At 43.0% G+C, this 288,358-nt stretch overlaps 2 protein-coding genes across 2 annotated transcripts; one reads left to right on the forward strand and one right to left on the reverse strand.

Moving 5' to 3' along the window:
* Window positions 1-106,910: 106,910 nt before the first annotated feature.
* On the forward strand, window positions 106,911-167,887 carry VRK2 (VRK serine/threonine kinase 2). The gene is made up of 13 exons (XM_054990333.1): window positions 106,911-106,969; window positions 108,891-109,031; window positions 118,360-118,415; window positions 119,281-119,350; window positions 119,598-119,685; window positions 120,027-120,135; window positions 122,783-122,875; window positions 140,184-140,316; window positions 151,897-152,017; window positions 159,094-159,152; window positions 160,143-160,321; window positions 164,943-165,095; window positions 167,289-167,887. Exons 2-13 carry the CDS (start codon window positions 108,896-108,898, stop codon window positions 167,511-167,513), a joined length of 1,422 nt encoding a protein of 473 aa, XP_054846308.1. The 5' UTR covers window positions 106,911-106,969; window positions 108,891-108,895; the 3' UTR covers window positions 167,514-167,887.
* Window positions 167,532-222,148, reverse strand: FANCL (FA complementation group L). The gene is made up of 14 exons (XM_054990346.1): window positions 221,967-222,148; window positions 215,679-215,737; window positions 212,778-212,838; window positions 209,873-209,929; window positions 205,107-205,210; window positions 200,399-200,495; window positions 192,400-192,468; window positions 174,989-175,139; window positions 174,113-174,196; window positions 171,120-171,165; window positions 170,949-171,030; window positions 170,118-170,234; window positions 167,900-167,971; window positions 167,532-167,619 (listed from the first exon to the last, which is right to left on the reverse strand). The coding sequence occupies exons 1-14, from the start codon at window positions 222,060-222,062 to the stop codon at window positions 167,584-167,586; spliced, it is 1,131 nt and encodes a 376-aa protein (XP_054846321.1). The 5' UTR covers window positions 222,063-222,148; the 3' UTR covers window positions 167,532-167,583.
* Window positions 222,149-288,358: the final 66,210 nt, after the last annotated feature.

Here is a 288,358-nt window from a genome sequence, read left to right on the forward strand (position 1 = left end):
TTTTTAAATTATTCAGGTATTCACTTTTGGGGGTGAAAAAGATGGGAAGCCCATTGCCTTTGCTCAGGCCTGATTAGGAGCCTGAAATGTTATAAACAGCCAAGTTCTAGATCTTAAAAGGCCAAAAAAGCCCACCCCCGCATCTATTTGACTAAAGAGCTATAAGGAGGCCATAAAAATTATGGATCACAGAAATAAGCAATTAGTGTTATCTTCAATTGCTTATTGGCAGTATTCACTCGTTAGAATAGAGGCAGCAGTAAAACAGATTGCAGCATACTGTATAACAGCATATGGGGTTTCACATTATAAGGCTCATTCTCTGCCAAAAAGTCATATTTTCATTTGACTGCATGGGACATTATCGCTGGGCTTGCAGCATTAGGAATAGGCAGCCCCTTTGCTTTGTTTCCCTCCCCTTCCTTCTTTTGGCCATAAGGCAGTTTTCGAGGTTATGACAACGTCAAAAGAAATTGGGCAACAGAACAGTGATAAGGGAGTTGCAAGCACAAGAGCATTGATGTGTGCTCAGAGCCCCTTGGCCTGTACAAAACTGGGGCCATGACATTCAGCCATAGAGATAATACAGTCAAACTGGAAGACATTGTTTTGGAAGGGAAGCTGAAGGCTTGCCAGTCTGTTCAAACAGCTGGCTTTGGTGCGGAGGGCTGCGGCCTGCCTGCCCATTTAATAAAAGCCGAAGGCGTAAAGGCTGGGGGGAAAATGGTCAAGGAAAAAGGGATTCTACTACTTTCGATAGGGGTCACAACTCCAGCTAGAAAGGTGCAAATCACAGTCGAGAGAGGTATGGGTCACCTTGTCACAACTCGTTTGCCCTCCCACAATTCTTTGGTGTTTTGTCTGAGGAGGAATCTCAACATTAATTTTGAATTTTGGTTTTGAGAGACAATGTGGGTACTAGTGAGAATGTTGGAATAGAACCTGGATTCAATTCTGTCAGGATGAACTTCCTCATAGGGTTTTTTTTGGGGGGGGGGTTGAAGGGAAGAGCTATGTACACTATCCAGTGCTCCTTGGAGGAAGAATATGATAAAACTAGGAATATTTTACTCTAATACCAGTCTCTGTGTGTGTGTGTGTGTGTGTGAGAGAGAGAGAGAGAGAGAGAGAGAAAGTTGTGCTGGTTTTTTTGGGGGGGGGGGGTGACTTTCTTCAACATTCCTCAGGAGTTGCTATTGGTGACCAGCTATCTTCAGCCTAGGAATTTTCTTGTGGGGTTCCACAAGGCACAGTCTTATCTCCCATTCAATTTCTATATAAGGCCTTTAAGATAAATCATCCATAGCTATGGAACTGAATGTCATCAATATACAGATGATACCCAGCTCTATATCTCACTTTCCAAATCCCCTGGTCATGCAGTAGAGGTCCTGAGTTGCTGCCCGACAGCTGTGATCAAATGGCTGAAAGCAAACAAATTAAATCTGAACCCAGAGAAGACAGAAGTGATGCTGGATGGTAAGGCAGAGATCTTGAAGGACATTGTGCTTCCCACTTTTGATGGGTTCAGTTATACTGTATCCCGCACTGCTGCTAGAGAAGTGTGTAACTATAGCTGCAAAAAAGGCCTTCTCCCAACTCAGCCTAGCCTGGAAAACAACCCCTACCATGACATGACCAATCTGGCCACCTGGATTCACATAATGGTAACATCAAGACTAGAAGGTCTGAAGAAGGAAGCTCTGGTTCTCGAAAGCTTACTCTCTGAAAATCTCGATGGTCTCTAAGGTGCCACTGGACTCAAAATTCTGCAGTTCTACTGCAGGCCAACATGGCTACCCACCTAAACTATCGAAACTAGACTACTGTAATAGTTGTCCCTTAGACTACTGTACATAGGTGTCCCCTCAATGTCAACTCAGAGAGTCCAGTTGATGTAGAACACCACAGCTTGGTTATTATTGGGAGCTAGGTAGAACATGAATATTACTTTCATTCCTCAGTCACTCCATTGACTTCCCATCAGTTATCAGGCTCAATTTAAGGTTTTGGCTATCACATACAAAGTCCTTGGTGGCCTTGGCCCCTCATGTCTATGAGACTGTTTTTCCCTATGCTCTGCCACAGCAGCTTCACTCATCTGAAGAGGGCTTTCTGCAGATGCCACCCTACAAATGGGCTAAATCAACATCTGCCCATACACATGTATTCTCTGTGGTGGCCTTGACCTTATGGAATGGCCTAACTGAAGAGGTCAAGAAAGCTCCCACTCTCTTGGCTTTCTGAAAACTAAAGAAAAGGGCTTTTTTTACTCAGGCAATAAGGGTGTGCTGTAAGAAATGGCTGGGAGAGATGCTTTGGTACAGGGAAAGGGGCTGTAGAATATATTACTGCATTCTGTCTGTTGATGTAGATATACTCCTTCTGGGTAATTTTCATGTTGTTTGACCTCCCATCAGTTATCAGGTCAAATTAATTATGTCTTGTTTGAACTATGTTTCATCTCTGTATTCAAGTTTATGCTTGTTTTCAAATTTCAACAGCCCATACCTTATTGTATTGTTTATTATATGCTCCAGCAGTTGATCGTATTAATGTACACTGTGTAATCTGCCTGGAGTCTCTGTAAGAAAGGTAAATTATAAATAACATACATTTTATCTGAAGAAGGAGCTCCAAATTTACTTGGAATTTTGCCTAAATGAAATTTTGTCAGTTCATAAATCTTCTCCCGATGGGATATCGGAAGAAGATAACTGGATGTGGAATTTGGGTTCCAGTCCTACACTACTGTATGCTCATTACAGGGTCTCAGACAAGTCACTATTTCTTCAGCAGCATATTTAACAGTTGTAGAATCTAGCACATCAGTGTCTTGCAAGCCAGAAACTAAGAGCTTTGTGGTATAATTATTAGCAGAATTATGTCATTCTAAACCCAGTGAAATCAATAGGCTTAGAAAGGTGTAAAATGAGTGGAAGAGGGATGGGGGTAGGTACAGCGGGAATGACATTATTCAGAATACCTGGAAGTGAAATCACTACATCAGCACAACATTCTAGGATTCACCCAAAACTCTAATGATGTCAATTTTTCCAGCATTTCTCCCACTGCCCTACTGAGTAGCAGTGGCCAGAGCAGGCAGAGGCTGGGAAATCTCCCACTGACCTGGTCTCCATAAGTGTAACTCTGCTTAGGGATGCACTGTTGATCTTCTCCAAAAATGATAGCCACTAAGTGTTTGTCTGAAAGGTTTATTCTAACACTTTTTGGAACAATCAACAGCTTAAACGGGAAAGTTAGGCCTGGTTCACACATGTTACATGTTCGTATTTGATAGCTACATCATATGACACAAGGTCTATGTGTGCATGGGCCACACAGATACAATGCCACACAAAGAACATTTATATTGCCATTCCATTGCCAGGCGTCAAATAGATAGTAATCAGGGTAGAAAATTAGTGTACATTCTTAGCATACATCCATTCCTTTTAGTGAGCACATGTAGCAAAAGCTTGGAACCTTGGGTTGGAACTTGCCTAAAATTTCTGCCCAGTGGGGAGGCGATTTCCCCTCCAAGCTATTTTCTGGGGGTTCCCTATTTCTAGAGCTGGCAACTCCAGGTTGGGAAATTCCTGGAGATTTGGGGGTTATGAATGGTTATCCAAGTTTGTCTCCTGGCATTTAGAGCACATTAGAGCCCTCTGAGCACATCCAAAGTGCAAACCAAAACAATAATACTGGATGAATGTTATATACCAAGACCTTTCCTGTGTATACTGGGATTCTGTGGAAAGTATCTATCCCTGGTTATTGAGCAAGCAAAATAAAGAGTGCATAACATTCTTGTATTACAACTTTCTTTTGTGGGGAATTAACATTACCTTAAACCTTCAAAAGAACTACTTAGACAACTTATGAGTTTCGAGTATAAAGATGCTTACTAATTCAATGTAGACATGTATGGGAATGAGAATGACTGCAATAATCAAAACCCATATTACAACAAACACTGAACAGCAAGAAGACCAGTCAGGAGTAGACATGGGCACGAACAGAAAAAAACGAACATGGTGTTCGTTGTTTGTTGCCATCCACGAACAACGAAAATTGATGAACATGACCTGTTCACGAACATGTTCGTTGTTCGTTGTTCATGGGGGCCAGCAGGCTCTCCTCCAGCCATCAAGATCCCTACTGCACCACTCCCAGAAACCCGACCTGAGCAGGCAGCAGTAAAGGTACCAAAAATAAAAAATAGCCCGGCAGCAGCCCTGGAACTTGAAGAGGTAGATCCCTGTCCCACCACACACAAAGAAAATTCAAGCTCCAATGCACTCTCCCTGTCTCTCTCTCAAAATGCCAACAGCAACTCTCTCCCTCACTGTCTGCAAAACCAGAGCTGGGAGCCCCCCTCCCCCCTGCTCTTTGCTTCCTTGTAACAAATTTGGAGCTCCACACTTGAAAGGAAGACCTGCCTATCAAGCTAAATTGGGCTTAGATTGAGGTTTCCAGGGCAACCGCAGGAGTTCAGACAGAGTTCAGGCAGTCCCTGCCTCTGGTTGCCAAGGGAATTGATTGCAGGTGCCAGATTGTCTGGCTTGATGAACAGCAACAAACAGCAAGGAAGGAGGCTTGCAACAACCACCTGTTCATTTAGAATGGGGCTTCAGGAACAGCTTGTTCGCAAACAGCTGATTGGGCTTTCCATAGCTTTTTAAAGTTCGTATTGCTGTTCGTGCCCATCTCTAGTCAGGAGTACAATTTCCCATTCACTAGGAAGAAGTAAATGCCACTCACAACCTCTAAGATTAGATCTAGAATTACATACAGCATCAAAGGAATAGTCACTAAGGTAAAGGTAAAGGTAGGTAAAGGTAGTCCCCTGTCCAAGCACTGAGTCGTTACTGACCCAAGGGGGGACGTCAGATCACAATGTTTTCTTGGGAGATTTTTGTTATGGGGTGGTTTGCCATTGCCTTCCCCAGTCATCTACACTTTACCCCCAGGAACCTGGGTACTCATTTTACTGACCTCAGAAGGATGGGAGGCTGAGTCAACCTTGAGCCAGCTATCTGAACCCAGCTTCCGCCAGGATTGAACTCAGGTCATGAGCAGAGCTTGAGCTGCAGTACTGCAGCTTACCACGCTGCTCCACGGGGCTTTGCACCACGGGGCTGAAGGAAAATATAAGCAAAGATAGGAATGTTGACCTGCAAACATTCCCTAAGATAAAAGAGTAGTTTCCAACAAATTCAGCCTGGTACCATTCTCTATCATTTATTTGCCTCATTTATACCCCACCTTTCCCCCCAATGGGGACCCAAAGAGGCTTACATTGTTTATTCCTCTTTTCTCCATTTTATTCTTACATCAAACCTCTTAGGCTGAGTGTGAGTGACTGGCCCAAGGTCACCTAGTGAGCTTCCATGGCAAAGCATGGATTTGAACCTGGGTCTCCCAGATCCTAGTTCAATGCTCTAACCACTATACCATGCAGGCTCTACCTTTGTAAAGGTCTACTAGATCTGCCAATCACTGCCCTTTAGCTCCCAGGTGCCGTTCCCAGAATCTGAGAATCTAAGCCTCAGCAGACCTGCAACCCAGTTGGGGAGAGGCCACAGTTTAGTGTTGTGGCATGTGCTTTGTATATATATATAAGGTCCCAGGTTCAGTCCCTGACATCTTAAGCAGCAGGTCTGCAGAAATACTTTTCATGTTGACCCTGAGGATCACCTCCCCTTCAGAGTGGACAGTACTGAGCTCAAAAGGCCTGTGGTCTGACTTGCTAGAAGACAGGTTCATATGCTTGATTTCTGTAAGTCTGTATGGAGAAAGGCAGTCTATAAATCAATCAATTAATCAATCAATCAAGAGGCGCTTAGCAACCAGTCTTAGACTTTTGGGTGGTTACTGACACTTCAGGGGACTACAAATTCCAGCAATGAGAAGATCAAAAAACGTGCACTCAACAATGCTAAAATTACACCTTGGATGATAGTTGCCTTTTGGAATGCTGGAGAACCTAACAGGATGATACAGAAAATGGATATATACCAAACCCACCCTTTGTAGTACTGATTCCTTAACTGGGGGAAAAAATCACTTGGGTGCATTTAGCTGCTATTGTAGCCCAGTTTTTGAAATAGAAGCCTCCGCATCACAAAGTCGTCTTGGCACCAAGCTGAGCTTTCTTGTCTGCATTAGGTTGCAGGCTCAAGGGACAGCATGTTTTGAAAATGTCACGGTGCTCTTTTGTAGCAGAAGGTGGTCTTGCTAAGTCAGGTGACAAAAGGTAACAGAAGATAACAGGCGGGAAAAATGGCTCGTACCTCTATTCAGCCAGCCATTAATGCTATTTTTATTAATCATTGCCATGATACAATACAATGACAATCACCTTTTGGAAGCATAAAGAGCATTTCAATATATAGAGATATATATCCAAGCAAAACCACTGAAAGCTTTCTGGTCTTGTTCAGAAGGAGGAGGGGGAACCACTCGATTTAGGGCAGCTCTCCTGATTTATAGCAGATGGCCAACAGTTTTCTGAAGGATTGTGTTGTGCTTCTAAAGGTATAGCCGTACAGCAGTCTTCTTTTACACTGTGATGTGCTGGGAGATAACTTAACCATTTGAAACTTGCCACAGGTAGAGGTATTATGTTGGAGCTCGCTGTATGAGGATAATTTCAACCAGGCTATCACAGAAGTGTGTGATATAGTTCATTTAAAAATATGTATACCCATAGTGCTCCATCACCGGCACCAAGAGACCCGCTTGTGAATTTTGTGGATGGCATGAGATTTGATTTTTAAAGCTTATGGATCACAGCTCAGCCTCTGTTAGGGCATTTTAAGTGACATTTTAATACAGATGTTTGCGGGGGGGGGGCTTTGAGCCACTTGAACACAGCTAGAGTCATCACTCTATCCCTTTGCCCATCGAGTCTTCTCCTGTAGGGTGAAGGACTGTTTATAGAACTTACTCATGGACCAAAAATGATGCTTTGGGTGCAGAGGTCTATGAACAAGCCTACTACTTTTAGCCAGTCCTCCATACAAATGATTGGTCTTATTATTCCCTGCCAATCCAGTCAATTTGGGGAGGCACCTAAGGGACTGTATGTACCCACATGGCCACACATACAGAATTCATTGAATCAAGATGTAGTGATGATGGCTGCTTATTGGACTTGATGAATGGAGGTCCATCTATGTCTATTAGCCATTGTGGCTAAATGGAACATCCACAGTTAGATGCATGCCTCCGATGACCATTTGCTGAAGGGAGGCTTTCACCTTTATGACCTGCTTGTACGCTTTATGAGGGCATCTGGTTGCACACTACAGGAAACAGAATGCTGAACTAGATGGGCCTTTGGTCTGATCCAGCTAGGCTTTTGTCTTATTTAAACTGGTAAGATCCCCAGTACAATCTGACTTTCCAGTCCCTGAGGGGAATTATGCAGAACTAGTTCCCCGCAAAAAGCAGTGTTAACATTTTGATGTTCTAGCTTTTTTTTAAAAAGCATGTATTGAGAGATTAAAACATATTTTCCTCTGAAGAGATGAAAAATCTGGAAAGCCTCATTTAGCTAGAGAAAATGTACTCTATTTCTTGGCTTTTCTTAGGAGGGAATGTGCAGGTAGCAAAGATGGAACTGTCACAGATCAACAGATTGTATGCAGAACTGCCAAAAGATGACAAACCTGCCTAGCTATTGACTAATTGGAACCATTAGAGATTGGGTTTTTAAAAACAAAACATCCAAAGACATAAGAATTAGCAGAACTGAGCAATCAACCCACCAAGCCAGCACTGCTTACCAGTTAGGTGGCCTTCCAGGAACCTGGTGAACCTCCCTGCTTGGAACTTCAATAATGTGTGCAGGTGTGTCAACTGGCAGCCAACAGTACAAGGCTGGGCTCAGCTTGGTGGGTCGTAAGTTGTACACTCCTAATTTAGAAAATCTTTGCCGCCAAAAATATATTTCCTGATAATATGGGGAAAATGGGATCTCTGGTTATTTTCTAAGATGCACTTACATCTTATAGCATTGAGGCTGTAGCTTCTTTTGAGACATGGGTTCAGATCCCACTGCTAACAATGAATTGCCCTTCACCATTCAAACACAGGGCCTGGTTTTGCTCCATCCTGCTGTACAGAATCTGGCAGGAACACCTGGCAGGAACAGTCATGCTGCATAGAAAACTTTCTCCAACTTTCACTTAGCCAGGCGGAGAAGAAGGGCTAAGGAAAGCATAAGTGAGGTTCTCAGCTAGCAGAGATGAAAGTCAGCTGGATTCACTTGAGAAGACAGAGTACGTAAAAAGAAAGACAGGTAACGTACCATGTTTGAATGGGGATGAGAGAATCAGTAAGTCAAGAAACAGAAAGGAAGATGTTGGAGAGCATCCTGAATGAGTTGAGCTCCCTCCAGATAATGGCTCTAGAAGGAAGATAGCAAGTTGTCAATGGGAGTTACTATTCTGGCACTGTCCTTCTTTCTTTAGGAACATTTTATATCACTGGTGGCATAAGCCATCCCTCCTTCTTTCCTCCTTTGGACAATTTAAAAAGAAGCAAAGTTAATGCTTCTAGGCATCACAGCAGTATCCTTTTATTCAACCAACCCCCCAAAAGTCAGAAACAAGAGGGGGGGGAACTATCCACGACAGGTCAGAATATCTCAGCCCAGCTCCTACTCCCACTAAAGTCTTTCAGACTTCATTGTATTTATTTACAAAATATATATGATATCTCTCCATAGGTCTCCTTGAGATGGTTTAAAAAGTAAAAGAAATCATTAAAATTCCAAAAACAAGAACATTAGCATCAACAGTATTATAAGAAACACAGAATCATGCCAAGGGCCTAAAAGCAGCATAAACATTATTCAGAAGTCTAAAATGGAGCAAGATTCAAGTCCGATAGCACCTTAAAGACCAACAACATTTTCCAGGGTATAAACCTTCAAGAGTCAAGCTCCCTTCATCAGACACAAGTAGGAATGGAGATCCCTTTTTAATGTCAGATCACAACACTAAAAAAAAAATCACAGCATTCAAAAACCAGTGGGAGAACATTTTAATCATCCAGGACATTCTGTTGCTGACCTAAGAATGGCAGTCCTCATTAGACATGGGCATGAACAGAAAAAAACCCCGAACACCCTGTTTGTCGTTCGTTCGTTGCCATCCACGAACAACGAACATGGATGAACATGAACTGTTCCCGGACATGTTCATTGTTAGTTGTTTGTGGGGGCCAGAACCAGCCCCATCCCCAAACCCCCTCACTTAGCCCCTCCTTGCTTCAAACCCACTTACCTGGCCCTTTAAAGATCCCTTTAAACTATCAGCTGGCAGGCAGTGGGGGGGATTCCCCCCTGCTGCCTGCCAGCTGATAGTTTAAAGGGCCCTGTCCTGGCAAAAACAGCAGTGTCTGCTGCCAGCTAGTTTGAGGGGTTACAAACTGACCTTCCCAATGTCCAATACCCACAAAATTTGCAGGGAACATAGTCCTCACTGTCCTCTGAAGACCTCCCAAGTTCCAGAGAGATTGCACCCCAAAAAAGGCATGATCCACAAGTCTCCCCATTGGCTGTCATTTTCTCTTCACAGTGGCAAAAACGGGACTCTCTGCTCGAAGTACTTTGAAGGGTTAAAGCCAGAAGGAAAGCCAGAAGGAGTTCAGACAGAGTTCAGTCCCTGCCTCCGGTTGCCAAGGGGATTGATTGCAGGTGCCAGACTGTCTGGCTTGACCAACGGCTGCCAAAGGCAACGAACAAGGCTTGCAACGACCACTTGTTCATTTAGGATGGGGCCTCATGAACAGCTTGTTCGCGAACAGCAGATTGGGCTGTTTGTGGGTTTTTTCTGTTTGTAATGCTGTTCGTGCCCATGTCTAGTCCTCATACAGAGAAACTTCAAGGAAAGATTACAATGTGAGATTGTTGAGTTCATCCACAAATTCAGAACAATGGACCTCTAGAGTTCAATAGGATATAGGATTCTTACATTTTCTCCATTCCTCCCCTGCTGTAATCAGATCAACACGGCCACCCATCTGAAGCCTAAAATTTTGTTTGTTTGTTTGTGTCATTTATACTCCACCTTTCTCATTGAGACTCAAGGCAGATTGCATGGTTTCAGTATAATCAATATCATGACATTTCAATATACATGTAATGGGTATATACATGCAATTTGCAAAGTTTAAAGAGAAAGGAAGAAAGAAAGAAAGAAAAGAAAGGTTTAAAGATTTAACAGTGTTGAAACAGAGCATAGACAAATTCCATGACTGATGTATTAAACAATATATAAGATCATACTTATAGCCAGGGCTCATTTCGAGGGGGAATGCACAGGAACACAGTTCCAGCAGTTCCCCAAAGAGGTCATATGTCAGGTGCCCCTGCCCACCTGACTCTCGGCCATTTGGGCCTGTTTCAGCCAGGATTGGGGTCGAAACGGCCCGGATCGGGCCTATGACAGGTGGTGGATCACTCTCCCACTGAGCAGCGGCCCGATCCTGACCATTTTGGGCCCCTTTTTGGCCATTTTCAGCCCAATTTCGGCTCTGAAAGGCCAGGATTGGGTCCAAAACAGCCAGGAGAGGTGACGTCAGGGGGTGTGGCATACGCAAATCAGTTATGCTAATGATACATTTCTGGTGATGTCAAGGGGCATAGCATATGCTAATGAGTTATGCTGATGAGTTATGCTAATGGGTTCCTCCAGCTCTTTTTCTACGAAATGACCCCTGCTTATAGCAGTAATAAGATCATACCTATAGCAATAGTTCTCAAGTCTATAGTCCCTCACTGTGTTTACAGAAATAGTAATGAAGTCTGAGGTCCATCCTTATCCCTTTACTGATGGATCTCTTGAGGCCCCTTTCTTACAGTACAGCTCTCCGATCTGAGCAAAAAAGCCCTCTTGAACAATTTGGTTTTGCATTGTTTATTGAAAGCCAGGACTGAGTGGGAGCTTTCCTAACCTCCACAGGCAGGTCATTCCATAAAATAGGGGCCACCTGTTGATTTTGCCCATGTGAAAGGTGGCACCTGCAGAAGGCCCTGTTCAGATGAGTGAAGTTGTCATGGTGCAATATAAGGAGAGAGGTGGACCCATAGATAGGATGGACTGACGCTGTGGAAAGCTTTGTAGGTGATAGCCAATACCTTAAATTGGGCTCAGTAACTGATAGGAAGCCAATGGAGTTACTGTGGAATGGGAGTAATAAATAACATACATACATACATACATACATACAATAATAGCCGAGCTGCAGCGTTCTGCACCAACTAGAGTCTCTGGGTTAACTTAGAGGGGAGACTAATGTACAGTGCATTGCAGTAGTCAAGTCTCAATGTTACCATGGCGTGGCAGATCAGCCATGTCGAGGTAGGAAGCCATCTACCAGGCTAGGCTGAGTTTGTGGAAAGCAATTTTTGCAGCCACCTTAATTTGCTTTCCTAGCATTGGATCCAGTATAATGCCAAGGCTCTTGTCTGAGCAAGGGTGAGATAAACTCCAAAGCTGTCCTCAGTCATGAAGCAGTTACAAAAGATGAGATGGCTCAGTTAAAAGCCTGGGTATAAAGAAATATTGTGGTCTGGCACCAAAAGGACCACTAGTCTTTCTAGCTCAGGTGGGCTTCAGGTGACTCTCAACAAGGCATTCCAAAGGCAAAGTGTTACCTATCAGTCCTTTTGCAATGTCTGTCATGTCAGAGCATCACCTGTGTGTGTGCAGCCAAGACACAAGTCCCAGGGTAAAACTGGAATCATTCAGTCTGATCTATACACAACTTCTAGTTTTAGCATAGTGTATTTCTGACCAAAAAAAGTTGGAAGGGAGACAAGGCACTTAACCAGCAAATAACTTTATTACCTAAACAAAATATAGAAATGAGGAATTAGCATGATAAACTGAGACAGGCAGTTTTATCATAAAAGCCAAATAAAACCAATCACTTCGTGCAAACTTAATATATAGTTCTGTTAGTTTTATGCTAGATACCACTTTTAATCCAAATTATGTTTTTCCAGCTTGGCTACTTCAGAGCAAACCAACTCAGGTAGAAGACTGGACTGCCCAAATTGGGACTGAAAGGTACAGTGGGGGAAACAGGAATGGAGTTTAGGATGAGGGAAAAGGAGTCCCTAACAAGTATGCAATTGGGAAGGGCAGGATATAGTACAACAAGCCAGTAGGAAATGGGAAGAGGAAGAGCAAAGAGAGAAGGACCAAGAAAAAGGACATGGAAGGTTAAATTTGGGTAGGAACGCAGAATGGGCTAGAAGAAATCATACTCTGCTCATCTTGAAGAGGAAGGCTCTCATGTTGTCATTTTAATAACAACATTCGACTTATATACTGCCCTTCAAGACAACTTAACACCCACTCAAAGCAGTTTATAAAGTATGTCATTATTAACCCCACAGCAATCACCCTGTGAGGTGGGTGGGGCTGAGAGAGCTCTAGAAGAGCTGTGACTGACCCAAGGTCACCCAGCTGGCTTCAGGTGGAAGAGTGGGGAATCAAACCTGGTTCTCCAGGTTAGAGTCTCACTGCCCTTAACCCCTACACCAAACTGGCTCTCTTCATGGTGACTGGAAGATGGTTCTGGATGGGAGCCATCTACAAAGGACAGAGGGCTTGGGGTGCTCCTCTTATACATCTGATTTTTTGGAAACTATAGGGATGAGTTGCTAATGGCCTGAAGTGGGATCTTTCCTGGTAGCAGACAAGAACTTTGGAACCTAATTGCCATTGGTGGATTTGGGACTGCATTCCAACTGGTGCACCTTTGGATGTTGGATCCTATTGGTGTAAGCTTAGGATCTGGGCTATGATAGGAAAATGTAGAAATCCTATAGAAAAAAGGGCACTAGAATATGCATGGAAAATGCACCTGGGGTAGGTGTCACTAATTTACTGATGGTATCAAAGAGATTACCAAATAGTCCTTGGGTCACTCGTATTATCTGGCAATTGTATTTGGAAAAGAAATTTCAATAGTTTTGATTATTTCTCTTACAAAACCTGGGTCATACCAAGAAGATGGAGGAATTTTGAAGAGAGCAGGCCTTAGGGAGAGGATCTTAACTGGCAGGCTGAACATTTTGTTAAGCTTCTGACTTTACAAGTCTGCCTGATTCCTGGAGTGCAGAAGCCTCCCCATTCTCTCGCCTCTTAATGATTCACCAATGCTATTACCTTTTTTTAAACTCACACAAGCCTGTAGATAGGTCACAATATCATACCCACATTATAGGAGTGTTTTGCAGGAGCAACACTTTGTTACCCCAAAAAAATGGAAATAGGCATCAAAGACCTGATCACTACACACCTGCTTTCAAATATTTAATCTTAACGGTAAGCCTGACTTAACTTTTCGACATTCTCGTTTGCAGTTTTCAGCAGAATTGTTCCAGGCAAACATCACCCATATCTTTTGACGTCTAAACACCAACATGACAGCGTGGCCCTTTTGACAACAGTAATATACTCCTGCTAACATGTACATTGTGTCGTGTTGACAGCAGGACGGTGATGAGCAAGCATTGGTCTAGACAAGTGCCAAACACTGATGTTGTGAACAATGTAACATCCTCTGCAAGTCACAGGCAGCAGCGAGATAAGATTCAGTGAGAGGCGGGGGAGAGGGAGAATCACTCGAAGGTATGTTTTGAGGAAATGTTTCTTGGAAATGGCAACATCAGTTCTTAATACTTTGACCAAATGTATATCGGTATATCTCCTTTATTACTAGAGTAAACATTTGTCCACACTCCCTAGTTTTAGAGTGCTACACAAACAGAAGTTTCTTTGGATAAATTAGTTCATGGAGTTGTAATCAACTATTGAAGCAAACATTTGTGCGCACACATTTCGTAGCCTAACACATTGAGAAGTTTCATTGGATAAAACGCATGCATGGAGTTGTAGTCTCTCTATTTTTGCCTATGAAACTCTATATGAAGTCTGAGGGTCTACAGAAAGATTATGACTTTGCATTTGATATAGAACTCTCACAGCCAATCTTAAGCACAGCTACACTCTTCTAAGGCTATTTTGTTCAATGAATTTAATAACTATAAGTACTCCAGTCTAAATCCATTGATTTCAATGGGTTTAGACTGGAAGAACTCTTCTTAGGATTGCACTGTTTAGTATACACTGTCAGTGTTTGAAATATTTCACATACAATATCCCACTATACTTTTAACAACTCCATCAGGTATTTTTACCCCCCCCCCATATTGCAGATATGGGGGTGGGAAACCTGAGGCAGAGTGACTTGCCTCAGGCTACCTTGTGAATTTGTAGTTGATGCAAAATTTGAACTCAGTCTCATAGCCCTTCTGCTGTACCAGCTCAAAGTAATGAAAATAAGATAAAAATGCGAATAGGATCCAATCTTCATTGAACATTCACACACACTGAGAAAATATTGAGAGAATATTCACTATCAAAATGTACCAAAAAAGAATTTGGGAGAGCAAATTCATTTTAGCTTCTTCGATCCAAATTTATTTTTGTCATTGGGAGGATTTCTGGGGAGAATCTAATTTCCACCTTTGAATAATGCATGTAATAAAATAGTACTTATCAGTATGGGGAGGAAAGACTGCATGGGGGGTTGTAAAAAAAATCTGTATTGATTCTGATCTTTTGGTAGCCCTAAGCCGTGAATGAAAAGAGGAATATTAATAGTAAGGAGTTTTGGTTCAGTATTCCAAATTATGATGAGCAGCTCCGGAGCTGTCATAGTGCCAAATATGAAAACAAAGGGCACAATCTTAAACTAATTAAAGCCCAGGCACCAAAGAAAATTAAGCAGAATTTCTTTGCATAGTGAATCATTAGCAGATTTTTAAAAAAATTATCAATATGCAATTAACATAGAAATTGCCACACAAGAAACCCATGAATGATTCATGTTGAACGGTGGCTTGTTTGTGACAGTAGCCAATGCTAGATGCTTCCGCAAAAAGCACAGCACCTCCCCCACCCCCCATAATGTACCTAATTGTGCAATACAATGCCGGGGGGGGGAATGTATTCCCGCACCCCAGCTGGTGAACATTTTACAATGCACAGCCTGCAAAGTAATGATGCCGCTTAGCATTTTAGGCAGGGCAAACAGGGCCTCTTGCAAAAGCTAGCCTGTTCTCACTAAAGCAATGATATCCGTCCGTCCATCCCCCGCCCCCCGGGCTTACTCCAGAGGATCCCCATGGATTTCAAGAGAGCTGCTCTCTTGCAAATAGGTCTTGAAAGAGGCAGTCCAACAGTGTGAAACACCAACTCTGGTTCCGCCAAAAGCAGTTGGCTGTAAGATGTTGACAAGCTGGAAAGGATTCAAAGGTGAGCTTCAAGGATAACAGACACTGTGAGGAAAGGATGGAGGAGCCAGTGATATTTAGTCTAAAGTAAAGATTTTTGAGGAAGGATAGACTGACAGTTTTCAGATATTAAAAGTTTGTCAGAAGGAAGCAGGGAGCTGTTGTTCACCTTATCTATCAACAATAGGGCAAGAAACAATGTGAAGAAATATTTTCCCCTATGAATTATTTTATTGAGTTGTGATTTTTAAAAAGAACATCAATATAAGTAAGCATAAGGATTTCAATAACACAGAAAAGAGGTTAAGGTTATTATTCCTTAGAAATGTCTGACTACTATGTCAGTCATTTTGGGTCACCATTGGGGAGAGAAGTAGGATGTAAATGAAGTAAATAAATAAATAAAACGTGTCTATTTTGCTGTGATTATTGCAGTTTAAAATGTCAGAAAACATTATAATGGGAATCATTCTTACTAATCCGGATACAGGACACAAGATATCAATCAGGTATGCAAGAGGTACTTTCACTATTTTCAGGTAGAAATTATGCAAAAATTAGCAAGCATCAACATGCCCTGGAACACCTTAACTAATTGGTATTCAACTGTTTGGACACAACCCACAATATGGCCAACTAGCAATGGTGCATTACGAAATTCCCAAGCCAAAGATAGCCTCTGAAATCATGGGTTCGGGTCATAACAGTGATTTCCTGGAAAGGTAGTACAAATCCTGAATGCTTAAATATTACAAGAAAAACTCTCCCAAACAATCTGTGGGTTTCCCCCCCCCCATTTTTGAGTGCTGCTAGCCGGCTACAGTAGGCATTTTTGTGTGCCTTTGATTCCACTGATTTCCTAAGCAACAGTATTTCCACCTTTCTATTGGATCCTTGCACAGAGTGCTCCCAGCCAATCCCCTCTGAAGACAAGCCTCAGAGAGCCACAGTTCTCTTTCCCTCCGTCCTTTGTAGGTGTGGAGGTCTTTTTTTCTTTGTAAGTGATGGTTGAGGCACCTTGTTCAGCGGCCCATAAACTGAACTACTTGGTCCAATTTGCTTGCAACTTTGGGGTTCTTAGTTGTCGGGCAGCACTTGCTCCACTGCAGTTTTGGAATCATTTTCTTGAAAAACAGCAGAACTGGTTCTGGCTCACTCTTTGGCCTCCCTACCTCTTTTGTGAGGGTGGAGTCCTTTTTGGATGGCTGGGATCACCTTGTTCTGGGGCCCATAGATTTAGATCCTTTGGTCTAATTCACTTGAAACTTGGGGGTTCTTTAATGGACAGGCAGCATGAGCTCCACTGCAATTTTGGTGTTATTTGATTGAAAAACTGGTCCTGAAAATGTTCCCCTTAGGGAATAATAGAAAAACTGCAGTTCTTTACAGGTATGATGGCTGAGGTCACTTGTTCAGGGGCCCATAGCTTTTTCAGCAGAAAGGTAAGGTTGTCAGTCAGTCACTGTAAAAGTATGAAAAGGAAATGAATGCAGGTGGGGCGGGGGGGGGGGGTTAATGCCAGTGGCCAATGCCATTTTCCCTGGGTAGGAATCAGTGGAGAGAAATGCATCTGTGCCCAGAGGCACCTACTTGCAAAGTGGGGGCGGTCTGTAAAATCAAACTTCTTGGTCCAATTCACTTGAAACTCAAGGTGTCTTTAGATTAGAGAGAGGACCGTTTTGTATGCAAATTGTTGTAATCTTTATACCAGCTGATTCTCCAATAGGTTCCCCATTAAAAGTAATGGAACTAAACTTCTGGAACCTGAAAAACAGATGGATTTAAATCCCCAACTAGTAATGTCATACCCAGAAAAAACTGATCACAGTAAAAAATTTCTCCCCAAACCCAGATACAAAATTATAATGATTTTTTCTCAGCACACACCCCAATAACAAACCTAAGTGAATTTCACCAGTGGATCCCCACAGTTTTCTTTAAGTTTCTTTTAAGAGAAGAAGAGAGAGAGGAGAGATGGATGAAGATGGAGAGAAAGGAAGAAGATAAAGGGAGAGAGAGAGATTGTGGGGACGTACAAAGGGAAAGAGAAAAGGGAAAGAGAAAGATAAACATGTACAGAGCATGGCATTGTTAGAGTTTTTAGTCAGAGACACAGAGATTTCAGTCAGGGGCAAAATTCACAGCAAGACTCAAAGACCTATCCTTGGATATATTTGATTGCAGCAAAACAAAAGAAAAAAACATCTACTTTAAGAACATTTGATGTGCTTGGTTCTTCATACCTCAGGAAAATAACTAGATATATGGTTTTCTTGAGAAATAATTAAACATTATTTGAAATATGATTGGGGTTGCTTTTGCCAAATATCCAGGAGATATTTGGTAACAATAATTAAAAAGTGGGTCCTGTTTTTCATTGTAAAATAGCAGGTCCTGGATCTGAAAAGATTGAATACTATCTTAATGGACTTGATGTCTGACCTAGGTGTGCTAACATTCCTAAAAAGAGACTACTAGTCTCATGAAAACTGGCATGAGAAGTGTTAGCCCCTGGTTTTCTTAATCCTGCCCCATGCTACAATTCATTTTGAATTGAATGACTAGAAAGATCTCTTTGCCTCTATGACCACATTTGTGCAGCTGATGGCAGTAATTTCTGCTGAATTTTTAAGTTTTTTTAAAAATAACCAACTTATTTTACTGCTTCCTTGTGTTCTCTGGAGCATGGTCATGTGACTGGTATAATGACAATCTGTCTCTCTGCTAACATTTCTCTCCTTTGGTTATTTGTTTGATAAAGTGAGGAGCTTCCCTTTTGTTGCCCTTCACCAGAGCTTAATGTCTTTACTTTGGGATCAATATACTTTATGAATAATTTTATTTCCTTCTATTTTTATGGTCTTTTCTCCCTCATTATCATACTGAGTTTATTAGCTAGTGCTGTCAGTATCTTTACCCTGTCATATGTTCCTGAGGTACAGTAAATATCACTTGTGTTGTAATTAATATGCACACCCTCTGCAGTAATTAAAGCACAGACCCCTTCAACCAGCTGAGCTGCCTACACTAATTCCACCTTATCTTCATAATGAACTTATTGCAATCTGAAACTACCACTGAATATTGTTCAGTAAGGATAGAAGAACGAAATCTAATGAGACGCAATAATATTTGTGAACATGGTTAATATGAAGGGGGGAAATGAATTTAATTAGCCTTAAATCTAATTAAATTGCCTCAGCAGTCAGAATCTTCCCCTTTTGTTCCACCAAAAAAAGTGGAGAGAAGGATACTTCTGTTGCCCCTTCACAGAATGTTCTAGAGAGAGAGACCAGGGTCCATCTGAAGCTGCCATATATTGACTCAGATCATCGGTCTATCTAGCTAATTATTATCTTGTATGACTGGCGGTGTTTCTTCAGGGTCTCAGGCAAAGAAAAATCATTCTATAGGTAAATCAACCTATAGCTAAAGATGCCAAGGAACAAACCTTGGATTTCTTGCTTATAAAACACAGAATCCACTGCAGTGTGTCTGGCCAAGTACTCTTCCGTCGCTCACCCCTTTTTTTACTGCACAACATCTTCATGGCTATTCATTTAGTATTTATGCCTCACTTTTCCCCACAATGGGAAGCCAAAGTGGCTTACAACTTTGTCCAGTTAGAGCTGCCAACAGACCTGGAGAAAAACCTACTCTCCTTTTAACAGAGTGTTAATATGTGGAAATGGGCAACTAAGGTTTTTTATGGCATGTAGGTAAATATTATCTGGTAAATAAATCTTTATTAAACTCATTAAGCTTCTATTTAAGGCACAGGACATCTTTTTCTCCAAGCAGCTGGCAATCTTAATTCCATCCTCCATTTATTATCACAACCACCACATTTTGAGGTAGGTTAAACTGAGAGAGTAAGGCCATTTCCATACTACCTTTAAAAAGCGCCAAACTCCCGAAACGCTGGTGGCTTCTTCGTGCAATGTTTTCTTTAAAATGGATGCAGGGAGTTTTTTAAGCTCATATCGCGCAAAAAAGCCGCCAGCGTTCCAGGAGCCTGCCGCTATTTTAAGGCAGTGTGGAAACGGCCTAAGTGAGCTAGGGCCACTCAGTGAGCTTCCATGACAGAATACAGATTCAGGCCTCAGCTTCCCAGATTCTGGTCTGACATTCTAACCACTATATTACAACGGCTCTCAAACCACTATTGCAGGGGGGGCACTTGATCCAAAAAGGTTACTAAAGTTGGATTCAGATTTTCTAGGTTTCACGTGACTATCAGCATAAGCAACGGTTGCCTGACTTACCCAGGTGGCCAGTTTGCTGCCTGTGGGAGGCTGGACTGGCCGGGGGAGATGCGGCGGCCTCCATGTTGCCTCCCAGGCTCCGCTGGGTCTGCCCACGCTCAATCAAATTCAAACCCTCTGGCTGGCCAATCTATGCTGGCCGAGAACGGTTGGGCAGGGCGCAGGCCGGGCGTGGGGAGCCCAGTCTTCACTCAGGCCTGGTGGGCTAGTATTTAAGCCAGTCAGCCCCACTCCCAGCTCAGTTGTGTCTTGGCAGGCGAAGTCCTACCCACCTCTCCCTGTATTTCAGCATTTAGTTGGGTTGTTTATTTCGCATTGTCACAACTTTGGAGGGCGGTGTGGCATTGGGATCCGATCCCTCTGGGGGGAGATGGGGCCTGCCTGCCCCATCTACCTCCCATTTTAGGGGGTTCCCATAAGGAATCTAGGGAGCGAGTCGAGGGGACAGGCCCTGCTCGAAGGGCTGCTGGGAAAGATTTGCTCCTAGGTGGCAGGGGGACACTCAGGGGTGTACACCCAAGTGTACCCCTCTAACTGCCATCCCTGGGTTTTCCCCTCCACAGCGGGGGTCTGTGGGGGCTGGAGGTCATTGCCTGACAGGCGGGTCAGCTGATGTGGGGATCCAATCCCTATGCGTGCCAATGCTCCTACTGCTGTAATCAATAAAGTTGTGGCTTTCTTTTCACTTCATTTGCTGTGTCTGTGGTTTTGTCACCACGGTGCTTCGCCCCCACCTTCCTGCAGCCCATCAATGCTAGGCAGCAAACCAATGCATGTGTACTCTAGGGTTCCCGGGTGCCTGCCAGTGGTGGGCAAACTCCTGGGGATTTACCCCCTCATTCACCGATCACCCAGCGATCAGTAGGAGGGGGCAAGCTCCTGGAGGTTGCCCACCACTGGCAGGCCCCTCATGAATATGCGCCATGTATGTGCTCCCAACCAGTGCAACAACATCACTTCCAGAAGTGACACCGTCGCACTGGCCACGGGAGCTTTCCTGCACTTCAATTGGAGCTGATTTGGGCCCCAAACAGACCAAATCAGCCCTGTGCGGAACACAAGAGTGCTTGTGTGGCTGGCGTGATGGCATCACTACCAGAAGTGATCCTTGTGTGTGACACGAGGTAAGTGCCAGCTCCCCCTACCTCCTGGTAGGTGAGAGGGACCTGGCAACCCTGGTGTACTCAGAATTAATTCCCACTATGTTCAAGTCCCAAGTGTCACTGAACCTCATGTATATGATATAGGCAGATGGGTACTATGTGACTTCTATGAGCAAGGAAGTCCACTGACCTAAAGTAGCATCATGTGAGTAGGCCTTCGGTATGGACAGGGACTGGGCAGCAGATGTAGAATTGGAATTTTTTGCTGTGAATGGTTTCTTAGTCCAGGGAACAGAGTTGCTAACCTCCAAAATGGAATTACAGCTGATCTCCAGACTATAGAGATCAGTTCCCCAGAAGAAAATAGCAGCTTCAGAGGAAGCCTTCTGAGCAAGGGTCACAGGATTCAGGGCATATTTCACATTATTTGATAAACTTTTTATTGTAATCACGTCACACAAGTGAGATTCACATGCAGGATAAAAAAAAACCCTCAGGGATTGAGGGTTAATTGTTTGCAGTATGGATACAGAAGAGCTCAGAATGTGGACTGTGCCATCAGCCCCCTTTCTCCATGTCAGGCTTCCATTATAAAAAGAAGATAGTGGATTGTTCCTTTTAGCGGGATGTGTTTAAGGCATTGTGCCAAAAGTTGCAGTGCTTATCAAAAGGCGAGAGAAGGGCCAGCAATTAGAGTCAGGCTGTGCATGTATAATAAATAAGCAAAGGCACACAGAGAGATGCGGAATGGGATTTGAACTGAAGGATTCATTCCATGAATTATTATTTTTTTAATGTTTACAATAGGCACGTCTCGTAAAGAAAGGGATGTTTGTACAAACCTGGATCAGTCCTCAAGTTCATACAGAAATCAAAAAAGAAAATAAATATTTAAAATGATGGGCAGAAAAAGTGAGATCTTGTGATGGTGCATCATGAGATCTTGGCCACCATTTTGAGGGAACAAAATGGAGGGGGGCAGCCACCCTCCTGGGGGGGAGCCCCTGTGCCACTACATGAGCCACTCAGGTGGAAGAGGCAGCAAAGCAGGTAGGGGAAAGAGTGGGAACTGCCACTGCCTAAGCCATGGAGCCAGTGATGCTACAGGTGGAGAGGCTGATTGGTGAGGGGGAAGCCCAGAGGGGGAAGCATGGACCCCCCCCCTCCTTATGAGTCTCATTGGACCTCTGCTTGTAAAAATCTATTACTCAGCATTGTTTTCCTCCGCCTAGAAGAGGCTTATTCCAAGAGAAATAGCCATCTTCCAGCTAAGATCAATGCTGAGGAAAGGAAGGCTACATGATAACACAAATGTTGTATTAGGAACTGACCGAACTGACCAATTCAGAGGGCTTCTTACTCCCTGGGACTTAGACCTGTGTGTTCCCAAATGCCTTGGTGGACCAGGCCAAGAGTGTTTCTAGTTCCGTATTCTGCTTCCTATAGTTGCCAGCCAGATTATTCCATGAATTCCACAATGACGGTGTAAAGACAACACAGCCTTCTGACAGTTTTGCCCAGTAACACCCGGTGCCTGGCAGTCTTTTCCTTGCTAACTTCTAGCTTCTGCTGTTTTATCTCCAGCCTATCCCAGCATTTTCTACCTGACCACCCACCATGGCCTCATCCCCCACAGTGAACAGGGAGCAGGGGTTTTCCATTTCCTTGTTTAATGTATTTATTTAATATTGCATATTAAACTACATTCTCAAGAAGCTGTCAAAACAGTCAAAAGTCTGTAAAATTAACCACCACCATGCCCCCCCACAAAGCATGGCCATGTCATATTAATAACTTAACAACAAGCCCTCAGAGAAAAATTAAATAATGGACTATGCAATGGGGAGTATGCAAAACTATTGAAAGAGAAGCAGGAGAAAATCCCTTCCTAGGGTCCAGCATGGAGAGAAGGATGGCATGAACCAGTGAGATGTAGGGGTTAGAGTGTTAGACTAGAATCTGAGAGATCCAGGATCAAATCCTCACTCTGCCATGGAAGCTCACTGGGTGACCTTGGGCCAGTCACACCCTCTCAGCCCAAAGTACCTCACAGGGTAGTGTTGTGAACATAATATGGAAAAAAGGGGAGAATATTGTAAGTTACTTTGAGTCCCCTTGCGGGAAAGCAGGGTATAAATGAAGAAAGTAAGTAACTTAGGCTGCAATCCTGAAGACAGTTTACTGGGAGTAAGCTCCATTGAATAACACAGGACTTACTTCCAAGTAGACCTTCTTAGGATTGCTCCCTAAGTATGTGCCCTGATCTGGGTAGCCCAGGCAAGCCTGATGTTGTCAGACTTCTGAAGCTAGGCAGAGTTGGCCTTGGTTAGTAATTGGATAGAAGACCCCAAAGGAAGACCAAGATCTCTATGTAGAGGCAGGCAATGTCAAATCACCTCTGTTAGTCTGTTGCCTTGAAAACTCTTGCAGGGGCTTCCATAAGTCAGCTATAGCTCAAAGGCACTTTCTACCACACAAGTAAGTATGTAAAATTTTAGAAGGCAGAGCAGAGAGGAGAAATCTGGGATAATGATGTCACTGAACCTTATCTTTGAAGAAAGTGCAAGAGAAAAAGCAAAATCACATTACTCCCACCTCCCACACATTCACCTGGTACCTTCATGCCACTGGCCATTCATGTGGAGGAATAACATTTTAAGATGGCAAATCCAGCCTGTGTAGGCTCAGTAGGCAGTCAGTTTTTCTGATAAAAGCCAAGATTCATTCATGTGGTCTGAGTCTTTGTAGAACTGATTTTCTCTGATCAAATTTTACTCCCCTCCTTCACCCCCCTCCCTCTTGAATACACACCTTAATGTGGTGAGGGGGGTTGACCTTGATTAGCTGAAAACATTTCAGATTCCAACTGCGAAAAAATGGTCTATGTCTGCAATAGAAAAAGTACAACTATTACCAAAGATCAAGGAAAGTTTTGGGGATAACATGAATGGCTAAAAAGACAAATAAGTGGGTTCTAGATCAAATCAAGCCTGAATTCTCCCTAGAAGCTAAAATGACAAGACTAAGGCTATCATCTTTTGGTCACATCATGAGAAGGCAAGATTCTTTGGAAAAGTCAATAATGCTAAGAAAAGTGGAAGGCAGCAGGAAAAGAGGAAGACCTAAAACAAGATGGCTTGACTCAATAAAAGAAGTCTTGTCTTCCAGTTTGCAGGATCTGAGCAAGTCTTAAAGATAGGACGTTTTGGAGGTCTTTCATTCATAGGGTCACCACAGTTCGGAGACGACTTGACAGCACATAACACAACAACATACACCTTCACCCTCATCCCATATAAATGGCCAGTGATACCACGGGCAAGGGAAGGGTGAGAAGGTAAGGTGTACTTTTGATTCCTCTGTCATTTGTTACCATGCATTGGTTTGTGTATAGAGATGAGCATGAACCGGGGAAATGGCGTTCGTGGTGGTTCATGGCTTGTTGCAGTGCACGAACCACGAACTTGCCCCAGTTTGTGGTTCACGGTTTGTCACTTCCAGAGGCCATAGAATGGCCCTCTTGACAGTCAAAGATGCCAAACTCTCAGAGAATCTTCAACAGGCGCTCCTGCAGCCACCCTCCAAGTTTGGCAAAGATTGGAATTCAGATGTCCAAATTATAGACCCCCAAACCGGGTGCCCCTAGGAAAATTCTATTAGATATAATGAGAGCCACGAATGCCAGTTGACTTGCATTGGCTTCATTGGAATACATTGCAGCACCCTCCCTCTCAGACTGAAAATCCAACAGTCCATCCCTCTCACACTGCCTGCTGGAAAGTGAAACCACTCACCTGAGAGCTGGGTGTTATATACTCCTTGCTCTCCTAGGGCAGAATGAACGCTGTCTGGTTGGCAGCCAGAGCTGTCTATCAAGCTTTGGAGAGATAACATTGGTGTTCCCAGGGCTGCAGAAGGTCTGCAGAGGTCCATCCCCTCCATTGCCTAGGGAATAGATTGATTGGTGCCCAGCTGTCTGGAATCACGAACTGAAATACGAACTGAATGAACTGCCCTAAAAGTCATCACAGTTTGTGAGAAGTGAGCTCCGACGAACTGCGGGTCCATGAAGCACAAACTGGCCCAGTTCGTGATGAACTTTGGTTCATATTTCGGTTCGCGCCCATCTCTAGTTCCCCCTCCCCTTCTGAGGAAAAGTTTGCCCATGTCATTTCCATAGGTTTGGGCTACATATGACAACTCACTGATTCTGCACAAGTGCTATTGTTATAAACAGCAAATTAGGCCAATATACAATTCATCATCAACAACAACAACAAAATTATTTATTTAGAACATTTCTAATGTTCATTCCCACAACAAAGTGATAAATGGTTACCTTATCAAGATTAGGGCTCTACTCAGCCTGTTCACATAAGACAAAATTTATATTAAATACACTTTGAAAGGTGTGGTTCAGAGGTTAGCTACGGCAAATGTTTCTGCACTACTCTCTTAGACAGAACATTCTTATTGTGTAAGCCAAACACCTGTCTGAAAATATTTAAGTCAGTGTGCAGTATTGGGTAGAGTGTCAGACTAGGATCTGAGAGACCCAGGTTCAAATCCCTAGTCTGTCATGGAAGTTTGCTGGGTGATCACATCACGGGCCAGTCACATTCTCTCAGGCAAAGCTATGTCACAGGGTGGTTGTGAGGATAAAATGGAGAAGAGATTGATTAAACCTCCTTGGGTTCCCATTGGGGAAGAAGGCAGAGTATAAATGAGGTAAATAAAAAACAAACATATTGTTGCTACTTCAGCTGATTGTGTGTTTTTGCCCTGTGTGTTAACATCAGGGAAAATACCTCAAAGTCCACAAGCTATTCATTGTTTACAGCAGCTCTTCATCTTCATTTTTGCTTTCTAGTCTTTTCTGGGCCCCTTCTCCGTTATTCCAAAAATTTGACCGCCTAAACACCTGATCCAGTTTCAACAAACCAAGGCTTTTCTCCCTGCAAAAAACTATTAACTGCTTCTGACTCACAGCCCCAGTGATCAGCTATCACACTCTATATTATAACATCTGCACATCACATAAGTGAGTTTATGAGCCTAACCCCCTCATGCAGCAGAACTGCTTTGAGCAAAGCAGGGACTACAAGAAAACAAAGTGGTACAGTGTAGCAGACTGTCTTTGAGGAGCCTGTGGACCTCACCTGAGATAAAGTTGCCCAAATACAACATTCCCTCAAGGAGAAGCCATAAGAAAAAGACTCTCTGACACAGAGTAAGAGGCCCTTCTGACACTGGCAGCTGGTAGACCGACACTCTCCTTGTGCCCTCTGTCCGTATGTTTGAAAATTCCTGACTAAGGGCCAAGCTACACATGACGAATGACACTTGAACGGCAAGTGGATTGAGTGGAGGGCAAGTGAACAGGGAGAAATACACTTGCCATTCAAGTGTCATTCGTCATGTGTAGCTTGGCCCTAAGAAGGAGAGACCAAATGACAGGTCTGCCAAGGAAAGTTTAAAATATTTGAATAACAGAGCTGCAGTCAGGTAACTCTAGCTTTCTTGGGAGAAAAGTATTACAAATTTGAGGGTTTGTATGTTTCCACTGTGACATCCACACCAAGAGTAGTCACAAAAGAGAGCTACAGAAGCATAGTGGTTACGTAGTTGAGCTGTGAGTCAGTACTGGTTCAACTCCCACTACTGCCATGAGCTCTGTAGATGGCTTTTGGGTAACTGTTCCTCTCAGCCCCAGCTCCCCAGCTGTACCGTTGGTTTAACAATGACACTGACTTTGTTCACTGTTCTGAGTGGGGCTCTAATCTGTCTAGAATAATAGTTTATTATTATTATTATTCAAACCAACACAATCAATAATAAATAAAGATCACATGCTATCATTAATTGGCTTTGCTGAGCTGATAGAAGTTTCCACCAGAGACCTAAGTATCAGCCAGGCATCAATGTAATATGTTTGTGCTTATTTTGTTCCAGTAGTACTGTAGTAGTCTGTTCGGGTTCCTCAACAGAGTCTACTGAGCCTCGTACCCCACTTATCAACAGGTGTCCAGGAGCCATAGCACCTGTCACGGTCCTTTTTGATCCTGGTTACAACCGATGCAGTATGGATTTCTGTTTATTTCATCTCCTCCTCTTCCTCCTCCTCCTCCTCCTGTTGTTGTTGTTGTTGTTGTGTAGTAGTAGAACTAATGTTTTGACCCAGGAGAGGCTAAGCCACAGGAGAGGAGCCCCCTCCCCTCTTTTACACAGTGTCATGTGTCTTACCATGATGCATCTTTGTGCACAGACACACCCAACTATCAGTCTGTTTTAATTAAATGCAAATTTAGGGACTTTCATAACCATTTTCAAAGTGCTGTTTCTCACATTTAGCAATAGTCAGAAATTTAAAAATAGGTGTGTTGATAAAGGACGGGAAAGCTTTCTCTGGGTCATTTGTGAAAATGCTCTTGTGTCCCCGTTGGCTTCAGCAAGATTAATTTGGATGAATTTCCAGTGCTTTCATTTAACTGGGTTGCAGAGCAGGCTGCCTGCTGTTTAAAAGGTAAATGACTTTAATAAGTAGCACCTTTCTGTCTTCATACTTGATGCTTGTAGGATCATTATCACATTATTCACTGTAGCTACTGAAAGAAGGGGGAAAAGAAAGAGGGGTTTTATAAATTCTCACCTCCTCAATGACAAGTAAGATCTAAGGTAATTAAAATAGTTATCATTTACACCAGTTCCACCTAATTCCCAAAAGAGGTCCTCTCCACAGCTACAGGTGAGTGTGCCTTAATTGTAGTTTAAATGCCTGGCAGGTCATGGGCAAGAGAGAGTATGCTACATAAAGGTATAGTTAGTTAAATTCCTTCCTCTTGCCACTAGTCTATGCTGTTGTATAAAGTTCAAGATATTTGTTTCGTATCTCCTGACAAGTAATGCTTTCAATAATCCATGTTTTTTTCAGGTATCTTTTTTTTAATTTAACTGTTGTTTTGTAAAGACAAAAAAGGTCCACCTAGAGATAGTCCAGCGCTCTCCTTCCAGCAACAGCCTGTGAAAAGTTCACACTCGGGGTTCGAAGTGGATGACCTTCCTGTTATCTGTCACCAGAACCTGATACTCAGAGGGACACATGACTGGTATAATGCCTTTCAATACGGAGGGTTAGGTGAGCACATTCCATTTTTACCATTGAAGTGTTTGTTTTTCTTGTTTCCCCTTCTCGACGAAGCCCAAGCATCATTTCTCCGAACCTTATATGAACTTGTCATGCTCCTCCCAAGTATGGTTGTCAACTTTTAAACTGGTCTCTCAAGCTGTCCCTTTAATATCAGGTTGGTATGTTGTAATTATCAGATGATGGTATTTAACTCCATGCCATGAAAAGTTTCAAGTATCCATTTTTTTCCTGGCCAGATGGTAACCTTACTCCCAGTCTGATCATATCTCCTAATACAACTTCATGAACCAATAAGGAAAATGATATTTTTTTTCCCTTTAAAATGACATAAATAAACCATATCATGGTAATGAGATTGCAGCCTGGTCTAAGCCCACATAAATTTTTGGCCCCCATAAAGTATACACACACCAACCCCATGCTTGGGCCCTGAAAGAGCACAGTGGAGTTTTAGAATCATAGAAACATAGAGCTGGAAGTGTCCTCAATGGTCATCTAGTCCAACCCCATGCACAATGCAGGAAATTCACAGCTACCCTCACTCCTCCACTGACCACTGCTCAATGTCCATAAGAAGACCAACAAAACAAAACAAAACAAAACCTCTCCAGCATCCCTGGCCAATCGGGCTTGGAGGAAAATTCCTTCCTGATTCCAAAGTGGTGATCAACTTTACCCTGGGCACATAAGAAAGGGCTATGGGAGCTGAGCGTTGGCTCATGCCTTCCTGCCCTCCTTTTCACAATATGCCTAAGTTCCAACTGGGTCATAGACTCTGCTTAAAACCCCCAAAGAAGCAGCAATGTTGGAGCTCCACATTCCAAGCCACCTCAAGATGATTTAGTTCCACAAGCACTATACCAACACCTCACCTCTGCTGCTGTCACTTCGTCCCCTCAGGATCCAAAGCCAATAAATCTTCTCTACATCTTTATTGCCCCTGCTGTCTTTAAAAATAGCGTGGCAAGCAGTGCATGCCCTACTGGTCTTCCTGAAATCTCACAAGATTACTTTCTGTTGTGTTTGGCCACGCTGTGATGGCCTTAGCAACAGGAAACCCCAAATGGTGGCCAAACTCTTGTGAGAAGATGAGATTTTGTGAGAATATCAGAACTGGCATGCATGGCTTGCTACATTACCTTTTAAAAAAAGCCTAGGGAGCAAGGACCTAAGAGAGTTATCTCCTTTGGCTACTGAGTAGTGGTAGCAGGTGGACTGGCAGGTGGGAGAAACTGGAGATTGCTGCCTCCCCATCTACCACCTGAGTGGACTGCCTCAGGCCAGCCTTGAACCACAAAAGTATTCGCAGTGCTTTGAATATGATAAGATCCAAATAGGTAACTGGACTGATTTGGGTCTCTGAACCTAATTTCAGATATCAGGCTCAGATACGTATTCTACACATTCACATTCACGTTTTCACACCACTGCTTTTTAAAATGGACGATGCATGGGAAATTTGTGTGAACTATATCTAAATCTAGATCCAGCAAGATTGATCCATGTATAAAAAATTGCTTCTGTGCCTAGGTTAGCAGGTGAAAAATGCTGCTGTTTCCTATTCTCATGGTACCAATTGTTGGACTGGGATTACACAGCTTCCTTCCAAGTACCTCTTTCCGGGTGGTTCTGAACTTCCTTTAATTCTGTACCTACTTATCTGCCCACCCAACTGTTCTGCTGCCATCAGCAGTTCATCCGGGCTGCCTTCACATGGGTTTGCTCAGTTGCAGCCTGTGATTTCCAGATCCAGTACAGGGTGATGTCACTTCCTGTGCCAACAGTAGGCATAATGTCCTCTTTGTGTAGTGCAGTTGGATTCCCCCATCAGCCATTCTTTATCTATTATATGTATGTTTATAAAAATATATATGAAAACTTCCCCTCCACACACACACACCATATGAGGCACCTTGATACTACTCTTTTTGAAGGGAAAATGTGGTCATTAAACACCTATTTATAACAGACTAAGCAACAGTCTGTGTGGCTCAATGAACATCTGTTGGCTGAAACAGAGTTGAAAGAGCTTCAGGAAAACAAAAGCATGACAAACAAAAAAACCTTCCCATTCCACTTAATGGTTAAGATAATTTTCTCAACCTTTTTTTTTTTTTTTTAGGGACTCATTGGATTGTTGAAATTTTTTAAAAAATCTCTTCTTGTCAAACGTATTTTTTCCTCTGCCATGGACACATGCTGCTCTGCTATTGTAAGGTTGCTTATGAGAGTGTCTAAATTGATTTTTCTTTTCTTATTTAGAAATAACACCACTGTGTGCACCAGGCTTCATTCTCATTGAGATTGTAAGCCTGATTTTGGGCTCTACCACTTCAGACATCAGATGAGAATTTACATGCTTGAGCAATGGACAATGTAAAAAATCTATTCACACAGAACACTAGCATGTCAGGAAGAAGGCAAGGATAAACCCTACTCGCTGACATATAGCTTTTAGTGCCCAGAAAATATTTGTGTGTGGAGGAATGGAAATCCCTGCCTGCAGCCTGAAGTAGTCCAATCTAGATATCGGAATATATCACCTCATTTTCTGTTTTTGAGAATATATCCCAACATGTTGCTAACTATCACACTTGGCCTATGATGTGTCCAGGGCTGAGCAGGACTGTGGTTTGGACAGGGCCATAGCTCAGTGGCAGAGATTCTTTGCATGCATGCAGAAGGCCCCAGTTTCAGTCCCCAAGAGTGCTAGTTAAAATGATCGGTAACAGCTGATGTGAAAGTCCTCCACTTTATAATCTGGACAGTCACTGTCAGTCAGAGTAGACCATACAGTTCTGACCTTGATAGACTAATGTGCATAACTAGCTTGTCTTCTTGGTTCCAAGGTGCAGTGTTCCAAAGTGGTCCTTCTAAGAGATGTGAATCTCTGTTGTGTCTTTGCTAGAGCCAAGGGCTGAGCAAAACTTTTTAAAGATGCAGTTAGCAACATTTCTCCAAGAAAATGTTTGCCAATTTGTAAAATTATCAGTTCAATTTTTTACCGCTCTGTCTCTTTAGCACATTAAGCCAATGCATCACAACTAATATCTCCCCATCTCTAATTATTATTGAGTACTACCAATTCTTCCTTGACCAGAATCAGTGTTCATTTCCAAAAATTAATCATAGTACAAATACATCTTAGAGCAGAGGTACTGCTTTGAGTTTCATTTGCAACAGTTTTGGTTGTTTTCAGCCTTCATGGGGTGATTCCAAGATGCAAAACCAAAAATAAAATCCATGTAATCCCATTTATTAGGATCAGCCCAATTTATACAAAACATTGTGCAAGCTTTTGAGCTCATCAGAACATTTCTTCAGGATGGGCATTAGCAAAATGTAAGAAGATAGAAGGGGTAGGCAGATTCTTCAGGTCAGTCTTCAGGGAGCCAATTCGGTATAGTGGTTAAGAACAACAGGACTCTAATCTGGGTTTGATTCTCCACTCCTCCACTTGAAGCCAGCTGGGTGACTTTGGGTCAGTCACAGCTTCTTAGAGCTCTCTTAGTCCCACCCACTTCACAGGGTGATTGCCATGAGGATAATAATAACACACTTTGTAAACTGCTGTGAGTGTGCATTAAGTTGTCCTGAAGGGTGGTATATAAATTGAATGTTATCGTTATTATTATTATATTCTTATGACCTGATCTTGCTGACAGCCTGAAGAAGGGTACTGCTAAACTCAAAAGTCTGCTCAATGTTCTGTATAAATTAGGTTGGTTTTAGTAAAAGAGGGTTGCATGTTTTTCTTGGTCTTGAATTTTGGATGGACCAATATGGCTGTTTACAACTGATTCCAAGATGGAATTTTTTGTTGTGACCCTGTGTATCATCAGCCAGTTTATGATGTGCTGCCCATAAGAACAGAGAGGATTTGGGGGTTGCTAACCTTAGGTGGGCTCAGGTAAGCTCCTTGAATTATAGGTGATCTCCAGAGATCAGTTCCCCAGGAGAAAATGGCTGGCATCGATGGCATTATACCTTGCTGAGATCCCACTCCACCCTTCCCAGGCTCCACCCCCAAATCTCCAGGAATTTCCCAAATAAGAGTTCCATGGATCCTGGTTTAAGATGAAAGTATTTCAGGATGTGATGTTTGGAAACCAACCTTTTTTTGGTTAGGTTATCACATGGGAAATACAGCTATGGATTTCCCAGAAATGATAGCTATGGATATGTAAAATACCTGAATTTGCCGATTGAAAGGGTCTTCTTGAGCATGGTGTGAATGTCATGTCTAAAATAACAAACTCCAGAAGCTTCTAACAACCCAAAGTACTGGAATCTCCTGGAAAAGTCCAGCAGTAGAGAAGAACGATTTATTAGGAATCAAAGGGATATCTCTTTTGTTCATGAGAAATGGAAATTTCTGGAAAAACAGGATTCCATAAGAAAAACAGCAACAAATCAGCTGTTATGGGGGGGGAAAGGGCTCATAACAAGAAAAGGGAAAACAGTAGACTGTTAGGCCACTTCCACACAGCCCTTTTTCCACTTTAGGTGTGTTTTTTGCTGAGTCGCTCCAGCAACTCATCCTCCACACACACTTCCTACAAGTGCTACAGGACAGGCTCCAAACAGTCCCTAACAAAAGCGATTTTTGAGGGGAGGTTAGACATTTTCGTTGTCATAGTCTGAAATCACCTGCCTACTTGGTACATAAGCGATTACATTCAGCTCGTCTCGCAAGGAGACTTCTGTGGCTGAAATGAAAGGGAAGGAGCTTCAGGAGAGGAACTGGACAGAGATGGGAGGATTCTTCAGAGTGCTTTAAGCATTCATATGCCAAAGAGCGGAAAAAGCCATTCTGTCAACCCACAGCAGAAGAACACAATAGAGAAACGGTGTTCCCAATAAACCCACAGACAAGGCTGTAACAAAACAGTATGCATAAGTTTTGCAAACGCAGACATGAGGAAGTCTGAGGAAAAGCCACAAGAGTTCTGTGGGTGGGCCATGCCTATAAGGAAGTGTGGAGATGGCCTTATAGAAGCACCATTATAACTGTGTATAATGACAATTGTCGTGCACGTGACTGGTGTGGAAGTACCCAGGAACTCACATGCCATCTGAAATACAGGAGTAGGAAATCCCACCCCTCCCTGTGGTGCCCTTGAATCTCTTGCACAACTGATCTGCAGTGTTTTCTAGTGCATATTTTACTCCTCCCCAGTTTGATGCTTCATATTGTGTTGGTAAGATAGCACATTCTTTTGGTGTCTCTTACACCAAAGCATCATTTTACAAAATATGCTAAATGAAACATACAAGTCTTTTCACTTAAGGTCACTGAAATTATAGCAACAACAACAGACACATACGCTCATTAATAAAAGTATAATATGTGTCTGGGCCCCTCTCAAAGAGAAGCCAGAAAATTACAGATTATATCTGAGACTGCAGGAAAAAGCAACTCTGTAAGTTAAATGCTCTATTATTAAAAATGTCATCCTGTATGAATTTCATAAATAGCAAAGCCAAGAACAGAGTAACCATTTTAAAAAGTCTAGAGGGGATTCCATAACAACATTTAAATGCATTACTACTCAAACAATTTGATTGGATTATAAAATATTTAAAAACTGCAGCTGTAGTTGCAGTGTTTAATATTGGCTATTTTGATTTCTGGAGCATCTTACCTAAGTTTACTAGTTATCTCATTTAAATATAAATATATATCCAACTGTTTGACATGCTAAAGCCCATGATATTGACTTTTCATTTACAATACTCACACAGGCAACCAAAAAAAAGGGAAGAAAGGGAACATATTGTATGAAAATAGACTGGACAATTAAAGTTATTTGATAATCTGTCACAGAAATCAATAATTTCCCTAAACCCTTCTGTGATACTTGAGTACATTTTGGGGAATCCTTAGGATACCATTTAGAAAAGATAAGGGGGGTATCTCTCCCTTTGTTATAGAATAAGTGGTTCTTTTTCCCTTAGAAGCACTAATTTCTCTGGCCAATTCATTGGTTCTACATACAGGACCTAACTAGATGTAATGCTAGGAGAACTGTGGGTTGAAGCCACTGAAGGATTTCCATGAGCAGAAGAGGAATACATTTTTGACAATTTATCTCCTGCTGTAGACCTTCGACTCTCACTCATTCTGTTGCTAAGGGATCCCACATTTACCAAAAGCAGCATTTTGAGGGGCATCTCAGGATGCACAGGTTTTAAGTGCCTGCCCATCTCTTCCCATCACCAGCTGAAAAATAATATTTAGAATAACACAAAAGTATGGCTGCAAAATAAAAAGAAACACCCATCAGGGAACAATTCCATTAATGATCTTAAAACTGGGGCTGGAGTAAGGTTCAAACAAAGAAAAAAAGGGGGGGGGGGGTATCATCCCAAAATTTACTGCAGATGCTACAAGGATCAAGCTGCAGCAGATAAAATATATTCAGAATAACTATTTATTATGTGGTGTACACAATAGTAACATTAAAAACATAAGGCCTGGATGTCAGGCTGTATTCAAAGTCAGAACAAGCTTTCTATAAGCTGTAATATTTTCTGGACACAGTTGATGAACTGACCAACACAAGACCATACACATCTTGGCCTCAGGGGCCTTCCTTAGCGGTCAATAATGCACACTTTTACAAAAAACAATCCCACATATCCAGAAAATAATATACATCAATTTTGATCAGATGTTGTTATCTAGAGACACAAATGGAAAAAAGAGGGAAAAATAGTTATAATAATTGTGGTCTGGCAATCAGGTGTAACTCTGGGGCATCTCTCGTCCCCACATGGAGGTTGGCAAACCTAGGCCAGAGTGTTATCAGAGGATCATGCAACAACCTTCAGCTTTCACACTAATGCCTCAACCTCTGAAAAGAATAAATCTACATCTCAAAAGGAAATTGACGGGGAACTCTGAGAAAAATCAATCAACTATGAAACCAGAATGTTCTCCAACAGCGGTGTGAAGGCACATGACAGATCTCTGCTAGTGGTGCCAACCTTGTAAGTGTCATGGCTTTTAGTAAACTGCTCCTAATAGATTGGATCATTTATTTCCTGTCCTTCCTGAGTGGTAGGGTTGCCAGAACCCCTGGGGCCCAAACTGGGGTGTGGAGGTGTGTGTGTGGGGGGAACATACTTTCTTGTTGCACTGAGAATGACATCATTCCCAGCGTGACAAGGAAGTGAAGGCCCCTGCATGGGGTCAATATGATAAAATTGGCCCCCAATAGTAGTTTGATAAAAATTGGCGCCCTGCGTTTCCACATGCTATTGAAGAGATGGCCCACTCACTCACTGAACTCTGGCATTTTTTTTCACTCACTCCATGTGTCTCTGATTTCAAAGCGGAAGCAGGCAGTTTGGCTTCCATTTTTTCAGCATCTTTTCTGAGAATGGGATTTCCCACTCTCTCCTGTGCTGGCTAAAAGATGCTGAAAAAATGAAAGCCAAACTGCCTGCTTCTGCTTTGAAATTGGAGACGTATGGAGTGAGTGATTTAAAAAAAGCCAGAGTTCAGTGAGTGGGCCATGAGTGTGTGGAAATGGCCTAGTTTGGGGGCTGATTCTTATCAAATTGGATCTGCGCAGGGGCCTTCAGTTCCTTGATAAGTAGGGAATGATGTCATTCCCAGCACCAACAACAAGGGGGCACCGCGGAGTAAACTGACTGAAAGTACAAAAAGCAACCGCGGATACAAGTATATTCGTTCTTAAAGTGCACTTTGCATATAATATACTGACAAACTATTTAATCTCCAGTCAATTACAATTGCAATAATAGTACTTTAAAGTGCAGGGTGCCTCCAAATGTTACAAAAGTATTTACATACAAAAATCCAAAGTCTTATGATGATGTATGTTCACATCAGAGAATCCCAAAAACAATAAAGTCCACAATATTATTTCTTCTTTATAGGTAGCCACTGAGACTTGGAGTCCAGGTAAGTAGATTGATGTAATGTCCTGTAACTTGCTCTTTTGCAGACGTAGTTCCCCCAGGCAGGAGTGGTTGGCACCGATGCCGTCTCCCCCCACCCAAGACTTGTGGGTCTGTGTGGATTCTCCCCCGTCTCCTACCTCCGTTCGTTGAAATGCAGATCTTGACACTTTCTCACACCTTAAAAAAATGAAAATTGGCAAGTCAAAGGAGCCTACAATACTTATTCTCTCCACGAAAACAGAGCTGAATTGACACTATGCTCTCTGGATACAATTGCAGATGCGATCACACAAAGGAAGCATGTGCCCTGAGCAAGAACAGCCTGCAGATGAATTGAGGACCATACATAAAATCCTGCACTTGAGCGTCCCCAGGTACTTCGCAACGTGTATTTCAACTCTGTCTTGGCCAAGGTTTTATGTTTGGGAGAGCTGTGATTAGTTGCAGAAAACTGGTATCCAAAACTGCACTGTATACATGTAAACATGCCAGAAAGCAGCCAGGGGGACTTTTGTTTTTCATCCCAATTGAACTCTTTATATTTATGGTTATGCTAGAATTTTTGCCAACATTATGTTTCTTAGTGCCAAGAGCATAGGATACCAACTATTCTTGCTCTTCCCCTAAGCATGAATCATAGAATCATAAGGTTGGAAGGGACCTCCAGGATCATCTAGTCCAAGATGACCCTAGCATTTCCTGTGTTGGTATAGCCACGCTGGCTGTGTGGGCATCAGTATTCTGCCAGAGTATTCCCACATTAAGGCAGCATGTGATTAGTTTCTGTCTTAAGCACTTAGTTTCTGCCTTATACACTTAAGATTGGCCTTAAGATTGCACTATTATTTGAATTGCTTTTCCTGTGTCTAGATTTAGATGTGAGTGGCTTTGAACATTTGTTGAGAAAAGTGGGATATTAATATTTTTAATGAATAAAATAAACAGGTTGGAGACCGCCTGCAAACCATATAGAAGCCGCATTGAGCTCCATAGCTTAAATGTAGCTATAAGCAAAATCAGTAATGATTAAATAAAGTGACAATTTGATTCAGAACCTACTCAGAACCCTGCTGGTGTAAATTCCAGGAATTTATCAATTCAAAGTGCAAATAATTTGGCACAGGTCTCAGTCCTAGTGTACGTAGTTCATTTGGATTCTTCAAAGTTTTGTCAGTTTCCCAGAAATGATTCTTTGATTTGGCTGGGTTAAAACTGAGGGCGAGGCCATCCACAAAAAAGTCCCATTACAAAATAAGATATCACCTTCATTTCTGTAATAAAAAGGTGAATCTCTCACCAGGTTAAGGGGAGAGAAAGGAAAGCTAACAATGCTCTTAACATTTGGCTGCTACTGTGCCTTTTCTTTCTTTTTTTAAATACGTCAGCTATAAGCCATCCCATGCATAAAATAATACCAGTTGGGGGTTGCTGGCCAACACTAACTTATCTCTCTCTTTCTGGTGCTATAAGATTACAGAATGCAGATCTTTCTCTGCTTACTGCCGACACAAAATTCTGGCACCTTAGGACCAGGGCCCCAAAGACCAGCGAAGGGAATACTGCTACAAGCGCTGTCCTTCTCTCTTGCACAAAACACCCCCCCCCCCAATCAGAGGCAGTATGAAAAATTTTTCACCTCTTCTGATCTCAGTCCTCCCACCCATTACCTCCCCCCCCCCAATCCTGGAGCCAGAAGTGATTCAAGAAGTTGAATGTGACCTATCAGCTGTGTATGAACTTTCCCATCTTGGATCCTTTCACTGGAGGTGCCAGGCAATAAAACTGACCTTACCTGAGCAAAGTATATGATCTGCCACTGGTCTCATGCATGCAAAGTATGAGCAATTCCACTGAGCTATGGGCTTCTCCCATGTCTTATACATTCCTCGGTTGTACTCATTTTATGAAACTTACTTCCTGGTCCTCTTTCTTTGGACTTTCAGAGCTGTTTAATTATTATTTCTAACTTCTCACTAAGCCTGAGAATTATATTGGTTGGTTATTGATTAATTGTGGTTTTAAGCCTCTTCCATCCTTTCATTGTTTTGGGAAGACATTTAACTGATTTTTTTTTTAAATTAATGATCATTTTGGGAGCTGCCTCGGTGACATTTCAAGCCCAGGGGATGTCCAGTTGCTTTGCTGTGAAAACAGTGATGGCAGGGGGAGGGGTGCATCAGTTTGGTAACTGTCTTCAAACACAGGACGGGATGGATTTGGAGCTGCATGTTATTTTCCTATCCCTGGCAGTATTTTGGCCTCAAAAGATTATTGTTCATTCAGAGAAACTATCCGGCAAGCCAAATAAGTCATTGTGGTGGCAACACTAGTGATGAAATTTTAGTGCACGTTTTTCAGTGAAAGTCTTGGTTTTCAAACCATAACATAGTGCAGACTGTCTGACCTTCTCCTGAAGTTGATGTGCTGCAAAAGCAGATGCATTATGTTTATTAATACTTGTCTCCCTCAACAGAGTCCGGACAGCCAAGGAGACCAGCTCCATGCTTGGAAGACATCAGGGGTACAACCTCAAAACAATTATCAGAGTGCTTTTGCCACTCTTGGCAGGCACCCAAACACTCTGTCTAAACATACAGGGTGATTTAGAGGGCTCCCCCCCACCTTCTGTTCTATTAACTAACCAGGCCATACAATGAGAAAACCATAAGCATCCTTACCATAGTTGATTACAGTATTTACAGCTACATTTGGAGCAACTTATATGGGCAATCCAGTAAGTTGAGGGTCTGTTTTGTTTTGTTTTTTTGGCATGAATTCAACACAACTTAAAACACCAATGTTCAAACTTTGTGCTGAGGTGCATGCCCCAAACTGCTGAAGTTCCTCTTGAAAAATCTGTCAGGGTCTGTTGGGTACCATCTGAGTCTGGTCTGGGAATCCCCCATCCTCCGGGCCGGGGTCAGACAGATCAATCAAGTCGCCCTTGGTATCCATCCTCCCTAGGTGAGATGTCGGGGAAAAAACAAAGGATTCCTAACAAAATGTCAGTCTATGGCATTCCAGACGCACGAGTCTGCCTTCCTCCCTTTTGCAAGGTCTTTTGGTTTCAAAAGGTTTTATTTGAAAGACAGCATTCAGGCCCAGGTGTCCATATTCCAGGACCAAGGAGATCCTGGCTGAGCAAAGCTTTGTTAGGAATGAGGTACAAAACGAAAGTTGTTACACATCAAGCCCTCAGAACCCAGCCTCCCCCCAGAGTTCACATAGCAGGAACCTTCTCTGTGGGAACGCCGGATACCCAAGGTCGACGAAGAAGAACATAGATAAGACGCAGCATCCTCTCCCATGGAAAATGCGGTCCTGGCACTTGGGGGGGACCTGGAGGGAGAGAGAGACTAAATAACTACAAAAATTAATATGGCATTATTTAGGCTACATTCTCCTAGACCAACAGACCCTGACATTCTGCCCCCCTTAAGACCCCCCTCCACTCTGTCCACCTGGTTTTTCAGGATACCGGTGATGGAATTGTTTCAGGAGCCGGGGGGCACAAAGGCTCTCTTTCCAATATTCAGCTGAGGGCCAAGCTACACATGACGAATGACACTTGAACGGCAAGTGTATTTCTCCCTGTTCACTTGCCCTCCACTCAATCCACTTGCTGTTCAAGTGTCATTCGTCATGTGTAGCTTGGCCCTGAGTTAGTTCAGGGGCAGCACACACGGCTTTTTAACACCGCAAGGACCCAAGCATCATTTCATAATCCCATCCACATACTCTCAAGAGCGAAATTATGTAACATTTTCTATTTTATTTCTGAAATAATATAAATGGATTACATCAGAGTAATTGCCCATAGAATAGTAACCAACTTGCAGAAAGGGCTGTCCCCCCACCCCCACCCAGAAGCCCATTTCCTTCCCACTGTGGCTGGACCACCCAAGTTCCTAAGCCTCATCTGAAATAAAAGCACTTCCCAAAGTCCCTTGTGACAGGAGGGATGTTTTTGAAGTCCAAATTTCTTCTGTTGTTTCCAGATGCATTAGAAATCCTCCACACTTCCATTTCTTTATTTCTAATTTTAGTAGGCAACACTTTATCCCTTGCTGATGCTTTCAGTCCCTCCCAGTTCTTCTTCTACACGAATAACAGGCATGTAAGTATTAATAAAATGATACTCCAACATGATACAATCATATGATTGGATGTGCCCAACAGCTTTCTGTGTGGCATTCTACCAGTGTGCAAGAGCACATTTTGCAATGATTTATCAACGTACACTTGTCCACTGGTAATAGAGAACTGAAAGCGGCAGCAAACTGAGCGAGTGAAAGTAATCTTCCTAGCTAAAACAGAATTCAGCCAAAGTGAATGCATGACAGAACAAACATTTGAAATGCTACATGAATGAAATGCGGGGGATTCTCTCCTACCTAAGAGGGTACAGTTACTTTACATGTTCACTTGGCATTGTGGTAGGTTTCCTGTTGATCTGTCTGATATGCCCACCCTTCTTTCCCCACTGGTTTTATTGTCCTGTTCCCTCACCTTCTTCTATCAATCACAGTCTTTTCCACCTTCCTGTTTGTAGGAGCATCCTGACAACATCAGAGTTTCTTAATTCGTATACTTTTCTTCCTGTCTCTGATAGAAGGAGGTCCATATCACCTGAGAAGCTGAGGAAAAAAGGTAAATTCTGAGACAACTTATCTTTAGAATCCTGTTACCTGGGGGAATCATCTTGCTATGCTTCAACAAAAAGTTTGATAAGTAAAATTCAAAACAAAAAGCCACGCAATGCTTTTTATTAAGATCAACTGAATGTCAAACAAAACAAAAACAGTGTGCAACTTTCCAAGCTCTTCAGAATTCTTAACCAACTGGTTATTGGAAAAGAAACCTGTGAGGTTCTGGTGCATGCCCAGCCCTGCCTTTAGCAGCTCCCTTATCCATCCCATCCCATCCTGTCCTGCTCAGGCTTGCAGAGCCTCAGAACTTGACAAGAGATGGAATTGCAGCACTTGTTCCTCCTCCTCTCCACTGAGTCTCTCCTGCACAACCTGAAGAAAAAACAGCCACCTCCTCACTGGTTTGCTTCTATGCCCTTGACATGTTCAGTCAATTCCCCTGAAATCTCCTGAGAACTAGCAGTCTGGTGAGACTTCAGGAGAATTTGGGGCTGAACTTGAAGCCTCTTTTCCCCTTCTCATTGCCCTTGCCAGGCTAAACTGCCAGCAGCTGTTGGCAGTGATTGAAGTGGGGCCTTGAAAGGCCATACTACATTACTGCTGTTGTAGTCATTCTTTCTGCTTGCTGTTGTCCTGGCTGGCTTAGCAGCTGTTGGCTGTGGTTGAGTTGAAGCCTATACTGTGTTACTGCTCTTCTAGCCCTTTTCTGTGTTGCCACTGTCCTGGTGGGCTTTCCTGTGCTAGCACCACAGGTTCCACAAGTGTGCATCCTGTGTAAGTCTGGGAGTCACTCTGGCAATGGGGTTGGGCCTGCTACTGGACAAAACCAAATTTGGGTGGGGGGGATTAAGATGCTTCAATCCATGCGCTTATTTATCTATTTAAAACATGTATTAGTTGCCTTTCTACCTTGCAGGAACTCAAGGTGGCTTACAATATAAATAAAATAATCATGAGGCCTTTTGATTACTCCAGTTTGAAGAGTCCTGCATACTTAGGTTATACTAGGTTGCTGGATGGAATCAGGTCCTGTGAGCCTTCTGGGAAGAGGAAAGTGAGAACAATGACAGCCTCTGTTGGGATTACAAAGACTACTGATTAACATGGGTCCCTTAAAAGGCTGAGAGCAGAAGGGAAATGTGGCAGTCCTTGTATTAACAATACTGGAGATTAATTGTGTTGGATGTACTAGGTAAAGAGTCAATATAAGCTACTAGGTAATATTACATAGACAGCAGTCTTTTCCCAGATCCTTTCCTTCCAGTTGAAGTATCCCTCTCTTTGTTGGATAAGTTCTAATTTAATATATTGAACTATAAGCCATCTTGAGCCACAGGAGACTATCAATATTTTAATAAATAGATAAATTCAGGAGGACCCATTCACACATTATAAAATCCTCATGTCCCCCATGTTTCTGTTCAACAGACTATGGCCATTTTCACACATCTTTACCCTCACGCAAAATCGTGCAAAAGTCATGGAACAACGGCATCTTCATGGCACAATTTCCGTCATGATTCCATTTCGTGGTGTGATGATGTCAGAAATCGCGCCATGAAACAGAATCATGATGGGAAATCGCGCCATGAAGACACCGTCATTCCGTGAGTTTTGCGTGTGGGTCAAGATGTGTGAAAACGGCCATGGTCTGGGAGTTCTGTGCTTGGAATTTAATTCTGAAGAGTACACAGGCACAATTAATATCAGGACCACAGTTTGCTGGAAGAGAGGCTTAAGCTAATGCACTCTTGGGACTATGTTTCCAACCTGAAATGTCCCCCCAGGGAGCTGCTATTTGCCCCATTGTGTGCACGCATGTGCCATCAAGTCACAATCAACTTACGGAGACCCCAGCAAGGGGCTTTCAAGGCAAGTGAGAAGCAGAGGTGGTTTACCAGTGCCTTCCTGTGCAGAGTCTTCCTTGAACTGACCCTGCTTAGCTTCCAAGATCTGACAATGCCAGGCTATACCTTGCCATCTTCCCTCCCATTTACCCATTAGGAAAACTTAAATATAGTCATCAGTCCATATAAGTTTGCCCAATAGGGACAAATAGTGGTTTTCTAGGGCCATTTTAGGTCAAGAAAATGGCACGGGGGGAATTTAAACATACCCTCTCCCCACATCCCCTGGTCCTCATCGATATTGGACCTCTACAAATCTGGGAATTAAGTTCTGAGTACAGAATCCCTAAAGAAAGTCTGATCAACCTGTACATACAGCAGCCACATGGGGAATACAAGGACTTTATAATGTGTGCATGGGCATTCGGGTATCTGGTACTTAGACTATTAATGCACAAGAAAAGTCCAATATTTCCCATCCAGTCCCAGAAAAGGCATGCTTAGGGCCAAATAGATATATCAGCAATGGTTCAAAGGAATCTCAGGTAAGAAGGCATTAACACAAACACTCTTATCATGTGAAACATAACTTACCAATATTGGTTGGTCTTAATAAAAGCTATTACATAGCTTTTGTGTTTGGACTTCACTTTGGGCTACTTGCATCTTCTGTCCACAGACTTAAGCAGGCTATTTTATACACCCAGCTTTATGTTGTCACTTATGTTGCCCTCCAGCAGTTATGAGTCCCTCCTATCTGAGGGTCCAAGCTAGCATTGAATTGCACCAGGAAACTATCCTGCAGTAATTGAAAGCCATGTGAGGGCATTACGATGTCCCTGCATACTGCCCATTAATTTCAATGGAAAGTTTGTGCCATTAATTTGCTTCCACTCAATTTCTTTCATCTACCCCCCCTTCTTTCTCTTTTCTTGCAGTGGAAAACAGCATCATGAACTTGTATTTCATTTGAATATAGTTTATTAATGATACCAAACACTCATCTATTAATCAATTGAAAAGCAAGTTGGTAAAAAAGGAAGAAAAGGTTTTGGAAGCAGGAACGCACACAATCTTAAAAGGGGGCCATTATCTCTACGGGTTTCTCAGCTGAAGTTAAAAATCTGAAAATGATTTTCATTCATTTCTCATTAATATGCAAAATTATTCAAATGAGGCAGTAATTAACCATCTACTCAGTAGAAAACCTTTTCATGATAATTTATGATAAACTCAGTTGCAGCTTTGATTGAGATTGAGAAGCGAGCATGAATACAAAAAAGCACCTGAAAAAAATATTTTTAAACACCTAACTTATTGCTCAGCTAATTATATGGTAACCGTGTTCGCAGTTTATTTCAAAGGCAGGCCTATGGGCGAAAATAATGCAGGCGTAACATCCTTTTGAGCCTGTCCTACATTTCATCGTTGAGCTCAGCTTTTCTTTGCATCTGTCTGCACAATCTCTAATGAAAATGGGGGGGGGGGGCTGTGCAAGAATCTGCCCGTGCTCTGGTGTGGCTCCTCTTCATTTCAATGCGGCTTGTACAGTCATAGGCAACCCAATTCATTTTGCTATAGTTAATTAATTCTTCCTGTTTTATGAAAGGGAGGTGTGTTTATTTTTTTCTGGAGGCTTGTCGCAGTTGTAGTCCCTGAGTCATCCAGCTGAGTAGACCAAAGGTTGCAACTGGGAAAACACACCTTACATTTTTACTTAAACGTTTTATTACAACAGCATACATGGTTCTTTCTTCTTCCATTTTTATCCTCTTAAGAACATTGTGAGGTAGGCTCGGCAGAAGAAAGGTTACTGATCCAACGTCACTGAGTGACCTTGCATTTGAGCCCATGTCTAACCACTACACTACACTACACTAACCTCTGGCACCTTGTCTTGTATCTCACCCCCTTAGAGCAGGAGAGGAGAGAAGGATTCATGTTTCATCCCAAAGCTGTTTGTAACCACAATTCCCCCCCATCACCACCACTTTATGCAAGGGACTGAACACTTTTATTCCATTTACTTTTATGGAGACAAAAAGAGATGGAGTCGAGAAAATGAGGGAACACAATTGCCTTCACACCTTAGATATCATTCTAACGGTCCAGAGGTGCTCTGTTCCATCATGAGGGATTTCCCAATTACTCTAGACTTGGTTTCCTGGAATTCTGCCGCTCTCTGCACTGCTGTGCTTTCTTTATGCTCAGGAGAACCTCTGGAAAAAAATTGTGTGTACCCTGCGGCTGCACTTCTGTGCGGGCATGTATGAAAACTGATAACCAAGCATGCCTAACTTTGGGTCGGGATTGCCCTCAGCGTGTTTGCAGCCTTGTTTAGTTTGTTTAGGTGAAAAACTGGTTCTAAGAGATATTGCTTGGTTATGCTTTACAAGTTTCCTTTGAGTTAAAACGGTTAGTTTGCTAACATACAAAACACATTCCAGAAAAATCTCTTTTGAGTTAATAGAATTTTGAAGAAAATGTGTAAATAGCCTCTTTAGATTTTGCAGGGCTTTTTTAAAAATGAAGCTCCTTTCCTTTGGATGGAACATTTTAAAAGGTAGCACGGTTAATGGGTTGTATATGTGATGCAATATGTGATAGTTTTGTTCAGGGGTAATTTCGTAGAAAAAGAACTGGAGGAACTCATTAGCATAACTCATTAGCATAGCTGATTTGCATATGCCACATCCCTTGACATCACCAGACGTGTGTCATTAGCATAACTGATTTGCATATGCCACACCCCCTGACATCACCTATTCTGGCTGTTTTAGACCCAATCCTGGCCATTTGGGGCCAAAATTGGGCACCAAATGGCAAAAAGGGGCTGAAAATGGCCCAAAAGGGGCCCAAAATGGTGAGGATAGGACCACTGCTGAGTGGGAGAGTGATCCACCACCCATCAGAGGCCCGATCCAGGCTGAAACAGGCCCAAAATGGCCGAGAGTCAGGTGGGCGGGGCCACATGACGTGACCTCTTTGGGGAACTGCCGGAACTGCGTTCCTGCACGTTCTCCCTCGAAATGAGCCCTGGTTTTGTTTTTATCAGAGGAGAAGCTTAGGATTGGAGACATCTTCATTTAAACACCGACGAATGCATGGAGAAATTCTCTGAGGAAACAGGAAAAAAAACTGGAGGGAAAAACATGTCAATTTGCAATAAATCTAAAGGTTTGAGTGGTATGTTTCTACTACCTATCACCTTTCTTCCCTCTCCATTTTATCCTCACAACAACCCTGGGAGGTAGGTTAAAGTAAGAGTCTGCAGCTGTGGGGGATCACCTAAAGACCTTCATGGCTCTGTTGGGAATTGGACCTGGATCTCCTTGTCTGTCACTCTAGTCACTACAGCCACCTATGGGCCCATTTCAGGAGGGTGTTAATGCTGAATAACTCTTAACACTGAACACTGCACTGTGTTAAGAAGCATGTTATGGGCTATGCCTCGATGACAGAGCATCTGTTCTGAATACAGAGAGTTCCAGGTTCAAGGATCGAATAGCAGATGATGTGAAAAACCTCTGCTGTCATTCAGAGTGGAAAATACTGACCACAATGGACCTATGCTTGGAGTTGATATAAGGCAGCTTCATGTGTTCATACATATTGGTGCATAAAGAAATTGCTGTGAATACCAACACATATTTAAAAAGAGGGAACTATTTTGTTGTAAACTACTGGGTCTTTCAAGGCAGCCAGGGTACAGCCAATTGATGAGCCAGTTCACGGGAGAAGGCAGCTCCTCAGGAAACTATTAAGGGTATCTCACAGAATTGCCATGAGGACAAAATGGGGGAAATATATGAAATCCTTCTACCAGAGAGAGCCCTGTGGTGTAGTCGTTAAAGTATCAGAATATGCAGGGCTGGTGCCACCAGTGAGGCGGGCTCCGCGGGTGCTGGGGTGCCGGAGGGGGCACCAGAGAGGGTGCCAGGGATGGAGGCATGCACCACGCGTACCTGGCCTGCAGCTGCTGCAGCCAGCCAGCCTCGCACCGCCACTGCCACCACACGCCCCCGGCCAGGCGCAGCAGCCACAGGCCAGGCACGGCAGGCGTCTGGGGTGGTGTGCGGCATGCAGGCAGTCTCTGCGCACCATCCCAGCCACCCGCCAGCCAATGGGGCCGGCTTTGCTGCATGATGACATCATCACATGGTGATATCATCATGCAGTCCAGGGGCGCACGTGTGCACTGTGTGCACATGCACGTGGGGGCAGCTGCGGGCACCAGGAACCGTGGCGCCGGCAGTGAGAATATGATCCCGGAGACCTGGAGAAGCAAACTAGGTGATCTTGGGCTAGTCACAGCCTAAATTACCTCACAGGGTTGTTCTGAGGATATAGTTAGGAAGAGACGATAATATAGGCCACCTCAAACTCATTGGAGGAGGCTGGTACTACAATGTACCAGACAGAGATAGAACTTCTTCCTCACAGCACCCCAAGAAAGCTAATTCCATCCCACCACTTCCTTAGGCAGCTTGTTCCATTGCTAAACTGCTATTCAAGGAAGGGGTATATTTCCTCCTCGCATACCCAATCTCCCACCTAAATCTACCTCCCTGTAATTTAAAGCCATTGTTTGTTGTCTTTTATCTTGGCCTTCATCTATTAAAAGTCATTGTTATTAGGCACTTATCTTGTTTTTGTCTCTTTGGGAGAATAACCTGACGTGAACTATACAAATGGCATCCACATTTGCATGCGCTTTTTTTTAAACACTTGCCCCATTGTTTCAATGGTGGCCTCACAACAAAACCTCACATCATTTCCCCTCCCACCCACCCCTAATCAGTGTGCCGTGTAATTGTTTTGTTTAGGAAAATATTCCCCAGCCCGGCTTCTTGTTCCAAACAATTTTGCACTTCTATGCCGCATTTGCCATCGACTGATCTAATACCTATACTTACAATCTGAATCCTTTGAAACAGATTCCATTGTTCGTCATTATTTATTATGCTTCCTATTGTTTCCAGATGGTGCCGAGGAACAATAGATTCATTCACTCCTCTGGAAAAAATGAACCCAAATTAATGGCAATATTGGGCCCTTCTCTTCCCCATGAGGGAGCCGTGGAAGTTTTGTACTTCCTCTCCTTTTCTGTTTGCATGAGATACAACAGGTCGCTCTACCAACAATACACCTACTATGTTAAACAACAACCAGATACTCCCAGAGCAGATTTAGGCCTGGTTCTCATATCTCTTTTTGATGCATCCAGGTCATTATCAGCTTCTTGTTCTTTGCCATTTATAAGCCTCCTTGTATGCACATGAACCAAACCTTGCCTTATACAGAATCAGGTCCCTGGTGCACCTAAGCCACTATTGAGTTTTATAGTAGCAATCCAACATCTCAAATACATTCCTACTCCTGCAATCCAAACCTCTTTTAATTGAAGGCACTAGGGGCTGGCATGGGGAACTCTTGCATCCAAAGAGTTGGTGAAAACCAAAGCCAATTGTGAAGAGCTCCAAGAGGATCTGCACAGGTTGGGTGAATGGGCAACAATGTGACAAATGAAGTTCAGGGTAGGCTAGACTTGTACATGTCTTTTATTACTAATGACAATAATTACAAAAATAGAGTGTTTTGTAATTATAGTAATTAATATAAAAACAAATCAAATTCCCTATCTATGTAGCCTGTAACGGGGGGGAAATGATTTTCTTTCGTTTTATAGCTTTCTTTCTCTCTGACCTGACCTGTCTCTTTTCTCTCCTATGTTTTCCTAATAAGGGTATACAAAGCTGTGTTCTGTAGGAGGGGAGAGAGAGAGAGAGAGAGAGAGAGAGAGAGACTCGATTTTCTTGATGAATTGCAGGCTGTAGCCACTAAGGCTACATGTATGTGTGGGGTAGTCCAATCCTGAAGCACGTGAGGGTGGGACTTTGAATCAAATGAGAGTTGTTTTCACATACTGCAGATTGCATGTTTATAGGGGAGAGAGAAGCAACTCAAAGGGAGAATTGTTTGCAAGTTTTCTTGTGCCAAAGTATCGCTATTTTATACTGTATTCCTCCTTTCTTTCTTTTATAGCTTTTTTTCTTGAACATAACTTCTGTTCTGTGTGTGCTGTCTCTTTGTTTCATGTGTGTCTCCAGTTCTTTCTGAAGCATTTTACTGGTTTTAGTTGAGATTCTCCTCCCCACCTTTTTGGCTTGCCTTTTATCTTGCTTTATCCTCCACACTGACTTTTGGGAGGCCAATTTTTTGTTTAATCATCCTCAGTCTTATTTGCTTCATTAGTTCTTTATTGTTTTAGTGTGTGACTTCCTGTATTGCTGAGTGTGTCCTTGAACCCTTTTGATTTTTAATTGTGCCCCCCTCCCCACTGAACTGCTGTGGTTCTTTGCAAATTACAATTAATTTGGGATTTTTCTCTCTGTTTTGTATGTCTGTATGTCCCAAGTGTAACCCAACCATAGCACTTTAATTTTATATATGTATTTGTTTTATCACACACAGGCCAGTAATAAAAATTGCATAATTTCATACACACATTACAGTGTCTTATCTGACATCTGTGCACAAACACAGCACATCATGAATGGCAGGGAACCTTCTGGCTCTGGTGGGAAGCAGCATGGTGGGAGCAGCATGGTGGGAGCAGATCTGGCAGAGGGAGTGGGGATAGCAGATCTGGCAATGGAAATCCCTCCTGCAAGTTCGAGCCACTGTTCCTCAAGAGGTGGCTGTTGTGCCAATTCCTCATACTGCTTTTGCATTACTGTTTCCTATCAGTTCTCCAAAAGACTTTTATGTTCAACATGGGCACATTTCATGGCCTCAAAAAGGGGGACCCCTTTGTTCTATCTGTCTGATATTTGGCAATGTAGATGTCTGTCCTAAGGGGGGTGAATTCCATTGAAACCAATGGGGAATAATAACAAAATAGAATTATGAAAATTGAACAACAACCAAGATGGGCTGTCGTCACACGGGCCCTTATGTTGTCAGTTTTGCACTAGAAATCATTTATTCTGTTATCGTTATTAGAACGGATTCTCCCATCTTTTGATGACTGCTTGTGCTTCCAGTCAGTCACATTAAACGGGAAAAGCCCAATTTGACGGTCAGTCAAAGTGTCTCTAGAAACGGGGCCCTAAAAATCCCACCCTTTAAAAAAAAAAAAATGCAGATTTGCGTTATATCACTCTTCTATTATACCAATGTTGTGCTGGGCCAACCCAAAAGCCAACCGTGATAGGTAGCAGAGGTATCCTGCCCATGGCAGAATAGTGCTATAGCGCTATAGTGCTATAAGGCTGAGGTTTTTTTAAAAAAAAAATTACTTTGAGGCTTAATTGCAGGTTGCGCTGGGGCTTGTGGGAGTGTAGGGCAGCAGAATCAGTGTTAGGTGAGACAGACAATTGGGGAGAGTGAGTGTTTTGGTGTTGCAAAGCGTTCATAGTCGATCCAGGGCATTCACATGGAAGTGGATAAAGACGACATAAAGAGTCACAAAGCGTGAATTGGGGAGAATGGCGAAATCGCAAGAGAGACGGAATAAGGTGAGCATTCAGCGGGAGATGGCGCTAGTTTGGTGCTAAATTTATGGCCGTGTGATGACAGCCCAGATTAAGGAGTTGGAGTACCTTTGCTATGAGGAAAGGATGAAGAGTCTGGGACTTTTCAGTTTAGAAAAGAGATGACTAAATGGGGATGTGATAGAGGTTTATAAAAAATTATGCATGGGGTAGCAAGTAGATGATGTATCACTGGCCACATGCGTAAACAGCTTTGAAAGGGGATTAGACAGATTCATAAAAGATAGGCCTATCAGTGGCTAGTCACGGTGATTAAAGGGAACCTCCACATTTAAAGGCAGTAAACTTCTGAATACCTGAGCCAGGAGGCAACATCAGTGGAAGGCCTCGGCTTCCATGACCTGTTGTTGGCCCTCCATAGTAACTGGTTGGCCACCATGTGAGACAGGATGGCTGGATTACATGGACCACTGGTCTGATCCAGCAGAGCTTTTATTATATTATTAAAGAATATGAAGAGCTGCCAGAAGTGAAGAGGGAAAGGAAATGTTTGAACACAGGAGGTAGAAAAGCCTGAACAAATCTTACCAAACATAGTTTACAGCTTATTTAACTGTCTATTCCATGGTGGTGCTAGTGATGAAGAACTCCACCGGAAGAAGTAGACTGCTCAGTAGCCTGTTGCAACCACTTTGCTCAGCACTTTGCAGATGAATTATTTCACATCCAACTTGGACTCTGCATTAGCAGCAATGGGGATCCTTTTCAGTTTATTCAGACTGAGGACGTTGACAGGATCCTTGGAAGTTTGAGGTCTACCACCTGTTTGTATGACCCTTACCCTTTCTGGCTACTTAAATCTGTTGGGTAGTGTCGCACAATTTATAGACAGTGTGAAAACAGCCATTGTTAGTTGTGTTGTTAGTTGTTAGAACAATGTAAATTGTCCACAGTTGCTTGGATGATAGCTAGCTAGCTATCATATTTTTATTCTGCTCTTCCTGTCCGGTGATAGCGTAAAGAACTCTAGGGTGCACTTTACTTCTCCTGCACTCTTCCTTGGCTGTTTTCACATGGCCACGTGCCCGGAAGATTGTGTGAAACTCATGGCATAAAACCGTCTACCTAGCACAATTTCCCGGAACGATCCCGTTTAATGGCCCTTTTTCTGACATCATCGGGCCATTAAAGGGGATCGTGCCAGTAGATCGTCCTAGGAAGACGCTTCATGCCGTGAGTTTGTGCGATCTCCTGGGCTGCATGTGGAAACGGCCCTTGTCTGCAGTTTTTCAGATGGATAAGATAAGTGGTATAGCTGGAAGCAGCAGAGAAAAGAGGGTTACAAGAATAAATATGTCCTCTATCTAATTGCCAAATGGTGGATTAAACAAATTCATGCAGATTACATCTGCTATTAACCATCACAACTAGTTGGAATCTCCATTGTCATGTCTGAATACAGTATGCCAAGGACTAATCTGAGGAGAGTTGATGCTTTTATGCCCTGCTTGCAAGTTTTTTAGGAGCATCTGACTTGCTACCATTGGAAATGAAATACTGGACAAGATGGCCCTTTGAGCTGATCCAGAAGGACCATTCTTACGTTCTTATGCTCCACAGTGTAGTAAGGTTAAGGTGTAAAAAGGATCCACAGTCCTTCACAGAGAAGAGTGTCATTCCCAGAGTGGACAATCCCCCCTGTGCCCTATGCTAACCCTTCTGTCCTTCAAGGACAGTAAACAAGGTGCGCTGCTTAAAGTTGCATTTCATGACACTTGAATCCTTTGGTTGAAGGTGGCTAGCTGACCCTCACATTATGGTCTCATGCTTTTAGGGAGGGGCTGTGGCTCAATGAAAGAGCCTCTGCTTTGCATCCAGAAGGTCCCAGGTTCAATCCCCAGCATCTCCATTTGAAAGGACCAGATAGTAGGTGATGTGAAAATCCTCTACCTGAGACCCTTGATGGACCAATTCAGTATAAGGAAGCTTCATGGGTGTTCTTGGGTGCTCCCCAGGCTGCAGAGTTTTAGAAATCACCACATTCAAGGGGAAAAAGTCTTGCAGCATCTTGATGATTAACTAGGTTTTATTCTACCATAAGCTTTTGTGGACTAGAGATTACTTAAGGCCAAACTAGAAGTTATGGTATCCATGATTCTGACCTGACATCATTTTAGAGAAGAATTTGGTGATTTAAAAAAGGCTTTGAGGGCCCGGTCCTGATCCAGCCTGCAGTGCAGTGTGAACAGGCCATCTGGTTTTCTCCTTGTCCCTTTACAAGCCTGTTCAGCACTTGAAAGGACACACCCGGGGTGGGGGGGTGGAGTTGCCTGGTCCTGCCATGCCACAGGCATGACTGGGACCTTGCAGCATTTTTAAACAGCTGAATTCTTCTCTAAAATGGTATCAGAATCCATGGGTCAGACCTGTGGATGCCACAATGTCTAGTTTGGCCTTGAGTCATGTGCAAATAGCTGGTTGAGAACTAGACAGGAATTCTTTATAGGATTTGAGAACATTTTCTATGTATGTGTGTATACATTGCATTTATTAAATATTAATAAATGGTGCCTTTATGATTCTGGTTTGGTTTCAGAACGAACATAGTATAAGTGCAATTCTTACTCTATTGTATATTGCACGATGCCTGGAACATTTGCATTGAGGTGCCATATGCATTTAAAGTCAACTAAAATTGAACGCTGAACAGCAATAAATCCTGGGACAATAGAGAGTACTTGTCTGGCTGAGCCTGGCTAGGTTCCAGGTTTTCAAGAGTCCCTGGATGGCAAAATATAGCCACACCCTTTACCCTTTGAAACTGACCCTTTTCCCTCTAACCACACCCCTTCCAGTTGGCCCTTCTACCTTTTTAATCCCTCCTTTTTCATTTCAATTTGCTTTCATTTCAATTTACTCTGGTAAAGAGAAATCAGTGTTCAACACGATACATGCAAGACCTTTTCCTATAGTATCTGTGACAAACAGATTTTTTTTTAAAAAATTTCTCCTTGATGTCCACTGATTTGCTTTTAACAAAGAGTGTTATGTGATTAGAGTGGGCAAATTGTCCCTTGGCACCTTGGTGGGAGCTCAGCAGATGCTTCACTTGCTCAATTATTCCATCACCATAAAGTAATAAAGTTGAAAGTCCCCTTTAATGCCCTGTGAAGTTTGCAACTTTTGAGGAAAGAAAAACAATTATTTCACTGCAGCTTTGGCATCTACCCCAAATCAGCCAATGCTGATGCAGGCACTTGGCTGAGTCCATGACAGTGTGGCACGGGCTAACTGAAAGTCACAGCCGCCACAGGCTCATAGGGTGTGCAAGCAGGCCTCTAGCCAATAAGGAAGTATGTGCAGAATCTCAGGGCAGAAACAGGTGTTACAACAAAGATACATCTGCTGCTGAAAATGGCAACTCCTTGTTACTCCGTGCCTTGATGGCATTGTGTGTTTTCCTTCCCCTACCAGTGGCAGAAAATAATGTGTAGAAAAGGGGTTTCCCACTGATCTACATTGTTAGTTTTCTCTTGGAGGAGGGGTAAGGAAACATATAACATGATGGAGTCAGGAGGACACAGGATGGTTGGGTTGGGGGGGGCTTAATGTCGGCTGCCATTTTTGGCAGCATCCCAACATTTGCTGGAGTGTATCATTCCATCCTATGCATATCAAGTAAATACCCAGGTTCTTTAACTTCCAGGCAAGAGACCAGCAGTGCTCCCTTTCTTTCTTTCTTTCTTTCTTTCTTTCTTTCTTTCTTTCTTTCTTTCTTTCTTTCTTTCTTTCTTTCTTTCTTTCTTTCTTTCTTTATTTATTTATTTATTTATTTATTTATTTATTTAAATATATAAATAGGTTTTATTGAAACTTGAATACAGAAAATAAAGTTTACAACGTGGCAAATACAAAAAATTCTGAGATAAAATACAGTACAATAAATTGCAATTTCTTTCTTTCACACACATACACAGCTACATACACAAACTGCTTTCATAGGTACAAACCTAAACAGCAACCAGGAAAACCAGGGTGACATCTGGGCCAGGCCAAAACTAGTGGCTTAGTACCCTTCCATCTTCACCCTCGATTCGAGGAAATTATCAGGCAAGAAAATAGGTGTACCTCACTAGGGCAGTTGACAATGGCCCTGTTCCCACCTCCTCCCACACAGGTGATTGTTCCTGCTGTGGTCCTGCAAGGCTGAGCCCTGGGTAAAAGGCAAGCAACAATGGCAAGAATTATGGTTGCCAGCTGAGGCTTGGGAAATTCCTTAGAATTTGGGGGTGGGGTGGGGTGAAGAGGACAGCATTAGGGGAGCGAAGGGAGTTCAGTGCAGGTGCAATGCCATAGAATTAGGGTTGCCAGTCCAGCCCTTGCACTAGTGGGATATTGACAGGGCTGGGACTTACCTAATTGTCATCACTTTTATGGAGCCCTTGCACTTTTATGCACTTTTACACTGGCATGAACCATAAGTAGTAGTAGTAGCAGCAGCAGTAGTAGTAACAACAACATTTGACTTATATACCCCCCCCCCCTTCAGGACAACTTTAACACCCACTCAAAGCAGTTTACAAAGTATGTTATTATTATCCCCGGTTCTCCAGATTAGAATCCCGCCGTTCTTAACCACAACACCAAACTGGCTCAGCACTACATTTTAGAATTCACCATCCTGTGGTTCCTCTATGGAACCACAGAGTTGGGCTAGATTATGATGCCAGTGCAATGACATCACTTCCAGTTCATACTGAAAATGATGTCATGGTGTTGGTGCAACACTGAATCGCCCCATGCACACACACCCTGGCTGCCCTTGTTGAGTAGCAATGGGGAACAGGGAGTCCAATGTAGGAGGTGTTGTGATATATTGTGTCCTTTCAGTGCATAGAGTGGTGTTTGAGACCAGACATGAGATACAGAAGCAGAAAGAGAGAGGGTTTGAGCTCTTCTGCTGACCTTCTGCTTGTCACAAGAGGAATGATACTTGCTAAAGAAGAGTATATCAATGAGGGTACGTAGAAAGGTCATGATGATGAAGGGGAATGCTGGGATGGTTGCCAGTGCTGGTGGAGATCTATGTGGATCTACTTGCCAAGTCAGGAGGCTTGGCGAGAAGCACAAGTGGCAGAATGGTTTGCCTGAGGAATGAGGATTTGTGTGTGAATGACCGACATTCACAGAGTTCTGAAACCTATCTAACACCTATCTAACACTGCCTTCTTCACTTTGTACATGCAGTTAAAGCAGTAGATGAATTCTGAGAGAATACTTTTCACCTAAGACCCAAAGATTTTGAGAAGCAGACTGGCAGATGAGGGGCAAGAACTAGTGGAGAAAGTAGAACAGGTCGGGCATTAGTGGTTGGGTCAACAATGGGCTCTGTTCATGTTCATCGACCAAAGCAGCTGCCCAGACAGGCCGAATGCTGATACCAAACCAGTAATGATAGCTATCAGGGTACATCCTCAACTGATTAGTCTGATTTCAGTAGAAAAATTGAGAGTTTGGACAGCTAAAATTATGCATAGATCTGACAATATTCAGGAAGTGGGGCAAGGGTGCAGAGCCCTAACTAGAAATTATTTTGCTTTCTTTAATGCAGAGGAGTTAACCGTGTTAGTCTGTAGTAGCAAAATCAAGAAGAGTCCAGTAGCACCTTTAAGACTAACCAACTTTATTGTAGCATAAGCTTTCGAGAATCACTGTGATTCTCGAAAGCTTATGCTACAATAAAGTTGGTTAGTCTTAAAGGTGCTACTGGACTCTTTTTGATTTTGCTTTCTTTAAAAGAGAGAAAAGGAAGGAAGGAAGTTTTATTCCCAAATGGTTGGAGTTCTGAGATCGTCCAGACCCTAAGGGATTTCACGTGGATATTGTCTATCAAATAGCTGGTTTATGACCTAGTACAGATTAAACGGAGATGCCAATTCCATCAACTGGAACCTTGATGTGGGGACCACTTTTGTACATCCCAGATTAATCACTGACTCAAGAGTTTTAGTGTTTTCAAATGATCCCTGACAGGTTTCTAGCCCACCAGAAGCCCCACATACTTCCACGGGGAGCCACCAATTATGTAAACTAGACCTGAGGTTATAACTTACATAGTTCATACACTTGTCCTCATGCAACTTTTTCTTGTCGGTGAAAATGTGAAATGGTTAAAACCATGGAACCCAGAAAATACATTAGAGAGGCAAAGAATTCTAAAGAATTGAATTTTTTTCCAGGCCCTTCTTTATTATAAAGTAATTTTTTCAAATCACCTTTCTGACACATTTGTCCATATCGATTAGATGCTTTTAGAATGACATTGTCTGACCTGTCGAAATCTATCAATTGCTCTTCAGCTGATGCCTAATTCCCAGGCTCCTCTGTCTTCCAACAGAGAAGTGTGACTATTATTCATGAAAGCGACTTTTTTTGTTGCAAAAGAAGATCGATAATCATATGCATATTAAATTTGCATTAGCATAACTGTTCAATTTGCTCTTAACTGGCCCTTGCCTATAGCCCACCACCCTTTCCCATAGCACTACACATTTCATTGGTAGCCATTTCAGGCATACATGTTTGATATCATATTCCCACAAGCCTCAGATAAGTTATTAGGAACTTGTTGCATGCTAGGATAAGTGCATATTCCCAGTGGCTTGCATTGTGTTTTCATTTGGTGCGCTGCAAACATGACTATTAAATATGCATTGTCCATTTAGAATTTTGTAAAAAAAAAAAAACCTGTTTTGTAGGGAAGGGATGCCTTAATTGTTCCCAAGACACTGGATAATCCACTTCTGATGGGTCTTAGGTTGAACTAATAGGCAAGCAAGTTACAGCTTAGCTGTGCTGGGTTTTAATCGACTAATGAGCCACAGTATCCTGAAGTTCAAAACTTGTCAAGATGAGTAGATCATCATATTAAAAGTTGGAGTAAGTTTCTAAACTGAAGGATTCCTGGCTTAATAGGCAGAAAACAGCCAATCTAAGATTCATCTACTTGAATTTTTATTCTGCCCCCTTTTCCCATGGGTTTGAGAGTAGACATTATATTTTTTTTAAAGGATGAAAATATCTCCGATAGGATGCCATTGAGCTACATTATACATATTATTTACTCTATCTGATAGTAAAGTAGTTAAAGCAGCAAAATCAGGCACCCACAAAGTACTGTTCTCTGTGCACTCAAGGGACTCCCAAGGTGTGCAGAAAAAAACGTATTTTGGAAATTATCCAAGATATTAAAATAAAAATACTCAAAGGCTGATGTGGACCGAGGATGCTCTACAGGCCCAGAAAATAGCAGTCAATTTTGGAGAGGGACAGAGGTAAGTGTAGAAATGGGTCTGTTCAAGCTGTAAAGCAATTAAAGACTCATGGATGGGGAGCTCTGTGTGTCTGTTTCAGGAATTTCCAGTGTTTGTTGCTCCTCAAGTCGTAAAGTAAGCTAGTTTCCAATATTCTTCATATTCCGGCTAGATCAAGTAACAGAATACAAAAGTTGGATATGCAACAGGAGGAGGCTGGCCTAGATCACTAGAGATAAGGCAGAGATTAAGCCCTTGCCACTTGACTGCCTCCAAGGAGGATGGTTTCCATTAACAACTTGGGGGTGGGGGTGGATAAAAGTACTTCTCTTTTGTACTGAAATCTGCCCGCCTCCCCAGAAACTTGTGGCTCAGACCACAGGGCATGTGCAGAAATAAAACCTATAGCAAATGTTAATGAAATTAAAATTCCAATTTCACACTCTACCCCACACATTTTCATTTTTCTGAGTCATATTCTCAACAAACATACACCACAGTGTTTTTTGACAATATACACCACAGTGTCTTTTGTGTTTTTTTTAAAGTGTGATGCTGTGTTGAATGGAAGGGGAATCATAGGAGGGAGCCATTTAAGAACAGAGAACATCTGGCTCAGGGTTTAGGCCTGGGGCGGAGAAAAAGGTTAGTTTTCTTACATTCTCCCTGTTTCAGTTTCCTGGGCATCTGGGGGATTTTTCCCTTGTCTGGCCCATAGCCATTAAATGCTGTCTCAGGATCCTTTCAACTTTCTCTCCAGTTAGGATTCCCAACTCCAGGTTGGGAAACTCCTGGAGATTTGGGAGTAGAACTTGGGAAGGACAGGGGTTTAGGGAACGGTGGGAACTCACTGAGATAAAATGCCATAGATCCACCCTCCAAAGCAGCCATTTTCTCTAGGGGAACTGATCTCTGTAGTCTGGACTGGATATCAGTTATAATTCCAGGAGATCTCCAGGCCTCACCTGAAGGCTGGCAACCTGAGTCTCCTACCTCTTTTGCCAGACAATTCCTGCCCCCCCCCATCCACTTTCCTCATGAATGCTATCTCTTACAAGACCAGAGAATGTTTCTCTGTCACCTGGAAACAGGACTGGTATTTTTGGATCCAGGACCATTCTTGCACAGTAACTTAGTGATGATGGCTGCTAACTTTCCTTGATTAATTCAAAACTAGAAATCTCTTTAAAGATGTGCTGGGGCTTCAGTTTTACCATTAACTCAGGAATGAGAGTGGAGTGCTCTCTTTGGCATGTTAGACATTGACTTGAAAATACCTTGTGTGTGTTATGTGCTGTCAAGTCGCCTCTGACCTATGGCAACCCTATGAATGAAAGACTTCCCCAAAGCCCTATTGTTAACAGATTTGCTAAGATCCTGCAAACTGGAAAATGTGGCTGCTTATATTGAGTCAAGCTATCTCTTTTTAGGTCCTCCTCTTTTCCCGCTGTCTTCCACCTTTCCTAGCATTATTGTCTTTTCCAGTGACTGTTGTCTTCTCATGATGTGACCAAAGTGCAATAGCCTCAGTTTTGTCATTTTACTTTCTAGGGAGAATTCAGGCATGATTTGATCTAGAACCCACTTATTTGTCTTTTTAGCCATTCATGGAATCCCCAAAACTTACCTTAATCTTTGATAATAGTTGTACTTTTCTATTGAAAACATGGGCCATTTTTTGCAGCTAGAATCTGAAATGTTGTCAGCTAATAAAGGTCTTTGCTTTTAAACAAACAGTATAATCTTCGTACAAAGTGTGCCTCATTTTGTATTTCAACTAATTTTAGTTGCTGTGTTATTTCCTTTCAATCTGATCGTGTTGCTTCTCCCCCAGCGTTTTAGCATTTGTACTAGGGCTCCCCCTGTCCTCATGCCTGCTGTGGCTCAGAGTGGAAGCGGAAGAAGAATTTCCCTTATCTTGAACCAGTTTCTCCTATCCATATATCTCCTTGCTATCCATATATCTCCTTGTTTTAAACTCTGCTGCTGTGTGCACCTAAGATCAGGAACCTGTGTGAGTCCTGTATCCCTGCTAGAGATGGGCATGAACCGGAATACAAACCAAAAAACTCACAAACTGGCCCAGTTTGTGGTTCATGAACCAGCGGTTTGTGGAAGCTCTTTTCCACAAACTTCCACGAACTGGTCTGCTAGTTCATTTGGTTCGTTTTAACACCAATGCCCCTTTCTGTGCCGCTGCAAAGTGGCAGGGAAACAGGCATTTAAACCTGCAGATCAGCTGCTTGTCGAGGAGATCCCTGACAAGCAGCTGATCATTTAAACAGCGGGGCTTGGCTGGCTGGCCGGGAGTTCTGGCCGGCCAGCCAAGTCCCGATGTTTAAATGGCCATTTCCCCACTGCTCCGAGTGGTGGGGAAATGGCCATTTAACCTTTGGGTGGGGGTTGGCTAGCCAGCCAGAAGCCCTGCTGTTTAAATGATCAGCTGTTTGTTGGGGATCTCCCTGCCACTGCCAAGTGGCCAGAAAGGGGCCATTTCCCTGCCACTGCTAAGTGGTTGGAAAGGGGCCTTTAAACCCCACAAACTACGAACCAGTTGTGAACTTGCCACAGTTCGTGGAAGTTCCTGGTTCGTGAAAACACCACGAACCACAAACCGCATGGTTTGGTTTTTTCATGGTTCATGCCCACCTCTAATCCGTGCCTTACAAGCAAAAGGGAACATTATACCCAGAACTTGTTTTCAAAATTCTCAAGCCACCTATATGCTCAACAAGATAGGAGAGATCTGATCTTGTCAAAATCCTGGTCACTGCAAAAGATGCACAAAGAGTTTTGACCTGACAACAAATTATGAGGAAATTTCTATTTTCCATTCATTTCATTGAAGGCCCTCCTGGAAAGATGGCATTGCCATGTAGTAAGGACGGCTGGCTAAGGCCTTGGCTTTTTAGAAATTAAGCACTGGTCCAGAAGCACTCTGAACACTCCAGGCCCAAATCAATCAAGCTTCATGCTTGGATTCTGCGGGATCTTTAGAAAACTAGATGTTTCCTTCTTGCAGGAACAGAAAAAGGAAGTCATTGAGAAAGACATTTCAGAGACTCCCCAGGACAATGTGAAACAATGGATGTAATATGACTTCATTTGTCCAAATGGGCTTGGAGGACATCCAAAATGTTCAGGTAATCAAATGCTCCAATAAAGGTAAGTGCTATGTACATGGGGGTTACAGTGACCCATGGCTACGTGGGTGACACAGTGAATTTGTATAACTCAACACTTCAGATCTCTGACGAGGGTTGCCAGGTCAACACTTCAAAAATAAGCAACTGTGATGTCCTTTTCAGAGAGTTCTCTGGAGCTCTGTGTCTCAAAGAGAGGAATATTGCTTATGCTCTGGAGCTCTGTCACAAACTGAAGGAGTGGATGTTTCTTTATCAATTCAGATGTCAATACATGGCAAGAGTTCTCCGCTTCAGTCCCTGTCACATACTACCTTTTTTTTTTCCAAAGAGTGCTCCAAATTTGTGAACTACAAGGAAAGGCAAGAGAGTCTGGGACTTTTCAGTCTAGAAAAAAAGAAGGCTAAGGGGAGATATGATCAGAGGTTAACAAAATTATACATGGGGAAAAGAAAGTGTATAGAGGGTGCTTTTTCTCCCATAACTTGGGGAGCACCTAATGAAATTGCCAGCAAATAGATTTAGAACAGACAAAAGGAACTACTTCTTTACTTGTTGAGTAAATAAACTGTGGGATTCACTGCCAGGGAAGTGGTAGCAGTGATGGTGATGGCCACAACCAAAGCTTTAAAAGGGGTTAGACAGATTCATGGAGGGCAGGTCCATCAATGGCTACTAGTCAGGGTGACTGAAGGGAACCTCTGTCCAAAGCCAGGCAGCAAGCCTATTAATCTCAGAGCTGGGAGGCAGCAGCAAAGGAGAGTCTTGGCCTCGCTCTGTGTCCAGTTTGCCCTCCAGAGTAACTGGTTGGTCTTTGTGAGAAATTGGATGCTGGACGGGATGGACTACCAGTCTGATCTAGCAAGTTCTTCTTATGTTCTTAACTTCTGCTGCGCATGGAGAAATAATTCAAGGCTCCTGAGAGCAGCAGGCTACCTGCTGCATCTCTGGATATTTGGATATTTCAGTGCTCTGGCTCGTCTCCTCCCAATTAGTCAGTAATGGGAATGGGAAATTCTGCCTTGTCTCTGTTACAACTACAACAGAAAACTATGCAGTACTTTTTTTACAAGCCCGGGGTGATGTCTGGATGTTTGATGAGATCTCAGAGATTTTTGTCAAACAATTAAGCAAATTGTACAAAAATCAAAAGTATTTTTCTGTCTTTCATCCAAGTCTTGGATACTAATTAAGGCTTAGACAGAGCTGCAAAAAACAGCCCCCGCGTGCTGATATTTAACACTCCAGGGAGCTGAGGTAGCCCAGAGGGAAACTCCTGAGCTTTGGGAACAACAGAGCTGCAAAATCCCTCAGGTTGTCTAACTTACTCGTTAAGCTTGGGGAAACTTCCAGACCTAACTGAAGCTGACTGTGGCCAGGCCAGGCACACTCTCAGACCCCATCCTGGATAGGAGTTGGCAAACAGATGCACATGGCAAGAAAAGAGAGGGGGGCCAGGTTGGGCCACTGCAAAGGGGCTTTGGAGGTTGTCAGGGCATGAGGACCAGCTGGTAGGTCAAGTATGGCTAGGAGTCCCAACTGCATGTTGAGAATGGATAGCTAACGCCTGCAGTTGCTTAGGAATGAAGAGCTCAGCAGATGAAGGACCCGCCAATAGCCACTCCGTCCGGTCAGGTGTGCTTTGGAGGAGGTGAACCTCAACCATGAAGACTGCTATGTTTGCCATGTTGTCAATGAGGCCACATCAGAAAGGACTGCTTGGTGACTGAAGTTTGGTGAGGATAGAAAGGCACTGGAGGACACAGGGATAGGATATACCTTGGTATGGGAGGTACCAGGCATGTTGCCTGTTTGCCAGGTAAAAATCTGGTCTGGACACAGGGAGCTGCAGGTTTACGGAACTTGGTGGGCCTTGGTTGATGTACAGGGACTACAGCATCACCTGCGGGTGGTTGTAGGGCTCTGCTTATTTATTTATTTTATTCAACTTATACCCCGTCCTTCCTGCAAGTGGGCTCAGGGCAGCTTCCAACAAATATATTGTCAAAATTCAATAAAAACCTATTAACATATTACAATAAAAACCTATAACATAAAAACCTATTAACACGTTAAAATTCAGGCACCATCAGACAGATCGGCTACTACAAGATCATAAACCCCGGCACCACCATGATATAACTCAAGGGCAGCTGCAAAAAGAGGGTGCGGCAGTCAGAAAAGGGGACAAAAAGCTGGCCTCTAGTCAAAGACCAGGTGGAACATCTCCATCTTGCAGGCCCTGCAGAACTGTAAAAGGTCCCGCAGGGCCTGGATCTCCATTGGAAGAGTGTTCCACCAGGCTGGGGCCAGGGCTGGAAAAGCCTGGCCCTAGTTGAAGCCAGCTGAATGTCCCTCGGGCCAGGGACCACCAGAAGCTGCTTATCCACAAAGTGCAAGGCCCTGTGGATAAGCAGGCCCTTGAATTATGGCTTTAATTATGAAGGATTGGCCAGGATTAGGGGAATTGTCCAGGGGAACCATGGAGACCAGTGGAGCAGAAATGGATTTAGAGGATTGAGCTAGTCCAGAGGATCTGGGTGGGCAAAGTGAGAGAATCCTAGGGAGCAAGAAGACAAGGAGGGAGGTCCAGAGCAGCAAAAGCCCCACTTCTGTTGCAAGGAAGACCTCCTGAATCAAATGTAAGTGCCCACATCTTATCATTGAACCCTCCTTTGATTGACCCACAACCTCCCAGTTGCTGGGTACCTGGTGGTTGACAAGATACATGAAAGATTGGTGCGGCGGTTCTATTGGCCTGGGATAAATGCTCAGGTGGAGTGGTACTGTGTTTCATGCCTGGGATGCCAGCTGGTGTGGCTGGTAGGAAAGAAGGGTGGGCCCTTGATCTCCCTTCCCATGATTTTGATTCCCTTTGAAACTGTGAAGTTAGACCTGGTAGGCCCATTTGAATAGTCCACAATAGGGCATACCTGCATTTTCGTGGTGGATGACTATACAACTTGATATCCCAACGCTGTGCCCATTGAGGGGGCACTTTGGAGGCAGTTGCCTGTGAATGGGAGTGAATAATTGCAAGGCTTGGTTTCTTGAAAGAGGTAGTTTTAGACCAAGGCCCCAAGCTCATGGAGAAAGTGTTCCAACAACTATGGCAGATGTTTGGGGTAATTTGATCCACAGGGTGGTGTACCAATAGGCTGGTGGAGCAGTTCAATAAAACACTGAAACAAACGCTGCATAGGTTCATTCAAGAGGAACCAAGGCAATGACACGAGATCCTTGGCCCATTGATGCTTGAGGTGGAGGAGATATCTGTGCGGTTCTCCCCCTTCAAACTGCTGTTTGGACAGCACCCAGAGCATCCTGTATTTGGTCAGGGAGCCGTGGAAGAGATGGTAGGACAAGGGGAGGTCCCTTACATCCTGCAGTTGAGAGAGAGAGAGAGAGAGAGAGTAGAAGCTTGGGCTTGGGACCCAGGCCAGGCAGAAAGGGGCCCAGGCTAGTCAGAAGCAGCTGTATGATCAGAATGTAAAGCATCACACTTTTGAGCAGGAAGATAGAGTTTTGATCTCCCTACTGAGTCATAAGTTCAAGTTACAAGCCCACTGGCAGGAGCCTTTCAGGTCATTTGCAGGACATGGCAAGGTTAAAGCATTAACAAAGGGGGTATGGCTGACCACCAAGAAAGGGTTACAGAGATTTCTGGGACTGGCTGGTTATTGCTCGTGGCTTATATTTCACTTTGTGATTCTATCTACCCCCTTGACAGAGCTAATGCATGAGGCAGCCCCAAGACCTGAAGCAGGGCTTTGAGACTTAGAAAGCCTTTGAGTTATTGTATGAGGCCCTGGCACATGAACTCATACTATATATCCCTGACCTGGCTCTTCCTTTCATACTGTAGATGGATGCCTAAGGGTCAGGACTTGAAGCCATGTTACCCCAAGGGCAAGGAGAGGACGAATCTTGTGTACTTGAGTCACAAGCTGTCCGAGTGGAAGCGCCAATATGCCGTAATAGAATGGAAGGTCCTGGCCATTTGCTGGACTGTGGCACTATTTGTGGGGCACTCCATTTACCCTGGTGACAAATCACACACCCCTTCAATGGCTGCATTAGATGAAAGAGACTTATCCCTGGCTTACCTGTTCGTACCTAGCTTTATAACCTTACTCCTTTTAAGTGACATACTAAGCCAATAAAGCCCCCCTTAACATAGACCTCTTTTCCTAGCAGGAGGAAGAAGCAGAAGCAGCAAACATGGTGGAGGTGGCAATCTGTTTCTCCCCTCCCCCAGCCAAAACACCAATTTGGGGGGTGTATTTTATCTCCTGAAAAGGCATAGTGAGGGAAGAAGAGCTCCTGGGGCCATCATGCTGTGTGCACACTTTGAATTGGGGCCTCAAAGCAATTTTAAAAGAACTACTAATGCTTCTAAAATGGTGTCAGCAGCCACAAGATGGACCCGTGGCTGCTGTCACTTTTAGTTTGGCCCTAAGTGTTCCTCTGTTCTTACATTACTGGAGCAGTGTGGGAAGTAGCCCCAGGATGTGGTTCTCAAGCTACTGCCAATATGTGTGAATTAGCCCTTAGCACCAGTTGTTTATAATTCATTGTTTTCGATTTGTCAGAGAAGTATTTTGCAAACTTGTCTTTGTGATGCATTAAGTATGGGTGTTTCCAGTGACTGTCACTTAAATTTTATGATGTTTTCCTGAAAGTGCATTTTTAAAAAAAGACAGATCAAACTGCTTTGAGACTTTAAAGTTCCTAATATTTAGTCACTACTGCAATGATTTGAACTTTTATTTGATTGTAAATTCTGTTTCCCATGTTGTTACAGACAGGTGGCATAAAATATTCCATTTTTTCACTATGATGACATAAATACTTCAGTGTCCTACTGCTAAGATATATCAATCAAATCAGAAGTTCAAAAACGGGTTATTATCCAGGTGCAGGGATGAGAGCAAAAACCAAGGCTTTAGTTCACAGTCAATCGGTAAAGAATGCCTTGACAGTCAATAACCGGCTGCTACATGTACCTCTTGCAGAGTTATTACTGCAGAGTTCATAAAGTAGAACACAGCACTTCTGACAGAAAGGCAAGAGGCTGTGATTTCCAGATCATTTTTTAAAAAATTGCCAGCTATATTGCAAAAATTGAAAAAAGAATCTAAACCTTTGCATAGGTTTACCGCTTGAACACATGAAGTTGCCTTACACTGTGGGTCTATCAAGGTTACACAAAATCAGACTGTTGGTCTCTCTGCCTGAGAGTGTCTGTTGGTCTATCTGCCCAAAAGTGACTTTCCAATGTCTTTCGTATCATCCATTATCTGCTGAACTGAAGATACTGGTGATTGAAAGCAAAACCACCTGCATGCATGGAAGATTTCATGCCACTGAGACATGGCCATTCATCATCACAATAGTTTGAATGTTTGTTGGCATCCCATGCCATCACGCTACCACATTCATAGCACCAGTTTGAGCCCTGGTTTGAAGGACATTGGCATGAACCACTAATCTCCAGGCTAGAGACTTTCTGAAACCCACATTCAGGAAAAAGATAGGGGAGAGTAAAGAAACAAAGCTCTCACTTAACAGGAGCAAGAATACTGGGAATTCTGAAGACTCTGGTCAGCCTAGGAATCATTGTTGCTGGGCAAGTTATGTAATTTGCTTTCATATACTTGGCCTTAATGAACATGCTGCAAGGAGGTTCCAGAAGAAACTTGAGGTTCAAGGTGAATCTCTGCAGCCATGAACTGTAATATAGGAGTTACTTCACTGCCACACATCCTGCTGTTCCCAATATGTGGTCAGATTAGCCAGAGGGAAGGGCTATGGCTCAGTGGAAGAGCATCTGCTTGGCATGCTGAAGGTCCCGGGTTCCATCCCTGGCATCTTCAGTTAAAAGGATCAGGTAGCAGGTGATGTGAAAGACCTCTACATAAAACCCTAGAGAGCTGCTGCCAGTCTGAATAGACCAGTGACCATGATGGACCAATGATCTGGTAAGGTAGTTTCATGTGTGTGCAGATTTGACTGTTGATGTCCAGCTCAACATAAGTGATGATTTTTTTCCCCCATAACTCAAGATTCTATTGTACTTGCAGCAATAAGACTTCTGGCTCAGATTAGTGGAATGATGAGTGCTGTAGTATGATGGTATGAAAGCCGATGTCCCTATATGCCTGATACGTGGTCAAAACAATACTGCACAAAATTGCTGTGAAATAAGGTCCAGGTATCTCTTTGATGCTGATGGGGCAAGATACGAGATAGCATTGTTTCTGCAGTTTGCCTTTTTTTGGTCACAGGCAAGACAGATAAACACCAATGATATTGTCACAAACTACAGCAACCCTACAATACCATGGGGGTTTGTGCCCCGCATGCCACGGCTTCGAGCTGAGAATCCCCTGGCGGAAAAGGAGGCCACCAGAACCAGCAAAATGCTTTATTTATTCATCACTGAGTTCTGGGGTTACAGAAATGCCTCTCAGAGTTAGTGTTCTTCCGGTATAAATTATTTAGCCTTTTTTACAGTTCAACAAGGATACTATAAGGAGCAGGTAATGCACACAGTTCAAGGCATCAGTTGATATGCTGCACAGTAATCCTCAGGCCCATAGCCAAAAATGTGATAGGGAGGGGACATAAAATTATATTAGGGGAGATCATTTTGCCAGGTGCTCATCATCTCAAAGCCTGGGGCTTACTGGCTAGGACCTGATGAAGTTATAGAGTGGGATCTAGTGATGTTACATGGAAATGCAGTAATAATGGTAGTACTTCCTCATACCACTAGATATTATACCGCATAGCATGCAATCATAATCATGTAGCTTTGAAGATATGTGCTATTCACAATACTAAAAAAAATTATAACAACAAGGGCTTGGATCCTAAGAAGCATAAGCAGAATTGCTCCTCCCACCTCCCTGAGATTGTACTTCAGTGCATTAAAAAAAAAACAGTGGATAAAAAAAAACAGTGTGGGGAGCAAGCTGCAAATCTGTGGCTGGTGAGGAGAACTGGCAAGAATCTTCCTCCTTGTGGAAACACCATTCTGTCAGAGGAGCTGACAGAACAGCTCTAAAGGATCAAAGCCATAAAGACTAAGAGCTAAATGTAAAATGTAGCAGAGCTGTTAGAGCCAGATTATTGCCTTCCAACTTCAATTTATATATGCACTAGTTACCACAAGCAGACATGCATTGAAGTCTTAGAAGTCATAGAGTTTGGGGGCTAGAAGATGGATCTGAGATTTCAGCCCTACTGCCCTAAGAATGAGCTGAGATTTCACCCGATTGAGTCCCTGAGAGTTGAATTCCAAAACCCAAGGCTCAGGGTGAATGCATGAGACTTGGCAACCACATATCAGAAGTCAGCTTATGATGGCAGCAATATATGAATGAAACTTGGTTTTATCTTGCACTTCCAGGGAGGATGTGGAAACTGTGGTACCTGGAGGCAGTTTTGGAATAGATGAAGGGTAACAAGATGAAACTTAATCCCAACAAAACAGAGGTGCTACTAAGAGGGGAACGGTCTGACCTGGGCATATGGATATCTCATGTTCTAGATAGAGTTGCATTCCCCCTAAAGGAGCTGCTTCCTAGGTTGGAGGTACTGCCCATCCTGGACCTCATGTTAGATAAACAGATGGCAGCAATGGTCAGTGGCACCTTTCACCTGCTTCAGCTGATGAGCCTGTTGGGCCCTTCGTGGGCAGAAAAGATCTTGCCATTGTGGCACACACCCCGGTAATATTAGACTGCTGTAATGTGCTGTATATAGGGCTATCCTTGAAGAGTGTCCAGAAGCTACAGTAGGTTCAGAATGCTGCAGCCTTAATGATGACTGGCGTGGGTTGTAGGGTCCATCTTGTTCCATCTACAATGCCTCCCAATTTGCTTATGGGCCAATTCAAAGTGCTAGTACATATATACATGGCGTCAAGTTGCAACTGACTTGCAGCAACCCCAGTGGCGGGCTTTCAAGGCAAGTGAGAAGCAGGGGTGTTTTGCCCTTGCCTTCCTCTGCAATCTTCCTTAGTGGCTGCCCATCCAAGTACTGACCTTGCTTAGCTTCTGAGATCTGATGCAATCAAGCTATATTATGCTGCCTTCCTTCCCCACAGCGCTAGTACTGACCTTTGAAACTCTATTCCAGGGGTATTCACTCTACAGATCATGGTGAGCCTCATTTGTAATTACCATCAACCAAAAGAGCCACATTTTACTTCTATGCCTGTCATGAAGCATGCATCTCAGGGAGGCTTGCAATTTATCTGTTGTTCTGGCAGTGACTAATTCCAGGTGGAAACCACAAGCTCCACCAGGTGAGAGCCTTCCCCACTTTCCTGAAACACAGTACAGGTGCCACGTTGGTGAACAGTGCTAAGAAAAGCCACAGGAGGCATGTCAAAGAGCCACTTAGTGAGAATCACTGCTCTATACAGCTTGGGGCAGAATACCTTAAGGACCATCTCCCCTCATATGCACCTACTTAGTATTCATGTGCCCCTGATATCTGAGACTACACAGGTAGAAACTTGTGAAAGGGCCTTCTTGGTTGTGGCACCCAAACTCTGGATCTTCCTCCCCAGAGAGAGTCATCTTTCTCCTTCTATCATTGTCTTTGACCAGCAGGTGATGTTTTAAATGTTTTATTTATATTTTATCTGTATTTTAACATTGTTTTGATTGTTTGCCACCTTAGGGACCTTAAGTTGGATTGAAAGATGGCATATAAACATTTTAAATAAAATAAATAAACTTGAAACAGCAAAAACTTCAGCAAATGCAATGGGCCTAAAGGTTCCTCAATGTATTAGTTTAAATTGAACTGGATGTTAAATCCCAGATTGGCATGGATTTGGTCAGGAAGAGATTAATTGACAGTTTTAGTCATTTTACAGTTTCCCCTCCCCTATTCCTTCCTAGGCAATCTGGACAATAGTTGTTTTGCAAATGACCCCTTAGATCTGTTCAGTGGTGTAAAAGACGAGACACTCTTTTTAGAAAAATGAAACCTGAGAATGCAGAAGGGGCATAGCATATGTTTAAGAGGGCATTGCCCCCATATGCCCCCTGTAGCTGTAGACCTGGTAAACATGTAGCATAATACGTTATCATTCCCTTGCTTACACCAAATATTATCCTTTAGTACCTTGGTTTTCAGCAATATTCCACATGCAAATGTAAACACCACAGAAAAATAAAAGAAGATTCTCCCACCAACATTCTTTCAGGACTCAAAGCATGTACAAATGTCACAATCCCACCCATCGGATTCTTATTTATTTAATATTTTTTATGTTGCCTCTCCAGAGATTACAAATGGTGGCTTACAAATTGAAACATCATAAAAACAAAACATTAAAAGTTATTAATTTAAAACCCAGCGTTACACCCAGTCACAGCATAAAAACATATACCGTTGAGCTAACTGTTTAAGTCTAAATGCATATTAAAATGGTATTAAAAGACCCCTTAATTAAAAGCCTGAGTGAACAGCAATCTATTTCTAGACTTGGTTGACAATGCACAAAAGAAGAGGCTACAGAGAGATGTTGCACAATGTGCAACTGTAGCCTATACAACTTTGTCTTTCAATAGTATGATCCTGTTCTCCTAGGCAAACCTAAAAGTAAGATATTTGTGTGGGATTGTATTAAAAGTAGTAGGACTGTGTAGGATATTCTCCAAAATCAGCTTGGTTTCAGAAAGGTAGTAATATTTTGGCACGGGGGGGGAGGGTTAGGGGGGTTGGGGAGGTCAACAACACTTGGATTGTTCAAATCAACTATGCCATTATTTTCTCTGCTTGCTGCTTCTGAAGAATGAGGCTGCTTATGATGGTTCAATGTGGGCAAATAAAGTCAACTGTGAACGACAGCAATGTTATCTGAATTAGCCACATAACCACAGCCAATCAGGGATCACACTTTGAACATAATGACATGGAAACATTATCTAGACAATCAGATTTGTCTAGGGGATATCCCCAAAGTCAACTGAATGGAGTGGAGAGTGAGAGCAGTGTAAAGGAACTGACATAGATAATGCTAGAATATTATCTAAAAATGGAGACTGTTTTGACACAGCTGAAAACGATCCCTCAAAATTGGGTATAATTTGGCCTCAGCCTTAACTCAATAGCCACTTATATTCTTCTCTTCTCCCATCCTGCTTGCTATACTTGGAATGAAGCCCGGAAATATTCATATTGTAGTCTTGGCCCATCGCTTCCAGTCCTCTGGTAGCCCTGCAAAGAGTATACTGGCTGGCCAGCTCCTGCTTCTCTGCTGTATTCTATACAATCCTGCCAACTAGGCTTGCTAGCCCCCAGATGGGGCCTGGAGATCTCCCTGAATTATACCACTGCTTTCCAGACAACAGAGATCCGTTCCCCTGCATAAAATGGCTGCTTTGGTGGATAGACTGCGCTCTGTGGAATGATATCTCACCAAGATCCTCCAGGCTCAACCTTCCAATCTCCAGGAATTTCCCAGTCCAGAGTTGGCAACCCTTCAATCAACAAGCAGAAGTAATGACTCAGAATATAGCACGATGCCATTCCTGTTTATCATTGAGAGGCTCAGAGTGCTGGAACAAAAGTGTTGTATATCTGTTCACTAACAAGAATAAATACAAACCCCCAAAGATCCATGCACATTCAAGAAAATTATTATATACATTAAAGTTTAGTATCAATTACAATCACAGCTAGCATTAAATGCAGATTCCCCTTTTCAGATCATCATTAATGGGAGCCTGTGATTACTTGTCAAAGTAAACTTGCTTAGCATTGCTAACTGTAAAGGAAAACATAGATTTATAGGTGGTGGAGGAAGGGGGAACAACTTTTCTTAAACTTGAAAAGAGCCATGGAAGGGGGAAGACTAAAGGAGGGAGACAAAACCTCTTGCCCTCTTGGCCTGATGCTGAAGACACTTATCTGAATATTATGTCACTCAAAAGAGCAAGCTACTTGCTGGTCAGTTGTCCCCAGAGAGTTCTTTGCCTTCTAAACTGTAGGTGTTCAGCGATGTAGAAAGTTACTTTGTCTGCACTCTTCATGGCGATGCAGTATTAAAGAGACAGTAAAAATAGACAACTAACAAGGGAACAGCTTCACAAGGAGGCATCTAGACCTACGTCTCTCTCTCATACACACACACAAACATGCACACACTCACTCTCCAGGACATGAGTGATCAACGCCCCCACTGTGCGAGACTCCAGCTGAAGTCACTCTTGAGAGCCAACCAAACACCTTCCTCTGTGGCCCTGTGCTGTATGTTCTTCAGGACAACATGAACAACCTCCATCTAAAGCTGTTATTTTTTAATATCCTAAGCAAGACAGCATTTTAAAATGTGTGTGTGTGTGTGTGTAATTTGGAGCTGCCAGTGTTGGTATCTTTGCTATCAGTTTCCTCAATAAGGCCTAGTATGGGCCCAAAGAGCCTCTGGATAAATTGTATTTTCCAAGGGTTAATTAAGCTGTCTTGAGCTTCTGCATGAAGCGGGGGGACAAACTGGCACTTGCAGCGTTTTCTGAAACCTGCTGTCGACATTATAGTCCCTGCTGCTTTTAGCTGTATCGATCGGATGCCTGACCTGTGAAATCCTTCATGGCGGAAAAGGCTGCAAGCTTACTGGAGCTTTCCATGGAAGCTTCAGGACAGCTTGTGTAGTCAAGTACAATTACCTGTCCCTCCAGGAGAGCCAATTAGTTCACAAAGAGCTGGAGCAGAACAAATGTTTTGTGTGTGATTTTAGAATCTTTACAGGAGGAAGGAAAGAAGAAAGAGGGGTGGGGAGGGGAGCTTTGTTCTCCCCGCTTTTGTTTCTAATGTTATGATTATTGTTCAGTGTGTGTGTGTGTGTGAGTGTGTGCATGTGTGCTCGCACACATTGGGTAACAATTCTTGCAAGGAAGTATCTCTGAGAATTTGCTGAGCACAGAAAACAATTTAAAGTTAGAAGTGATGATCAAGGTTGCAATAATATTTATTATCATTATTGCCACCAATTCCTTGAGTAATGTTGAACATCATTCTCTGAACGAAGGGTACGGTCTTTCTGATGAAACCTCCTCTGACCCCAGACTTCTGCTAACTCCTGTACCGTTGACCTAGCAGTATCGGGATTGTAGTGATAGCTAAGAGAAAGGCTGCTAAAGGCTTCTTTCCTAATAATTTGGGTGTCTGTAAATCTATAACAGCTGAAAACTAGAACTGGCTAGAGTGATTTCCCAGCCTGCCAAGGGCATGCATGTTGTAACTTCAATGATGGCTTTCAGCACAAGCAAAACAGGAGGTGACAATGAATGGGAGCCAGTGCGGTACAGTGGTTAGAGTGTCTGACTCAGATCTGGGAGACCCAGATTTGAATCCCCACTCTGCCATGGAAACTTCCTGGGTGACTTTGGGCTAGTAACACACTCACAGCCTAACCTACCTCACAAGGCTGTTGTGCAGATAAAATAGCGGTGAAGAGAATAATGCTGCTTTAGGTCCCCACTGGGGAGAAAGGCATGGTATAAATTAAGACAATAAATCTCAATGTTGCTATGAAGGTGTGTTTTTAAAGCTGTAATTTGGGATATTAGTTTTTTAAAAAAAGGAATGCATTGTTTTCCCTCTCTCCTTCAAGAGTAGGGTAGGGAGCAAACGGCAGAGAGGTCAGTTAAAGGATTTCTTTAACTATACATTGTTTCTAGGGCTGCCAGTCCCCTGATGGGAATGGGGGATCTCCTGCTCCCAGCCTCTGCCCCCCTACCACTCATCTAGACCGTGGGGGAGAAAGGCTTGGGGAACAGGCCCAGGAGGGGAAAAAACAAACCCCGGTGTGCAGCAGGTGTGCTCCTGGCAGGCGTGATGACGTTACTTCGAGAAGTGATGTCATCATGCCTGGCATGCTCCTACACTTCAGAGGGGCCCATATTGACCCCTGTGAAGCACAGGAGCATGTCCATGCAACTGGGTGTAATGACATCACTTCCGGAAGTGACGTTATCGGGCCTGCCGGTAGTGCATGCATGAGAAGATCCACAAGGTAAGTGCCAGCCCCCCAGTCCTGTGCGGAGGGTAAGTGGACATGGCAATCCTAATTATTTCTCTAATGAAATCCAAGCCATTAAACAATGAAACACATCTGGATTGGATCTGGCTGCAGGGGAGGGACACATATGGACTGGGTACAGATCCATCCACTGGATTTGGGGATCCAGAAGTTCTCTAAGTACCATTCAGTTTCCAATGACATGATAGGACCTAAAGATTTTGGAGCTTGCTGCTGTCCCTGGTGCCGACAGGACCTTTCCTGCCACTCTATGCCCTCAGGTGAGTGCCAAGAGCCATCATGGGCCAACACACACAATAGTTTCCTCTGCTTCATTTAGGGATCCCATTCCCCCAGTGGGAGTGGGGGATCCCCCACTCCCACCTTTTGCCCCACTGCTACTGCTTATCTGGCTGGCAGGGAGAAAGGCGGGGAATGGGCCTCCTGTACGTGCTCCCAGGGCCGGTGCAACAACATCAGTAACATCATTGTGCCACCCTAAGAGTGCTCCCATGCTTCACAGGCCAATTTGGGGCCCCAAACAGGCCAAATCAGGCCCATTATGGGACCAAATCGGCCCACTGCAAAGTACATGCACATTCTTCAGCCTTGCACAATGATGTCACTTCCTGGAAGTCACATCATTGCTCTGATGTGGGGCTGCGTGCATGAGGACAGTCTCAGGAGTACCAGGAAAGTAAGTGCTGGGTCCCCGAAAGTAAGTGCTGGCCCAATTTGCTGTTCGTGAACAAGCTGTTCGTGAGGTCCCATTCTAAACGAGCAGGTAGCCATTGCAAACCTTGTTCATTGCTGTTCATCAAGCCAGACAGTCTGGCACCTGCAATCAATTCCCTTGGCAACTTAGGCAGGGATTGTCTGAACTCTGTCTGAACTCCTGCTGTTGCCCTGGAAACCCCAATCTAAGCCCAATTTAGCTTGATAGGCAGGTCTTCCTTTTAAGTGTGGAGCTCCAAATTTGTTACAAGGGAACAAAGACCAGGGGGAGGGGGGCTCCCAGCTCTGCCTTTGGAGAGGGAGAGACAGCTGCTGTTGGCGTTTTGATAGAGAGAGTGCATTGGAACTTGAATTTTCTTTGTGTGTGGTGGGATAGGGATATATCCCTTCAAGTTCTAGGGCTCCTGCCAGGCTCTGGGCCAAGCTATTATTTATTATTGATACCTTTCCTGCTACCTGCTCAAGTAAGGGCCGATTCCAGACGGCCCTCTGCCTCCCGAAACGTTGCGCGTCGTCGCGCGGAAAATGCAAAATATCGCGTTTTCTCACGCGAGTTTTGCGCGACCTCGTGCAAAACTCGCGCGAGAAAACACGATATTTCGCGTTTTCCGCGCGACGACGCGCGACAACGCGCAACGTTTCGGGAGGCAGAGGGCCGTCTGGAATCGGCCAAGGTTTCTGGGAGTGGTGCAGTAGGGATCTACCCCTTCAAGTTCCAGGGCTGCTGCCAGGCTCTGGGGCCAAGCTATTATTTATTACTGGTACCTTTCCTGGTGCCTGCTCAGGTCAGGTTTCTGGACGTGGTGCAGTAAGGACTTTGACTTGGATGATGGCTGGAGGAGAACCTGCTGGCCCCCACGAACAGCCAACCATGAACATGTTCGTGAACAGGGCCATGTTCGTGGTTGTTTGTGGATGGCAACAAACAACAAACATCATGCTCGTGTTTTTTTTCTGTTCATGCCCATCGGGGAAGGGGACCTGGCTGGTTAACCATAGCTTCATTTGAGAAGAAAATGCTAGCTACTAAACCCTGGCTCTGCTTTTCTTTTCTAGATGCTTCCTGCAGTGAGAAACTGAGATAAGAATGACATGCAATAAGGACATGTTTCTTAGCTTCTCAGAGTATATATATCTAAGGGTGACCTTGGGCTAGTCACAGTTCTCTGGAGTTCTCTCAGCCCCACCCACCTCACAGGGTATTTTGTTGTGGGGATAATAGTAGCATACTTTGTAAACCGCTGAGTGGGCATTGTCCTGAAGGGCGGTATATAAATCGGTTGTTGTTGTTGTTGTTGTTATAAGGCTCAATAGCATCCAAACTCAAATTATGGAGCCCTAGGAAAAGAAACCACACAATCTCAGGCCTCTCTAATGAGCTACAAAATCTAAGGGTTCTCTCCACCTCCCTCCCCCCACCCATTCCCTCATAGTATCTTCTCTGCCTGAATTCTTTTGCTTAGGGCAACAAGTTTCAGTCACACACACACACAATTTCAGAGGGCTCAGTAGTAGATTAATTTTAATATGTAACAAATATACAAATTCATATGCTCCTAGGGCTCCAGGCTTGTATACTGAGTCCCAGAAATGAACCCTTTCCAGGATCTTGGACTGTTGTCCAGCTCCTTTCCTTGTTTGAGCCACTTTCTAGTCTGTCATTCAGAGATTCCTTGTCTGGGTGGCTTACATCCCTGGAATTGTATACCCCTAATTCCTCCCTACGGATTGCAGAGATAGTGGGAAAGACCTGATATGTGCCAGGAAAGATGCAGCTAGGCTGCAGGACTCTCTTGATGACCTATGGAAGCACAATTGGGCTTAGAAGCGTTGCTGATATATACCCCGATATATATCAGGGTATATATCAGCAATATATACCCTCAATACCCACAACAGTCTTGTTGCTATATTTTGAACTAACAGAAGTTTTTGAGCTGTCTTTGAAGTGACCAGAGCATGGATAATTGTGGCCAAACCATGCTTCTGAAGGAAAAGATGCATTTGGCACCACAACTGAAGCGGATGAAAAGTGCAAGTGCTGAAATGGAGGCAACAAAAATAATTGTGGATGGAGTTGGTAGAGCAGGTCTTTCCCTGCCTTCCACTTTCTCAACCACCCTGCCATTTTTCCTGAAAAGCCATTCTGAGGATTGGGAGAGCCTCACTAACAAAATATGCCATAGAGCAAGGTGCTGCAGTGATGATGGCTTGTGTCAGTAGTATGGGGTAGGGTTGCCAGGTCCCTTCACTCTCCTGGCGGGAGATTGGGATGCTGGCTCTTAACTCCCCTCCTTTTCTTTTTGTGTGCATGATGTCCAGGAAGTGATGTCATCACATGGCTCAAAGGGCGGCCAGGAGCAGTCCTGTGCTTGCCAAAGGGCTGAATCACCTCCTGTAGGGCCTGATTCTGCCTGAAACAGGCTCACTGTGGGGTGTGGGAGCACACTGCACTGCCTGGGTATTCGCCACATTGCTGGGGGAGCACCCTTGAGGGCATGCCCTCCACTGGGCCAGTAAGTGGGGGTCAGGGGTGGGAAGTGGGAGCAGGGGATCTCCTGCCCCGGGGACCAGAAGCTCACTCCAGCCATGATACAGACAGTATTCAGGCAGCAGGGCCTAGGAGAGAAAGTGAGGAACAGGTGAGTCCCCTTCTGGCTGAAGTACCTACAGTTCCCTTTCTCAAACAACAGAGCTGTGCTAAGTCCAAGGACTTAGAATAGGGTTGTCATTTACCTGGTTATGGAGAGGAACCTCCCAGTGATGCTTTCTGTCCCTTCCCTACCTCAATAAAGTGGCAAGAAGTGAAATCAAGACACTCTAGGAATTTCAAAAATCTCTATGGTAAAACCTTTGGAATTCCTAGAGCATTGTGATACCACTTCCTATTTCAAAACAGGAAGTTACTTCCCAGAAATCTTTGCTGCCCCCCTCAAATGCTCCCAGAGACTGCCAGCCAAAGGCTAGCATCTCTACCTCAGAAGGCTACTGTTCTGCAGTACTAGGCATCACTGTGGGTGGTAAACCTGAGTGCGGAATGTATGGAGTTGCCAGACTCATCCTGGTAACTAACGGGAGATGGGGGAAGGCAGGGACTTCTGGGGGAGGGGGGGGCTAAGGAAATGCAGAGTTAAGGCCAAAAGTTTACTAAGAATTTCTGAACTTTGGTTCAGTATGTAAGAGGTTGGAGGCCCAGGCTCTTGTCTGGCTTAAAAATGTGCTGGCCTTTGCTGATTCTAACACCTGCAGGTCAGTTCCTGTTTCCTAGAGATTTGACCTTAGGAGACTGGCTGTCAGAGCTCCTACCTTCACTCCCCTGTTCTCACATGACTGGAAACACAAATTAAACAGTTGGGCCCTGATTGGCTGTTGGTTGGTAAGGTGATGGCTGGAGCCCTGAAAAAGATGGCTTCCCAGCATACTCGGTTCCCTTTTTATTTTCCTTCAGCATTATGTGTGAGAGAAGCTGTAGACACCACACTTCTTGGTGCTTCAGCATGCCATGTGATGCATGGCATGGAAGAGGGTACATCTGCTAAACGAGACCAGTGAGAAACAACCAGCTAAGAGCTATTCAGAGATGCACAGGTAGCGCGCTTTATAAGTTTTAGTTAGGCAGATTTTAGTTAGCAATGGACAGGTTATTTGTTTTGTGTCTTTGCCTGAATTTAAGTGCTTTATGCTCAGCAACACTCTGTTAATCAATAAATTGAAGTTTTTAAAATCCTGTTTCTGTATTCATGAGTTGCCTATGAGTACAGCCTCAGAGAGAACTCAGAGACTGAAAAATCTCACAAAAGAACAGGAGCCTTCCCTCTGCCTAAGGTCTGGAGTGGCTGCGGATCAGTGCCCAGAATTAGGGGTCAGGGTCCTGATGGTGGTGTCCCCAACACAATAACATCACTTCCAGTACAATTTGGAAGTGACATCACCACACTGGGGGGGACACTATAGCATTCACCTGAAACTCTATGGTTTAACCAGAAGCATTGCTGGAAACAACATTATCAGTCCCAGGATGCTGATCACACCCTCGCATTTTCCCCAGACATTTCCTCCCACTTCTGAGTGGCTGTGACCAACAGGAGCTGGGGGTGGGAAATCCTCTACCTCTGATGGGAAGCTGGCAAGCCGGCAAGCCAGCATGGTGTACTGATTAGAGTTTTGGACTAGGATCTGAGAGACCCAGATTCAAATCCCCACTCTGCCATGGAAGCTCACTGGGTGACCTTGGGCCAGTCACACACTCTCAGCCTGACCTACCTCACAAGGTTGTGAGGATAAAATGCAGGTGAGAACAATGTAAGCCACTTTGGGTCCCCACTGGGGAGAAAGGTAGGTATAAGTGAAGAAAATAAATAAACAAACCCTAGAACTGTGCCACTTCATACGGTAGGTGCAGAGCAAGATTTAGGCCCAGTAGTACTTTAGAGACCAAGGTGCTACTCGCTCTGAATCTTGCTCTTCTACTGCAGACCAACATAGTTAGTTACCTGATAATGTAGGTGATAACTCAGAGGAACATGCGAGGCTACCTTATACCAAGTGAAACCATTCAGAGCAGTTGTGTCCATTCTGACTGGTTGAGGCAGCTATCCAGAATCTGAGGCAGAAAAAGAGCCCTTCCCACACACCTGTTCCTTGAGACCCCTTAATGAGAAGTGCCAATGAGTGAACATTCTTAATGCAAAGCAAATATGCTACCGCTGAGTTGTAGTCCCTTCTGGGCTCATGTGACTGAACATAAAAGTCTTACACGCAGGAAACTGGCGTATCAGACTCCGAGAGAAGTAGGCCCAAAGGCCCAGGTGAAGCAGTGAGTAAGAGACCAACAGCTGCTTTTGACTTCAGGTCCTGTAGTCTTGGATAACCAGGTCCTAAGCAAGAGGTAACTGCCTCCAGTTAATAGTTCCTATCCCTTTTCAGTGCATTCAAAAAACACTAAGCATGCTCTAGTATCGCACCAAGTGTTTTCATATTACTCGTCTCATCTGTCCTCAGTAGTTTTGCACACTAGGTTAGGATAAGAAGCAGTGGCTTTTTTCAAGGCCGCTCACAGAACAGTATGGCTGGGCAGGGATTTGAACCTGAACCAAGCATGTCCCATAATCTTCATCCATCACAACGGAAAGGAAAGGAAATGAAAGAGACTTAGGGCCAAAGAGAATTATTTACTGCAGGTAAATAACTTAAAGATGAGAAACACATCAAGGGAAGTAGAAGAATGGCTTCCAACCTGTAGTTTCCTTGTCTAGCAGGAAAACATGCAGAAATAGCAATTCCCAGATACAAAGCTGGGGACTGTAGCAGGCAGCTAATCAGAGAGGAACTGGAAATGTTGACAAGGCCGCAAAGAAGCATGAAGGTTGCTGTTTTTGACACCAGCTGTCATGGGTATGGGGCTTCTCCAACAGCCAATGGCCAGCTGAGCAAAAGGGCATCCTCTACCATGTCACAGAGGGATTACAAGCAGGAGGAGGGACTGGAGAGAAACAGAGCACTTCTAAACTAACTAAGAATTACTTTGTTTTTAGTGAAATCTTGCAGAGCACAAATGAAACCAGTTCCAGAACCTCTCAGCAAGTTTCCAGGAACAAGGAGGCAGAGACAAAGAATGACTCACCTACTTTTGTGCTTCTTTCAGTGCCACTTGGCAGCTCCGTGGCACACACCCTTTCTTTGCACTACCACACCTTTTCAAGGAGCTGGGGTTTTGAAACAGTGCTGTGGCTTTCCAGGGATAGGCAGGCCCTTTAATTTACCAGAAAATTTCCTGCTGGGCCACTAACCTGAAGGGCCAATGGTAGCCAGTAAGGCCCAGTTGCACTGGTAGCATTGTGGGGGCCACTCAGCTCAGAACTGGTCAGTGGCGGCAAGTGATAAAGAGCACAGGTTTGCTCATCCTCACCACTTGTGCTGATGCTAGGGCCAGTCCCTAGGCTGGACCCCAGTGGGCACCTCCTAGGACTGCCTCTTGCTATGACAAGGCTGGTTGGAAAGATGGTTGGAAATAAATAGAAAGATGCTAAAGAGGCTGCCCCTGGGATTAAAGTGGATTACACATATTGGTTATCAGAATATACATTTTGATACAGCAGGATCTGAGTCCAGCAGCATCTTAGAGATCAACAAGATTTTTCAAGGATTTAAGCTTTCAAGGGTCAAAGCTCCCTTCTTCAGATACCTGAAACATTTTGATTCAGTTGATGATCTCTCCCAGAACTGTGGCTGCAGGTGCACGTTGTGGAATCTAAAGGAACTGGGATTCCAGGAGCAGTTAAAGAAATAACAAAGGCCTGGAGACATTTGCAGTTCATGCTGTAGAGTACAGCTAATGGGGTGTACTACTGATTAGGCCCTATTTAGCCATGGAGCTTACTGCAAGACTTTGGGCCAGTCCTTTTCTTTCAGCCTAACAGGGGCCGTTTCCACACGGCTCCCCGCTGCTCGTTACAACCCGGAAGATCGCGCAAAAACACGGAAGATCGTGTTTTCTCGCGCGAGATTTGCATGACGTCACGTAATGTCATGCAAATCTCGTGTGAGAAAATGCAATCTGCTGCTTTTTTTGCGCGATCTTTCGGGTTGTTACGAGCAGCGGGGAGCCGTGTGGAAATGGCCAGGGTTACTAAAGAATAAAATGGAGGAGGGAAGAACTACGGACATCGCTCCAAACTCCTTGCAAAAACAGCAGGTTGGAAATGAAAATAATTATGCATCAGAGGTTAATCACAAATAGAGGTATCACCAGGACCATAGCTAGCTTTCCTTAATGAGAGCAGCTACATTTCCAAGTAGGTCCGTACCCTTCCCAGTCACTTAGTTTGTTGGGGGGAGAAGTGTTTTCTTCACAAAGGAGGACCATCCCTGAAGATGAAGTAGTCATCTGAGCTGGGAAATTCTTGGAGATTTGAGGGGTGGACCCTGGGGAGGGTGGAATTGGGGGAGGGGCAGGACCTCAGTGGGGCATAATGCCATAGCGTTCACCCTCCAAAACAGCCTTTTTCTCCAGGGGGAAGTGATCTCTGTCAGGGCCGGCACGCCCATTGAGGCAGGTCCAGCCCCCACCTCGAGCGCTGAGGTGCTGAAGGGGGTGCCAGAGGGGGCACTGGGGGTGAGGGTGTGCGCTGCGGAGCTGGCGTGCCTGGCCCGCAGCTGCTGTAGGCTGCCAGCCCTCCTGCCCTGTGCCGCTGCTGCCGTCGCCATCCACACACGCCCCCCGGCCGGATGCAGCAGCCGCGGGACAGGCGCGGCAGGCATCCGGGGTGGAGTGCGGAACCTCTCCAGCCACCCACCGTGCCCAACTGGGAGTGCGGGCAGCCTCCGCATGCCATCCCAGCCACCTGCCAGCCAATGGGGCTGGCTTGCTGCATGACGACATCACACGCAGTGACATCATCACGTAGTCTGGGGGTGGGCACGCACACACTGTGTGTGCACGTGCGTAGGGGCAGCCTTGGGCACCAGAAATCCTGGTGCCGCCCCTGATCTCTGTTATCTGAAGATCAGTTGTAATTTCAGGAGATATCCTGGCCCCACCTGCAGTTTGGAAACCCTATGGCCATCCTTGTTTTAAGTTACCTCATCTCTTTAAACCACCTTGCCATGCTCACAAGTATAGTATTCAAAGACAGTTGGGCCTAGAGGGGGTGGGCTCGCCAGAGCACGGCATCCCCCGGTCTCCATCTAACCAGCACTGGTTAATGACTACCCCCCCCCCAACCTCTTCATGCAAAGGATGAATCCTGAGAATAGAAATTGTGGCAACTCACCTAATATTAAGTTTTTGTGCTAATTTGGAGGCTCTGAAAGAAACACTTTTAAAATGAGAAACAATGGGAATTTCAGTAAGATAATTAAATTTTCTCAAAGGAAGTCCACACATCCCTCATACAACTCAACTTTGATCTTTGAAACAAATTTTAAAAATCACATTCATTATTAAGAGTCCTAGTTAGTAGATATCTGAAATAGGAACATCTGTAGCAGAGGATACTCTGTTCAGCATAATCTGTTTTCTCTGATGGCCAGGCCCAGTCAGACAATGACCTTTGGCCCTTCAGAGCATTGGAAAATGTGATTTGTTGTCTTTTGGTGGATTCCCTTCAGACCACCAAAGTGATCAGTGAACCAGAGCCCACAAAACAGACAAACATGCCCTGTCTTTTGTTCAGCATCAGAATGTAATGTCTACTGGAAAGAAAAGAGGGAATATTTCTGCCTGAATCATGTGGTCCTACACATTTGAAAGCACTGTCAGAGACAGTCAAAGGAGACTGCTCCACAGGGTTGGCACTTTTCTTTAGAACAGAAATGTTCTACCTACAGGAACCTCTTCCGCATAAATTTGTCTCTTAGAGAACTCTTGTGTTAAGATTAGAACATTCCAAAGGATGTTGTGCCCTGACCTGGATAGCCCAGGTGAGCCTGATCTTGTCAGATTTCAGAAACTAAGCAGGATTGGTCTTGGTTAGTAATTGGATGGGAGACCTCCAATGAAGATCAGGGTTGCAGAGGTAGGCAATGGCAAACCACCTCTGTTAGTCTCTTGCCATGAAAACCCCACCAGGGGTTGCCATAAGTCAACTCTGACTTGAGCGCACTCTCCACTACCAAGGGGTGTTCTAGACATCATAGTCCACTCACACAGAGAAAGCCTGCTACAAGGTCTTAAGTGGTGAACTCATCTATGGTCACCCCAATTGGCTTGCAAATTTTTGAGCTTCTCCACCAAACTCTCAAAAAGGTTTGATGGGCATTTGCCAGTATTTGATGGGACATTATAAAAATGTGTACATGTATACACACAGGTGTACACACCACAACTGCCATATTCTCATATTTCTTCCATCCCATGCCACAAACATCTTTGGAAAGTAAGGAGGGAAGTAACCTGCTGTAGGAGAGGCTATTTAAACATGGGTCAGGGGCTTTTCCTGTAAATTGTTCTTCCTAATTTTCCCTACCCTGACCTGAATAGCCCAGACTAGCCAGATTAGGGTTGCTGTTCACCTGGTTGAGGCAGGGGATTCCCCACTCCCACTCTCTGCCTCCTGCCACCATTCACGTGGCCAGCGGGGGGGGGGGAGCGGGGGATCAGGCCTCCAGGGTATGTTCCTGGGGCAGTGCCACTCCTGGGAGTGGCATCATTGTGCCATCTCGGGAGCATCCCCGTACTTTGCATGGGGCAATTAGGGCCCCAAATGGGTCAAACTGGGCATGTTTGGGGACCAAATCGGCCTAGTGCAAAGCATGTGTGTACCCCTAGGCCTGCACAATGATGTCACTTCCTGGAACAAAGGTGAGTGCAGGCAGGCAATGACAAACTACCTCCATTTGTCTCTTGCCTTGAAAACCTTATGTGTTTGCTATTAGTTGTCTGTGAATTGATAGCACTTTCCACACACAATTTTTCCTAGCATCAACTTCCTTCTGGGGTTCACAGGAATAGCCTCCTGAAAGGAAGCAGAAAGTCAATAAAACTACAATTTCCATCAACTCTAACAGTTCAGTAAGTTTTGAGCATATGTCAACAGCAACTATTAGCCAGCTGCCAGTGTAATGAAGAATGGCACCAAATGAGTAATGAGTAGATGCAACTACTCCCAAATTACTCCATATTTTAAATTGTGAACCCACCACTGATCTCAGCATAGAGGAGCACTCTACAGGATATGACTACCATATCAGAGGGAGTTCTGTTTTTCTGTTCAAATTTTTCTATATAAAAGGCAAGCCGTATTGGTGACGATGGATTTTTATACTGGTGTGCCTGCGCAGGAACACCAGGATAAAACCTGAGTCATTGCCAATATGGCCTCTAGAGGGCACTGCCACCATGGGATGGCCAAGCAAGCCGGTCCATCCCTCCAGAGGGCACCGCTGCCACAGGAAGGCCAGGCGAGCCGACCCATCCCTCCAGAGGTTACGGTGGTGGCAGCAAGCCCAGCATATTTGCTCTCCATTTTCTAGTTCCAGTTTTTTTAAAAACGGGCTCTGTTGCTAATTATACATAATTTCTATATTAATAAACAGATAACATTTTGGATAGTTGTTGTCCAAATATATGCCTCTAAAATCTATAAAGTTGGGAAGTTTCTTCCAAGTTTGAAGCAAACATGTTCAGGAGTGAGGTGGAAGTCTAACAGGAATGCTGCTGATGTACAGCTCACAGAGGTCAGAAAAGTTCATCCAAATCTTTTTAATATCCTGCACCATCCCCATAAGCTGCTAGGTTATGGAGAACTCATCGGTCATACCGTTCATTATTCATATATCAGAGCTACTTTTTATATATATAAACTTAATTATTGTGATGGGGAACATATTAAATATGACTCGCTTTTACTGCAGGATCGATTTCCTCCTGACCTCTGAATAAATATTGATCTCCATGATCTTTAAATGTAGTCCAAGGGTTATTATATTAATGGCATATTAATAGGAAGTAGTCCTGATCGTGCAATATTAATACATATGCATTGTTATGTCCCAAATCTCACCTAAAAAGGACACAGAGAAAGGAAGGGCTGAAGAGTCCACCTCCTTTTTGCTTGAGGAGAAATTAAGAAGTTCCTGCTTTTGAATGAAGTACGAGCTATTTTCAGCCAGCTAAAAACTGAAAAATTGAAGTGAAGTGGTCAAGGAGCTGAGCAACATGCAGAGGCTGTGAGCCCATCTGTGGGGAGGGCAGGGTATAAATCGAATTAAATAAATAAATAAATAAATTCCACCAGATCTTAGAAAAAAGCATTAAATGAATGGTCTTTGGCATAACATTCATCTTCCTGAGAACTGTAGTCCTTGCTGCGCACATGGGTAAAAATCAGCACGGAGTTCTATAGCCCTCTTTCTTTCCTGCCCCTATCTGGCTAAAGCATGGCTGACTCATGTATGTGTAAAGATAAAGAACTCTATTGAGATCTATGCTGATTCCCTCCTACATTTGTACTTCAGGTTTCTAGCCCATATGGGTACAAAAATATGCTTGGCCATGAATGTGGCCAGAGCCAGATGAGTAACTGAATAAAATTTCCATTGGGGAAGGAGCATGGCTTCAGTGCTCTGTATTGCTCTTTGGACTTCCTTGTGTAAAATCAGAATTAATCATGCAAAGCAGATTTATGGAGACTCAAAGTGGGTTTCCTCCACTTTCCTCACAACAACCACCCTGTAAGGTAGGTATGGCTGAGAGAGACAGAGAGACTGATGACAGAGGTCACTCAGCGAGCTTCCATAGTAGAATGGAGATTCAAACTTGGGTCTTCTAAATCCCAGTCCAACACTCTAACCACTACACCATATTTGCCACTTCTTCAGAAGAATACAGGAGAGGCGATGCTTGAGGCAAACACAGATCCTCTGTACTTTTTCTCTTGATGAGGGCTATCCACCTCTGACTCATCCCAGATGTTTCAACTTTAAAATTCTTATTTTTTTCCTTCTCTCTTGTGCAAATCAGACCCTGATACCTTATTTACTTACATTTCATTTTCTATTCTCTCAGTTTTTCCTCTTAAAAGTATGCCTTTTGAAATGTTATGCATCTATAAATCAGCATTATACATGATATGTATATTATACACATAAATAATGTATAGATGTCATCTAAAAACTATACAACAAGCATACTCGGCACAAAGAAATTTACAAGCCGAACACTGAAAAGCAGAGAATCATAAGTTGATAACAAATATAAAGAAATATAAAAAGAAATACATGCATGTGCAAGGTATTCCATGTGAGCAGAGTATACATGTGCTGGATTCACACCAGGGGTTCTGGCAATGCACAGGTCTTCTTGGCATGTATCCCATACCACATTGCATAAAGATAAGTTTCTGGTGGATAGCAGTACTGATCTGCAGTTGAAGAGCAAGATCTTGGTCCAATAGCACCTTAAAGACCAAACCAGATTTCCAAGATATGAACTTCTGAGAGTCAAAGCAACCTTTGTTTTTTAAAGTGGTATTGGACCTCGATCTTGCTCTTCACCGCTCATAAAGACAGCCATTTTCCGCCCGCTATGTCCATAACATACACCTCCTGTAGTATTTAAAACAATTGATTGTTGTCTTTATTCATTCTGTACCAATTCTACAACATTTTAAAACCCTCAGAGAGGACCAAGTGAATGGCCGTCCTTTGAATTCCTGTTTGTGTTATTACCATCTAATGAATTCGGTATTACAGCAGGTGTCAAATCATATCCGTTGTTTTGCAATCGACTCGGAATAGAAGATGCATTGCTACCGCAAATGAATCTAATATGAATCTAATGAGCAGTAATGAGCAACTGTTTTGTCATTATTGAGGCAACCACTGTGATACTAATAAACTCTCATTTTTGTTCTTTAGAAGAAAGCACTGACCGGGATTTATAACATGGCCTTAATGTCCCTGAAGCCTGAGGCAAAAGAGCGGAGTGAAACCCCCTAAACTGAGCATAATTTAGTCATTTTCGATCCAGCAGCCCTCTTATTTTGCCTTATTAAAATGAAGCTGGTTTATGCTTTTCAACCATTCTCCAGCTTGAAAGGGAAAGATGAAGAATGATTATCTATTAAAGAAACATAAAGTTAAAGAGATGGGCATTCTTCCTTAATTTGATTTAATGTAAATATAATAATTGTCTGCCTCCACACTCAATAGTCCTTTCATAGCCATAAAGGCAATGGTGCGAGAACTTTTGGGAGCAGTGCCGTCCGAGGTTCTCAAGCGGGAGGAAGATGTTAAAAGGAAGTGATTGGCGGGGCTAGGAGAACCAGTCACAGAGGCATAGTATGAGGCCCTCTCCGCCTCCTACCACACCACTGTCCAGACTGGCCGTAGAGGCCAAGAGAAATTCAAAATACGTACAGAACCATAGTCTAACACTGCCAAAGACTCCCTGAGCAATTGGGTCAAGAAATCATATGGAACGGGCAGCTCAAAATAAAGTCATTCATCTATCAGTCCAACAGGGTTGCTAATTCAAATCCTGAAGATTTGTGGCAGTGCTTAGGGAGGGTAGTTTTGGAGGGGAAGAAGCTTAGCTGGGTTGTTGTGATGCAGCTCTCTGGAACGGCCATTTTCTCCAGGAGAACTGATCAGTGTGTTCTGGAGATCAGTAGTAATTCTGGGAGAATGTGAGCACCTGCTTGGAAGGGTTGCCAGCCTCCAGGTGGGTAGATCAAATGGAGGAATAGCCACAATCGGAGGTACAGGGATTACCCATCTCCTGATGGAAAAACTCAATTCATTCAATAGTACGTTAATAGGTCTTTTCTAGAGTAACTTAATAAATACATGAAAAGTGACCAAGTGCATATAAATAGCTACAATAAATAATCCTAAAATCCATACGAAAGTTTATACAAAAGTCTAATCCCATTCCATCAGTTTTACATCATCATCACTCTATCAGTTGATGCTCCTCCAGATGTCCCCGTTCCCCCTAGTCCCCCACTGCTTGCCAGTCTGGCTGTGTATACAGGGAATCTGCACTGCCTACCTATCCATTACCAGGCACAGTTCAAAGGGCTCGTACTTATCTTCAAGGCACTGATAGCTTGGGACCAGAATACCTTCTCCTGTATTATCCAGTTTACCCATTACTGTCTTCCTCTCAAGCAGGTGAGCAATGACTAGAGAAGAGACCTTGTAGGGATACCCCTCCATTAGATTCCCTCTCCCTTCAAGCTCTCTTGATGCCCATGGCTTCTAGGTACCAGGCAAAACCTTTTTATTCACTTTTTATTGCATTTTTATTACATTTTTATCCTCTTAGATTGCTCTCTCTCCACTTCTTTATTCTCCTCCCCAATGGGGAGCAGAAGTGGCATACAACATTGTTCACTCCTCCTGCATTTTATCCTGGCAACAACTATCCTGTGAGGTACCCAGAATGCTATGCTTTATTTATGATTGCTTTTAATTACCTTTGTTTCTTTGTTTACTGGCAGTCTTAAACTGTACCTTTAAACTTTGTTTTATTCATTTTATGATTATTGTTAAACTTGTTATGTTCATATTGCAAGCTGCCTTGAGTTTCTGCAAGGGAGAAAGGTGGCTAATAAACAGACAAGCAAATATGCTGTTGCTTTTATGCTGATTTTAATGGTTGCTTTTTTAAAACACTGCTGATGGCTGCTGTTTTTTTTAAGTTTCCTTTTAAATTATTTTAATTGCTATCTATCTGTATCTTTCTATAAATTATATCATTCATTGTTTCTTTTTATGTTTTTAGCCATCTTTTAAATATATAAACATAATGATACAGATGACTCAGGGAAACCATAAGCAGCATAAGAATCTCTTTATATTGGCTAGCTCACCAAGCACTAAGTCCTTTGGAATTAAACCATCTTTCTTGTGTCATTCACAAGTACATAGAGTGGTGCAGTAATTATAGGGTTCGAGACCCAGGTTTGAACCCCCACTCTGCCATGGAAGTTCACTGAGTGATCTTGGGCCAGTCACTCTCTCAGCCTAACCTACCTCACAGGATAGTTGTTGCCAGGATAAAATGCAGGAGGAGTGAACAATGTTGTATGCCACTTCTGCTCCCCATTGGGGAGGAAAACAGAGTATAAATACCTACATAAAAAAATATAAATGGAGGTGAGAACAGTTGGCCTTTTATTCTATCGATGATGCATTTTTCAGGTGAATCAAGAAAAATGATCCAACAGCTAACAAACAGGATCTCGGAGCTGTTCCCAACTGGCTTTACAGAGAAAGTGGCCAACATCCAAATTCTGATACTCCTCTGCTCATCTTGTTTCCAAGTATAAATAATATACATGATAATACAATAATGTCGTGTTTAAAAAAGAGAGGAGACAGCTGGGTACCCACCATCAAGCCTGAGCATAATGTCCAGAGAAGTAGTTACAGTAGTTTTCCAAAAGCTAAGTGCTAACCCTCCATCAAAAATAATACATTTGGTTGGTATGGAGCTTTCTCCTGGTGCAATAAACTGAGACTTACTGTAGAGAATTTTTCGGAAGGTTGAATGATTCTGCACAGGGTACAGCTGTTTGTTTTATTGCACTGTGCACTATATACACACTTAACTACTGAACAGAGAACATATCGCTGGCATTTAAGGTATTATATAGACGCAGTGGTGTAGTTAGGAGTGGAGGAATCAAAGGAAGGGAAACAGGAGGAGATATTGCAATAACTACCTCCCAATATTGTGAATTAGAGATGTAAGAAGAACATCAAAAGCCCTGTTTGCTGTGGATCTTTAGAAGTAGTGATATTCTAGCTCAAGAGTGTTCCTTCATTCTGTGTATTTGATTTTGTAATGGGGAGGTCAACAGGGGAAAAAACCCTAATGGTCTGTGTTAATAGCGGAAAGGCAAAACACCCTCACAGTATTTTCTAGAGACCTTGGAATGATCCAAGACCCCAAACAGGTAACTTTAATCATACCACTTTTTGAGTCTTGCAAAAGCAGCTGACATAGAATTAACATCGAAACAAGAGTTTAAGAAGCCAGCAGCATTACATAAATAAGCAAACTAACTAAAGGTCAGTCCACCTGTAGAGCTGTACAACATTTAGCCTCAATTTACTTCCCAACCATTAATTAGTATCAAAAGCCCTCTAAAATAGCAGCATTGCTTTTAGCTGGCAATAAACTTGAGAAAGAGGAGAGATTGCCTTCCCCAAGGAATAGGGTTGCCAGCTCCAACTTGGGAAATTCCTGGAGACCTGGGGGGTGAAACCTGGAGAAACCTGGAGAAAGTGGGGTTTAGGGAGGGAAAGGACCTTGGCATGTCATGATTCCATAAAGTCCACCCCTCAAAGTAGCCATTTTCTCTAGGTGAACTGATCTCTGTGGCCTGGAGACCAGTTGTGATTTCTGGAGATCTTCAGCCACTACCTGGAGGCTAACAGCAGAAAAGTGGAAAACCACCCGGGAAGTGAGAAAATATATCTGTATTGTAGGACAATAGCAATGTAATATATTCAATAATAGTACAGTGTGCAAAAGTGCATTCATACATTCATAACAACATTCCTAATATGTCCAAAATCCTTTGAATCTATCCAAACAGGGGACTCAATGCCCCACTTCAGCAGAATGTGGTGACAGTCTCATGCCCACCCTGAAGCATAAGGGTGTGCTCTTCATAACAGCTCATAACATCTCATAACAGCTGTTGTTGTTGGATCCTCATATGGTAATGTGAGATGATACATGAAAGAAAAGAAAGTACAGAACGCAGTTAATTATACAAATTGATCCACCCATTGGAGAATTGCCCTGTTCCTGAAACTGCTGGAGTGGGGCATTGAGTCCCCTGTTTGGATAGATTCAAAGGATTTTGGACATATTAGGAATGTTATTATGAATGTATGAATGCATTTTTGCACACTGTACTATTATTGAATATATTACATTGCTATTGTCCTACAATACAGTTATATTTTCTCACTTCCCGGGTGGTTTTCCACTTTTCTGCTGTTGATCTTTACCAGGGATTGCCTTGTTGTTTTACTACCTGGAGGCTGCCAACCCTACCAAGGAACAAAGTTTATGAACTTGTTGCTGCAATTGAAAAGGCCCTATCACATGTGACCATTACTGTGCTCAATAACACCTCTGTTCAGACCACAATTTGATTGCAAGTTATGAAGAGCACACCCTTGTGCTTCAGGGTGGGCATGAGTCCATCACCACATTCAATTGTTTTTTTTTAATGTTCAAAACATGTGCGCATGCACATGTTTTGTGCATGCGCATTCTATTTTCCAAATTTCTAACCTGTCCCCTTTTTAAATGTTAAAAAAACTCTCAGTAAAATAAGAAAGAGGCATTGCAGTTCTACTGTGTTGCAGGGTGGATGGGGAAAGCTACATGGCCTCGCCCTCTGTTCTAGCCTTGCCTATTTTGCTTGGCTGTCTCACTGTTCCTTCATGGCAGGTTTTGATTGTCCATGCATGTTGTTCCACAGCTTTCTCTATGGTTGCCTCTTGTCCCTCATCTGGCAGCTACATGCGGTTAGTAAATTTCAGAAGAGATATTTTGAGACTATGGAGGGGCAGAAAATTACATGCCTTGTTGTCTCTTTATTCTAGCCATGCTTGTTTTACATGATGGAGCATTGGAGCATCAGGGTCCAACTGCAAATGCTTTGTGCATGGAAATTCTCACACTACTTTCTCCATAGCTTTCATCTCCTCCCATCCATCTGCCCAATTCATTTAACAGAAAAAATAACTTTCAGCAGATGTACTTTCCTTTGGGAGCTTGAAAGTCTATGGCAAGCTGTGTGGCTTGTCTCTTTAGTGCTCCAGCCTTGTCCACTTTTACTTTCTGCTTCACTCCCAAAGGGAGTTGAAGGAACCATGGCTCTGTGGCAGAGCATCCGCTTTGCATTCAGAAGGTCCCAGGTTCAATCTCTGGCATTCTCCAGCTAAAAGGATAAGGGAGCAGGTGATGTGAAAGACCTTGACCTGAGACCCCAGAGAACTGCTGCAAGTCAAAGGAGGCAGTATTGACCTTGTGAGATCAATGGTCTGACTCAGTGTTAGACACCGTCATGTGAAGTGTTCATGTTCATTTCTATTAACTGGATTTAGTCACACTGCTGAGGCATGCACTGCCAGTGGTGCGTGGGTGGAATGTCAACCAGGGTTTCTGTAGATGACCTAAGTACCCAGTATGAAGTCAGTCTTTCAAATGTCTGTCCCAGTGGGTTCTAAATGTCAAAAACAGCACTTTAAATTGAACCTAGAAATCAACTGGAGCCAGTGATGTTTTTTCAGAACTGATGATATATATTCCATGCAATGAAGCCCTGTTAACAGAGATTTGCATTCTGGAATTATAGGTGTATTTTCTGAGCACTTGGCAGAGGCCTCAATGAGCATGTTACAGTAGTCTTATCTAGAGGTATATGAATATATGGAGCTGCAGAATCCATCTAGTCCAATAGCATCTGCTCTGCCTGGCCGAGGCTCTCCAGTGCCATAGTTTCTGCAGTTTGGACTGGAAAATACATTTCACCTGTGATCACTGTGGGAGCCTTGCAGTCAGATTGTCCTTGTGTGCTCCCTGAGGTGCAAACTCACTTCTGAAGTGTGCAAATCTCTGTGTGAGCTATGCCAGCAGAACAAGCAGTAGCCCAAGATGTTCTCTGGGTTTATAGATTATGGTGATCCTAGCAAGGAGCTTTCAAGGCAAGTGAGAAGCAGAGGTGGTTTGCCATTGCCTTCCTCTGGTCTTCGGTGGTAGGCTCCTATCCAAGCAGTAACTCTGCTTAGCATCCAAGATCTGATGAGATTGGGCTATACGATGCCACCTCCCCTCTCTTCATGGTTTATAACCCGTATTAGGGGCCTATTGGATTGAGATCCCCGTGTGAGAGAAAACCAGGATATAAATATTTAAATAAATAAACAAATATTAAATAGATGGGCAGGGTGACAGTTTCAGCAGCAAACAACTGGGGGGGGGGAATAGCACTGCAAAAAGCCTACTGCTTAAATACTGTTTCTCTGCAGCTCACATCATCATTGACCACACTTCCCTTCGGAAGCCCCAATCAGCTGATCGTAAATTAAGCATAAAGAAAAGATGCCACATTATACAACAGAATTTCCTAATGGGGTTCATAAGAATAATTGCAATTTCAGTAGGAAAAAGAGATGCATAATCTACAGTTTTTAGAGAAAACAGGAGAGAAATATTAATACTTGTGTAAGATTAATAAACTGTATTTGTTTACATCTAGGGTGTATAGAAGTTTCAAACATTAACACATGGTAACCATGAGTGTACAACATTTTTGTGTTTTATTCTTCTGCTTTCCCTTAATGGAAATTTGGGGCATTGCAGCAATTTCCCAGATTTTCCATAACCATTCTTTGTCGATTGAAATCATTAGAAGTATGTCATTTTGAAGCAATCAAAATCTTTGCAGCTGTTCTAAGGCTCCAAATTAAGTTGTAAAATTCTTTTTATAGGGTTATCTAAATTGCCCAGCAAAATGTTTAATAGAGAGGAATAGTATGCAGAATAGTTAATACAACAATGTAGACTATTTTTTCCCAATATGCTTGTATTTTGGGACAGGTCCACCAGACATGTATGAAATCTGATCCTGATTTTCTGCTGCATTAACAATGCCCATTACCAGTTGTATACTTTTTATAGTGTATGAGTTGAAACACCAGAAACATAATTTTGTAGTGATTTCCTTTGAAGCTGATATGAGCTCCTTTTTTCCTTGTGACTTTCAGATTTCTTTTGAAATCTGTTTATTCTTATCCCACCCTTCTTCCACAAAGCTCAGGGCAGCTTACATGAGTTATCTGCATACCAACCCTATGAGCTAGGCTAGCTGAGAGAGTAACTAGCCCAAGAGTAAGCTTCATGACTGAGTAGAGATTTGAACCCAGGTCACCATGGTCTTACTTTAATACTCTAGTAACTGTACCACACTGACTGTAGAAATGGGAGGCATCATTTAGATTTACCATGGTTTGACACTACAGTACTCACTAGTGAGTATCTTCAGGCTCACCCCCCCCCCTTCTCCTCCTCTTTCCCTTCCAACAACACAAGTTCATTAGTTTGTGGTTTTCAACCATCTGGTTTGCAGTCCTGATTTACAAGGCACACCATGGGGAAAGGAGACTCATGAATTCTTAACTGAGGGCAAAAAATTCACTAGGAGGACAGATGGAGGGATGGACAAACGGACAGCTTTCTGGTTTAGATAGAACAGAAAATCATGTTTGCCAGAAACAAAGAAGTTTGTGATTCATGAGGTGTAGAGGAAGTGGTGAGTGCATGAATCTCCTTCCAGGTTTTTTTGTGTTTTGGTGTTACATCTGAAATATTTCAATTTTTTTTTTCTGTTTGGCTATCAACAATAAAGAATAGTTGTACCAGCACCCTCCATCCACCACAAGACCTGAGACAACAATGTGTGTGTGTTATATGCCGTCAAGTTGCCTCCAAACTATGGCGATCCTATGAATTAAAGACCTCAAAAACATCCCATTGTTAACAATACATATGTTAAACTAAGATTTTTAATTAAAAGGCTGATCAACATCATCAGGCTATCATTCAAAGGTTAAGAACAGGTTGCCAGTGCATCAGCTGTAAGCATTTTGGGCAACTGTGGCTCAGCTCCAAACCTCCCCAGCATTACTATTGGCTTTTTTTCTCCTAGCCAGCACATGAACTGTGCTGAGAGGTGTCAGTCATCCTCTGACATTTCCAATGTGCCACTCCAAAGGGTTTGGTTGAAGTTGGTCATCAGCAAGGATGTCTCCTCCATTTTAGGAATGGCCCTTCACTACAGATGCCTCAGAGCCCTCATCAGATATCTCTATCTGCTCCAGCAACACACCCTACTTCTGCTTCCCCTAGTTACAGCCTAATCAATCACAAGACCAGGCTGATTTACCAAATGGCATGAGTAGACCCCCCCCCTCACAAAGGATCTACTACATGAGCCAGTTGGAGAAGACACTGAAATTCCTACTTGGCCTCTAATGGTCACCAGCTACTCCCATGATGCTCCACAGATGAGTTGGCAAGTCAGCAGCATGTGGCAAATGCCTGCATATGGAAGGCAGAACCTGTTTATAAGCGTCCTCTATGAGCTTTCTCCATTGGCTGGGCACCGGTCCAACTTTTTGGCAATGCCTCTTACTGTCAGGTCAGGTGTTCACCTGCCATACTCAACAAGACCCTGTGTAGTGTTTGTTTGGGCTCTGATGCTATGGGTATAACTAAAGGCTGAAGCTATTGCTTGACTGTGATGTGAAAGTATGCAAAGGAGGGGCTGTCTCTACTGTTATCTGCATGTTCTCCCTCTTGCTTGAGCCTGGGAAGAAGCGCTGGCACAGACACTCATGACCCTGAGACTTTCCCTACATCAGCTCTGCTCTTTTCCACCTAGAGGCTTCCTCTTGAACTTAGTGGGCTGTTACCTAAAGAGGTGGGGATTTGGGAATTCACCTGCACTTAAAATCCTTTATATGCTTTGTGCTTGTAGAGAAACGCCATTCCTGTCTAAGATGGAGTAAGCCCTGAACTGGTAACTTATCAATAAAGTTCTTTAACTCATGCAGTGAAGTCTTTTGAGAGTTACCTGGCAAACCCTTACACTTACCTCAACTGAAATAGAAGGGCTGGCACAAGGGCATCCCCAGCTCACTCACAGCCATGAATTAACTTTTGGAAATAATATTTTAAATAAATAGAATATGAGACCCTAAATAGATAAAGCATTTGCTCCCTCCTCCTCCATCTTTCCCTAATAAAAGAAATACAGTTTTTCCATGTTAGGTCTGTATTAATTTCCTTCCCAGGGAGACCTAGCATAGTCCATGCAGTGCTAAATACATTCTGCAGAAACCGTTTGAACAATACCTGAGAAACTGGCAGCAGGATGGTTGAAAAACAAAAGTAAAAGAAATCCCACACTGTAACCCAAATAACCAGCAATTCAGAGGCACTTACTATATCTTCTGTGTTTGTATCAAATAAAATAGCCTTGTTGCCTCCTGAAAGGGTGTCAGTTCCTGACACTGCCATTATATCGCTACCGCAACCTACTATACTTGAATAGCTCATCAAATTGAGCCTTTGTGAGGGAAAAAATAGATTGGCACAGAAGGGTATTTTCTGAAATCCCTTAAGGATATAAATATCCCTTGTAGAACTCTTGAGAGACCTGTAGTCTTTGGACAAATGTTTTACTCTTCTCTTTTGTGGATTACCACAAAACCTTGCTGCTGCACAGGAATCCCTGGGCATCTTTACCAGTCCCCAAAGAATCCTCCCAAATCAGGACTGGCTCAAGTAATTTTGCTGTTCTGGGTTAAATTTCGTTCCCTTCTCAATACTGTATGCAGCCTGGTAGAGGTGATGATGACAGCATTTCTTCTCAAGGATCTGGAGAACATCTACTGTGCACTCCCAACTAAGTGTATGGTTTGCCTGTTCTCCAACATTTCAACAGAACTTCAACCTAAACAAATCTTCACCTCCAAATGACTATACTTCGGTGAAAATATCCAAATTGCCCTGTCTCAGTCAAACTACAAACCAACATGGGAAGTGAATTTCACCAGGAGTCATCTTGCAGTGAAAGCAGGGAACATACTCCTTGATGTCAGGCAGAAGGCACAAATATCAGGCTTGGATCGGGGAGGGGTCCTGGGGGAGACAGATGTTGATCTTACAGATGGGTCAGGGCAGTGATCAAACTACCCCAGATACCTTAGTATTCAGTTCCAAGTGTACTGGAACCTTGGAACATATGAGGCAGTGCAGGCCAGGATTGTCCTAGGGCATGAGACAATGGCTTTCTTGCCCTCAAGGACTCTACCATGGGTAAAGGCAGGTGAGACTATCCCAGAACCAAGGTAGAACTCTCCCTCCCATGCTCTAAAACCTCCACTGTGGTAGGGAAGTTGGTGAAAACACAGGTTCCTTGGTGGTGGTCTTCTGTTATTTATGCATAGAATGGGCAGCGGAATCTTTTGTAGATTCCACAACCCACTCTGGAATTTGGGTGGAGTTGAATGGACACATTCTGTTGTACCACCCCTTTCTGAAATTGAATTTCTTGGTTCTGCCCATGCCTCTCTGTAGAATCATGCCAAGTGGTGCATTACAACACATCAGGTAGCGCTTGTGTGGTAGAATTTATGGACATCTGTTTTAGCTAGGAGCATCTATAACTTTCCCTGATCAGACATATTCAAGGAATTACACTTCAGACTGTGTGTTCAGCAGCCTCGGGAGTTTTGAGACCTCTTGGGAAGAAGTCCTGGCTCATTGTCATCATCAGTGGTCCCAAGAAATGGATCACAACAATTTCAAATGGTATTTTGTTTGAACAAAGAGCTGCTGTCTTGCCGTGCTACAGGTAGGGCTGAACCAGTCCATTTCAATTAGTTTGTTGATTTTTTAAAACAATTAAAAAGATGTCCCATTAATTGGGCTGCATTTTTTTAAAAAACTAGTTACATTTACTGCACATTTGTGCAAATGCATGCTTGGCAGGCATGCCTCCTTTTTCACAGGAGGGAAGGTGACATTCTTCCTTTTTCACAGGAGGGAATGCCTCTTCTGCAACAATGATATTGTGAAGAATGCATGCATCATCTAAAAATGAAGAATGCTTTTGGGGAGAATATTTATACAGACATATGCAGGTTTAATTCATTATTTAATCAATTAATTGATGCAAACTCCCGTAACGTTTGCTAAGATTTCTTAAACCGACTGCCACCCCACATAACAAACTCTTTATGATCTCATTCCCTTCCTTTACACACGTTTTTGAAATTGTTAGTTACTTTGAGCTCGCATCGCATTGCAGAACGTTAACAATGGCCCACTGGGGGGGAATAAGAAGAGAAAGAAACTCTTAATCAGTCACTACGTCGGCAAATGACACCCTCATGCCATCCATATTGAGCATGCATTCTCCCAGACATAGTACATTAACTGACTCATTAGCTATTTCCAACCATATGGACTTGGGCTTGGGTGGGTCACTTTGATAATATTCTGAGGTGAGGTTCCTTAATTATTGTAATTACGTGATCTCAATCATGAGGCCAGACACATGAAATAGTGCCAGACCCTTTAAAATGGGTGTCAACGCACCCCAGACATTGACGGAGATGAGTGGCATGCCCTTTGGACGGCGAAGGTCCCCTGGTACCTGCAGAAGTAATTACCTGAAAACTTCAGAGAACCTGGTAGTAAAGAATAGAGAGAGCACTCCGTAGCATAAACAGACCTGCCAGCATCTTACATAGAAGCAAATAACTTCCTCAACTGCTGCTTTTCGAAGAATGTACTTAACGCTTTCCTTGTTGCTCACTGATGTTCTTTATACAAGGTTGTTATGTCCCCCTGGTGTAATTTTAGCAATGGTATTTTTAAGCACTCTGAGGCTAACGGAAGGGATGAGGAGAGGAAGTGCTGAAATGTCAGTGTTAAATACCACAAGGGTGTCACACAAGACAACAGTGTGAGAAGTTACAAGTTGCTCGCAACCGCTGTTGCAAATGTAGGTGTGAAACGGCAAGATTTCAAGATAATTGAACCATTCCTTTTCTCCCCAGCTCTGGTCTGAACCTAGTTGTTTTTAAAAATATATATAGAAAGGAATAAAAGGGAAGCGGATGTAAGCTGTAATATGTCATAATAATGTAATGCTGAATCAGGGCACGGTTCATAATATTGTGTGTGTTACTACACTGCCTTGAGAGTTTCAAGGCACTGTATAAACTGAAATGTTCCCCTGATCCATGCCTTTTCTATTTAGCAAGGCATCTTGTGGCAGAAACTTCCCAGCATCTGCAGTGGTCACAGGCAGCTGTGCCTTTGGAGCTCCTCCCCACCGGCCTTTCCTCTCTCAATGCTCCAGGTACGGAGAGAGCTGCCACTATAAATTCACCCTCATGGCTGCTCAGTCTCTCTTGTTTTTCTTTTCCCTAGAAGAGATCAGGAAATACAGCCTGGGCAGGGATTTCCTTATTCCCCTTAGCAAAAATACAGCTTGGTGTTGTGTTACTATGAAGCCGAGTTCATGGCAGCAGCAGTTTGCCTTGCCAAATCCAGATTTCCTTTGTGCAAAAACTGGTGTACCTTTGGGCACAGTTTTGCTTTCATGGACGTACAAGGTATATGCTGTTGGAAGAGGTTTTTAACCTCTAGTTGCTTTGGGGAAATGAGTTCCCATCCTAGCTTTACCACCATGTTACTAGAAATGTCTGCTACCAATTAAGAGTCAGTCAACACAGTTATATTTAAAAACCCAAGCCTGCATAACCTCTTCTGTTCTGTGTTTTTCCTGCTTGTGCATTTTCTCCTACTTCTTACTTTTGTGCTGAGACATTCCCTGGATGTTGTCTCCTGCATATGCATTTCTAACTTTCTTACCTAGGCTGCTTCTGTCTCTCCATTTTGTCTAGAATTGCTGCCATTTATTCATGCATTTATAACATCGCTGCAAAATGATTGTGGGTCATGCTGTTCTCCTGCCTTGTTTCATATCTGGTTTGTGGCAACATCTTGAACTTTAAATGGAATTGCAGTTCCATCTCATCTGGACTGGAAAAATGCTGGCTGGACAAGTGGTTGCCGATGTGGTTGAAAATGCTCTGCCTTTTCCCAACTGCATTGCTATTTTTAAATATCTGGCAAAGAAGCCCCTTCCCTGATTATTTTTAAACAACCTGGAATGCAAAGAGAAAATGAGACCAGGAAATATTTAAGGAAAATGCAGATTACACTAATGGCGGGGGTGGGGGGGAGAGAAGCATGAGGTTTGTGTAAGCTTGTATGTTTTTTTTTAAAAAAGCATATTCCCAGCTCTATTTCTGCACAGTAGTGAGATCCCATCCTAAAACTGAACACCTCTTTTGCTGTTTACTGTGAAAATGGCCACTTTTGTGATGATCTCAGCTGTCCAAAGCTCAATTTCATGACTTGGGACACATTATATAAGCCTCAAGGATTTGACATCTTGGATGTCTATCAACTATGATAGTCTGCCAAATACACTTCCAGGGAAGGACAATGGAGAGCCCATCTACACCTGGTGCCCCATCACAGGGAAATTTTCCCCAGTCTGACACTCAATTGGTCAAAGACAAACCTTAGACTTCTCCCCTCCCCCGCCTGGCCCACACACAAACAGCTGCTCAATTCACAATTTGTAACATACAAGAAAAGTTGCTGAAGGCAAGGAACTTGCCCAGTTTTGTCTTCTGGGGCAAAGACCCCCCACACATTGTCCACTGAGTTTCAAAAATATTCTGGAACAGTCAAACAGTCAAGTGACGTCCTACATGGTAGCAGAGCTAGCCAAGCACAAAAGAGCCAAAGGGAGCTGGCACTATATATAAAGCCTCTATAAGTATACACATCCAACAGTGGATCCTGAGCTCCTTTATAAGTGTGATGGACCAAATAATATTTTAAGTTCAAAAAAAGGCTCAGGGAAGCTGCCTGAAATTGGCCAGAATGTCACAGAAGGATTCAACCATGGCCCAGATCTCTATCACACCCTCCCCAGCTGATTTTTAGAATCAAATTACATATCAGGAATTCAAATCATGAATGTCAGTGTCACATATAGTTATGGTTGTTTGGTCCATGTCCTGGTCACTAATCACAACCGGGGAGTTGTTTAATTGCTTCAAATTGCTTGGATGCATCTGAAAGAATTCAGCTATATGTTTTTTGTAAGGCTAGAGTGCTTTCTCACACCATTAGAGGAATTAGAGATGGTTGTCTCAATGGGCACCTTCACTTCTAAAAGGTACATAGTTTATAGTTTAAAAAATGTTTGAGATTTTTGAGTTGAGACATAGTACGCAGATGTCACTGAGTAATTTTGGTGGTTGCCCATGGAGCTACTCAATCTTGCAGTCAGTGCTTGTTATCACTTCACGAACGGAAGCTGCTGATTGTCCAGGTGCCAAAGCAAACAATGCAATATACTCAAAACTAGTGATTGCCTCTATCGGTGCCAAGAAGAAGAAAAAACGGTAAGCAATTCAGTTCTTGAGAAGTAACCACTTCAGTGACCTAACCATGATCCTGGGGAATACGCTTCACTTTTCTGGTAATGAAGAATATTTGATCAAGTTTATTATTTGTTAAAGTTATTTACTGAGGCATAATCTTGAACTATAGCACAAGTAGCTTCTGTTGCCGATGCAAATCTGCTCGACATAGTACCCAAGACAGATTTTTATTAAAAGCATTGAGACAATCAGGAGCTCAAAGATATTTAGTTAAGGGGAAGTTCACTTAGTTACCGAGTTGAAATTCCTAGCATCCCTAAAACATTAGTAGTTTGGCCCTGAATATGCACTTTTGGTCTACTCACAGTGATTCTCGTAATTAAATAAGTGGGCCCGTGAAGTCTTCCTATTCTATCCCCTTTCTCTATGTACATATGCACAGTCTAGTTGATTGAGGACATTGTTGTGTTGTGGACCCAACTAAAATATGTTGGAGGAGGAAAAAAATGTTTCAAGCCAAATCTTTACAGGCAATTGAAAAAAATCTGGATTTATGAATCGCACCAAGATTTTGCTTGTCCTCTCTGCAGGGAGATGCCATAACTCAGAGTAAGTAGCAGCAGCTCTGCTATCAGTTCTGCACAGACCTTTGAGATCTGCAACTGACATTAGTGATGACCCAAAAGCTACCATACTTCACTGATGACTACAGAATGTCATAAAAGCATAAGCTGCGCTGGAGGTCAGAGCTATTCTTCAACACCAAAAAGATCAGGCTCTTTAGAGAAGCTAAAATCTAACGGTACAAAAATAGCAGCACTGCGTGTAGCAAGAACACAGACCACCAAGAGTGAAAAACAGGAGAGTTTTTATTTTCTCTCTTTTCAAGTAAATGATTCCTTTGGGGTTGAAATTTGTAACACAGAAAGACAGGAATTCAGCTGAATGGTTTCGTGTTTAGCTAGAAAAGATCTGAGCATTACATAGTCCAGAAACGGCCAACATGTACCATGGTATGAGCATACAAAGCTGCCTTGTATACTATTCATCCGTTGGTTCATGTAGCTCAGTATTGTCTACTAGGACTAGCTGCAACTCTTCAAGGATCAAGCAGAAAAAAATTCCTCCTCAGCATCTGCTATCTGAGACTCTTTCACTGGAGTTAACAGAGATCACACCTGGGACATCGACATGCCCATCATGTGCATTGCCACAGAGCCATGGCCCCATCCATTGGGTGCATGGCATGATTTTGCTTGACTTCCACATCCCTTTATTGTACCAGTTCTTGAATACTTTACCAGGATCAGAATACAGGGAAGGAGGACCAGCTTCAAATGTTGGTGAACTTGGACATGACCCAGGCCTTGAGACCAGCTAAGAAACCCAACACCTCCTTGCTGCATTGCCCCTTTGGTGTGGGAAAACCATTGCAGGGGATTATTCTACAATGCTGGTGCTTCCTGTTCATCCCTGACTATTATTTCTCTTCTTGACTTGGGTTACTCCATGTTCTGAGGTGTTAATCAAGGAAATCATATGTCTCATTTGGGGATTAGGAAAAGCGCCTGGCCCTGATTTAATTCCCAATGAGCTTATAAAGTTTGATCCTCAATGGTGGGCTAAAGTCCTGGCCCCAGTGTTCAATTTAATTCATTCTTCTGGTCAGATACCTAACTCATGTCCCAATATTTAGAAAGGGGTCCAGATTGGATCCATGTTGTTATTGGCCAATTAGCCAAACTGGAAAACGTGTACTCCTCTTACTTACTTAGGAAAATTTTGGGGCGGATGGAATCGGAGGCTGTGTTAGGCCATGCGCAGATTGGTTTCAAATGGGGTTCCTCGACTTCTGACCACTGCCTAGTCCTTTACCACTTGGCTGAGAAATATTCATCCTTCACAAGGGGACAATTATATGTGGCCTTTATGAATCTTAAAGGGGCCTTTGACTCTATAAATCACCCCAAATTGTGGAGTAAATTTGCCCAAACTATCATTGATAAAAAGTCTTTTAGGGCTTGTACAATGATTATATTGTGGCTCAACTGGTCAAGAGCACTGTGGGTATAAAAGACATTTAACAAACTCATTTAAGCTGGAAAAAGGGGGAGACAGGGCTGCCCACTAGCCCCGTTTAATTTATATTTAAACTATTTAGCATCACATTTTGATGATCAATGTCATCTACCCTAATTAGCTGAGACTAAAGTCACCATCTTGCTTTATGAGGATGATGCCACCATTTTGTCTCACACCAGGGTTGGTCTGCAAAGGGCTTTGCCCCTTTTTTCCAACTATTGTCTGCAACTGTTGAGGCCACTGGGGACCTACTCTTGTGCTGACAGACCTTCTGCTGTTGTGGAGATTGAGTGTCTCGAGGTTGGAGGGCTTCGAGGGAGCCCCTTCCTCAGATGACAGACCAATATCCTCTTGTACTGAGGAGGACAGCCCTCTGGGGTTGGGGGGAGGTGTTTTTCTGGTAGTGGGTGATTTGATTATTATGAATATAAAGCGTGGGATCTGTGACAAATGTTTTGGCTGCATTAGTACATGGTGAGGTGGGGCAGCTGCCAAGACCTGTGGTTTCGGGGGGGGGGGGCACTTCCACTGACTCCCTACTCACACATCTCCTCTGATGCCTGCATTCATACCCTTCAGCTGCCTGTTTGTTACTGCTTTGTCACCTCTGCTTCCAGCTGCATACACTGCCTAGCACTGCTGGAGAAGGGCATGTGGGTAGTGGACAAAGCATCAACATTCCTGGTGGCCATGGCAGTGGCACTCCTAGGTGCACCTTGCACCATCAGGCAAAGGACATGCAGGCAGGTGGGGGCACGAGTGGGAGGACAAGAAGGGGAGCCTAGTAGTGGACATGGGGGGCCACTGAGCACTCTCTAGCCAGCCCCCCTCCAGACCTGGAACTGGCTCTGCTGCATGGTGACTTGCTTGCCTGGTACAAAGGTTGCAGACCTCATAGATAGATAGTGCTAGGGATAAGTCAGTAGTTATGGTGCATGTTGGCACCTGTGACAGTGGGGAATGTAGTCATGTGGTCCTAGAAGAAAAATTTAGGCCACAAGGCAGAAAGTTAAAGGCCAGGACCTCAAATGTAGCATTTTCAGAATTGCTACCAGTTCCATGCACAGGGTCAGCTAGACAGGCACAAGTTAGGGGTCTTGATGCATGGATGAGAAAGTGGTGCCTGGAGGAAGGGTTTAGATTTGTTAGGCGCTGGGGTACTTTCTGGGACAAGCTGGACCTGTAGAAGCCAGACCTGTACAAAAGAGATGAGCTTCACTTGGACCAAAGGGGAACCACAGTGCTGGCACTTGGGCCGATTCCAGACGGCCCCCCGCCTCGCGAAACATCGCGCGTCATTGCACGTCGTCGCGCAGAAAATGTGAAATATCGCGTTTTCTCGCACGAGTTTTGCGCGATGTCGCGCAAAACTCGCGCGACAAAACATGATATAACGCGATATTTCGCGTTTTCTGCACGACGACGCGTGACGTTTCGCGAGGCGGGGGGCCGTCTGGAATCGGCCTTAATATCAAAAAGGTGGCAGAGCAGATTTTAAATAAAGCCAAGAGGGAAAGCCAACAGGAGATGGGAAGCCTCTGGTTTGGGACAGCTCAGTCCAAAGGTATGATAATGTAAACACTTGTGGTATTGGGAAGAGCACAATAGAATGAGGGACTGAGAATCGGATAGCAAAGGAGGCCCATGTGAGGAACAGGGGCCAAGCGAGCAGGGGTTTGCTGGAGAGTGAAACATGTTACTTACAGCTGTCTGTGTGCCAGTGCTAGAAGGCTCTGAGCCAAGATGGGGGAGCTGGAGTGCTTGGTGTTAGAAGTGGGGTGCACTGTCACCCACACCCTTGAGGCTGATCTCAAGATGGAGAAGAAAATAAGGGAGGTGACTAAAGCAGACAGAGCAGATAAAATCCTGCAGTTCTGTTTCCAACAGCAGCCATGTAAATACCCCTGGAAGTACTAAGGTGACAGATGACCTTCCCTTGGTGCTTGTTTCTGGCACCTGGTATTCAGAGATATACTGCCTCTGAATATGGTAACTCCATTTAGGTACCAGAGTTTATAGCTTAGCTTTCAGTAACTCTTCTCCAATCCTTAAAAAACCCCAAAGTTAATAGTTATCATTGAACCTTTGCAGCAGTGAATATATATGTTGCATGAAGAAGAATATGTGCAACATGACATTAAGGAATAGGAATCCAGAAAGGTATGGTAACAGAACCAGTTTAGAGCAGGGCGTGCCATGAAATTATTGCCAATGGTGGCTCAAAGGAGTGGTCGCTTGTAAAAAGGAAATAGTTTGGAGGCTTAGCGTCTGGAAATTGAATCCTCACTTCTGCCTTTACCCAGTTTTGAATTTGGAAAGCTATTTGTATGTTTCAAATATTTCCAACCCACACTTCCAATCAATAGATTTCCAAAGTGATTAACAAACACAAATCCCATAACAATCAAATGACTATAAAATGCTACAGAGTTATTACTGAAGAGTTTTGTTCCCAGTGCTGGGCCTCCAGAAAATATATGAGCAGAGGCATCCCATTGCTTCCAGCTACTGGTGTTTAGAGGCATATCAGCTCTGAACATGGAGATTACATTTAGGGGCTGAGATGCTTCTCTGGGTAGTAGAGCAGATAGGATTAAATTGATGGAATTGCAGAAGGTGGAGTGGGAGTGGCTTGGCAGGACAGGCAGGACATGTAACACTCCCACTTTTTGAGGACACTAGTTACCCTCTACTTATAACAGGGTTGCCAACTTCCAGGTGAGGCCTGGAAATCTCTTGAAATTACAACCCATTTCCAGGCTACGGAGATCACGTCTCCTGCAGAAAATGGTGGACTTTATGGCATTATACCCTACTGAGGTCCCTCCCCAGACTCCATCCTCAAATCTCCAGGAATTTTCCCAAGCTGCAGTTAACAACCCTGATCCCCTGCATATTTACTTGGCAGCATGTCCCATTATTTTCATTGGGGCTTACTCCCTGGTAACTGAGAATTCTGCAGAATGGGCGCAGTTGAAGGACGAAAAGGGTTTCTTTGCAGATTCGGTCCCCAACGAACCTCAGCCCGAGGTGCTGGAGTAGGCTTGTAGTCTGGTTATGGTCAGATCCCTAATGAAATCGAAGGGCGTCTAGGATTAAACGAGAGGCACACCTAATCTGCGGCTGGGCGCGTTTTGCGCAGTAGGGAAGCCAGTTCGAGATGCATTCCATCGAAGTGCAATAGAGCATGTGGGTTGGACCAAGAGTTTCTTCGAAACACGGTGAGAAAAGGAGAAAACGAAAGCTCTGGCTTCCTTTTACAGTCATTTGCCTCCCTCCCTTTCCTTATTTGGGCTAGGAGAAAGTTCTGGCGAGTATGTTCTCTAGGGTTTCCAACGACCTGGTGGTGGCTGGAGATCTCCTGGAATTACAACAGATCTCCAGGACACAGAGATCAGTTCCCCTGGAGAAAATAGATCCAGAGGACTTAGCCTTGTTAGTCTGTAGTCGCAAAATAATACGAGTCCAGTAGCACCTTTAAGACTAACCAACTTTATTGTAGCATAAGCTTTCGAGAATCACAGTTCTCTTTGCCAGTAGTTCTCGAAAGCTTATGCTACAATAAAGTTGGTTAGTCTTAAAGGTGCTACTGGACTCTTTACTACCTGGAGAAAACGGCTGCTTTGGAGGGTAGATTCTGTGGCATTATACCTCACTGAGGTCTCTCCAAACACTGTCTTCTCCTGGCTCCATCCCCCAAATCTATAGGCATTTTTCAGCCTGGACCTGGCAACGCTGCGTGTTCTCCGAGCCCGGAAGGGGTTCGCAATCTCTGCACTCCTGGTTTGTCCTGCGGGTATGGGGTGGGGGGAAACACAGTGGCTTGTTTTGCACCCTTTCTGGGACTGAGGCTGACTTGTGATCAAAGACGCTTTAGTGAGAAGCCCGCAAAGAAAAGAAAATACTTTCGTTTTAAGCATGTGTTCCTTGCCCTTCCCTCTGCGTTAGCGTCTCCTACTTTATAAAAAGCAGACACCCGGCATCGCCTTCCACACTTTGCCTGAGATTTTTGCAGGAAAGCGGGAAAGATGACGCCTCGGTGCCGGCTCCGCCTCCTTTTTCTCCGTCCCCTCTGATAGGCCAGCCGTGGGCCGGAGGCGCGCGCTGAGCTGTGTGCCGGCCGGCGTCCCCGCCCCTTTCGTCTAGTCATGGGGAGGACGAAAGTTTCGGGCATTCATTTCCAGGCATTTCGTCGGCTCTGCTGTCTGGGTGGGTGTCCCACGTGACGAGCCGGGAACTTCCCTTCGGGGCTATCTTTGCTTCGGCTGGAGCCTGGAGAGGAGCCGGCGCAGAGAAGGGGAAACAAGGGGGGAGCTGGAAGTGGGCAGCCGCGGACCTTTGCCCGGGAACTGAGCCTGAGAGCGGGGCTCGGGGTAGGTTGTCTGGCTGGGCTGTCCCTCGAGAAGGAAAGGGGAGAAGCCGAACCTGAGTCAGAAGCGAACTTATCTGACGCCTGAGAATTTTGGCCTTGCTGAGTGAAAACTTCATTTCCCTGCTTTGTCAGTTGCAGGCACGACAGTGTGCTTTATAATGCTCCCCGCAATCCTTTGCAAATTTGGGGTTGGAAAATGATGACAAGGGTGTGGGGAGGGGCTGTGGCGCATTCTAGGTTAAGTCCTTAGCGTCTCCAATTAAATGAGGAAAATATTATTCTCCTCACTGGGTATAGGGCGGCTTCCTGTGGGGGGAAAGACAGGCTGCATGTTGCAGCTTGAGTCCTGTGGTGTGGATGGGTATGCACTTGTGGGATTCTTGACAGTTGGTTTTCAAGTGCTGTGCATTAGGTTTCTCCATAGGTGAGTGTTGACTCATACAGATGGAAGTAAAGGAGACACCAATGGGGCTAAACTTGAGCCTAGGCCTAGAGAATCTTGTCTGCTCCTGCCTGTAGCCCTGCCTCTTTATCTGCATAGCCCCTTCCTGAATTCTGATCCTTAATGAAGGCAGAGTGTTGAGAATTTTTTTTAAATAGCTCACTGTGTATAGATAATATAGTGCTTTGCACATACTATTCTTGTAATCTTTACAACGGATCCTACCACCTCTCTTCTCTCACACTATTTTCCTCCTCACTGCAGCCCCTGTCTTGTGTGGTTTGGTCCATGTGGCCTTCAAGGTAGCGACTAATGATAATAATATCATTTGATTTATATACCGCTCTTCAGGGCAATTTGATGCCCACTCAGAGCAATTTACAAAGTGTGTTATTCTCATGACTATCATCATATGAGGTGGGTGGGGCTGAGAGAGCTTTGACTGACCCAAGGTCACCCAGCTGCCCTCAAACAGAGGAGTGGGGGATCAAACCTGGCTCTCCAGATTAGCGTCCTGCTACTCTTAACCACTACACCAAACTGGCTCCAGTGTAAAAAGACATTTTAAAATGAACTTTTTAAAAGTACATACAAACACACACACTAGTGGTTGAAAACAAATAAGGAGAATCAGTAAGGGAACGCCAGAAAAGAGACAGAAGTCTTTATGTGCTGGTGGAAGACAAAGATCAAGGGGGATAGACGAGTCTCCCTGGGGAGGCAATTCCATAATTTTGATGTCACAATTGAAAAGGCTCTTTCCAGGGTTGTCATCCATCTACATCTCACCTCCAGTGCTATACCACTGATGGGATGGAAACAGAACACTCTGATGCCATGGCCTGAGGAAACATGAAGGGGGAGAATGGATCTAGATTCGTGGCTGATGTTTCAGGTGGCAGCAGTGCATGGTTTGGCCTTCCAAGATTTTACAGCAATAGAACATTTAACAGCCTCCTACTCTGAATTAGGCAAAAACAAGACCTAAAAGGAAAGGGGGGCGGGAATAGGATTAAAAATGTTTAATAATGATATATTCTTATGTTGATTGCTATGAGTAGACAGTTTAAACATATCTTGACCGCATAGGGTTCTAGTGCTTCTTTCTCCCTTTGCTGTATTTACCTTAGCTCTACAGAGCAGAAAAACTGTTCTTATTGTCCCTTCTTTCTCTTCTCCCAACTTCTGTATCTTTTTTGAGAAGCCTTGTATGTAGAAAGCTTCCTCCCACTATTTATATCAATTCCAGGAAAAATATGCATTAGTCTTCAGTGAAAGAAATGGGAATAGGAACGAAAGTGGTGGTGGTCCACATTTTGTGATGAATGAGAAATTGGCCATTGCAGTACGACGGGAAATCAAGCCTCTGAACATTGTAGAGTTCGTATGTGTGTGTATGTTAAATACAAGAATAATTTTAGGAAGTCAAGTATATTTTGTTAATGGCTGTTGTCTTCTCTTTTTATTTACCCCCTTTAAGGTGTGATGCCGCCTAAAAGACCCAGAAAAAACAACCTCCCTGTTCCCCTTGAAGAAGGAGTAATCCTGAAGGATACAGATAAAAAAGAGTGGCGACTGGGTCGTATGATTGCCCAGGGAGGATTTGGACTGATCTACCTAGGTAAACCATGAATTGTGACTAGAAATTTCATGTAGCAGTCTCGTATTGCCTAGCGGTCAGGGAAGCAGGGTGAATTCTAGCACTTGGGCATAGCTCCAAATATTAGAATGGTATGTAACATACACATGTTGCAGTACGTTGGCACTTATATCTGTTTCCAAGCATTAACAACACAGCCCCATGTACGGAAGCCTCTAACCAGGTACACACATGGTACTGTGGAAATGATTAATAGTGGTTGCATTATTATCTATTTGTAACATTTGTATCCTGCCCTCCGAGGAAGTCAAGTTTGTGTCTCTTGGGTTATTACACCATGCTTTCTTTTTATGTGCAAAAAGATCCCTATGTTGCACATTAGGTTCAGCGATAGCAACAGACAGAGAGGGGGTCATAGCTCACCAAAAGTTATGGTTTTTGTGTAAGATTGAGCACAGGTTCTGATTAAAAGACTCTCTGGTAAGGAAGATGGAAGAGGTCTTTGGTTGATAGTTGGAGTCGCTCAAAGAATAGGACACAGCAGTAGAAATGGGCATGAACCGCAATACGAACTAAAGTTCATCATGAACCAGGCCGGTTTGTGCTTTGCGAACCAGTGGTTTGTGGAAGCCGGTTTTTCATGAACTTCCATGAACTGGTCTGCTGGTTCGCTTGGCTCATGTTAAACCCTAATGCCCCTTTCCCTGCCGCTGTGAAGTGGCAGGGAAGGGGCATTTAAACCCACCCAGATCAGCTGCTTGGTGGGAAACTCCCCGACAAGCAGCTGACCCAAGCCTATGGAGGTGCCCTGATGCAGACTCACACTGGCAGCAGGCAAGGGAAAACTCCCAAGTTGTCCGAGCAGGGCAGCACCCAGTTCCAAGGTTCAGGCACCAATTGGGCACACTCACGGCTTCAAGTCCAAAGGGGGCTTCCAGAAACACATCCACAGGAACAGGCCAAGGTCAGGGACAAGCGAATCAGTTCCAAACACAGCAGCAAGGTCAGTAGTGAGCAGACTCGTTGCTTCCACGCAGCCACTCCCTCTTCAGCTGCTTTTAACCCTCACAGTGCTCAGCTGCCTGTGCTACAGCAAGCACCTGCGGGCTGTCTCAGTCCTGCTCCTGCGAGCACTCATCATCACTAATGATGCTGGGCCGGTGCTGTGCTGCTAGCCTGGCACTGCGCCTTCTGGCTTGGAGGGCTCTTCTAGCCCTCCTCTGGCAGCGCTCCCGAGGCTCTGGTGATGAAGGAGGAGAGCTGGCCTGCACCTGGCTTTCTGTTGCCAGCCCAAGGCTGGGAAGCTGAGGAACCGATGTGTTGGGACCTGGCTGTGGATCAATATCTGAGCCTTCAGGGCCTGCCTCCTCCTGCAGTGCCTCTGCCACTGGCTGTGGATCTGGGTCAGGTTCACCAGCTGCCTCTTCCTCAGAAGAGTCCTCTGAGTCTCTCTGCTCCACTGGGCCAGGTTGGTCCATGACATCGGGTGAAACGTCCCTTTCCCTGCCACTTCGCAGCAAGAGGCATTTCAACCCCCAGATCAGCTGCTTGTCGAGGATCTCCCTGACAAGCAGCTGATCCAAGCCTGCGGGGGTGAAATTCCCCTTTCCTTCTGCTTCACAGCCTCATGAAAAGGGGCATTTCAAACCCCAGATCAGCTTCTTGTTGGGGATCTCCCTGACAAGCATCTGATCCAAGCTGGTGGGGATGAAATGTCCCTTTCCCAAATGGTTCGTGGCGTTTAACAGCACGGAAAGGGGCATTTAAACCCAACGAACCATGAACCGGTTCGTGAACTGCGGTAATTTTGTGAAAGTTCATGGTTCGTGAAATGGGATGAACCACGAACCACATGGTTCATTTTTCCCCGGTTCGTGCCCACCTCTACACAGCAGCATAGACTAGTAGTCTGACTCTGACAAGGCAGTTACATGTGTTCTCAGTGTGAACCCCCTGTGGCACAGCCAATATGTCCCTGCGAGTAATACTCTTCGCCAATCTCTACCTCTTGGGGTTTGCAAGCAGCAACATTTTTGCAATTACCTTGACTTAAAGGAAATAATGTTGAACTGAAACAAACTGGCCAAAGGTCATACCTATAGAACTTCATGACTGAGCAGAGATTTGAATGCAGTTTTCTTTGGTTCAAGTCCAATGTCTTATCCACTGTAGCATCCTGACAGTAGGGGCTAATTAAATTGCTAGCGGTTAGCAACTAATTTATAAAATAAGCATTTCTGTTTTGAGTGATCAGAGAAGCCAGTGGGATTGGTTTTGTGCTCTGAAATCTTTAATATCATCTGAGACATACCCACAAAAATATCTTCAGTGTCCCCTCCCCCTTGGCTGGTTGTCTCCTCTTCTGTGGTAGCTATTACATCAGGGTTGTGTGTGTGTACTTTATACTTTGAAAAAGAAAACTTGGAAATTTGTACCAGTTCTGCTCCAAGGAAAGCAGGATTCTGAGATGTAAATAAATTATTCAAGATAAGCAAGCGTGTACATTATCTTTGTTTGCATCATGTTGCCACTTTTCCTTTTTGTATACCTTATTTTGATTTTATTAGTCACCATGCAGCATGGGTCTGTGTGGGGTGTTAAAGGCTACTGTTGGTGATAACTTTCTGTCCCTATTATTGTTGTTGTTGTAATTAATAATAATAATGATATTTCTAACCCGCCCTTCCCACAAGTGGGCTCAGGGCGAGGTACAGCAGTTATAAAAATACAATATATGCACATTCACAAGCTATTTTGAATAGTCTGAAGATAGTAAAGATATGGAATTAGCCCACCAAGTTTTACCATTTGTTTCAGCTGCTGTCAACATTAGGAAAGACTTTGTGCACTCTCATGTGGCCTGCTGCCAAATTGATGTTTGAGTCTATGCTGGTGATATTTATATTGGTAATTACTACTTGCTTTTTTTGTTAATCTAGTAGATTTGTGTGTGTGTGTATCATCATTTTAGCTAGAAATCCTTCAATCAAACTATGATGACTGTAGGCTTCAACAAAGAAAGTAAATTTCTCTTGTCACTCTTTCTAATATATCTTCACAAATGCACGGGCTAGAAACTTGGTTTTTTCTTTAAAACAAAGGTTTAGTTTTTCAGCTGGTTTCTGAACCCATGAGTGCATTCAGAGTTTTTTGTCTGTGGTCCTGCAGAATCCAGACAAATGGTTTGGTGTAGTGGTTAAGAGCGGCAGGATTCTAATCTGGAGAGCTGGGTTTGATTCCCCACTTCTCCACTTGAAGCCAGCTGGGTGATGTTGAGTCAGTCACAGCTCTCTCAGAGCTCTTTCAGCCCCACCCACCCCACAGAGTGATTATCCTGAGGATAATCGTCACACACTTTGTAAACCGCTGTGAGTGAGCGTTAAGTTGTTCTGAAGGGCAGTATATAAATCTATTATTATTATTATTATCATTATTATCATTATTATTATTATTGCCACCCTGGGGATACTGCAAGGGAACCATAAACATCCTTGTTTAGTCTTTGTCTTAGAGGACCCTCATTCCCGAGGAAGGAGAGAAGTGGTCTAGAAGAGAAGAAGCAAGGATATGAGCCAGTGGGTCAGAAAGGGGAATGCACAAAAGCTCTTTATTTATTTTGCTCGAGTGTCTGCGAGCTGGTGGTACCAGATGCTTCATGAACACACATGTTCTTTAAATTGGCATCAAAGTATGGCACTAACAGTGCTGCGTAGGATACCCCGGAACCAGTCTCTGATTGGCATCCAGACCCTGTTGAAATGGGCACTGAGACAGGACAGCAGATGGTCAGCAGCCGAGCCATGCCAGAAGCCACCATGCCTATCGCAGCTAAACATTCCAAAGCTCTGAGGGACACTGAAAAATGCCAAAGCGTATCACTTTTGCTCCTAAGGTTAAAGTCAGCTCTGGTTTTCATAGCTGCAAACTTTTTTTTCGTGAGGCGTGAAGGAGACTCTCATAAATCAATAGCAAATATACATCAAGCTGATGTTCTACCAGCCCCAATGTAAACTTTCTAGGATTTTGAATATGAGCTTAATTTAAAAGCTGCATTGACTAGTTTGTCTTGGATTGCTTTCTTGGAGAAGCTTTTGATTTATGGGTTGTACCAGGAAAAGGAAACATTGGTGCCTTGTGTCCGGGGTCTGAACCCCAGCCCCCAGACTTGACAAGAGGGAACAGCAGGGGACAAAAGGGTGGCAGCAACCCCACCCCCCAAGCTGGCAACCAGGGCCAGAACCTACCTACTCCAGGGGGAAGGGGCAAAAGGCCAGAACCTCAGAGGGGTGGAGGGGGCAAGGAGAGACCAGCCAGTCCCACCTTCCAGGGGGAAGAGAGGGGGCTAAGCAGGCCAGAGGGAAAGGGCCACAGCAGGGGGAATGTGGGTCCAGCAGCAGCAGCCCAAGCAGAGCCCTTACCTGGCAGGGAGAGGAAGCAGCCACTACAGCCCAGAGCCACACCATGGCTAGAAGACAGCAGCCTGGCTCAGGAGTTGCTAGAAGCCAAGCCTCTCCAGGGGGGGCTGCCACAGGCATTCTGGGGGAGGAGATGGGTAGCCCCGCCCAGCATTGCTGAGCAGGCAGCGCAGAAGCTGGCTAAGGCAGCTCCTCGTGAGCAAGGCCAGGCAAGCTCAGTAGCTCAGAGGCTGGCTGGGGCAGCTCCTCGTGAGCAAGGCCAGGCAAGCCCAATAGCACGGAGGCTGGCTGGGGCAGCTCCTCGTGAGCAAGGCCAGGCAAGCTCAATAGCACAGAGGCTAGCTGGGGCAGCTCCTTGTGAGCAAGGCCAAGGAGCCCTCAGCTGGGGATGGCTCGCACTCAACCCCACCCTGCCAGCAAGGCAAAGGAGCCCAGAAGGGATTAGTGGTTGGAGGGAAACACCTGGAGGAATGCACAGCTGGGCCCGGTCAGGAGAGGGAACAAGCCTGGATGGAGGGCGGGGTGGAGAGAGGAAACCCTATAAAGGGTGGCTGGGAAGAGCTCTGGGGTGGTGGGTTTGAGAAGGAGTGATGGAGCAGAGTTGGAGTGAAGCAGAGCGAGAGCCAAGGCAAGAAGGAGAGTGGAAGACTGGAGGGGAGTTCTGGAAGGAGAAGAGGATGGAGGACACAGGGGGTAAGGAGGCCAGGTTGAGCAGGCCAGTGAGTGGACTGAGAGGGAGTCAGGGTGATGTATACTGCCCCTCCTTCCACAGAGCGGGGTCCTGCAGACTCCCTGGCTCCCCTGTGAAGTCAGGAGCTGTCTGCCCGGCGCCCTGCCCAGCGGCCACTGCGGCAAGCCCTGATACCTTATACATTCCAGTCCCTCCCTTCTCTTTCTCCGCTTCCTGACAGATATATCAAGAATGAGTTTAAGGAGTTAAGAGGATGGGATTTTGGATTTGTATCTAGCAACAGGTCTAAAATCATATACAAGTTACACAGAGAGGAGATCAGGTGTTTAGGTGTGTAGTATGCTTTAAGGGAGGGAAGAAACCTGTAACTATGCAGAACAGAAGAAATGGATGGGTGTGCTGCTACTACAGCTTTTGCTTCTTTGTCCCATAAAGACATATAAAGTATCCAGTGTTGCACCTTGTGTTGCTGTCTTTGTGCTTGTTTTGGAAGTGTGTGGCATAGACGTTTGTGTGAGCAGTGCCGTCATATGGCTGTTGTGACCACCCCCGCCATACATGAATGCACAGCTCCTTTAGGGATGGGAGAGAAGTTTGTATCACCATTTGTCTGATGACAGCAACTTTTGAGAGATGGGAGAATTGTCATGCAAACAAGACTTTTTAGTTTTGCAGTATGTACCACTGTATAGTCTTTTAAATACCATATGTATGTTGTATACCCTTTAAGCTGCTTGTTTTAATTGGGGGAAATGGTGTGTATAGGGGCAGGGGGGAGAAGCCTTGCTGTGAACAGAGAGCATCAAGGGTTCATTTTTTTCACAAGGGAAGCATAAATCAAAAGGACCATCTCTCTTGAAATTTGACCTTGTACCTCATTCGTGTTAACTTAGCTTCATGAGTAGTTCAGCAGTGGAAGCTCCCAAGCCAGGGACCTGCTTATTTAGGTTTGGAGAAGAGGACAGGAAGAAAGTGAAGGGGTCAGGAATGAGGATATCATGAAAGAAAATCCAAAGGAAAGCAGTTACTCCAGAAACAAAATCTTTTGAGGAGAAAAAGATTTACATGCTTTTGTCATTTATACTTCCTGCTCAACAAATATATTTTCAAATATTGTGATGTTAGGCTCAGCTTAGAGGAAATTACTCCTCTTCAAATTTTCATAACCACTGGATTTGAAAAATCCCCACTTAGCTTGTATACACCACCGCTACCACCATTTTCTTGAGGCCATCTATGCTTGCAAAACGGGTGTGCGTTGCCAAAACCTCCAGCTCTAGCGATGAGATCAGCTGTGGACAGGAGTTAGGAATTCTGTTTAATTGCCATTCGGTGCAGCTTTTGCTCTTCCCACTGTGTAAACTTTGCCTGCAAAACTGACTCCCCAAGATCTACAGCAAGCGCTTCCTCCATTATTCCAAAAGCTGATTGCCACAAAATGAGCCGCTGAACGTGAAAACTGGCAGGCTCCAGCTGGCAAATGAAACCTGCAAGTTACTTTGTTGGGCTTCTATCCACTGTGGTGCCAGGCTGTCAGGAAGGGGGTGGGGAGGCAGTTTCCACCAGAAGTGTGCTCCAGTGTTACTTTTGCTTGTATAAACTGTGAGGAGAGGGGCTCAGGGACAAAGCACAGGCTTTGCTTTTAGAAGGCCCCAAGTTCAGTTTCCAGTACTTGGGCTGGGAAAGAGCAGCTGGCATAAGCAGTGCTCAGTCTGAGGGAGCACCTGGAATAAAGAGACATCAGACTAATTTATTTAAAATATTTTTATGCTGCCTTTTTACCCAGTTCAGGGTCCCCATGGCAGTGAACAGTCAGCATGAAAACAAATTTTAAAACCTGTATATATAAACCTAAACAGTTCAGTGTAATGCAGCCACATAGACACATACACAAAGCTCACAAACAGGAAGGAGTGTCCATGAGGGTCATAGAGGGCATGCCCAAATGGAAAAGTCTTCACCTGCTGGTGGAAGATAGTGACAGATGGTATATAAATAAATTTTCCTCGAAGGGTTTTCCATCATTTTGGTGCCACAGCTAAGAAGGCCTTTTTTGGGTTGCTGCCCGTCTAACCTCAGATGGTGGAGGCATCCGATGCAGGGCCTCAGAAGACGACATAGTCATGTGGGTTTGTATGGGAGTTGGCAGTCCTTAATTTGATTATTGAGACTTCATTCCAATTATTGCGGATCAAGATAGGAGGTGGTTGATGCAGCAGGTGGAGAAAGGCAAGAGGGAGCACTGGGATATTAGTGAAGAGGACCATAGGGGTAGGGTTTGAGTGAGTGAATGGAAGTGGGATGCTAGAGCAGTCTACAGCTGTGAGGTGATAATTGCACATGTTCGGGTGAAGAATGAATTGCAAGGGGTAAAACTTTTTACCTGTGAAGAGAAATTGGTGAAAGATACAAGGGAAGGGGAGGCAACCATCTATTGGAGGATGGTGGTGGTTCTGGTGGACAGCTGTTGCCTTTGGGTCACCAGATGACCACCCTGAGCAAGCTGCTGGACCAATGCTGAAGAGGGAATTTTGTCAGGTCCAATTTGCTATACCCCACTGTTATTGAGGTGTGGAAGCTGCCTTCTTGTGCTCAATTATTCAGTTTAAAAGAGCCCTGTCCGCTAATACGCACACACACACACATGCTCCCATTATAGCTAGAAGGTGTTGAGTTGAAACCCCATCTCTGCTACCTACTTGCTCAATGGTCCTTGAGAAATTGATCATCTTTCCTGTGAGGAAGGGCTAAACAGTTTGGGCTTTTCAGTTTAGAAGAAAGATGATTAAAGGGGGAAATGATTTATAAAATTATGCATGGGGTGGAGAAACTGGATAGAAAGAAATTTTTCTCCCTCTCCTGTAATACTAGGAGGTGCCTAATGAAGTTGTTGGGCAATATATTCAGGATGGATTCTTTACTCAATCAATTAATTAAATTGTGGAATATGTTGTCAGAGGATATATTGAAGGCCAAAAACATTAATGGCTTTAAAGGGGGATCAGGCTAATTCATGGAGAGTAGGTCCATCAATGTCTACTAGCTAAGGTGACTAAAAGGAACCTCCATATTGGGAGGCCGCTAACTTCTGAATGCCAGGGGTAGGAGGCAACATTAGGGGAAAGCCTGTTTGTTTGGCCCTCCATGACAACTGGTTGGCCACTATGAGAAACAGTATGCTGGACTAACGGATCACTGATTAGATCCAGAAGGGCTCTTACAGACTTAGTTTCACTCATCTCAGCCTTAGTTTCAAATGTGGAAATACAAAGCTGTCATTGTTCCATCAACTCAATATTCTCTACTCTGACCGGTAGTTGCTGTTTGGTGCCTCAGGCAAAAAATGTCTTTCTTGGCACCAGTGTCTCGATACTTGTTTTCAGGAGATTGCAGGGCTTGAACTGGGGTCCTTCCTGTGTGCCAATCAGATGCTTTGCTGCTGAGCCACAATTTCTTTCCATAGTGTAAAAACTGGGATAAAAGATACAGCCATGATTTCTCTTACAAGGTGCCTGTGTGTGGCAAGCAAGTTTTAAGTACTATATGTATAAGTATCTGAAATTGTTTAAACTATGAGCTAAACTACAAGAGATGAATTACACAAGGATATGCACATGAAGGGAGTTAGCCAGGAAGTTGAGTTTTAAAAGACAGATTGAAAGGCACTGTCAATTTCCCCTCTCTACAAAGCAGCAAAGATCATTCCTCAGAGGGTTTATTTCCTCTTCACCTCCTAGAAGGGGAGATGAAACTGACAGAGCCTTCAGGAGGCGAAGAGGAAATTAACAAACCCTCTGAAGAGCCATCTTTGCTGGCTCTGTAGAGAGGGGAAATTGACAGAGCCTTCCAATCTGTCTTTTAAAACTCAACTTCCCAGCTTAACATTGCGACTCCCTTCACAGGTGCATCCTCGTGTAATTCATCTCTTGCAGTTTAGCTCTATATCTATCATGATGTTTCATAAATAGCAAAAATATATTTATTTTCTTCAGTACCTTAAAAAAAAGATAATGCTGTTTCTGTCTAATGCAGTAGAAAAGAACAAGAGTCCACCTATAAGACTAACAAAATTTGCTTTTGCTCTTTTCTACTGCTCCAGACAGACTAACACGGCAACCCATCTTGATCTGTTTAATGCGTTATGCTACTTCTTTTGCTGTTGAGTTGTTCTGCTCAGTGCTTGAAGACCAGTGCTGTTGCCATAACTATGTTCATTCTCCTCACTTACTTCCTTATTGTACAGCTTCCCCTCGCCTTGATATTCCTGTTGAAGACAGTGCAGTGCATGTCATTAAAGTGGTAAGGCTCATTCCTTCCTAGATTTATTTGATACTCAGCAGCACATTACATATCTAGCTGCATTACATGTCTTCCTTTTGTATTCTGGTCTTCATCTTGATCTGAATTGGGCTAATTATTCCTGATACAGTTTTGCAGCAAGACTTTTGCCAGGATGATAAATGTCACTGGGCAAGGAACATGAGATGTTCATGTCACCCTGCATTGAGTGGATAGATTTTGGTGAGTTAGAGGGCTAGCTAGCCTGTGCATGCATGCACAAGTGATAACTTGTGTAATAGTTTTGTATATAGAGTGAAAGCTTTGTTATCTGGAACTCATGAGGTTTGCTTGTTAATCAGATCTGCCAGGTACTCAAGTTTATTTCTCTGCCTCGCCTCCTACAGTGACCAAACTTCACCCCATTAGGTACTCCATGGTGATAATGCCTGTGCCTGGAAGGATCTTTCCCCCAAGCCACAGAGCCTGCAGAGCCCTACAGCAGAGTTGGCTCTTGACAGCTGAGGACAAGCTAAGGGGGAAGGAGTCATCCAGAGATGATGCCAGGTGGCAGCGCTAGCTGTTATGAGTCCAGCATCAGCTGGAGGCATAAGAGTGGCTGGCTGGTGAGGTTGGAAAGGGGTGCACATGGAGTGGGGTGAAGAGGTATGGTAACTGAGGAGAGAAGTACTTGTGCTTTGGGCAGTACCAGTTAACTGATCCTTCTGGATAATCAAGTGTCAGATTTTACTGTACTTTGCAGCGCCGTCTCAGGGACCACATGAACCCTTCATTGGAGAAAAGAATTTCAGCCTCTTAACACTTAAACCTTTGATGAGAGTGACGTTCCCAAATTCGCTGCATCAAACTTGCTTTCTTTCTACAGGAATACCTTGAAAATGGACCCTTGTTTTCTGAACTGAAATTCTACCAGCGAGCTGCAAAACAGGAGTGCAGTAAGTTGATGCAGCAGAATGATCCCTGTGTTAATTTATACTGTTATGATGCTGTCACAAGAACAAATAGGCCCTTAAACCAGAATGTCTTTCCTAACACAAAAGTGATTATTTCTATTTTCACTTTAGCTATATTATGTACTGAGAACATTTTGAAAAACATTAAGAGTCGAACATGTTTCTTTTCTAAAATGGGGGAAAAGTGACTTTACAAATCTTTTTTTTTTAATATTTGTCTTTTCACCAGTCAAGGCATGGATGAAGCTTAAACACTTAGCTTTTCTGGGAATTCCTGTCTTCTGGGGATCAGGCCAGGCTGTATTCAATGGCAAAAGGTAAGGTAATATGCGCACAAAAATGGAGGTGAATAGAAAAAAGGATTCCTGTGGTGTTGGATCCATTTTTTTTTCTTGAAGCTGGAAAGGAGGAGTCTGAAATTCATACTTGGCATGCAAATGGCTCCAGGTTTGACTGCTAACCTCTCAAGTTGAAACTTTGTCTGCAGAAGCAGACCATGACTCAAGATGCTGGGGAGCCACAACTGGGTGGAATAGCAGGGACTCAGCTATGTGAACTGACTAACGCGTACTTGGGTCTTTTTTGTTGCTGATGTAAATCCTGCTGTTTCAGTCTCATTCTGACACTTCTTCATATTTTTGTGTGTGTGTTTTAATAGTTACAGATTTATGGTGATGGAAAGGTTAGGAGAGGATCTTCAAACCATCTTTGAACAAAAAGGACAAAGGTTTGACAAGAGAACTGTTCTTCAGATTGGGGTACGAATGGTAAGTATAGGATCTCATAGCAGTATAATGTTGGAAGGGAATCAGGAAGCTGTTGTGTTTAACCCCAGTGTCTTGAATATTGGCTTCCCAAAGATAGCGATGCTTGTGTACTGGTGCTTGGAAGATTTCTAAAGGAGCAGACTTCTCAGCCTTTCAAAGCAACATGTTCCTTTCCTTGCTGAGCAGATAGCAAGGAGCATGCTTATCTTGAAAACCATGGCTGGTCTCTCTATTTTTTTCTATAGGAATCACTCTGATCTCTAGTCTGGGAGCTGGAAAAGAATTTTGTTTCAGAATCTAGCCCTTTTGCTGATTGTGTAGCTTGTGTAATTAAAGCTTTGCAGTTATTTAATTAATTTAATTTAATTAATTATATTTATATTCCGCCCTCCCCGCTTTCGCAGGCTCAGGGCTGATAACAAATACAAACATCATTAAAAACATTTAAAAACATTAAATAATACATTTAAAAACATTTAAAAACATTAAATATTACAATTCATGCTGCATAGTGGTTCATACATGCCTCTGTGTTCGCATAGGGGTGATGGTTTAACCCCCCCCTTCACGGGGGGGCGGGCACTGCCTGGCGTCAGCCATATGCCTGGCGGAATAGCTCTGTCTTACAGGCCCGGTGAAATGCAAGCAAATCTTGCCGGGCTCTTGTCTCGCAAGACAGAACATTCCACCAGGTCGGGGCCAGGACCAAAAAGGCCCTGGCCCTGGTCGACGCCAGGCGGGCCTCCCTAGGGCCAGGGACACTTAAAAATTTTTTTCCACTAGAACAGAGAGTCCTCTGGGGCTCATATGGTGAGAGACGGTCCCTCAGATACGTCGGTCCCAGTCCGCGTAGGGCTTTGTAGGTTAACACCAAAACCTTGAACCTGATTCGGTACTCCACTGGCAGCCAATGCAGCTGGCGTAGCACCGGTGTAATATGCTCCCACACCGGTGCTCCAGCAATGACCCGCGCTGCTGCATTCTGTACCAGCTGTAACCACCAGATCAGGCCCATGGGAAGCCCAGCGTAGAGCGCATTACAGTAATCCAACCTAGAGGTGACCATTGTTTGGACCACTGTAGTCAAGTCACGGGGAGACAAATAAGGGGCAAGCTGCCTGGCCTGCCGAAGATAATAAAAGGAAGATCTGGCAACTGCAGTGATCTGGTCCTCCATCTTCAGGGAGGAATCCAGAATCACCCCCAGGCTCCTAACTCTCGGGGCCAGGGTAAGTGCTGCCCCATCAAGTGTAGGAAGCCGGGGTCCCAAAGCCATCTCCCCACGACCCACATACAGGACCTCCGTCTTCGTGGGATTCAATTTCAGCATGTGCCCACATGGAACAAGCAGGGGGCATGAGGGCACAGTTAGTCCAGAGAGGTGTTTGGTGTCTCATTGTTTCTCTGTGTGCCTGATAGCCAGGCATTTTACATGCAAAATCTGAAGACAGCGATAATACTACCGTGTGTGTTCCCACACCCTTCTTGATGTAACTTATTTTTTCATTCAAGTGAAACTGAGCAAAATCTTTCCTGCCATACCTTTATTAAGATTAAGTAGGGCCTGAGGACTGGATGAAGGTGGCTGAAGGACTGTGACTCGTGGGCACTAACCATTAGCTCGCAAGCTCGCAGGAGGTTGGACTAGATGGTCTGTATGGCCCCTTCCAACTCTATGATTCTATGATTCTCTATGATTCTCTAATTTTATTTGTTGTTTCTTGTCTTATACATGGGTGATTGGGTTGAAAACCCTTCTGCTCATGTTTTATCTTTCATGGTGAACTAACTTTTTCTTACATGTTTTGCTACCAAGTTTCTGTACATGAAAAACAAATAGTTCTGTTTTTAATATACAACATTCTCATCTTCTCTCTCCTGCTCTTTTTGAGACTTGATCTTGGTCTTATTAGTACTTGGTCTTGGTTGCCATGTGTATTCTAGTCGCATGCTATTATGAAAAACCAAGTCTCTTGCCTAACTGTTCTGGTTTGCAGAACCATACCATGTAGTTTACCAGAGGAGTTGGTACAGTGTAGCAGCTGACTCTGTGGACTTCAAAGATCCTGGTTCAAGTCTTTTCTTGTCCAGAGTTCAGCCCCTGTCTGCTAATTGGGACACTACTGACCTATTTTGCAGGGTGGTTGTAAGCGGAAATGTATGAGCAGCGCTGAGATAATGTGTATTTTATTATATTTATTTCATTTATACCCTGCCTTTCTCCACAGTGGGGCCCCAAACTAGCTTACATTGTTCTCCTCACCTGCATTTTTATCCGCACAACCTACCTTGTGAATTAGTTTCATCTGAGAGTGTTTTGGCCCAAGGTCAGTCTGCACGCTTCCTTTGGAAGAGTGAGGATTTGACTTTGGGTCTCCCAGATCCTAGTCCCAAACTCTAACCACTACGCCACACTGGGATATACTCAAATATGCCTGAACACTCAGGGCACTATGCAGATTCTAAGCATTCAGCTATATAATTAATCAGCTGTTCAGCCCCTTTGCCTCAAGTTCAGAAAATTGTATCTTGCCTGTGAAATCATCATGTGATAGCTACAACTTGCTGAGCCTCTAAGGGAATATTGAAAGGGGTGATCATAATATAAATAACCATTCTAGTTTGCTTTAATGTGTTTTCCCACTAGCTGGATATTTTGGAATATATACATGAAAATGAGTATGTTCATGGAGACATCAAAGCAGCAAATTTACTTTTGGGCTACAGGAATCCACATGAGGTAAGCGCAGTATTCCTCCTCCATCTTGTTACATACAGTTTATTACTGTTGCTGCAGTTCATGGCTAGTTTTTAAAAAAATGTTCACAGTGTTCTGTAGAAACAGCTGCTGTTTTGAGGCTGCCTGGTTTTGTATTCCCCTTATGCAGATGGAATATCTGAGCTGTGCCACTCCACACTGATGAGAGTGGCTTGGTGTAGAAACTTGCCCAAGGTGCTCCTGAAACTTCTGGGTGTAAGGGGCTGCCTGTTCTGCTGATGTCAGTGGAGCAAGCTCTTCTGCAAAAGAGAATGCTGCATGTGCCATGGGGTGTGCATAGGGTTCAAGATGGAAGCCTTTGTGGTTTTTTGAAACTTGGGTTGTGCATCCGGAAACTGTGCACCAGAAACTGTTTTGGGATGGGTTGAGGGAGTATCCAAAATAACCCAAATGCTTTTGCAGTTCTGGGACTAAGGATATGCCCTAGAATTCTGGCAGTATTTCATACTCTGGGAGGTGCAGGAATGTGAAGAGGAAGAGAGGATGCACCCAGCAAACAGGTGGGAACACCTGGCCCCTGAACTGTGGAGGCCAGATCTACCCCCATAAAATACAATGGCTGTTTGAAATGTAAAGGGTGCGTGTATGGCCAAACACCTGGGGAACTCTTAATGGGCAGGTGCCTGGTCTCTGGTTTCCAGAGACACTGTCCATTAAAAAATTTAAAAGAACGTTATTTTCAGTGTGAGGTAGCCTTGGCCTCTGGAATATGACCTGCTGTCTATTTCTGCTACCTCAGGGGCAGTGCTGGGGGGCGGGGCGGGGGGAGGGGAGAGAATGGAATAGGGAAATGGAAAAGATAAGGCTCCCAAAATTCCATAATCAAGACCCCAAACAAATCTCACACTAGTCTCATAAATTCAGAATAACTAAAGGCATGTCATCCCTGAAATCCCCAAACAAATTAATACAAACATTTTTTGAAGTGCATGCTCCTATTCCAAACCCTTCACAACCGATGGATGAGGTGTGGAGAAAGCAGATGTCATGATGAACTGCACGTTTGAAAAAAAACAAACCCTGGAAAGTTGGCGAGGAGGTTTGGGAAGTAGGTGCAGATTCTCAGGCCAAAGAATCAGGGATAATCTTCAAAGGAGAGAAGATTTTCCCTACCCAGTCACACAGGGAGGTAACGCTGGAGAGTGAAGAGATCCCTGGTCGGGTGTGGTTGAAGACTGCCTGTGGAGACTTTCCGTTTCAGTTAATGTCTGAAAGAGAGCACTGGTGTGTGAAGAGAAGGGGATTGGGGTACTAGAAAGTGGGTACCGGCATTCCTAACTCCAAAAGTGAAAGAGAATACTAAAAGAAAGTATACTAGAGGACTTGGGGAAAAACAAGGGAACCAAAGCCTCAAAACAGAAGCTTTTAAGTATCTATGAAGAGCACAAGAACTGAAGCCTGTGCATGTTCTGATTTTACCTCGGAAAGAGAGAGAGATGTTGAATTATCTCAGAAATTTTAAACCCCTGATTTCACTTCACCTTTCCCCTCTAAAGTAAATAAACAAGTTAGTTATTTTGGGGATTTTAAAAATTCCTCTGATGCCATTTCTGTTGTTTAAGGATGAGGGAACCTCATAGCAGGCTTCCAGAACTATTCTTAATGGTACCAGTGGCTATTGTGTTTTTTAAATTGCAGGCCTTGTTACAGCATCAAGTGTTGAGTCTGTTAATATTGTTCACGCCTATGCTGAGAAATTAGACCTAACAAAAAATGCCAGAGCTCAAAGAGTACCGTCATCTGCCTAGCATGAACAGAATTCTTGCCTTAACAGTAGAATGAACTGTATTATTAGATGTTAGACACCTTTTGAAAGGTGAAAATAAATCCACAAATACAGATGCAGAGCAGCAACTATTCTTTCCTCCTTGTTCCCATCCAATCATTTTTCAGTCAGTGTAGCTTTAGTGTGGCTTGATATAGGTGGCCCAGTCTTCTCTGCATTTCGCCATATATTTGAACCTGGTATGTGGTGAAATCTTCCTCTACTGCTTGGCAGAATGATACAGGAAAAAATGCTCCTGGTAGATAATAAGTAAACATACAGAGCTGCCTAACACTGAATCAGACTACTGCCCTGTCTAGCATAGTATTGTCTACTCTGGCTGGCAGCAGCTCTCTGGAGTCTCAGACAGAAAAAGGCTTTCATAACACCTCCAAAATGATCTCCTTTTACTAGAAAATCTGGAAATAAACTTGAAATTTCTCTCTAGGCAAATCATGCATACCTCTCTCTCCTTATTTATGTTGCAGAGGAGTTAGCCGTGTTAGTCTGTAGTAGCAAAATCAAAAAGTCCAGTAGCACCTTTAAGACTAACCAACTTTATTGTAGCATAAGCTTTCGAGAACCACAGTTCTCTTCGTCAGATGCATGGAGGGCAAGAAGAAACTGGTCAGATACATAGGTGGAGAGGGAAGGGAGGAGTAGATGCAAACAGTAGCTTCTGATATGGAGATCAGTTTGCTTCTGTTAAGGAAGTCAGTTACTCCTGATAATGAGATAACCATTCATAGTCTCTATTCAATCTCAGTTTGACTGAGTCAAATTTACATATGAACTGGGATTGAATTACGCAAAATCATATGTCTTGTATTCATTCTTTTACAAACATGCAGTATGATATTATAGCAGAGTTGAGCTTCTTAATAATTAATAACATTGGATAATACCTTTTCAAAGCAGTCTGTAATTGATTTACTCTCTCATTTCCATGTAGTCAGTCAGTGTGGCCATTTCCACCATGTACTGACAGTGGAATGAGGCATTTTACTATGAATGGGACACATGGATCTTGCTGTTGACTAGCAGCTGTAAATACCAAACGTACATGAATTGGCTCTTATATAAGAAATCATGTCAGTGATCTAATGAAATACGAATCATATTTAAAGGGACATAGATTGCCATGTTTGATGGAGAGCTGCTGTAGCATAGCGGTTAAGTGGTTGGGCTCCAAGCCAGCACTCTGCTGGTTCAACTCCCGTTACTGCCATGAACTCGGCAGGTGGTCTTGGATAAGCCACTCCTCTCAGCCCCAGCTCTCCAGCTATACTGTGAGGATAATAACAACAGTGTTAGCGGCTGTGAGTGTGTTGCTGATCTGTCCAGAAGAGCAGTATATAAGCACGTGGTGGTTGTTTTTATTATTCCCTGAGCATTTTATTATTCTACCAGAGCATTTTTATTTTCAAATAGTCTTCCTTGATATATGTGAAGTCTGCCTTCTGTGTACTGCATCTCCAACATGTGGACTGAGTCATTCTGTTAATTTTGCTTACCTTTATAGCAGTAAGTACCAACAAGTACAACATCTTGTAATGGTTCAAATAAATGGAGAAATGGTGAGCCTCTAGTAAGATGCTGTGCCATACTGCTTTCATTAGAGCAATTTATTCCACACAATATTTACTTTATAGCCTGCCTTTCTTGCAGAGACTCAAGGTGGATTATACAGTGTAGTCAAATAGCTTCAGACATCCAATAAATATTGCAATAGGATTTAGATTACAAAAATTAGAAACAACACAAAAAAGTGTCAAACATGATAAGTAATTATGTAAAAGCTCAAAATGATGACCAGAAAATGAGTATTTTAAAGAAAATTGGTATGTTTTTGAGAGAAGTCCTGTAATACTTCGTTTAATGTTTGTGATTTGAGAGGGACAGACAGATGGGCGTTTAGATATGCTTGAGATGCTCCCATGATTGCAGACATCCCCATTCACTTCAGTACTGAGTGCAGCTCTCTGTATTTTGTTAAGGGTGCATCAGCACTGAGACATTGGCAATATGAAGTTATTTGGACAGACTTTGGAAAATAAGAACATCGGGTCTTCTGCATGTCCATGAAAATAGTTGGATCGGGCTCCCCGTTTCCAAATGCCGCTGAAGTTTATGGGAGTTCTTGCCTGGAGGATGAGAGCTTTTGGAAGTTCTGGTTTTACATCTTGCGGCTGCAGCTGATTGCCACTTTACTGCTAATAACACCATCATTGAGTTCTGTGGTCTAATTAAGTTGGCCTGCTAATACACTGGTGATCCAAATTTATTACTGTGCTAACAAAGCAATACATCTCACAAGGTTTATATGGCAGCTCCATTGACTAAAAAGGGAAAGAATGAAATATGTCCCATGTTATAGTATCCTTCTTTCTTCTTCCCCTCAATCCCCTAACTACCATTCTCTTGATACTCTTACATAAAGTCCCATACTTAAGACACATGAACTTTTAAACCTAGATAGTTAGCTGTATCCATTTTGTTTGTTTAATAAGCAAAGCATTTCATCTGGATTCCTGGATCTTGGAGTTCTGAAAAAGTAAATAAATGGCACCACAGAAGGTGTTCAGTGAAGCTGTCCGAAGACGTTTGACTCCATGTGCTGTCTTTGTTGCTATCTGTTGTAGGATAGCTAGGATGGCAGAAATCTCAACCAAGGACTTGCTGCATAAATATTTTTTAGAAAGTGTTTATCTTTAGTTCATATATTAAATTGAGGATCTGCAGAAGAGTCAATCTTATATTTGAATCCATATTTTTGTAGCTTGTTGATTCATTGTACTTGCAGCTGAAGCAGTTTGGTGAGTTTCTGAAATGGAAATATTTGCATTTAAATGCAGCTGAATGATTCAGATCTTGAAACTTCCTGTGAAGTACCATGTAGACTAACAGAGCTTTTCTGTACTGCTTGTTCAAATGCTGTAATGAATTCTGTGCTTAAAGAACCATCCATCCCCATAGTATATCTGTTCAGTTCAGTTGTCCTATTAAATCACAGTTTGTGCTAACTATAGTTTAGAAACCCAAGCTATGGCTTGAGCTTCCAAACATACTACAAGCAAAGCATAAACTTAGAACACCTTGGTTGCTTTCACTTCCTGTATATCCAGTGTTCCTGTCTGTAGGTACTGTGGCCTCCAGAGGAGGAGCAATGGCTGTAACTTTGGTTTATCTATTGCAGCAAACCAGGTTTGCAAACCAAGTTGAATGGTTTCTGATACTTATTGGTTAGCCAAATCTAAAACACAACACCATTTAAACCCTAGTTTGCTTATTCATGTATTTTTAAAAAATTCTGTCCTGCCCACAATTTGACATATGTCTATCAATCCGTGCTAGATACTTCCACTCCAAAATACCTGTCTTGAAAAACCTTTTAAATTATATAGTATCTGAGTATTTGGGGAGAGGAAGGTGGTGAAAACAGGCAAATGCAGCAAAAGTTAGCCTATCAAAAGTATAGTCTGTTTTTTTAAAAAAAGATAGGTATAAAACAAGTTAACAATCATTTGTTTACATGAAGGGAAAATATAATACCGTGTTCTGTTACTTTTGACCTCCTAAATGATGTGTAGGGAATTGTAAGATGAACAGAACCTGCTGACCTCAAAAGGGCAGCTTTCTGCCGTTTCCATTCATTTGTGAGGAGGGGCAAAGTAATTCAACAAGTGTTCAGGGCAAAAGAGCCATTCTCTTGTCAATAAGCCTCTTAACGTGCAACAATTGAGGGTTGGCGAAGTGTGTTAAAAGAGGGTGCTGATCCTTCCGCTCAGTCAACAGTGTTCAAAACACTCTCTTCAAATAGCTGCCTGTTATCAGTTCCATGTAGTCCCTGAGAATCAGCTGTGAAATCCTTGGCTTTTGTTTACATCCTGATCCTGATTGCGCGTGGTTACTCAAACATCTTGCTGAATTCAATGGTGCTTATCTGTCAGCAAAGCATTTATAGGATTGTAGCTTTACGCAGATCTCAGTTAAGTCTGGTTGGTATGTGGAGTAAGGGAATGTAAACGATTGAAAAGATTTGTACGGTGGCATAATTGGCTAGTCTTATCTTATAAAACCGAATATTAAGTTTGTTGGAAGTTCAGGGTCACTCTTCTCACTATCAATTGGAAGGATCCTCTGCATTGGCCCGGAGTAGTCCCTCGTTTCTGATCCTGGTTGGTTTTGAAGATCATAGAATCACAGAGTTGGAAGGGACCTCAGGGGTCATCTAGTCTAACACCCTGCTCAATGTTGGAAATTCACAAATACTTTTCCCCTCCCACCCCAGTGACCCTTACTCCATGCCCAGAAGATGATGCATTCTCTCTTGAGACAACTTAAGAGATTTATTTGAAAACCGCAGCTCTCTTGAACTAAGTGTGATGTAATGGTTAGTGTCAAAATAGGATCAGAAAATCAAAGGTTCAAATCCATACTTGGCTGTGAACTTCATTGGGTTACCTTGGGCTATTCATTGCAGTCTTTCAGTGTAATGTGAGAAATTGAGAAGTAACAATGGAGAATGGGAGAATGATGTTCATTACCCTGGATTCCTCGGAAAAAAGACTGGATAAAGATGAAATAAAGTCTCAGGATTCGTCCCAGGCACTGCTGTGCCAGGCGCCGGGGTGCCTGACTCTGGCTCTGAGGTGCTGACAAGGATACTGCAGGGTCCCGCTTTGTGGAAGGAGGGGAGGTTTACCTCACCCATATGAAGTGCCCATAGTACTTCAGGAGCCACAGAAACTGCCTGAGCTGCTACTTGGTCTGGGGTTGGGGCACTTTGCTTATTGAAGCCACTTTGGCAGGAGGCGGTTGGACTTGGCCACCCTGTACCATGAAGCCAAGGTACCAGAGCTCCTAGAATCCTAAGTGGCTCTTCTTGGGGTTGGCCATGAGGCCGGCCTTCTGGAGTACCATGAAGACCCTCTCTAGGTGCCGCAGGTGGTTGGGCCAGTCGGGGCTGAAGACAATAATGTCGTCAATGTAGGCCATCACAAACTCTCTATAGTCTCCCAGGACCTGATCTACCAACCGCTGAAAGGTGACCGCTGCCTCATGGAGGCCAAAGGGCTTGCAGCAGAACTGAAAGAGGCCCGGGGGGGGGTTGAAGGCCGTTTTCCCCCGATCTTCAGGGCGAATGGGTACCTGCCAGTAGCCTTTTGTCAGGTCTAGGTTCGACAGGTATCAGGCAGCCCCCAGTTGGCCCACCAATACATCGGCTCGCAGCGTAGGATAGGCGTCAAACGTGGCCACATGGTTCAGCTCCCTATAATTGACACAGAAGCGGGTCAACCTGTCCGGCTTCGGTACCAGGTCTATGGGGCTCTGCCACTCTCTTCTGGAGGCTTCGATTATGCTCATCTGCAGCATTTCCTCTGTGTCTCTGTCCACTACTCGCACTGCTTCCAGGGAATGTTTTGCCAGGTTGCCCTCACAGCCTGTCCTGGTTCTGTTGGGATGGCATGGTGTACCAGGCTCGTGGTTCCTGGTCTCTGTGAGAAGACCCTCGGTACTTGTTCCCAAAGGGTTCGTAGCTAGGCCTGGTGGTCCAGGTCCAGCTGGGGCCCCATCTGAGGTTCCTCAGACTCTGGTGGCTCTGTCATCCATGGCAGTTCACTTGCCGGCAGCTCTAGGGGTCTTTGGCCAACCAACACGTTCTGTCTGTGCGCTCGTACCATGTCTTCAATAGATTTACATGGAGCGTCTTTCTGTGATGCTGGTGGGCTCTGCACTGGACCTCATAGGTGGTGGGGCCTAGCACCTTTGACACCTCATAGGGGCCCTGCCAGAGATCCCCCTTCTCCCTTGGGAAGACCGTATGGTGAACGAGAACCTTTTCCCCCAGCTGGAAGGTCCTCAATCACATGCCCCGGTCATAGGTGGCCTTCTGCTGTGCTTGAGCACGGGTCAGGCACCATGCGGCTTCTTCTTGGGACCACTTCACCCGCTCCCATGGTTGGTGGATGTACTCTCTGACGGGCGGCGCTGGGTCACCAGTCTGGGGGCCCCATCGCTGCTCCAACTGCAAGAACAGCCTCCGGGGTTTATGCCCGTAAAGTAGCTCAAACGGGCGGAAACCTGTTGAGGCCTGGGAAGTTTCACTTAAGGCAAACATCAGGGGGCCAACATACAGGTCCCACTGGTGGGGTTTGACATGTGCCAGTTTCTTCAGGGCTTCCTTGGCTAACCTGTCCATTTGGGGGTAGTATGCAGAGATGAACACCTGTCTGATCCCCAGGTTCTGGCAGAGTTGGTGCATTGTGGCCGCGCGGAAGGATCCTCCTCGATCGGTCACGATCTTGGCCAGTAGCCCCACCATTTCAAACAGCCTGGACAAGGCTTGTATCATCCCCGAGGTCTGCATTGTCTTCCGTGGGATGACCTCTGGGAACTGCATGGCGTAGTCCACAATCACCAGGGCAAAGTGGAACCCCCGGGGCATGCACGGCAATGGTCCTACAAAGTCCATTGCAATTAGCTGGAAGGGTGTCTCAATCACTGGCAGCAGGGCCAGAGGGGCTCTTAGCAGCCATCGCGCTGCCACTCGTTGCCACGTGGGACACGAGCAGCAGTGGGTCTTCGTGTCTGCATTGACAGAGGGCCAGAAGAACCGTTCAAGGATCTTGGTCAGCGTTTTATGATGTCCCAAGTGACCTGCCCAGGCGTGCTCATGCGCGAGGTGAAGGACTTCCGCGTGGTAGGGGGCTGACACCAACAACGGTCAGAATTTGCCTTGGCTGTTTGGGGCGTGGGCCCACACCCCTCCCTGCTTCTCAATACGTGGAACCTGACCGGCCCTTCGATCATTGCGCGCATGCCCATCTTCCACCGTGGCGGACTCCTGCAAGTGCTGTAAGGAATCGTCCGCCTCCTGGGCTGTATGGAATGCGCGGTCTGCCAGAGCCACCGCTGAGATGCCTGCCCAGGACTCTGCCGCTGGTGCTGCATTGGGCCCCTTGCCTGGGTCATCTTTCCCCTCCTCCTGTAGGGCCATGGCCATTTGTGAGGTCACCAGCCCCTTCAATGCCCCTTGGAGCAAGTGCGCGTCTCACCCCAATAGCATAGGGTGGGGCAGGTAAGTCACCTTGGTGACTTCCATGCAGTGTGAAGTCCTGAGGTACTCTATTGTAACCCAGACGAGAGGCCACCACTGGGCATGACCCGACACACACACCACCGGGGCCCAACAGTGCACCCTCAAGTCCGGTGGGAGGAGGTGGGCGCGGATCATCGAGAGAGAGCTTCCTGAATCCAAGAGAGCCTGCAGTCTCTGCCAGTGTACAATCACGGGGGCGCACAGGCCTGACGTTCCCTCATGGGCCATGCCGGGTGGCTGTGAGATCTTCCACGCCAATGCACAGCGCATCTGTGAACGACCCCTCCACTCGCGGGCCTGCCCCCACCGCTCTACTTCGTGCACCAGCTCAGCCTGGACTTCTTGGTGTAAAGCCGCTAGCTTCTTCCACAGTTCTTCCTGGCGTTCTTCCAGCCACTGCCCAAACTGTGCCAGGTCCATTCCACTGGGGATAGCCTCTTCAAGGTGTGTCTGAGGCAGACCGAAGTTTCCTGTACGGGCCACCAGTTTGTCAGTTTTCATCCTGGGTGCTGCTGTGCCAGACGCCAGGGTACCTGACTCTGGCTCTGAGGTGCTATCAGGGATACTCCGGGGTCCCGCTTTGTGGAAGGAGGGGAGGTATATCTCACCCTTACTCCCTCTCAGTCCACTCGCAGGGCCGCTCAACCTGACCCTGACCCTGCTCCCACCCCTTCACCAACCTTCCCTTTCCTCCTTGCTCGCTCATACTCCTCCTTGCCATCCAGCCTCCAACAACTCCCACTCCACTCCACCACTCCTACACAACCCACCCCGATCTCTCTCCTAAGCCAGCCTTTATAGGGTTTCCTCCAACTTCCCCCACCCTTCTTCCCAGGCTTCTTCCCACTCCTGACACTGTCCAGCTGCGTATGCCCTCACGTGTTTCTTCCCTCATCCTAGTTTCTCCTTGTGTTCCTCTCTTCTCTTGCAGGGCAGGGCTGGATGTATCCCAGCTGGGGCTTTCCTCAAGTGAGCTTCCTTTCTCTCTTACTCTTTCCTGCAAGGCAGGGCCCTTCCAGGCGACGCGGCGCAGCCTCCTCTGTCTCTGCTCACGAGGTGCTGCGCCAGTCTCCTGGGGTCCAGCCGGCTCTCCCAGGTGGCTGTTGCTGCTGGTTCCTCCTAGGGCTTGTGCAGGGGCTTCCAGTACCTCTGTCCCAGTGTTGGTGTCTCTGGCAGGCTTGTGTGCCTCTTGCCCTTTGGGGCGGGGTTGGGCAGCGTGCACCTGGCTGGTTTCTCCCCCTGGCTCCTTTTTTCCTTCCCTTGCTGCTGTCTGAACCCTCTCCCTGAGGCTTCCTGTGCCTGCAGTTGGGGTTTTTTCGGCCTTCAGGTAAGGAGTCTGTGGCAAGTCCGGGGTACTTGGGGCGTTCCACCCAGGACATAGAGGTGATCCTCCTTCTTCTCAAGTCAGCAGAAGAGGCCTTGCCTTCTGTTCCTTGCTTCTTAGAAGTGGAATGTGGCATAGAGTCTCATCAGTTGTGACACCTAGGGACTTGCTTCTAAGGAAGATTTATTTGTGCATGAGTTACGTGCTTTCACGTTGCTTCCAACTTAACGGCAACCCTATGAATTAACAGCCTCCAAAATGCCATAGCATTAGCAGCCTTGCTCAGGTCTTGCAAACTGACTGGCCCCATTTTTTGTTCTCCTCCCGCTATTGAGTAAAAGGTCTTTTTATGTACAAAGAGACTGGATTGATTGAAATCAAGGTAATATTCAAATCATTGCTTTAAACTGAAGTTTCTCATTCCATACATTTCCTGAATCCATATACATACTAATTGCAGACCAGATAGAGTATTTCTACAGCCTAGAAACATAATAGAAAACTACCTGGCTGTGTAGTCTGCCTGCTTTTAGTTCTACAGAATTTTTAGTGGCTTAACATTACAGCTGTGAAATGAAGGGTTTCTGTTTGGCTCTGTATACATGTAAGGACACTAAGCAAGTCTACTTATTCGGAGGATCCAAAGGGTGCCGTATGTGCAGTGGGACTTTTCTCCTCCTGCTCCCCCCCCCCTTGAGTATGCAATGGATGGATGACTGTGGTGAAAAACAAAGCTGATCCCAATTCAGAAGTTCATTTTTTGTGTCTAGGTAGTCCTAGGTAGGCTCTGACACAATGTGTTTAATAGAAGATTGAGGATTCAGCTGTAAGAGAGTGGTTGCAAATTATAATATATTCATGTTGCATTCAGATATTTTATATTTGGGTGCTTATTTCAGTTATATTTTATTTTATTTTAAAAACTCATTCAGAATATTTTAAGTACCTTTTTGTCCTCTGTATGCAAAGCTTTCTTTTGCTACAGTTATTATCTTGAACCTAACTGTATGCATTTTGCACTGAATATTTTTATAGTGACTAATACAGTATTGTTGTAATGTTCTAAACTTTTTTTTTTGAAAAACTGATAATATATTTTAAACTAATCTTTCGAAACGGTAGTTCAGCAGCATCTCTTTCTATGTTGGTATAGAAGCATTTCCTTGTCCTAACTATTCTCAGCACATTCAAACTGAAGAGCTGTTAATGCATATTATTTTATTCTTATCCTTGAAACAGCCCTGTAAAGTAGACCAGTTTTATACCATTGTACAGAAGGGGAAATGGCCTGAGAGAAAATGACTTGACTATCTGTCCACTCGTCTGTGCATCCTTTTTTCCAAGGAGCTCCAGGTGACATACCAGGTTCACATCTTGTGCAGTTTATCCACACAACAACCTGTAAGGTAGTCCAGGATGAGGGAAGGAGTGGCTGGCCCCAGTTCACCCGGTAGATTTAGGGGCTGGATTTCATCTCAGGTACCCACAGTATGATACTAACACCACCACCACCATCCTGCATTCATTGCTTGGGGTATAAAAGGGTGACTTTGTGAATCAAAACTCTCTATTTTAGTCACTCTTACATCAGTCCTCAAAATCCAAAGTAATGTTTCTTGCAAATGTTGCCGTCATCTCCTTTCTATGGCCCCACTAAACAGTCGTGCTCTCTTTTAATAATAAAAATCATACAAGTGGAAGGAGTTTAATCTGTATGTAAAATAAGTTAACAGTTTTGAAACACTCTCAGGAACCTTTCCACTGTAGAATAGTCAACTACAGGCCTGCAGATTTTGGTTTGGCTGGTTGCCCCTCTTACCGCCAAGTCCTCAGTATGTTCTGTAGAATTCCACAAGGTGTGCTAGGCTTTGGACTCAGCAAAATGTTGCTGCTTGCTCCAAGGAAGGTTAGCAGCGTGGCATGATGAACCTGTCCTCTGTTCTCCAGTAACAGAAGGAAGGGGAACTGTTTCGTGTGCTGTTGAGCAGAGGCCTTTGCTAAGCTGGTGAGTAGATTCAGTGAGGCTTGCACCCAACATGGCTTTGAAGCTATGCATTATAAGGGAAGGTCTAATTACACTTAGATCCAGCCCTTCTTCCATTCTGGAACTCAAAGGAGCATACACATGAAATCTTGGTAAAATCCTGTCCAGGCACTGATTGGGTCCGTACCTGCTTACCTTTAAGACAAGTTTCTCCATCATGTGCATTACAAACATCTGTAGTGGATGCTGGTCAAATTGCTCATTTAGGGATGCTTGTTTGATTTTGCTGATGTCTTCATCTGGAGGCCCCTGGGAACATAGTTTGGAGTCTCCTGTTCTGAAAGTGGTGTTCAGTACCTGAAACATTGATAACAGAGGCACATTCATTTGTTTTCTTTTGGGAGACTTTAAGGAACGTGGTTATACAAAGCTTCTAGGCAACTGATTTCCTTTGCTAAATTGCTGATGCAGTTTGGAAGCTCTTTTCTCATGTATAACCTTGTAGCTTTAAAGCAGCAACATCTTGTCCTAAGGTCAGACAATAGAGTGAAAGACGGCTCTCCTCTGTTTGAAATGACTTTATGGCAGCCTTCTGGTCCTGTGAAAGGTGTTGCTTTGATTTAGTTTGAAGGACACTCTTTTTAAAAAGGCATTTTACATTTAAATTAATTCTAAATTGCAGCTGGCTAGCCATGGTGTTTTTTTTTTTAACCAAATGGCCTTTTCCCCTAGATTGACATGATATTTGGTAAAGGCCGCCTCCTACATTGCAAAGCTCCAATGATACGGTAGCTTCAGTCTGTTCCACTAAGTCGCTTCTTCTGTCACACTGACTTGATGCATTATTGTCTCCGGGCTCGGCTAGGCTGGGTACCAAGCAACACGAATCCACTGGAGGATACAGGAGAAAATAGAGTCGGTCAACCTGACAAAGCTTTATGCCTTGTCCCAGTTTTCCAAACATTGCCTCCAGTCTTTAATCTTTGTATCACAGTTTGTATAGGATGTCAGGTGAGAAATATAATCAGCATAATCTTTAAAAAGCTGTTGCCCCTGCAGGAAGAGAGAGCTGCTGTCCCAATACCACACTCCTAATCGGCACAGGAGATACCGAGGCAAGACCAGCCGCCTTAAGATTGTAAAGCTGCCCGGAGCACAAACAGGAATCAGTAATTTTAACAGAATCAGCTACAAGATAGCCTCTCTTTCTTTCTTTTTTTTAAAGAGACAAGGAAAAGGAGCCCATCAAGAGCAATATAATTAAATTAAGTGCAAGGTCACTCTTAATGCTGCTCATATTTTTCAGGGCAGGAATTTGCCTCCCAGGAGAACACAAAACTAGTTAAAGAGTGACACAGAAACTAGTTTCTGAACTTCGCAACTGCAGATTAGGAACTGTCGTTTTTCTTTGGCTGTCGTTGAAAAGAGGCTACTTCAAAGGTGTGGTCGAGAGTGGCCCTGTGAGCTATCTCAGCTTTGTTAAATGGTTGAGAGTTCCTTATTCAGAGCTGTTAGCTGGAGAAGCATGAACGTGTTTTGTTTGGAATCCAGTTGCCCACATAGATTGAGATGTGCCCTTTGGATACTCATGCTCATTGGTGTGTACTAGAGAAGGCATGGTTCTAGTCCTCACAGCTTTGTGCCATTTAAACATGTGAAGTTGTTAATATATAGATAAATCTATCTCTGCTTCAGCCTGAAGTGATAGGAGATCTTGAGTGGGTTTCTATTGTGTCCCAAAACTGTTGCCCCCAGCACACGGTTTCTGTTCCTCTGCTTGTACTTGTTCATTGCATCCTGGTGTTGTGAGCCAACCCACTGCACCCACCTTACTGCCTGTCATCGTGTCCTCCTTGGCGGATGAGGAGCACGAAGAGCTGGCCATTGAGCCAGAGGGGCCGCAATCAGAATAGCAGGAACCAGCTGTCCCCTGAGCCAGCCATGCAATGGAGAGGCCGGAAAAGGGAGACAGTTTGGAAGCGATGCTGCCTGCATGCTCAGTGCCAGGTGATACTCATTTCTGAGGATGAGGCACTGCACTCAGAAGAAGAGGGAGCACCTGCATCTCATCCTCTTATCTAAAGCAGAGGATAAAAGAAGCATGCCTTGGTTGCCATTCCCTGCAACCTGCATTCCCATACCTGGAAGCTCTTGACTCCACCTTGCATTCCTGTGACCCCACAGACAGAATTCTTGGCTTATGACCTTGTTTCAACTCCTGGACTTGAATCTGCCTGCCTTACTTGAGGACTGCCTTGCCTGTGGATTGAGTTGGACAGTTTAACTTGCTTTTGGAACTGCTCTGCCCGTGTATGTACTTGGACTGCCTGAGCTGCTTGTGGGCTTCCTTGCCTGCCCAGTGCCCCCAACCCAACTGTTGGCAGGCACCCTAGCCCCCGAACGCAACAGCCATGATCTTTGAGTTCCATCTCTTCTTTCACTGCCCTTTGGGATCATCTATAGAGCAGAGCATCAATGGATTTGTTGAATCGAAACTTGGACGTGTCTGAAGCAGTTTCCGCTGCACAACTCTAATCACAGAAATTTGACAAGTTAGTACAGAGTTCTATCCTGACTGGCTACACAATGAAGTGCATATTAGGTCTTGTAGCAAATGGAAAGCTACACATAATATCAACTAACTAGTGTGCACTTACCGTCTATTATATCTCTCCCTTCCCCACCCATACTCTTCTTTACTTCTGTATTGCTATATAAGTAGTAGGGCAGTGATCTCCAATATGGTGCTCACCAATGTATTTCCTGGCATCAGCTTACTTCATCCCCAAGGTAACGAACAAATCCTGGCTTCACTTCATTGGAGTAAAAGATACTTCAGAAGACACAGGAGGTATTACAGTTGGGTCTGCAGGGATTTCTCATTCAGAAGTAGCTGCTTCATCATAGGAAGCTGCTTGGCTTGGAGCTTCCCAACATTTTGTGATCAGTCGCAACTTCTGTGACCACCATTTTGTGATTGCAGCCACTACCACGGTAGACTAGATGGACTCTTGGTCTGATCCAGCATGGTGGCTCTTGCCTTACCATTCTGTCAAGCTTTTAAATGGGTGCTTATTATTATAAGACTCCTTACTGCTATTCTGATGATCCTATAACTTTGTCACTGTTGAGGTTGCTGCAATTGTTACGGGAACTTATTATGGCTTTAATTGTATAAGCTGTCTTGAAATATCGTGGGTGGAAAGGTGGGGTTCAAAAAGAAATAATTGGATGTGGCTTAGTAGCAGAGCCCTGACTTTGCATAGAATATCAGCACTTAGAGCCAAGCTACAAGCGATGCCTGACACAGGTTGGACACTTATCAGCTTCCCTCAAGTTTTGATGGGAAATGTAGGCATCCTGGTCTTGCAGCTTGGCTGTCCATTTAATTGAAGTTTACAGAGTGGCAGTTTATGGGAGAGAGAACATGCGGTCGGGAGGGGAGTGCAGGCATCAGGTTCTCGCCGGGTGCCCCCCTTCCCCTCCACTGGGTGTGTGTGTGTGGGGGGGGGGGTTCTGTAAACTTCAGTTAAATGGAGAACTAAGCTGAAATACCAGGATGCCTACATTTCCCATCAGGACTTGAGGTAAGCTGACAAGTGTCCAACCTGTGTCAGGCGTCACTTGTAGCTCGGCTCTTAGAGTATTAGACGGGACACGGGAAACCCAGGACAAAACCCCTTCTCAGTCTAGAAACTCACTGAGTGACCCTGGGACAAACGCTCACCCTAATCTACCTTGTAGAGTTGTTATGAGGCTAAAACAGAGGTGGGGAGAACCGTTTTTGTTGCTCTGAGCTCCTTAGTTCAGTCTTTGACTTCTGCTGTTAAAAAAAATCTTGAGCAGCCAGTGTTGCAGAACAAATTTCTCTGCCTGAAGCTATGGTGAGCCAGTGCCAGTCAAAGGGAAGTACTGAGCGGGGTGGACTGATGGTCAGCCTGAATATAAGGCAGCATTATAATAAATTGAGAGCATGCTTTGGGGATAGAAATGAAGTATGGGATGAGGAGGAAATGTGGAGGACCAGTGCTGAGACATGCACTTTTGTTTCTAAGTCAAATACATTGTGTCTATTTGGGGCTCTGACTCTGCTCGCTAAAAATAAGGAGAAGAACAAATGCAAGTGGAAGAGAAGAGCAGAAGAGAGAGGCTAGGACTAGACTTTTTGCTTTCCCTGTTTGCTGTTACCAGTTCTGAAACAGTATCAAACTCTAAAATGAAATGGTAAGGAAAGATAGACACCATGATGGTTCTATTTCCTACCTTTTGTGGAGTTGGGCCAGTGTTTTGTTCCAAAGTAGTTCTGAAGAGTGCCTTGATGGCTTTTCGCCGTGGCTGATTTGTTCAGCATGAAGGCTTGTTAAATACGGAGAAAAGGTAAGTAGGTGAGGGGTTAAGGTTTCTAGCTCATCAGCTGGGTTTGCATTGGACTTATCACCACTTCTGTACTCCTGTTTTTAAATCTCTGCTGAATTCAAATGTTGCAAAATTAACATGTTGCTGCCTATTTAGGATGGCATGCTTTTCACTGGGGGAGGATGCACGTTCCAAAGCCCTCTGAAGGCCTTAAGTAAAGTGTATACACTACGACCACCCCGCCACCAATATAAATTAGTATGTGAGTCGCTATTTTGTGAAACTTTTCCTCTGCTCTTTTCCGTAACTGGCTGTTATGAACTTGTTGAAGGGCTGGCTGTTGAAAAGATTGGATCTGTCGTGTCTGTGTGTGTGAGTGTGTTTAGTAAGGAGGAGAAGGGGTCCCATAAGCAGCATGAAGACAGATAAAAGACATATTGCACTTTATGATGTCTAGATGCCCACCTGGAGAGAAGACAGCTTAGGAACAAAATGGGCTGAAATCCTATTGTACTCTGAGTTAAGATGGGGTATAGGAGACACACATTTAGAAGGGGGGGGAGGGTAGATGTTACAGCCCCCAGATGTATATATTTTATCCTGAGGTGCCATTTGGCTTAATAAAATGCAGATCTAAGAGTGTCCTTAAGCCACCATTTTCCTCTGGCTTAATTAGAAAGGTTATACTTTTCAGAGGACAAAAACAGCATTACTCATTTTTCTGTTCATGTCTTCCAGGTTTATCTTGCAGATTATGGACTCTCCTACAGATATTGTCCCAATGGGAACCACAAAGAGTATCGGGAAAATCCTAAAAAGGGCCATAATGGGACAATAGAGTTTACCAGCTTAGATGCCCACAAGGGAGTAGGTAGGTTTTTCTTTTATCCTTCCCCCCTGCCTTCCCCTTCTTTCAAACATTTCAGTAGAAACGAGCAGTCAGGCTGCGTGAAGCATACTGGAATAGCAGTGGATTTCAGTGCAGCTTTATGTGCCCATGTATAGTGACCTCCTGTCCCACTAGGGTCAATGTGGTTATCCCTGCTGTGCCAAAGGAGGATGCCATATAAAGCAGAGTAAATTTTGAATAGTGCTGCAAGACAAGAATTCCTCCCCCCTCCCCAAAGATGACCTTTGAATGTGCTTTGTTGTTACGCATTGTGGGGCTTGAGCTGGGAACGTTGTGGATTAGATGCCATTTCCCTCTGCCACTGGAGCTGCGGATCTGTGTAGTTTGAATTGGGATATTGTTGCTATAGCCTGGTCCTGGAAGTCCCGTGAATCTGATACCTGGATCTGGATTATACCCTCAGATTTGTGCTGTATATTCTTATTCATGTGTGGTCATCTTTTGTTCTGTTTCTCTCTAAAGATGAAATAGTGCAAGTTGCACAGGAATAAGTCGAGTGGTGTGTTTATTCCCAAAGTGTCTAGAATTTAGTTGCAGCTTCTTAGCATGTGTGCACACCAGGTCTAAGAATGTCTTCATACAACATGCAGTGAAATGCGGATGCATGAATGCATTTGTAGGTTTTTGAAAGTGAATGAGGCCTGTATTGTAAAGTGCATGTACAATCTTGCCCTAACATAGATGTGTTTGTTGAAAGGTGTATACTTTTAGGCCTTTCATTTAACTCACTTATACCACACTTTTCTCCCAAACGGGGACCCCAAATGGCTTATAACGTTCTCCCATCCTGCACTTTCTCCTCTCCGCAAGAGGTCATCTGGAGATTTGGGCTGAGTTTCCAGCAGATTGCTGGGATGCTGTGGAAACTGAACAGGTACCTGGAGGCAGTTTTGTGGTGCTGTGGCCAGAATGTTGACTGGGTCATGGGGATCATATCACTCCATTCTTGTTACATTTACATTGGCACCCAATTTGTTTCTGGGCTCAACTTGAGGTACTGGTATTGACCTTTAAAACCCTATATGGCTTCCAGCCAGCATACCAAAAAGAACTGCCGTACCCTCATATGAACTTACCTGTCCACTCTAATCATCATGGGAGGCCTTGCTTTGGATGCTCCCATTATCTAAGGCTGGATGGGTGGTAACACAAAAAAGGACCTTCTTGGATGTGGTGCGGAGACTTTGGAACACCATTTCCAAGGAGATTAATCTGTCTCTCTGCTGTTGTCTTCCGTCAGTGAATGGAAACTTTTAAATTTCGTTTGGTATCCCCACACTAATTATTATTGGCCCTTTCCTTCGTTGTTTTATGTGTGTTCATGTGTTTATGTTTTATTGAATTACTTAAATATTTTACATGTTCTTTGTTTTGAATGCTGTTTTATTGTTGAAATGGTTTAAAATTTTGATGTTTGCTGCCTTGTGGACCCTGCTTGGGTGGAACTGTAGCACAGAAATGTTTTGAATGAAACAAATAATAAATAAAACAGACCCTGTGAGGTAGGTTATGCGGAGTGTGTGTGAGTGGCCCACATTCGCCTGGCAAGCTTCCGTTTCAGAATGGGTATTCAGGCCTGGGTCTCCTGGTCTAATCCCACGCTGGCTCTTTTGTAGTAACGTGAAGACCGCTCAGACCAAGTGATGCAGTGTTTTAATGCATGTATCAAACCCTAAGTACTATTGCACTGCCAATTCTGAGCAAAAAATAACGGCCTTTAAAAATTGGGGGATTTTAGATGTGGAATTGTATCTTCGCAGCAGGGTTGGTGTCTTTGAAACTTCGTGAGCTGAGTCTGCGTGAGAGTCTGTGTCGTTCACTTGCACCCACCGTAGTAGATCCCTTGTTGTCATGGCTATAGATCTGAACCATATGGTTCCATGGGGGAGGTAGCAATGCACCCCATCAGCCTGTACCATCCAAAGAGCTACACAGCTCAAATGCCATTTCTTGGCTGGTCCGTGGCTCGTCTCACACTGAAGACTGCAGAGAGGTCCCTGTAGATGTGGCCTGCCCCTTAGATATAGCCTTTTCCAACTCCCTTATACTGTGCCCTGAGACAAGATGACTCTTAATTATGTTTGCTGCATGAAATATCTCCAGGCATCCTGTTGCAAGCTGTGTAAAGTGTTAACTTTTTTTTTAAGCTTTTTTTTTCCAGTAGCCTTTCATATATCTTACTTATTTAAACTCACTTTGACGGTATTGGAAACACATTTGCAGGTAAATTACATACATAGTCCTTTTATTGGATATTGATTATACTGCCTTGCATTCCAAGGCAGACTTAATTCAACAATTCCCTAATTAGTTAAAGTCATAACCTGTGTCTTGTATTCATTTACCATTAATTAAACCTCAGCTGTTTATTACACTGCAGTCCAAATTCAATAGCAGGCCCATGGAGCCATAGAAAAGGGAGTGGAAGGTCAATATTGGAAATATATGGCACAGTGTGTCCCCCTCCCTCGATGGTTGGCTGCATTGCTTGCAATCAATATGGTCAATGCAACACGACTTTCTTAGTTGCTATGTCAGCAAGACAAAAAGTCAATTCTAATGTTATGCTAGTGCAAAAAAAATACAAGTGATTATTGCCAAACTTTTGTTAACTTAAGATTTTTTAGCCTCTTTGGAATGACGCCTGCACCTGCCTCCCCAAGTGGCTGTGGGATACCACCTTCCTTCTAATCGTTCTTCAAAGTTCTGCTCTTCTAATTTGGCTCATTAGTATTCTCCCCCTCTCCTCTTGTAGATATTCAGGCCGTTTAGCCTTGCCTCCATTTTTCCATCTCGCCGTCTGACTCCTAGGGATGGGGCAGGGATGTGTGGAGCTACCTTGTACCGAGTCAGACCATTGGACCATGTAGCTGGTATGGTCTGCTCCAACTGGTAGTGGCTCTCCACGAAAGAGGTCTCATAGTCTTTTCAATTAAATTCTCTATTTGGAAATGCCAGGGATTGAACCTTCTGCTTGCAAAGCTTGTTTTCTGTTGCTGAGCAATGGCCCCCACCCCATAAAATACCATCTGCATTGATGGCGTTATATGAAAACTTGGATACTTAGAGGAGCAAGATTTTTTAAAAGCCCCCCCCTTCTGCTGCCCTGTTTTAGTAGAGAGAGTCTACAAACATTTGTGAACGTTAATAGCTGCTGAACTGTTATCTTAAACTAATACTTTCTAACGAGTTTTACTTGGCACAAACAACTATATATTATTGCTTTTCTATTAAAAGGACCATTGACCATGTAATGTAGAGGCCTTGATAATTTGCCAGCACTGTTAAGACCTGCAGTCATTTAACGTTGGTCATTAGGAAAAATGAAATGGGACTCTGTGCATCTCTGAGGCTGAGACGATTGCACTGCTTGACCTGCTGGAAATGTTTTAGGAGTAAAGAGGCCATAATGGGCAAGCGGTTCCTGACCCGTACAGTGGGATAAGGACGATAGATATTTGTTAAATCCATGGATGCTTTGAGCTCTCTGGCTACAGGCATGCAGGGCCTGTGAAAGGCACTTTCTCTGTTGATGCAAGAATTATTGGGTGAAAAATGGGAGGGGGGGGGCTGCTGTATAGATGGTGTCTGAGCTCTTGCTGTGTCAGTGGCATAGGAACAAGCATCAACATAGGAATGAGTATTTTCCAGCCCCTCAGATCTCAGTTCTGTGACAAAATGAAAAGGGCACAAATGAAATCTGTTTCCATAATTTGTTCAGTATAGGATTATTTTTTGTTAAGGAGTTGACAAAAGAGAGTAGGCATTTGGGTGGAGGGCACACTCATGAGAGCTAGAAACTTTTGTTTAAAAAAATGAACCATGAAATCCTTAGGGTGTTCAACTCTGTGCCAGAGCTGGATTTTAATTGTGAGCCCATTTGAGGGCTTGTTGTCCCAAGAATGGCACGATAGATGAACATTTGGGGTGGAAAGTACCCCTCTTGTCTATGAAGTTCCCCTTCTTGGAAAAGATTATGGAAAGTCTCACTGGTGCAAGACTCCCTGTTCCCTTTGGATCACAGCTGGTGTCTTTTAATAGCTTGGCCCTTTATGAGGAGTCGCTTTAGAATCTGGCAAGGTGAGACTTTTAGCAGGGAAACAGTTCTAATGAGCACCACCACCACTGCGGACGGGGTTGTCCTTGATCGCTGTGGGGGTACTTGCTGTCTCTGACTCTCTGTAGACAATCAAAAGTACAGAGAACAGGTTGTCATTTTTAAATCTCATTGCAATTTGGTGATAGAGGTCTTTATTTTGTTTTTGCAACTTTTTTGTTTCCAAGGATATCCTGTTTCTTACCCTACAGCACAATGCAGAGTATGTTTCTCCTACTATGTGTGATATTTTTAAGCGGGGTCTCAAAGGTGTAGCTGTGCTAGTGAACACTGTGCCCTCTGTGCTAAGATAAGAAATTAAAATTCTGTGCCAAAGCAATCCATTTATGGTCTGCCTCAGGAAGAAGCTGGATTCTGCAAGCTGTATAAATTGTACACAAATAGAGCTAAATAAGAGAAGGCAGCTGGAGCTGCGTGTGATATTCTGAATGTAGTTGTATCATGATATTAGCACATGAGCAAACCTAATTTTGCTTCAGGCAGGTAGCCATGTTGGTCTACACAGTAGAGCAGAGACTGAATAGAGACATATGATTCATATCTCATTACGGATGCTAATTTCTGCTCTAATCAAGCTACATTTACATGCTGACCCACCTCCAGGCTGTTATATAAACGCTCAAAGATCTCCACTGCTCCCTGTATCTGAAGAAGGGGGCTTTGACTGTCAAAAACTTATACCCTGCAAATCTTGTTGGCCTCTATGATCCCACTGGACTCATAGCCTGCTGTTCTAATTTTGCTTGGTCCAATGAGTTCTGCTGGTCTTGGCTTTGAGGTCTCCTGTTGTTACCTTGGCATCCTTGTTCATGTCCTGCTCTGGTTTATGCACTGCATGGAAGGAGTCCTTGACATGGCCCTTGCCACTGTTGCTGTTCGTAGAAACTGAGTCTGTGCTGCTATGGGAAGTAGCTGCATCTCTGTTTCTTCCCACATGGCGTTATTCCTCTCAGGCATTAAAAGGCGCATGAGAGGATGTATAATATTGGACGGGACCCTGAGAAATGAAGCCTGCGCAGGTGGCTATTCCAGAGACCTGCTTTGAGGTTTTGTTTTTTCTTCATCTATTGCTTGCTGCATTAAAAGGGGGAATTTTAGTATGTGGTTTTTAGCATGATGTTTCAGGCTGATCTGTTTAGAGACAAGTTCCCATTGTCCAGGGCTTTTTTAAAGCTGGAACGCGGTGAAACGGAGTTGCAGAACCTCTTGAAAATGGTCACATGGCCAGTGGCCCCGCCCCCTGATCTCCAGAGAGAGGGGAGCTTAGATTGCCTTCCGTGCTGCTGGAGCGGTGCAGAGGGCAATCTAACCTCCGCTCTGTCTGCAGATCAGAGGGCGGGGCCACCGGCCATGTGACCATTTTCTCCGAGGGCAACCCACTGAGTTCCACCACTTCTTTTCCCAGAAAAAAAGCCCTGCCATTGTCCATGTGAATACCTAAGTGTGGTGGACCATAGGCTGCTTCTCAGCTTTCAGAACAGAATAACAGCCATCATTGTAGCAAATACATGACAAAACCACTGTAAAGCCACGAAACGTAATGAAATCTTAGTATGTTAATTAGCAGGCTCTTAAGTCCCTCCAAAAAATTTTCTATTTGAAGTGCTGGTCTAACTGACTCTGTGTATATGTATGTATATAACACAGAATCTGCCCAGATCCTATTGAATGCTCTTTTTGCAAGTTGCATTGTGTAGATAGTGTTAGTTTTCCTTCTTGTTCCTTGATAATTAAAGAGAATTATACATACGTCAAGCATACCTCTTAAAAATTTGTTACATTGTTAGTAGTGTTAAAAAGTAATATTTGGATCAATGTACCGTATGGATTTTTGTAGATTTTCTACTCACTGAGGCATGCAGTCAATACCTAATTTCTCTGGAGATATACTGCGCTTAACGTATCGAGCTTCTTTTAAATACTCTAGGCCCTGCACACCAAGTGCATAAGACCAGTTTTAATTTGCCATCATTGATGAACATAAGAGGAGTATGAACTGTCTGAATTAAATTTCTGCCTGCGCGTGTGTATCGGAAAGGGTGTGTGTGTGTCAAAATCCTCCTTCTGTCCAATTCCTTAAACAAGTAAATTACATAACTGATGTTAATGGATTTGCTCCTTTTCTCTGAAAGAAGCAGAAATCAACATCTTAATATTCTTTATTAATTTGGCAAAGCCATGCCGAAGTGCATTCATTCAAATACTTTAGAGTGATATTGGAGCATTTTCGCAAAAGTGGTTTACAGATGCATAGATAGCCAAGATGGTGGACTACAGATACCCAGAGTACTGATTCACGCTTAGCCATGAAGCTTTGGGAACATCTCTCCCCGTATGTTCCCTGGAGGGCATTACGCTCTGCAGATCTAAATCTGCTGGTAGTCCCTGGCTCCAAGAATGTTCGGTTGGCCTCAACCAGGGCCAGAGTCTTTTTGACTCTGGCTCCAGCCTGGTGGAACACTCCCCAGTTGAGACTCAGGCCTTGTGGGACTTATGACAGTTCCGCCCAGCCTGTAAAAGAGACATGTTCCACCAGGGCTTTTTTTCAGTGGGAACGCGGTGGAACGGAGTTCTGGAACCTCTTGAAAATGGTCACGTGGCTGGTGGCCCCGCCCCCTGATCTCCAGACAGAGGAGAGTTTAGATTGCCCTCCACGCTGCTCAGCACAATCTAAACTCCCCTCTGTCTGGAGATCAGAGGGTGGGGCCTCCAGCCATGTGACCATTTTCTCTGAGGGCAACCCACTGAATTCCGCCACCTCTTTTCCCCGGAAAAAAAGCCCTGTGTTCCACCAAGCCTGTGAGAGGAGTTGAGGAGGTGGCGAACTATCCTACTGGTCCCTTGCCTGTTTTACTTTGTTCTGCTCCACTTTTAAAAGAGATCTGTTGATTTTATTCTTATGATTTTAACTGTTATTTATTGTGTTTTAAATTGTGGTTTTTATGATGATGTGACCCTCCCTGAGCCCACTTGCAAGGACTGCAGGATATAAATCCAATAAAATAAATAAATAAGCTTAGCAGGTGGGACTTCTACAAGGATAGTCGCATTTAAAATGAAGGAGGGGTCTAGAGAGGGGATGAAACTAACATGGATGGATAGATCCTGTTGAGTATGAGCAGAGCTATGCTAGATGAAGGGGAACTTTGCAGTCTGCACTGTCTACTGCTGGAGGTGTCCGTAGACCCTCCCTTCCCAAAAACTGGGGGTTAAGTGGGAGTTTGCAGAGGGAGGTGAGAATTGCTGAAAATCTCCCCTTTTGCGAGTGGAAGTATCTTCTGCAAGTAAACAGTCCAAGCTTTAGTATACTTGTAAGTAGGCAGAATGTTAGATTTGGACTGGATTTGGAGCTCTGCTGTGCCATAGAACAACTAGGTGGCCTCAAGCAGGTTAATGCCTCTGAGATTTGATGAGATTGGCTACCTGGACGTCCAGTCAGGGCATTCTTCTTCTTGCCTACTTCTAAATTTCTTAAGTTCCTCAAAATTCGAGCTAGTGTGTTTCTTCTATATCTAAGACCAACTTACTTGAGGAGAATAAATCCCAAGATTTCTTGACTGCAAGTGATTGGTTTTGGGTTTTTTTTGTTTTTACCCTGGGACCAAGGGAAGGCACATGAGAGAGAGTGTGCGTGGAGGGCCATTTGAAAATTAAAGGCCATAAGAAAAGGCTTTGTGTAATCTCCAATGCAAGGACCTTGAATTTGAAAAGAATCTGAACTTGCTATGTGTACAAAGAGTGCAAATGAAATATACTCTGATATATCACTAGGTTGCATATTATTGCTGAGACTGAAACACAAGTGGCTAGAGCACAATCTGGGTATCTCTGAGACCCCAAGTTTGAACCCATTCTGAATAGAAACGTGATGCGGTCTGTCTTCCTAATAGCTTGATTTTGTATTATTGTAGAATTATGCATTTTGCTTATGACAGTGCAGTCACAATTGGGCTAAACTAAAAGTAGAAGTAAAGTAGAAGTAGCTAACATGTTCTTTACCTGTAGAAATGCTGCATGTTGATGCATCTGTTAAGTATTTTTACCATAATACTTTAAGTGAGGATGATTTATTTTGTAGTTAATTTCTTTGAATGTGTGGTGGAAAGAGCTCATTTCTACCAAAGAGATCCTGTAGAGATAGTGTGTAACTTTACTTTGAGATGTGCTGGGTGTCCATGGGTTCAGTCCTCACATCTAGGCTTAAAGGGGAGCAAGTGGTGTTTCCCAAATATGCAGTCTCCTAATTAGTTGAGGAATTAGCTTAAAAGAGACAAGCGAGAGGGGGTAACTGGGATTCTCCACCTATGTTTAGGGAGATTATTCCCTTAGAGAACTCTCAAATAAGCCAGGAAGGTGTTCAACTAGAAAGGTTCTTTTTATTAAAAGAGAAATAAAAAGGCAAAAATACAGAAATCACACACAGCATACATACAAGTAAGTCTAAGAAAATCAAGGGGGGAGGGGGAGGAAGCAGTTTAGAGGGCGATAATTACTATTCTTGAAAATAGAGTTTCACGGAGGCAGCAGAAGAGCAACCAGAATTTCACAAGGGAAAGAAAAGAAGCCCAAATGGATTTGGGGGCATGTAGACAGATCCAGAACACACACACACTGATTGCTAGAGAGTCCAGTTATAGGGCAAAACGCTCCCTGAGGCAAGCTGACGTCTTTGCCCCCCCCCCCCCAAACAATGACTTGATGGCTGTCTCTGGAGGTAGACAATAAGCTGGGAGAGGTTTGGTGGTCCCTATCTAAGGTAGACTATAAGTGAAAAGGGTGCTTGATTTTTTTTCTCCCACTTGTTTTCCCCCCATCATGTTGACTTTGCAACGGTTTGATTAACATGTCTTTTGTTTCTTTGAAGAAAGAGCCCGGCAGCTGCAGGATGAAAACCATTTAAATATATAGAAAAAGAGATGCATGCCACTGAAGCAGTCCGTCCCCTTTTAACTTTTCAGCTCTGGCTTTGGAAATTTCACTGGGCTGTCTGTATAGTCTCATTCCCCCACCCCACCTGCCTCCATGTAACATTAAGGGCTAGAAACTTGAAAGCTGATACTGTCAAGATGAAGAATTCTTTGTCCAAGTCTACAAGCTTTGTGTTTGCATGGAGTTACTGCAAAATATCCACAGCCTGTTCTGCAGCGCAGTCTGGCGCTGTTTTAGACGCCTGTCTAAAACTCCACTGAAGTCACCGGGCTTAGAATGGTGTGATCCTGATTAGGGTTGTGCTGCTAAAGGCTCCCTGCTCAGTGGGTGGTCTGCAGCGATCATTTGCTGGTTCCATTGTAAGAGAGTGCCAGTTAGCATTTTCATTATTTCCCCTTTCCATATACAACTTCCTTTGCTTTTCTTCACCACGTTTCCTGGTGTGCTCTCCTTTAAATAGTGTGCTTGATTCTGACATGACTGTCCAAAAGGATTGTAGGTAAGGAGGCTTCTGTGAAGCTAGTTATTCTTCTAAATGCCTTGATTAATAAAGGTAGACATCAGCTCTAAAAATTCACAAGTTTAAAATGTATATTGAATTTACTTAGTGTACCATTTACTACTTCATGGTGTCCGCTCAAAATTATTTGTCTTAGAACATAGAATTACTTTGTTAATGAGCAGCCATGTCTGCTTTTCGCAACATCAATGGGAAAAGAATTTTTTCTGCAGAGAAATCAAATGTAATCTGATTTAGAATGGGATCTGGGGGCTTTTTTGTTGGGGAAAAATACAGGCCTGTAAAAGTGACAGATTATAGACTGGCGACGTTGGATTTTTCAAAACTGAAATTATCAGAATTGTTGCTTTGTTTATGACATCTTAAAAATGAAGCAACATGTTTTCTCTTCCCCCCCACCTTTTAGATTTATTGTTTTGAAATTACTGGAGATGTCTTTCAGACTTTTTGGTCTAATTAGTTTAAGTAAAGCATGTTTATTTTATTTATATAAATATAATTGAGGGATAATCATAGCTTTAGCTAGTAATTAATTGAAGGGGGAACATATTATCGTTTCCAATAACAGTGTAGTTGATTATTAATCAGTAAATATATTTCTGTTAAAATGGCAGAAATATTTGATCATCTGAAAAAAAATATAGCAGGATAAAAGCAGTACAAACAACTTCACATAAAATTGTGTATGTTTTTTGTGGGAGGTGTCAGCTTGATCTTGTCCGTTTTCATCAAGTTACATACATATAAAAGGAATTATTTATTTTTTATTCAGTAGGCATGGTTCTCTAAAGGCAAACTTAATTTTTTCCCTATCATTTCACATATTTACCCGTTTTGTATGTGTCTTTGAAGCACCAGAGAGACAGTGAATGAAGAATGGAATGGTAACCCTTTCTCTCCCATAGGGAACATACTGCTTCTTGACATGTCTCGAAGTGCTGGTTTTTAAATGAATCAAAAACTTACATGGAAAAATGAGGTGGCGGGTGTAAAATATGTTGAACTAGAAAACCATTTTGATATGGATACTTAGTCTACAGCAGTGAAGAAAATTGGACTCTCTGAGATCTCTTTCATTTGAAGACCAGTTACTGTAGGTTGGCTACAGAAATCTAAACATATTTAACATTACTTACCTGCCTGTGATGCATATTTGGTTTTTTTTTTTCCAAAGGAGGCAAGAAAAGGAGACAAAAGAGTGTGTTGCATTTGTCTGTGTAACTCAATTTGTAGGTTAGGCCAGCTGGCATTGACTGCAAAATGTAAACTCTGTGCTTTTTTTAATGCTTTGAAAATAAACCAGGTTTAAATTTAACAAAGAGTTTCACTTGAAAGAGCCAAGAGCGTTTTTTAATATTTCAACCAAGACAAGAAAACTCTGACAATGCAGACAAAGCCGTTGTAGTGCTTGTGCCCACTAGAGGGCACTGTTGCCATGCTGTCTGCTTTCAAACAGCTCTTGTTTAGTGGAGTAGGAAAGGCCATCGCTGTTTAGTCTGCTCTCGAAGGGTCTCCGCATGACCAATGTGGACCCCATGGACTTCCTGGAACATGTGTTAGCAATTTAGCAGCAGACATTTATTTCTTTGTTTTACTGCCTGGCTCTTGGAGAAAGTGTTGGTGCCGGGTTATGGGCTGTCTGGATCATGTCAGAGGCCACGGGGATCAAGTTCATGTGACAGGCCAAAGCTGAGGGAAGGATGAAGTCTGAGGAGGTGAGGAAACTGACCCTCTCTCTCAGCAGCAACAAATCGTAGCCTGTCTGTGGATTGCTGCCAAAAGCCCGGCCATTCGGAGTTCTTGGGACAGCTGAACAAACACAACATGATTTTCCTTGTTTCATCTTGCAGTAGCTTTAAGCCACAACCATTTCTGTTTCTCAAAAAAAGGGGGTGTGTGGAAGGTAGAAACAAACCCCATCTTAATGCTTATTTCCCCTCTCTTCCTTCTCCTTGTAAACTCTTACTTTATTTAGCACCATCCAGACGAGGGGACCTTGAAATCCTGGGCTACTGTATGCTGCAGTGGATATGTGGGAAGCTACCCTGGGAGCAGAATCTGAGGAAACCTGAAGCTGTCCAGGCAGCAAAAACAAAGTAAAATACAAGAATTATTTATCAATAAATATGTATGTATTCTGTCCCTAAACTCAGGATATTGCATTTTGACACATTTGAAAAAAGCTGGTGTGTGTGGGGAGGGATGAGACTTGAGAAATGTATCTTTCCTTTAATAATTCCGCAATAGTCGCTGACCCAGAGAACAACTGGGGTGGCGTCATGGCATCTGCATGGTGCAAACAGAAGGCACCAAATTCAACCCCTAGAATTTCCAGCTGAAAGGGCTTAGATGGTGGGTGATGTAAAAGATCCCTTCCTCAGACCATGGAGAGCTGCTGCTGCTTCAGTAGGCAATACTGAATTATGGGCCAGTGGTCTGACCCTCTGTAAGGCTGCATCATACGTTCAGTCACATTTTGTGTCTCACTTTCCCCCAAAGAAATATTTGTGACAAACTGATTTGCCTGTCTAACTTTAGGGAGCCTAGTGAAACAGCATGGCTCAGCACTCAGCAGAGACTGGAACCCAGGTCTCCTTGGTCGTTTAACTCTCTGTCTTCTGTACTACTGTCTGCTTAACTTGGTAAAATTGGCTGCTGCTGAAATTATTTTGGCACAGAATTTGGGTTACCTTGTTGCCAGATGTTGGGGCAGTGTTTATTTGGTCCAGAGTTGATACAGCACAGCATGTGGCTTCTGGGTAATAGAACTCTGAAAAGATGTGAGAGATGCCATGAATCTTTCCCACCCACTTTAACTTGGGGAGGCAGGAAGGGACTTAGTGGCTTGTTTCAGACAGAACAGCAAACCGTGTTTCTCTTGCTACGTGAACCAGCCCGTGTGGAGTTCATGTGCTCCATCATCCCCACGTGCACAGTGAAAGGTGCTGTTGCAGAAAACACTAGTTTACTGTTGCATTCAAATCGGCCAATTAAGAGTTTCTTTCCTTGTAAATCAGTATTCATGCTTTGAAATCCTGGTTTGCAAGAAAGCATTGACTATAGTTTTTGTCTGTTTGGACATAATGGCAAACTATGAGTTGCTACGAAAACAGAAAGCACAGGAAGAGATGGGAGGGAATGTGCATGTCAGAGAATATCTTCCACTTAACTCATGCATCAACAAATCATGGTTTACCATTTCTACTTGATAATGTTTCAGCCCCATATATAGAGAGATTAGCCACCAAGTGGTAATTTGTTACCCAGAAGCAATGTTTTTACCTTTGAAAAATTAATCAGTAATAACTTCTAAGAGAAAATATTACACTGGCCATGATCGAGTTAAAGTTAGATTTGGAAACATTTAGGCTTAAGTTAGCTATAACTAACTTGATCCATTAGTCCAAGGGCACTTAATTGTAAGTTAGCAATGTAGAAGCCAACGTTTTACTATTGCTTCGATTTGAAAGTTGAACAGAATAAAGGGGAATTTTTTTAGGGGGGAAGGATTACTAAGACCATGGGTTTTTAAAGGGATTTTAAAGTCATTCTTTGCATTTCTCTTTGGATGCTTGCAGGAAACTGATTCATAAATGTGAAAAAAATGAATATGAAAATACCATCCCCAGCATGCAAGTTGTAATTAGTCCATGCTCAGACACACAGCATGTTGTTGCCACTTTGCTCTGGCTGGTGGGACTTGAGCAAACTCGTCGCTTGTGTGCGCCCCCCCCCCCCCCCACTAGTTCCTTGTTGGGTTGAACACCAGCTACTTTGCCAGTGGAGCATTTGCAAGTGGCAAAGACAGCTGCAAACTTCTAAGTAGGGCAAGTCACAACAGAGGTACACAATAGGGATAGCTGATCTGCAGAAATCAGTCTGCACATTCAGTTTGGCACCAGCTCTCTGCAGAGAGAGAGAGAGAGAGAGAGAGAGAGAAAGGTTAGCCTGCAGGCTGTGGATAATACAGATTGCATCTGTAAATGTTGACTCTGATCCGTATTGTTTAATATTTCTCCTTTAGTAGTTCTGATCAGCAGAGCCCCACGCTAACTATCCCTTACTCAGTTCAACATTCAATCAATGTAATCAATCAAGCTGCTTTATTCATTCTGTAGTTGAGAATTAGCTCTTTAGAGGTCCAGTACTTCCTCCCCCACACCTGCCTGTCCCAGCACGCACGCACACACTCAATCCATATGCACAGAGGGCATACAATTTTTGAATTGGTTGCACTCTTGAAAATTGGTGGAGATGGAAGGAGGAATGCATGGTGTGGACTTCAACATGGGCTGGGGGAAGAAGTTGCAACTAGCAACTTAAGAGCGTAAATCTCTCGGGCAACCTGGGGCAGTTTTTCATGCTCTACACAGCCTGCCATTTGTCTTGGGGAGGAAATGTTACAGGATAGCAGTAGAAATGAATTGGCGGCAGTTTTGGCACGTTGGCTCGCTTAGCAGGGTGAAGCGCAACTTACTGTGCCGTCCAGTCTGCAATGCACTTTAATTAGCTGAGGGACAGTGTAGTACAGAGGATAAAGTGCCGGTCTCGGAGCTGGGAGACTTGGGTTCAAATCCCCACTCTGCTATGGAGCTCACTGAGTGATCTAGGGCTGGTCACTCACTCTCAGCCTAATCTACCCAACAGGGCTGCATGCCATTCTGAGCTCACTGGAGGAACACGAAGAATCTGTTAGATGGACAGAGAACTCTTGGTGAAGCAGGTCAGCTTCACTGTGAGTCTCTACACAAGACATCTTACATGAGAAAGCTCAAGTGTAGGAGATGCAATGCTAGCTAGAAAGTGTACTTTTCAATTTCACCTCTCTACCAGCTGGCAAAGATCGCTCTTCAGAGGGTTTATAAATTTCCTCTTTGCCTCCCCAAAGGATATGTCAATTTCAGCTCTCCTTCAGGGAGCTGAAGACCCTCTGAGGAGCAAACTTTGCCAGCTCTGTAGGGAGGTGAAATTGACAGAGCCTTTAGCTCTGTCTTTTTAAACTATGCTTCCCAGCTAACATTGTGTCTCTCTACACTCAAGCATTCTTGTTTAAAATGTCTCATGTAGAGAGAGAGACTGTGAATCTGCACTAGGCGCCTCCTTGGTGGGAATCCTGTCAGTCCTTACCTGTTTATATTGATGTGCTTTGAAACACAGGAGGGAGAGAGTGGAGCGCAGAGTAGCAATAAGCAGCTGTGTTGCCTTCAAGGTCCCAAACAGTACAAGGACAAAAGGGATTCCAAGGTTTCGCCTCCCTGCCAAGCACACACCCAGCTGTGGTATAACGAGAGTGTCTAAGTGGTTCAGAAAACATACGCTGGTGGTGGGCCTTTGTGGGCCACTTGTCCATCCTTCGACCTAAAAGCAAATCTCTTGAAATTCCAGGTATCTTGTGTTGGAGTGCATTGCAGAGAGGCAAACTCTGATGAAACGAAAAAGTAATGCACTGGTTGGTTTGGGTACAGAAAGGATCGTATAAAGTTTTGGACTTGAGAGGAGAGAATGTTGACGGTGGTGATTCTAGGAAGTAACAGGTGCAGCAGATGAGGGTGGGGGTAGGAAGGAAATGAATGAGTTGCCTTTGCCACCTTTCATGGTGTACTACTATGCAGTTACTCCAGTCTAAATCCACTGAAATAACAAAGCAATAAGAGAGGGAGAACTTAACAAGAGGAAACAGCTTCATTCTTCTCCCCTGGCCCAAACTCCTCTTGATAAACTCTTCCATTTCTGTGCCAAGCATGTATCTAGGCTCGGGTAGAGAGGAGAAACAACAGGCATTTTTAAACATTGCTCCACCACGTACTGCTTCTTCCATGCCCACTGCATCCATCACCATCCTGGACATACCTTTTTAGATTTTCAGGGACTCAGACATCAAAGTCTCCACTGAGCATCTAGTTTGCCCCCCCCCCCCGCCCAGTAAAGCACCAAGACCAAGATATCAGATACTGGGGGCTTAATATCCACCTGAGATGCTTCCAGTTGCAAGTGAAAGTGCCACGGGAAGAAGGAACCGCAAGTACGGGATATGCCCAGAATTACAGCTCCTTCCAAACTTAGCAAGGTTTATTCAAGCTTGCCTTGCCAGTCTGCTCTGTTTTTGCTAAGTGCTGCTTTCAAGTTACTTGTTTGAAAGGGAAACGGCTTTTTTGGAGTTTGCAGGTTGTAAATAAAAGCTTCTCTAAACTTCGTCCAGAAAGCCTCTAGTGTGCCGTAAAAAGTGTCTTCGAATCATTGTCTGTAATTTGCAAAGAACTCAGAAGCTCACAGAGATGAAAACAATAATAATAAAAGCATAATTAACAATCAACCAGGAAAGTTGTCATGTTGGTGGTCCCTTGAGAGAGGTTATGCAGAGAGGATTTCAACAAAGTGAGTTTGGGAAGCTGCCCATGATCCATTAGAGAGAGACTAGTTGACCAGCTGTTGGCTCAGGCAGGGTCACTTGGGGCTGCTTCTAATCACTGCTTCAAAAGCCAGGTCACAAGCTTTCATCTTGGAAGTATGAAGGTTGCATAGAGCCAGTTCAGTGCAAATTTTTAATTATGAAGATGCAAGTGACTCACTGAGCATGTAGTATACGTAGTTTGTGTGCACATCTGAATACATCCTAAAATGGCTCTCTGAGCACTTGTAACCTTTTCCAAGCTTTCTGTGTTCCTTAACCTCTTCCTACTCCCACTAGAGCTGGACCCATAAAAATAGAAGCCCCATGCAGTGGGGAAAGCATCCTCTTTGGTGTTTCTGATTCCTACATCCATAATTAATCTACTTGTCCTATCTCTCCCTCCCCCTTCAGAATAAAACAATCTAAAGCTTTCTTGGCCGGTCAGTATTCTTCTGAAAGCTGTCAGACTTTCCTTTCTCCTTTTCCTCTTTGTTTACAAACTTATAAGGCCACGAAGAAATGGAAGGTGATTTACTGCAGGGCTTCTGTCATAAGCTGGATTTGTGTGTGTGAAAGAATTCATGTCTGCGCCTCAACAGCTGTAGTGATGGGCTGAGTGACTCATGAAGTACATCCAGGCACAACTACCTTAGTTGGTTAGAGAGGTGTGCGTTTCAGGTTTCCGATTTAGGTTTTTAACCCGAATTGGGCCTGATTTGGAAAGATTCAGGATTCCTGAATCGGCCCCAGCATTGCTGAGCCAATTCGGGAATCCTGAAGCAAAGCTTCCCGAAGCAATTCATATCACTTTGGGAAGCTTTGGGCAAAGCAGTAGCAGCCACAGCACTTCTCTAGCTTTTTGCATTTGCAAATAGCAAGAAGTTTCAAATTTCCTGCCCCGCTGCTGTTTTTCACCTGATGAGTGGGGGAGGTGCAAACTTGCCTCCTTCCCCCTCCCATCGAGTGAAAAAAGCAGTTTGAAAGCAGTTTGAAAGGAGGGGGAGGAGCTGAAAAGGGGGGGGCATTTGAAAGCAGCAGCACTTTTCTTTCTGCTTTCAAATGCTGGCAGCTTTTTTCAGCTGATGGGGAGATCCCCCTCCCATCAGCTGAAAAGCAGCAAGCATTTGAAAGCAACACTTTTCTTGCTGAATTTGCATGAATCTTTACAGAGCATACCGAAGCGTTTAAACACCCAAATCCTGAAGATGCTTGCTGCTTCCGGATTTGGGTTATCCCAAATTGTTTTCCCACTTCAGGTTTAAAACTGGATATTTTGGGGGTGCACACCTCTAGTTTGTTAAGAAAATGTGTTTTGTAAGGCCTTGGGCACACGCCCTCTTGCTTGAGTCTCCTCTCCCTTTCGCATGGGAATAGAAGCCATTCTTGACAACCGATAATTTATAGTTTTGTTTGAAACTTCATACCGTGGCTTGAACAGCAGGATTTGAGTCCAATGGCACATTAGAGATCAACAAGATTTTCAGGATATAAGCTTTTGAGAGTCAAAGCTCTCTTCTTCCGAGCTTATAATCTGAAAATCGTGTTGGTCTCTAAGGTGCCGCTGGTTCCTGAATCTTGCTGTTCTACTGCAAACAAACATGGCTACCTACCTGCAAGTATGGCTTGTTCTCTTGTCTAAAAGCTGGGATTTCAAACTGTAACTTTTTAGGAATGCAAAGGCCCTCTGTATCGGAGCCGCATACAAGGAGAGTGCCCAAGTCCAAGGATTCTTGAGGCTTGTCTTTGTAATGACCGCCCATGGGTTCAGCATCCTATCTGAAAGCATCCCTGGTCTCTGTGTGTTTGTGTTTCTGCTAAACTGATGATGATGTGTTGGCAGCCCTGGGAACGAATCCTTCTATAAGCTTCTTCTAAGCCAACAGGCACAGCTTTTGGGGAAGGACAAATTATGAGATCTTAAAATAAGGTGGTGTGGTTTAAATTTCACACAAAGCCAAGGGGGCCTTACACTTCACGGCAAGCAATAGGACCCCCTCCCATCCCCACAGTGAGTTTACCATGTATTATCTGGGCATTTTGCCCTTTAGATTTACATTTTATTAGGGAGAAAATTAACGTTTGAAAGGGTTTTTAGGGGAACACTCCCCCCATCCCAGCTTGAATGTGGAGTGGAGAGAATTGTGGTATAAGGAAGGGGTAAACTGGTCTGTCCTATAACATTTCAAGGGCATTCATTAACCTGAAAGCATGCAGTGTTCAGACATGTGAATGTCCTTTAGATCAGGGGCTCCATATTTGGTACAGCATACCTTAACTGTCAGTGCCACTGAAAATCTCCCAAGAAATTCAGCACCTCAATATGAAGGGCAAGTAATATGGCATGACTTTAGAATGGCAATTAATTTGCCTATCTACATATTGCTATTAGAGTATACAAACTAGCTGTGAGCAACAAGAAGCAGCCAGTGAACTGTGCTGAACTTTGAAAGAGATCACTATTAATCTTTCAGACTGAAAGTAAAGGAAGTGAATTCATCTCGTGGGGATTTTTCCCCCTCCCATAAAATTACAAGGCACTTTGGCAAGAACTCCTGGAGCAACGGTGCTTCCTTGGCTGTAACTCTGCTCAGACAACTGCTTATAGGTCTGCTTGCCAAATAGTTAAAATACTGGCTTGGAAGATCTGGAGTGGCTTGCCAGCTGCTCAGGAGGCCTTTTCCCTTTGGGGAGTTAAGATGTCCAGTAGTTAACAACTTTCTGAAGGGGACTTGCCTGCTTCCCCCTCCCCATTTTGCTCTTGGTTCTTTCTTGTTGTTTCAGGCTCCTCGATGAACTCCCAGATTCAGTGACCAGGTGGACTCCTCCAGGAACAAGCTGTGGTAAGGGGACAAGCCTGTGTGCTTTTCTTTTTTTTTTTTTTTTAAAAAAAGGGTTGCTTAGAGAATGAATCTTAAGTACTTGATTTTGTGGAGGTGAGTGGTCAGCGTTTTAATATTGTGGATTACCTTCATTTAGTTTGAATTATCTAATCGGCTTGTGTTTTATATAGGTGGGGATGTCAAGGGTTCTGCCACAGAAGGGGAGAATCAGCAAACCACATGGAGATTTTAGGCAGGATACAACCCCTTGTATTTTATTTATTTGTATCCTATTGATCTACTCAGCTAAATACTGGTGGAAGGCACCACACTTAACTGAGGAATAGTAGAATATAAGTAGTTGGATTATTCTCCATACTCCGTGGTTTAACTCTGGTACCTTGGATCCCATCTAGTACTTCCATATGCTCAGTGAGGAGGCGATTTTTGTGAATTCCCCTGTCCTGCAGGAGAGTGCTGACCTCTTACCAAGCTATATCAGGGGTCTCATAGGAGCAACATTTTGAGGGATGGTTTTTGCCTTTTTAATTAACCTTATATTCTATATTCCACAAAGAATATTAAGTAGGTTCCTCACCAGGTGTCCAATGTGTATCCCTTAATTCAAGTCACAGAAATATAGTTACACAGTTGTCTATCTTGGAGTGATTTGACAGCTAAACTTCAGTACCTGTCTTTATAACTGGTCACTGAAAAATGATCACACAAGGCTATGGATGTACTTGGTGGCTTCCTAATTCAAAAAGCTTCCCAAAATTTTAATCTAATTATAGACTCGCCATATAAATGCATGCTAATGTCCTTGACGCTGTACGGAAATGTCCTTGATACCGATTGTACTAATCTCACACTATGTAATCTGCCTTGAGTCTCAGTGAGAAAGGCAGACTATAAATGACAAATAAATAAATAAAGCTAATGAATAAAAATAGTCAGGCCAAGAAAAGTTGGAAGCCTTAAGTCTCAAGTCAGTGAAACTGTGTTTTACAGGTGAAATAGCCACATTTTTGGAGAATGCTTCTAAATTAACATATGAGGGAAAGCCAGAGTATGAGATGCTGAAGAAAATCCTGTCAAGTGGTCTGGAACACAGAGGACACTGTTATGACCCTATCAATTTTACCACTGTTACAAGTGCTCTGACTGAATATGCTGCTATCCCCAGGAAAGTAAGTCATGGAACAGTAACGGTCAAGACCAGATAAGCAGTGGAAACTATTCCTTGAAATGTGTCTGTCTTACAAGCATTTTCAAAGGGAGCATGTTATTTTGGGGGAAACTACACTAAGTTATGCTATTAATCCTTCAAGAATTACTGATTTAACATGTGCAATGAACTGTTTGCAGTTGGAGCATTCTGTCCGCCCCCCCCCCCCCCAGCAAAACAGCTTCTTACTCAAGGAAACAGCTGAAGATTTAAAACATACACTGAAAACAGTTGCTGGGTCTCAGATAATAATTCCCATTTCCCTGGATTTGCTCAAAAGTTGGATGTCATCCCTTGAGGAGGAGAAAACTTACGTAAGATCTTTTGACCTGCAGCCTGTTGCCTCAAAGTGGTAGACCTCTGCAGATTCACTTCCTTTCAGGGCAGCGGGAAAGTCCAGGAATTTGTTCACTAATATTGCAGGGGAAGGCTTGCATGCTAGAACAGCTTAAAAGCAAAGTTGCTTTATTGGTGCAACTGTATGAACCTTTTTCTTTTCTTTTTTTCTTCCTAAAGCTGCTTCTTTAAAATTCTTGGATTTTGATGGTTTTGCATGAGTTGTTTAATGAAGCAAGAATTCTCCTTGCTTTCCCTGTTCCAGATCGGCTATCTCTTTGTTTTTAATAAACTTATATTGATGTAATTAGCAGTATTGACTGAGCCTGATTAGAAATTTCCGTTGTGGCTCTGTCTTGGCCGGATAAGTCTGCAGCCTTCTGCCGATATATGTTCTACAAGGCAGCACCATGGCATCATTCACTTTTAATATTCCTGGTGAACTTTGGACCGTCACTGGCAGACACAAGCCAAAAAATGCGGGATGCAAACTAATGTGACGGATTGGCTGCGAGATGAATGGCGATTCAAATCTCGGCGCACAGATGGTTCTGATTTGCCGACTTTTTGTAGCTTCTGCAACTGAAGACATAAAATAGCTGCCTAGTCATAAATTAGCTCTTTGGAAGCCAAACCTTGGCACCAGAGCTTTACAACCTTCAATTAGTAGCGAAAGAAGTATTTGAATGACTCCGGTATTGACATCTGTAGGTCTGCATAGTAATCATTCCTAATAGAAGAGAATGTCTGTTTGAGGGGCTTTTGCATGGCTAATTAACTACCAGTGAGAATATGTAATTTTTTCATGATCTCCCGATTGTCACCTTTCTCTCATGATACAATTACATTTTATTGTAGCGAGTGCCTTCGCAAACCCAATTGTCAGCACTATTTACGTTGTGTGGAAAAGCAGAACAAAAGTTCATGTTTAATAAAAAGCCACTGGATTTTGATCTTGGTAATTACCAAGACTTTTTTCCTCTGAGTTTTATAGACTTTGGTATTTTTTATCACTTTTACAACAAAGCAAAAAGCCATTTCTTTGACAGTATTTTGCTTGCTGTTGTGGTCACCATTTAATCTATGCTAATTTGAGCAGCAGCTTTTTGTTTCTGCAATTTGTAGAGTTTTCTAAACTTAATTGAAATATAACAGTTGTGGCAGGGTTTTTTGTTGTTGTTGTTGTTAAAGTGTCCACTATACTATATGGATACTGACTAATTTGATTTTTTTCCCCAGTAGAAGTGCAGATGTAAGAACTAGCCATTGACTATGAAAGCTAGAGTAATTCATTCATGAAATTGTTACAAGTTGGGTTGCATTTATTTCTTCAAAGTTCTGCAAGTGAAGGTGCTAGCAGTCCTTCAGCTTTAGACTGGCAGTTATTGCTGTTTTTTGCAATTTGATTATATATGGCTGGGATCCAGAGAACTACTTGGGTTGTGCTCAACAGCACTGAATTCTGACCCTCTCATGGGAAACAGCAGAGCAGTTGTGAGAAATTGAAATTCCCCTTGGACTCATTGAATAAATTCCATAGTTTGGATCTGGGCTCAGATGAGAGGTTGTACTTTTACCCCCCCTTCTTCACGAAAAAATTAGAATGGGTTGTGAGAAACCTGACTGCACCATCTTCTTTAGGACTACATAATTTGTCTTAAGAATTTTGTAAATTTGAAAGGTGGGGTGCAATACAAACCACATTTTAGGGTAACACTGGAAGAAAACTAGACTATAACTTGATCCTAGCTGTGCTGAGTTTCTGAGTTGCTTTCTGAGTTACTCAAAGTAAAAATGTTACTGAGTTATTCACACTTTGGGGGGGCATTACCTTCAAAAGGCACATGGAAATCCAAAGTCTCTTTACTGTCTTAAAACAAAGCATTAACTTCTAAACCACAAGGCATATGTAAATGAGATTTATAAATGTAAAAGCATACATATAATCAGTTCTCCTATCCTGAATTTTTAAAATTCTTACCAAGCATTTTCAGAAAAAACATTCTCAGTGCAGCCCAGATTTGAGAGATCCAGAGGTTCTAGGGGTAACTATCTTGTGTAGGCACAAATGCATGAGCTTCATATGACTTTCTTAACCATCTAATTCAATTTTCTAAAGGCATGGAGCTAGACACCTTTGAGGATTCCAAAGAATAAGTGTTGCAAACTTTGTTCTGCAATTTATTCTGGACATAAAGCAAGCAGTATTCAGAAATTATTTTTCTGAAGGCTGAAGCTGTTGGTCTGGTGGGAACAGTGGGGGGAAAATGCATGTTTGCGGATTTACACAAGAATCTAAAAGCAAACTCTCAAACCTGATGTGTCAAAACATCCTAAACGGTGATTTAAAATTAAAATCTGCAACAAAAATACTTTTTTCTTGAAAATCAATGGTATCATTAGACATCATAAGGTTTCTTTTTACCTTCTATGTTATCTAAAGATACAAAATCTATTACATCTTATTCAGCTTAAAACTTAGCTTGGATATTGCTGCCAAAGCAAGACGCTACTGAACTTTGATTGTGAGACAATGGAGAACTGCAACAGTATTTGCTATTTGCAAGTGCATAACCCTGTTTAAAATCCATGAACCAAGAGCATCTATTATCACAGCTTCTGTTCCTCAGAAATATTTTTAATGGCCAATAACAAGGTCAGATAAAACTGTGCTGTTTGCAGATGACAGGATCCTTGTCCTTATCTTGTTTAGCATTTTCATGGTGATTTCAATTACTCTTCCATTAGAATGAAATGCATATTTGTGTCATCTCTAACTTGAACTGTTTTTAACTCAAGGAAATTTTAAATTGATAATGTGATGTGAAACACCAAGAAATGGGGGATGAAAACAGCAAAGTCCTCTTATTGATAAGTTCAAACTGATGTTTGGCAGTATTGTGCTTCACTCAGTTCTGCGTGAGAAGGGGATAACAAGCAGCTTCCAGATGGTTGGAAATTTCATTTTCCTTAGGTTCAACATGACTTCAGATGTACACTTGAAATAGATTATTTGAGAATGACAATATCACTTTTATTTGAGGTACCCAAATATACCTCCCCAAATACCAATAAGGTATTTTTGGGGTATATTTTTGACCCAGATGCACCAAATTGCACATCCTTAATAAGCAACACTAATAAGTGGTTCACTTAATAGAGTATTTGGCTTGACAAATGAAGAACTGGATTGAAAACTTTGTAATCTCTGGATCTCACAGAGCTGTTGCAAATTAAAACCTGCCCCACCAAAGGCAGCATAAAATGCTGTAATCAGCCTTGTCCTGCCCCTCTCTGCTGATCACCTGGCTGATGGGGATCTGGGGTACACAAATGTGTGTATGTATCCCCAGTTGATTGATTACATCATTTCTGTCATGACCCAGAAGTGACAGGTTGCGCCAGGGCTGATTCAGTAAAAAGTTGCCCCAAACATAGTGGTTTGTGGCTGATTTTGACTAAATCAGCCCTAGCGCAACCTATTGCTTCTGGGTCATGCTGGAAGTGATGCAAACCTGGGTCCTGAACTGCATCCCCCCATTTCCCCCTGCCAGCCAGGTGAGCAGTAGCAGAAGATGGAGGATCCGGTCATAGCAGGAGACCTTGCAAGCCTGTTGGTAATAGATAAAAGTCAGTGAATCAACTCTTAATGCAGGTGAGGAGTGGGGGTGTGGATTGCATAGCTTCTAAAGTGCAGCGATCAGCATAGAATGGAGAAGGTACAAACACTGTGACCCAATTTAGAGGTCAGACCACCTCACTAAAGGAGTTAAATCCTGACTGTTTTCTATTATTGCAATGCTTCTAGTTAATGTCAGTGTTTGAAATGAGAAAACTATAGTTAATAAGAGTTTAATTGACAGAGACTTATTGGTTTCACATCCTGTAAAGGTTAATAACATTCATCTGGAGTTCTTAAAGAATTCTTGAAACAATTTTTACAGTAAATAGCGTTGCCTTAGGACAGCACAACTGCACTGTCCCTTGTCAAAACTTTAATAGAACAGATAGTTTTATATTATTTCACTATGGTATAGATGTTGGCCTTTGCTGGTGTGGCTGTATTCTTAGTGATGCTTTCACTAGACTTGTGCAAGCTACTGTTCTGCAAATGCCATTTCTCTTAGAAGAACTTGCTGAAGGCTCCCACACCAGCCCAGCCTCATTCAGTTGAGCAGAAGCTGTGCAGCATCAGCAGCGCTTGAGAGCATGTGCCCAGGGGTCATGTAATGTGTATATTTTAACAGACTAATTTGCCAAAACTGACACCAAAACCAGTTAAAGAAGCAAAGGAGAACAAGCAGGAAAACAAGAATCTTGCCTATCAGAGGAAAGCCACTGTGGGAACGCAAGATGAGCCGCTACAAGCCCAACTGAGCAAGCCTCTTCAGACTCAAGAGGTGAGTTGACTGTTTTTTAGTGTTGCTTTGGACTATATGTGGCTTTCTCAAACACACCATCGTTTGCCCAGCACTGCTGCCCTGGCTTCCAATTAAGTACAGATGAGAAACGGGGGAAACAATCAAAGGTTGTTGGTTCCTTTATGAAATGAAGTTTTCCATGTGCAGAGAGATCTTGATCAGAGGTGCTTTCAGTTGAACAGTATCTCCTCTGCTCCCAGCCTATATATTTTAAAAGTAGTACAGGATGATGAGCATATGCCCTAGTCATGAACACTGAAATCTGTCACACATCCACTTTGTATAGTACTTCTCAAATTGTAGTCTATTCAATTTAGAAGCTTCACTGGATTATTCTGTCATTCTGAGATGGTTGGTACAGCTAGGCCTACACGGGTGTCTAGAACTACATCTCTTACCCATTTACGAATGCACTTATGCCAGCGACACACCTACCTCACTGTCATCCTGGGTATAATGATGCTACTGCCAAGTTGACTAGCACAAGTGACAAGTACATTTAAACCTGTTTGGGCATATGGGAGCTTCTGTAGCACAGTGGTTGAGTGGTTCAGATGCAAATCAGAACTGTACTGGTTCAAATCCTACTGCTGCCATGAGCTCAGTAGGTGGCCTTGGGTAAGCCACTGAGCCCCAGCTCCCCAGCTGTATTGTGGGGATAACAACAACACTAACTTGTTCACTAATCTGTCTAGAAGAGCAGTATATAAGTGCAGTTTCTTATGGGCCTACCTCCGTCTTTTATTAAAGTAGGCCTAGACTTACAATACGCAAGTTAAATGCGGTCCCAAAACTACACTTAAAACTCAGTTTTCTGTTTGGGTTGATTTGAAAAACATCAGCTGTGGCTCATTTATAGCTTTTTACATAATGTGGGGCACGGAGGAAGCTTTGATGCCCTTTCCCCATTACATTTAAAGTGTACACACTGGGACGGGGGGGAGGACTGTACATTCACATCACAGCAAAATTAAGCAAGTTCTCGGGGGTTGTATACTACAGCAGAAATTAGCTGGGCTTAGGGTTACCGAACACTTACTGGCCTGCAGACTCCAAGATCAGTTTAACCTACAACAGTTGGCAAGAACCAGGCCTCCAGCTAGTCATCAAAAGTTGGTGGACATGGCCAATCCTTCGATTGTAACAACTGTTTCCAGCAAGCTAACCAGTCGCGTGCCGTTTGCAGAGAATGTTTCCATGACAGCCTTGCACTTCCAAGGTAAGGTGCCTACGACATCAAGCCAAAATCTTGTAGATCAGATATAGCACCCTTGTACCAATAACCTTAAGCAGATGTGAAAGAAGACACAAAATATGTGGGGATTTGCTTTGCAGTATCAGTTTACATGTTAGCTGTAGAGTAACAATGCTTCAAAGAAAGCTTAAAATGCTGTTTAATGCAGATGCAACCAAGGTTTCAACAGCTTAGCAGTCAGTAACATATATTTACATTCAGATACACACATACACTAACCTTGATTGTAACCAGCTCATTTTTTTTTGCTGTGATACCACTTACCCTTATTTGTCAATATATGCTAGCCTCTAAGGAGCTTGGAGAGTTACACAAATGGAAATGAAGGGCTGTGATAATCACCTCCGAAATATTCATTCATATGACTTCTGAATGAACCAAGAGGTTCATTGCAATGCACTACTAGGTAGTAGGGCAATGGAGAGAGTACAGGAAGGACCCTTTGGCCCCTGCCACAAAAACCAATAAAGGAGGTGTTTTCACAAGAGGGAAACTATTTTTAAACCCCCCCTCCCCTTTATTTCAGCCAACCCCACAGAACTGTATGAGTGCAGGTTGTTGCTGCACATTTGCAGCTACAGACAAATCGTTTTGAAGGGCCGGATCCTCACTTCTGTGGGGGAGGGGACTAAATCCTCTTCCGTACTGTACAGCAGGAGACTTTTGAACTGTATGGAATTTCAGTCCAAGCAAAGGCATGCCAGTACTGGTTGCATGTGTTGTGTTTATCAGTATTAAAGGCCACAGAGTTCCCCATTACAAGCGTAAATCAGTAGAAATTCCCTATTTGTTTGTTTGGTTTCCCCCTCAATTAACTAACAGACACAACCTTTTATACTATACGACAGTCAGGATACCAGCTCTAAATATTTGCTCTTTGACTATGTTTATGGATGGAAACCTCATTTGTTCCTCAGGAAAGAAAAGAATCCCTACTCAGAACAGATGTATTCTACAAGACCTTCCAGAAAGTTGAAGAAAAATCTATACAAAATGGAACTGTTTTTTTACCAGTCTGTCAACCTTTGTCTACTACCAATTCTGAGGGCAGCGCTTCTGTACTAAGTGAAGAACTGTACCTGTATATTAAAGCCATTGTTGTTCTTCTGTTGTTAATACTACTTTCTTTGTACTTCCTTTGAGATCACCTTCAGTGTGCTTTTGTTTTTAAAGTGCAGGGCTGGGCTGCTACGGGCTGCCTGAACTTCCATTTCAAGCTTTCTTCATAGACATTTTCAAAGTGATTTGCTGGAATTTTTAGAAAGCAGAAGAGGGCGTCATTAGAAAGTGAAATCAATTTTTTTAAAAAAAAAAACTTTGCTTACTGTATTTTCCAGTGGTTGTATTAGAAAGAATAATTTGCCAGACATGTTTCCAGTTTTAAATTGAATTATTAAATTTCATCTTCCTACAAAGCAGACTCACTTGAGTATTTCAGATACAAGTTTTTACAACTATTACATTTACAATGAAGGCTTAGTGGCAGTCATTTCAACTTATTTTGCAATAAGACCAACTGTTGCCTTACCTTGTTGCAATATGGACATTCACCAAATATGACATTAAAGCTCTGTCGACTAGAAGGGAGCCCTCGTAGCCACTGTTGAGAAACACAAGGCTGTTACTCACTGTATTTGAAGACAGCTCTTCAGCACAAGCAAGGCTGCCTCTATTTAATAAATAAGCAGGACACTCACGTTCACTCTGCTGAGTTACAGGAAACCAACATACGGAATGCCTGGTGGGTGTTTATATGATCTGTTTCTAAGTCTTGGGAGTGACAGAAATGGTGCCTAAAGGCACCAGGACATGGGTGCAGAGTCAATCTAGAACAAGAATAGCACTAGCTATATGATTTACCATGATGTCCCACCTATATACAGAACAGTGTGGGGAGTTACCTTTTGCCATACTTCCCCGTTTCCACAAATTAAAATCAACCACTGAGGCACTGCTACAAGTTCCACCTTGTCGGCCCCAAAGTTTGGAATGCAGTTTCTCATCAAGGCTGCTTGTCATCTTTTTCCACTTCATTTTGGAATCACATAAAAGTAATTTTATTCTGCCAAGCCCTTGGGACCAACATTTTTCCTTAGAAGTTGTTCTTAACTGCCTTTTTATTTAAAATGTTTTAATGGGTTTTAAAATTGTATTTTATAAGCCCCCTTAAACTCTGCTTAAAACATAAATTGCTTTGAGCGGAGGCACTGCCAAATTATCCAACAGAGCCACCCCACCAAATCTTGTAGGTGTGACACACACAACTATTGATTCCAGTCACCTCACCACACCATTAAGGAAGCATTCTTTTTAATAATTTACTCAATTTACTAAAATCTGAAAACTCTTCAAAAAGTTATAAAGTCTTACATAGCTAATAAAAAGGCATATTTAAACTTCACAAACTATTCTAAAGGCACAGTAAAGAGCCTTTTCTCTACCAGAGGACACAGTGATGGCTATGAGCACAGATGGCTTTAAAATGGAATTTAGGAAGCTACCAGCTACTGTGATCACCACATTCAGAGGCAGTGAACCTTCAAATACCAGTGCAATGGGGCAGCAACAGGGAAAAGTCCTTTGCCTCTGTGCTATGTTGATTCTCCAGAGTAACTGACTGGCCACTCTATGAAACAGGAGTTAGCTGTGTTAGTCTGTAGTAGCAAAATAGAAAAGAGTCCAGTAGCACCTTTAAGACTAACCAACTTCACTGTAGCATAAGCTTTTGAGAATCACAGTTCTCTTAATCAGATGCATCTGACGAAGAGAACTGTGATTCTCGAAAGCTTATGCTACAGTAAAGTTGGTTAGTCTTAAAAGGTGCTACTGGACTCTTTTCTATGAAACAGGATACTATACTAGATGATCCAGTAAGGTTCTTAAAAGATGATGTAAGTATACAAGCCATGATGCACAGGATCGCTATGACTACTATGAATATCTTAATCGATCCTTAGTCTACTATACAATCTTAAAATAATGAATCTCATCTTAATTTGTATTACTTAATTCATGTGTGGAAACACTCCAGGAACAGGGCATTTTAGTGCAGTGGCCCTCAAGTTATGTGTCTAGACCAGTGAGCCCCATCATGGTGCTCCTGGGCATCCACCAGCATGTTTCTTGGTGCCTGCTAACTCCTCATCAAAGCCTATCCTCTTCTTCCTCCACCTCACTGGAACTACTTCAGAAGTACTTGGAGGTGTCACATTTGTGTCTGCAGAGATCCCCTATTCAGAAAAACTTCCTTCAGATAGGAAGATGCTTGGGTTGGACCCCCTTACAATTTTGTGGAACTTTAGAACATTTTGAGATTGCACACAACTCTCATGGCAGTTGTTTGTTGTAGTTCCCACTATCAGCTCTCAAAGATTTTAATGCACTCACAGATTCAAGAAAATTGAGGACTCCTGGTCTAGACCCTCAGTGAGCTACAGAACCCTACATGCTGGATCATAGGTTATACAGCAGCCATTTTGGGCTGCCTACTGAGAGGAGCTGCAGGATAGAGAAATAAGGTCACTAAATGACAGAAAGGATACCTCCATGGCTCTGGCCCTTAACTTGTTCCTCACTACAATTTGTTTCCTCACTTTGTTTTCTGTCTCCAAATACACTTTGTTTGCTAACCATAGCTCTCGACTAGAAACCTATCTTGTGGGTTAGTCACATGACATGCTGTCATGTGCTATCCAGGTCTGGAAAGGTTGGACCACTGCTTTACTGGACCCTTCCAATCTCCTTACCTCATATAAACAAGCTTGATGGAAAGGCTGGCCGCAGCGTGAATCATCACAGACTTGGTCCGGAATAGCCCCATCAAGTCGGTAAGCATAGCAGATCCCACAGTCCATAGAAAAATCCTTAAACACAACCACAAACATTAACATGTTTGTTCTAGGATAATAAAGAGAACTTTAATGTGAAAGCTATTTGTACTGCACTTATATATAAACTGACTCAAGTTATAAACAACTTGGTCTCACTCAGTCTCAATTGGCCTTTATCTAATAGCCATATTGTGTGAAAGGGACCTGAGCGGACAAAAGTCTCAGTAAATTATCAATAGGTGACACACACTGTTGCTTGCATGTTTAGGAGGACTCTAGCAGTTCAATCCTAAAAAGAGTCACTCCAGTCTAATCCCATTGAAATCAATGGGCTTAGACCGGTGTAACTCTTCTTAGGATCACACTGTAAGTTTAGTAAGAATCACAAAAGTAGTTCTAAGATTATCCCAAATTCACTTTAAATGGCATCTAGATTTACTATTACTGTATTTCATGCTTTATTAACAGTGGTGCCTACAACAGTTAAACTACTCTCACTAACACCAAGGAAATATTTATATTAAACGTTTGCAAGGTTTGACAACTTTATGTTCTATTGTATGTTACTTTTTAAATCACCTCAAGCAGATGGCAAAGAAATAATCTAAGTAAATAAAATAATGATTTTTAAAACATATCTTGTTAGCTGCCTCCACTCATTTCCTGAAATGGTCATAAAATGTTCACTAAGTTTTTGACAATTTATGATATTTAAAATATTATGAACATGACTACAAACCAACATACAGATTTTTCTAGAGTCTCTCGTGATGGAAAATCCATTTCTAAAACCTCTTTCAAATTTTGTAATAGACTGACTTCTGGGTCCCTGCAAGGGAGAAAAAGCAAAACAAACAGAAAATGTCAGCACCCAGTGAAAAAGCTATGGTGTAAAAATCTAAATCCAGACATACTTACCACATATGTATGTTGCTGTTCAGCTTGATTTTCAAAGGATTTACCACTGAAAACAAAAGATAAATGTTTATAAAAGTGTTCTATTTAATTATTTAAAAATCCATACTCTAGGGCAACCAGCAGGGACTGATTGTACAGAGTCAGCCTAGCAGCTCAGCATTTCATGCTACATTAGAACTGGTTGTCTGGCAGTAGAGAGTGGATTCTTGGTGACTGAGCATATATTGGATTGGATCCAGCCAGCTTTTCCACTACTGAAAAAGAGAAGGTCATGGGAACTGCACAGACAAAAGCCATGTGGGTCTAGGGCCATAGCACAGGCTCAAAGTAAGATTCAATGAAAAAAAATGCCTGGATCCAACCCATTTATCTTGGTTTATACTTACACCATTCCAACCCTGTAGCCCACAAAAGTTGGCTATGTAGCTTCAATACTGTCTCCTTATGAAAACTTTATAACATAATCCACAGAATGGCACTCAACCTTGTAGTCTTGCTATGCTGGTGCAGTGGTTAGAGTGTTGGACTAGGACCTGAATTCCCACTCTGCTATGGAGACTTAGCAGGTGACCAGGGCCCAATCACTCGCTAGTTTTCAGGATTGTTATGAGGATAAAATGGAGGAGAGAAGACCGGTGTAAGCCACTTTGGGTCCCCAATGAGGGAAAAAAGTGAGATATAAATATCTAAATAAAATTATGACCATGCTTATAGCTAACCAGTTAATGGAAGAAACTGTTCATTGGTACTGCTTGAAAAACAGTATGTGAGAAAGCTCACACAAATATTTAGTTATCATCCTCAAATGTAGCTTAGAATTCTATGTTCATTTTCCATATCTCTAGCCATGGTTTCGGTATGTATGTCAGAATGACAGCTGCACATGCTACAGATACAGGAACATGTTTGGCTGCACAACCTGCTGTACTGTTCAAGAACATGCAAATGTTCACATAATTTGTTATCCGGCTCCTGCTACAACATGAATTACCTTATTGCTGCCTACAAATTGGAACAAAACCATGGGCTTATTTGCAAGCTTACATTCTCTTCAGTGATGACAGGGCAGCCCGGAAAAGGCCAAAACGTCTGCTCCTAAATCAGCAAACAGCCTTCTGTTACCAACCCAGTCCCCACATCAACGTATCTTTCGTTTCACGAAACTGATGGAATACTGTTAACTCCCTTGAGAAAAACAGCAAGAGCAGGTAGGAAGGAAAGATGTCCTCAGCAAGTCCTCACTAAGCCACAGGAGTCCCAAGTGGTTTTGTTTAGGCTGAGTTTAGACCTGGCTGGCCTACCTTTTAAAAACTTAGAATCTGTGTGGTCCACCAATGTGTTTTAAATTTACCAAGCAAGAATGAACACTCAGGATTCTCTTAACACAAGGCTTAACTAATCATTCAGCAATCTGGAGTATACTCTCTAAGAAAAGAAGTGCCTTGTTGGATCACATCAAAGTGCACCTAGTCCAGCATTCTTTAAAAGAATCGCAAGCAGCAAGTGACAGATCGTTAATATGAAGTTGGCCAGCTATCCAAATTGTCTAGAAGACACACACATGCATATATGTTGGGGAGGCTGGGGACATCTCAACAATGTCATGGTACACCCAGCAGTGCAGTAGACATAGGCCGTCGTCACACGGGCCCTTATTTTGTCAGTTTTGCACTAGAAATCGTTTCTTCTGTTATTGTTATTAGAACGGATTCTCCCATCTTTTGATGACTGCTTGCACTTCCAGTCAGTCACATTAAAAAGGAAAAGCGCAATTTGATGGTCAGTCAAAATGCCTCTGGAAAAGGGGCCCTAAAAATCCCACCCTTTCCCCCCCCCCCGTATATTTGCGCTATATCACTCTTCTATTATACCAATGTTGTGCTGGGCCAACCCAAAAGCCAACTGTGATAGGTAGCAGAGGTTTTCCACCCATGGCAGAATAGTGCTATAGCGTTATAGCGCTATAAGGCTGACGTTTTAAAAAAATTACTTTTGAGGCTTAATTGCGGGTCGCGCTGGGGCTTGTGGGAGTGTAGGGCATGAGAATCAGTGTTAGGTGAGACAGAAGATCGGGGAGAGTAAGCGTTTTGGTGTTGCAAAGCGTTCATAGTTGATCCAGGGCATTCACATGGAAGTGGATAAAGACGACATAAAGAGTCACAAAGTGTGAATTGGGGAGAATGGCGAAATTGCAAGAGAGCCAGAATAAGGTGAGCATTCAGTGGGAGATGGCGCTAAATTTTCAGAAAAAGGAGCCCAAGATGCAAGGTATACTGGCTCTTTTAGTGAGTCCCTGGTACCCTCCAACAGCCAAGAAAGAAACCAGGGCAACATCATAGAACTAGACATGGGGGTTAGACACATCTCTTCTCCATTGTCACTGGTGACAAAACTGCTCCTTCATGAATACTGAAACGGATTAAGTAAATTATTATACAGGATTCTAGAGAAAGTTGTGAACTTAATTGGAAGGCTGGTTAGTAGTACAATCACACTAGGAAATCAATTTTGTGCAGTGCTACTGTGCGCACATACACACACACACAAAATGTTACATGGCACAGAGATGGGAAGTGGCAGGACTAGCAATAGCTCATACCTGCATCAATTTGTTACAGTGTTGTGAGAATGGACATGCAGCTCATTAAGAAAGATATGAAGTACACGATTCTACTCTAAATGCATCTTCAGGATGGGTATTGACTGCCTTCAAGCATCTTTCTGAGCAACACACAATTTTCTTAAAAAATGGAATTCAGTCTTATGATTCCAGCCTCATTTGGATGAAACAAGTATACTCATTATGCCTTCCTAAGCAGAGATACACCCTTTTAAGTTCATCGACATCAATGGACTTTGAAGGCTGTAACAATGCTTAGAACGACACTCAATTTGCTATAAAGTTCACATGAGGTAAGCATAGAATTATTATATACTGCTACAGAAAAACTATTGTGGCTGAAAAAATTGGTTTAACAAAGATGGTCTCTTACCATGGTCTGGTCCTAGAAAGAAACATTCAGGAGGCATGGTGGGGTGTCTGGGGTCCACCTCTAAATTAATTGAAATGTTGTTTCCTGAAATAGCAATGAATATAAATATCTAAAAACAAAAATAGCTTAATTCTTACTTATCAATACTTGACACACCCAAAAGGAACATAATCTATAATAACTCACTTAAGGCCTTGATCCACAAATGCCGCACCATCACATGTCAAGGCAACACACCATAACTTAATCATTATCTTCAGTATAAGTGTATGCTGCTATAAAAAGTCACAACTTTTAAGGTGTCTTTTTCTCAGTATTTATCCATTACTTAAAGAGCATTGATAGAACAAGTTATAATAAAATAATTGAAAACCTTCTGAGCAATTAGAAAGTGCCCTCAATTAGTGGAGCAGCAGATTTGTTTTTTTTTTAAGTTATAAAGTATTTATAAAAACCCTAAGTGGCAGGTGCCATCTTAGTAGAAGCATTCATGCTTACAAGAGATGCCTCTTCTAGGAAGGTGCCTGCTGAGACTCATGCACCTAAAACCAGAGAGAATACTTTTCTGATCTTATTCTTTGTCAGCTCAGCTGATTAACTTAGTGGCAGTCATATTACTGGCATTGCTCACTTCATCTATGTGATAGTTTACAAAACATACAAACATTTTTAAAAACCTTATCTTGAACGTGCCATCTAAATTCTGAAATGTTACAATTTAATTCTGAACACATTGGATTTCATTGCTGATATTCATCACTGTTCTGTTTTAAATCATACATTTGTTAGAAAAATAATAATTCTAAACATTTTGCTTTTCTGTTTTTCCTGTCTGTGAACCCACAGCCAAAGTTATATTCTTTTTATTCTTCTTACCAATTGCAATTCTTCGCATTGTGGCACTCCGAGTTGGTTTTTCTGGCTCAAGTACCCAGGTCTTCTCATCAATTTCATCTAGAGCATTCCAAAACGCCTTCAATGATTCCAACACTGCCAAAAACTGACGATGAATGCTTAATAAGGAGCTCTAAGAGAGAAGGAAATTGTAACAAATTTTATAGATGGCATTTTACCAAGAGCAACAGAGAACAGTTTTTAACAAGAGACTACTCCAGCACTTTAAAGTCTAGCACACATCTAACTGTAAAATGTGTGGCAGTAAAAAGTCTGGAATTTTCCCCTACATTTTCTTTTCTGAAGATCTGAGTTTTGAACAGGCCACACAACTGTGTTTCTTTAGCTATGTTGTAATTCAATTTTCATTTATTTTTAATTTCCAATGTTTTATACTGAAAGCAGATATTTCACAAAGCTATTTTAACTGTAAAACTAAGTATCATTTAATTAACTCATAGCAAACAGGTTCTATAATTTTCAATAAGAAAAAAAACTCTGATAACATATTTATTTGTGAGATCATGCCATTTGCATCACTCTTCCAACTCATTCTTACGCACAATTCAGAACATCAAGGCAACTGAAATGCCAAGAAGTCTAGAAATAAGAAAAACATTTGGGGAAAAGAAGGGCATAGCTTGAAAAAGAAATGTTGCATTCTCCCCCCACCCCCGCAACAGTTATTAAATTAAATTAAAGTAGGAAAGCACTTAAGCAGGGAAGTGTGAATACTGCCAATCTCAAAATGTAACACTTATTATCTTTAAAAGCATTTTGTTACTTTTATAATACCTGAAGTGATATAATAGTGTCAGTCACTTAACCAGATCTTAGAGCATAATATCTTCATCTTAAGTACTATTATTTCCAGTATTTTAATAATTTTCACAGAGTCTTGGAAAGTGATCTTTTGTGCTCTGATGACACTTAAATTAATAGCATAATTTTCTGGTACTTGCAACAGTTGCTTTCCATTTTGATTTTTCACATTTCCCTACATCACATACAGATAAATCCTCTAATAATCATTTTTATCTTTATCTTTAGGGAATTCAAAGGATTTCCAGTAGAAATAAAGAAACATCAAGGGATTAGAATCCACAGATAAGTTTAGAATCCAATTAATTTTAATACTAATTGCAATTTTCAATGATGTTCCTTAAAAGGTGGCCAAATCTTTTCTTAAAATGATCTGCTCATCTGATCTTATTTGCATGCATCATTGATGTTGCCAACAGTCATTCGATATGCATATCTGAATCTTTTATCTTAAAATCAGCAATATTACTTTGTCATGCAAATCATGAAGAATTCATCACCCATTTTACACTTCAACTAGTTTATATCTAACCACTTTCCCTTTAAACAATCCGCACAGATTCTATTTTTCTCTGTGAAAACTACTTGGTAATAGAGCAAATATCCTATCTGCTACTTGATTTTATGTAAATAAAACGAGTTGCAGTGCCACAATAAACTGTGTGTACTATTTTTAAAATGTGTCAAGCAATGCAGGCTTGAATCCAAGGAAGGGTGAGCAAATCACCACTAGAAATGCAGGAGTGAACACACATACATGCCTTATAGTGAATCAAACCTGCAGAGAAATGCTTTTATATGTAGGTTTGGACTGTGTTAAAATCTTCAACTGCAGTTTAAAAAGTATCTTAGCTGAGAACAGGTGGGAGGGAAAGTCAGATGCTTTCTAAGCTACACTCAGTCTTGGGCGTGGGCATTAGTCATGCAGATATGGCCAGAAGACTTCCTGTTAAAAGCTTTCTCCTCCATAGGGATGTGTGGAAGGGGGAGGGGGGGAAATACAGAGACTTGGAGGGCTAAAATGCCAGAAAGGTTCTCCCTGGAACCTACAGAAAAAGTCATCCTGACCTGCACCTGTACAGTTGTCCAGAGCTGGCTTTGATTTTGCAGATACATATAGAGACTCTCAGTAGGTCTGCTGAAGAGGCAACAGCTGGTTTAATTAATCCACCATTTCTGGCAGCAAGTCCTTATCTTCTAGTGTCCTCCAGGTGAAAAGAATGATATTTCATGATTTTTTTCCTTAAAGAATATTGGCCACGATCCAAGATAGAATTAAGTAGTTTTAAGTGCATTGATATGAGTGGGGTTTAAGTGAGTTTAACTCTTTTGGATTGTAGCCGTTGTTTTCCAGTTTATGGAGAACATGGGCCTGACACACTGGAACACAGATAAATACAAATCAAGATTTTTTTTAAAGTAGAAATGCTATTAACTTTAGAGGGGAGCTAAGCATGTGTTGAACTTCGCTGAAAGAAATGGGCCATGGGTGATTAATTCTGGATGAGTTCTGTCCAGTGTAAACAGAATGGTAACTTCAGCAACAATGCCAAGACCACGGCAAACTACAATGCCAAGACCACGGCAATACAGCCCGGAAAACCCACAACAACCTTCAGCAACATTCTATGTATTTTTTTAAATACCAAGACATTCATTGTACAGAAAACCTCCCTTCAGAAATCTTTCCTATTTTGATACCAGTGACACCTTCTCCCCTCATCCACACTCACATATCTACCTACTGGTAAATGTAGCTGAAACATTGCCATAATGTTGTGATTTATAAGACTATACTACAGTTGCCGTTGGTGAACACTGCTACAAGCATTTATGGATTGGTATACCATCTTGGGATCAAGGATTCAAAATACAGTTTGAACTGAGAGGCAAACATTAAAAATCATGCTTATTAAACACAAAAAGTTGCCCTTTCATAAATGTATGACTTGACTAGACAGAGATTTGCTGTATCTGAATAAATTAGTATGGTGAGAATCTTGCAAGGGTTTTATTTGCAAAATCCCTGCTAGCATAAACCAGGTGTGCTCCAAGAAATAGCATTTATATTTTGTCTAATAGTGTATATTGTTTGACTGGTATCAAAACTAATGTTCAGTATGGGGTCTTTTGTGACTGTTTTATATCTACAATAATCTGATGCACAGTTACCAGGGAACAAGCTCCACTGAGTACAGTAAGCCTTACTTCTGAGTAAAAGATGCATGGACTTGCTCAATTTATATACTGCCCTTCAGGACAACTTAACACCCCCTCAAAGTGTTACAAAGTGTGTTGTTGTTATCCTCAGGACAATCACCCTGTGAGGTGGGTGAGGCTGAGAGAGCTTCGGAGAGCTGTGACTGACCCAAGGTCACTCAGCTGGCTTCAAGTGGAGGAATGGGGAATCAAACCCGGCTCTCCAGATTAGAGTCCTGCCACCATTAACCACTACACCAAACTGACATGCTAACAGTATTGCAAAGCATAATAGGGTAGTTCCAGAAAAGTAGAGAGTTTATGCAAGCAAGGGGAAGAATGAGATCTGCTATAGAACCTGTCTATTACAGGTTCTATAAACAGGGAGGGGCTGTGGTTCAGTTGAAAAGCCTTTGCTATGCATGCAGAAGGTCCCAGGTTCAATCCATGACATCTTCAGTTAAAAAGAACAAGTAGGAGGTGATGTGGGAGACCTCTGCTTGAGACCTTGGGGAACTGCTGTCAGTCTTGAGTTGACAAAGTTGATCTTGATGGACCAATGGTCTTGTGGGGGAATAGCCCCATTGACCCATGAGCACTGGCCCTTCTTGCCCTCTGTGTATCTAGGGTAACCTGTGGTAGTCCAAGTCTTTGCATGACATGTGCCCACCAACTCAGGGATGCCTGCTGCCATCACTTGGCCTTCACTGGAATTGCCCATAGGGATAGCCAAGGCTCCCCACTTTCTTGTGCAGGCTTGCCTTGTGCCCAGTCTCCTGTTTCTCAACACCCAGTTACCATAAGGACTGGTGACAGCCCCTGGGTGCCACTGGGAGATCAGCCAACTGCCTTCATTGGAATTGCCCATAGGGATGGCCTATTACAGCTCTGTGGAAACAGGGAGGGGCCCTGGTTCATGTGTCATGGGCTCTTCTTGCCCTCTGTGTGCCCACCAACTAACAGGGGTTTCTCTCATGCCTGCTGCCATCACTTGGGTGGGAATTGTGGAGAATTGTGGCCACACAATTGTGGCCACACAAGGCCCCTCCCTGTTTCCATGGCCCCTCCCTGTTTCTACAGAGCTGTAATAGGCAGGTTCTATAGCAGATCTCATGCTTCCCCTTGCTTGAATGAACTCTCTACTTTTCTGGAACTACGCAGTAATGCAAAGTGTAAAACATTACATCAATATGTAGAAGGGCCCCTTTGGATCTACCCTATTATGCTTTGCAATACTGTTAGCATGTCAGTTTGGTGTAGTGGTTAATGGTGGCAGGACTCTAATCTGGAGAGCTGGGTTTGATTCCCCACTCCTCCACTTGAAGCCAGCTGAGTGACCTTGGGTCAGTCACAGCTCTCCAAAGCTCTCTCAGCCTCACCCACCTCACAGGGTGATTATCCTGAGGATAACAACAACACACTTTGTAACACTTTGAGGGGGTGTTAAGTTGTCCTGAAGGGCAGTATATAAATTGAGCAAGTCATGCATCTTTTACTCAGAAGTAAGGCTTACTGTACTCAGTGGAGCTTGTTCCCTGGTAACTGTGCATCAGATTATTGTAGATATAAAACAGTCACAAAAGACCCCATACTGAACATTAGTTTTGATACCAGTCAAACAATATACACTATTAGACAAAATATAAATGCTATTTCTTGGAGCACACCTGGTTTATGCTAGCAGGGATTTTGCAAATAAAACCCTTGCAAGATTCTCACCATACTAATTTATTCAGATACAGCAAATCTCTGTCTAGTCAGTCGTACATTTATGAAAGGGCAACTTTTTTGTGTTTAATAAGCATGATTTTCAATGTTTGCCTCTCAGTTCAAACTGTATTTTGAATCCTTGATCCCAAGATGGTATACCAATCCATAAATGCTTGTAGCAGTGTTCACCAACGGCAACTGTAGTATAGTCTTATAAATCACAACATTATGGCAATGTTTCAGCTACATTTACCAGTAGGTAGATATGTGAGTGTGGATGAGGGGAGAAGGTGTCACTGGTATCAAAATAGGAAAGATTTCTGAAGGGAGGTTTTCTGTACAATGAATGTCTTGGTATTTAAAAAAATACATAGAATGTTGCTGAATTTACCATTCTGTTTACACTGGACAGAACTCATCCAGAATTAATCACCCATGGCCCATTTCTTTCAGCGAAGTTCAACACATGCTTAGCTCCCCTGTAAAATTAATAGCATTTCTACTTTAAAAAAAATCTTGATTTGTATTTATCTGTGTTCCAGTGTGTCAGGCCCATGTTCTCCATAAACTGAAAAGCAATGGCCACAATCCAAAAGAGTTAAACTCACTTAAACCCCACTCATATCAATGCACTTAAGACTACTTAATTCTATCTTGGATCGTGGCCAATATTCTTTAAGGAAAAAAATCATGAAATATCATTCTTTTCACCTGGAGGACACCAGAAGATAAGGACTTGCTGCCAGAAATGGTGGATTAATTAAACCAGCTGTTGCCTCTTCAGCAGACCTACTGAGAGTCTCTATATGTATCTGCAAAATCAAAGCCAGCTCTGGACAATTGTAGGAAAGCTCCCCTGCTGCTGCCACCACCACTTGATCTGGAAAGAGTTGATTAGAGTAGTTTTCAAAATAAATCATTTTAAAAGTCAAGGGCATGCTGAAGTCTGAGCCCTGCTGCATTTCCAAGAATGCTGTCATGAGCATGACAGGGCCTAGAGGCTTCATTGCCAACCCCACCCTCACCAGCACCTTTCCCCAAATGTCCAGCAACAGTGTCCTCCTTTCCACCACCCCCTCCAATACTACAGCAGCAGGCGTCTTTCCTAGGCCCTGCACCGGACCCTCTGTCAATCTCTCAGCTACAATCACCTCCACAGAGCCCAGACTGCCTTCCCCATTGGAACATCAGCTGCTGATGTCCCAAGCCCAACCCTGGGCAGAAACCCCCAGCCCTGGAGCTGACTCACCAGCCTCCCGCAATGGCACAGGCAGCCCAACCTCAGCTAAGCCAGCAAGGGTGCTTGAGCAGCCAGGCACAGACTCCAGGCTGCTGGGGGAACCTCTGGGGAAGCTCCCGCAGCAGCAGGGAAAAGCCAGGCAAAGGGCGTAGCAAACATCCTGCCCTAGGCAGTGATGGGGAGGGCAAGGCCAGGGAACAGAAAGCCTATGTTGCCATGCCACTGGATAGTTTAGGAGAAGGGATAATAAGGGAGGCTGGGTGAGGACTGGGAAGAAAACCAGGGTGGTGGGAAAGGGGAATTCCTTGAAAGAAGATTCCTAAGAGGGCCAAGGAGGAAGGCAAGGGAAGAGGCAGCTGGAACATGCGGCTGTTTGCAGAGAAGGAAAAGGAACAAGGTGGTGCAACCCCCTTACCTGCCTGATTGAGGCCTAAGGACACCTGCCTTCAACATCCGACTGGCCAGCTAACAGCCAAGCAGGGGCATTGGTGAGCAAAGAGCCTCACACCAAGTGCCAAGAGCTTAGAGATAGGATCTCCATCGCCCCTCTCTGTGGTGTTGATGGCAGCAAAGAACTTTGGGAACTGCAGCTGTTGACACACTTGGTGACATCAGGAACTATGGGACCCACGATTAATGGCAACTTCAGATGCTACTGTTATTATTATTTTATTCAATTTTTAGCCCTCCCTCCCTGACAATGAGCTCAGGGTGGGTTACAGCAGACACAAAAAACAATATAAATCACAATAAAATCAGGTAATCATAATACATGATGGCAGTCCTCTTCCTTAACATCCACCCCTTTTAATAATGCATGGGGGTGGGGGGGGGGAAAGAAAAGGAAGGAAAGGAGAAGGCAACATTCGAATCGAACTGATTCATAAGGGGAGGCCAAGATGATAACATGGCATGCTATCCTTATAGGAAAGGTATACCAAACATGCTATCATTTTAACGTTCACAGGCTACCAATTAATTTTTTTTTTAGGTGCAGCAACCAGAACAGGACACAGTATTTTAATTGTGGCTGCACTGCAGATTTATTTAATATGACAATAGAGAGGACACTGACATTTCACTGCAAACTCAAAAATCATCTTCCTGAGCCATCACAGCCAACAGAGCCCTGCATCAACATATACATACTTTAGATTTTTACTCTGTGTGCACATTTTATGCTTAGTTATGTTGAATCTCATCTACCACCTTGTTTGTCCATCCAGAGATGATTTTCCAAGTCTTCAATACCTGCTTGAGATTTTTACTGTCCTGAATAATGTGGTGTCCTCAGCTATCAGCCAGTTATACTGGTTAAGAGCGGTAGGACTAATCTGAAGAACCATGTTTGATTCCCGACTCATCTGCTTGAAGCCAGCTGGGTGACCTTGGATCCACCGCAGCTCATTCAGAGCGCCCTCAGCCCCACCTACCTCATAAGCTAATTGACATGAGGATATCATCATCACCACCACTACCACCACATTGCCTGTTCCTAACTCCAGACATTTTAATTTCAAGTTAAATAGTATTTCAACTATTTGAGGAAATAGTGTATTCTGTACATCCAAAAAGCTTGGAAAGCATGTTTATGAAACATGTGTGGACAAATCCAAGACTGCCACTAAAAGGTCACACTACATAATGGATGGGGAATATTTATTTAGAAAATTTGCATGTCTCCTCTTCAGGAGCCTGCAAGAGGTAGCTTACAAAATAAAGAACAAAAAATATTAAAAGTATTAAAATCTAGCATTAAAACCTCTGCCCAGCATAAAAAAATAGGCCATAAAAACAGACCACCAGAAGTTTAAAATAACATTTGCCAGACTAAAATAATGTTAGAAGATCATCCACTTAATTAAAAGTCTTGATGAACAGAAACATTTTGGTCTGATGCCTAATAAACAACGTAGGGGACCAGGCAAGCCTCAACAGGAATGACATTCCAAAAGTGAGGTGCCATTACTGAAAAAGCCCCGTTTCTTCTTCCTACCCACCTCACCTCTGGGACACAGAGAGTAGGGTCTTGTGAGGCGGATCTAAACTGGCAGGCTGGACAATAAAGAAGGAGGCAGTCCTTCAAGCACATTGGTCCCAAGCCATTTAGGGATTTAAAGGAAAGCATCAGCATTCTGAATATAAAGGTAAGTATATAGAGGGAAGACTTGTACATTGTTCAAAACTACAGTGGTAATGGATACATTATGTCTGTTTCCTCTGTAAACAGATACAGTGAATCACCTCTATTCGGGTCCCTGTTCATAGAAGATGGGCCATGCAGTGTCAAGTATGGTAGACTGGTTTTGACCCGTTGCGATTTTGTTCCCCAGCTCGACAATTTTCTGTTTACTCAGATGAGGAAAAGTATTAATTTACTAACGTGGGAGAATAGTGGACACCCTTAGGATACAGGTCACTCCTGTCCCTTATGACCAACTATGGCAAGTAATACCTGCCCTGAGGTACAATCAGTTTGTCCACAGCATATAACAGGAACCTTTGACAATTGAACCAGCCATTATTTGCACAGTGCCCCTCAGCTTCCATTTCTTGGTCATGCTAGACTGTGGTGCTGTGGTGTTGAGATTCTCTGATTCTGACAGAGCACAGTTTGAAAATACCCACACCAACCCTAAATCCAGCAGGTGCCAGCAGTGAGTGATACTGGCATTAGTTTTCAAATAGAACAGCCCGTATACTGAGCTGCAGGCAAAAAGGCACCTTATGAGATCTTCACATAGGGATCACAACATATGAAGGCAAATAGAACTTTTTTATGTAGTGGTCTCTCTAGGCTTTTCACCTTTTCTCTTGCTTCTTCAGAGTCTATTGCAAATTGTTTGGGGCGGGTTACTTGTGCTAGCAACGTGTATGTGGAAGTTTTAAACGGTACCCGTGGATTCAAATCCACTGATTTTAGAGTCTTCTGTGATTTGCAGTCTCCTCTTTGGGTTCCTTAGAACTTAAGAACAAAAGTCTATAACTACAACTTAAGAGGGAATTAAAATTCCTTTCAACTCAGTAATGGGTGGGAAAGACTTGCTAGGCTAGGCAATATCCACTTCATTGATTGGAGGATTAAGACAAAAACATGAGAAAAATGCACAGCAGTGAACAGGTTCCGGCACAGCAGGGGTATGGATTGGATGACCCGCTAGGTCTCTTCTATTAGTAATTTATGATTCTTTCAGATTTGCTTGAAAAATGGTTTCTATTTGTCATTTACTGAAGCTGAACCCCTTCTTCTACACACCTCCCAACCCTCATATTCACCAGCAGAACATTGCTGAATCTGAAATCTTTAAAAAAGCTCCCCTTGTCAACTATCAAGCCTTTGTGTGTGTTATTGATTCAATATTCCACAATCCCATTGCAGGCTTAGCAATAGAAGCTAGAAATACACCCAGCTTATTCTGAAGATCCAGCATAGCATATTTTACTGAAATTTTTTTAGCTAAAATTTCAAAGGGAAAGACAAAGCTTTAAAATGAGGGACCCTGAATAATTATATGCAATGACTTTTTTTTTCCTTTCAAAACCTGAGCAGACAGCAAATGTATCTGGCTAATTAAAAAAAAATAAAGCATGCACCCGAAGCAAGTAAATGTTCTAGCACTTGTCATTGGGAAGCTCTCCATTTATTTGGCACATGGAACAATGGCAGCAGCCTTGCCCTTGGTGCTGATTTCTTACTATTCTAAAATGTCTCCTCTGAGCCAGAATACATTGGCTGTTACTGATCATGCTGTGAGACACCTGCACTGGCTACTAGGCTTGTCATGATGCACAAAACCCTACCATCTTCAGCTTGACATTGTGCACGTTATAATTATTCATCCAAATGAATATGTCAGAGCAGCAGCAGCAGACCTCTCATCAGAGCACAAGAAAAATACATCAAAACATTATCAACCCAGCAGGAAGACAGGGACCATAAGGAAAATTACCCATTTTTAATACAGATGCCATAAAGCCACGTCTATTATTATATAAAGGGGGGGGGACCCATCAAGCCTAAAGTCCAAAAGTACTAGAAGAACATGAAACAAGGAACAGCTGTTAGGGGGGGAAATCAATTATAGTACCTGAAATCTATTTACATTCTCTTTAACAAGAGTGTGCTGGTATTCTAACAGTGACATTAGCACCGTTTGAGTTCAGGGTCTTGTCAATGTTTTCATTAAGGTGACCTACAGATGTTGGAATTAAATACCTACTATGGATTAGAACATGCATACTGAATACCCAAAGCATCTAGATCAAGAGACAATCATCCTATACTACATCAAAGTATCTATCATTTTCAAAATGTGGCCTACACAATGTCTAATGATCCTCCCTGAAATCTCTGCAATCTCAATAGCTTATTTAGGAAATTTGGGGGTGGGGTGAATATGGAAGCCAGTTTTTGCCCATATGTAATTTTTCTACAGATCTCTGATTTGAATAAAACAAAAGAACATACAGGTCACACCTTTGTTAAGTGCTCTTTGTACATAAAAAGTAGAAAATGTGGGTGCACCCTGGAACATGTGAAGGGCATGTACATGTAGTCTAAGTAGCACGTGTCTTTTGAAAATAACAGCTGTGGCAGCAAACCAAATACCCCACATATGTTTGTATGTTGCGCTTCAGCATGCTCGCCTGACTAGGAAAAAAATCAGCCCCTCCATCATCTAGAATATATGATTTTTTATTTTTAAAAGTATACTGACAGTACACAAATAGCTTTAGATAAGAGATTTACTGAGTTAACACAAAAGTGTTTATCATAACAGGTACAGTAGCATAAACTGCTAACCATGACCTTTCACGCAAATATCCCTAACAAATACTCCATAACAGAAGTTTCGGAACAAGGGATAAGTCCAGCCATTCTCTTAAATAAAGTGTACAAGAATATTACATTTGTACACTGTTGCATATTTCAAGGCTAGCCCATTTTGCATTTGAACATTCTCTAGTCACAAGCTGAAGTCTGGAAGAGAACATGACCATAGCCTTTACCTTATTCCTCACTTATGTTGTTAGCTGGTAGCTGCTCTCAAGGGATTAGTGAAAAAACCACTAAACTCCACCAGCAGCCTGCCATTCTGCAACAGAGAGAGAAAGAAAGAAAATGCGGGCTTCTTCCATCGGCCTATGGTCACCTGGCCTTCATTAGGGGCCAGCCATCCCGAAGAAAGAGGGTGAGGGACCAAGGCCCCTGGCAGCAAGTAGCGGCAGAAACAACCGTTATATACTCTTGCCATCTTGTTAGGTCTTAATAGAGGAAAGGTTGGATAAATGTACCCTAGACAGATCGCTTTATTGCTGTACACTGCCTTGTGATTTTTGTAAACCGAGATTAAGGGATGTGAAGATCAACTATATAAATAAAGGACATTTATGATGTTCTCGTAAGTTAATGAAACTTTTCTCAAATGTCAAACTTAGTTATGCAATAAGGCTGACACCTCTGAAGAAGTCGTGCATGTTCTATACAAAAACACTGGAACCAGAGTTGGTTTCATGTTATATAAAATATATGTAACTAGATTATAATGATCAGGGAAACAACTGACACACGGAAAAGATTATGTTCTTCAGATTACAGTCAGAAAGGGCTATAGTTTGGGACTGTAAATCTGTACAGGAGACTGAGCATTGGAGAGGAGGCACGTTTGGAGACAGCATCATGTTTGCTTCCAGCAGCCCCTCAGTTACTGGGTTCAATTCAAGGTATTGGCCATTATATACAAAGCCCTTGATGACCTTAGGCCCTGATATCTGCAGGACCCCCTCTCCTCCATCATAAAAGCTTTGCTCATCTCAGGGTCTTCCGCAGGTACTACCCTGCAAATGAGCAAGATCAACAACTGCCTGTACACATGCATTCTCTGTAGTGGCCCCCATGGTACGGAACGGCCTGCCTGATGAGATCTGGAAGGCTCCTACTCCGGAAATTCTACAAGTTATGCAAAACTGAATTATTTTGAAGGCATATTTACAAAGGTAGTAAGAGCTATACTATAACAGAATGAAATATGCTTAAAGATAGGGAAAGGGACTGTGGACTATACTACTGTGTATAGTGTGTATTATTGGTTGCTGTATGCATTATCCTATGTAAACGTAGATTATAAAAAACTTAAGTAAAATTAAAATAATAAAATAAGTTCAATCACAGGCAGCTCCAGTTCATTAAAAACATGTTGTCATGTCTGTACCCCTACATCCATGCCATTGTTCTATGTGTTGAACCATTGCTAATGCTGTACCTTGCTTTCATTTTGCAAATGTTCTAACCATCACTTTCGTTTCTCCCTCTCACAGCCTGAGAACGCAGCTGTCTTATCTTTTCTTTCTTTGAAGCTCATAGAAGTGACCTTGCACTGTCTGAAATGTTTCAGTTTACTCTCATGCATTCCCAGACCCTTTCCCGCGCAAACCTGTGGTCTAGCTGGGAGGGGGGAAATGAGTGGGTATTAGAATTGTACTTTCCTCAAGTCTCTATTCCTATCAAGGAAGCATGTGCTGCTGAGATGCTTTCTTGCCTCTGAGTAACTCTATGGAAATATATATGGAAAAGATTGGATTTCTGAATAGAACCATTTAACCAAGAGCTTGGACTTCTTGTTGCAATGGTACAGGGACCTGTCTACCATATCCTTGTTGTATGTTGTAATCTGCCCTGAGCCCGTCCACGGGAAGGGTGGACTATACATTTAATAAATAATAATAATATCCTGTCATCCATAGCCTGACACATGTTTTTAAAAGAAGTCAGGGCTTTGAAAGGCCACCTACATGTAACCCTGGAAAGCTGCTTCCAAAACTGGAGATTGTGTAAGAAGCAGTTTATATTAACCACCACCATCTCTCAAATAAGGGATATATCCACCACCATCCTCTCCAAATACATGTATTTCAAACTCTACGGAATCTCAACAGCTTATTTGGGAAACTGGAGTGGGGGTGGTGGGGTGAATATGGATGCCAGTTTTTGCCCATTTTTTTTACAGATCTCTGATTTGCATAAAGCAAAAGAATATACAGGTTAAGTTAAGTGACTTTGTTAAGTGGCTTAATATGCCATATACAGACAAAGCTATTTTGCTCATGCTATCTCTATAAAGTGCTACATATTCTGGTGGTATTATATTATGTTTTTAATATGAGAAATATCTGCAAAATTAAGTATTTTGTATCCTTGCCAGAGGGGGGCATTTTCTTCCCATGAACAACACAAACTATTAATTCTGTAGAGGTAATTTATGGTACTTGAATGTCTATATCTTACAAGGATAAAAAGATTCCTAGTAAGAATGCATTGTGCCTGGTCAGAGTATGGTATAGCTTTTTTCCTATATAAAAAATATTTCCATGTGAAAATCTTTTATTGAATTGAAATTCAAAGATTCTCAGCCACATTTTATAAAATTCATCTCAGGCCCCAGCATGTCATATTTTAACATCAATCACTGTGCTGCACTCGAGGAACTCAGTCTGATCAAGAAAAAGAGTGGATCATCAGTGAGCCTCACCATTTCCCTTAGACATGGAAATCTGTGAGAATGGCAGTTTTTTAAATCAGCTGCTATCTGAGGTAACAAAAGCTTCAGATCTAAGTTAAAGATGGTGGGAGTTAGTTGTCTAGTCAGAGCCGGATCTACTGTGAAACTAATGAAGCTTAAGCTTCAGGGCCCCTAATTCCAGAGGGCCCCTGCAGCAACTTTTTTATTTAATGAGTGAACTTATCAACAAAAAATGGAGCTTTTAAAGGTGTTTGTTATTAAAATAATGCTATTTTAGTGATATACAATCATGAGCCAATAGGTTGAAGTACTTAATATTGATCATTGAATGGAGCATGCTCAGTATTGGAGCTTCCCCTGAAGTGGGCTGGTTGTATCCAGCAGCCTAGCAGTTCAGCCTGGCCAAGGAAGGAGCGACAGCACCATAAGGGTGAGGAAAGGCCTGCACAGATCTTGTTGTTTCAAGTTCTGCTTTTGATTATTGCAGGTAAATGTTGGTAACCTGTGCAATTATTTGAGATCTTTTAAAAACAAAGATAAAGTTACTTCCTGGGAAGTTATTAAATGTTAGTTTGGAATTATTAAGACTTTTAATGGAGAATTCATATGATCATGAAAAATATGAATTTTTATAGTTATTAATCCTTTTAAAACTGTTGCAATACATCTTTCTTAGTATTCTATTTGTTAATAATTCTGAGGAGTTTGGCCTGGCTACAGCACCATAAGGGTGGGGAAAGGCCTGCACAGATCTTGTTTCAAGGCCTGCTTTGGATTATTGCAGGTAAATGTTAATCTGTGCAATTATTAGATTCTAGCAACAGAGCCCATTGTAAAAGTAAATACAACAGACTCTAGCAGCGGGCCCAAGGCTCTGCTGCCGCCATGGAGGTGGTGGGAATAGGGTTACCCCATGGAAGGGTATGGACCTGATGCTTAACTTCTGCCAATCCCATTCAGATTCCCTGCACGTGCATGCTCCGACGTCGACGTGATGATGTCACTTCTGGAAGTGATGTTGCCATACTGGCTGCGTGGCGATGTCACTTCTGGAACTGACACTGCCATGTTGGCCGTGTGGGTGCTCCCGCAGTCGACATAGAGGAGAATCGGCCGATTTGGGCCTCAAATGAAGTGGAGAAACGCTTCTGTGGGTGGCGCGACAACGTTACTTAAGGAAGTGATGTCACCGTGCCGGTAGGGAGCGTGCGCATGGCGCACACTCTTGAGGTGCCTGCTGGTGGCGGGCAAGCTCTGGGAGCTTGCCACCTCCTGCCGATTGCTGGGTGATTGGCAGACAAGGGGGGAAATCCCTGGGAGTTTGCCCGCCACCGGCAGCACCTGGAAACCCTAGGCGGGAAGGCTGTGCAGGGGGGCTCCTCTGTGCTGCAGTTCCCCACCAGCTCCACAGGCAGGCTTCTGAGGGACCACAGAGATGGCAGGGAAGTGCAACATGGCCCCACTGCCACGGCGAAGGTGGCGGGAAGGCAGCCCAGGGAGCCTTCCCTGCACTGTCCCTTCCTGCCAGCTCCGCAGGCAGGCCTCTGAGGGGCTGTGGAGCCGGCGGGGAGGCCATGCAGGAGGGCTCCCCCATGCTTCACCTCCCTGCCATCTACCAGGCAGGCCTCTGAGGGGCGGCGGAGCCGGTGGGGAGGCCACACAAGAAGGCTCCCCCACGCTTCGCCTCCCCACCTGTTGCCGCTGACTCATTTTTTATCCTGGCGCAAGTGCACTACAGTGTGCCTGCACCAGGATAAAAAGTGAGTTGTCGGGAACACGGCTCGGCTTTTATGTTTAAAGAGTCTATGATGCATCATGCATGTATGCAACGTTTCCCTAATTTTCACCCCCCATGACTCAGAAACTATAAGGCATAGCCTAGGAAATTTTTATTCACACAAGTGACTTAGACATGTGAGATAACTCAATACAGCAATTTTAATCAAAATCTGAGATGTAGTGGTTAAACTTTTTTAAAAATTGTGATGATGTGCCATGGAACAACCCCACTGAAGAAGATAACAGTGGTTATGCAGCCCTCGTTGCTGGTGGGAAGGGGTTCACTGTACGGCCTATTTTCAAGGGGTCCATCTCACCACCCTGTTCTCTGCCATTTGGGCCTCGAGGTCCTTGCAAGGGCAGCAAGTCCCTTTAGACCTTGTTGGATATTGCCCTATTGTTGCTGATTGTGAAGGGGCCCCCATAACAGTTCAAGCTTCTACAAAAATGTAGATCCGCCCCTGTGTCTAGTGTATTGTAATCATGATAACAGTGTTCCATTTTTCCTTATAGTGTTCCATTTTTCCTTACAATAAATATGGCTCCTTCCAATTAGCTTATATTTTTCCCTCCTCAAATAACTTTGACTTGGATCCTGCTAGTCCATTCTACTGATGCATCTGGCTGACACAAGAGCCTCTCTACAGCGAGAACAGCCTATCATATTAGCAGAATTTTTTTTGTGCTGTAGAAATACCTTGATGCCAAAAGGATGGACTGATAAGATCTGATCCATGCTTTCAAAGGAAGCTTATTTATTATTCCCTCTTGCTTCTTCACAAATACTTCCCCAGTTGATCAGAGATTAAGCATACAATATTTCTCCCACAATGTAAGGCTTTGAATAATCCTACTCTGCAGAAGCTAAGGAAGATTTTTTCTCTTCTGATTTCATTTGTATTTGAATTAGGGTCCACATGGTTTAAACAGGACACAAGTAACTGGTTACTGGTATGCACAGCTCACTGCTTTTCATTACAGAACCCGTTTACATTCACACAAGGAACTTGCACTTAGACCCACTGGAATTTGTTTCTTCACTGATGAGCCAAAACCTCTGCTCCCCCTCACAGTGCCAAATCACAAAATACTTTTGAGTTCCATTCAAAAGTGCTTTCAAAAGCAGGTTGCTATGAATAGGAAAAGACTGGAGGAAACATTATTTGGGGCACAAACAAGTGCCCTTGAACTGAAAGCCAATTTCATAGTTCTTTGGATCCTAGTGCATTAATACTGAATTAGAGATCCAGTTAATTATCTGTTTTCTCCCATACAACAGTGTTTTCCACATGCATGGTTACACCTGATTTTTTGGATATTTGATCCGCAAGGATCAGATCCAGTTTGGACCTCTATATTTCTGCACTTGATGGGGTTGAACCAAAGTAGTATCTAATTTTTTTGCAATAGAAAAATGCCCCATTTCTGTATAAGGTTTTGGGTCTTTTTGCTTTTTTAAGGCACCAAGGTTGCAAGATGGCTGTATTTTTTTTAAAAGTGCCAAAAAAGAATGGACTAAAAAGTATAGGAAACACAGAGGGAAACTTTAAAATATCAAGGGGGATTCAGGGCTCTCTGCAGTTTGTGTGTAGCCATAATTGCATCATTTTTCCTCCTATGAGATACAAGGTTTTTTTTTTTTTTAAGGAATCAATGTTGCAATGTTGTTTAAATTTTTTAAAAATCAGGGGAAAATGGATTGGTTGCTTTTCAAACAATCAGGGCACAGGGGGATAAAGGGGAGGCAAAAGGCAGGGCCAGAGCTCACACCTAAGAAAACATTTTTGCACTTCAAAGAAAGCCACCGTTTGATTTAGTTGGGGGAAAAATCGGGGTATATTTGCAGCGAGAAAAGCTGCAGATCGATTCTGTGTAGAACGCAAAAAAATCTGGGAAGCAGAGAGAAATCGATGCAATATGGGCCCAGAACCAATGAAAAAGCCCTGGGCAGAAAAAGACCAATGAAAAGAAATAGGAAATAAGCTCATTCATTTTTGCTACACTTTGTTACAAAAACTTTTTTTTGTCCACAAGTTAAATTTCGGCTTACTAAATAGGGAGGGTGGTTACAAGCGGAAAGGGATGGTTACAACTAGCAAAGTATGCTTTCAAAAGGTGTGTACCTGCGCATCAGCTGAAACAGCAAACTGACCTGGCAAGTCCACAAGACAGTCTGGTGGTTCTGCAGGATACTGTGAGGGGAGGGGAGAGAAGAGAAAATCACTAAATCATTTTTACTCCTTATAATTTTTTTTTATACATGATTAAGAATAGGTTAAATAAATCCACATAAGAAGAAATGAGGTAAATACAGTTTGAACCAATTTGGTCAATTATATTGCCCCTCCATACTAAAGTAGAGCGTTTGATAACCCTATCTTTAACTTTCTTTCCGTGAGTACAGGAATTTATATTATAAAATGTTTGTTTTTAAAAGACAGAGATATTGTCTTTATCAGGAATATCTGTAGGCCACTTGCCAGATTTGACCCCACATGATATCTAACCTGAATAAAGCTTCAATCACTGCAACCAGTCTTCCAGTGCTACTGAAAGGTGCACATTGCTGCTATATATATTTCTTCAAAACTATGGTAAGGAAACTGATGGTTGCAAAGTGAATGCCATGGAAATAGTGTTGAAATTCCCACTGGTTTCAATCATTAAAAGACCACCCTTTATGTACATACAAGACCCATTGATATAAATGGTGTGCGTATATAGTGATATAAATTGGGGGATGGGGTGTGCCCTGACTTGGATAGCCCAGGAAAACCTGATCTCATCAGATCTTATAAGCTAAGCAGGGTTGGTCTTGGTTAGTAATTAGATGGGAGACCTCCAAAGAAGACCAGGGTGGCAGAGCCAGGCAATGGCAAACCACCTCTATTAGTCTCTTCCCTCGAAAACCCCAGCAGGAATCACCATAAGCCTGCTATGCCTTTCCACCACCATATCTAACTGAACACAACCTTTAACATCAAGTTTGGAGGATAGAAAAAGAAGAGCACAGAGGAAAAGATCACACTACCTTTCTCCTAATCCACTTCAATAAAACTGATGAATAAGAGGCAGAATGCGAATATTTGATGCATTAAGGGGAGGTAAAGTTAAATATAAATACAATTTAATTTCAAAGGAATCCACCCAACATTAATCTTGAATACTTGCCACCTACTACTCTGAATGTATTATCTTTTACTTTGTTTTCTGATGCTATAGACCCTGCTAAACTTAATTCAGTAGGAGACCACATCAACTTGGCTTTTATGGTAATGACGTTTAGCTTCTCTGTAACTTTATATCTGCTTCTGGTAATCTCTCCCTGATTCTCATACCTGCTCTTCACCTATGTTACACTTAAATTTATTTTTATTTCTCTGGCTACTTGGTATTCAAATTTAAACTTACATTTTATTATTATCTACTATGGTTTATGTTCCCTGGTATACTTCCAGTTTTTAAAGGAAACTTTTATGATTCACAAAAGCTCATACACTTTGTCACTTTATCATGCTCTTTTCAGTCAATTACACTAATGATTTTCAAACAAGTTATGAAGTGAAGAGAGAGAGGAGGTATGGAAACTCAACTGAAGCACATAAGCACTACTCTCCTTCCCTTTCTAGCCATAAGTTCTTGATTAAAGCATACCTGTGTATGTACATTTCTTGACCATGAGGGAAAAGAAGTTTGGGTTGGGGTGTAAAGATATGAAGGGCCAGGAAAAAACTGGAAAAATGTTAACTTAATTTCAATCAAAGTAAGTAGGTTTAAGCTTGCAGTTTGAGTCAGCTGGTTATGCAAAACAGGCAAGAAATTCTGAGTGTATGCTTAAGCACCTCAGATTTCTTAAATATCTATTTCTTCACAATATGTCTATATTTAATTTGTTTTATTTTTTATATCTATATTTCAGTTAATTTATACAGACCTATATTTGGTTGTTTTTTTAAAACTTTGCTTCATACATGTTAACCTATGCTCCAAAATAAATATTTATGTATTATCACTCCTTAAACAGCTGAAATAAAACAGATGCATAAGAAACTAACAAAGTGATTGTGCAAATGGAAAAAGACCATTGTCACTTAACACTGTCTTTCTGTTATAGTAATTATTGGCTAGCTCCCTCAATTAGCTGAGAAAAATTTGCACATGGCTCAGGATGATTTCTTTTTTTATATATGTATAATTTTTATTGTTTTATATTTTTACACAACAACAAAAAATAATAATAACATTCAATTTATAAACCGCCCTTCAGGATGACTTAACACCCACTCAGAGTACTTTACAAAGTATGTTATTATTCTCTCACAAGAATCACCCTATGAGGTGGGTGGGGCTGAGAGACCTCCAGAGAGTTGTGACTGACCCAAGGTCACCCACCTGGCTTCAACTGGAGGAGTGGGGAATCAAACCTGGCTCTCCAGATTAGAGTCCCACGCTCTTAACCACTACACCAAACCAAATAGCAACTAGATGATAAAACAAAACACAAGGGAAAGACAAAAAAAGGTACAGGGGGAGCTTACATCCAATTTGGCTATGCTTTAACATACATTCATTAAATCCATTACTGAATGATATCCTATAATATAATAATTCAATACCTTAGTTAAGTTTCAAATAAGGATTTCCATCCAATTAAAGAACATTTTTGAAAGAGCTATATTTTGGAAATGCCAGTTAAAAAATTATGAAACCATTCCAGATTATCTTAAACAGTCTTTTTTCTCCCCTGCAGTAATCTAATCTTATTTATTAATTTTTCAAGTGCCGCTATATTTCTTAATTTAGCACGCCACCTATCCAAGGAAATTTTTTTTTTAATTAACTACATTAACTAACAATACAAGGGGAAGAAAGGGAACAAGGGGAGGAAGGAGAAAAAAAAACACAACAACTACAACATGTAACAACTATGCTACAAAAAATGTTTTCCCTTCATACTGCCATTATTCAAAAGTTAAAGCTTTATGTTATATTGATGGAGTGGTTGACCTTACTAAATGCAAATTACAATTTAAATTAAAATTAAATTTTCCTTCCCCTCCTGGGTCCCGGACGCAGTTCTCTCTGAGCAACTGCAGCCGCAGTGCTCATTTCCTCCCCCCCCCCCAGACTTCTCCTTTTCGTCTTGCTTGGTGCACTGAAATTCCGGATTTTTATCCTCAAAATCCCTTAGTTGATCTTCTGATAATATCTTGAAAGCTTGATCTTTGTGACTGAACCAGATTCCTTCCGGAAATAACCATTTGTACTTTATTCCACGTTCTCTCAGAAGAGCTGCGAACTTTTTATACTTAAAACGTCTTTTCCGAACTAGAAATGGGACGTCTTTCAATATCTTAACTTTATTACCCAAAAAGTCCAAATCTGCATTGTATGAATTATATAGGATAGTGTCCCGGATCCTCTTAAATGAAAAATCAATGATGATCTCGCGAGGCAGCTGACGCTTCATTGCATATTTTGAAGTAGCCCGACGGACTTCCAAAATGGCGCTTTTTACTTCTTCTTTAGTTGCCCTCGCGGGTGTCGCCAGTAGTTCCGAGACCAGACCCCGTAAATCCTCATTTTCCTCCTCTTTCACATTCTGGAGGCGCAAAATTGTCTGTGTTCGTTCCACTTGTAGCCCGATCAGCTGGTTCTCCACCAGCTTTAGCTCTTTATTCGTAGCCTTCACGAGTGACGCACTTTCCCGAGCAGACTTCTCTGCCCCCCCCGCTGCTTCCTTAATGGTTTTCACTTCGCTCTCAATTAAGCCCACCCTTTGATCTGTTTCGTTCAGCTTGTCAACAAAGGGTTTTATGGCTTCACCAACCGCCCTCCAAACCACTTCCTCCAACGACTCTCCCTTCAGGGCAGCCGAAACTGACTTGCCCAGTGCGGGACTTTGTTTTTTCGTTGCCATTTTAGGGGGGGGGGGGAACCGCCAACCAGATTCTGAAACTCAGCGAAGGGGAAGAACGAGCCTTCTTAACTTCAGATCCCACCACTCCTTCGCGTGCGCTTGTAGTAACAGAAGGGATTCGCTTACTTACAGGCTTTCGCCTAATTCTGCTCTTTGCCGTTTTCCATGGCCCGGCAGCACTCGAGGCGCCGCGCACGTCTGCCGGCCTCCGTAGGGACAAACGGGCAATTAACCCCCCGCATTGATTCCGGGGGGCTCTTCCCGCAGCGTCCCAGACCCAGCCTCCCTCACTGGGAGTTTTGGGGGCTAATCTTCGCAGATCAGCCGCCCGGACAGGGTGCTCGGGCGCTTCCTCTCGGACCTGCGAAGAGGAGCGTCCGACATGGCTGAGAAAACGAAAACGAATCCGAAATTTTGTTGGAATTTTTCCAATACTGAGCAATTAAGTATCCTAGCTGCAACTAAAAGAAAATTAATAAGTATTTTTGTTTACATTGAGAATTTTCATTGGTAAATAAATTGAGCAGAACTAATTCAACAGTTGGTTTTATTTGTACCCAGGTTATTTTAACAATCTCTATAAATATTGATTTCCAAAAATTTGCTGTAACTGGACAGGACCACCACATAAGTAAGAACGTGCCTAATTCACCACAACCTCTCCAGAAATTTATTCTCTATTTTCATTAGGTGAGCTATCCTAATTGGGTCAAATACCAACTTTGAGATACCTTTAATGCATTCTCTTGTAAACCTCATGAAATTGATTTATAAGAAAATCAATATTGCTAAATTGATGGCTCAAAAATGTGACCAAGGCAGAAAACCACCAATAGCTTCTGGATTACAGAAACTTTTGTTCTTGACTCCAATAAGATTTTGAATGTCAGACACAACGATGTGCTAGGCAAACTAACATGCATAAAAATATACAGGTTTTCAGACCAAAGTAGTTTATTATTTTCTGACATGACTACAATGAAAGCTAAAATGAAATATTGACAGTATCAATTATTTCAAACTGAAAAACTCTCCTAAAATTGACAAAGAAGATGTAATTAAATAATTTATGTATCAAAAGGGGGAAAGTAGCAAAAAAATAAATAAAACGGCTACTAATAACAAGACCAATGCAGAAGTCCTAGCGCTCTCCTAGCTATTCTTGGGTAATGGAAATGAGCTGTTCCCTCTGTCTCATGTATGAGACTTTCCCCCTCCCTCTCTGACCTAGTTACTACTACTGAAGCAGTATCTCTGTGTTTCAGTCAGTCTGGTGTAGTGGTTAAGAGAGGCAGGACTCTAATCTGGAGGACCGGGTTTGATTCCCCACTCCTCCACTTGAAGCCAGCTGGGTGACCCTGGGTCAGTCACAGCTCTTCCAGAACTCTGTCAGCCCAACCCACCTCACAGGATGATTGTCATGATGATAGTAACACACTTTGTAAACTGCTCTGAGTGGGCATTAGGTTGTCCTGAAGGTGGTATATAAATTGAATGTTGTGGTGGCCGTGGCTGTTTTGCGCAGCAGGGGAAGGCTCATGAGTTTGCAAGTTCCTTTTTAGAAAACCCATTATCAGAAGCAGCATTCTTGCCAGGTGACTTAGTCCTTACATAGAGTCGTTGTTTTGAGGCAGATGTATGGAGCCTTCAGTCATGACCATCCACCACTTGCAGTCTAAAATGCTGCAACCGATACACAGGTTTACCACTTCATCCAGAACAACATTAATATTAAGTATAGGAAACTACCTTTGTAATCCACTTTATGCATTATGGTACATCAGGCCTCTTAGATAGTTTTTTGTTAGCACTGTTTTCCAAGTCTGTAATCCCAGTCCTATTGCATTGTCTAATTGAATTGTTTTCTATATTAGACAAATGTAAATGAAATAAATAAATTCACATGTCCACAGGAGGAAGTAACGTGCCAGGCTAAGGCACTGTCCCAATTTCCTAACCATGATTAGAAAACTGCCAGTATCACATCCGCACCTAGACAGGAAGAGAATATACCTTTGTCTCTAGCACGGTTTAAATGGCAGTTTAGTATAGGTAGAAACTGTTCTTCCAAAATAAGGAAGCCAACTTTTTGGAGATGGTTTACAATGTAAATGTTCGGCAAGATCTAGTCAAAGTTAAGCACATTTCAATCCCAATAAAATAAATAGAAGAAATGTAAGCCTGTGCTAAACTCCCCTTGACTTTAACGCTTAAATCTCTCCCATTGATTTCATTGGGATATAAATGTGGTCGACCATGCTGGACCTTTTTGTCTCCTTAAATAAATACAATAGATGAGCATCACTGCTCTGTTATTTAATACACATATTGCTGGAAATCAAATTCCCGTGTCACCAGGTACACGTTTTATATATTAATTTTCCTCTCATGGCAAGTATAAATGCCAGGCACATTTTTAAAAAGGACAAATACAATTGATCCTTTCATCACTATAATCTTGGGAAACAGAGCTGATTGATGACCGCTAGTTATATCTGGACAACTTGCTTAATCTAGTCCCTGCACAAGAAAACTAAAATACTGTTAGTTCCTTACCAAACAACAATCTAAAGCTTAGCTTTAGATAATGACCACTAGTTACATCTGCATAATCTGATCACTGAGCAGTAAAACTAATACTCTTAGTTCCTTACCAAACAACACATTAGATAAACTAAAGCAACAAGGAATTAGCATGAAAAAACTGTACTTGCAAATGGCTTGGTTCTAAAAAATTACTACTTAATGGGACCACTAGCGTATGAGGAACACTTTAATGGATACATCAAAAGCACTGGAATTCCAATGTGTAAATTCTCATTAAATTGATACAAAGGAATGAAAATGTTAGAGATTGCACCTGACAGTCTGCTATCCATATAAACGTAGGCAGCAAGGATATCTTATGTGAGAGAAAAACTGGTGCGTGGCACATTAGGAGACAGTACTGTTCGGCAAGGATCCCTATAGACATTTAGTACCTTATGATGCTCTTGAACACAAGGGCCATGTAAAAAGGCCATGTAAAAAGTCTCCCCACATTGCTTTAAGACCCAGAGTTTCAGTGCCAAAAGACCAGGAGAAGCAGCCTTGATGACATTCAGTCTGACAAGGAAATAAAATGCCAGCTAAAGTACACAGAATACAAAGGTTTACCCTTAGCAGGAAAGCTCATCCTAAAGGCAAGCATCCTGACAAGCTAAGATCATTCCAGCCTTGTAAAGAATGGTCAATGTTTGAAACATGAAAAGAGACAAATATTTACAGAGCGCTTAAACTGGGTTTTAGGATGCTACCTGGAACTTCAAGGAAAGCAATCTAGTCTCCTTCTTGAGTTAATCATAATGGCAAAACTCATCTCCTGTATGGGAGGTCTTGTAAACAAAGACCCAACTATTGTGTTTGAGCTACCTTCTGCCATAAGTCACCATCAGCTTCAAACAGCTCCAGCAGAGGAAACAATTTCCTTTGACGTGTGAAACTAGTAGATATTTTTTGTTTTATTCCAAGAACTACCATAAGCCCCACTCCCCAGGAAAGACACAAAATTAGGTACGTAAGGTCTGAGATTTAACCATATAGATCAGGTCTTTCCATCTAAGCTAAGGAGACAGCATATTCTCTTCAAGACCTGTAGCTATAATCTCCCATCTCCATTTTTCTTAATCTCTTCTTTCTTCCACTATGGCCCACAGTCCTCATGCTCTTCCACCCACAGGGCTCCTGCCATGAAGCATCCCTTTGTCTCTACCAAAAGCCCCTCTCCAAAGCCCTGACTCCTGCCATGAGAGCAGGCAAAGTCTAATCAACATCTTCCAGCTAGAAAGATCTTCCAACTGCCAAAGCCTAATTTTGGCAGCAGCTCTTCACTCAAAAGTTTGTGGATCTCACAAACAGTGTATTGGCGAAGAGAAGATGAATTCCCAATCGAATACAGAAGGCTCTGAAAACAAGCAGAATCATTAGTTTCCTCCGGCTAGAATGCTCACTATTTGTGCTGCTTGATTTCTTCATATCAAAGATCTTCAGAGGTCTCCACTGAGCTGCACAAGTTTCAACTGCATGCAAAAATGTTAGCTACTTAAGCATACAGGCAATTTAATATTAATCTTCTGATCAATTCCAACAAAACACAGTGTATTTGGGACACAAGTCTCGTTAATATATACGTTATCTTTCCCCAACAATGTAAAAATATTCACCTTTGGATTTAATTTCAAGGTGATCTGATGATGCCGACCGCAAGAATCTTCTGCTTTTAGCTTGATGGTCCTAAAACTAGGATCTACAAACACAACCCTGGAAGAAGAAAGAATTATACAAGAGATTGTTTCCTATTGCTTGAAATGTCTGTTACAAATATATTAATCAGAAATCATCCGTCTGACAGCCATTTCTGCTGTTGTAGATTTACTGCTGTTAATACACCAGTCTGCTGCTTAATGCAGTCATATATCTCTGGGTTATTTACATTGTGTGTCAGGGCTCATGCTGTGGTCAGTGAGCACTATGTTTCAGTTTTCCATCACTAGAACCTTTGGCACACACAGCATGTTCCTGTCAGCCACTACTTATGTACACATTAAACTTCCTGTCAAACTATTTGATCCATTCCTGCAGTTTCTAAAAATAGGAGACTTTTTATGCTTCATCTTTCTTTTTTTCTCATGAACTTCTTTCATTATAAATCTATATACTATAGAAAATTTGGTTGATATTGGTTCATATATTAAAAGAGATATTTGGAATTACATTATACTGAACTGTAGCAGCAACCTCACCTTCACTTTGTGAGATTTAAATGTATAGCAGCAGTTACACATCAAATGTACACAGAAGTCCCACTGCAAACAAATGAGAAAGTGCAAGGGCTTAGCTGTTGCTATTTTACTATACTGTGGCTTGAACTGGTAATGTTCCTGCATTTGATCATTATGTATATACGTGCTTGGCTCCATAATTCTCTCCGGTCTGAATTATCCTCTTACAGGTTTGAGAGATACTAAAAGGCAGGGGTCCCCAACATGGAGTCCATGGGTACCACTGGAAAGCAGACAGAGCCAGGGGGGCTTTGGCTCAGCAGGGCTTCAGATTGGCCACTGGAGATATGATTGGCCGCACAAATCAACACACATACAGCTTCAGCATACAGTTGTCACCACAGCACAAGGACCTTCTCTGACTAGGTTTATTTTAAAAAGCATCCTGTTAAGTAGAGTTTTTGTCTGAAATGCTAAAGTGTTTACATTTAAACATCAACTCACTTCCTGACATTTCATGGGTGGTTTTGCCTCCTGCGGCAGCCATGTTTTGTTTGTGCCCACCACTCTTTGTTTGAATTCCAAAGGTGCCTGCATGCTCAAACAGGTTGGGGACCACAGCTATAGAGGTTAAATATCCTATGATCTATCTGCTGCCTTGAAAGATAGACATGGGACAATCTTTCTATAGCAGAGGTTTTCACTCTGTGGTTTGTGGAGAGCTACATTTGCAATAACAATCAACCAAAAGAGCCATATGACCTCTGCATGGTCTATGTGCTACCTCACCAAACATATACATACAAAAATAAGATATAACTGTTAATATTAAGTATTTAACAATAACCAAGGTTTTTTTCAATTCCCAGAATACTTCTGAGCATGTAAGACTGTCTCTCTCTACCACTGTTGAACCTTAGAAGTCTTTGTATATCTGGAGAAGGAAAAGGCTTCCCTCTCTGTCTTCCCACTCTTACTTCAGCATGAGGTACAGTAGGTTGGATGAGACTGTGAGATTGCCAAGGCACTAGGAGGAGAGCAAGCTGGCCATAGAGAAAGAGGAGTAAAACTACCAGTACCACCCCAATGTAGTTAGCTTTCTCTTTCTTTCCCTAAGTGGCTACCATGGTGGTGGTGGTTCTACTCTGTTTCTGTGTGGCCAGGTTGCTCTCTTCCTGGAAGCTCCACAAGCACTGGGATGAGTTCAGATACTGCAGAGAAAGGTTGGGGTTTATTGGAGATGATGGGCACATTGCCATCCATGGCACAAGACCTGCAATTCAGAGATGCTCACAACTTACCCATCCTCCAGTCCTTCCACCAGCACTTACTTCACGATGCAAACCTCCTGCCAACCATAAGTCCACTGGGCAATAACTGTGCCCTCTTTAATAAAACATGGGGTAGGTGCCACATTGGGGAATAGGTCTCAAAAGAACCAGTAATATGTGAAAGAGCCATATGTGACTCCCGAGCTACTGAGTATCACTGTTCTATAAGCTCTCTGAAATCTATATGCTTCCTGCTGATTTTCCCTGCCTCTCCCCTCATGCTGTTCCTAGGGGACTCTGCCCTGAAACTGCATTTTGGGGGGCATTTTGGGTTGCAGCAGGAGGGGGGGGGAAACAAGAAAATCTTACTCCACTGACATAAATCCCTTCCAGCAGTGGAAATTGCTGCTGGATCCAAGCCTAGGTTTTACTCAGCACCCTGTAGATCCAACAAAGAATTCCACATCTAGGTATCTAAAATAATGGCTGGGAGAGAGGGAGAGAAAGAACAAAGAAAAAAGATTTTCAGGAGCTGATAGAGATCCAGGAAAAAAATTCTAGAGAAAGTTTCCTGCTTCATCAGGATTTTTTTTCAATTTTTTTAACAGAAAAATTGGGAACCTGGGGAGCACTTTCAAAAAAGAAAGTCCACTAAAATATGCCCTTTTGGACTGAAATAAATTTTACGGATTTACTTACTCAAAATGCTCAGAACTGCACAGCTATAAAATGTCTTAGGTAAGAATCTATAGCATTAATAACAACATCCATGTATACTATAGAAGTATACAACATATTTTCAAGAATGATTGTCTCAGTGAGACCAGACTCATCCACAATAAGTATGACATAGCTGTGCAAATAATACACTATTTAAGATGTCAATGTTTTCCATGTTGCTAAGTTCAGCTTCATTTCCAATAGGCTAAATGACTTTAGTAGTGTGACTATTTGAAGATGTTTCTAAGTTCAAATAATGAACCTTCTTTTGCTTACCACAAAATGTATGGTTGGTTTCTATTTTCAATGTATTTTTTCCTGATTCTAAAGATGACAAAAATTACAAAGCACTGTAGTTCTTTGTCTAATATTGAGTATATCTGCAATTTTGAATGAACTCATTGAAATCATTTCTACTTTTAAATTTCATAAACACATCTAATAATACAATCTGTTATAAACAAAGTTTTTATGCTTTTAAAACAGTAAAATAACATTAGGTTGTTGCGGGGATGGGTGGAATCCCCACTCAGTCAGTTCAAAATTTACAAAGCTGGAAACCTCAAAACATTTAAACCATTGAAAGAAAAACTGGTAACGAACAGACCTCATTTTAAGGAGGCTGAAACAGCATATTTAACTGTGAAAGAACATTAATAAGGCTCAGAATGACAAAAAATATGACTGACTGAATAGTAAATAAAGTAATTCTGAACTTGTGTGATAATTTACCCCTCCTAGGATAGTGGGCATTACACAGGATGACCTCCTTACTACCAAAAAAGAAGGAATGTCATGCTAAGTCCAATATTATTCTATCCTAGATATGGAAGATATTCTGGCAGATGAGATGTAAATGCATTCAGGGTGAGACTGATGGCAGGAGAATTACAGAATTTGTTGTAGGACACTACACACAAATGCCACATCAGATGAGGTAAGACAGCCAGTCTTGTAATGGTAAACAAGATAGAAGCTGAGGCCATGCTCCCCACAGGAGTAATTTTATCAAATACTGTTGACACTTTAACAGCCATCTTCCCTAAATAGACACAATCTTTTAAACACTCTTGAAATGGATTTGATGGTTACTAGCACAGCCCATTCCTTCTGGATCTCGTTCTCGAAGAATTTAGGGAGCAGAATGGCTTTGGAGGAGGTATGCTGAAGTACTATCCTTTGGGTTTTGCAGACTTGTCAACCTGAGGCTCTTGTGCCTCTTGATATAACTCTAGAAGAGACAGCCAGTTTGGCGCAGTGGTTAAGAGCAGCGGGGCTCTAATCTGGAGAACTGGGTTTGATTCCCCACTCCTCCATTTGAAGCCAGCTGCGTGACCATGGGTCAGTCACAGCTTTTTGTAGCTCTCTCAGCCCCACCCACCTCACAGGGGTGATTGTTGTGGGGATAATAACATACTTTGTAAACTGCTCTGAGTGGGTGTTAAGTTGTCCTGAAGGGTTGTATATAAATCTATTATTATTATTATTGTCGTCGTCATCATTATTATTATTATTATTATCATTATTAGAACTCTCAACCCCCTGTACAATAAAGGTCATCATCTTCATAAATCATCATCATAAATCATCTGGGAGGAACAGATGAAAAGATGACTGATCCTGTTCAATCATTTCTTCAGAAATCTCCTTCACTGCTATGAAGTCTAATACTTCAAAGGAATGAGCATCACCATAATCTGAGTGAAAGTTTCTTTTTGTTTCTGAATACCCTTGGTTATCCAGGAAGCCTCTGAAGGATTATAGTTGGTTGGTGACTGGACTCCAGAGGCTGAGAGATCTCTGTCTTTTGGTGCTACACCTCTGAAGATGCCAGTCACAGCTGCTGGCAAAATGTCAGGAACTACAATGCCAAGACCATGGCAATACAGCCCGGAAAATCCACAACAACCATAGATCTGCCTCTCTTTAAAAAAGGTGTGTGTGATAAAAGAGCAAAGAACAAAGGAAGAACAACCAAGAAGCACTAGTTAAAACAGTCCAACAGAACCCTGCTTTCCTAGTCAAGGCAGGAAACAAACCTAGTGAGGAATTACCCATACCACTGGAGACAAGAAGGTGGAAGTTAGCCCTGGCCCTAGAACACAGCAGAAATCACCTATCAAAGTGGACATGCTATATCCTAATAAGAAACCACATACTTATCCCAACCCAAAGCTTCTATATCTCTGATAAGACTAGAATAGTGTTGTGGTGGTGGCAGAGTTGACGACTGCAACTCCCGGGTATTCTTCAAGGCAACTTCCTGTTAAAAAAAAAGAAATCATCATCATAACTATAGGAGTGCAATTGTTTTCAATGTGTGTTTAAAAACATTCTGTCTGTTTTAGCATGGATTTATGTGTGTTCACTTTAATTTCAAAGTGGCTTTAACAGGTACCATTTTCAGTTGTAATATCTTGTTTTCATCCAAATTACATGAAATTAGGAAAGATCTCTCTTTGCATAAGGGATCTTGCCTGCCATAACATGGGCAGGTAGGAGAAAATGGTCCTTGTTTTACAGGCTATTTAACATAACGGAAATAAAGTATCTATTTTGATGATTTATTAACAGAGTACTACTTATACATCAGTTTCATATCTCTCGGTCTCTCCTGACTTCCCTCATCACTCTGACCATGCATACTAGAAAGGATCTAGTAAATGAATACATCCTGTTTACATGAAAATCCTCTGGGGGTATACCTCCCAATATTTCATGGTAATTGGATAAGTAGCAGTTTAGATGCAAGTTTAAAAAAAAATCATGAACTTTTATTTTAATTGCCTACAAACCTAGAAGTGTTCATGCTATATGAAATTTGAGTGAAAATTACAATCCTTGAACATTTCATCCAAACTGGATAGAAAACAAGTTATACCCCAAAATGTGTCCCACTGAAACCAGTGAAAACAAATGGGCCACTTTTTGGTTCCTTTTTCATCATTTTAAAACAAATGCACATAGCTCCAGGGAAGATGTGTTTGCTTGTGAGCATATAAGAGGGTACTCCCCTTCTCCCTGGCCAGCTACCCTTAGGTCCTGCCACCAGACTGATTATCCCACTCCTCCACTTGAAGCCAGCTGGGTGACCTTGGGTCAGTCACAGCTCTTCCAGAGCTCTCTCAGCCCCACCCACCTCACAGGGTGTTTGTTGTGTGGATAATAATGATATATGTATTGTCGAAGGCTTTCACGGCCGGAGAACGATGGTTGTTGGGGGTTTTCCGGGCTGTATTGCCGTGGTCTTGGCATTGTAGTTCCTGACGTTTCGCCAGCAGCTGTGGCTGGCATCTTCAGAGGTGTAGCACCAAGACCACCTCTGGTGCTACACCTCTGAAGATGCCAGCCACAGCTGCTGGCGAAACGTCAGGAACTACAATGCCAAGACCACGGCAATACAGCCCGGAAAACCCCCAACAACCATCAATAATGACATACTTTGTAAACAGCTCTGGGTGGATGTTAAGTTGTCCTGATGGATGGTATATAAACCAAATTTTGGTGGTGGTTGGTTGTTGGTGGTGGTTGACAGGCTTCTCTTTTACCAGGAGTTTGGCACTGGTGAGCCTATGGAGCACATGTTCTTTTAAACTCCTCCAGATAGGTAGATTTCCCAATACTGTGTCTTAGAAGGGAAATTCTTGTGGGTCCCAGGGCACCTTCTTCCAGTCATACTGGGATGCACTTGAACAGAGGATTTAATGGCCATCAAATATAATAAACAGTCATCCTTTTGGTCCACTTTGACAGTTCATGGATCAACATATGCTAACCTGGCCACCACAATTCATAAGGTCCAAATCATGCTATAGCTATTCATGATTAAGACCTACAGAAAACAAGTGCAGACAGTCACAACTAACTTCACTGGTTTCAGACTAACTTTAGCTGAATTGGAACCAAGCTATCTAACTGAAACAGAAAAGCCACCGTCAACTAAATTGCTTTTGAAACCCATGACAGCAGCCCCGCACACATTACAGGCAATGCAGTAAAATGAACAGTAGGACGGTGCAAATGTCAAGACAGAAGTTAAACAGAAACAAAGCTGTAAATGAAGAACTCATCTAAATGATAAAAATTCAGAATTTCACCTTCACACTATATTTATACTAGCTACCATCTACTAACATCTACTAACACAGTGAGATTCAAGTCCAGTGGCACCTTAAAGACCAACAAGATTTTCAGGGTATAAGCTTTCAAAAGTCAAAGCTCCCTTCATCAGTAGCTTTTACTCTCAAAAGCTTATACCCTGAAAATCTTGTTGATCTTTAAGGTGCCACTGAACTAGAATCTTGCTGTTCTACTCAGACCAACACACCTACTCTCCTGAAACTATCACTAGAATGATAGGTATTTCATACATAATGAGGAGAAAATATGCAAGTTCATTTTAAATGTGTTTTAAATGGCCTAAAGAAGATATATAAAGTTGTTACAGGAGATGAATGCAAAGGGGTAGCCATGTTATGCTGCTGCAGCAAAATAAAACAAAAATCCAATGGCACCAAGTCTAGTGTTAGTTTTTGATGTGCCCCAAGATGAAGACAGAATAGCCTGAAAACCATGCTGGTGTTTGCCATTTTCATCTTAAAGGCCTTCATATGCACTTGCACATTTGACTGGCTGACAGTGCAGTCCTAGATCAATGGGCTTTGAGGCATGTGATCCCATTTAGGCTTGCCCTATGAGTGAGGTAACAATCAACCTCTACAGAAACATGATCATTTTAAATAGATCACAAATTATGGTAAATATAGAGTTGTACCCTTCATATGATGGGAGATGCTCCATAAGTACTGTCTAATAGGTGCCCTCACACAAAAACAAGGAATGCACTATTTAAAGAATATCATTTTTCAGCAACAAAATACTGGGAAAATACAATAGCCTGTCGACAGATGTGCTACTTCAAGAGGAAAATATGGACCATCCACCAACAAACTAACAGCTGCACATTTATTATGATAAAAATTATAATTCAGAAAGGCTATTAGCATTACTCTCAAACAGGAAAAACATTAAAGGGCAAAAACCATTTGAAACAATGAAAAAGTTAACCTACCACTAACTGTACATTAAGAACAACATGATTATTTTATAAGGGATCTTATAATATGTCTGAAGGAGCCTTCTTATACATCCAGAAGAAAACTGTTCAAGCTTACTCAAAATTTAACTATGGCAAAGTGTGGTAAGGTAGCTGATTTCTTCATTCAGATGAGCAACTGTTGTAGCCTGCTGCAACCAAAATGACAGTGTCTTGAAGCACTATGACGACTAACAACTGTATTTGTGACATAAGCTTTTACGAGCCAGAGCCCACTTTCCCAGATATATGAAGCGGATTCTCCTATGACCCTGGGCCCAGAGGCTGGCAGAAGGACAGACAAGGAGACAGTAGGTCTGTAAACTTTTGGAACTATTTAAAGGTTCCAAAGGAAGCAAACTCTGACCAAAACACACACCTGAAAGCTCCAAGCACCTTTAATTAATACCAATGGGGAACTTGCATGGCTAGTTATGTTACTGCTATAGGGAACTGCCTTTAAAGCACCATTTTAAGCACAGTTCCTAGACTGTACAGGAATTTATGTATACCCCTTGACCAAAATGCTAAAAGGAAACCAGGACTGATAATACCCTAATGGTACAAGATTCCATCACTGGATTAAATTTATGAAAAATTAACCATAAACACAGCAACACTCCACAGATCACAGCTTTCAAGCTGAGCCTTTAAGGAACACCAATTGTATTATCAACTAGTTTTCTCTGATGAAAATGGTACATGTCCAATTTTCAACAAGCCCAATCTCAAGTGAACTCAGCAGGGTCAGACCTGGTTAATACTTGGATGGGAGACCCCCAAGAAAGGCCAGGGTTGCTACACAGAGACAGGTAATGGAAAACCACCTCTGAACGTTTCTTGCTTTGTAAACTCTGTGGGGTCGCCGCCATAAGTCAGCTGCGACTTGACAGCACATACACATACACAAGGAAGTTCACCACACTGTTCAAGAAATGAGACTCAGGAAAAGAAAAAGCACTTGGAGAAAATTTCCAATTCATATTGCATTGTCATAAATGATAAATAAGAGCTGAGAAACCTTCTGTCCAGCTCAGATAAACATATCCAAGTGCTGTAAAGGCTCAGGACACTATGTTTTCCTCCCTTCTATATTCACATATTTTGAAGTGGATGGAAAGACTGGTCCTTGGAAGTAATAACCAGAAAGTTCTTTAATCTTTCTAGGATGATTGCCATTCCGTATCTGCTTGGCAGTTATAAACTAGAAATAATACCACAATATGCTCAAAATAAAATAAAGCATGCCTCTCATGTACAGCTGTAGTACTATCTTTATGGTGGACATATAGGCAATAAATACATGAATATAGTAACCCTTTACTATATATTATATGCCCCCAAACACTTAAATAAATAAGAATATAAATGGATCCACATGGCTTCATAATGCCCCATAATGGGCCAATGAGAAGAAAAACTAGAAAAATAGTCTCAATCATCCCTTGTACAGTAATAATCCAATATAGATCTTCTGTCAGAAAAACCAAATGGCCTTTGTTTCCAGCAGTGAAATAAAAATTCACTCCAACATTACAACCTGACGCAGAAAGATATTCAGTTAGGGTATATACTTAGTAATCACACATGAGACAGATGTGCTTACAACAGCTGTATCTGCCAAACTATATTCAATTTTCAATTAATTTGCAAAATAAAGTTTTGTAAGCAGTGGTATTGGTCTTTCGATTGTACAGCCAGCACATAATTATTTCCTAGAAGATTATCTGCAAAATTTCCAGATAGCAAACAGGATCTCTTGCTTAAACAACACAAATTGCAAATAAGCAAATATTGCTACATACAACCTCCTATAATATAGTTCCTCACCAAAACAGTCTTCAGCTCCACCATAAAACTGACCAGATCCAAAGAGTGCTGCAATCTCTGAAAAACACATTTTTGTTAATTACTTCATGTAGTTAGTTTTTATTAGTCCATCCTTCTATTAGATACATTTTTATCATACAGCAAATTAATTATTTGGTTAATTGATTAATGATCAACACTTGATGACCTACACCTGAACGCGAGAAACAGCTACACTGATGTACTGTGTTTGAGTTGATCAACAGGTTGAGTTGGAACAGTTCATTCACATGCCACTCATCCATTGATTCTACAAAGCATGCATGTAGGAAAGGTCTTACTGCTAGCAAAAATGCTTTCAATGGATGGTTGCTAAAATTATAGTTAATTATACAAATAATGTTAAGCATTGGTTCCAGAAAGACATTAGTGTTATGCAGGACATAGGACTCAAGTATTTTTTCCCAAAACAGACAAGCAAAAAATTGTCCCGACTCCAGAGTCAACTATTACAACATAGCTTTCTGCCGCACTAAAGGTTTTCTCTTCAGGGATGAATGCCTTTTTCTTGGTCCTGTCTATTGACCTGCTTTCAATGAAAAATATTTTTAAATTTAATGTATTTGAAAAGCTTAGACATTCGCATGTATATCTCTTCTATTTATTTCTCTCTCTGAGAGACATGACTTATTTTAAAATCCCTATTATTACTACAAAAGCACCTGCATGTGAATATGAGGTTAGATGCACCTGTTATTGATGGTCTTTTTGAAAAGGCATTTTCCTGTTTTTTAAAGTAAGTAATAAAGATGTCAAGTTTATATAAAAAAACCCTTAATATAATTCTTTCCATTTGAGAGCATTTTCAAGCATCTTTTTAAAAAATAGGAGGTTCAGCATCAGAAAGTATGAATACAAACTTGAACCTATTTTCTTTCTTTCTTTAAACTAGACTGGAAGAGCAATAAATGCAAAATATGTATATGTGAACTATAAACATTTAAAGGACATTAGATTTTGAAGTAGTTTTCATTTAAAGCAGATCAACAGACAAGAATGAGAAAAGGCATTCTTCCCAGAAGAGAGAACCTTTAGTGTGGGAGAAGGTTCCATCATTGAGGATATGATCTTACCTCTCTCTAGCCTCAAAAGCTGGGTTAGCAGGGAGGGACGTTTCAAACACTCCCCAAACTTTAGCAGCTGCTTCTAGGGGTGTGCAATTCAGATCCAGGATTCATGAAAAAAGCCAAATCAGAGAATCCAAGATCTGATCTAGGAACTCGGATCCAGACCCCTGGATGAATCTGGAAGCACGGCTTCAGCCTCTGGCTGGCTCCTTCCTGAATTTCTCTTGATTTTTTTTCCAGGAGAGGAGTGGAAGGAGAGAAGGGGAAATGGAGGGGCAGGAGGGAAGGGGAGTGAGGCAGGGAGTGTGGAGTGAGTGGCCGATCTGTGTAGGAGCACTCCTCGTCTGCCTGGCTTCAGTTGGGCTAAGTTGCAGCATTGTCCTTTGCTTCAGTTTGGTTTGGGTGAAATTCTCTGGTTTTATGTTGGTCCCCTTGATTCACATTGGTTCTGGGGAGGATTCCATCCATTCCCTTGCTTCAGTTTCATTCTCTTTGGCTTCCTCTTGCATCGGGGAGTGTGCCTTTGGCCACAGGCAGTCTTGTCCTTGTGTGTTTTTGTCTGAGAGCCTGCCTGGAAATGTTTCCCCATATGTGGCTGGCAGCACCTTCTTCAGGGGCCCACAGAATTGGACCCCAGGGTCCAATCTTTCTGAAACTTAAGGGGGGAGGGGTCTTTAGAGGACAGTCAGGAGTAGGTTCCCTGTTAATTGGGTGGAGTTGGTTTGAAAAATGCCCCCAATAGCCCACAGATAGTTTTCCCCATAGAGAATAATGTCTGAATGGATCTGGGATTCTCTGATCTGTCTTAAACAGATCAGAGAATATTTCCTGGATTTCAGGAATCCTGGATTTTTTTTGAGATTCCTGAAACCTTGGTTCTAGATTTAATAATAATATTTGATTTATATACCGCTGTTCAAGACAACTTACAAAGTTTACAAAGTTATTATCTTCACAACAATCACCCTGTGAGGTGGGTGGGGCTGAGCTCCAAGATGCTGTGTCTGACCCAAGGTCACCCAGCTGGCTTCAAGTGGAGGAGTGGGGAATCCTGCCAGTCTTAATCACGACACCAAACTGGCTCCCAGATTCTTTTTTACTGCACACTCCTAGCAGCTTCTACCTATTTAATAGGTAACAGTAGCAAAAAACAGTACACAAGAGACCAGCTGCGGGATTCTACCTACTTTAATGCAGGATCATGGTCAAAACTAGATCACTTTGGTTGTAATCTATCGTATCTAATTTTGAAATGGACCCTTGTTTTGACAAACCCACACAATGGTGACAGGGACAGAGAGGAACTATTTTCTACAAACTTGAGGGAATCCCCAGGTTTGCAGAAATATTTAAAATCTTAATTTTAAAAAAGAAACAGAAACAATGTATGATGAATCTCATTAGACTATATTCTAAGATCTTGGTGTCTATCTTGGAGTTGCTAGGCAGCCATAACGATATTGCCAAGCCTTCCAAACCAACATTTCAAGGCAGAGGTGGGGGTAAAAAGGTAAAAGATGGAAAGAAGGGAAGGGAATGGAAACGGGATAGGCTATGGGAGTTGCTGGGGGAGGAAAAGAGAAAATAGTGTTAGAAGAGGATGGGGGAGTGAGATGCTCCCTGAAAGTCATTACAGATTCCCCCCACTTATAATCCGCCAGTTCAAAAACATTCCAGTGTAAGAGATTATACTATTATTAATTAGGCCTGATTAGTAAATGGCTGGAGACAATCATTTGCATCAAATATTTGACAAGCTTTTTAAAAAATATTCAGACCTGTACATTTCACTAACATACCTTTTTTAGAATCTGCTGGTATCCACCCAGCACCTTTTTCAACTGCCAGCTACACTGTATCCTACAAAACATAATATTTAATTTTGATCAAGTAACTGGTCAATATTCCAACAGTAATTTACTGACACCTACTCTGGGAAGACTGAAAAGTTATGTATGAGGGAAAGGGCAGGGGAGGAGGTAGTATTTATTAGGACATTGCTTGCTTAGATGTAAAATGTCATTCACTATAGAAGCACTCAATTCTCCGTTGAAAATCATTCCTAAAAGTGCATATAGCAAAATGTTTGAGTTCATGTTCAGCAACTTGGGGATAAGATGCATTTAGAAAGACTATAAATTTGAAATAAAAAGATGTGTAAACTTTGTTCTTAAAAAAATCCAGTTAGTTATTGCATTCTTTCTCTCCTTAAGCTATACTTTATCATATTAAACTTCAGAGGAAAAAATGATATTGATGGAAACAAAGCAATATATTGGAAAACTTATATAAGCATGTAAAATAATTTCAGAAAGCCTATTTCTTGTATCAGTCTGTACATAACCCTGTGCAGGTAATCTCTGATTAGGATTCTGATCAATAAAAAAACCCACAAATATTAACATATTTTCAACAGAACGTTAAGAAAACCATAATAAAACTAAAGCCCTATTTTCCTCATTCTAATAATGTACAATAAAGAAAAAATTACCCTATTAAGTTAGACATGAAAATAATTTTTCATCTACTGAAAGTATTCAGAAAGATACTTACTAAAAGAGCACTGACCTGCTTTAAGTAGTTTAACTTGCTCTCACAAGACATTTTTAAATAGTTCTTAAAGCATTATTTGAATCTCCTACATCTGATGTCACCCTAACCTCTATTGTGAATCTTGAAATGGGAATTGTACTACCCCCCCTTTATTTTCTAATCCAGCAGGCCACGCCCCCAGGAACAGAGACTGAAGCTACATGTTCTCCAGTGGCTAAAAGGGACAGATAGCATGCCTCAATAAGGCCACATCTGTTCAAAGGGACAGGAAGATGAACATCAATCATTACCCTATTTTAATTAAACAGCCTCATTAGTAAGGGCTATAATTCATGTTTAAAATGGCATCTTGCAACATTACATACTGCACCACCAAGAAGCTAAAAAAAAAAAAATCTGTTGGGGCCAAAACACATTCCTTTGAAAGTGTCTTTATAGTATGGACCATAAAATCTTTAAATAATAGGCCTAGACTGGGCCTGTTGCCATCAGTGGAAGTAAACTGGTTTAAGTACGCCAGCTTAAATGCTTCAGAGATAGCTTCAAGATTATACTTTGATATGCATAATAGATTTGTATATATACTTCAGTTTCTCAAGCTTTGGAATTTCAGGTAAACATCTATGGTGAAATAATTAAGGAAAAAGAAGCCAGTTTTCTCTGACCACTCAACTTCACTTACTTAGTTCATAACCTTCATATCCTGGTTAACCAACTACTATCAGTTCTTATTATGTTCATTCAATTGTAGCACAAATTCCACCCAATCTTTGCATCTCAGAGAACAATGCGCCTTTCAGAGTGTGCAATGTAAGTCAGAGTCTCAAACAAGAAACTAACTACTGTTTTCCTTCATCTTATCAACAGCTTTGCAATAGAGGAGCAAATATTTTAAAATTTTCCTGCAAATCAAGTTTGTTTGCTGATATTTTAAATTTTGTAGACACTAGCTCTCAATAATATGATTCTGTTATATTCAAATATAGTCCATGCAAGGTTGGTATTGTGATTTTTCATACACCATACACTGATACAGAGAGAAATGTTGTACAGTTGCCTATGTACACTGTTATATAAAAACTGTACAAATAACTCGTACTTGAGTTTAGTTCCTGCCCCAAACATAATGATCAACACCAAGATACTTCATCTAATGCACATATTCCAAATTATTCTGTTACATAAGCAGACAGCAAGAAAGGACAAATTGCAATATGAATCTAGATGATCCAAAGAAGTGAGCCGAACTACAACTATAGAACAAGGCAAAAACAGCACAGCCACAGAGACCAAAAATGTTAGCCAAGTCATGTTAGGCAGACACATATTCTTGACCTGCATGAGGTGAGTGATAAAGAAAAAAAAACATAATGATCATACAACCCACCCATTCACACACACTCCAAATCCGATGATGAAAAACGGTTGAACGCATGTCATGGTCACTTCCAATTTGAACAAGCACTGGCACTCCCAATTCATGCTGGAAGTGCTATTTCTGTGTGAAGCTATCTCTGTACACAGAAGCCAATGCTTCCAAGCCACCATGACTCATTTAATTCTGGGATCTGAATGGTATGAATGCCAATATACTCGCCACATTTACAGGCACGTCATATAAACAGCACACAATGAGATGAGACATCTTCAAATTTAAATCAGCCATTTTCCCCAGGAGATCTCTATCTAGCAGCCCTTCGAATAAATTGAGGGGGAAATGGAATTCTAATCAGTAGGTTATGAACTGGGGACCCTAGATGTAGGCCCTAAAATTTTAGTTCTTGGCTGGTCCAATTGAAGACATTTCAGCTTTGCAACAATCACCAACTGGCTTATATTTCCGATGTGACTGGCTCTCAGGCTGCATGCAGCTTTCTTGGTTTCATTGTTTGGTGGCTACTCTCTGGTCAACAGAAACAGAAAATTATTGCTCACTCCCAGTCTTCCCATGTTCTGCCTCAATTCCAGCAAGATTAAGTAAACCAACTAGTAGCAAATCATGCAACAACTGAAATTACTTGACATTCAAGATCTCTCCAAAGGGTAGTGACCATCGCTGCTCATCACAAAAGATGCATCAGTAAAAATGAAAGATTACTGGGCAATGGGAGTGGGGTGGGGGAGATACAGATAATCATGATCTTCACCTTGCATTTTTCAACTGAAGATCCAGCGGCAACAATATCCTTATATGAAAGTCCGTACCCTGGAAAAAATAACAACCCATTAGGCATCATTCATATCTACAAACATCTACACTCCAAATCCTGAGAATCTCAGGGACCATCACAAGCTGCTTGGAGCCATCATAAGGAAAAGGCCAACAGAGGGATTAACAGTATCATCCTAAACAGAGTTACCCCCTTCTAAATCCACTAAAGTCAACAGGCCCATAAGGGAGCAACTCTGCTAAGGCTAGCACTGCGAGTATGGTTTAACCTAGATTTAGCTTACTTATTCTAATGTATTTATTCTTAAGCTACTGTCACTCAGAGGGCTAGGCAATAAACACTAAAATCAAACCCCTGGTAGATTAGAAGTTACAAGATAATATGGGCAATGGATCCAACATCAAAACACTATTGGAACACAGTATAAACCAGAAGACCAAAGCTAATCTATAAATGTACAAATACACCCTAGAAATCATCAATGTATGTTTTATTTCCCTTTTGCTTTCTGTGTTTAAGTTACAGAGACGTTACAATTTTTACTACAGCCACGATTGCTAGAAAATCTATAACAAACAAGGTAGCTGGGATTATTTTCAATGTTATAAACCACACAGTTAATCCTTGTGTAACCCATAAACTGTATACTGCCCGTGCCTGTAGTAGGGAGATACCATTTAAAGATACGCTGTCACTGAACAAAAATGCAAATATTTAAGTTTCACAGGACAAAGTATCAACTATTAAATATTCTTCAGTGACTACTTCAGACCCCTGCCTCCTCTAAAAAATATGGCTGGAAAGAAGAACATGCTACAGCATGTGCTTGTTCTAAACATCCACTACTCAGTATAATGTTAACCACACTGAGTGGGGCACTAATTTGTCCAGAAGAGCAGTATATAAACACACTAGGATGATGATGCCAGAGCTGTAGTTGCGGCATTAAGTCTGTTGAAGTGAAAACAAACAGGAATCTTGTGGTAGCCACCACAAGTAATGAGTTTTTACTCTAGCATTGTAGACCAAAGCAAGGTTTTCAGGTCCTTTCCAAATTATCAGAGCATATTTATTGATCACCAGTCATGCATTATCCACACACATCTCCTCATGTTTGCACAGACATTGCATTTTCCAAGCACCCAAAATGCAACATAGTACAGCCGGGGAAATGCATGCCTTTCCTAAACAGAATTTTCACCGCTATATTATACTTGATGTGAAAACTGCAGTTTTGACAAGTGTCACAAATAAATTCAAAGGGAGCAACTGTAGTTATCAGACCCCGACAACAACTCGTCTTACAGACTTGTACAATTTTATGGGGGTATTTTAATTACTTTTTAAAAAAGTTGTCCAGTGGCTGAATGGTTTTCCACTGAGCAACCAGGCAGTAATCTAGGATTGAAGAAAGTACAGCAATGTTACTACCCATCACTGCTGCACTGTTTTTAGTAACATTGGAGGGTTTAGTTTTTCTAAGGCTGAACGCTCCTCTTTTGCAAACATCTGATGAGTTTAAGAGAGGAGGGAATAATAAGAAGTAGCAGCACAGTTATCTTCCCCACCCCTAGGAGTAAATGTGAATGGAATACTAAATGCAGAACTGCTTCTGGATTGCAGCTCATGGGAATATTGTGCAAAAGGAGGAAAGTGGCTGGACTGCACTTTACCTCATTGTATGCAAAAGCCCAAACTTAATAACACCCTCATCCTTTTATTCTTCCGTAATACTGAAGTCAGTCATGCGAGTCTGCTTCAGCGCTCATAAAATCAATACAAGCTTTTTTAAAAAAAGAAGTGGTACCTGCTGTTAGAGATCTGTATAAACAGCAAATTCAAACATGCACAATGTAACAGTGATGTCTGTACTGTAAATCAGGAGATAAAGGGTTCTTTGAATATAACTTGTTACATGAATATAGCTTGTTACATGTAACATGTGCAGAAGATGTGCTCTTTCTAAACGCAATCATCACTAAGGAAGACGGAGGTAGAACAGAGTCCAATGTAGTTTACAGTGAGAATGTCTACTTCCAAACTAGATCTCTTGTGCAAACTTGTTTTCATTCTAGCAGCTGTTTTGCTTAAGGAAAAGGGGCTTTGAGATGGGTCATCATGTAGCGGAGAAATAGTGGGGAAGAGGAAATATTAACCCTTCTCTCATTCACCACCTTTCTGCTTCAAAATCACCTGCCAGCAGCCTTTTGAGTTCCTGAAGAGTGTTTACAGACATAACTACACATCTGGAACCAGACAGGGCAAAACACTTGCGGGAGGGGGAATGTTAAGCACCCCATTCTCTGCTCTCAATCACTCCTTCCCAAAGCTATTGTTTCCATAATTAAAACGGGCATTGGTTTTAAACACATGAGTCTGTGTGTAAAGTCTATTTTAATCCTTAGGATAGCCCCTTCACAGCAAATATCTCTAAGCTCAATGGAATTTTTCTCACAGGTAGATTTCTGCATCCTTCATAGAAAATGCTACAAGTCATTCATTTTTATCAATTATTTTGTGTGTCAGATAATGGAAAATATTAAAATATTACTTTAAAATTGTATTACGGCATTTTGTTGAGTGATTGCTCATGAGCGAGCTCATATAGTCCCACATACTAACTGGAAAAATCAACTATGTTGGTTAGCAATTCCATGTGTCATATTGGTTAAGGTCTGCAGTTTGTGTTCAATTTTAGCAAGTTAGCAAGCTTCTCCAGAGTGTGCATTTTGTCTTGGCAAAAGCAGTGTGAAATATCACGGGCAAAAAATATCCTTTTTTTCTAAGAACAACTAATTTTTAATCAGTTCTGCTCTAATATCTGATGAAGAGTGTAGTTTATGAAAAAGCTCCTGCTTTCTTATATTGCTTCAGTTAGCCTTAAAAGACACAACTGTATAGCTTTCTTATAAAGATTTCAATTGATCACATTTGGGAAATCTGATGCAAACAAATGAAGATTTCAGGTTTCCTCAAATAGTCCACAGAGCTCTTACCTGGGAAGTATTTTAACTAAATTTAGAAGCAGTTAGCAGGTTAGCTGATAATTATTTCCAGCATTTACACAAAGAATGGACATTCCAAGAAACTGTCATACTGTAGTTTGAAGAACTGGGAAACATAATTAATGTAGTCCATAACCTTTACCTTCATAGTATATTGTAAATCTCACTTCTATTACATTTAAACGGTCCCTAAAAATAGCAGATGTAATCCTGACCTTTTTTAAAGGTCAAATAACTTTGATTCAATGTTTCATTAAAGTACTGAAAGCTATTTTTTTTTTAAAAAAAATCTTAAGATGACATACTCATCTTGAAAAATATGGTATCACATGCAAACGTGGTAAATTCTAGGCATACAGCTTTGATAAGGATCAGTTAAGAGGGAGAGAGGAATTGTTCTCTGTTTTAAATTTTTGTTTTGTATATTTCACAGTACTTTGTGTACAGCCAGTTCCTTTGATATCTCCTTTGCTTTTTAAAAAACCTCCTTTGCTAAAAAAAATATTTCTCTGTACAAGAAAAAAGGCTATTAAATAGATGTCAGATAATGAAGAACTTTAAGGGTGGAACCCTGTTCTATAGAATGCAGTAGCAAAATTCTCACTTAATTTTAATTGAACAGAACTGCAGCTTGAGAGTACAGTCTGTAGGGAAATCTGCAACTGAAATGAACACACATTCCTCTCCTATATATCCCTACCTCTGCTTCCCTTTCCCTCCCCATGCCATTCCTTTGGTCCCAAATTTTAGGTTGTAAACTTCTCTGGGCAGGCAACTCTCTTCTTTGACTCTGCACTATGCACACTGATAGAACAATGAAAATAATAAACCTTCTCACACAAACTCCAACAGGTAAACGGGGCTACACTTTTACTATGTGGGTGAGGAGAGCTTCTTGGGGGCTTGAACCTTCAGGCTTGCAACCCTAAAGACCCATAATCCAGGCTGAAGTTGTGGAATGGTAGGGGCAGGATTAAACCCTTCCCCCACCCCAACACAAATCCTTCCTTCTTAGAGCAGTGACATACCCTGTGGGGAAAGCATACAAGCGCAAAATGGGTATCTGCATGCCTCCGCAAGCAAACAGAAGCTCACATCCCAGCAATAGTGTGTGTGGTGGTGGTGGGGGTCCCCCGGCCCTGCCATACAAAGCAGTTGTTAATCCTGAAGGGGGAAATGCAGGTGTTCACAGCTCTTTCAATGTTAATCCAAATGAAATCCCGTGCATGAGTGTGGCTTGAGAAATCCCTGCTGAAGAGAGCCAAAAGGTCCAACAAGTTCAGCATTCCATTTCCTACAGTGGGAAGCCAGATGGTTTTCAGAACATATACAAGCAAGGCTGGAAAATGTACCTTAAGCAACTCAGGCAGTGATCCTATTCCACCAAGGCTGCTCAAGTACTACCCATGGGAATTTGACTAGCCTTCATTGTCTTTCTGATAGTCTCAGCTGGGTAGCCCATGCTGGTCGGCAGTAGAACAGCAGTATTTGAGTCCAGTGGCACCTTAAGGACCAACAAGATTTTCAGGGCATAAGCTTTTGAAAGTCAAAGCTCCTTTTTCAGATTTAGTTTTTTATTTTACTTCAATTATACCCTGCTTTTCTCCCCACTGGGGACCCAACACAGCTTATATCATTCTCTTTTCCTCCATCTTTTCCCTCACAACAACCCTATGAGGCAGGTTAGGCTGAAAGTATGTGACTGACCCAGAGCAGAGAATCAAACCTGGGTCGCCTAGATCCTAGTCCATCACTTGAGCCACTACACCTCATTGGCTTTACTTGGTAAATAACATCCAGGACTGTTTTGGAAATAAGATCTGACAAAGAGAGCTTTAATTCTCAAAAGCTTACACACTGAATATCTTGTTGGTCCTTAAGGTGCCACTGAACTCAAATCTTGCCAGTCTTTCTTTGAGGGAGGGAGAGAGTTTACATTTTTACATAGGCTTACCCCCACATGACCTACATAAGGAATTAGTGTCCCTCTTGGAACATCTATGAAGGAAGGCTTTCTGCAAACTATGCAAAACAGAATTATTCAAGAGGGCTTTTTACTCAGATAGGAGGGCCATACTGTAAGGACGTAGTCTCAAAGAGATCTATCAGTAAAGTGATAGGGACTATAGACTTTACTACTACATACTATTGATTGCTTTAAGTATGATCCTACTGGGTATTTTCTATGTTGCTTAATATGTCACACTTAGAATTGCTTATGCTCTGTTTCAGCATTACATCAACTCTGTATTGGATTTCTGTTGGTCTTAAATCTTTGCAAAGTTTATCCTGTTACATTGTTTATTAAAATGTCTTTGAAATTGATTCTGCTGATTCACACCGTGTAATCTGCCTTGAGTCTCAGTGAAAGGAGTACTACAAACAACTTAAATAAAAATAAACAAAAAATAAGGAGAGTAGTGCGTCTGCTCTCATCTTGCCCTCTCCCTATTTATTGGAGGCCAGGAGAAAAGGTGTCCTTTTCTTTTAACAGAGATTTAAAGTGATGTTATTTACCATGTGAACTTTTTTTAAAACCTCTGTGCCAGAAAAAGCTTCCCCGGCCTATTTCCAAACATTAAGCTTCTATCAAAGAGGAGGGATATTTTTCTCCAGGCATGTTGACAACTGTTAGGTGGAGGAGTTGCCTGACTTAGCCCCCAAAGAGTCAAAGGCCCACATCACTTATTTATTTACTTAACAACCCTACCTTTCTTCTCAATGAGGGCCCAAAGCAGCTTACCTCAGTCCCTCGTTCATTTTATCCTAAGGTTGCCAACTCTGGGTTGGGAAATTCCTCAAGATCTGGGGGTGGGGCCAGGGGGTAGGGTTTGGGGAGTGGCAGGACTTCAACGGGGTATAATACCATTCATCCCAAGCTTCAAAGCTACAATGTCTTTCAGGGGAACGGATCGTTGTAGTCTGGAGATCAGTTATAATTATGGGAGTTCTCCAGGCCCCACCTGGAGATTGGCAGCCCTATTTTATCTCCACAACAAGCCTGATAGGTAGGTTAGTTTGAGCGTGTGTGTGACTAGCCCACGGTCACCCAGCAAGCTTCCGTTGCAGAACGATGAATGGCCATGAAAGTAGGAAAAACCTGGGGAAGGGTCGCCTCTGGGCATTCTAATATGGCCGACCTCACAGGGTTGTCGTGAGGATAAAATTAAGGGATGAGGAAGTTCGCGCAGTTATCCCCAGCACCCCATATAATACTGAAATACCACCTCCCCAAGACTTGAGCACACAGTCTCCATACCTGGGCAGTCACGAAGCCCTCATAGACACTCTTCTCCCGGTTCTGGGGCAGGAGAAGCGGACATTCGCGCAGCAGCGACCCGAACGCAGTAGCCATTAATCGCTTTTCTGTCCCGGCCTTCTCGCGGACCCACAAAAACCAAAAAGCTGCCGTCGGGTTTTGCTTTGCTCCCCGAGCGCCTCTCTTCCCCGCGCCAGCCAGTTCGAAAGGAGCGCGCATGCGTTGTTTTCTGTCACCTACCCTTCAAACCCTATCAAACGCCTTCCCCTTCCTACGGAGGCGGGGCGCGGGTGGAAAAAAGATTCTGGCGGCGCATGCGTAACGTCTGCAGACCCACGGTGCGACTAAGTAGAGCTAATCATTTAAAAGGCACTCCCCATCAACACCACTACCGAAAATAACCTCCGAATGTAAAAAGAGGAGATGGGGGAAGGCCGGCGCATGGGCATATCACAGAAGCAGCGCGCGCCTAGTTTTGAAACAAGGTCAGGGTGCTGGCAACGTTCTGGTCATTTTGCTGTTCTCAAACCGTCCTGTGTTTCGCGCCCCTAACTGTGATTTGACAGAGGAGGGGGCGGGGCTTGGTGAAGTCTCGCCTCCGGTCCTCAGTAGACGGTTTCTTCTGGGCAATGTGTCTGTTACTAGGTTACATTTAGAAGAAACTGGCTTGATGCTGCTTTCAATGAAATCAGTTCCTCAATGGATTTTTTTTAAAAAAAAAACTACCTCTGGGACTCAGTCCTCAGTCTTTTGTTCTAATCTATCTAACTAGTACTTTTTTATCCTTCTCTTTAAGGAGCGCAAGACACTCGTGCTTCGTTCTGTTTTCCTCGTTATCTTCATAAAAATCCTACAAGACAGTCCTGAGCATCTTACAGGGTTGTTGTGAGGATAAAATGGATAAGGGGAGACCCCTGTACTCTGCTCAGAGAAGGGCAAGATAAAAAGGCAACAATGGTATCAGAATGGTAGCTGGACCAAGGATTTTGGATTTCTTCAACGTGCCTTAGGTCTGCTTTCACACAGTTCAGGAAGCAAAATGCACGAGCTCATCCTCTCTTTTCCTCAAAAAATAGTTTTTATTATTAAATCAGCAACTTCATACACATTCTTTGTAAACAGTATCAGCACAGGTAAACCATGTGCCCCACAGAGGACTGCTACTGTGCTACAACTGTTTTGACATCCATTGTGCTGGTGGCATAGTTGCTTCTGGGTCGCTTTCAATGAGTTGATCTTTAAAACTTGGCTCCTGCATGCAACTTGGCTCCTGCAAATAATATTTATAGGAACATCTCCTATATATAATTATATTTATATATCTGTCACTCTTTTCAAAGCACTTAACAGTTGTACAACAGAACATGCATGATATAAAATGGGAAAGTGGAACAGTAAGGAAAGAGGTAAACAATCATATATAACCAACTGTTATATATGATTCAACAGTGATCAGGTAAAATGGCTGCTGCAGTCCTGGGAAGGCAAGATCCAAAAGGCAGTGGGTTGCTGTCTTGCTCTAAGTCAGGCCTATTTTAATTTAATTTATGTTATTTATTGTTTCCCTTTCTCACAAGCACTCAAGGCAAATTACACAGAGTAAGTCAATGTGATCAAAAGCTGGGGCATTCCATAAGTAATACACTAGGATATACAAATGCAAATTAGCAGAAATTGGAAACAAGCAGAAATCCAATACAAAGCTCAAAATAATCCTGAGCATAATAATAATAATAACAACATTCGATTTATATACCAACCTTCAGGATGACTTAACACCCACTCAGAGCAGTTTACAAAGTATGTTACTATTATCCCCACAATAAAACACCCTGTGAGGTGAGTGGGGCTGAGAGAGCTCCAGAGGGCCGTGACCAACCCAAGGTCACCCAGGTGGCTTCAAGTGGAGGAGTGAGGAATCAAACCCAGTTCTCCAGATTAGAGTCCTGTGCTCTTAACCACTACACCAAACTGGCTTTGTAAACAATTAAACATGATGTATTAAACAACACAGAAACTACCCAGTAGAAACATGCTTACAACAGATAGTATACAATAGTTTAATTTACATTTCCTGACCCTTTACCAGTGCATCTCTTTGAACTATTTCCTTACAGTATAGTCATCCTACCTGTGTAAAAAAATCCTTCCTGAATAATTCAGTTTTGCACAGTTTGAGGAAAGCCAGGAGAGTGAGAGCCCTCCTAACATCATCAGGCAGGCCATTCCATAAAGTGGGAACCACCACAGAGAATGCACGTGTATGAGCAGTTTTTGATTTGGCCCATTTTATGGCAGCACCTGCAGAATGCCCTATTCAGCTAAGCAAAGCTGCCATGGCAGAACATGGAGAAAGAGGTGATCCCACAGATATGAGGGGTCAAGGCCATGAAGGGCTTTGTGTGTGACAGCTAACTTTGAATCAAGCATGGTAACATGAATAGGGTAGCCAATGTAGCGACTACAGAAAGGGAGCAATACACATGCTCTGCCTAGCTCCTGATAATAATCAAGCTGCAGCATTCTGCACCAACTGGAATCTCAAAGTTAAATTTGAGGGGAGACCTAGGTAGAGTACATTAAAGTAGTCTACTCTCAATGTTATTTTGGTCTGGATCCGGTTGGCCAGATTGGCTGTGTCAACATCCTTTTGTGTGGCAGGTGCTATTTTGAATTGTAAATTTCCTTGAATACAATGGCAGAAAGGCAGAATATACATATTTATCATCTAAGTAAATAAAAGCTTTTAAAAAATAAACTTTTTAAAAATCTCATGTACTTTGACCTTAACTTTAAGATGACGTTGGAAAATGGGGGTGGTGGTGGTCCAAGGAAAAGCACTATATAGTCCTTGAACAAAGACTGAAAAAAGTAACTGTCTCAATAGCCCTCTCTCTTTGCCTTTGTCAGGGCCAAACTAGATGTTACATCTGCCACACGTCTAGTCAGAGTTCCCCAACCCATTTTACAGACTGCTGTGACTTCAGAGAACTAACATTACCAAGTGCTTCACCATCTGATTTATATCTGGAGTGCAGCATGAAGGAGGAACTTCAGCCTTCATGCTGTGTGTGGGGGTGGGGACATTTGGGAATCTTAGTTCCCTAGTGTCATGTCTGTCTAAAAAAGGGGTTGGGAAACCACAACCTGACTCATGGCAGATGTATCATCTAGTTTGGCTCCCAGTTTGAGCATGGCCCTGACTCCTGAATAGAGATGGGCACGAACCACAAAAAAACCAAACCATGTGGTTCGTGGGTTTCCGCGGTGGCCATTTGAGGGGCGGAAAGGCCGTTTTTGGCCTCCCCCACCGCTCAAATGGCCCGCGTGGTGGTGGAGGTGGCCAAAAATGGCCTTCCAGCCCCTCACAAGAGGAGGGGGAGGAGGCCGTGGCCGTGGAGAAGACAAGGTAAGTGTAGGGTGGAGCTGGGGTTTGTGGGATTTGGGCGTTTAAAGGGATCTCCCTGTCGCTTGCCAGCTGATAGTTTAAAGGGACCTGCCGCTTGCAAGCGGCAGGAAAAGTTTAAATGGCCATTTCCCCGGGGAAATGGCCATTTAAACTGCCCTTTAATACAAACCAAACAAAACAGTAGACCAGTTCATGGAAGTTCGTGGAAATGAGCTTCCACGAACCACTGGTTCGCGAACCACAAACCGGACTGGTTCGTGGGGTTTTTTGGTTCATATTCAGGTTCGTGCCCACCTCTACTCCTGACTTTGCTCTGCAGACAGACACCTTCTCTGTGATTATCCCTCACCAGAAGGCCTGTTCCAGCAATAATTCTGGTCAGCACTGTGATTTCCCTGCCAAGACAGAACAAATTGGCACCAGTTACTTATTTTTTGTATGTATAGACCCACCTTTCTCCCAGAAAACCGGTACCCAACATGAGTATCAACAATAAAAACCAGTAGATCATGAAAACATTGAAGTATAACCATTAAAATAGCTAGCAGTAACCAATCTAAAATAGGGTCCCAGCAATTGCCCTTCAAAGCCAGTGTGTTAAAAACACGCATCTAGATGAGCCCAAAGCCCTTCTAAAACTCCATCTTACACAACAGAAGAGATGTTAATCTTCTAATGTTCTTTCAGAGACCATTCCTCAGCATCAAAGAGGCTACTGAAAAAGCCCACAAATGGGCAGTCATTGTTCATATTCTCATAGAGACTGAAACCGCTAGAAGGCATTGCTAGAGTTGCCAGAAGGCCTGGAAAAATGCTCTGCTCCTTTAACAGAGGTTTAAATGTGTGGAAGTGAGCAAGTAAAGCTTTTCAAGGCATGGATGTAACAAGCACAAATTGGTAAATAACATCCTATTAAGTTTTTATTAAAGGGACAGGACATTTTTCTCCAGGCTAATTTGCAACTCAAGGCATTGCTTTGCCCAATGGAGCCTGTAGAGGATTAATAGGATTTTTTAACCAAGTTATTTACCATGCCAAGAAAAGCTTCACCTGTTCATTTCTATGCATTAGACCTCTGTTAATGGGACAGGACTTTTTTTCTTCAGGTTGTTGGCAACCCTAGCTCCTGCATCAGCTCATATTGTCTGCATTGAATTGGATGATGCTATAGTCCCTTTGTAAGCTTCCTTGGAAATCTATGTTTAAGAGAGCAGGATAAGAGAACTAGTTTCTGGCCTCTTTCCTGAGATCATATCACACAGAGCACAGCACATTACAGTCATCTAATCTCAATGTTACTATGGCACGTGTAACTGCAACCAGATCATTTTAACCACTGGGAGAGGTATTTAAGGTGGCAAAAAAGCACTCTTGGCCACTTCTGGAACCTGCTTCTCCAGCACAGCTGGAGTGCCTCCAAGTCTGATGTTTCATGGGGAGTCGTATCCAAAACCGTCCATATGAAATCTGTACAATATAGGGATGCCAGACCCCCGGGCAGGGGTGGGGAATCCCCAGCCCCCCACACCCTGCCCCCACTTACCTGGCCAGCGGGGGGGCACACACCTTCCGTGCACACACTCCCCTGTGGCGCTGCACGCTCCTGTGCACAGCAGCCGCCTGGATCATGCCCATTTTGGACCGGATTGGGGCTGCTGTGGAGCGCGGAGTCCTGCCCTCCACAGTGGCCCAAACCCATTTTGGCCCAAATCGGGCTCATTTCAGGCCCGTTTTGGTGTGAATCAGCCCCATTCGGGGCCGCTGTGGACGGCAGGAGCGCTCCCGCACTCCACAGCAGCCCCAGTCTGAGTTCCTGTGGAGCATGGGTGTGCTCTAGGGGCCGCAAGATGATGTCACTTCGCAGACACGCACGCATGCTCCCGCAAGAGCGATGACATCACTTTCCGGAAGTGACATCATTGCACTTTCGGGAGCGCACTTCGCGTGCACGCACACACACACACACACACAGGTAAGTGCCAGCAGCCAGTCCCCCGCCGGGAGGTTGAGAGGGCCTGGCAATCCTAGTACAATACCAATTTTCATGCTAGCACTGGATTATAGACAACACACAGGTCTGTGTGGTGATCATTCCAATAGGTTATGGCTGTTTGCACTTGTTTCTTTACAAAATAACACCAAGTGGCCTTGACTGCGTCTGTACACATATGCAAAATACAATTTTGGCTCCCCAGAATTATTTCTTCCTGGCAGGTATCCAACAGCAACCATATAAATCAGCAGCCTTCTACACATAAAGAACATAGATTCTCTAATGCCTCATTTACATCTCCTTGAATTATAAAAATATTCCCTTTGCAGACATTGGCAGCATTGGAAGACCAGACCAATCCATATGCTGCCCTGATTTTGAAGGCCCAAAAGGATGCTGTTAATCCCTTTCAAACCTTGAAAATACTTGGAGGCTTTCCAAACTGTCCGCTAAACATTTCCCCTTCATAGATGGTAGGTGAGTATTCAAATTCTAAAAGACCTTTGGCTCAGGATGTGATCTTTTAACCCAATATAATTCCTGTTTCTCTGTTGCTTCAGTCCTTCCTCAAAGCCCATTTCTTAAGCATGGCTTTTCCTGAACCATCCATAACTACACCTTTTCTGTAACTCCTACTGCCTTTTCCTCAGCCTTTTGTTCTTAAATAAATAAAATAAGAGGCTTGTGATGGGCACATTTTGAGTACGTTAAAATGTACTTTAAATATGAATTCTGTGAAATCAGAGGTCAGCTTACTTGAAGCCTATGATCATATTTAAAAAATACTTTTTAAAGCAAAAGTAAAACCATGCAAACAATGTATGATTTCACAAGGATAGACCCAAACCTCAGAAAGACAAATAAGAAATCCTGAATTCCTATTTGAAGAGGAAATGTTTAAGAAAAACTAAGAAAAGAGATTTTTACTGGAGCAAAACAGTTTTTGAATTGTAAAGCTCTAAATGAATAAAGTAAAGTCTTTGAATATGAAGATGATTAAAAAGACAAAATCATTCGCTAAAAGATATTTACAAGTTTGGTCTCTTTCATTTTGACTGTAATTTTAATTAGTTGGACACTGTGGGGGATGAAAATGAAAGCCTACATCATGTACTTACTCTTTAAATTGCATTCCACCTTAATTTTATGCTCTTCAGTTCTTAATTTCCTCTGGTTTTTTTTTTGTTCTATGTAATCCGGTTATCAGACTAAAGTGATTTTCTCTCAACCAGGTTTAACATTCAGCATTTCAGTAGGGGGGTGGAGTGAGGAGGATAACACAACTACAGTTTTCATTCTTCCATTTACTACAACTCTTCAGGTAACTTTGTACACCCTTTGTGTATTTAATTTACACTTCCTTTACAATCACCATTTTATACATATTCTCGTTTCACATGTTTTATGAGCTCCTCCACCCCAACGTATACACTGTCAATGAGGCAATATGAAGAACTGGAATACAGAGGTCTAGTTTCCAGGGATAAGAAGAGACAATGCATCAGAAATGTATTAAAACTCTCTCCCCTCAAGCGAACTGCTGTGAGTCGAAGGCAGGGAGAAGAGGCCACAAAGGAGCTCCTGGATTTGGGCCTAGCCTGGGCAAGAAGACTGATGAGATTGACAGTCCAGAGGAGTTAGCCGTGTTAGTCTGTAGTAGCAAAACAGAAAAGAGTCCAGTAGCACTTTTAAGACTAACCAACTTTACTGTAGCATAAGCTTTCGAGAACCACAGTTGCATCTGACGAAGAGAACTGTGGTTCTCGAAAGCTTATGTTACAGTAAAGTTGGACTCTTTTCGAGATTGACAGTGCAATGCTAAACAGAGTTACTTCAGTTTAAGCCCATTTAAATCAATGGGCTTAGACTGAAGTAACTTTGCTTAGGATTGCACTGTGAACGGATCCCCTTCCCCTTCATCATGTAGCCTGAGGAGAGTAGGTGGAATGGTTATGATGAAAGAAACACAAGTAATGGTGTCATACTTTTGGGTCCTGTTTTAGTGATAATGGATTGAGATGCATTTAGGAAAAATAGTTTCTGTGATCATTCTATCTCAGATATGTATTTATTTACTTTAATTTTAAAGTTTATATTTGATTAATATTATTAATTAATTAACTGTAGTCTGCCTTTCCCACTGAGATCCAAGGCAGATTACACAATGTGAATGAAAATACAATATAATCAAACAACTAGGGCATCCAGTAAGCAAAGTATAATAATGAACAACAGTTAGGACAATCAGAGAAAGAGATACAATAGGGTATGGTAGCAGAAGAATTGGAAAAACAAGCATAAAGCCAAGTGTAGAGAGGAAATCTTTCTGAAACAAAGCACAACTAATTTACACTTTGCAACAAGGAAACTCCCTAGTAGGCACATCTCCGAATCAGCAGACATTATGCAACAGAGTAGTGAATAGTCCCTGTCCCTACCAATACATCTCTCTGAGCTACTTCTTACAACGCAGCCTTATAATCTGGGTGGAAAGCCCTCATGAATAATTCAGTTTTGCATCATTTGTGGAAAGCCAGGAGAGTGGGAGCTTTCCTGACCTCCTCAGGCAGGCCATTCCATAAGGTGGGGGCTACCACAGAGAAAGCATGTGTGCAGGCAGCTGTTGATTTTGTCCGACTGCAGGGTGGTAGCTGAAGAAGACCCTATCCAGATGAGCAAAGCTGCCATGGTGGAACATAGGGGGAGAGGCAGTCACACAGATATGATGGGCCGAGGCCATGAAGGGCTTTGAATGTGATAGTCATGGGAAGTCAATAGAATGACTGCAGAATGGGAGTGATTGCATGCTCCATCTAGCTCCTGAGAATAAACAAGCTGCAGTGTTCTGCGCCACCTGGAGTCTGCACGTCAGGTTTGAGGGGAGGCCGATGCCTACAGTGCAGTACTGCAGTCTAGTCTCGATGTTACTGTGCAGTGAATCCAGATGGCCAGATTAGCCACATCAAGGTAGGTGGCCACCTTCCAGGCTAGTCTAAGTTGTGAGAAGACCTTGTTTGCAGCTGCATTTACTTGCTTCGCTAGCAGCAGTGCTAGATCCAGTCTAACTCCTAGGCTCTTAACTGAGTCAGCCAGGCTCAACTGAACTACATCAAAAGTCAGAAGCACAATGTCCTTCAAGATCTCTGCTTTTCTAAATATCATATGCCTAAACAGAGCCCCCAATGCAGCAATAAGCACATGAAGCCACTTTATACTGAGCCAGGCTTCTGGTTTATTAAGGTTACTATTGTCTACTGTAACTGGCAGCAGCTTACCAGGGTTTCCGGTGGAGGTTTTCACACCATCTGCTACTTGATCCTTTTTCCTGGAGACGCAAGGGACTGAATCTGAGACACTGCATGCAAAGCTGCAGATGCTATGCCATCAAGCTACAGCTCTTCCCTAAGTGTCGACATGGTACCATAAATAAAAAATTGGGGTCTCGTTGTGGGAGGCCCTCCTCAGCCACAAGTGGCCTTGGACTCCTGCTCACACTCTCAGTCTGGCCAGTCTCCTAAATTTATTGGGATAACTTGAACGATTGCAAAGCTGAGAAGTGCTATAGAACAAAACATAACAGTCCTGGGGCTAAAATTCTAGGTTTGCCTAGTTAGAAGGAGGTATTGCTGAGTTCAATGGGACCTGGAAAGACTATGGCTCAAAAGGCATTGTGTATGGAGAAATCTCTCCCCCATACTACCCTGGATATAATAAAGGCAAACATGTTTAAGCAAATTATCCTATCGCATCACATTTTAAGAAGGGTTGTTAAAATGCTGATGAATGAATATAGTGTAAGATGATGAGTCAGGGGGTACTAAAAGGACCAAATGGGTAGGTTCCACGAGATGCTACCATAAGTACCAAGATGTTTTACTTTATAACCCAATGTGATTAAACTGCTTGAAAATTAAGATGTGATAATGCTACAGTAAAATAAGTCTTAAAAATAAAGAGGCTTCTAACTAAACTGCAACATTAAAAATCATGAAGGAAATACTAGCAGAAGATGTTTCTTAGAAGGGTGACCTTGTAGGTAGAACCTTCATGTGGAAGGAATTGTCCTCATATTTTGCTGCATGCAAGGGTAAGAAGAAGGGTAATAATTCACCCTTATAAACACAATTGCCTACTGTTAAAAATAAAAGCCTGATTTATTGAGAACAGTTTACAAAGATGAGCAATCAAAGTTGTGAATGAAGATTTCCGGAAGTCTCTCATCAACAGAATGAGTAGGACGACTAGATTTGTTCATATGCTTGTTCATCAGATGATGGACAAATATAAAAGCTTGCTAGCTTGACAAGTATATTTATGACCAATGTGGAAACAGCAACAGAAACTAACCAATCGAGCTGAAAGAAGTGCTTCATAAACTGGCTTCTCATTTGAGCAGGCTCCGATTAGGCTGCCACTTCTACCTGTTACAGTTTTCTATCCTTTCCTGGATCCATTTCCGTGTAATATAGACTTAAAACATTACCTCACTGGTCTTAGCTAAAGCAACAGGTTCTCTGTGCTGTTGCAGCTCTTTGAAGGCCAAACCAGATGCCATGCTGGAACATGCATGAATGGGTATCCAATAGACATGCTGAGAATTTCAACATGAATATGATCACCAGGAAAATTTGCCTCACATGAACTCCCTTGTTTGCACGTGAGATGAGCTCCTGATCATAATGATCCCTCACAAAGTGGGTCTTGAGCATTTTGTTCCTTCTTTACACTTGCACAATCAGAAGCATTTTTTGAATGGGCAACATGAGCTACATTGTATTGCCTGCTTTTTGGTCCTGCACAGTCAGAGCCACAATTTCAGAAGTAATAGCACAAACTGATCACAAGATTCTTTGGGTTCATTGACAGATATTGTAAGCACATCTGAGTAGCAAGTCTCAACTCAAACTTTTTTTCTTTTTTACCATGTGCCTTTTAAAAACTAGAGATGACAGTGGCAAAAGACAAGTTATGTGTAATGTTGTCTTTATATTTACCCCAGCAGATCAAATAATTCCAAGAGAGTGTTTGAAATCGGGAAAATGATGTGGGGTGCAAGAGTTGAACCCCACCATTACCACACAAAACCTTCTGGCTTGAACTTTGAGGCCCCTTTATGACTACTGTTTTCCAGGGGGTGGGGGGTACACGCTGAAGAACTATTCATGGATCTTCCAGCATCTCCTCTAGTTTGACCCTGAGAAAATGGATTTTTGCTCCATAACATCGTTCCTTCAGCACCACAATGGCTGGAGCATGGTCTAGCTACTGCAAACAGCCTGAAAATGCATACACTTACCCAGTTTCTGGCCCTAAGAGATGAAAAGGGTTCACTGGAATCTGCTAGTCTACTGTCTTCCCCAAGACTTAAAACTTCCAAAATATGGGGCTTTTAAATTTTGTTTGTATTTTTCAAAATTTATATCCCACCTTTCTGTCCTCAAAAGGGCCACCAAGGCAGCTAACAAACATCATAAAACATCATATTGCCAGACAGTCACAGGGGCTGATGTTCTACATCCCTATTGCCTTTGCATCAGAACTACACAGTCCCAGGCAATATCCCAGCCTTGAATCAACCTGCGGACTCTATGTTGTCTTGGATCAGCCGCACTTTTGCAATAGCGCAAGCTGAGCTTTTCACAGATTTACTCAATTTACATTCTCATCTTGACTGTTGGTATGAATTGTCCCTCTCACACATGCTATGTTCATATACTACCCAAATGCTGGAGATCCTCAAGTGCCTTACCAGAATGTCTTTTGGAAGCAGAGAGCTCTGTAATCCTATTCAAAGCCTGACATGCCAGACCCCTAGGTCTGCATCCTAAATAACAAAAACTAGAACATCATGTCTAGACATGCCATAAATGTTCTCAAGGGCTTATGCTTTTCTTCCATGTACCCCTTCTGCTCAGATCTTTTTAGTCTCTACAAAATCTTGGCTTACTGGTTTTATTATAGAGATCTGTCTGCTGTGTGACTTCATTCAATAACATCTAATTTTACCAGCTGGTCTGACTTAGCTTCTGTTTTCTCTCTGAGAATCCATGGAACTTTACATGACATGTGTACTTTTGCAAGTGCACTGGGACCCTCAATATTGTTAGGATTTCCCAGGCACTTTTGTTGTACATCTCATCCCAATAAAAGCCATCATCCAGTTTGGTAAGCAATATGGTTTCTACCTACTTTCGCAGATAAACAGACAAGCTTGACATGAGGTTGCAGTTGCATTTGCTATTCATGTGCCTAAAACAAAAATGGAGATGTCCACATTTTTACAACAAAAATTAGAAAGGGGATATGAACCCTTCCCTTTCCTATTTCCAGTGGTTGCTCAACTCAACTACTTTCCCCTGTACTTTCATACAAGAAATATTGAGTTGAAATTGGTCTTGAAAAAGAACCTTAAAAGATGATGTAGATAAGGCAAGAAAGCACACATACAAACAGCTTCATTTTAAAATTAGACCATCTCACCAAGTATCATTTCTATTGATCCAGTTTCCCCCTCTGTATTATACTATACAATACATTGCATCTTATGAGTCATGAAAGAAAAAAAGTGTATTTTATTTATGAAATGTCATAAATGTCATAATGTCATAAATGTCATAAATAGAACATGTTATGGTAATGAGCTTGCAGCTTGGGCTAGGGACCCCTGGGACATTCTGACTTTGTCCTCTTTGCTTTATCCCTTGCCCCTCACCCCTAGCTGAAATGGGAAGACACGTGAATAGACTAACATGGCTACCTTCAGATTATTTAGACTTGCCCAATTAGTGTGACTAAGTCTTCCTCTCCATTGCCCTCTGGGTGGCTGAGGGCCTTTGGGAGGAAAAAGGTTTTAAAAATAGTACTGTGCAGGTGGCAAAGCATCACTTTCAGCAAATACCCAGAAGTGTCATCACATTGCAGATGTAACATTATTGTGATGCTCTAGGATTTGGGCAAAATGCTATTGTTTTTACCATGGAGTTTTGGCCAAATCCTAGAACATATCAATGCCATTTGGGCAATGAGATGTCATTTCCAGGTATTCACCATCAGCGTAGCATCATTCCTCCTTTCCTCAACCCACCCCCACCCCCACCCCTCACTGGTTCCTAGCCATTGGGTGGCAACCCAAGGCCCAATATTTATTTATTTAAAATACTTGTATCTTTTTTTCTCCTAATCAATGGGACTCAAAGTGGTCGACATAATTCCATGTAGCTAAAAATCAATATATCTATTTCCAGAGTCCACACCATAGAATATATGATAAACAGAGCTGCAAAATTGTCCTGGGGATAGACTGGGGGGAATTCTCTACAAATCTAAAGGGTGAGCCTAACGAGCCTTCTAAGACTTGGTTTCTGCACCTTGGAAGCCAAAACATGCCTGGAAAAGGACTGGTTCCTCCTCCCCATCAGGTTGCCTAATGGAGGAGGAGTTACTGGGGGAGGCCTCGCAGTGACCACCAAAAATTCACTACCCACACAACAGAGCTTGGCAGCAACTACTGTGCAACCATGCCACCAGGCTCAGCCCAGTACAGACACCCGCCATCATCCAATTGGGCTCCGCATGGTGGCAACACCAATCACCTCACAACAAACCCTGAACCAGTGGCCATCTTGCAATTTTATCCAGGCCAGCAGAGTTGCTGGACTACATGCAACTTTGCCTAGCCCAGTGCTGGCAGTGACCACACAACATGGTTCAGCTCTGGCAGCCACTGTGCAATCATGCCCAGCACCAGCAGCCCAACGCGCAACTCAGCCTGGCACCGTCAGCCACCACGCAACTTGGCCCCACACCAACAGCTAGTGCACAAATTGACAAGACTTTTCCTGAGGAGCGGCTCTCAGGGTGATGGAAGGAAAGCTGGGGAGCCCTTAAAGGTAGATTGGCTGGTGCGTAGGAAGGCTGGTGAGTGGGAAGTGGCCACCAAGAAACCTGAGCAGAAATGTTCTCATTAGCCCGAGTGGAAAAACTGTTAATAATCCATGGTCTGATGATCAGAGCTTCCTTGTGAGCCCATATGGGTGAACACAGTTCAACCCACAGGCATCTGCTCTTCAACCAAGCCCATTTTCTGTTCTGAAAATGAACCTCAAATGTGTAGCATCATTTCTTGCAAAATGCTATTTCCTTCAAGCTTGCACATCACAAGGGGAGATCTATAGTAGTAGGCAAGCTTCAGGAAAGCCCTCTCTTTGAAAAGTACCTGATAAGCTGCTGGGGACCCCTAGCATTAATTTGGTATGAAGCCCCCAGATATGGAGGCATTTCTACCCCAGCACTAGAAAAACCCGGTCCAGAAGATCATATCCCGGGATTCTTTATTCCTTATCATCCTTTGGAATAAAACAGCATTTACCTTGGGGTGGGGAGAGGAATGAAATGTGTTCAACATATGGCGTCCAAGACTATTTGATATTTTAAATCTATAGTAAATGTCAGGAACAATTTTTACTGCCCTCCCTACATTACAAGCGCTTGGATCATTTGTCTTTCAAAGGACTAGTAAACCTTAATTTGCTTTAGCAGCTCTCCGTGGATTTTTATTGTTTCTTACTGCTGCCTCTCAACTCATGTAATTTGTAAAACTAAATATGAACTGCTAAACTCCATCAATCCGGTAGTATTCTTTTAATATCAATTTTTACATAATTAGCCTCCAAACTGTGTTCAATTACTGACAATTAATCTCGTGTACTTGGAAGGACAACATTCATTTCACAGTCAGCAGCAACTGAAAAGGAAGATGGTTCCAATTTGACTCTGGTGTGGGGGAGTATTTTCTTTCCTTTCATTGTAATGAGGTAATGGCAAGTTCACACGTGCATGCTCCCTAGACAGTGGCTGTAATGCCAATTGATGGCTTGCATGCATGAACATTGCTTCATACATGCCTAGAGTTGCCAGGTGTGGTCTGGCATGCAGTGGGAGACCAGGCCTGGGGGCAGGGGGACATGGAGGTGGCTCTTGGTGATGGTGTAATTTCACTTCTTGGAAAACTGGAAGTGATGTCATGTCTTTCTAGGAATTGCTAAAAACTCTGTAGTGATTGTTTTCCTCCTACTGGCTGCTGAAGTGCCAGCAGGCATAGCCCACTAGATACAGATCTCTCACCCCCAGGGGCCATATGGCAACCCTATACCACTACAGATACTCTCTTGAGGCAGAAAAAAGGATAGTTCTCCAGAGATGAGCCAGGAAAACCAACCGGGGGGGAGGGTCACTTATTCAAGAGGGCTTTTTACTTAGGTACGATATCTGCGCTCTGAGGAAGTGGTCTCAAAGAGATGCATCAGTAAAAGGATAGGGGCTATAGACTTTACTGCTATATACTGTCTGTTGCTGTATGATTCTACTGTGTGGTTTCTATGTCATTTAATATGTCAGTCCTAGAATTGCTTGTTCTCTGTTTCAACATTTCTTCAACTCTGTATTGGATTTCTGCTTGTTTTAAATCTTTGCAAATTTGCATTTAAGTATCCTATTACATTGTTTATTGAAATGTCTTTGAAACTGACTGTACTGACTCATAATCCACCTTGAGTCTCAGTGAGAAAGGCAGACTATAAATGACGTGAATAAAATAAATAAATAAATTTAAATACCTTTATAAAAGGACTGGAAAAGTTCGTGAAGAATTGGTCTATTGAGAGCTATTTTCCCTGGTAGTTAAATAGAACCTCCATAGTCAGAGGCAATGTCTCTCTCGGTAACGGACACCTGGGATGAATAACATGAAATCATCATCTCTTTTATGCCTTGCTTTGTGAGCTACCATAAGTATCTGGCTGACAAGTTGGGAAGAGAATGCAGGGTTAGATAGATTCAGTGCAACCCAGAGCAGGTTTACATCCTTCTAAGCCCACTGACTTTTCTTGGGATTGCACTGTGTTGGCTTTAGGGAGCACATTTTTAAAGATGGTTTTAATCACCATGTGGGATAGCAGAAGCTTCTCTGATGATGCTGGGACTCGACTTGCTTCTTTATATTGGAAGAGCCAAAATATACGATGGGGATCTGTGATTGGATCCCCCAATATAAAATAGGGAGTTGTCATGATTGGCTCAGGTACAGATGGGGCATGGAGAGAAACAGGTCCACCCCACCTCCCTTCCCTTTCCAGCCTTCCCTGCTGTCAGCCACTCAAAGCAAGGCAACTCACAGGATAGCCGCCACCAGTTGCCTGCCCAATGGGAAGTCTTGCTCAACAGGTTCTGCTCGTACATTTGCAGCCAGCTGGGATTTCATGGAGCAATCAAGACTTTCACAACTTGGGGCAAAACAAGTTTTATTGAAATTAGAGAGGGAGAGAATGCAAATAGGGAGAATATAAGGATAATGGCAGGGAGAGAGAGACAAACACAGAGATGGAGATGCCAACAATTCCATAGAAACAGATACTAATGCACTGCTACTTATATGGTGCCTGAACACACAGAAGCTCAGATAAACCCCACACTTCCAGAGTTTCTTGATCCCCTGGCTGAGTGGGCATTTCCTTGCACAGGCAGCCTCCCATTCCTAGGTATGCGCTATGGAAATGTGTACAAAATTCCTTTTTGGATAGGTTTTGAAACAGGCTGGCTAAGGTCCCTTTGAGATGGGCCACCCTTTGAGTAGTGGCCCTTTGAGATGGGCCACTACTCTGACAGGTGGTTTCTGATTCCTGCTTCTGGGGAGAATGACCAATGGTAAGGAATTATGTGTTGAGCAAAAAGGAGGGTGTGATTTCACATCTTAGAGCTCAAGACTCCACTGGCTAGAGGCATGATGCTGAGAAGAGGAATGCTGGCATCTTTCAAGAGCTAATCCCACAATGAGATATCATGTCACTCAGTGGAACATTGCGCAACTATCATGACAGGGAGACACAATATGGATTGGGGACGTGGCCAGGATGAGGACGAAGAGACGATCCTTTGCATGTGCGGCTGACTGGGAAGCGCCAGCCCCTCGGAATGGCCACAGGGGTCCCGGCGAGCCACGCTGTCACGTGGAAAGGATTGTTTTAACTCTTTGCCACTGCACCATTTTCTTAATCAGAAATCCCCACATAAAAAGATAGGCTTGTTACTTCTCTCATGTGTACCTTGTTACTACACATGTGCTCTCATGTGTAGCTCTCACGTGTAACTAGAGCTTCTCAGGCCCAACCCTTGCTAAGAGAACTTTTTGCAAACTGTGAATCTCCTTTCTGTGGACTGATAAGGTGTTGTGTACCTCCCTGTTAGGCCTCTTCCAGACCCCAAGTGTACACAAAAGGGCTAGATGGCCATCCTTAAAAATATATGTACTTTCAGGAGAAATGGGAGATGCGTACAATACTACAGTGTTATTGTAAAAAGTAGGAATGCTGTTACAGCAGTAATAGCTTTGATCTTGGAGTAATTGGCAGTTTCGCCCTTTGATTTATGCCTGTTCTTCCTAGAGTCATCAGCATAAGCGTTTGAGGTGTTAGATTTGTGCTCCTTTATTGTGAGACAATAAAAATATGCAAGCAAATAAATAAAAATGGCACCTTGCCCGCACTGGGGTAAATGGAAACTGATGAGTAACACTGTTCAAAGGGCCATATAAATTACCCAGCACATGCGGTGAACATTAAGTGGCATAGACCTCTTTGCAAGAGAGTTATTGTTAAAACTCTACATGGAGCATTAACAAGAACCTGATGACCTTTTTCTCTTTGGCAAACAAAGGCCAATCTGTTTCTTTGCCTATATCACAATAGGACAAAGGAAAAATGGATAGTAAATAAAAGGATAAAAATACTGAGAAAACATTCTCCCAAATCAGGTCCCAAACATTCTCCCAGTCACGTGGAAGTCACTTGCAAATAAGTGGCTCCCTCCATGCAGTTTGGAGACCATGTGGGTGGCACCTCAACTACATTTCCATTCACGTGCTTTGGGACCTTCATATTTCATACACCACGTGAAGTCCAATTTGAAACGCAACCTGCATTTTATTGCTCTAGCTGATACAAAGATCTAATGTTGTGATTATTTTTTATAGACAGTGGGGTATTCAAAGTCAGCTGGAAAGTTGCTTCTCTGCTACGGAATGATACAGGGTCTACAATAAGCTGCACCACCTTACTATTCTTTCCTGGCAATAAGACTCAACATCCAGGAAACCTATAACAAACCTGCACCTGCTATGCATAAATCCTAGACATGAACATACAGGTGGACAAGTTCAGAAGAATGTGACCAGGGACAAGTCTGTCAGAAACCTTTAAAATGGATTAAGGAAACCTCAGCTTTCATTCATCAGAACCAGCAGCAAATTGAGTTGTGAACAGATATAACGTTAGTCCTATTTAGCATGCCAGGAAAACTTTTAACATCAGTGGCTGTTTTCATAACCTCTGCTGTACAGTGGCAGCCCTAGCAGAAACAGCTGATCATTGTGTCTCAAAATGGCAAGAGATCCAAGTAACACAGAGCCTAATTCCTCACGGCTTTCTTCTCCCCATTAAAGTGACATGCAATAACAAGACAACAATCCTAACATTGCTACTTAGTCCAAACAGGTGCAGAAACAAAGGCACTTCCCATGTAAAATGTCAGCATTATTCTACTTTAAAGTAGAAGAAAATTCACCCTGGCTGCTGGCACAGTTGAACCCATGTTGCCCACCATGGTGCCTTGCAATCTCTTTCCGAAGCGCTCTGTTACATTACAGGAGTTGGACAAATGTCACCCTTTCCGTTCCATATGTGTTCTGTGGCTTTACTGCATTAAATGTTGTGTTCTGTATCCTTGCGGTAATCCTCTGCAAATTTCAGTGAACTTATTTTATTTGGATGCATGTGTGATGTGCATTTTGGTATGCATTTTGTGTGTGTACATACTTGTATGTATATTTGAGATGTGTTGCAAATCATATTCCCTAACATACCACAATGTGTGGTCCACTGTATTTCTCCCCTTTCCTGCAAAATTCAGGAAACGTCTATGGAAAATAATTGCACCCAATCAGCCTTCCCCTTCTCTCTCCTGAATCTGTGGCTGTAACTATGACAATAATTATAACAATTAGCATTTATAATAATAATGTATAAAAATTGATACTTATACAGCACTTTTAAGTCAAAGGGCTTGGAAGGGTGTAACTCTGTTTAGGATGGCACTGTATATATTCATTACACATATGTAATCTTATTATAATCCTTATGTAGCAGCCTGAATAGCCCAGACTAGTCTCAACAGAGCTTGGAAGCTAAACAGAGTTGGTCATGGTTAGTACTTGGATGGGAAACCACCAAGGAAGACCAGGATTGCTAAGCAGCGGCAGGAAATAGCAAACCATCTCTGCTCATCTCTTGCCTTTAAAAAGCCTTGAGGGGCAGCCGTAATTTGGTTGCAACTTGACGACACTTTATTATTTATTATTATAATCCTTATATTAGACCTACAAGGTAAGCCAGTATTATTACCCCCATATTCCAGGGGAGGAGTGCTACTGTGGCTAAGACAAAAAGAGTCCAGTAGCACCTTTAAGACTAACCAATTTTATTGTAGCATAAGCTTTCAAGAATCACAGTTCTCTTCGTCAGATGCATGGAGGGCCCTCATCTGACGAAGAGAACTGTGATTCTCGAAAGCTTATGCTACAATAAAATTGGTTAGTCTTAAAGGTGCTACTGGACTCTTTTTGATTTCGCTACTACAGACTAACACGGCTAAGTCCTCTGGATCTGTGGCTAAGACAGAGTGCCTTGCTTATGGTGAATTTATGGCAGAGGTAAGATTTGAACTGGGAACTTCCCAGATCACTGTGTTACATATCCATGATTCTTTTCCTCTTTTTTCCCCTCAACCAAACAATGTGACTCAAGCTGTGTCTGAACAGAAGAAGGGCATGGAACACAGGTTACTTAAGGTTCCAAACGAATCCCTCGGCTGCTTTTTTTATGTGTGAGGGAAGGGGAATACAGATTATTTTTTATCTTCTCACCTTAGATGAAAAAGCAGTTTGGGAAAAGTGATTCTAAGCCCAGAAACTTACCGGGAGAGAGTTTCAGGCAGGTAGCCATGTTGGCCTGCAGTAGAATAGCAGGATTTGAGTCCAGTGGCACCTCAGAGACCAACAAGATTTTCAGAGTGTGAGAGTCTAAGAGCAGAACCACAAGTGACAAAAGGCACAGATTGGACACTTGTCTGCTTCCCTCAAGTTTTGATGGGAAATGTAGGCAGCTTGGCGGAATGTTGGACAAGTGACAGTTGAAAAGTCCATTGGACAGCAGTCAGAGAGCCAAGCTGCAAGACCAGGATGCCTACATTTCCCATCAAAACTTGAGGGAAGCTGACAAGTGTCCAATCTGTGCCTTTTGTCACTTGTGGTTCTGCTCAAAGACCCTTTCTTCAGATACCTTGTGAATCTGATGAATGGAGCTCTGACTCTCAAAAGCTTTTACCCTGAAAATCTTGTTGGTCTCTGAGGTGCCACTGGACTAAAATCTCACCAGGAGAGAAAAGTCCTCAGTCATCTCTTTTCATGGGCCTTTATTCTGCTTAGTCCCAGCCTTCCCCCACACAGAGGAAATAATCACAGAACTCTGTGGAATGTGTCTTTGCACCTGATTCTCTGCTCTTGCTAGCAGGGGGCCACAGTCTTTAGAGCCTTTTGGTTAGAGTTGTAGCTGGAGAGAGCTGCTGAACTCTGGCTTTTCTTCAGCAGCCACACAAGTCTGTAGGTGAGATTCCCCCCCGCCCCTTGTATGTCTTACAGCAAAGTAGGGAAAAGTTTGGGACTGTGCCCGCACCAAGTCAGAAAATGGAAATTTCTCAGCTGATGTCAGCTTGTACCTCACAACCAGCTAGTGAATCGGACGCTGCTTGTCAGATGGACACAATATCCTTCCACTGTAGGTGGTCTCTGTTTCATTAGGTTTCAGATTGATGGTGCTGAACAGTAATCCAAAAATGTGCAATGGGTATATCCACCTCATTTTTCATTAACAACGTTTCCTGAACACACTGGAAGCAAGGAGAAACTGTAGATTTTGCCTGGCTTATTTTTATCCTTGAAAACTCTATTGACTATCCAACATCACTGCTGGATGCTTGCTATTTCAGTTAAAGGATGTCTGGTACAGTAACTGGAGGAAGGCAGCATTTGGCACAGGTCATTTGGGTGTACTGGGTGGGTGGGGGGAGTTGGTGGCAAAGCTGATAAACCTGGCTTTGTTTCCAGATTAAATGAGCTCAGATGTGGGACTTTTTTGTATTACTTGAAATTAAATGGTGCAGGCCAGATCTATATGTACAGCATCCCAGTAGGAAGCGGAAGTTTAAATGGACTTTCCAGACTTGGCCATTAAAACTACTTTTTCTCCCTTGGAAGTTTCGCTCCATGTCACGGAAGCAAAAAGTTTCACTCTGAAAAAAATGCTTTTGGAGGGTATCTCATGGAACCGATGTATTCATTATTTGTTTTTAAGATTTCTTTTCTGATCTTCCATTAATAAAATAGTACTCATGGGGAGCTGTCAACAATAATACAAGCAGAGATTACAAACATCACACTCCTGCCACAGAATTCTGTTGTGGAGGATCCTGTAACATCTTTTATGTGCACATTCAATCGAGATAGGTACTGGCTAGGCCTTTTGGGACTCACCATTTAACCCTGTGCATTGAGTGCACGCCCTACAACACACCCTTATGGTTGCACATTGCAAGGGGAGGCTAGACCTGGTAAATGTGCAGTCTTTCGTAGAAACTCATCTGCAGTGACTGCTCTTCGACATGAAGAATTCCCAATAAGCTTCCAAAGAACTCACAATGAACACAGATCATAGTTTGAAAGGGGTGGGGCTGCAGCTCAATAGTACAGCATATGCTGGCTATGCAGAAGGTCCACTTCTAGGTTCATTCTCTGGCATCTCTAGTGAATAAAAGATCAGGTGATGTGAGACCCTGGAGTACCATTGCCCATCAGAGTAGATAATACTGACCTAGATAAACTAATGATCTGACTCAGTATAAAGCAACTTTGTGGCCTTTGCATTAACCAGTTTAATCGCTGCTTTAACAAGTCATTTCTGTATCTGCGTGCATGAGCAAGCAAAAAGTGAACGAGTAACATCTGCATTGTGTGAATTTTGTACCGAAGAAGATCCAGCAGGAGCCTCTGGTTAAACTCCTGTGATGTCACCAACATTCATCCACCTTCTAATTGCTGGGAAAGGATCAGTTCACAGACTCTTGTCAGACAATACTGTATGGGAAAGATCTGGACATATAGAAGCTGCTTTATTGAATCAAAGGTCCATTCAACTCCAAGTTGTCTCCTTTGACCAGCAGAAGCTCTCCAGACCAGCAGAGAAAGCTTTTTCCCCACACCCATTCCCTGAGGTCTTTTAACTGGAGATGCCAGAGCTGGAACGTGGGGTCTTCTGCGGGTGAAGTTGAGCTACACCTAGCTGAGCTGCAAAGCAAGGTTAGTTTGCTGAGAGAAGCTTGGCATGATGGAAAGGCTGGGGGACTGTGCCATTGAGTAACAGGGAGATAGAAGTAGGTCTGCTAGACTGGCAGCGCAATCCTAAGCAGAATTCCATCCATGGACTTAGAAAGGGGAAACTGCTGCAAATTGCTCTGTAAATGCTAGGAAGAAAGTGCAGCAGAAAGGAAAGACAGGGAGCCAAGAGACAAGGTGGCCTTTTAAAACAAGATAAAAAGGAAGCAATGGAGACTTGAAGCTGGGGAAAACTTAAAGGCTGGTGTTCTGTTGACAAAGAAGCCATACAGAGGGGAATGAAGACTGAGAAGATGACAATGGCATCCTGCCTTTCTAAGCCCATTCAATTCAGTGGTGCTTAGGATTGCACTGTTAATGCAAAGAGTGCCACTGAAACCTCCAATTTTAAATTTCTTTTTAAAAATCTGATGTCATGATTGAAAGGTTTTGAGATACAGATTGTATGTCAAATTAAAATCTAGGACCCAAACATTTTGATGGTTGCTGATGCTCTTAATGAACATTTTCCATTTGAATGGGTTCTACAGTTCAGAGAAGTATGCTTCAGAATGCACTTAGGGCCGGATGGCATAATAATATTTCGCATCTCTTTCCTGGCAACGCTTAAAGGATGATCATCAAGGACATTTGTGAAATGAGACAAAAAATGATAACAGTGCCCTAAAAAGATGGAAATTCCTGGACAGTTCTCACATCTAGCCTGTAACTCCAGCTTTTATGCTTGTACATTTGTCTTTGGTAGGTCTCACTGAAGATGGTGGTGATTCATTTCCCCTGATCCAACAATCCTCCATGTCTCCATGTAGGGATAATGTTAACCATGAAGGACAAGTGTTCTGCACAATCCCTGTACTGGATTGAGGGATGAAACTCTTCCGTATGGATTGGCAGAACAGATTCACATGTAGGTTTCTGCTTGCAGCTCTGCTCTGTTTCTGTTGTGCATGTATAAATAGTGTTGTGCAGAGAGTCACATACAGGGCTTCCAATGGCCACAGTAGGCCCCCGACAAAGATTCCTTCCAGGTCCACCCAGACACACCACTCAGATCCAACCCAAACATAGTAAAGGAAATCACATGACTAGCTATAAGGTCCCTCAAGGTGACCAGGTTCCCAGGAATGTTGTCTGTCATGTTACCTCATTGGCCTACTTCTGGTCATACATACAGCACATGGACCCAACAGCAATTGTGTATGAACACCTTCCTTTAAGATGTGGTGATCTGCATCAAAGTATCAACATAGTACTTTTGTAAACAAAAGAGGCTTTGGCGACCATGATACCTGCTACGGAATGTTAGTTAGCAGGCGTTGGTATCCTTTGGGCAACATGCCTTCTGTGGGCTCCTTTGGCCTCCTCACCAAGTTAGACAGTACTTGTATTTAATATAGGAATGACTGGAACTTTCTGAAGGGGAACGGAGAGTACTGTGCTTTAGAATGAATAGAGGCAATGAACCTCAGTTGCTGGGGGCAACAGCAAGGGAAGGCTGCGGCCTTCACACCTTGAGTGAAGGCCTGGTGGAAAACAGGATGCTGAACTAGAAAGACCATTTTGTCTGATCTAGCAGGGCACTTCTTATGTTCTTTTGTTGTTTAAATTGGATATTGGAACTACTTTGGTGATGTTATTTGTACATTTGTTGGGTGGGTTTTGTATGCAACTTGAAGACCTCTCTTGGCTAGTCATGTTGGGTACATTTTTATATGAATTAATAGTAAAATATTTCTGGATCAAGCCTGTTGATATTCCTTTTTTATGACCAGGGAAAAACTTCAAGAACAATAACTGTTATTGTAGTACATTTGGAAATGAAGGAGTAAAACTTTTTGTTTCTTTCTCTCTCTCTATGGTTCTGACAGGAGCTTTTTTTGTAAACTAGTTTTACAAATGCTTATTTTTAGTTATAAGAGGGGGGCACCAGGAAAGATTAAAACAAGGATATAAAGACACTTTGGTTCTTGATCTTTTCATCTTCTCAATTCAATCTTTAGAAAACTTTGTTGGAAGAACACAAGGAACAGCAGGAAGGTTTCTAACACAGCTTTGAGAACTCCTCCCGCTCCGATCCCAGGTGGCTAGAATGATATCTCTGTGGTTCAGAAGTCTTGAGGCTTGGGAAAGGGGGCTTTTCCTGGCAGTTTTTCAAACATATTCAAACAAAATATCAATTTTGGAGTGTCTTTTAGTCTTCCAGCAAAGAAATTAATTTAGGGATACCTGTGCCAAAGAGCTGTGAATGAGTTCTCTTGAACATAGTAAAGGCTTCTTTAGGTCATCAAAAGTTTGCACAGGAACCCAACTAATTTAATAAACTTCTGACATGCATGGAAGAGGGAAAAGAGAAATCTACTTGCTAAAAGCAAGGTGTTGGAGAGATTACTTCATGTGGTGAGACCTCACATCAAGGCACCAGGTAGGATTTTCTCTCTCTTTTGTTTCAAAATTCATCTTATCTTGAAATAAAAGCTAGGGCATAGCGCCCATTTAACCTTACAGGGAGCTTTTCGTCACCAGAAACATCTGATGTCTCTTATTCATGTCAGACCAAGTTACTCATAAACACTCCCCTTCTCCTCCTTCTAAAGCTGCTTTCAAGGTATCCCCGATGCTGCATTTATAGAAACGAGGGTTTGCTTTTGGATTCTCCGATTTTGAAAGAAAAAAGTACAATGGTCAAAATATTATTAAAGCAACAGAGAATTTAACTGGGGATTATTTCTGAACACCAGCCCCGTGACATTTTCACTGTGAGGTTCTTGAAAATGATACATTTGCTTTTACAAAGGATGGAGGTCTTTGCTTTACAAGGAAAGAAGATAGAGTTTTAATCACAGGATCCAGTTAGATTTACTGTAAAATACATCATACATTGCCAATTATCTTAAATGATTGCCACAACAAATCTAACTTTTACTTTTGCCCCAACAAAACCATGATCTTGCAAACTTTGTTGTGATGAAAAATGGAAAGGAGAACCAGTACCTGGTTGTAAAGCCCAGTAAATGTACCCCGCACTGCTCAGAAACAATGCCATCTGCTGATAAGCAGATTGATCGGCAGTTTGATAGGGATTAATAGGCCAAGGACAAAAGGAGGAAGCCTTGGTAGATGATAATGATCACAGTCCAGGCTAGAGGCCAAAATGTTAGTGTGTGAGGCAGAATCCACTGCTATTCGGTCCTAGAATCTGTTCCAAAAACTAAGGATCCTAGTCTTCTGCATAAACTAGAGCTATTTTCCTATGCATTGCTGGCTGCAGCGGAATTCCTGTAATTATGTGAGAGTAAGGGCAGCAATGAGGAACATGAATTAGGACATCAGGAGACCTGGCACTTACCTTTTTCAAAGAGGGGAAGTGACATCATCATGCAGGCCAAGTGCTGCCCCTGGGAGCGGCCCGTTTGGGCCTGAAATCAGCCTGCTGTGGAGCATGGGAGCATTGCTGGCGTGGTACGATGGGCCCTAGAGTGCTCCAGTGCTCTGCAACAGGCTGATTTCAGCCTCTTTGGGGCTGAATTGGACCTGTTTGGGAGCAAAATTGGCTTGCTGCAGAGCTTGGGAGCGCTGCTGGGGTGGTGCAATGGGTCCTGGCGAGCTCCTGCGCTTCACAGAGGGCCAATTTAGGCCCCAAACATGCCTAATTCAGCCTGTTTGGGGCCCAAATTGGTCCACTGCAGCATGTGGAAGCGAACTGCACTGCCTGGGAGCACGCCCCCCCCCCCCCCCGTCTTTCCCTCTACCAGCCAAGTAAGCAGGGGTGGAGGGTGGGAGTGAGGGAAACCCCACCCCAGCAGGGGACTGGCAAACCTAGATCCTTGGCCGATCAAGGGCTAAATGAGAGTCTGGACTTCCTACATCTAACCTGACTACAAATGATATCATGCTCTGGACAGTCTTTCCATTTGATCAAGGTGGAGGCTAGAGAAGTTTCTGTTTAAGGTATGATATATTATTTATTCCTTCTATTAGGGCCTTTTCTTAAATGTTAAACTTGTGGTTTTTGCATGCAAAGATTCTAGACTGTACATCCAGTACTTTGCTTTTACAAATTGCTCTTTTTCTCTATTTAATTGCAATTCTTGTATCACATTAACCTAGATATATGGTTCCCTATATCATATTCATGATGTTATTTGAAAGGATTTTAATGATGGCCTGTAACTTGAATTTAAGTATTTTTGAAATGTAATTGTTTTCTTGTTTCTAATTTCACTATGGCTGTTTTCACACTACTAACCTGCTTCCGTAACGTTGCAAAATGTTGTGCAAAAAAAGCGGAAGATAGCATCTTCTTGCAAGAGTTTTGCGCGACATTACACAAAACTCTCACGAGAAGACGCTATCTTCCGCGTTTTTTGCACAACGTTTCGCAACGTTATGGAAGCAGGTTAGTAGTGTGAAAACGGCCTATATAGATCCCTTGATGAAGCCAAATTGTAAAACATGTTGAGATCTGAAAGGATTAATAAACAAATGACCTATTGCACTTAGGGTTCCCACTCCTGGGGATTTGCCCCCTTGTCAGCCGATTGCCCAGCAATTGGAGGGAGATGGCAGGCTCCTGGAGGTTGCCCACCACTGGCAGGCACCTCAGGAACACACACTATGCATGCGCTCCTAACAGGCATGGTGACATCACTTCTGGAAGTGACATCATTGTGCTGGCCGCGGGAGTGTTCCTGCACTTCATTTGGACCCAATTTGGGCCCCGAACAGGCCAAATCGGCCCTGTGCAGTGTGTGGGAGCTCTTGTGTGGCTGGCGTGGTGATGTCACTTCTGGAAGTGATGTCATCACATCAGTCCTGGCATGAGCACCCAAGAAGGACCACGTGCCCAGCACAAAGTAAGTGCCAGGGACCTGGCGGCCTTAATTGCACCTTGCTCTTCTTGTTTCTCTTACTACACATGAGGCCCAACAGGACCTGCTTAAAGTTCTCCCACAGAACACAGCAAATGCCTTTCCTCATTGGCGAGGCATAGTAACCAGCCCTCACAAGAGGAGGACTTTTACACCAGTTAAATGATCTTTAAAACTGCAACAAACTATGATAGAAAGTGCCACCAAGTCATAGCTGATTTAAGGTGACCCTGCTGGGATTTTGAAGCCAAGAGACTAACAGAGGGGGTTTGCCATTACTTGCCTCTGCATAGCTACCCTGGTCTTGTTTGGAGGTCTCCCATCCAATTATTAACCAAGGACAATACTGCTTAGCTTCTGAGATCTGATCAGATCATGCTTTTCTGGACTATCCAGATTAGGGTGTAAAAAACTGTAGAAGAGAGAAATAAAACAAAGATGAGTGAAATAGTGCTGTTATGAACTTAACTGATAAAGTTCTAATGGGCTTCCATGAATTCTGCATGCAACCCATTGTGATTAGAAGACAGAGAGAAGGCAATCTGAACAGACTATTGTTACAGCAATCACGTATGAATACCAAATTGCATAGCACTGTCATTTTAGTGTGGTCTGTTTAAGAAAACCAGCATTTTAATTGGAATTAGAGCTCAATTTAATTAGCAGCGGGCAAATATGTAAAGCACAGAACTGTTTTTGACAAAATTGGCTTGCGTGGCAGGCATTTCAGGAAGGGAAAAATGTGTCTTCTCCATTAGTTCATCTCGGGCCAGCTGCATCCATGTGAAATCCCCAAAGGCAATCTCGGATGTTCAGATCTTGGCTAAGGGCCAAGTATATGTAACATATTGCATTTGTGGTGCTTGTATGATCATTACTGTTGTTGTTTACTATTATGCTCTGCACAAAATTAAAAAAGGAGATAATCAAGCACAAGACATGTTCTGTAGGGGTTACAAGGTCACTTCAGGGGGGAACCCAGAAGTGATGTCATGTCACTCTAGGAATTGCTAGAAACTCTATGGTTTCCCTAAAGTCTCTGACGATTCCTAGAACAATGTGACACAACTTCTGGGTCTTCCCTGGATGTGATGTTAACACCACTGCCTGATAGCAATTTCCACCCCCTGGCTGCCAGTGTGCTGGCAGGCGACGGGAGCTGGGAGCAGGACATCTCCCACCTGCAATGAGCAAATGTCAAGGCAAGTGGTTAGTGTTAGATGTAGGATATGGGAAATCCAGGTTCAGCTCTCCATGCTGCCACATGCTGGGTGACCTTGGACCAGTCACTCTCCTTACTGTAAGCTACCCCACAGGGCTGCTGTTGGGATCAAATGGGGAAGGAAAAACCATTGGAAAGATTCTCTGTTTTTTGGAGGAAGGGCAGGATAAAAATATACTTGAGAGACCGATGATAGATAAATAGAGACGTACAGAGAACAGTAGGGGACAAGTATAAGTGGTCAGTTGCTGGGCTATTTAAAAGAGCTGGGACACAAGTGAGTGCTAACTAGATATGACAGCATCTGTGTCTGTCTCTATAAAACAAGAGATGGGGGTGTGGAACGATTGCAAGACAAAAGGATGAGGAGGGTGACAGGTGTGAGATGGCTGCTAAAAGGGTTTTCTCTTCAGCCGAGTTACATTCTTCTACAAAACTTATAACTAAAGTTTATTATTAATTCAATGTCATGATGCCCATTTTCATTTTTTTAAAAAACTGATTTGTTATTCTTTGTAGCTGTTTTTACTTATTGTCCACTCTGTTGAGACTCTTACAGTGAGGTGGTGGTTAATGAATCAATCAGTGGATCATCTCTTGTACCTGCTGTTTGACTCCCTACAATCCTCCTCTAGACTCCCCCCCCCCCTTCCAGCTGGGATTTGTTTCTATTGTCAGGGCCTGGCTGAGGTGGGGGAAATCATTCTTAAAATAGGAAGGAGGAAACACATTTCTATGGATCTTAGGCAGAAGAGAATACCCAGAGCAAGTTAGAAAGAGTGTATCAGGGCATGGAACCATTTTGTCAAAGAGCAAAAATCGCACTGAACATCTGTTTAGCAGGGAAGAGGAAGAGTTCCTTGTTCATCACCCTAGATGCCGGATTAGAGAGGGGACTGCATGCACAGCAGTAGCACACACACACAGAGAGTCCCCCACAGCTAGGGTAACATGAACATGAATTTTCAGTCATGGGGTGCCTAGTTGTACATGGATCTTGGGTTGTATGGGCTCCATAAAAAGCTAGATGTGCACCTAGTCCACTGGATCAAAACAAGGATGTTTTATATGTGAACCTAAAAATGTGAAGAGGGAACGCAACAATTACTTGTTTGCAAACCCAAATATCATAAAGGTACACTTGTTGGAGAGTTTGGATTGGCAGTGGTTCTCTGTTGTGTCCACTCCATGGCAAACCCATGTTAAAGGTTTTTTAAAAAAAATCTTAAACTGTCTTGGGAACCTGTTCTGTTGGTCAAAAGGTGGTTAATAAATACTTTAGATAAATAAAAATAAGCCCATGTTGGTTGCTGTGTAATGTCAGAAGCAGCCTTTAAGAATGCCACCTTCAGTGTGCTGCAGCCAGAATCTGTATCAGTTAATAAGTAGTAATTCCAAGAGAATTTCTGCAGGTTTTGTAATGTGGTAACAGCTGTTATCATCTTGAACACCACAGCCCTGAATATGATTTTTTACGTTGCCATGTCAGAATGGCCTATGATAACCAGAAGTCATTTATTTCCAAAGAAACAATGGTAACCATGTATGACAACTGGGGCTAGCTGCCTGGGATGCAACAGTGTTATTTTCTGATAACGTGAGATCCAGTAGTAAATCACTGTTTGGTTTTAGGTGGCAGCAGCAGAGGAGTTTGGGGGCAAGCGATGAGGAGATAGGGTTTTCGAGAGCACAGAATAAAGCAGGGCTGGAGGACTGTTTGAATCGAGGCAAGAACTGCTGCCCCTTCAGTTAAATGCACACTAGTATAAACTGGTGAAGAAGACTTCTGATTAAGAACAAATACTGCTTAGGTGAGCAACAAAGAAACAGGATATTATTATCCCTTTCTTTATTATACTCTCTCATCCCAGAAGCACAGGACAGGTGATAATGTTAAAACAGAAGAAAAAATGTCATATGTTTAAATATCACCCACCTCACCTTGCAACTTAAACGCAACCACTTAATAGGTACGCAAATAAGCCACACGCTGTTTCTAAACAGTGGTCAGGCTAGGCCTTTATCACATTTCCATTAATACAGAGAAACAATAAGGTGACAGCTGTATCTGGTACCTTGACAAGAAAATAACATATCGGAGACGAGGCAGCTGACAGACAAAGTCCATAACATGAATCCGTTGCTTTTGCAAAGGATGGTCAACAATTTTTTGTAATTATGTTATAGACATAGTAAGAATAGGAAAACTATCTGTGATTCACCCTTAAGCCATTTGCTACTTCGAAAGCCCTTTGGAGTGGAAAGGTGGGGTAGAACTGGAAATAAATAAATAAAGCTAATTGGATTACTTGCATTTATGTCATGGAATATTCACAATCTGCTCAGGGCGAAAAAAATGGCAGCAATAGAATTATATTAAACAGTGAGGCTTTATTGTCATCATCATAATAAATAGTCATAACAATAATGCAGCCACACACACAACTTAAAATATGTTCCGATCTCAAAGGACTCATAAAATGGTATAGAGAGAGTTATGTGAAAAATGGAGGTAAAGTAGGAGAAGACAGAAACAATACACTTCTGGATTATTCTTGAAAAGAAGGAAGGTAGGACAATGGGGGCAGGGGATCCCCCGCTTTCACCCTACACCACCACCCACTTCCACTTACCTGGCTGGCAGGCGAGGAAGGCCCAGGAATGGGCCTCCTGGGCGTGCTGGAGCTGCGCGACAATTTCACTCCCAGGAGTGATATCATAGCGCTGCCCTGAGAATGCTCTTGCACTCTGCAGTGGGCTAGTTTGGGTCCCAAATGTTTTTGGCCCATTTGAGGCCAAAATTGGCCCACTGCAAAGCGCCCCTGCGTCTGCACGATGATGTCATTTTCTGGAAGTGATGTCATCTCAGAGGCACACGCATGGGAGAGGAACATCATGGGACCGGCAACAAGGGCCGTTTTCACACTCTAACATCACACAAAACTCACAGAATGTGGGCATCTTCATGGCACAATTTCTGATGTCATCGTGGCACGAAAACGGAGTCATGACAGGGGTGTGTGTCAGAAATCACGCTATGAAGATGCCCTCGTTCCATGAGTTTTGTGAGATGTTAAAGAGTATGAAAATGATCAAAGTGAGTGCCAGGTCCTCTGCCTCCTGCTGGGAGGCTAAGGGGACTTGGCAACCCTAGAAGGAAGTGATGAACTGTTCAGGTTGCAATAGGATAAAAAAACCAAAAAACCAAGGAGTAGGTCAGAGCTAGGTCTGATCCCCGAATCTATCAGAAAGTAAACAGTTAGAGCTAAAATTCATTGCCAAACCTATTAGAGAGTTCTCAGATCCATGTAAAACCATGAGGTTGCACTCCCAGACTAGCAGAATCTGCTTCAGGCTTTGTAAAAGCTATTGGGCTCCACTTCTAGTTCTACTACCAATCTCCACCTCGGTACTAGAATTTTGATCTCCAGAACTGGCAACCCCATCAACAGCCATCCCATGCACCTGAATATTGTTTTCTTGCTTACTTGAGCACTAAATTCAGGATCTGGATCGGAGACTTTGAAGTACAAAGAGGGAGGGAGAGAAAGAGAGGGTTTAAACTGAACTGATGTAGTACAGGGGAGAATTCTACACCTTCATTCTGCATAGAAGGCCACTCAGCGGAAATTCTGCAAACCAGACTGTCACCTGGTTGGCTGAAAGAAAAGAAGAAAACCAAGGTAAGGTCCATACATACACCAATGCCAGCACTGAGAAGCTCCCGGGAATATGTGCCAGTGGAATATCACAAGTCACCCTGGCAATGCAACATCAGCCAAGCCATTTGAAATTTATTAGATTCCCATCCACAAGCATATTGCACATCATTTCTTTCATACCAGGTGTAAGCCACTAGCAGCTACAGCTTGGACACAGAGCCCTGGAAGGGAGTACTTGTTCATATTTTAAATTTCCTTCCATGTTAAAAAGAAACAACCCCCTGTATTTAGAAAACGAGCACATCTGGGAGTACGGTTTAGCATTCATTCTGATGTGCTAGTCTGCTACATGCAAGGTTATGGGGGGGAGTGTTCTTTGTTTCTCATTATATGGGAGCATTCAAAACTGGGAAATTTCCACCAGTAGACTTAAGCACTACAGTGAAGAATTCTCTATTTCTTTCTGCACGTTGCATAGAAAGCCTCTGGACTGAAGGCCCATGAAGCTCCCTTCCTACCACAAAAGTGAAGACAGCGTGGTATAGCCTGATCTCAGCTCTTGGAAGCTAAATAGGATTGGTACTTGGATGGGCAACCCCCAAAGAAGACTCTGCAGAGGATTCGGTTTCGTTTTCCCGGCCATGTCGGACGCTCCTCTCCGCAGGTCCGGGAGGAACCGTCTGAGCAGCCTGACCGGGCGGTCGACCCGCGAGGGTTAACCCCCAGGACTCCCAGTGAGGGAGCCAGGGTCTGGGGCGCTGCGGGAAGAACCCCCTGGAAGCAATGCAGGGGGTAAATTGCCCGTTTGCTCCAACGGAGGCCGGCAGACTTGCGCAGCACTCCGTGTGCTGCCGGGCCATGGAGAACAAACTGTATAAACCGCACCCTACTAACTAGATTATATGAATATATCAACTTGTTTAATAAAGCACTTTCATAAGAATCATTAATACAAGCATAATACAAATTCACATCATCTGAGGATCCACATCCATCATAACCCAATTCAAATATATAATTTTTGTTGTGCTGTGCAAGATTCTAATATAATAAAGGTAACTGCTGACGGGTTTGGACATCTTCAAAGTATGTAATGAAGCGTCAGCTGCCTCGCAAGATTATAATTGACTTTTCATCTAAGAAGATTCGGGACACCATTTTATATAATTCGTACAATGTGGACTTGGATTATTTGGGCAATAAGGTTAAAATATTGAAGGATGTTCCATTTTTGGCTCGTAAAAGAAGATTCAAGTATAAGGGACTTGCGGCTTTCTTGAGGAAATGTGATGTAAAATATAAATGGCTGTTTCCAGAAGGCGTCTGGTTCAGATATAAGGATCAAACTTACAAGATTATATCGGACGCGCAGCTGACAGACTTTTTGTTCAACCATCAGGAGTTTCAGCAAGAAGAAAGTTCGACGTCTGAAGGGGAAAGTGGGGGGGAGGAAAGAACGGGCGCAGCTGCTCCAGCTGCGCAGAGAGAACTGAGACCGAGATGCAAGGGGGGGGGGGAGAGAAGCCCTGATCCTGAATATAGTCTGTATTGTATAAGATCTACCAACCTGATAGCATATTAGAAAGTTAATTTTAAAGAAAAATTGTAGCATGAAGGGAATACAAGACATGTAGTGTAGCGTTTGTTGTTTGTATGTTGCTTTTCCCTTTTCCCAGTCCCCCCTCCCCTTTTTCCCCCCTCCCCCTTATATTTTTGTAGTTTTTTGTAGTTTTTTATGTTAGACATTAAAAATAATAAAAAAATTTCAAAAAAAAAGGGAAAAAAGAAGACTCTGCAGAGGAAGGCAATGGCAAACCACCTCTGCTTCTTACTTGCCTTGAAAGCCCCTTGCTGGGGTCGCCATAAATCCATTATGACTTTGACGGTACATACACACGCACACACCACACAAGTGCATGTGCTTTCAGCTTACATTAGTCTATTATTTGAGACCTACATTATAATCCATATTTTCTTCAAGTACCTTTTAAACCAGGTCCTCTATTCATAAAAGTATCAGCATCGTAGACTTGCTGCACTGCTGTTCAACTGTGTTAAAGGAGCTGTTATTTTATACAATTCTGTATCCAAGTAAAAATATGAAAATCTGGCCTCTTTTACTGAAGGCTGCAAATCCGAGTATTGCTCATGACCCTTCAAAACAGCAGAAGTTTAATAAATCTCCCCCCTCTTTTTTTTTTCAAACAAGTGCTCCATGCAACACAAGGAGGGAAATGCAGATTAAGCACACGCTTTGAAGTTTTAATGGGTACTCCACTGCGGTAATAGCTAGTCCTGCCTATGCTTGTAATAAGTCTGTGAAAGCCCGAAGCAAGAACGCTTATCTAGAACGACGGTTTCGGATACCAATGAACTCAAGGGAAACTGCAAGCTTCAAAGGGCTTACTCTTAATATTCTAGATCTGCTCTTCCTCTGTAATGGAGAAAAGGGGGGAGGGGAATGTAAAACTACATCCCACTATATCAAAGAGAATTTTTTTAAAAAAAATTGAACCATTCAAAATAATAACCTTCTTTGATAAACTTGTCCACCCAGTGTGAAAAGGACTGAACTCAGGTATGCTTCCTTCAGTCTCTTTGTATTAAAAAAAAACTGCCAAGAAAGGCCGCAGTATGAGGGCCAAACTATTCCGGAAGATCACAGGGCTGAGGATTTTCCCTTATAAATAGCTGAGGTGATTCAGAAGCTCTGTGTTGAGGGATGGGTAAGTCCTAGAACACAGGGAAGCTCTCTGTATATAGATGGGAACAGAACCAAAAATACCACAGGGAAGTACAGGAGAAAGAAAGGCTATTTGGTACAGAGGACAATGGACTCTTTGTGGAATCTTGGGTTCAAATTCAGTCTGTGCACACTGAGTCCTTGAAGGAAGGGTGGAATACAGATGTGACAGGTTTAGTTTCAGCAGCAATAACATCCCAAAGGGAGAGACCAGAGGAATAAGTGGGAGTGGGAGAAGAAGGTGGGCCAAAGAGGATTCAGGAACAAGGAAAGAGCTCAGTTGGCAGAACAAGTGACTTGTACATATGAAGTTTCAGTTCCAGGATGGAGTCTGAACATCCTAAACTACCCTGAGCAGAGGTTTGCCCACTCTAAAGAGGTGTTACTTTTTCACATGATAGTTCAGTATAAAGAATGAGAGCCGGAAACAATCGGCCACACCTTGGACTTAATTGTTTGCCCTGAGCCTTTGAGGGAAGGTCATTTTTTGGGACTGGAGATTCGGTTTGAATGGTGGTCTGACCATTATTTACTGAAGACAAGGGTACTTATTGTCAGGTTTCTCCACAGGTGCAGTGGTGCTGTACACCGGCGCACCTGACTTTGACTCCAGAAAGCCATCAGGGCCTCACTCCGTGGAAGGAGGGGGAGTATACCTCACCCTCGCTTCCTCTCAACCCACTAGCAGGCCTGCTCAACCTGGCTGACTCCCGGCTGCTTCCTACTGCCTCCAGCTTCCCAAAGCCTTCACCCTCCTCGCCTCCTCTTTGCTTCTTCTTCTTCTTCTTCTTCTTCTTGTTCCCTCCCTTCCTCCCTCCCTCCCTCCCTCCCTTCCTCCCTCCCTCACTCACTCACTCACTCACTCACTCACTCACTCACTCAATCTTCCTCCTATCATCACTTTCATTTTCTCCTCCTCCATGCTCATAACTCACCACACCACCTTGTGAGAGAACTTTCCTTATATCCCTTCACCCATTCCTGGCTCCAGCTGCCAACCACGCCCCCCAGCACTCTAGCCATGGCCTAGTCTGCGCTAGGCAGGCACACCTGGCATTGCTTTGCTAGCTGGCTTGGGCCAGCCACACATGCACCTCCTTTGCTGGCTGCCAGGGTCTCTTTTCTGATTGCCTCAGGCAGTACCACCTGAGGCTGCCTTGATTCCAGCCTCATTTGCCATTTCCTTCCACCCTGTGCTGCTTCTGCTGTCTTTCTTCCCCTGTCGGTAAGGTTGCTGGCTGCTGGCTGTCCCTGTCTCCTGTGCCCTCTCCCTTTGGTACAGTCCCCTCCTGGCTGTCCCCACTCTCCCTGTCTGGGCTCTTAGCTTCCCACAGGAGGGTGGGGCTAGCTGGCTTCCACCTGCTCTGTCTGACCCTCTGAGGCTTTGGTGCTTCTTTCCCTTCCTCTGTTGTTGTCGAGTTTTGGACCGGGGTACCAGTTGGGGCTGCTGGACAGCTGTCTCCTGGCTGTCTCCCATTCCCTCCTCCTGTTAAGTCCAGGGGCTGGGCCTCAGACTCCGGACACTTATGCTTCCAACACCCTGCAAAAAGGAGGACCCATCAAAATAGCCTGCCCATGGGGGCTCATGTATTCTTCTGGATTCTAAAATGCTCAAGGGGGGGGGATTTAGAAATCCAAACCCATGCTTTGAGGCTGCAGTGGAAGCTTGGAACGGGAAACTCCTTTAAGCCATTGACAAGATTGCTCTTTGTCGACCCTCTTGTAGCCTTGTAGTGGAAGCCAGCCCTGTAATTTACCGCAGAGTGGGGTAATCTAAAGAGGGCTGGAACACATCTAGAAAAATGCTGGTGGAAAACTGGAATCTGACAGAGTATTAGAATACCTATGAAGCAGCAGCGATAATGGAAAAGAAATATTTCTTCCCTGCAACTATTGCATCAGCTGGTTCATGACCATATTTGTTGTTTAAGGTATCTCGACATCTTCTGACTGCTAAATCTGAATCTTTACTGGCTCAAGAACAGGCAATTAGCTGTGTCTGGGAATGGCACCTTTGCTTGCCCTAGACTTCGTCTGCTCAAGCTCCTGTGAGCCCTGTGGAGCGGCAATCAAGACACCGCTCCTGACCACAACCTTCTGAGCAGCATCTCAGAAGCCTTCAGTTCACCTCAGGGTAATGAATGAGGAATGATGCGTGGCAGATGAGCAGCTGATGGTGGCAGCAGACAAGCAGTGGGCAACAAGATGGGGAGGGGGCTTCCAGGCCAGCCAGATAGAGCATGACCCTGATGCAAGGCAGTCAAACTACCTTTCCACAATGCAGCCTCATGCCTGCAGCATAGGTCCTGCTCATGACCAGCCGGGAACCCAGAAGACTGCTGAGATACCCGACCACCCTTCTGCTGCCACCCTTCTGCTGAAGGGCAAAGGACTCCTGGGAACGTGACACAGCCACTCCCAGCTCCATTCAGAAGCCCAGAGGGTGGAAACAGACCAGGTAGAGGGTAAAACGTTCTTTGGGTGATGCGCCAATCCTTGACTCTCTGCTTAATACTAGAGATGGGCACGAACTGGGAAAAAGCGAACTATGTGATTCACGAACCATGAACTTTCACGAACCTGCTCCGGTTTGCGAACTGGTTCATTTGGTTCGTGAAAACGTCAATCCAGGTCAGCAAATCATCACTTCTGGGTCAGCAGAAGATCACTGCCAGGCTATCAGAAGGCCACTTCCAGGTCAGCAGAAGGTCTGCAGGAAGTCCATCCCCTGTTGCCTAGGAAACTGATTGATTGGCACCAGGCTGTCTGCAATGACAAACCAAAAAATGAACCAAACGAACCAGCCTAAACTTAATGGCAGTTTGTCAGAAATGGGTTCTGATGAAACACTGGTTCGCGAACCACGAACCAGCGTGGTTTGTCACAAACTTTGGTTCGTATTTAGGTTTATGCCCATCTCTAATACACCATCTGATCAGCTTCTGAACAATTTTGACTGAACTACTGTGATAGATACTGACAGCACCTGTGAAGGCCACTGCTTGTGCACTGGATCGTTGCCCATCCTGACTTCTAAAATCTTGTAATGACCACATAAATGAGCTGTTGACATCTGTCTGGGGGAGGGGGACAGGCACTTACCTTGTGCCTCTATCTTTACATGATGATGTCACTGCTAGGAAGTGATGTTATCATGATGGCCGTGGGTATGCTCCTTTGCACAGGACAGATGCAGCCTGTTTAGGACCAAAACTGGCCCCATAAAAATGCAGGAGCATGCCCAAGGCCAGCGTGATGACATTCTCCAGCAATTGGTGGGAACAGGGCAAATTCCCAAGAGATTGCCTGCCACTGGCAGGCAACTGGGAAACCTATGTCTATCATAAATCAGTCACCAACTCAGGGCACCTTTCCTTCATCACTCAAAGAGGTGTTCATATGCCCACTACTTAAAAAACTTCTCTAGCCAATTATTGCCCAGTCTCTAATCAGCCCTCTCTGGGCAAAGTGATTGAGACACCAGTTGTTGACCAACTCCTGGTCTTCTTGTGCTCTAGACCCTTTTCAGTCTGGTTTTAGACCAAGCTATGGGACACAGATGGCTTTGGTGGCTTTAGTTGATGACCTCCATTGGAATATGGACGAGGGCCACATTTCAAAGTCAACTCGGAAACTCCAGCTGTGGGCTGATTTCGGCCCATTTGGGGCCTAAATTGGCCTGCTGTGAAGTGCAAGAGCTCTCCAGGGCCCTTCCGGCAGTTCCACAGCATGCCAAATCGGGCCCATTTGGGGCCAAAATCGTCTCACTGCAGAGCGCAGGAGTGCTGCCAGGGTGATGCAATGGCCCTAGAGTACTCCCACGCTTTGCAGTGGACTGATTTCAGCCCCAAATGGGCCCTATTCGGCCTGCTGTGGAGTGCAGGAGCGCTGCCAGGAGGGCCATGGAGAGCTCCTGCACTTCACAGCGGGCCAATTTAAACCCCAAACAAACCTGATTCAGCCCATTTGGAACTCAAATAAGCCCACTGCAGCGCACAGGAGCACACCTTGGGAGGCGTGTGCCCTCGCCTTTTCCCCCGGTGGCCAGGTAAGCGGCAGCAGGGGGTAGAGGGTGGGAGCGGGGGACCCCTCTCCCCCTATATTTGTTAAATGTACCAGCCGTTAATCATATTGACGTACAGTCTCAGTGAGATAGTCTATAAATAAATAAATAATAGGACTTCTGAAAGATAGCTGTTAGTGTCCGATGCCAATGATTAAAAATCACACAGGGACCTTTCAGCTGCCAACAGGAATGTCTTTTCTGAACAAACAGCTGATTTCCGTTTCATCCTTTCTTTGAAGCTCTTCCTGGAAATGTGGCAGCTTCACCTGGCTGCCACCTTTGTCTATGGGGGGGGGGCTAGGAATCTCTAAATAAGAATTTTCAAGATTCCCACCAAACTATATTTCCCAAGATTCTTGGGAATCCTTGTGAACAGTGTAAGCATTCACCTGGCATGTAATGAACCAAAGTTTGTACTTTTGTTGTGTGAATATAGCCTTAAAAGACCAGGAGCCCTATTTCCATTTCTACCTAGTCCCCTGAAGATCGAATTTGTCCTTAGAATCCATGGCAGCATATATTTCATTCTCCATTTAGCAGCTATAAACACACCTTTCCAACATCAAATAAGACCAGCAGGTCAATCCAGATAAAGAGAAAATTCTCCAGCAATAACAGCTGGATTCAGATTTATGTGCTACTTTCAATTTTGGGCTCCTTGTTGCAACATTTCACAAGTACCTATAATGGGCCACTTGATTGGCCTCTCCAAGGATACAATGCCTGCAGTGCACCAGAGGGGAAGTTTATAGGTGTCGGCCTGTACCACCTTGGCTATTCATTGACATAATACATCATGCTCTTCTCTTCCCGTGCCGTGCCAGACTGACATTTCTTAATCTAAGGTTTCCCTTCCCAGATGTCAAGCCGACTTTGAAATACTTTTACAGTATTCTCTGTTAAAATAGTGTCAAGTTGCTCAATCATGTCTTTGTTTCTTTTGCCAAGCTCTTCTAGTTGTAAAAGAGGACATTGGCTCTAAAGAATGGGAGTCACTTGGGCTTCATTTTAGACAGGGGAAATCATACAAAACCACTTTATACTAAGAGCCTAACTACACAATATACTTCCTGGGTAGATCCTCAGATCCAGTCAACAGAGGTGGTCTGGGAGTTCCATATTTGTCACACATGCAAAACCCCAATTTGGATTCAGATTGTGGTGCACAGAGAGAGGGGATTTAGTCTCACTCTCCAGGGTTGTTTTTCCAGTCTGAAATGGTCCTGGGAAACTGCTGTTTTCCCTATTGGGGAGAATTATGTGCACTGATGGGCTGCATGCAAAGTTTGTGGAAAGCCCCTCTCCCTGTGTGTCATGGTCTTGATCCAAGTCTGGCCTCCATAGAGCTGGGGATTAAGTTCTAAGCATGGAACTTCCAGAAGACATCTGTCAAAAGGAGCATGGCGGACATGTGGGGCATATGAGCATTTTGTAACATGTCAAATTGCAAGAGTCAAACTAGATGAGGCACTGGGAGCTCTGTGATCTCCCACCATGTTTTTCCTTTGTAAACAGACACTATAGGAACCCTCAGTTTGTATCAGGACTGTAGTACAGAAAGAGGGAAGATAATTCCTCCATGCTATTTTACTATCCTCTCACTGCTTTTGAATCGGTTGTTCACCCTGTGCTAGAAACATATAGGTTGGCTGTAGGGATGGTTGCCAACCTTAAGACTGGTTCCTCTAGTGATCCCTTTAATATCAGTTTGATCTGCAGCAATTATCAGGTACTGTTATTTAAAGTAATTCCTCAAAAAGTTTCAGCTGCCCATTTCCACTCATTTAACCTCAATTAAAGGGACAGGATTTTTTTCCCCTGTCCACTTAGCAACCGTAGCTGTACGGTTCCTGTCCCCGTCCCCCCCAAGTGGGGCTGTGAAGGGCCATGAAAATGTCTTGGGTGACTTAAACACCCACTTTTCCCTTCCCCATGATCCTCATCTAAACCAGAGCTTCTCATGGTTGCTATTTATGAAAGAAAAATACACTTGAGCTCTTCCAGTGTCTCGTGTAGATCTGGTACCTGTTTTCAGTTCCAGGTAGGGTTGACAGGTCCACTTACTCTCTGAGTGGGAGGCAGCACACCTGGAACTCACCTTTTTAGTTGTCTTCATGCACACACAAAGCACATGCACAGTCCTGGAGCTGCACAATGACATCACTTCCAGGAAGTGACATCATCGTGCAGGCCTCGTGCCGCCCCTGGGAGTACTCCTGTGCTCTGCAGTGGGCTGATTTTGGCCCATTTATGGCTGAATCAGGCCCATTTGGTGCAGAAATCGGCCTTCTGTGGAGAGCGAGAGTGCTGCTGGGATGGTGCAACAGGCCCTGGAATGCTCCTGCACTTTGCAGCAGGCCAATTTCGGCCCCAAAAAGACATGATTTGACCTGCTGCCAGGGCAGCACAATATTCATTCATTCATTCATTCATTAATTCATTCATTCATTCGTTCATTCGATTTTTAGCCCTTCCTCCCTGTAAGCGGGCTTAGGATGGGTTACAGCAATATGAATAGTACAAAAATAAAGCATTGAAATACATTAAAACCAGAAACAATGCATATATTCAAGATCTCAAGATGGCAGCCCCCTCCACTCTTCCCAATCTCAGAGTGCCTTTCCTTCAGCACTCAGCTAACCATTTCCAGTCTCTGCACAAATGGGGAAAGTAGGGAAGAGCCAAAGTTTATTATCCAGGCAAGCTTGTTGTCAATGCCAAGGCCCTCAAACAATGCAGAACATGGTGTAGCGGTTAGAATTTCAGACTCGGATCTGGGAGAACCAGGTCTGAATCCCCACTCTGCCATGGTAGCTTGCTGGGTGACCTTGGGCCAGTCACACACACTCAACCTAACTCACCTCACAGGGATGCTGAAGGGATAAAATGGAGGAAAGTGATATAAGTCACCGTGGGTCCCCATTGGGCACAAATAAAGCTCACTGAAAGCCATTGCTACATCTCCTCCTCCAGCAAATGCAGGAATATAAAAACTATGGTGGGAGGTACGGAGGAAGAATCTACTTAAGACCACAACCCCTGAAGGCAACTTGTTCCAAAGCAGCATCTCTGAGACATTTCAGCCTTACAAAAGGTGTTCCTTTCACCCAACCACCATAGTTTTGAGCCTGTTTGAACCTTGCAAGGGGGACCCCCCACCCCGGTTTCAACCTGTGTTCTATTTGTCTCAGTGGGCCACATCACACCAGTATGGAAAACACAGAATCAGCAGCTAGACTGAAACAAACAGTTTCTTGAGACACAGGGATCAACATACTACGATCCCCATTTCTGTTGAACAGGATCCATTTTGGCAGGACCTGGAGCAGGCTAAGGCCAACTCAGGATAACTTGAGCCATGGCGAATTCCTCAATGTTCACACAGGACTGGAGTACATCATGTAGAGGATGTCCGGTGGTCCTAGGGGCTTTCTGAACTGCAATCCACTGGCCTTTGCAGCAAGCCATCCCAGGTCCCAAGAATAGTTCCATCCACACAAGTTGAACATTGGTTCTCTTTGGCCCCACTTGTCTATACATGCTTTTCGGTGACGGCCAGATGTGGCTTCTTCCCTATGATTTTCTGTTTTCCAAGCACTTGCCCTTTCTGGTTTCTCTGCCTATAACCCAGCCGGTCTGTTTGTCTTCCCAGACCCACTCTGGGCCACTGCACATCTCCCCAAATTCCAGTCTTGGTTGCTCACTGACAACAGGCCAGACAAAGAGGCCCTCCACTCTGTTGTGATCTGCTCTTCAACAAAGTTCACCCAGCAGAAGCACTAATCTTCACATTATGTCATATTGTGGAGTGCTTCGCCTGTATACGGCAAACATTTGCTTCCCTGGTCCTATTTTAAAAATTAATTTTCTCTTTTGTCTGTAGTTGCAAGTTGGAGCCCATTGTGTTGTTTCCTTAGATGAACTATAAAATGTTAATAGCACAATTTAGTATGCCTTTATTACAGCATTTGCCATTTTTTCTCGGCTTGATCAGCTCTTTCAAATGGCATCATTATGATCCAAGTTGTTTACAGCAATAAAGCCAGAATACTTTTCAATAAAAGAGGGGGAGGGCTTTAAAGCAAAGGATCTGACTTTTTTCTTGCCTGGTGATATTTATTAGCTCCTTGTTTGGAGGGTGCCTCCTAGGTGCTATTCACGTTAAAGACCTGCTGTGGATATGGTTACAGCCTGGCTTGTGTGATGTACACACACATATACACACCTCATTTTCATGGGCTTCAAAGAGCTTGCTGGATGCCTGTGGAACCACTACACTTCCCAAGATTCGGGCCTCATTCTCAGGACAAACCCAATTTGGGGCATTCGTTCAAACAAACTCTCTCCCAGGATGCTTGGCAACTTCTGCATGAGCGGTGCATTGTTTTGTTTGCTACCTCCTGGCACACATCTCAGCCTCTCCATAGATAGATATCCTAACCTGATTCCTTTCAATTAACTTTGAACAGGTAACAACATCACCAGTCCCTTTGCACAAACTGTGCAAATGCAACATTTCATAAAAAGATCAAGTAAAGTTTGGTGGGGGAACATAGAGAGGCCCCACGTTTATCAATCCCACTCAAGACCCTTACGTTTATTAAATTATAATTTTTAAAAGTCTGGGAGGTGGGTAACAGTGAAACCCTAAGCACAGTTGCATCCTCCAAAGCCCACTAAAGTAATTGCTGAGGATTGTCCTGTAAGCCATCTAAACTACCCAAATCAACGTATCTAAGACATGGCAGTCTAAATAAACTTATTTTTCAAATTACTGGAAACATTTTTTTTTAAATTTTGGAAGAGAAACTTGGGTATTAATGATTTTTATCACTTTTCTTCCTTGCATTCATGTCTAAATCAGATATACATTTGGTATTTGAAGGGAATATTTCGATCCTTTGTTTAAAAAGAGTACAACTTTGACCTATAGCTCTTATTGGAAGCCACTAAGAACCAAGCCAGCTCCTTTCTGTCCTGCTTCAGGTGCAGTTTCTTAATGTGCCATCCTAAACAAATCCCCCCCCCTTCAAAGGCCATTAACTTCCAATGGACTTAGAAGGATGCTTGGGATAGCGCTGTGGGTCACACTAGAATGTGGCATAATGAAAACTTACTTTGATGTATACTAACTCGCAAAATGCCCCTTTATGGTATGTGCGTGCATGCATGCAGTGAGGAAGGAAGGGTTAGCATGTTACAAGTGCTCCAGGAATGGGCAGAGTACAGAGATACTTTGTATAGACCCCCATAGGAACCTTGACAGTCCAAGCAATGCAGTCTTAGGGCAGAGGGTAGATTTTAGTAATCTTGCAATCATGTCCCCAGATGCAGTGCTTTGGCATTCTCCATAGGATGAATGGTGACCACTCTTTGTCTTATATGAATGGCAACCATTCATTTCTATGGGAGAAAAATCTCACAGCCTCAGCCATTGAAAATAGATCTGTTCTTCTCTGCGAAGCCCTGCCATTTCATCTGCATAGCTGCATCTGTTTCTGGGGTTGGTGGGAACATGCATAAACAGAAACATTTGCAGAAGGAACTGGGAGGAACGCCAAGAAACACTGGTGAGAAAAGTAAATGAACACAACAGCAGAAAAGTGATGCTGCACACCCTCCCCATCATGGTAACTCAAGGGCTGGATCATACAATACCTAACTGTTTTTTAATGTGTCAGAATCTGCCACCCACCCAGGGGGATGCTTCCGTCAACCAAATGACTGGCCCATCTCATGCAAAGCCATAGTCAGCTTTCCTGAGGCAGGACTGCAATATTGCAATATATAGCAATATTGCCAGGTGGGGCTTCTAAGAATAAATTGAAAATCAGTTATAAACAAAAGAAACATCTATGTACCTTCTTGCCAAGTCGAGGTGTTTGCATATATTTTATAAAAGCAAGATTTGGGTCCACCAGGACCTTAAAGATCAACTAGATTTCTAGGGTATGAGCTTTCGAGAGTCAGGGCTCGATTTGGTCTTTAAGATTCTACAGGACCCAAAACTTGCTCTTCTACTACAGAGCAACACAGCAGCCTACTTGAAACTATATATTTTATGTCTATGAATTGTAGTAACTGAAATATACTATTTAAGAACAATGGTTGCATCCTGTCACTCAGTGCATGGGAAGGAGAGTTTACTTACATTCATCTTGGTTCCTGTACCCCTTCTGGCCTCTGGAGAGATCATTCTCAGAGCTGGGGAATCTATACAGAGGAACAGCCAGACAGGTTGGGGAGCCGGACTGAGAAAGGAAAAGGGGTGAAATCACTCATCCATCTTCTTCTGCAAGCATAACTCTGGTGGTGAAAGGGATTGATTTCAGTCCCCTGTCCCTCCTCAGGCTTTTCTTCTGCATGGATCCATCCAACCCAGGGATGATCCCATTCTAAAAAGTTCTCATTCTTTAAATGAAAATACAATAAATATACAATACTGTTTTTTTAAAAAATCCTAGCAGGGCAAACCAGTGCTCCAGATGGTGTGGAGCATCCAATAACCCCAGGCTGGCAGCAGACCTAATCTTATGAGATTTCAGCTTTTAAACTGGGAACACAGCTATGGCTCAGTGGACGAGCCTCTGTTTTGCATGCAGAAGATCCCAGGTTCAATCCCCAGCACTTACATATTTAAAAGGACTTGGTAGCATGTGTTGTGAAATATCTCGATTTGATGTGAAAGATTTCTTCCTAAGATGCTAGAGAGTTACTGCCAGTCAGAGCAGACAATATTGACCTTTTGAGACAAATGGCCTGACTCAGCATAGGGCAGCATCATGTGTACATGTGTTCATGCTTCCCAGATTCCATATGAATCAGTACAGAGCAACGAAACACAAATGATGGTAATGGAGGCAGGCTGGTCTTTAAAAGGTCTTGCTGAAGCACAACTTCTGAATCTTTGACTGAGAGGCCCGCAAGGAATCTTGTTTGTTCAACCATATTTAAGCCTAACTTTTCTGTTATGCCTTCAAGCTCAGCATTCCAAGTTGTGTAAGCAGTAAGGATTGGCTGACCTACTTCTCCCTGGTAATTGAAAGGGATTATTACTGACAATTACCAAGCAAGCAAGCTGTAAACTACAAAGGCTTTGGCTGAAATTTTACTTCCAAAGTATTTTGCTAGCAAATGCAGGGTTTCTTTTAAGGTTAAATAAATAAAGACTGTGCACTTTTGATGCTGGCCTGAAGAATTAAAAATGTATCCATTTGATAGCATGTGACTCAGTTTGCTTGTGCAACTCGTATTTGTTATGAAGGTGGTTTCAAGAGGTGGGTTTGTTCCTGGATTAGGGCACTCTGCGGCAAGCAATGTATAAACTAGCTGCCTGGAATGTAGAACTACAGGAATAAACTTAAAATAGAAGAGTACCATGGCTCTTAAACGTGTATAAAATATATATCTGTCAATAAAATGTTATTTTTTAAAAATGTTATTTTATTGACACTTTTTCCCTTTAAATGCATATTTTGCAGGGAAGATGTCATATAAGAATAAGTCATATACTATACTCTTGCAAACACTGGAGTATTTTACTGCATTTGCATATGATATAAAGACTTTTTTGTGGGTTCCACTCACTTGCAAGTTGATATGGTCACTTTTCTGATCTTTATGGACACTTTTGGTGACAGAACACAGGCATAGGTGGGCCACTGGTCCAGTTCAGCCAGGATCTTATGTTAATTCTGTAGCAAAAATTTCTGAGACCTAAAATTATTAAACAAATTATACCACAGTGCATATAGTGGCACCTTAGAGATGAACAAGATTTTCAGAGTGTAAGCTTTTAAAAGTCAGAGTTCCCTTCTTAACACCAAAGAAGAGAGCTCTGACTCTCGAGAGCTTACATTCTGAAAATCTTGTTGGCCTCTAAGGTGCCACTAGACCCAATCATTGGAAAGCATTCTGCTCCCTGCCCCCCCTCCCCATACTTGGAATCTGTACAACAGCCACAGAATACGTCAGTGTTGTTATCCTCATATTCAGATGACTGGATGGCATTCCTAAGATCACGTAGAGAATTTGTGGCAGACAAGGTTTGAATAAGCTCATTCTGTTATGAGTTTTCTTATGATGCAACAGTCTGTACCAGTTCCACTTCCTGAACTGGTGTAGCATAGCAGTTAGAGTGTCAGACAAGGATCTGGGACAGCGAGATGGAAACGCTGGGGGACCTTGGACCTATCACAATTTCTCAGCCTAGTCGGAGAAATGCTCACGTTGTTGTGCAGATAAAGAAAAAGAGAACAATGTGATCAACCATTTGGGTTCTCATGAAGGAGAAAAACAGAGTATAAATATAAAAAATAAATAATGATATACTTGGGTTACATCAGTTCTGAAAACATAGAGCCTGATTTGTCACCTTTAAATTCAAGACTAGCTTTGGTTCGTGCAGTAAGTTATAATCAGAAACAAATAAAGAATGCCATTCCCATAGCACATTACCTTGTGGGGAAGGGTGCTGGATCCTACAGCACAGTCCAATTGACTGCAAACGTGCAAGGTGACAACTATTACACTTACTAATAAAACTGGGATGTCAGATACCAACAGACTTTTCAAAGCATGAACAGCTAGTGCTTAAGAAACACACCCACCACATTTGACATCCTAGAGAATAGTGTTGCCCATTTATCCAAAGGAGACAGTGTGGAGCTAAAGGCCTTTGGGACATTTTAAAAAAGTCCTTAAAAACAAAGCAAAGACATCTTTTATGGAAATAGTCAACTATGCTGTATCTCTCCATAGCAGCTTCCCTTCTGCTTGAGTCCTGACGAACAAGGAAAGAACAATTTTTAAAGTGCTCAGAACCTGTGTTCACTATCTGACAGCCGCCTTCCTTAAATAAAAGTGTCATTATGTTAAAAATATATCCCTTTTCAGAGACAAACCCACAGTATTGTTAGCTTCTCCATTTTCATTTATTCCCCATTTTAATTGATGTCAAGCAGCTTAATTTAATTTAAAAACCCTCATAATATTTTGTAAAACTTTTAAAAATCTGGCCTGAGGAATAAAAAGCTATCCATACTGTGTAGGAAGAAATGAACCTGTAAATAGGAGAAACTCATATTTCCAATATTTAATTTACATTGCTAATCAATCTCCAAGTTTTATTGAGAGTGCTGTTTTTAGCTAGTGAATTAAATCACCAGAGCCCTGAGTCTTACTTGATGTTTGAAGGGCCATACCTCAGTAGAAAGTGGACAAAAATCCCACACGAAGAGGACCCTACCAGAAGGCCTTGTGAAGTGGTTGCCTCAGAGAGCCAATTTGAGGCACTATTATGTATTTATTATTTATTTATTTATTTATTTTATTCAATTTATACCCCGCCCTCCCCACAGAAGGGCTCAGGGCAGCTAACAACATTAAAAGATACATTAAAATCACAAAAACATAAAATCAATAATAATTTTTTAAAAAACATTAAAATAGTCCAGGAGCAGGCTATTTAAATAAATATTGGGAGTCCGTATACAGGCATAGCAGATGGCCGAGGGCAGCCCCAGAAGAAGTGATGGTCTTAGATGGAAGAAGGAGGACACCCACTGGCACTCAGCTGAAGAGTGCTCGGTGGAACATCTCCATTTTATAGGCCTTGCGAAACTGTAACAGGGCCCACAGGGCCCAGATCTCCAGCGGGAGAGCGTTTCACCAGGCTGGGGCCGGGTCAGAAAAAGCCTTGGCCCTGCTTGAGGCTGGACAGATGTCCTTCAGGCTAGGGACCACCAGGAGTTGCTTGTCTGCAGAGTGCAACACCCTGCAGGGGATGTAATGGAAAAGGCGGTCCTGCAGGTATACAGGTCCCAGTCCATGAAGGGCTTTAAACATCAAGGTTAACACCTTGAACCGGATCCGGAACTCCACTGGGAGCCAGTGCAGCTGGCACAGCACAGGATGAATGTGCACTCGGATTGGAGTTCCGGTAAGGACGCATGCCACTGCATTCTGGACCAGCTGTAACTTCCGGGTCAGGCCCAAGGGCAGCCCAGTCTAGAGTGAGTTGCAGTAGTCTAGCCTGGAGGTGACCGTTGCATGGATTACTGTGGCCAGGTCCCGGGGTGAAAGACAGGACGCCAGTTGCCTGGCCTGTCGAAGATGAAAAAAGGCAGACCTGGCATTCTTTGGATTTAGCATTTTTTGCAGCCAAAGTTGGATCCCAAAATACCTCACAGGAAAAAAGTAATACAACTGGCATTACAAAATCAAGTAACAACATTCCCTGGGGCAGAGATTCTCAGCCAGGGTAGTGGACTGCTTCCTGCCCTCTTTCTGATGGTTCTGCCTTTTGGCAGTTGGAAGCTAGAGGGAGGGGGGGGGACTCTCAGCTGGAGCCACATCCAGGCACAAGGGTAGGGTGTCTTGCTGCCGCCTTCCTTATCTTTGAGGATATTAAAGGCCAGCACACTAACTATTTAACTGAATAGTCTACATCTCCTGGAGGGCCCACACAATTTCAAGACCTGAAGGGCACAAGGAGATGATACTCATAAAAATCAGAGCCCCCTCCATTTCAAAAAGGCAAACTCCATACATGCATCTCTGGTTCATTCAGGGAGAGGAGACGAGATTCAACCTTAATCAAAATCAGGCTGTCTGTGCTGCTGTATTTCACAAGGAGTCGGTCTGCCCACAATGTTTGTCCCATTCACTTCAGTGGAGGCAGCAGCTGTATTTATTATGAGCAGCACTGCACCTGTAGGACTCCCCCACCCATAATTCACTTCAATGGAGGCAACTGTAACATGTACATTCTTTGGAATACAGAACTTTTCCCTCCAGCCTGCATATGTGAGTATGCAAAATGCTAGATGTGCGAATCAGCCCTAAAAGCAAAAAAATTATACACACATATATATAATTTAGGGAACTGCATAAACATTTCTTGCTGCTTCCAAATGCTACGCTTGTCAATGGGGAACTATTCTGCATTCTTACAGCAATAGGCAGTTACTGGAAAAAACTGGCATAGATAGGAAATTATGACTTTTTTTACCTTCTTGTTTTGCTAATGCATGTACAAGCTGGGTGGTTATTTTTCATCATTGTGGTAATTTTCACTAATATGACAAGTATGTTACAGATGTGATTCTTCCATTTAAAAACTAATACACACGATTAATATGTTACAATGATGAATTGCCAACCGTAATCTGTCATCATGGGGGAGAAAATTGGCATAATTAATGTACAGCTTATTGTTATAAAATAGCAATTTGGTAACTCAGGATAATATGCACAAAGAAAACTTTCTTCTATTTTTACCTTCTACAATTGCTTTTACTTTTTACTCTCAAAGGACAAAGAGTTGTAAGGAATCCACAATTATGGAATCACAGAGACATTCAGAGAATTTGACAGCAGTTACTGACTTCTGTGATCTTTTAGATCTTGTAACCATTTCATGCCAGGATGCATAAACTGAAAGATGAAGAACATGCCATAGCTGTGTACCTGCTGCCCAGTCTGTACATATGCACTAAGATAAACATTTGCTTTGCACTCCGTATATGACAGTGTATACGTTTCTAAATAGTTACTTGATGGTATGATAGCTAGAGTGCCAGACTAGAAGCGAATGACCCAGGATCAAATCCCAGCTCAGCCAAGAAACTTGTTGAGGGACCTTGGGCTGTTCACTCTCTCAGCCCAAACTACCTCACAGGATTGTTGTGAGGAGAAAGTAGAGAACTATGTACACTTCATCACCCCGATCTCCTTAGAGGAAGAGCAGGATTCAAGATCTGGCAAGACTCTGTGCAGTTAAAAATAACATCCAAGAGACAGACAAGGAAATACTACAAAACTTGGACCTGTTTTCCTTCTATGGTCCCCTAAATGTCTAACACAGGCATGTGTCACCAGGCAGGGTAGAATAAATTGATCTGGGCTGGTAACTTTCATAGGCAACTTACATATTACACTGGTCATTCATGGTAAGGGCCCCCAATGTTTAGTTTGGCCTTAAAAAGCAGTTGCAGGAGGTGAGATGCATTTTATTTATTTACTTCATTTACACCCCATTTTTCCCTCAGTGGGGACCCCTTCCCCCCATTTGATCCTCATAACAACCCTGTGAAGTAGGTTAGGCTGAGAGTAAGCGACTGGCCCAAGGTCATCCAGCAAGCTTCCATGGCAGAGTGGAGGTTCGAACCTGGGCCTCCCTAATCCTGCACTACTGCAGCCCAAGCTCTGCTCACGACCTGAGTTCGATCCCGGTGGAAGCCAGGTTCAGGAAGCTGGCTCAAGGTTGACTCAGCCTTCTGAGGTTGGTAAAATGAGTACCCAGTTTCCTGGGGGTAAAGTGTAGGTGACTGGGGAAGGCAATGGCAAACCACCTCATAACAAAAAGTCTACCAAGAAAACGTCGTGATGCGACGTCCCCCCATGGGTCAGTAATGACTCGGTGCTTGCACAGGGGAACTACCTTTACCTTTACCCTCTAACCACTACATCACACTGGATCTCCTGAGGGAGTGATCAGGGCCAGAATACTGAGGAAAGTTGTCCTTTCCCGAGTAGCTCTCACAAGAGGAGACTATCACCCTCTCTTTCATTGTACAGAAAAAATGGAACTGTGCATCTCCCCAACTGCCTTTTAATTTAAAATGTGATTGGCTGCGGGAGTCAAGACTAGCTGGAAACAGGGAACAAATACATTTATTCAGTCAATGATTGAGCTCCCATTTGGGATGGCATTTAATCTGTGTGTGTATGTATTCCTGTATCTTACTAACCTGTAAAGGAATGCGGGGAAGATGTAAATGAAAACAGCCAATTTGCCATTTCCAAAATTATTTGTACATGTTTTCCAAGTTAAACCAGAAGGCAAGAACATGGGGCAGATTCACTGCAAAGAACAGTAATAAAATGGGGGGGGGGAGCACTCACCCCCAGACATGCATGCCTTTCTGTTGAATTTACTGTGCCATGGTCATCTCCTGGAAGATGGGATTGCCTGAAACAGACTCCATTCCTTTAAGAGTTGATCGAGTCTGCGCACCTTTCATAGCTGCATTACAGGTGAAATGACCAACAGTCCCACACCTTTCCCTACTGATGCATTCTCATGCTGTTAAAAAACCTCACACCTAGTAAATTTCCTGCCTATGATGAAGGTCCCCCCCACCCCACCCCAACCTCTATATAAAGTCCAGTCCAAGGCAGGCTTGTTGTACCCCTGCACCTCACATTTTGCAACCTAAGCTGTGTGCCAAAGTGATTCATACAGCGAGAATGTGGTTTTGTGTTATTTTCCTGGCTCCTTTGATATTTTGCTTGCCTTTGGAAAGTGTGCAGGTAAAGCACAGCCAGAGGTATTCTAACAATGCTTTCATTAATTCAGTGTGACATTGTATCCCCTGGGTCAGAGAACTGCCATTCTTGCTGATGGTACATTCATGGATAAAAGATGATGGAATGTTACACCAGCCAATAACAAGGAAGAGTCACAAAACAGCACTGCAAGTAAATATAAAAAAAGTTAAGTAAATCCTAAAAATAAAGCCAGATTCCAGATTCTTGTGATAGTTTAGCATTCAGGGAAATTTAAGGAGTTGCTGACTTTATTTTCTGAGAAGGTCCCTGAACCTTTAACAGCGTTATGATGCACAGAAATTCAACAGGCGAAGATTGTTCTAGTTTGCAGATGGAGTGAAGCACAAAGCTTCCCCTGTTGAATTACTTCCTAACACAGAGCTGTTAAAGGCTTAGGAGTCATGCCAGAGAGAGTTGACAATCCTTCACCCAAGAGATTTACAGTCTAATCCTAAAAATGTTTACTCAGAAATAAGTCTTGGCAATGGGACTACATCACATAAGTATTCTCAGAAGGCATTCCAAAAATATTTGAAAATCTATCCCACTGAGTTCAATGGGATTTACTTCCTAGTAAATAGTTTTACTCTCACAAGAGCACAGTGCTTTATTCCTATATCAAATAAAATTGTGTCTGCACATGTGCATGCACACGTGCATGCATGTACACACGCACACACACACTGTGCTGAACATTGCCAAGTATTTTTTCAGCAGAGGTCCTGTGCTTTTGTATCAGTCATATAGCATGCAAAAAAAAATCTGGGTAGGATTCTAGGATTCATGCATGCATCCTAGATTTTTCCCACTCTGACACCAGGAATGCTTGAGTAGGGAAGTAAAACTGGATTTTTCAAAAAAGTTCATACTGAAGTCTCTTTCTGGGAACGCTGCATGGTATAGCCCAATCGCATCAAATCTTGGAAGCTAAGCAGAGTCAGTACTTGGGTGGGCAACCACCGAGGATGAGTCTGCAGAGGAAGGCAATGGCAACCACCTCCACTTCTCGCTTGTCTTGAAAGCCCCTGGCTGAAGTCACCATAAGTTGGTTGCAACTTGATGGCCCATACACACAGAAGGTCTCCTTCTAGGGCAGGTTGTCAGCTTTTTGCTGGCAGGATTCCTGCCTCTTTATCAAGAGCCTTGGGTAGTAATTTTGCTAGAGAATATAGTCAGAAAAGTAAGCAGATAAAAGTGGCTAAATTGCAGCTTGTCAAGCATAGTGACAAAAGAACTGCAACTAACTACAAAAACGAGTGTGGCCCCTTGTGTCTTTAACATCAGGTGGGCCTTTTTACAGCAGGGAGATAAAGTTCTCCTGCTCTCAGCTGCACTTCAAAACACAGTCTTATGGGCCGAACACTTGGCAACCCTCCCATGAAAATAGATCAAGATGGGTAGCCCTGTTTGTCTATAGCAGTAGGAAAGAGCAAGAGTTCAGTAGCACCTATAAGACTAACAAAATTTGTGGTAGGATATGAACTTTTGTGAGCCACCACCACTCATCTGACTCACTAAAGCTCATACCCTACCACAGATTTTATTAGTCTTATACGTGTTACTGGACTCTTGCTCTTCTCTCATGAAAGACAGTCTGCAGGTGCTTAAATGAACTTTTCTTATTGCAGTTACTTTAGCGAATCCCAGCTCGAATAAAACTCTGCAAAGGGCCAGCCCCGTTCCTTCCTCTCATCCTCCGTTGACTTTGAACTGGCGGCGGGGGGGGGGGGGGCGGCTGAAAGGAAAAGGGCTAAAAATTCAACTTCAAAAACCAGCCTAATATCTGAGAGGAAACGTAGCACCCACTTTCAAATAGTGATGGAGGGATTTAAATATATAAATAGAGACGCCAGAAAGCAGCGCCGTGTGTGTGTGTGTGTGTGTGGGGGGGGTGTTGTGGTAGCGGAAAGCAGGAGCTGAGGAATTAGCTAAACAAAGAAATCATGGCGGAGCCTTTCTTTTTGTACCCTCCGAGGCTGTGTGGATTACGGACTAAGCTCTCGCAGGAAGCGGCGGCAACGGCGCCACGGCCCGGGTAAGTGCGACAAGAGCGGGGGGCTCCTTGGGTCCATTTCCCCCTTTCAAAAAGCCCCCGTTCTCCTCCCTCCCGCCCCTTCCAGAGTTCAGCGCCGTCGGTAGGCGCTGACCGACTGCAGAGCCTCCCCCGACACTTGAGAGAGATTGCGCCCCCTCTTTCGGCGCAATGGCCGAGGCGCGCTCGCTTTGGAGAGCAAGACCTCGCCCGAGAAAGGCGGGCATGGCAGCGCCTCTTCCGCCCGTCTCCCCGAAGCTCTTCAAAACGGGAAGAGGAGAGCCCTCCCGGGGTCACAGCTCCCTGTCTTTGAATGGTTTCGATGTAGTCCTGTCCCCACCCCTCTGGAGAAGCTGGCTGTGCGCATTGGTCGGGGCGGGGAGGGGGGAGGAGGCGACGCTGCCCTTTGGAAGGGAAAGCCGGGCAGGTCGCGCTGAAGGAAAAAGCGGGCCATTATGCTGGTTAAGGGAGAAGCCGGGGGAGTGCTCGGAAGGGTCAAAGGGGAGGGGGCTGAACGTTGGTTTCCCAAGTTGGGCCAGCCAGCCAGCCCGGGAACTGTCCAGAATACAGCGGGGGTGGGGGTGGGGGTCATCACTGAAGTATATAGGAAAGAGCTAGTTCTGAGCATGTTTGGAATGTTTTTCGTCTGTCACTACTGAATCAACGCAGGCAGTTCCACGTGGCTGGGGATCAGAAAAAAAGCTGTTTCTTAGATTTTCACCCCACCACCTCTGTTTTGTAGAAACGAACTGATTCCAAATTCTAGCCTGGATGGGGGAGTAGTTAGGGTGGTGGCCTAGGAGCTGGAAGACCCAGTTGTGAATCTTTGCTGTGCCATGGAAGTTTGCTAGGTGACCATCAGCCATCAGTCTCTGATTATCCTAACTCATTGGGTTGTGGTGAGAATAAAATAGAGGAGGGAAGAATGATGATTCACAAGATGATTCACCAAATGTAGACAGCAAGAATGCTGTCTTGCCAATGTTGAAAGAGGTCAATTGGCTACCTGTTTGTTTCCAGATCCAGTTCAAAGTGCTGAGCTTAACCTTTAAAATCCTGGATGCCTTGACACCAAAGTACGTAAATGACCCCTCATTCCTTGATCAACCTGCTTAACAATTAAGATAGTCAGTAGAGGCCCTGTTCTCTTTGCCTCCATCGTCTCTGATAATGTGAGTAGTTTCTTGGAACAGGAGATATTTGGTTGTGGTTCCTCATCTCTGGAATTCCCTCCCCTCACAGCTGTCCACCCGGCATCTTGTCTATCTAGAATAAGCTACCAGGTGAAAGCCTTTCTTTCCATGAAGACGTTTTGCTATGTTCAGTTTCACATGGTCCGCCGTTCGTTTACCACTTGTTGGATTTTAGTAAGTAATGTTTCTGGATGCATTTTAAGTATTGTTTGTTACTGTATTTTAAATAGTGTTTATTGATCGGAATCTGCCTTGGAAGCCATTGGGCTGAGAGTTTCCAGAACAGATATATATTTTTTTCAAATAAACAAGAATGCATAGGTATTGAATGAACCAGAACTGTGTCAATATCTTGCTTGAAAATGCAACAGCTCTCTGAGCTGGGCATCATTTACTGTAGTTTGCTCTGCATTTTATAACATGCAGCTGGACATCTGTAGAGTTCTTCCCAAAGGGCTGGATTAGCTTCCCTGTGAGGAACAGTTAATGTTACTGGAGCTTTTTAGTGTAGCTAAATAAAGGGAGATGTGATTCAGATTTATAAAATTATTCATGGAAATATAAAATTCCCCCCTCTCATAGGATTAGAATGAGGTCCCCCAGTGAAACTGTTTGACAGTATATAATAAAAGACTTCTTTACATAGTGTAAGGTGAACATATGGACCTCACTTCCACAGGATATAACAACGACTACTAAACTGGAGACTTTAAAAGAGTATTAGACAACTTCGTAGAAGGTAGTTATACAAAGTCTGCTAATCATGATGACTAAATGGGATCTCTATATTTAGAGATTTATACTCTATACTTCTAATTACTCGAGTGGGTGGGGGAATCCTCCGATGCTTGTGGACTCCTTGGAGGTTTTTCCCTGGCCACTGTTGGATGTGGAATACTGGATTAGATGGATGCTTGGTTTGATATTACAGGAGTCTTCTTAAATTAAAAATCTAAAAGTGACTGACTACATCAGAGACTCCCCCTGCCCCATGTTTCTGTTTGCCATGGGGATCCTCTCAGCTATCCACTAGAAATCATTTATGGGTCCTTTTCTCATCTGATAATTTACTAGGCATTACCCATAGCTGTTTGTTTTATTTTTAAAACTTCTCACTGGTTTCTCTTGATAACTATCACCCAAAGCAACTCACTGTAAAACCACATAACAGTAAAATCCTAATAAATCCACTATAAAAACATCTATAAAACCATAAAAATTCTGAACATCAATAAATCCAAACAACACTTAAACTTATTCTGTGCTATCTCATACATTTTTGCCTTGCTTTTCTTTTCTCCAAAGAGCTCAGAGTGGCATATGTGGTTTTCCGTTTCTCATTTTCTTCTTACAACAACCCTGGAAGCTACATTATACTGAGAGTAAACTTCACAACAGAACAGGGGTTTGAACAACAGGGGTTTGAACTCAGATTTTCCAGATGCTACTCCAACACTCTAACCATTACACTACAACTGGATGTAAACCAGTTCAAATAGTTTTTACCAGGGCTTTTTTCAGCAGGAACGTGGTGGAACGGAGTTCTAGCACCTCTTCAAAATGGTCACGTGGCCGGTGGCCCCGCCCCCTGATCTCCAGACAGAGGGGAGTTTAGATTGCCCTCCGCACCACGGCACAGAGGGCAATCTAAACTCCCCTCTGTCTGGAGATCAGGGGGTGGGGCCACTGGCCATGTGACCATTTTCGCTGATGGCAATTTAAACTTTAAAAAACTCTCTCCTTGTTCCAGCTGACCCAAAGTGATGTCATTGTGCAGTCTTGAGTTCCACCACTGAGTTCCACCACCTCTTTTCCCAGAAAAAAGCCCTGGTTTTTGCCTAGCCATTGTTTTTTAAACAATGAATCTTTGATTTTGAGGATGTTGAATAGTTCCCTGTGCCTCATTTCATACCTGTGTACTATGATCAACTATTAGATAAATCCTTAGGCATAAAAGTCTTTATCTAAGGTTCTACTGTCATATAGAAACGGTCCAAGTTGTGATTTTAAAGACAAAGCATACATAATGCATAATTCACTGATGGAAGTTACTTCCACAATATGTGGGAAGGGTTGTGAGGCTTAAAGGGGTTTAGTTGGTTTCAATTATTGACTGAGTAGCTAAGTGGAACCTTCATGTTCAGAGGCAGTATAGCTTTGAAAGCCAATTGCAATGGAGCAAGCATTGGGTGGGTGGTATTGCTTCTCAACTCTGTGGACTTTCTGGAACTATTTGGATGGCTAGGGATGTTGGGCTATGTGAACCTACCTCCTGATCAAGCAAGATTATTCTAAGATTTTAATGTAAAATGCTAGACATTTTTTTGAAGTTCAGTTTTGTACATTTATTCATCTCTATTCATCCTCTGCACTGTTTTTAGAAATGCTCCAATATTTGAGAGCTACACAACTGCTATAGAGACTGGGGACATATATTCTTGACAACACAGACATCAGCCAGTTGGCACTCTCCATGGAGAGAGCTTTCTTGTTTGAGCTCTATCATGTTGAAAACTTGCACAAATCTTTATTTCGTAAAGAACTCGCCACTGAAGAGAGGTATGTCTGTTTACTAAGTGACAGAAGGGCTTCTGCTGGTTTCACAAAAATGTTTGTACATGCCCAAAGCCTCCTTTATCCCTGCAGAATTTAAACTGTCAGAACATGTAGTTCTTAGAGCTCTTCTCACTTCCGGCATGGAGCCTAGAAAAAATGGCTCATCACAGCTATCGTTCCATATACACACCTGAGTTCTCCAAGCCTCCTCATTATTTGACTGCAGTGTATCCCTTTACAAGCTCATGTCAATGAGACCATATGTGAATCACATTTCCATTCATTTAAACTTTTGATTAGAGAATGTTTTGCATTCTCATGGGGCATTTGGATACATTCGAGAGTATTGTAAGCTATATGTCGCTCACACTTTTTTCCGGCAAACTTGCAGCTTGTTTAATTGAGGCAATGTTCTGATCATCAAAACATGCAGAAATGTAAAACAGATTGCTAAGATAATTACTACTAGTGAGTTCCTGGTGCACTTATTGTCAAGCATAGCTATGTATGAAGAAAGAATGAGATAGAGTGTTGGGAGGGACACAGCCAAATGGCACATTTTTTTGAAGGATCAGATGAGTTCATATAGCACAGTTTTGCAAACAGCTACTTGCCTGTGATGAATAAGAATTACTTCCAAGTGAGCAGGTGGCGAACTTTTTGGAAATTGGATGAAAATGAATTTTTTTTTTCAAATTTTCAACGTGTTCAAATCGTTTACAATTGTATGTAAGGATGAATGGGCCAGTGAAAAAAGTTCTAATAATTTGTGTGGGTCTGCTTGCCGAACTGCACATTCCAACTCCATGTTCCTTAGGGGCGTAGAGTCTATGCTGACTCCATGCTTGTCCATAAAGCTGATGGGGTAGACTGTTCAACTGATTTCCTCTCAAAGGAATCAAGGTCTCCCACCAAGAATGGTAAAAGTGAGCTGGTGTAGTTAGGTATGGAATACTGGGTTGACGTCTGAATATTATTGGAGTGTCAATGTAAACTACAGTATCTTAAAAGTTTATGGGGGGATTTAAGGAGGTGACAGCCTAATCTAAGGCCGTGGCGATATCTCTTGACACGTATGACTGTATTTTCCATGCTTCCAAAAGGCTCAGGCGTGTCAAATAGAATGCCAAGACTTAGAGCCAAGCTACAAGTGACTTTTTTAACGTGTAGAACACTTGATCGTTTTCGCAAGTTTTCCTGGGAACTGAAGTCCCAGTGTCCTTCCCCTCTCAGTTAGAATTGCTGCCTGAAGAGCCAGAGAAAGCCGGCTGCAGCAGCAGCTTTTGCAAATCATTCCTCCAGTCACAAGCCTGCTCTCAACAATCTTTGGGGGCGGGCAGCTGCAACTTTCTCCCTGGGCGTCCTGCTCAGCTTCACCGACACATCGGCTTTCTCCAGAGCAGCTCCCCGGGAACAAGATGCCCAGGGAGAAAGCTGCAGCTGCCCACCCCCAAAGATCGTGTAGAGCAGGCTTGTGACTGGAGGAACGATCTGCAAAAGCTGCTGCTGCTGCCGGCTTTCTCTGGCTCTTCAGGCAGTGATTCTAACAGAGAGGGGAAGGACACTGTGACTTCAGTTCCCAGAAAAACTTGCAAAAACGATCAAGTGCTCTACATGTGAAAAAAGTCACTTGTAGCTTGGCTCTTGGAGAAGGCTGCAGTGTAAGTAACAAGGATTGGATTCTCACTGCATGAAATTTTTCAGGATAGCAGTGGGAGAATCAGTTTCCCACCTTTCATGCTTGAAGGTCTCTGAGGTGCCAGCTTTAGGATGGGAAATTCCTGGAGATTTGAGGTGTGGAGTCTGGGGAGGGGAGGGTTTGAGGAGGGGAGAGGAGGGACCTCAGCAGTCCATCCTCCAAAGTGACCTTTACTCCAGGGAAACTGATGTCAGTTGTTTGGACAGCAGTTGGATTTCTGGAAGGTCTCCAGGGCTCACTTGGAGGTTTGCAACCCTATAGGTCTCTAAGCCCATGAACTATGATGATGCTGTTCTACCAGGGTTTTGTTTTGGGTGTTTTTTTTTGGTAATTTATTTATTTATTTATATCATATTTGTATTCCACCCTCCCCGCAAGCGGGCTCAGGGTGGATAACAACCTTAAAGTCATGTAAAAACGTTCCATATTAAAACATTAAAACATCATATAAAAATAGCAGCACTCTTTGCCTGTTGGGAAAGACTTATTTATTTAGACTTAATCAAAGTATCTAAATTAATTATAAGATGAAATCATAGTTAATTCATAAAACCTCAACTGACAAGTAAAACTACCAGGTTCCAAATGTTCCCAGTGTTTACAGAGGTTTTAAAATGTTTCTCCCGAATCCCCTACTTTGGACATCCTTTGCTTTTGTCGTTGCTGTTTGCAGCTGTTGTTCCCTTGATCTCTTATGTACCTTGAGTGCCAGTCCTCTCTCCCTTGCTAGGTTTTTTCCTCCTTCTCTATGTGATCCCAGCCAACCAGGAATCCCAAAGTTAAACATCCGATGCTAGTGAAACTCCACCAGTGGAAGCAACTGAGAATGAGGACAACAGTTTATGGACTGATCATATAGGTGATCCCATTTTGTTGCCCTTATTCTGAATGGCTAAACACTATCATCACCATCCCCAAGCAATTTTCCAAAGAGAAGGGTTTTTTCCCACTACCAAATATCGTCATAACCCCTGATCCTTTAGTTCTCCTGCAGTCCACCCACTTTTAGCTTTTGCCTGTGATGTATATGTATTTCAATGCCAGAAAAGACTGATCTGGATAGCATTGTGGCTCCCGCTTCATATAGTCAACCCAAATTCATTTCTCTCTCTCCTGTAATGCAGACCACTCACAGTTTTGTGTACAGCTCCCAGCTAATGTGAGTTAGCATGTATAGTGAGGGGGAAAAATAGATTTCAGAACACTTACTGGATTTGTCTTTGCACATGCTGCATATGTAATAGGCAGACTCCCCCAGACTATAAGTGGACAGTAAGGTATTATGACATGAATATATATTTTGGAAAGCTGAACAAAATGAGAATTTCATGCATTGGCAATATAGTGTGACGAGTCATATCTGACATGACCTTGTGCTTGCAGCGGGAAGTTGAGTTGTAATGCATTCTGCAGAAAACTCAACGCACAAAATCAACAGAACGTTTCTCATTTTTATACTGCCCAAAACACTATCTCCATTTTATGGCAGATTCTCTTGGAGGTATAGCCTCAGAAGGGGATCCCTCCTCCATGTTCTAATTGAGTTGGTAGGCCAAATCAGATGTGATGTATTCAAGCATTTATTATACAAGCTAGTAACATAGGAGGATGCTCGGTGGGGTGAAATTGGGCCAAGGGCCAACAGGGCTTGGCCCCATGGCAAATTATGAAGGCATTGTTCAGGTTGTCTCTGACAGCGGCTTCTCCAATAATCTCCCGATTAGGTCCACTTTGATCCCTCAGGCTCTGCAAAACAACAGTGACATCATCATCTCATGCCAAGGCTTAGGGGCTTTAGTCCCTACCACAATGTTCCTGCTATGCAGTGGTTCTCAAACTGTAGATTGTGACTTTCTTTAAGATGAGTCACAAGGCCAGGAAAGAACAATGGTAGGAAGTGAAGCCAGTAGGCCCTGATAAGTATAATCGCCCCACATTGGGTTGCCAGGTCCCCTTACCCTCCCAGTGTGGGGGGAGGGACCCAGGACTTGCCTTTTTTGCTGTGTTCACACACATGCTTCATGTGCATGCTCTCCTGGTCCCTACGCGATGACATCACTCCTGAGAGTGATGTCATTGAACGACCCTGGGAGCGTACCTGGGAGGCCTGTTCCCCCATCTCCTCCTCCCCACCGGCCAGGTGAGTGGTGGAGGGGGTGGAGGGTGGGAGCGGGGGATCCCCCACCCGCACTGGGGGACCTGGGCTTAATCTTCTCCCAGTCTGAAGTCTATCAGTTTTCTTTGGGTTAGTCAGACAATCCAGGGGGGAGACTGGCTATTATAGCCACTAGGGAATTTCCTGGTGGGCTAATGGCCTGTTCTCCCACTCAGATTGTTCCAGCCCAGGTGGCCCATAGATGATGGTGCCTAGTCCAGACAAGCGATGCCCAGCCCAGGGAAAGCTGATGTCAGCCTGGGCAAACTAGGGGCAACATGCAGATGCCTGTGCTTGAGCTAGGGTTGACAACGTCCAGGTGGTGGCTGGAGCTTTCACAGAATTACAACGGATTTCCAAGAAACAGATATCAGTTCTCCTGTAGAAAATGGCTGCTTTAGAAAGTGGACTCTATGGCAGTATACCCTGTTGAGGTCCCTCCCCTCAAGTACTGCCCTCCCCAGGCTCCACCCTACAAATCTCCAGGAATTTCCTGACCAGGAACTGGCAACCATAACTTTGGCCCAGGTGGTGCCCAGTAAGGGTTGCCATGTCCCTTGAATCCCCCGGCGGAGGACTTGGAACCTCAACTTCACCCTCTGCAGTCGTTGTTTTCTCTCCTCATGCGTGCACAGCACACACACACTCCCAGCATGTGTGATGACGTCACTTCTGGGAGCACAGGAATGCTCCCACGGCTAGCACAACGACATCACTTCCAGGGGTGACGTCACACCCCTTGAGAGCATGCATGCTGCACATGCTCCTGGGGTGCCTGCCAGTAGCAGGCGACCTCTGCGGGGCTTGCCACCTCCCACCAATTGCTGGTGGATCAACAGGCAAGGATGCAAACCCCTGGGAGTTTGCCTGCCACCAGCAGGCACCTGGAAACCTTAGGTAGCAAACTAATAGCACTCTTACCACCTTCTTGACCAGCGCTCAAAGAAATGTGTCTAAGTAGTTCAAGCCACTCAAGGAAGTCACTTAGTATAATTCTGTAATTAAATTCTGTTCTCAGAGCTGTAGTGGCCATACCTCCTGGTCAGTATGTAATCATTCTTTAACATTACATAAATAGCTAAATTTCATTTCCCTTCCTTCTCTCTCTCTTTGTGTCTTGTGTTGTGTCTGTTAGATGGCAAGCTGTTTTTTTAAAGTGCAAACTGACTTAAGTACATTGGCAGGGAAGTGTTGTCTAAATGTAGTAAAAATAAAGGAGTGTGAGAAAACCAGGAGGGCTGGGTCTCTCCAACTGTTTAACAGCCAACTATTCCCAACATTCCCAATTTAACAGCCAACTATTAAAGAGTAGTCATGTTCATTAACAGCAACAACATTTGATTTATATACCGCCCTTTAGGATAATTTAACACCCACTCAGAGCAGTTTACAAAGTATATTATTATTATCCTCACAACAACAATCACCCTGTGAGGTAGGTGGGCTGAGAGAGCTTCGGAGAGCTGTGACTGACCCAAGGTCACCCAGCTGGCTTCAAGTGGAGGAGTGGGGAATCAAACCAGGCTCTCCAGATTAGAGTCCTGTGCTCTTAACCACTACACCAAACTGGCTCTCATTAATGTTTCAAGTGGGCAGCCCTGTTGATCTGTAGTAGAAGAGCAAGGTTCTGGTTCAGTAGTACCTTAAAAGACCAACTAGATTTCCAGGGTATGAGTTTTTGAGAGCCAAAGCTTCCTTTGACTCTCCAAAGCATTGGGAGTCAGTTAAGGTCTGAAACTGAAGGGGTAAATTGGAAGGATTTTTCAAAATACTGCCTAGAGTCACTAACAGGCACTGGTTGCATCCTGCTGACATAGATACATTCCTGACAGTCCTCTCTCACCCAGTCCAGGAATACTGAAATGTGGGACACAGAACTTATCCCATGCATGTGTGGATTATCTCATGTTCACACTTGAGTTGTTAATAGCAATCCCCCTTTCCCCCGCAAAGGCTGATTATGATGACTGTCATGATGACCCAACATACCATTCCTGCAGTATTTTAGCTTATTCTGTGCTTAAAAAAGAACAAAAAATGACCTAGACTTTACAGAGAAAAGGGCCATTTCCGCACATCCTTATAGGGATGGCCCACTCATGGGAATGCTGGTGGCTTTTTTTAGTATAATAGCATAGTACCCAAGCTACACAAACACAAAGCATGTTGATGATGAAAACTGATGAAGTGAATTTTGAAATATAACATTTATTGAAGAGATTTTAAAAGGAAAAGATTGTAATGCAATAAATAAAGTGAAAAATACCTACAGCCTTATTTTTCCCCTTAAGGACCTCTTTGTAGACCTCATTGGTGGTTTTCCCCTCAGGTGCTAGGATCACCAGGCTGCTGGGTGAGCTCACTCTGAAGCAGCCACATAGAACTGCCCATGTGAGAAGCAGTCCTCCCTCAAGGCAATTCCTGCCACTTTCATTATCTACCCCTGGGACTTGTTGATCATCATAGCAAAGCAGACCTTGAGGGGGAACTGCAGTCTCTTGAACTCAAAGTGGTTATCTGATGGTACGAGCGGTATGCGTGGTATGAACACTGACCCCCACCCCCAGCACTGCTGGTGAACAATGTAGCCTTATGATGTTCCTGTGGAGGGCTTTCACACATAGTCTGGTGCCATTGCAGAGTTTGGGTGGGCTGAAGTTCTGGAGCAGCATCACTGGAGCCCCCATTTTGAGGAGAAGCTTGTGGTCTGGGAAGCCAGGAGGGTTGAGCGTGTTGAAGAACTCTGCAGGATAGTGGACCGCATCATCCATTTGCACCACTGAGTCCACAGATCTGTACTCCATTTCTGCCCCCTCAAGGGAGTTAAGTTGTGTTTCGTTAATGATGGCAGCCTTGTCGTTCTTGGGGGTCAGAATAGCACACTTGCACAGCCCATCCATGGACTTCTCCGTGATAGTGATGATATCAGGGTGTATTTTGGCTGTTAGGTCTGCTAGGGTTGTCACTACTGTGGCCAGGCCTGCAGGGATGGTCACCTTTCTCTTGGACTCAGGACTTGCTGGTACTTGGCCACTGCTGCTCAGTGCACCGCAGGAGTATGATGTGCATATTTCTTTGCTGCATCTCTAAGTTGCTACCTCCTTTTAGCATAGGTATATCTTACACAATGTCTGCCAGGAGGCTTCTTGGGGGCACTTAGAGGTGATGTCTGCAAGAGGTATGAGGTGGAGTTGGACTGAAGGAGGGGTGGAGTGGTGGGCACTTCAACAGGTTCATGTCAGAGGTTCACATTGAAATGGCACCTAGAAAGGTTGTGCACCATCTCCTCATGAACATTTAAAAACTCAGTTGCCATACAACTTTTATATAAAATCCCTTTTCAGGAGTCTTGTACTGCCTTTCTTCAACTGTCTCCAGTTTCCTTTACCTGATTTTTACCTTAGAACACAGTTCCACAGCTGACCCATCAGACTGCCAGCAACACAGGAAAGCCAGGCCCCACAGGGAGATTGGCAACCTTCCAGGGGAGGTGTATTTTTTACCTCAAGGCACTTTCAATGACTGGGAGTCATTGAAATCCCAGTTACGAACCGACCCACGAACCCACGAACCGACCGATCGTCCGTTTGCAATCTGGCAGTTCGTGAACATCCAAGTCTAACGAACCAGTGTTCGTAAGAAGCCCGGTTTGTTGCAGTCGTCCACGGTTCGTGAAGCCAGACAGTCAGGCGCCATCAATCAATTCGCTTGGAAACGGAGCCGGGGGAATGCCTAAACTCTGTTTGCACTTCTTCTGTCGCCCTGGAAACCCTAATCGAAGTCCAGCTTACCTTGATCAGCAGGTCTTCCCTCCAACCTTGGAGCTACAAAGTGGTTACAACTTGGGAGAAGACACTTGGGGGAGGGAGGGGGGAGGGGGTGTTCTGTAGCCATGGGCACTCCAATCTCATCCCTGCAAACTCTGATAGGCAGCTCTTACAGCTAACCACAGACCTCCTGTGTTGCTCTAATTGTATCGAGTGGGAGTTTCCTGGGGGCCTCGGATTGGAGAGGGTATAACTCCAAGATCCCTATTGCAATCTTGACCAAACTTGGGTGCTCGCTGGAGGAGAGCCTGCTAAACGCTCCCCGTGAATATGGGCTCTCTAATTCTAATGGGAGCCATTCTGAGCCCCAAGAACCCTGAACCCCAAATAGGTTCGGCAACAGGAAATGTTCATTGCGGTTTGTGAGTTTGGGTTCGGCGGAAGCACTGAACCACGAACCATGGGTTCATTATTTTTTTTTGGTTCATGCCCGTCTAGTCCTGATTACTGCATGTGTCCTGCCTGCTGTTTAGAATGTTGGCTGATGGCCAATCAAGGCCACATATGCAAATTACCTTAGGTGGGAGTGGCTGAGTTGGCAGTTGGTGGGGGGGAGGGGGATGCCAGAAACACAGGGAAGCTGTATCCCTATGGGAAAACATATTTAACCCCTTTTTAACCCTTTAGGGGACGAATTTCTTAAAATTCCTTCTTAGTGAGCCTCTACATCACAAAAGGAACGTCCTGCCCAAAGTTCATGTTTCTAGGTCCAGGGGTTTGGGCTGGGCATTGATGAGTCAGTCAGGACGCTTGTCTTTTTATATAGATATAAGGTCAAGCTACAAGTGATGAATGACACAGGTTGGATACTTGTCAGCTTCCCTCAAGTTTTGATGGGAAATGTAGGCAGCTTGGCGGAATGTTGGACAAGTAACAGTTGAAAAGTCCATTGGACAGCAGTCAGAGAGCCAAGCTGCCTACATTTCCCATCAAAACTTGAGGGAAGCTGACAAGTGTCCAACTTGTGTCATTTGTCATTTGTAGTTTGGCTCATAGATAGATAGATAGATAGATAGATAGATAGATATTCTGCCTTTCTCACTGAGACTCAAGGCAGATTATATAATGTGAGATTAGTACAATCAGTGACAAGGACAAGGGCAGGCATTTCCATACAGTGTCAAGAACATTTCCACAATG

This window comes from Eublepharis macularius, chromosome 1 (assembly GCF_028583425.1).
Source record: "Eublepharis macularius isolate TG4126 chromosome 1, MPM_Emac_v1.0, whole genome shotgun sequence".
Lineage (NCBI taxonomy): Eukaryota > Metazoa > Chordata > Lepidosauria > Squamata > Eublepharidae > Eublepharis > Eublepharis macularius.

Excerpts from the sequence above, each read along its gene's own strand:
- VRK2 (XM_054990333.1), top strand. The coding sequence starts at position 108,896 with ATGCCGCCTAAAAGACCCAGAAAAAACAACCTCCCTGTTCCCCTTGAA. Across the intron at positions 120,136-122,782 it reads TTCAGATTGGGGTACGAATG|CTGGATATTTTGGAATATAT; the intron begins GTAAGTATAGGA and ends TTTTCCCACTAG. Across the intron at positions 140,317-151,896 it reads AGATGCCCACAAGGGAGTAG|CACCATCCAGACGAGGGGAC; the intron begins GTAGGTTTTTCT and ends TACTTTATTTAG.
- FANCL (XM_054990346.1), bottom strand. The coding sequence starts at position 222,062 with ATGGCTACTGCGTTCGGGTCGCTGCTGCGCGAATGTCCGCTTCTCCTG. Across the intron at positions 170,235-170,948 it reads GAGAGACTCTAGAAAAATCT|GATTTTTCTATGGACTGTGG; the intron begins GTATGTTGGTTT and ends GTTGTGTTTAAG. Across the intron at positions 167,972-170,117 it reads ATCAAGCTTGTTTATATGAG|TGGCTACGAGGGCTCCCTTC; the intron begins GTAAGGAGATTG and ends GTTTCTCAACAG.